Source organism: Peromyscus eremicus, chromosome 1 (genome assembly GCF_949786415.1).
Source record: "Peromyscus eremicus chromosome 1, PerEre_H2_v1, whole genome shotgun sequence".
Classification (NCBI taxonomy): domain Eukaryota; kingdom Metazoa; phylum Chordata; class Mammalia; order Rodentia; family Cricetidae; genus Peromyscus; species Peromyscus eremicus.
The window spans coordinates 122,865,344-123,153,701 of record NC_081416.1 but is presented as its reverse complement, the minus strand read 5'-3'; the positions used below and the strand labels follow the sequence as shown (position 1 = coordinate 123,153,701).

The window sequence follows — 288,358 nt, the reverse complement described above, 5'->3', positions numbered from 1 at the left end:
AACAACAGAAGGCAAGGCAGGATAGAAAGAATGGAGTGAACGAGAAATAACGCTGGCAACCATGAACAAAGAGAAATCAGACCCCAGATACAAAAAGCAGGCCTAAGCAGCGAAGAGGCACCAGGAGCTAAGTAAACAATGGTCCAAAACAGTGGTTCTCAACCTTCCTAATTTCGCGACCCTTTAATCCAATTCCTTACGTTGTGGTGACCCCAACTATAAAACTATTTTCATTGCTACTTCGTAACTGCAATTTTGCTACTGTTATGAATGATAATGTAAGTATCTGATATGCAGGACATCTGATATGTGACCCCTGTGAAGGGGTTGTCTGAGCCTCCACGGGGGTCGTGACCCATGGGTTGAGAAGCACTGATCTAAAGAGATACCGAAGTACAAGTGAGAGACAGAAAGACTGGGCTCACCCCTCCACCCCACCACTTCTTCCTATGCACCTGTGCGAAGTTTATCAACATTGCCTTGGCCTCAATTTCCTTTCCTGTAGTAAGAGCAGTCAATGGGTTAGATGACGTGAGACTATCGAGTGGTAACAACTCTGCTTCAGTTTTGGAAAGTTTCATTTATTTTACTCTGTCCTTCCGTTTGAAGCTCATGTGTATGCTCTAGAATTGATCGCCTTCCTCAGCACGAGGTCCATCCCATCAGAGCATTCTCAAATTGACCCCTCCTTTGTTTCTCTGTCCTTCTAAGCACTTTTACTCTGGAGTTTAGCACACATATCTCCCATCTACACATACGTTTGCTCATTTACCACTTTGTGGCTTCTGAGTGGACATCTTATATTTTTTTTTTTACCTGAAGAACATTATATTCATTTTCTGAGACAAACCTAATAAAATATCATGGACGAGGTGTATTAAACAGGGTGTATTTATTTTCTCACAATTCTGGCGACTAAAGAAGTCCTAGATCCAAGAGTTGGAAGTGTTGTTCTCTTCCGAGGCCCCTGTCCTTCACTTGTAGAGACATCTCCTCCCTGCATCCTCATGATCTTGCCTGTGTGTACACAACCCTGGGGACTCTGTGTGTTCCACTGTCTCTCCTTAGAAGGCCACTCATCACATTAGACTAAAGCCTACTGTTTAAGAGTCCACTCTGCCAGGTGTGGTGGTGCACGTCTTTAATCCCAACATTCAGGAGGCAGAGGCAGACAGACCTCTGTGACGATGAGGACAGCCTCGTCAGCAAACTCCCGGGCCTGTCAGAGCTACACAGTGAGGCTGTCTCAAACAAGAGATAACTCTAAGATCCTCATATCAAAGATCACCCTTTTTGAAAACTTTATCTCTAATGCTATCATATTCTGAGCTATGGGGGTTTAAAACTCCAACACTTGTAATATGTTTAATATTTGAGAATCATATATGCGTATAATGATTTCTGATCAAATTCATTCACTCCCTCCAATCCCTCCCATATCACCCACCACTTTCCCCCCTGTTCTTTTCTTTTCTTAAACCCACTGAGTTCAGTTAATGCTGCCAATACGTTCATGAGTGTAGGATCATCTACTGGAGCATGGGCAGCCTCTTAGGGGCCACATCCCTAAAGAAATTTGAATGTCACTCTCCAAGCAGCCATCGGTTGCCAATAGCTCCTAAGCTAAAGGGAGGACTTCATGACCCACTTCCTCATCCATGCTGGGATTTTGTCTGGGTAGATCTTGTACATGTCCTGTGTTTGTTTGGGGTTTTCGTTTGTTTGTTTGATTGGCTGGTTGCTTGGTTTACAGAGACAGGAGCTCAAGTACCTTAGACTGGACTCAAACTCATTATGTAGCCAAAGGTAACCTTGAACTTTTGACCCTCTTGCCTCTACCTCCCAAGTGCTAGTATTATAGGTTTGCATCACCGGCCCCAGAGAGTGAGTGGGGGAAGGATGCAATTCATCTTAAAACAAGGCTTGTTCTACAGTGGAGGATATTGCAGTCATGGTACCCAATGAACTACATACCATATCTTGGGCCCTCAAGGATCCCATTACATCATTGGCCTCAAAAGCTTGGCATATAGCTTACTCTACGGGACTTGAGGTAGTAAACCCGTAAGTTTGGGGTGGTTTGTTAACAGCAATTGCTATGATGAAGCCATGGGTCTCATCTCTGTTTATTCAATCTAACACTGTGTACTTGAGAAATTTCCATTTGTAGCTCTTTTCGCTCCTTCTGGCTCCTGGGTGGTGTTCTGTCATCTGCACATGTCGTATTTTACTGATCCATTCTTCTAGGAATGAACAGTTGGCTTGCCTCCAGTTTCCTCCTCTGAAAACATACACATGTACATATCTTTATCTGCCTGTGTGAGCGTTTCTCTGGAAACACTATTCAGAAATCGCAGGCTGCAGGGTATCCATACACTTAATTGCGCTACGTGTTATTGAATTGGTCTTTAGAAACAATGTAGTAATTTACACTCCTAATGAAGGAAGTCTGGCCTGAAAACTGTTCCCTGGTTTGCACTAGAGCAGTCTTCACTTTCTTATGGTTATTAGCTTTAGAACTGCAAGAGATGGTAAAGGGTGCCCATCTAAAACAGAAGGTGGTAGCCTAAAGGCTAGGGAGACAGCTCAGCTGTTAAAATACTTGCCATACAAACTTGAGGACCTGATTTCAATCCACAAATCCCATTTTAAAGAGCTAGTCACAGTGTCAAATGCTTGAAATCCCAGCACTGGGGAGGCAGATGTGTGTGTCCCTAGGGCTCACTGGCCAGCCAGCCTTGCATAATTGACAAGCCCAAAGACATGAGACCCTAAGAAAATGAGGTGAATGGCTGGTGAGAAATGATACTTGATGTTGTGATCTGGCACACATACACACACACACAGAGAGAGAGAGAGAGAGAGAGAGAGAGAGAGAGAGAGAGAGAGAGAGAGAGAGAGAGAGAGAGAGAGGCACACACCAGAGAAAGGTAGTCCAGAAATGAAGATCTAGCTAGTGACAGGCACCTCTTAACATGTGTCCTTCTATATCTCTGCTCCATTACTTGGAATTGACATGCCCTTGTTTTTGTGATTAACCTGTTATAATTGTTAAATTAAATTTTCTGTTTTCCATTTGCAAGTTGAAGCTTTAATTGTGCCCTTTTGATATTTTTATTTTTTCTATCATGAGACATCTAAAAGAATAATAACAATTTACAGATGACTGATAATTGTGATAAAAATAACTGTACAAGTTATCGATATGATTGAAAACCCAAAAATAAAAAGCAATTTTCATAAGACTAGGAAGTAACTACAACGTTAAGAGAAAAATATCAGGATGTGCAATATTATTCCATGGTGCATTAATCACAATTGTGATGAGCAGAACATGTTCCAGGAATCTATTTACCAAGGGTAATGGCTTAGGCTCCAGTGCATGGCTGTGCAGAGCAAGAGGCAGGAAGGTCCAGCCCAGGGCACCATCAAGATCAGGAGGATTAAGACTCAGATGATCTACCTGTTATCCTTCTGTTCTCAGGCATGCCTCACCAAAATGGGCCAGGAACAAGACTGTAAGGCCCTCTGTAGGAAACCCAGAAAGCACATTCATCCTTGAACTAGGAGAATCTGGTCAAGTAATTTTCCAGGGCAGTGACAAGCTAGTTATCAAAGGTAAGCAGATGTACTCACAAAGACAGAGAAGCAGGAAGCAGACAGTTCAATTATAAGCTAACAGAAAATGACCGGGATTGTTTCGGTTATACAAGAGGCGGGGATTTTCAGTGATAGTGGGAAACTAAAAACAGCTTGATATAACAGATTTGAAAAAACAATCAGAACTTCTTGATATAATATAAAATAAAGAGACATAAGAGCTCAGTGGTGACACTAGACAGCAAATTTGACAGAACTGAGAAGAAATTAGGAAAGAAAATGGCATTTCCCAGACACAACACAAACACAGATAAGCATAATCTCAATCACCTAAGAAGAAGAGAGAGGAAATGGAACAGAGGCAGTGTTTAAAGGAATAATGTCTGTGACTTTTAGACTTGATGTATGAAGTCAACCTACATAGGCTTAGAAAACCTATCAAGATAAATTAAAAGAATTTTGTGTGTGGAAGGGGGTTGCGCCTGTGTGTGTGTGTGTGTGTGTGTGTGTGTGTGTCCACATGCATATATACATGTGTGCATTCGAATGGTGGAGAGGGATGGAACATGGCCAAACTGAAACAGTAGAACTAATTAATCAAAAACAATTTATAAGAAGGCATAGAGATAGATTCCCCTCAGTAGTAAGCTGATGATGAATTTCTGTAGCAACAAGGAGGAGCCAAAACAGAAAGCTGCTGTTCTCAGGGAGCTGAAAGAAACTTCATGGCATGGCAGCCACAGTTTCTATGCCTAACAAGAGTATCTGTCAGGAATGAGAGACAAAGCGAAAACTCTTCACACAAGCTACCGTTGAGAGTCATGACCAAAGGGTTCTCACTGAGAGAAATGCTAAAAGATATATTTCAAATGAAAGAAAAGTTATCTCAGATTAAAAGCAGAGACTTCAGAAAGAATGGAGAACAGAGAAAGCTACACACACAGTTAAATGTAAACTAAACAGCATGCAATAATGTATACACATGAACTCGTGAACACATGGGCATACACAAAGAGAATTAAAGTGCCATATAACAATATGATGGAAGGATAGCTTGAAGTTCAAGTGTTCTGAGGTTTATCAGTATGTAAGTTAGAGAATTTTATTAAATTCTGATTTTTAGTGTTAGGTACGCATGCTACCATCATTGTAATAACTACTAATATGAACAGAAAAAAACAGTATAATAAAAATGTATTGACCAAGTTAAGAATTATAGCATTGTGACATATGTCAACCAGAACTGAAAAATTACATAAATGGATGGCAGATGGTGCCAGCCAAGTTCTCATTATTGGGGTGGGAAATTCAAGATAAACAGACAAGACGGCTACAGTGATCTATGTGGTAACGACTTAAAGCTGTAGACATCAATAAAAGCTCATAGCCATTTTTAATATAGCCATAACAGCCACACTCATGGATAGATGCAACAGTTAATAAACACATACATATTTCTTTGCTCTGTTAGCCAAGGGCACAACTTAGAGGACAAATCTTGGTTTCTAAACCCATTCTCCAGACAAAAGAACCAGGGCTCCTTGGAGAAGTGGCAGACTTTAGGATTGTGGTAGAAATATACAAGATGACCCTGGAGTATTCTGTAATGTCAGAAAGAAGAAGAAGTATTTTTTTTATTTTTTCTGCAATTAAAAGGTTGTTTATAATGTGAGAGAAATAAATTCTGCTCTTTAAAGAAAAAGATAATATGTCCCAGAATAGCCTCTTTATATTTATAGTTTTCTGTTCTGCTAGATATTGACTAGAAGTGTACCAATTATAATTGCACAGTTCCTGAAACAAAATTTAGAAATATCTTATCTTACAGTTTTCCATAAGTAGTCTGCTGCTTCAAAATCATTTTCATAATTCCCAGTTTGGAAATAAAATAACAAGCAACAAAAATCGATGGCTTTAGAGGAGACGCAGAAAAGATGAAGAAAGGTCCATTTAAAAGCTATTAAGCATCTGGCATTACGCTTTCATTTGTGATGTCAAATACCAGAGGGAAATTACATGGAAAGCACACAACAGCCTCAGCCTCATTTTAGGGAAGCACTTCAAGGGAGCCACTCCCTGAGACGTGGATCCTGAGGGAGCCACGACACAGGAGAACGTGTTTGATCACCTGTGATCTTCTGCAGGTCACATAGGCCACGGTGTCCACACCTGTAAAATACGGGTTTGGGAGGGATGACCTCTAAGGACCCTCCTGGCATTAAAATCCTATGCCTGAAGGCTATTTAATATACAGGACAGATCTGATGATAAAATCAATGGTGACAATAATAGCATTGAATACTCTAACATTTTAATCTATAAAAATGCTTTTTAATTGATGTGCATTTTGTTCCTAGCAAGTTCTATTTTAAGTAAGAACATAAGTGCCATATCTGTTATAGAAGTACAAACAATTAGATAAAGTGGGCCCTGGCAAGAAGCAATAGAAAGTGCAACTTTTCAAATACTTCTGAAAAGCTAGGGACTGGCATTCTGTAGCTGTGTGCTCTTAACCATTTACCTTCTTAGGGGCTTATTTTTGTTTCTTCTGTCGAAAAATAAACAATTGAGTTAAACCAGATGATTTCTATGATTCTTTTATTTTATGCCTACAATAAATTCACCCTTTGGTAAGTAGAGGTGCTTGTACCAAAATCAAGTTCTCTTGATTATAGAAAAGGCATTTCCCAGTCAATGGTCCCCTTGAGCAGTTGAGAAACCTCAGAAGCATGTGTAAATGGCTTAGACATCATCACTCATTTAAATATCACACACACACACACACACACACACACACACACACACACACACACCAGCACAATGCAGACTCTCCTATAAGCAGATTTGGGTCTGATTCCAACTTATGGTAGAGACTGGTAAAGACCATTCCAACACAGGCTCAGAGACCTGTCAGTGAAGGACACTGCACAGATGGGAGGCCAACCATCGTGCTCATGAGCTCCCAGTAGCTGTAGTCACCTACACAAGACCTGCAAAGATCAACCAGGCAACAATCTAGCAGGAATGAGAGAGGGCCTCACTAGGCCCCACCTTTAAGTGGGGATCTATTGACTGTTGATGGCCCCTGGGGGAGGGAGAGTCAGGTTTCTTTTTATTTTTCATGAAAATATTTTTTTTTATTTTTTTCCTTTTATTGAACATGGATTCTTTTCTCATACAGTATATCCTGATTGTAGTTCCTCCTCCCTTTCCTCTACCCAGTTTCTCCCACCTTCACTTCCTTCCAGATCTAGTCTCTTTCTGCCTCTCATTAGAGAAGAACAGACTTCCAAGGGACAACAACCAACACATCAAAATAAAATATAATAAGATGAAGCAAAAACTATCATACTGAAGTCAGGCATAGCAACCCAACAGGAGGAAAAGAGTCCCAAGAGCAAGCAACAGTCAGAGATCCACTTGTTCTCAAAGTAAGGAGTCCCATAAAATTACTAAGCTAAAAGCATAATATATATGCAGAGGAGCTGGTGCGTCTAGACCCATGTAGACCTGTGCTTGCTGCTTCAGTCTCTGTGTGCTCATATGTGCCTTGCTTAGTTGACTCAGAGGGCCTTGTTTTCCTAGTGTCCTCCATCCCCTCTGGCTCTTACAGTCATTCCACCTCCTCGTATTGGGATTCCCTGAGCTCTAAGGGAAGGGATTTGATGGAGACCTCCCATTTAGACTTTCTTTCTGCATAATGTCTGGCTGTGGGTCTCTGCATCTGTTCCCATCTGTTGCCAGAGGGAGCTTCTCTGATGATGACTGGATAAGACATTGATCTATGAGTATTGCAGAATATCATTAGGAATCATTTCATTGGTACTGTTTTTTAGACAAGTAGTGTTTGGTTTTACCCTAGGTCTCCAAGCTGTCTAGTCTCTTATTCTTGAATTCCAAGCAGTGTCAGTGTGGGTTCCTTCTCTTGGAGTGGGCCTTACGTCAAAATCAGATATATTCCCACAAGTTCTGTGCCGCAATTGCCCTAGCATATTTTGCAGGTAAGACAGATTGTAGGTCAAAATTTTGTGGCTGGTTTGGTATCCACAATTCTCTTTTGGTCCCCTGCAGAGTACCTTCCTGCACTAAACAGACTAAAGTATAGGGATAAAGGTTCCATGTAGGCACCAGCTTGACTTTTTTAAGTTCAGTGGGTTATGTGGGTGTTGCCCTCTGCAACGTGTCAGGAGCCATTGTCACAGCTATTGCAGGCTAGGATGCAAATATAGCTTAGAGCAATTGATAATTCAGATGTCAACCCACCAGAGGAATGTTTCTCAGACAGAGTACCCTGTTCAAGCAAGACTGGTGGGCCATTGACTCTGAATACTGTTGCTTTCATCTGTAATTTCTTTTGCAATAACAGCTATGATATCTCCCCATTACCATGCATTTTCATAAAATGTGTATATGTAATCTCATGATTGCCTCTCAATCTTATGGGCACACATATATCCGTGGATGGTCAGGAAGATGACTTTTCACTAGCTGTACAATTTTGATATATAGAAAATATACTAGGATACGCTTCATAACTAGATTTATTGTCCCACAAGACTGTAGACACTTAATGCCTGCTTTGTTCCTTTTACTCAGACTAACAAAAATAACAAGCCTCAGTCTAACACAAACTGCATACATTTAGCTCATTTTTACCTCAGAGCAAGTTCAAACTAGACTAAAGGCCTTTGTAAATAGATCATAAGTTTAAAACTTAACAGTTATGTACAAGGTCAGAGTCATAGGTGTCTACCAAGATTACTAACACAAAGCACCCTAAGAAAAGCATGCCAATTCTTCACTTGCCAAGTCTGCTAATAAAGAGCTATGTCTCAAAGTTTGTCTCATTTGGGCACTATAGCCCTCCCTCTTACTCCTGAAACCTTGAAAATGTGTGTTGCCATGGTAAATGGCTCAGCTCCTTGTCACTTAACCCGGGAAAGTGTTTTTGACGAATGAGAGGTAACTCTTGTAATTTTTTCTATTGCTTCAAGCCTCCTAAAAAGAATTATTAGGCTAGATGAGAAAAAGCAGGAAGATGAGAACAGATAACTAGAGCTAAGAAATTATAGACAATTAGGCCAAGAAAATTAGGAGAATTAAGAGAGAGAATAAAGAGACATACACAGAAAGCATGGTATGAACTGATTTACTTTCGCCCTCAGATACTTAGTTTTTCCTCACTTATTGCAGAGTCCCTTTTGAACCCTAAAAGAAGGAATTAAGGCAAACCCTTAAAAGCCTCTGTTAGCAATGGACCTCTGCTATCAGTTTGCAGAGAACAACCCTTGGTTTTGATATCTGTCTAGGTCGTTTGGGGATTTCCATGGGACTCCCTTAGCCAACAACTCAATTGAATCCAATCCAGTCCCAACACTGGAAGCCTCACCTGGTGATATGAGATGTCCAGTTGAGACTCCATATTCCCAATTACTAGGTGTCCTCATTAGGATAACCTTCATAGATTCCAGGAAGTTTCCACTGCACTGTTTCTACACCACCACCAAAATGCACCTCAATTCCAGCCATCTCTCCCCATACTTTCTCACTTCACGCCATCTTCTCCCCACCTGATTACCCCAACTCCTATGCCTACCTGGCCCCAGTCTTCAATAAAATTCTGTTTTATTTCCCCTTCCCAGGGAGTTCCATGAGTCTCCCCTAGATACCTCCTCTTTACCTAACCTCTCTGGGCTTATGGTTGTAGCTTGGCTTTACTTACTTAACAGTTACTATGCACTTATAAATGAATATATACCATATTTGTCTTTCAGGGTCTTGGTTACCTCCTTCAAAATGACCTGCAAATTTCAGGATATAATGTTTAACAGCTGAGTAATACTTCCTTGTGTAACCACATTTTATTTATCCATTCTTCTGTAGAGGAAAATCCAGGTTGGTTACAGTTTCTGTATATTATGAATAAAATTACAATGAGCAGAGCTTGTGGTAGAATGCAGCATCCTTTGGGTATATGCCTAAGACAGGTATAGCTGGAACTTGAGGTAGATCAATTCCCAACTTTCTGAGGAACTGCCATATTGATTTTATTGTGACTGTATAAGTTTTCACTCCCACCAGCAATGGAGGAATAGTCCCTGTGCTCCACATCTTTGCCATCATGAGCTGTCACTTGTGTTATTATCTTAGCCATTCTGATGGGTGTAAGATAGAATCTCAAAGTAGTTTTCATTTGTGTTTCCCCTGAGGGCTAAGGATGTTGAACATTTCTTTAAGTGTTTCTCAGCTATTTCACGGAGAATTATGCATTTAAATCAGTACCACGTTTTTAATTGGATTATTGGGTTTTTAAATATCTAGTTTCTTGAGTTCTTCATATATTTTGTATATTAGTCCTCTATATATTTGTATATTAGTCTTATTTGTATATGAGTTGGTAAAGATCTTTTCCCATTCTGTAGAATTCCTTTGTCTGATTGACAGTGTCCTTTGCTTTACAGAAGTTTTTCAGTTTCATGAGGTCCCATTTATTAAGCGTTGATCTTAGTGCCTGTGCTATCAGTGTTCTGTTCAGAAAGTCATCCCTTTGCCAATTCATTCAAGGCTATTCCCCACTTTCTCCTCTATCAGGTTCAGTGTATCTGGTTTTATGTTGAGGTCTTTGATCCACTTGGACGTGAGTTTTGTGCAGGGTGGTAAGTATGGATCTATTTGCAGTCTTTTGCATGCAGACATCCAGTTTGACCAGCACCATTTGTTAAAGATGTTCTCCTTTTCTTTTTTCAAGTGTGTATTTCTGGCTTTTTTTTTTATCAAAAATCAGGTGTCCATAAGTGTGTGGATTTATGTCTGTGTATTCAATTCAATTCTATTGATCAACATGTCTGTTTTTATACCAATACCATGCAGTTTTTATTAGTACAGCTCTGTAAGACAACTTGAAGTCAAGAATGGTGAGATCTCCAGCAGTTCTTTAATTGTTCAGAATTGTTTTAGCTATCCTGGGTTGTTGCTTTTTTTTTTTCCATATGAAGTAGAGAATTGTCCTTTCAAGGTCTATAAAGAATTGTGTTGGAATTTTGACAAGGATTACATTAAGTCTGTAGATTGCCTTAATAGGATAGCCGTTTGTACTATGTTGATCCTACCAATCTACGAGCATGGGGGATCTTTCCATCTTCTGATATCTTCTTCAATTTCCCTCTACAAAAACTTGAAGTTTTTGTCATACAATTCTTTTATTTGCTTGATTTGAGTTACCCCAAGATATTTTGTGTTATTTGAGGCTATTGTGAAGGATGTTGATTCTCTGGTTTCTTTCTCAGTCCACTTGTTATTTGTATATAGGAGGGCTACTGATTTTTGTGAGTTAATTTTTGTATCCGGCTACTTTGCTGAAAATGTTTATCAGCTACAAGAGTTCACTGGTAGTTTTGGGGTCACTTATATATACTATCATATCATCCACAAATAATGATACTTTGACTTCTTCATTTCCAATTTGTATCTCCTTGATCTCCTTCAGTTGTCTTATTTTTCTAGCTAAGACTTCAAGTACTATATTGAGTAGATATGGAGGGAATGAACAACCTTTTCATATTCCTGATTTTAGTGAAATATTTTTTTAAGTTTCTTTCTGTTGAATTTGATGTTGGCTGCCAGCTTACTGTATCTTGCTTTTACTATGATTAGATATGTTCCTTGTATACCTAATTTCTCCAGGATTTTTATCATGAAGAGGTGTTGGATTTGGTCAAAGTTTTTTTCTGCATCTAATGATATGATCATGTCATTTTTTCTTTCAGTTTGCTTATACGATGGATTATTTACTGATTTTCATATATTGAATCATCCCTGCATATCTGGAATAAAGCCCTCTTGATTATTGTGGATGATCTTTCTAATGTGTTCTTGAATTCAGTTCATGAGTATTTTATTGAATATTTTTGCATCTATGTTCATAAGGAAATTTGGTATGTAATTCTTTTTCTTTGTTGAATATTCATGTGGTTTAGGTATCAGGGTGACTGTGGCCTCATAAAATGAACTGTGCAGTATTCCCTCTGTTTCTCTTTTGTGGAATAATTTGAGGAGTATTGGTGTTAACTCTTCTTTGAAAGTCCGGTAGAATTCTGCGCTAAAATCATCTGGTCCTGGCTTTTGGGGGTTGGGAGATTGTTAACAACTATTTCTATTTCACTAGGAGTTATAGATCTATTCAAATTGCATATCTGATCCTGATTTAACTTTGGGAAGTGGTATCTATCAAGAAATTTGTCCTTGTCTTTTAGATTTTTAAACTATGTCCTTATGATTCTCTGGATTTCATTGGTGTCTCTTGTTATATCCCCCTTTACATTTATGGTTTGTTAATTTCAATATTCTCTCTCTGCTTTTGAGTTAGTTTGAATAAAGGTTTGTCCATCTTGTTGATTTCCTCAAAGAAATTTTGTTTCATTATTCTTTGTATTTTTCTCTTTATTTCTATTTTATTAATTTCAGCCCTCAATTTGATTATTTTTTTTTTGTCACCTACTCGCTTTGGGTGTGCTTACTTCTTTGTGTTCTAGAGCTTTTGGATGGGCTGTTAAGTTGCTAGTATAAGATCTCTCATTTATTTATGTATTTATTTATTTATTTTATTTATTTTTTGTTTGTTTGTTTTTTGAGACAGTGTTTCTCTGTGTAGCTTGGGAGCCTGTCCTGGAACTCACTCTGTAGTCCAGGCTGGCCTTGAACTCACAAAGATCTGCCTGCCTCTGCCTCTGGAGTGCTGGGACTAAAGGTGTACACCACCACCACCTGGCTCAGATCTCTCCTTTTTTTTTTTTTTTTTTAATGTAGGCACTTAACTATGAACTTTCCTCTTAACACTGCTTTCATTGTGTCCCATAAGTTTGGGTATGTCGTGTATTCATTTTCATTGAATTCTAGAAATTCTTTAATGTCTTTATTTCTGTCTGAGAGTCAGGTTTCTTTACAGGTATGGTTCCTGGTTGCTTGACCATGCTCCGGTAGATCACCCCACCCACACCCATGCATATATGGGATATACTAACTGAACTAGATGAACTTCAAAAAAAAAAAAAAAAAAGACGTGAGGTTGAGAGGCAGTCATGGGGGTGGGCCTAGGAGGAATTATGTGGAAGAGTGAAAGGGTAAAAATGACCAAAATGTGTTGTGCATGTATGAAATTCTCTGAGAAGAAATAAGATTACATGACAAAAAACACTGCATGGTCTGTCTAAGGTCTTTGTAGCCAACAGGGTCACTTCCTCCCAGTGTTTCACATAGTGATGCAGTAGAGACAAGGTGGCATTCCTGGGGACAACGGGATAGATCAGCAGCAGTTGTCATCCTGTATTGTCTCACCTGTGCCTCAGATGGGATACCTCAGAGGATGCTGTTGCTGCAGATCCAGAGACCACACTTCGGGATGTCACTGCTTTGAAAGACACACTGTTTGAGTACAGGCTGAATTAATCGTCAGCAGAATTTCCCAATGGAACAAAATCAGAACCCAATCCTTGCTGGATCTGTCCTCTGCTACAATCCTGAGGAAGTTTGTCCTCTCACACCTGACTACCCTCTGAATGTTCTTATTTCTCCCTATCTTTTTATAGTTACTGCTAAGTAGACTACCATGAAAAGGTAGTGGGAACTTTTAAAATTATTTTCTCTGGTAGTGGAACATTAGTGACTGTCTATATTAATATTATACATTTTATGAAAAGTAATATTTATATATTACTAAATATAAACTAAATACAATATTCAGTTATGTGGTCTTTAAACTTCCTCCAAATTCAAGGACATTATATCACATTATGTAATGTGTTATTATTTGACATGCTTAATTTAAATACATCACACACACACACACACACACACACACACACACACACACACACACACTCCATTTCATTCATCTATACTCCACAACTTATTATGTCTTGACCTTGGACAATTTTTCAAACTCTTTGGGAAAATTTGCATACTCAGTTTTCTCATGTGATAGTTTTGAAGACTGAAAGAGTAGACACACATATGCACACACACAGAGAGAGAGAGAGAGAGAGAGAGAGAGAGAGAGAGAGAGAGAGAGCCCAAATGCAGCCATCCTTGTATGTGCTTACAAAAAGATCAATGTAAATAGATACTTTTTCAATGAATAGCTGTCTGAGGAAAGAATTGATTTCTCTAAGTAACTAAATTCAATTAATAGAAGCTAACAGAACATAGATTAAGTATCTACAACAAGTTACTTCCTGCAACAATGAATTGACTTGGGGATGGAGAGATGGTTCCATAGTTACTAGAACTGTCTGCTCTTTCAGAGGACCAGGATTCCATCCCCAGTATCTCCACACAGACCAAAGCTGTCTGTAACACCAGTCCCAGGGAATCTGAGGGAACCAGAAATGCACATGGTGTGCAGACACACATGAAAACAAAACAATCAGATACATAAAATTAATTAATTTATTTAAAATGACTTAACTTACGAGAAGTAATGAAATCGGTGTCTGCTTAGGAAATGGCTTCTAACTACATAACATGTTTCTTGCTTTCATGCCTATTTTTCATCTTCAGAACCCATGGCTTTCTTCCAAAGCCATCCTATTACATCTGATCCCTAAATCCAGATTGATGTCATGCAAGCTCTGTTAGTTAGGCCACTGTCCATGGCAGGTCAACTACAGTGTTGGCATGACAATATTGGACCTTGATCCAAAAAGTCAGCATTTAAATGCTTGCTATGAGATTGGGAGCTCATAGCATATTTATAGTCCTATCTTCTGTGGCATGGATTATACATGAAATAAATCTTTCAGATAGCTATGAGAAGAAAGCAGCTAGCATGTGGTGAAAGTTGTAGATAGAAGAAATAAAGTCAACCCTGAGAGCTAAGCTCTTGACCCTGAGGGTCCTGAGACCTGGCCATATTTGTGTTCTTGGATTTTGTGATACATATCGGACCATAACATAAAATTTACTAGTGTTATTTTCTTCCACTTGTACCTAAGTGACTCTAAACAATAACATGTTCAATGAATTTAAATGATTAACTACTGAAGGGTTATCATTCACTTAGGTGTAACTGCAGCTGTACTCAGAACCCTCTAATGAGACTTCAGGTTTGGAAATGACAAATGAAAATTACAGACAACTTTTGTACTATTATTTAGGATATAATAACTTTAAAAAATGTTCAGTTCTCAGAAAGAAAGGAAAACTCTGTGAAATTGCTGAAGGTCAAAGACTGAATCATAAAGCCTACCATTAGTCTGGAGAGGAATTAATGAAGAGACAAGTTATCCCAGATATAGCCAAGCTCACTCACCATATCAGCTCTGAGATCCTGACTCTGATGTAAGAAAAAAACGTATCAGCTGTTTTGTTTTGTTTTTTTTAACTAAGTTTCTATCATTGTATCTTATCAATAAAGACTAGGGAGTCAGATGCTAGGGTGAAAACCTGCTAGCTCAGAGAGGCAGAGAAAGCACCTGGCTGCTTCCCCCTCTGCCATTGTCCCAGAAAGAGAGCTTACTCCTATGTCATCTCAAACAAAACTGCTCCAAATGGATGGTCCTGTCTTCTACTTCCTGTGTGTGTGTGTGTGTGTGTGTGTGTGTGTGTGTGTGTGTGTGTGTGTTTGCTTCTGACTTCCTTCCAGTCTCTATGGCTTTTTCCTGTCAACTGGTTGTTTGCTCCCTCTCTTGACCTATGGCTGATTTTATTTAATCCTGTTTACAATATTCAAGTAAAAGCTCTTGAATTAAAGATGTGTGCTAGGGCTGAGCCACACCATAGCTAGAAGCAAGTTTTTCCAGTAAATCATGCAATCTCAGGTTTCACAGTGTGATCAAATATCCAGGAACAATCAGCCTTCAATGATTACTGCAGATTCAAGACCTATCCCATCACAAGGGAACAGGCAAAATACAACCAACAACTTCAATGAGAAAGAACGGGTGGAGGAGAATGAGCCCAGAGGTGCAAGCATGTAATCTGTGCTACACTGAAGGCTGAGATGAAAGAATGGAAAATTCAAGTCCTTTTGAGTTTCAGAGTGAGTTCAAGGTCAACCTTGAACTTACTGAAACCCTTTCTCAAAATATAAAGTTTTTTTAAAGGGGGCTGGAACTCAGAGAAATTGTGACAGTGTGCAGAAGACCAACCAGATCAAACCAGACAAAATCCCAGCATGGAGAAGGGGAAGTAGACAGTGAACACTAAGCCCCACCCCTAACCAAGAAGCTATTTGTAATTGATACCTTCTGGGAAAGAGAACATCAGTTTTCTCTGACAAAAAATGAACTCCATGTTTGTTTTGATTTGGTTAATGGGTTGTTTTTTGTTTGTTTGCTTGTTTGTTTGGTTGGTTGGTTGGTTAGTTGGATGTAGATTTGGGTTTTGGTTTATGTCTGTATCTGTTTGGTTTTTTGTTTGTTTGGTTGGTTGGTTTTTTGTTTGTTTGTTTGTTTTGAGAGAAAGAATATGAAATTGGGTGGGTCAGGAAGTGGGAAAATGGGAGAAATAAGGGAGGGGAAAAATATGACCAAAAATATATTGAACAAAAAAGTGCTAAAAATGAATAAATGAGAGCTGAGCATGCAATTTAGTGGTAGAGTGCTTGTCTAATAAGCATGAGCCCTTAGGTTCTGAATCTAATCCATCCCTCCACCCCATCCTGCAAAAGGCAGACAAGGAAAGGGATCGGGCAATAGCCCAGTTGGTAAAGAGCTTGTTATGTAAACATGTGACTCTGTGTTCAATCCCAAGAACTAAATTAAAAAGTCAGGTGTGTTGACACACACTTATAATCCCAATGCTAGAGACAAGTAAAAAGGTGGATTCCTGGTGCTTCCTGGCCTGCCAGACTCGTTTACTTGGCAAGTTCAGGGCTAGTGAGAGACCCTGTCTAAAAAGCCAAGGTGGATGGCACCTGAGAAATACCTGAGGCACACACACATATATACACACACACACACACACACATACACACAAACACACTTGTGTACCTGCATACATACATAGACAAAGGCAAAGATGCTTTTTGGATGTTTTTGAGAAGTCTTAAGATCTTTTCCCTCTGTCTTTATTTAAAAAGACAAAGATGGGCCTCTAGATGTGGACAGGAATAAGGATGATCCATGGCCTGGTTTGGAGCTCTCAAAATGGTGATGCAGTTCCCTGTATGGGCCCAAAGTCCAATGGCTGCTTCCTTCGCTTGCCTAGAGCACTGTTAGATCCTGCCTGAACAGACCCTTCCTAGAACCAGTGAGTCATAATCTGCACTTAATGGTTTCTATCTTATTCCCAAAGAAAATTTACCAAAAACAATCAGGAAGGCTAGCCATGCAGATCGTAGTTCTGTTGAACACTGTGGTTGGTGGTGATACGGCTTTAGACTTCGTTTTGCAAGGGGAAGACAAGGCAACATGTCAGTGTCAGTCAGTGCACTTTGCCTCTCTGTCTCACCTGACTGAACACCTGAGCCCTACACCAGCCTGCAGGAGATAAAGCTGGAGAGCATGCTTTGCCAGACCACATCCTCCTAGGTTGCTTGTGGCTGTCAGTCTCATGCCACATACTGTTAGGCAAGAGTAGCCTCGCAGCTTCCGTGATGATAAACCTCCCTGCTCACTTACCCTTTCTTTGTGTCATCACAGCCTTCACAAGCCTGACTGGAATTGATTTCCTTTAACTGTCCTCTGTAAGGTGTGAAAATGCAGACTTCCTCACAGAGGAAGAAAAGAAAGTCAGATGGTCCATGTAAAGCAAGCCTTAGATGTAAAGACACAGGAGATGCTGAGATGTTGGTAGTTGGCATTTTCTTTTAATGCAAAGACACATCAGGAGATACATATTGGCTTATTTCAATCAGTTCGGGGATAAGACACGATGTGACTCTATTGATGAAGCTGTTGAAGTGGGGAGAATAGGGAAAGTTTGGGAATTAACATACATATAAGGAAGGGGCTACAAACTACCTTTTTGCATTCACTCATCTTATTAGAGATCTCTTGGGGCTGGTGCGGTAGCTCGGAGTTTTCTCACTTGATTCACATATAGTCAATCCCCAACATGGCAAGGTAGGGGGGATCAATGGCTTTAAGAATAAGACAGTGCACTTTCTCTCTTTATCTCACTTGACAGGGGGCCTAGAGGGATTGCTATGTGGTTAAGAGTGCTTGCTGCTCCCTCAGAGTAATGGGTTCAGCTCCCAGTGCCCACATGGCATCTCACAACTGTCTGTAATGCCAGTTCCAGGGAACCCAACACCTTCTTCTAGCCTCCTCGGGCTCCTGCACCAACATGATGCACATGAACTTATGAAGGAGCCCACAAACATACACATAATAAATAACAAGTATTTTAAATTATCAGAACAAGCCAAGACTGTATTAACATTCATCTAAAAGAGGGACTGCTCTTGCTCCAACATTCCATTTCTCATCAAGCAATTAAAACTCAATGTGCTGACCGTAGAGAATGAGGATGACTAAAACTCAGTGGTATAGAAGGAAGGAGTCCTGTCCAGAGGTGGTGGGGAGGGACTGCTGAGAGAATGCAGATGCAGGTCAATCATACAAAGGAGCCCACATGGAGGGAAGATAAATACAAAAAAATGCAGGAACCTACAGGAGTCACATGAGTTTGGAGGAGCAGACATGTAGCAAGGCTGGCACAGGTTATACATACATACATACATATATATATATATATATATATATATATATATATATATATATATATATATATATATAAATCAAATAAACTCCTGGGAAGTATTTTCAAAATTTTAACATGAATGTGTCCCCTGTTAATTAGTGATTCTATTCTTTCTTTTTACCTAATCCCCTCGGGTACTGTGAAGAATGCCAAACTCACCCATCACAATTTTGCAAAGTGATGTCCAAAAGCTTTCAGACCCAAGCTTAACCTGCTCTTTTGAAATCAGAGATAATCATCATATTCCACAAAAGACTTTAGAGAAGTTTGAAACAATTTATTTTCAAAATGCCTAGTACATTGTAGGTGCCTAATAAATGATAGCTATTAATATGTTTTTATTGGGGATAATGTTTCCAGTGGTACCATCGATTTCTGATATACAGGGGGCATTAATAAGTATGGTCACATCTCTCAAGGGTGAGGAGGGAAGCTTCTTGATTAACATTATTTCAGAAGGGTTGAAAATACTACCAGTGATTAGCCTCATCTGAAATTCTAAGCTTCAGAAAAATTTCTGTAGCTATTTTTAGGCAAAATAGTCTGAAGATATATTAGAAACACACATGTACACACACACACAAACACACACACACACTTGATAAGCAGTATTTTCAAAACAAACTTTATGTAGACGACTTCAAACTCAATGAGGAAAAAGGTTATGGCTTTGTCTACCCTTAAGCCTCCTGTCATTATCACCCAGGCATTTTACCCAACAGTAGCTATGGAGGGAGGTTAGCACTGGTATCAACAACAATAGCTACAATTCAATGTACCACGCAATATGCTACAATGGTCATTGTACCATCTCATTTATTCCATGTTCACTGAGATCTTAAAATTATGAAAGCCCCACTTACATAATGCTCTCTGTCACAGACTACTCCAAGCACTTTACACAGTTTCTTTTTCTTTTTTTTTCTACCTCCTCTCCTCCTGTCCCCTCCCCGCACAATCCACTCTTGTTCTGTTTCTGTTCAGAAAGGGACAGGCCTCCCATGGGTAGCAACAAAACATGGTATATGAAGTGGAGGTAGGACTAGGCTTCTCCCTTGTATTAAGGCTGGGCAAGACAATCTAGTATGAGAAATAGGTTCCCAGGAGCCAGCCAAAGCATTAAGGACAGGCCTTGTTTCCACCACTAGGAGTCCCACACAACTGTCACACATATGTAGAGGGCCTAGGTCTGTCCCATGCAGGGTCCCTAACTGTTAGTCCAGAGTCTGTGAGCTCCTATGAGCCCAGGTTAGTTGTTTCTGTGGGTTCTCTTGTAGTGACCTTGAGCCCCCTGCTCATACAATCTTTCCTCCCTCTTCAACAGGATTCTCTGAGCTCTGCCCAGTGCTTGGCTGTGATCTCTGTATCTGTTTTTATCAGTCACTGGATGAAGGCTTTCTGATGACAGTTGGAGTAGTTACCAACCTGATTACAGGAGTGGGCCAGTTCAGGCTACCTGTCTACTACTGCTAGGAATCTTAGCTGGGGTCATCTCTATGGATTCCTGTGAGTTTCCCTTGCATCAGGTTTCTACCTGACCCCAAAATGCACCATCATCAAGAAGTCTCTTTCCTTACTTTTCCCCTCCACCCACTCTCCAACCCAACCCCTCATGTTCCTGTCCCCACTGGCCCCCAGCCTACCCAGGAGATCTCTTCTATTTCCTCTCCCCAGGGAAATCCATGCATCCCCATCCTCCTTTGGGCCCTCCTTGTTGCCTAGCCTCCCTAAGACTGTGAATTATATTATGGTCATTCTTTACAGCTAATATACACTTATGAGTGCGTACATACCATATTTGTCTTTCTCAGTCCTTACTCAGGATGATTTTTTTCTAATTCCATCCTTTTGCCTTCAAATTTCCTGATGTCATTGTTTTTAACAGGTGGTAATAACTCATTGTGTAAATGTACCACACTTTTTGTATCCATTCCTTGGTTGAAGGGCATCAAGGTTGTTTCCAGGTTCTGACTATTATGGATAATGATGCTATCAACATAGTTGAGCAAGTGTCTATCAAGGACTATTGGGGTCCAGCCTCTGATAGTCTTTTCCCAGGGGTCCAGAAGAGATGCTATCTGTGGCGAGAAATAATCTGAGGGAATGAATCTAATTACACCAAGGTCTTTAGTCCACTCACTTTATTCTTCTATGACAAAAGTCTATCTACACAGCTTCAATTCTGTTCTCATACTTAGCTCCTCTCTGTCCCTTTTCCTCCTGTCCTCTCACAGTTCTAAGTTCTTTCCATCTCATTCTCATCTTCATCTTGGTTCCTCTCTCCACCATCATTCCTCTTCTTCCTCTTTCTGTGACCTGTCTAAATACACCTACAATCAGCAATCCTCTGACTCTGTCACTGTCTGGTCAGGTGGGGCAAGTATATAACTGCTAGGTAATCTGCATCATAGCTTGACTGCACCTGGTATGTAAAAACCCTTTTGTTCTGAGTAAAATGTTCGAGAGGAAGTCTAGAGGTGCCACTTGAGCTGTGAGAGAAAGGGGGGTCTGAGCTTAATTTACACAAGAAACAAAGCTATGTACTTAACATCTGCCTGGCCTAGGCTGTGTCTCCATATGGATATTTACCTTAATTCAGGACACTAGCAGGTGGTCTGGAATGCTTATACTGTCTGCTGTTTCCTTGGATGTTTGATAGGTATCTCAGAAAAATGCTTTTATTTGGAGCTGGCCCTGGCCTTGGATGCTTGCTAAAGGAAATAATTACAGACAGCAGACATCTGATGATTCTAATGATAAAAGGAAGAAACAAAAGGCCTGGAAGCAGGAACCCTTGCCTGTGTGACTGTTATCCAAATACCTTAACTGTATATGCCCAAAGAATGATCAATCCACACTGTTTAGGAGTTCTTAGGAAAAAAGAATCAGTTGGGGAAGGTATGAAATTCATAGAAGAAAATAGCTGATATATTCAAAAGCCAAAATAACACCAATACTCCTTTGAGCCTTGGCTTCATCTGGAAAAATCCTTGACTTTTCCAGGTAACAGCTTTGCCATAGTCAGCTGAATTCCTACTTCATATTTCTGTGATCCATAGCAAGTGTCCTTGTGGAATGATTGAGTATCCTTTGAGTATATGACCAAGAGTGGTATAGCTGGGTCTTGGAGGTAGATTTTTGAGAAACCTACATATTGATTTCCAAAATGGCTGTACTAGTTTGCACTCTCACCAGCAGTGGAGGAGTGTTCCCCTTGCTCCATATCCTCTCCAGCATAAGCTGTCATTGGTGTTTTTGATCTCAGACATTCTGTCTGGTATAAGATGGAAGCTGAGAGTCATTTTGATTTGCATTTCCCTGATGGCTAAGGATGTTGAACAATTCTTTAATTGTATTTCAGCCATTTGGGATTCTTCTGTTGAGAATTCTCTGTTTAGATCTGTACCACATTTCTTACATTAGATTATTTGTTTTTTTGATGTCTAGTTTCTTGAGTTCTTTATATATTTTGGGAATCAGCCCTCTATATGATGTGGGGTTGGTAAAGATCTTTTCCTACTCTGTAGGCTGTTGTATTGTCTTATTAAAAGTGTCCTTTGCAGCAGATTTTCAGTTTCATGAGATCCCATTTATTAAGTGTTGATCTCAGTGTCTGCTACTGGTATTCTATTTAGGGAAATTTCCTCCTATGCCAATGTATTCAAGTCTATTCCTGATTTTCTCTTCTATCAGGTTCAGTGTATCTGAATTTATGTTGAGGTCTTTGGACTTGACTTGACTTGGACTTGAGTTTTGTGCATGGTAATAGATATAGCTCTATTTGCACTCTTCTACATGCCTACATCCAGTTTGCCATAAACACTTGTTGAAGATGTTTTCTTTTTTTCCCGTTGTATAATTTTGGCTTCTTTGTCAAAAATCAGGCATCCATAGGTGTGTGAACTTATGTCAGGGTCTTTGATTCCATCCCATTGATCCACTTGTCTGTTTTTATGCCATACTATGCTGTTTTTATTACTGTAGCTCTGTAGTAGACCTTGAAATTGGTGATGGTGATAACTCCAGGAAGTTTCTTTATTGTACAGGATTGTTTTAGAGACCATAGTGTTTTTGTTTTTCCATATGAAGTTGAGTATTGTTCTTACAAGGTCTGTAAATAATTGTGTTGGAATTTTTGACAGGGATTTCATTGAATCTGTAGATTGCTTTTAGTAAGACTGACACTTTTACTATGTTAATTCTACTGATCCATGAGCATGGAAGATCTTTCCATCTTCTGATATCTTCTTCAATTTCTTTTTTCAAAGACTTGAAGCTATTGTCATATAGGTCTTTCAGTTGCTTGGTTAGAACTACCACAAAATATTTTATACTATTTGTGGCTATTATGAAGGGTGTTATTTCCCCGATTTCTTTCTTAGCTGGTTTATCATTTGTATACAGGAGGGCTACTGATTCTCATAAGTTAGTTTTGTATCCAGCCTCTTCAGTTGAAAGCATTTATCATCTGTAGGAGTTCCCTGGTAGAATTTTTGGGTTCACTTATGTATAATACCATATCACCTTTGAACAATGATACTTTGACTTCTTCCTTTCCAAATTATATCCCATTGATCTCCTTTTGTTGTCTTATCACTCTAGCTAGAACTTCAACTACTATATTGAATAGATATGGAAAGAGTACACAGCCTTGTCTTGTTCCTGATTTTAGTGGAATTGCTTTTAGTTTCTCTCCATTTAATTTGATGTTGGCTGTCAGCTTGCTGTATATTGCCTTTATCGTGTTTAGGTATGTTCCTTGTATCCCTCATCTCTCCAAGACTTTTATCATCAAGGGATGTTGAATTTTGTTTATCTATCTTGCTGATTTTCTTAAACAACCAACTCTTTGTTTCATAGATTCTTTTCATTGTTCTCTTTGTTTCTATTTCATTGTTTACAGCCTTCAGTTTGATTATTTTCTGTCATCTACTCCTCTTGGGTGTGTTTGCTTTTTTTGGTTTAGAACTTTCAGGTGTGCTGTTAAATTGCTAGTGTGAGATTTCTCCAAATTCTTTATGAAGATACTTAGTACTATGAAGTTTCCTCTTAGCACTGCTTTCACTGTGTTCCATAAGTTCAGGTTATGTTGTGCACTCATTTTCATTGAATTTTAGGAAGTCTTTAATTTCCTTCTTTATTTCTTCCTTTACCTAGAGGTGATTCAGTTGAGCATTATTCAGTTTCCACAAAATTATAGGCTTTCTGTAGTTTGTGTTGTTTAACTCCAACTTTAACCCATGGGGATCTAATAAGCTAAAGGAGGTTATTCCAATTTTTTTTTTTGTATCTCTTGAGATTTCCTTTGTGATTGAGTATATGGTCAGTCTTAGAGAAGTTTCCATGGGGTGCTGAGAAGAAGGTATATTCTTTTGTGTTTGGGTGAAATGTTCTGTAGATGTCTATTAAGTCCATTTGATTCATAACATCTGTTAGTTCCCTTATTTCTCTGTTTAGTTTCTGTCTGGCAGACCTGTCCATTGGTAAAAGTGGGATATTGAAGTCTCCCACTATTAATGTGTGGGGTTCAATGTGTGATTTAAGCTTTAGTAATGTCTCTTTTACAAATGTGGGTGCCCTTGTATTTGAGGCATAGATGCTCAGAACTGAGACTTCATCCTGATGGATTTTTCCTTTGATGAATATGAAATGTCCTTCTCCATCTCTTTCGATTAACTTTAGTTTGAAGTCTATTTTGTTAGATATTAGGATAGCTACACCAGCTTGCTTCTTAGGTCCACTTGATTGGAAAATCTTTTCCCAACCCTTTACTCTGGGGTAATGTCTGCCTCTGAAGTTGAGGTGTAGTTCTTGTATATAGCAGAAGGATGGAGCCTGTTTTCATATTATTTTGTTAGCCGGTGTCTTTTTGTTGGTAAATTGAGCCCATTGATATTTAGAGATACTAATGACCAGTGATTGTTAATTCCTATTATTTTTTGGTGGCAGTGGTTGTGTGTGTGTGTGTGTGTGTGTGTATGTGTGTGTATGTGTGTGTGTGTGTTTGTCCCTTCCTTGGGCTTTGCTAGTGTGAGATTATCTATTGCCTTTTGTGTTTTTGTGGATGCAGCTAACTTCCTTGGATTGGAGTTTTCCTTCTAGTACCTTCTGTAGAGGTGAATTTGTAAATAGGTGTTGTTTAAATTTGGTTTTGTCATGAAATATTTTGTTTCCTCTGTCTATAGTGATTGAAAGTTTTGATGGGTATAGTAATCTTGGCTGGCTTCTGTGGTCTCTTAGTGTCTGCATGATGTCTATCCAGGTCCTTCTGGCTTTTAGAGTTTCCATTGAGAAGCTGAGTGTTATTCTGATGGGTCTACCCTTATATGTTACTTGGCTTTTTTTTCTTTTGCACCTCTTAGTATTCTTTCTTTATTCTGTATGTTTAATAATTTGATTATTATGTAGTGAGGAAACTTTTTATTTTGGTTCAATCTATTTGGTGTTCTATAAGCTTCTTGTACCTTTATAGGCATGTCATTCTTGAGGTTAGGAAAGTTTTCTTCTACAATTTTGTTGAATATATTTTCTGTGCCTTTGAGCTGGGATTCTTCTTCTTTTATTCCTATTATTCTTATGTTTGGACTTTTCATGGTGTCCCAGATTTTCTGGATGTTTTGTGTTAGGAATCTTTTAGATTTAACATTTTCTTTGATCAATGAATCTATTTTGTCTATTGTATCTTCAATGTCTAAGATTCTCCCTCTCATCTTTTGTATTCTGTTGGTGATGCTTGCATCTGTAGTTCCTGATAGCTTACCCGGATTTTCCATTTCTGGAATTCCCTTAGTTTGTGGTTTTTGTTTTTTTTTATTGCTTCTATTTCAATTTTCAGATCTTGAACCATTTCCTTCACCTGTTTGATTGTTTTTTCTTAGCTTTCTTGGTACTCATTAAGGGATCTATTGATTTCTCCCAATCTTTTGTCTGTCTTTTCCTTGATTTCTTTAAGGAAGGTTTTTTTAATTTCCTCTTTAAGGGCCTCTATTATCTTCATAAAGTTATTTTTAAGGTTATTTTCTTGTACTTCAGTTGCGTTTCAATGTTCAGGTCTTGCTATCATAGGATCGCTGGGTCCCAGTGATGCCACATTGCCCTTTCTGTTATTGATTGTATTCTTACACTGGTGTTTAGGCATCTGGATTTGGAATGATTATAGTTCTAGGTGTTGATTCTTGTGTTTGTCTTTGTTAGATGGGTGTTTTTTCCTTTGTTGTCTGTTTCCTCTCTTGTCTTTTGGCCGAAATGGCTAAGGGTTCTGGTGACTGGCAAGTCTTCAGGTCCAGTGGGGTGTCTCTGCTGATGGGGCCTTAGGTGCCAAGATCCAGCCTGTCCTCCTGTAAAGTCAAAGTCTAGATCTACAGAATCTGCTTTTCTTCCAATTGGTATGGGCTGTACCTGGGCCTATGTAATCTACTGGGGTTGCAGGGAAGGGCTGGTGGGAATTTCAGCAGAGCAGTGAAATTCCACTAGAGTTGGGGGCAGAGCCCAGCAGTCTTGCTGGTGCTGAGATGGGAGGGGGAGGGGCATGGAATGTGCCCTGGGCCTTAAGGTCTGGAGATTGGGCCAGCTCAGCTGGGAGGCCAGTCAGTCACTTGCCTGTTCTTCTGACTGGTATGGGCTGTACCTATGCCTATGGGGCCCACTGGAGTTGCTTACATTGTTTCTTAATTCTCTTTTTCCTTTTTCATTCTTTCTTTCTTGTTTTGAATGTCTAGTAGTCCCTGAATTGTAACAAGTGACTCTATAACTACCTGAAGAACTCCTAACCATGGGCTCTTGTTTCTCAAGGATTACCTTTTTGTCTGCACCACACTTACCCAGTTATGACCCACAAAGCCCCAAATCCATCAGACTCAAACCCTGTGTTCTGAGCTTCAGATGATAAAGCTGAACTTGTTTAAAGCAACAATCCAAACAACTATCTCACAAAGTCACCATAAAGTCTTTGGGTTTAGGTCAAACTAAATATATACAAAGTCTATTGGCTCTGTAGTAAAAGTATACTTCTGATAACAAAAAGAATCAAAATAATCCACCTGTTCTGAACATTTCCTCCACCCCCCCACAGAGGATTAGAGTCTGACAAGAGGAGGACTGGGAGTGTAGCTCAGTGGCACAGCACATTCCTAGCCAGCATGTACAAGGCCCTGGGTTTAATGCCCAGCACCATTAAAAAGTGAAATGTCTTTATGTTCACCGATAAATTTAATAGCCTATTTTTACCATGAGTGTGTCCACATTATTTACTGAAATATTTGAAATAAAAGGAGACCTCGATCCAGAAAACCATGTCTACAACATTGTGGTGGTATTGTGTTCCCCAAAATATTGTGCACTCTAATAAATTTATCTGGGGTCAGAGAACAGACAGCCACTAGATACAGAGGCTAGAAAATGGTGGCACTCACACCTTTAATCCTAGCATTCCAGAGACAGAAATCCCTCGATCTCTGTGAGTTCGAGGTCACATTAGAAACAGCCAGGCATGGTGACACACGCCTTTAATCCCAGAAAGGAGCCTTTAATCCCAGGGAGTGATGGTAGAGAGGAAAGATATATAAGGTGTGAAGACTAGAAACAAGAAGCATTTGGCTGGTTAAGCTTTCAGGCTTCTAGCAGCACAGTTCAGCTGAGAGCCATTCGGATATGAGGACACAGAGGCTTCCAGTCTGAGGAAACAAGACCAGCTGAGAAGTTGGCCAGAACTGTTAAGAATCCTGCTACACCACATAAAGGAAATGAGAGACAATGACAATCATTTCTACTTCTGTCTGTCAAGATTAACCACAGAGATGGGGCCCACCAGATGGCCTGATGGGTATAGACATTTTTTTACCAAGCCTGACCACATGATTCAATCCCAGGAATCCACATGGTGGAGAAGAGAATTGACTCTCTCAAGTTGTCCTTCGGCCTCCACACTCATGCAGTAGCACACACACACACACACACACACACACACACACACACGTAATAGAGAAGTAAAAGATTAACCACAGAGGCAAATTGGAGTGATATCACCATGGAAACATATATATGGTACATTAGCCTTTGGAGATACTGCTGTATCCAGGCTTTTGCACAGGCCATATGCAAATACCACAGTATTTAACAGAAGGGCCACAGCACAGCTATGGGTTGGATGTCCACAGAGATCCTAGAACCAATGACCTAGGTGAGTGGAGGAAAACCACATACCTAAGGCTATGGAAAGCACATGCACCATAAAGGGTGAACATCACCAAAATGGTGAATTCCTTAGACTGATCAAACAATACCCAAAGCAGAATGCTAAAGCTTCTAGAATGAGAGCAGGCTCTGAGAGTGGTAATGGAAAGCCTGATTTGATAGCATTTAGGGGAAATGGTCCCCTGAGTAGCAAAGGGACACCTGCAAGCCGAAGCACTACCTCTTGGTGATCTGGTAGCCTCCTGCAGATCAGGGTCCAGATCAAAGAGCTTATTGTCCAGCAGCCTCCATAGTATCACATCTGTCAGCTGTTCCATGATCTTAAACACCTCATCCAGGTTCAGAATCGTAGAGAAGTCATGCTCCTTATTCTGTGCTGTGATCCGGATGACGTCCGTGAGAAAGACTTTGGACATTCACTCCCACTTCAGCATGTCGGCCCAAGCGATCACTAGTTTAAGCCTTGCCCAGGAAGAAGGAGTAGAAGCAGAGGTGGCTGATGCTGAGGGAGGGTCAGCCTTGGTGGGAGCACCCAACCCTTCCAGCAGCAGCAGGAAAAATAGGTGACCAGCTTCTCTGCATTGGGGAAGTTGAACCTGCCCTTGAACTTCACCAGGACTCCTCAGAACTTCTCGAGCTCCTCCTGATCTGCTAGCCTGCTGCTGGTCTCCTCGGTGATCAGAGCCTTGACTGTCCTTCGACACATCTGGCAATGTTGTCTTTGTTATCAAAGAGTGGCAAGGTGTCCAGCAGGTTCTGCTCCAGCCAGTTCTAGGGCTTTTTGATTTCCCCCAATGTTGTACCACATGCCATGGGAGAATGAACCTAGGACCCAGGAACTTGAAGCAGAATCGGAAATGGAACAACCGTGCTCTGGAATCCACCACGGCATCCAGAGCACCCACAAGGCGACCTTGAATATGCTTGCAGCACTTAAAGTGAGCTCTTGAAAGAGTTCAAAAATACCCTCCAAAATATATTCTGTTGGATTCTGTACTGAGGAAAAGTTCAAAGCACTAGAAAAACAGCAAACTACCAGGCTAAGTCTCCTCTCACAAAAGACGGATTCTCCAAAGACTCTGCAGGTGGCGATCCTCAGAGGATCAAGTCTTATCTCAGGAGAGATTCCACCTAGAACAGGCAGACCATCTTCCAAGCCCTCCTGCCCATTCAGTTTCCTCCACAGCCATGCCATCAGAGGAGATCTGCTTCACTGCTTGCCCATGTTGCCGCCTGTGCAGGAAAGGGGGCTGACTCCAGAAGCTCCTGCCTTTCTGTTGATGGAAATGCCTCAGGATTGCTGTAGATCAGACCGGAACACCATTCTCCAGACCAACAAGCTTCACCACGATTCACTGCGAGGCACCTATGCTGGTTATCTGGCTCCCAGGGGGAAAGGAGGAGCTTGCTGGAGTCCTGCTTCGTAGCTCACCCTCTACACCAAAACGGTGAATTCCTTAGACCAATCAAACAATGCCCAAAGCAGAACGCTAAAGCTTCTAGAATGAGAGCAGGCTCTGAGAACGGTAATGGAAAACCTGACTTGATAGCATTTAGGGGAAAACAGAAGCGAGGCATCAATTCTCCTTTTTCTTAAAAAGAAAATTAATCACATGTATGCATATGGAGTAGGGGAATGGTGTGTGTGTGTGTGTGTGTGTGTGTGTGTGTGTGTGTGTGAAACAGCAGCTTCCAGGAGTCAGTTCTCCCATAAGGGTTCTGGGGGCTGAACTCAGAGTGTTGGGCTTGGTAGCAAAGGCCTTTACCCACTGAGCAGTCTCACTGGCCCCCAGACAGGTTGTTTTCACCCAGGGTCCTTTCACATGTGAGATAAACATGAAAGCCACTACACTACAGAAAACTGATACTTTTCAGATCTTGGACGATCCTAGGAGGGCAGATGATTTGCTGAAACTGACAACATGAAGTGGCTGGCCGAGTATCAGGCCCGCCATTGAGAGCCCTCGCTGGGCATATGGAGGGAAGCATGAAGACACGTTCTACGAGGACTTAGAAAGATGCCTCTCTTAGTTTGCTTTCTGTTGCTGTGATAAAACACTGACCCAAAACAACTTGGGGCAGAAAGGATTTATTTGGCTTACAAGGTATGTACAGTTCATCATCAAGGAAACACAGGGCAGGAACCTGAGATTGACACTGAAGCAGAGACCATGATTTACAGGCTTGCTCTCCTGACTAATGTTCAGTTTGCTTTCTCATACACGCCAGGACCACCTACATGGGGGTGGAACTATCCCCAATAGAGTAGACTCTCTCATGTCAATCATGAATCAAGAAAATGCCCCCCAGACATGCCCACAGGCCAATCTAAGGGGGACCCTCCTCCCAGGTGAGTCTAGTTTGTGGTAAGTTGACCTGAACCCAACAGAATAATGCTTACCAGAAAGAGTGAATGAATATAGATCATTCTCTAAGACTTCTCCAACCAAACTATTCCTAGAAACCGAGGTCATTATATAGTTTTCCTGGAGAACAGAGTATTATATGGTAGAGAAAACTCACAGGGACTCAGGCTTATTTGTGGAAGCTCCTGGGCAAGAATTCACAGTTTTATTAGACAGCCCTAAATGAATGGGTTTTCTTCCCCTACCTAAACTGAACTCCTAGCTTGACGTGAATCCTCTCCAGCCTAGCCACAGAACTAGTCCCAACATATAGGCACCAGCCATACAGCCCCCCAAGAAACCAACAGCTCCATGATGACCCTGCCCTAACTGGAGAAAATCTGCCCTAGGAGCAGAGCTCACCCACCACAGACTGCCCTGGACTGCCGGAGTCTTCATTAAGCCGGCTCCATGCTCTCTTCATATACAATTTAAATGTTAACACATCGGCTTCCGTGGCACAGTCAGATTCACTAAGCCACAGCTTCAATTCTATGACTGACTAGAATGATTTCAGATGACAAAGTCAAGGCAGTGGGGTCGGAGTCTGGTGCAGTGTGTGACTGTCACTGACGGAGCAGATGGCTCTGTTTTTCCTCCACGACAGCAGTCACACTAATATAGCACAGAGTGCTTTATTGCTTTTCTCAAGCACACTTGCTTGACTTCTCAGAGAAGAGAGGATTTATGGGTGCCTGAGAGCCCCCTGTGCCCCAGGACCCTCCCTATCATCACTCAGCGGGTGTCAACCCTCGGAAACCAACAGGACACCTGCTCAGGTAATGGGTACTCAGCTGGTAGGCTTCAAAAACCTCTCCATGAACTGTGAAACCTCATTGTGGTCCTGCGAAGTGGCAAACTCTCTCACAACCACAGGGGATGGAGGAGAGAAACGAATTCAGATAGTGTTTTGATGTGAGAAATATTCAAATATCAAAACCCAGAGTGGTTTCACACACTGCATGCAAGTATGCAAAGGTATCTATGAAACTGGAACTAATTGAATCCCTAATGGGAACATCTAGGTACAAGGAGTGGAATTACATTATATACTAGTGTACTGGAGAAAAGGGCTTTTTAAATTGTTGTGTACCTTTTCTTTTTTATCAATTTAATGATAGCATTTAAGAGATTGAACTTCAAAGAACCATATTATCCATGATAGCTTTTGTAAAGGAAGGAAGTTAATAGCCAATAGTTATATATGAGATGTCAAGGGATGTACCTACAATAGTACAATTAGCCCTCACGACAAAACTACAAGGTGGATGGCTCTCTCTTTTTTCTTCCTCACACAACACAACGAAAATTGCTAGTAAATGACAACAATAAATCAAGCTAGGTCCCAGGTCTTAACTCCTTTTCCAGCAATAGGATTGCACACCTTTAACCTTTTCATGAGAAAACGCAATCCTCCTTTGGCTCTGAGTTCAACTAGGCATGTTTGGGCGCCTAGGATATTAGCAGCTGGGAAGCCAACAGAGGTTTGGAATGTGATTTTCCAGGCAGACCTACAATCTCGCTCCTCTGCCTTCACCAGTCTAGTCTTCTGGTCAAAAAAAAAAAAAAAAAAAAGACGCTTGAATTAGATCCAAAGTAGAGTCAAATGTAGCTAATTCTATTCCAAACCCCCACCCCACATTCACCTAGTCTCATGAGCTAAACTAATCCTTACAGTGTTTGGGGAGCTAACTTTTTGTTTTTTAATTGACACATAGTTAACTAGTTTACTGGGCACCATGCCATGTTTCATCTACAAAGCTATTGTGTAATGAGAAAATCACTGTAATTGACAAATCAACTCAAATATTTATCATGTCTTTGTGAAAGAATACACAAAGCCTTCTCTTCTAGCTGTTTTAAAACTACAGGGTGTAACTGCTGACTGGAGTCCTCCTACCCTACCAGGTAACAGAACTTCAAAACTTAGTCCTTCTACTTGACTGTGACTTTGTTCTCAGTGGGGAACCTCCCCCATCGCCCCCCCACCTCCAAGCCTGGCAATCACTCTCTACCCACTATATCTTGGGTTTCTAATGCTAAGATAAAACAACATGATCAAAAGCAAGCTAGGGAACAAAGGGTTTCTTCAGCTCACACTTATAAATCACAGTCCATCATTGAGGGACGTCAAAGCAGGCAATCAAGCAGGATGGGAACCTGAGGCAGGAAATGATATAGAGACCATGAAGGAAGTTACTTACTTGCTTGTTCCCCTCAGCTTGCCCAGCTTGCTTTCTTAGACAGTTCAGGACCAGGGTGGCACTGTTCCCAATGGGCTGGGTTGCTGTGGGATATTCTGTATGTTAAATGTGTTGCTCTGATTGGTTAATAAATAAAACACTGATTGGCCAGTAGCCAGGCAGGAAGTATAGGCGGGACAAGGGGAGAAGAGAATTCTGGGAACAGGAAGGCTGAGTCAAGAGTCACAAGCCAGACGCAGAGGAAGCGAGATATAAAATTACTAGTAAGCCACAAGCCACATGGCAACTTATAGATTAATAGAAATGAGTTAATTTAAGATACAAGAACTAGATAGCAAGAAACCTGCCATGGCCATACAGTTTATAAGTAATGTAAGTTTCTGTGTGTTTACTTGGTTAGGTCTGAGCAGCTTTGGGACTGGCTGGTGAGAGAGATTTGTATGACCGTGGGCCAGGCAGGACTGGAGAAAACTTCAGCTACACTGGGTCCTCTCACACCAATCACTAATCAAGAAAATTCCCCCACAGACTTGCCTATAGGCCAATCTTACAGAGCAGCGGTTCTCAACCTTCCCTAGTGCTGCGACCCTTTAATACAGTCCCTCATGTAGTGGTGACCCCAACTATAAAATTATTGTCATTGCTACTGTATAACTGTACTTTTGCTACTGTTATGAATCTTCTAATGGTCTCAGGTGACCACTGTGGAAGGGTCATTCAACCCTTAAGGTCAAGACCCACAGGTTGAGAACTACTGTTATAGAAAGCTTTTTCTTAACTGATGTGTGGGCCCTGGCCCTCCACTGTGAGTGGCTGCCACCTTGCTTGCTGAACTTGTCCTCCCTATTCAGATTCCCTGCCGGTTTCCTTCTCACCTAATGTTCAACTGGAGGTTCTTTGTTCCTGTATCCTGCATTTGGTGTAAACAGCTTAGATGCAAGAATGTAGCGAACTTCTGCCTTCCAGGGATCCGCCATTGGGCTGTAAGCCTGTATTTAAGGTTTCCTCTCTTTCAATAAACGGCATTCGGCATTTAGCCGTGGCGAATGACTCGCTGTCTCTTGTCCCTTATTTTTTAATCCGCAGCCCCTCGCTCGGACATGGTGAACGTGTATCGGTAACACGGGCGTTGCCGTTACACTGATGTTCTCTCTCCCCAGATGTTCTAGCTATACCAACGTTGAATTGGGGGGGAAAAAACTATCAAGCATGCCCTATTCTTATGAGATCAACTAAATACCCATGGAAACTCTAATGTTATGCCATTGAAATGTTGTGATTGGCTGTTACCATCATTATGAACAACATCAATGGAACATTAAGTCAGAATTTAAACACAGACCCAGAATAAATCCCATAGTCTTATTTTTTCCTGAGCCATACTTCCACAGAACCTAAAACTTTGCCATTCACACTTGAAACAAATTTTCCCTGGCAGTGTGGACTGGTCCTGAGTCTCAGGACTAGACTGGGCAACTGGTGAGTCCTAGTCATGCAACTGGTGAGGTTCTGGTCATTCTCAAGGAAGGGATGGGTCTGGGTCCCTCAGCCATGATTGCTTGTGTGTCCCTCATAGGGAGTGGGCTGGGATCTGGTGGGTGAGTCTCAAAGGGCGAGGGAGAGGCCTGCCTACTGCACATTTGATACATGGGAAATTACGATCAAATAAAAGGAATATTGAACAAGTTCATCTTTGCCATCCTTTCTCTTTTCCCTCTGAACTGGACTAGTTCCCTATCCTAAAAACAACAAAGCTATTAGACTAATACAAATTCTGCCATAAATATTTAAAATTGAATTCATTGTGATTAGAATGAAATAGATTTTACAAAGTAATGTCTGCTATTAAACAAACAGAATCACCATTACCAAAGATCCTAGCAGGAAGATGGTTGCAGTACATCTAAGCAATGAAATAGCCTTCTCTACTTTATGTGTAAAAGCTAAGTGAATTGCTTATTTTTGAATAAACATGGAAAAGCATAGAAGACACACTAAACTAGCATGTTGATTACATCAACCCGGATGGGAAGCACAACTGTAGATTTTAGAGCTCCAACTTGGCCTAACCACAGCCATCTTGACTTGTAACTGTGAAAACTGCTCATAGCTAACCCTGTGTGATTCTTGGCTCTGTTTATTCAGTTCACGGTACCTTGTATTGTGTTCTCACATACTAGGACTGGGTGATTATTTTTTTAAGAACAGGGGCCAGGGGCCAGGGGGAAGGCTTACCAGCATTTACTTCGTGCATCTTTATATTGCTTCACTTGTTACCACACTCTTGCAATCACTTTTCAGCCATTATGTACTTGAATACTTCTCTGCTTCCTTTTGAGTCTCCTAGCATAACATGAACTCAATGGTTTCCCTTGCTCATCTTTATTCTTTTTTCTCTCAAATCTTCTTGCATAGTCTCTATTAATATATAAACTATTTGGGTAATTCTTTTTTTCTTCCACTTCAGATCGAGCCTCAGGCCCTCTCTGGTAAATGTTCTATTTGATTTATGTAGTTTCCAATTCTGTTTGTTTCTGTTATATAATTTACATCTTGTATTAATATTCTTTATTTGATGTACCATTGTTATCCTACCTTCCCTCACTTCCAAAAGATAAAGTTTCCATTATTTGTGTGAACAGATATGTAGTTAGTCTTCTGCTATTGAAATATGACATCTGCGTCTGGAAAGACATTTTATTTGAAAAAGCATTTGCTTACAAGCACAAGGACCTGAGTTTAATCCCCACAACCCACATTAAAAATAAATGAATAGAACCCCCACCCATCACTGCCCCAGTTGCCAGCCAGCAGGGAAGACTCCTGCAAGCAGGCTTCCCCACCCAAACCCCCCATTGGACCCTGCAATATACAAGACCCACTCCCTCCCCCAAACTCACCCATCTCCCTGTGACCTCAGTGGTTTCCTGAGACACAGAATCTGCCAGCTGGGATTGGACCAAGAGCTGCTCCCTGAGACACAGAATCCCCCATCTCCAATTATATTAAGAGCACAGATTGGACCAAGAGCTGCTTGCTCAGACACAGAAACCTCTTGCACCTATTGAAAGAAGAGATGGGTAGATGCCAGTGTAAAAATACATACAACAACAAAAAGAGAAATATGGTACCACCAGAACCTAGCGGTTCTACAACAGCAAGACCTGAACATCACAACATAAAAGAAGCAGAAAAAGTGACCTTAAAATTAACTTTATGAAGATGATAGAGGCCTTTAAAGAGGAAATGAAAATTTTCCTTAAAAAAGTTGAGGAAAAGACAAATAAAAAAAAAAGAAATCAATAAATTCCTTAAAAAAAGCCAAGAAAACCAAGAAAAAGCAACTAAACAGGTGAAGGAAACAGTTCAAGACCTGAAAATTGAAATAGAAGCAATGAAGAAGACACAACCCAAGGGAATGGTGGAAATAGAAAATCTGAGTAAATGAACAAGAACTGCAGATGTAAGCATAACCCAGAATACAAGAGATGGAAGAGAGACTCTCTGGTGTGGAAGATACAATAGAGGAAATAAATTCATCAGTCAAAAAAGTCATAACACAAAATGTCCAGGAAATGTGGGACACCATGAAAAGGCCAAATCTAAGAATAATAGGGATAGAAGACTGCCGGGGATTGGTAGGACCCGGAGAGAAAACTCCAACTACAGGAGACCACTTCCTAAATATAATACCAGTTGCACAGAGCACCAACTAATAAATGGGACCTCATAAAACTGAGAAGCTTCTGTAAGGTAAAGGACATAGTCAATAAGACAAAATGACAGCCTACGGAATGGGAAAAGATCTTCACCAACCCCATATCTGACAGAGGGCTGATCTCCAGAATATATAAAGAATTCAAGAAACTAGACATCAAAATACCAAACAACTCAATTTTTAAAATGGGCTACAGAGCTAAACAGAAAATTCTCAACAGAAGAATGTCAAATGGCCAAAAGACATTTAAGGAATTGCTCAACATCCTTAGTTATCAGGGAAATGCAAATTAAAATGACTCTGAGATACCATATTACACCTGTCAGAATGGCTATGATCAAAAACACTGGTGACACCGTATGTTGGAGAGGATGCAGAGCAAGAAGAACACTCCTCCATTGTTGGTGGGAGTGCAAACTTGTACAGCCACTTTGAAAATCAGTATGGCGGTTTCTCAGAAAATTGGGAATCAATCTTCCTCAAGACCCAGCTATACCACTCCTGGGTATATACCCAAGGAATGCTCAACCATACCAGAAGGACACATGTTTAACTATGTTCAAAGGAATATTATTAGTAATAGCCAGAACCTGGAAACAACCTAGATGCCCCACAACTGAAGAATGGATGAAGAAAATGTGGTACATATACACAGTGGAGTACTAGTCATCAGTAAAAAACAATGACATCATGAAATTTGCAGGCAAATGGATGGAACTAGGAAATATCATCCTGAGTGAGGTAGCCCAGACTCAGAAGGACAAACATGATATGTACTCACTCATAAGTGGATACTAGATGTAAAGCAAAGGATAATCCAATACAACCCACAGCTCCAGAGAAGCTAGCTAACAAGGAAGACCCTAAGAGGGACACATGGATTGCTCTGGGAAAAGGAAATAGATGAGATCTCCATGAATAAACTGGGGATAAAGGGGACAATGGAGGGTAGGGGATGGGGAATGAGAACATAAGGGAATGGGGTGGTTGATCTGTAATAAGGATGGAGTGGGAGAGCAATGAAAGAGATACATACCATGATAGAGGGAGACATCATGGGGATAGGGAGAAACCCAGTGCTAGGGAAGTTCCCAGAAATCCACAAATATGACCCCAGCTTAGATGACTAGCAATAGTAGAGAGGGTGCCTGAACTGGCTTACCCCAGTAATCAGATCAGTGAATACCCTAACTGTCATCATAGAACTTTCATCCAGTAACTGATGGAAGCAGATGCAGAGATCCACAACCATGCACCAAGCCAAGCTCCAGGAGTCTAGTCGAAGAGATAGAGAAGAGAGATTCTATGAGCAAGGGGCATCAAGATCATGATGGAGAAACCTACAAAGTCAACCAAACCAAACTAGTGGGAACTCATGAACTTTGGACCAACAGTTGTGGAGCCTCCATGGGACTGGACTAGGCCCTCTGCATAAACAAGACAGTTGTGTAGATTGATCTGCTTAAGGGGCCTCGTGGAGTAGGATCAGGATCCACCCTTGGTGCATGAGCTGGCTTTTTGGAGCCCACTATCTATGGTGGGACACCTTCCACAGCCTTGATGCAGGGAAAGGGGCTTGGACCTGCCTCTACTGATTGGAACAGCCTCTGCTGACTCCCCATGGGAGGCCTTACCTTGTTGGAGGAGGGAATGGGGTGGGTTCGGGGTGAAGGCTGGAGGGGCAGGAGGAGGGGGATCTGTGGTTGGTATGTAAAATGAATAAAAAATTCCTTAATAAAAATAAATGAATAAAATAAAATAAATGAATAAATAAATAAACCCAGTGATGTGTACTGTAATCTCATTGCTATGAGGGTGGAGACAGGTGGGTCCCTGAGGCTCACTGGCTAACCAGCTTAACCTATTTGTCAAGCTTCAGGTCAATAAAGAAAAGTTGTCTCAAACCATAAAAATAGCAATAATAGTAATAATAATAATAATAACAGTAAAAGTGAATGGCCCCTGCAAGCAACATCCATAGTTGCCCTATGACCTTGGCATATACACATTTGCCTGCACATACATGCTCAGGCAAGCATACTTACATATCTATGGCATCTGATCTCTCTCATAAGCAGTTTTTACAGTTCTCTAACTTCCAACACATGGGTAAATATTTTCCTGTGCTTTTTTTTTTTTGTAGACTGTATTTGTTTTCAGAAGTGAAAGGGATCTCTAAATAGTGCTTGTTTATAGCACAAAAGTGTACCTTTAATTTAGCTGGCCATTTGAAAAAGTGGCTTGTACTTGGTTTCTTGGAATCAAGCAGACAGTATTAATAAAGCTAACAGACTATATGAAATGATTTACAGAAACAACATATAATTTTCTAGCCATTACTTTTATGAGAAAATAGCTTATCTAAACTGCCATGTAGGGAATGTTTCTTTATGTACCTTCTAATTTCCTGGTGGAAACTAAATCTTTTCAATGGTGGATCGTAACCGCTCTGTATGCTGGTGTCCCTGAAAAGCTTTCATTTGTTATCCTCTTATTTTTTTGTGGTTCAGTGGCTGCTGGATTTAATGTGAGTGTGACACCTGATGCTGTTCTCTAGAGAGGTATAGACTTGGGTGGGGCATAGTCACCTAGCAGGGGTTCTCATAGGGCTTTTCTTCCCTACTTCTCCCAGAAGTTCAGCTCTAATAGAAGCCTCTAGTTAATTCCATTACCTTCAACAGTCCCCTGAGGTAGAAATGTACTCACACCTAATCCAGTCAGATTCCTGATGTTCCTACTGAAGATTTGTTTTGACCCCAAGAGGGATCTCCAGTTCCCAACTGTGAGCAAACTAGCCAGTCAACATCATCAACTATGCTATCATTAAGTCTGTGTGCCAGCTGTCTCTCCCCATAGCGTTTGAGAAGGTCCTTAGGTTTGAACACCACAGTTGCTTTGGGAAGAGAGTCGGAGCATCTATCTGCTTTGTGGACAGCTTTGCAAACTCTCTACAACACAGCTCTGGAGATGAGCTGAGAATATTATCAGCTTCTCTCTGCTCTAGAACGCTCGGTGAGAAGGAAACTCCAGATTGGGGTCTTTGTGGCTTGCCTGCTGAAATGGAGCCATGGCTTACAGGCTAGAATGAAGGGTGTATAGGAGGTTCTGATATCCTCAACCCAACCTTGTCCACAGTGCAGGCTAAACAAAAGGGATCCTCTTGACTGGCACTCAACAAGATGAGGAATGCTAGGGTCTGCTCCTCCCAGAAGAAAGGCCTCTGACTGGCAGCAAAGAGACAGCGACTCCTGGGTTCTTGGCTGCAGCTTTCAGAAGTGGAGTGAATTTGGTCGGCAGACATGCTGAGGAAGAGCGCCAGCTTCACAGGAAGGGAAAAAGCAGACATGCCCCTTTCCTGTTCAATGCCCATAGTCTCTTGAGTAGGTCTACACACTTGCTGTTGGCCATCGAGAACTCTTCCACTGGCTTCCAGGAGGTTTTCCCCTTGGTGAGTGGGTCCCTAGAGTTCCGTGTGAGCACCAGAAGTGGATCTCCAGTCCCCAGCCCTGCATAAGTACTGTTTGCAATCCATGAATGTATAAACATGACCAGGAAAAGAATGAAAGGGTGTTTTACTCCAGACCTGTTCATGCATAGATGTAGAAACCGAGGCCCGAAGTCATTATTAGTTCAAAGCTACCCCATTAGTTAGCAGTAAGGCCTAGACTCATATTGATTTATAATTCAAAGGTGTGTCCTTTTCCATACTTCATCCTTCAGCATCAGCTGCTACATCCAGTTTCTGCAGGTGTCTTAACCCCTTTCCTGGCTCTAAGTCCTGTTCTAGTACTCACCATGCCTCTCCTGTAAGTTCACCAATGTGTCACTCTAGGGGAGACTGTTTCTGTGGAGTATATGTGGGGAAATCTCTATAACTTCCTCTCAATCTTCCTAAAGTTGCTTGCCTCTTAAAATTAAGTCTTAAAACCGTAGAGTGTCTTCCTCAAAGCCCAGGAAAGATGTTTTAAATGTATTTGGGCTGGAATAAAAAAGCCAATTAAATGCCATGTTGAAATGCATGACACTCCTGTCAATTATTTTTCCCCTTCCTGTGAACTTGCCTTGGAGGGTTCCTGCTAAGTTTCTGTTAGCTCTCACTCTGGAGCACCATGGCAGTTGAACAAGCCCAGTAATGTTCCCATCCCACAGAAAACAATGTCAGTCCTTACTATACTCAATGGATTGAAAGGCACTAAAATTAGTTAATTTCTATCCCCCAAGAAAATCTGTTGCTTCTCCTGGGTGAAGGCAGATGTGATCATTATAAAGAATGCCCATAGCGTAGAGGATTTTTAGCATGGTGGAAATGGCCCTGTGGTTCCCTAATGATGGATATGTGTCACTGTACATTAGTGGAAATCCATAGACTGCCCAACACCAAGAGCCACGTAGATGCAAACTGTGGTCTTGGGGTGTCAATAATGTGTCACTGTAAGTTCACCAATGTGTCACTCTAGAGGAGACTGTTTCTGTGGAGTATATGTGGGGAAATCTCTATAACTTCCTCTCAATTTTCCTAAAGTTGCCTGCCCCTAAAATTAAGTCTTAAAACCATAGAGTGTCTTCCTCAAAGCCCAGGAAAGATGCTTTAAATATATTTGGGCTGGAATAAAAAAGCCAATTAAATGCCATGTTGAAATGCATGACACTCCTGACACTCCTGTCAGTTATTTTTTCTTCTTCCAGTGACCAAATACCTGACAACTTAAGGAGGCAGGATTAACAGCTTACATCTGGATGAGCTAGTTTTGGGGTTTATTCACCTTTTCCAGATCAGGAAATGGGGGGGCAGAAACAGCTGGCATGTTCCCCTAAGGCCTAGCCACCAGTGTCCCACCTCCTCCAGCTGGGCCCCACCTCATAGAGGTTTCACAACCTCACTGGGAACTAGTATTCAAACATGTGATCCCATGGGGGAGAACATTTTCCATGCAAAGCATGGTACCTACTACAACAGCGAAACTATACAGAGCAGCAACACCAAGCCTTGGCGAGGACATAAAGATAATCATTGCTACAACCACTCTGGAAACTTACTTGGCAGTCTGTTAAACTTTAGTGTATGCTAATTCTAAACTCCAGCAGTTTCACTCTGAGCTAAGGACCCTGCTGAGATGTAGATGCACATTCAACAGAACTATAAGAGTGTCCATAGCAACGATACTAGAAAAGGCTAAAAGTTGAAAATGACCCAAGTCCATTGCTCTGCAGGAAGTTGCAGTAGTTTGCAGGGCGTTTATTAAGGAGCTCTCAGTGTGAAGGCCTAGACTTAACTTTACAGGCTCCATTTCAGGGAAAGGGCTACCATCTCAGACCACCTGCTGTACTCAGTTCCAGGAAGGACCTCAGGAATGTGCCATGACAACTCGAACGGATACAGAGCAGTATCCTCCTACAGACATCCTGTCTGTGGTTTATGGCCCTTGAAGATATCTAGATAATCCTGCTGAGCAGTCCAGATAATCTTGTTCAGCGGGTTGTGGTTCCCCACCAAAAGTCTAACCCATTGGTTTCAAATGTGGTTTCACACCCAAAATCTAGACCAATAGTTTCAAAAAATTACCTTGCCCCATATCCCTTCTACCCAATCCCAAGTTGCCAATTCCCAGCTTTGGGGTTTTCCCTATAAAAACTCTCTACACCTGGGCTCGCGGCCATTGCCACATTTCCTTCCATCTGCCATGCGGTGGCCCAGGTTGAACCTGAATAAAAGGACTCTTGTGTGCTTGCATCAGAAACAGGCTCCTTGGTGATCTCTGGGGGTTTCGAGAAACGGGTACAACATCAGGTACATCACTTTGGAGGGAATGGAAACAGAAGTGGGCAGAGAAAGGGAGCATCGGGCTAGACTGCAGTCACATGGCCTGTGCCGATTCTGTAAGGAGTTCTGAGCCTAGGGTGAGAGCCCAGGCTCTCTTGTTTCTGGTGTCCACAGTGCTGGATGTGCCTGCCCCAACAGAGATGTGGGCAATACAGTTCTCCTCAGCCAACGGAGCAGAGGAATTTCTCCTTCCATGTGAAGAGGGAATCCAGATGAGACAAAACAACAACATGAGAAAACACAGTGAATGGATTGAGGTAAATTCCCTCAAGGAAAAACAATGAAGTCGTAAAAATAATGAAACCCCCAAATGAGACATACTGATGAGGATACAGAGCATTTGGGAAATTTTCAAACATACAGGTTTCAAAAACAGCCATGGCAGAGCTGAGGAGGATGGCTGCTGCTCTGGTAGACGTGGACAGGACCCTAGAGAAAGCTGCTGATGGAGTGCTTGGATGAGCTCTGGGGATGCAGGGTGATGAAAAGTCGGGGAATTGCATGTGTGACTTGTGAACTTTTCTGAATGGATTTTTTTTTCTCCAATTAAATCTTTTTTTAAGCAGGAAAATAGAAGAAGAGGACTCAGTTGAGTTGGGAAAGAAAGAACAAGAGAAAAGGGGAAATAATGAATTAAAAAATAATAATAAGCCTATAGTAGTAAAATTAATAAGTTATTTGGATGTTGTGGGATAAGGGCCAGAATTTTCAGTTACTTCTTTTCTCTCCTTTGCCAGGTTTCTCCTGTTCTAGGCCAGTGTTGGAAGAGAAAGGAGAATATAAAACAAGAAAAAAAATAAGAATAGTTCATGGAGGTCTTAAATCTCTCAAAAAACCCTGTGGGGCCCCAGTGGACCTGGAGGGGATGTAGCAAGTCCAGCCTTCCAGAAAGAGGAAGAGACAATGATAAAGGGAACCTTCCCTCTGTCCGCTCATCTGCCCTACTTCAACAAGGAGAGCTCCCACTGAAGAGACGGCCTATTTCTGTAGCCCAGTGGCCCCTACCGTGCCCACTAAATGAAACACCACTGAGAGCAGGTCCTGGCTTTCTTTAGAATTGTCCCATTCAGTCATGGCGCCTTTAATCTTTCTTGACTAAAGATAACTCTGCTTTGTTGGACAAAATCGCATCTGGAGTACAGCATCTTCCCAGAGAATGGGCCCAGATGGTGGAGGTATTTAAGGAAATACAGTTTTCCAAATTGGGAATTTGTAACCCCCTCTGATTTCATTTATATGATTTGCCAAGCCCCTCCCTGTGCTGTGGCCTTTACAGGCTGTTCAAGTGGCAAGGGAGTTATGTGATGTAGTCATAGTAACCTTGAAAGTCACTATGCGACACATATACACACACACACACACACACACACACACACACACACACACACACAAGCTTCACCCACCAGCCACAACTCCAATAATGACTTTCATACTTCACGTGAGCTTAAAATAACAGACACTAAAGTTGTATGAACGCCCACATGTTGTGTTTTTGTCACTATGTCTAATTAATATTCACACCAAAGGTAGAAACTATAAATGGGTGGCAGGTTGTTTGCAGCTGAAGACTTCCTTTGGGTTGAGTATGAGGAATTCATACAATTCCCCTCTGTGCTAAAAACGAAAACTCGAAGTTGAAAGTGGCCTTAAAGATGTGCACTCGCCTGACTGTTTTCACTTTCCTTGCAGTAATAATTATTCTTGGCGAATCATGTTGGCTTTTAAGGCAAGTAATTAGTGCTTTCAACACAGTAATTGAATTTCCTGGCAGTGAATACCTGCATTCTATGATCCAGGTCCCCATTATTTGACCAGGAGCTGAATTTCAATAAGAGGAGATAAGAATCCCCCCTGAATGTGCTGGTTGGGCCATACCTGAGTTAGAGAGGGGAGTTTCCAGGAGATGGCTCTGGGGAAGCAAGCAGATCCACATTGAGGGGCCAGAGACTGGGCCAGATTAGAAATTCTTGTCTGAAGACAAGAGGAAGGCCAGGGAGATGGCTCAGGGGGAAAGACAGCTGAAGCCAAGCCTGATGACCTGAGTTCAATCCCAAGAGCCTGCATGGTGGGAGGAGAGAATGATTCCAGCAAGCTGTCTTCTGATGGTCACACACATACACCCATAGCATGAGCACCACAGCGCGCGCGCGCGCACACACACACACACACACACACACACACACTAAATATAAAATAATGTAAAAGACAAGAGGAGTCTGATCAGCAGAAGTGTAAGACTTGAAAGTCCAAACCTGTTTTATATAACATCACCTCTAAAGAGCAGACTAGCTCCTGGAGAAGGAGGTTCAGGGAGATCACCGCTCCAGGCCCTTGCCACCCTCCATGGAGAAAGCACTGGTTACATTGGTCCTATGTGCTCACTATCTGCCTCTGTAGTGGCACATTCAAGATGGCCTCCAAGGACCTCTCCTCACTCTCTTGGTCTCTTGTTTTTCCAGCTGGTGTTACCCCAAGGAGAGCCTGAGGTGAATGTTTTCCTCTGGAAAGATGATCCAGGGATCAGGGCATACAAAAGCTGGGAAAGAAAGCCACTATCAGCGTGCACTGGTGCTATCTAGGCGTCCCTTGGTCTAGAGCACACCATCATGAACCCTGTCACTAAATGATCTGTCTGAGGTAAGAAGGAGGAAGGCATGTATTCACCAGCTTTTGGCCTCTGGTGGTTCACTCAATCCCACACCTAAGGCCTTTAACTATCCTCCATTTTATATGTAAGCAATCATTAGGATGGCCAGTTCTTCAGTGAGTGTCCATGGTGTGTGTGTGTGTGTGTGTGTGTGTGTGTGTGTGTGTGGTGAGTGTATGTGTGTGTTCAAGGGCAGCAGGAAACAAGAGGACTTCACTGAAAGAAGCTTGTCAAGCCTGTGTGGCTGACGACCATAGCAGCCACCATGTAAACGGAAGCAGGGCCAAGAGGAACTCTGGTGACACCAAAGATGTAGCCAATGCATCCACAGAAGTGGCCCACAACTACGGGGGTAGGAGATGCAGGCCTGAGTGCGCAGTCACTTGTTAGGGGTATAGTAGCGAATGGACTACCCATTTCTGACCCCAGGGTGCAAGTCCCCTCTCCAGCGTCTTTTCCAGGCGCTGTACTCTGATGGTTTTCCTGCACTTGAAACGCTGCCTGTTTCTGGACTCACCTTCTGCCCCTGACCTGTTGGTAGGCACGGTGCTGTCCCAGGCCCAGGACTGTGACTCACATGCTGGACCTTTTTGTTTCTCCTGTATGAAAACTGGGATTTCCACTTTCCCTCTGTATTTCTAGACTCCCTTGTGATGACCTGTTTCTTGCTTCCGTGTGAACCACCTGCTGCCCTCTCCTGACTTGGCCTTGCTCCAGGCTCTCACCCTCTTGCCTTCTGTCTCCTTCTGTCCCCGTGATCTCAGTCACTCTTCTCTCTCTCTCTTCTCTTTAGCATCTTCCTTTTTGGCCTGGTTTCCTGGGGGGAAATCCTATATGCAGTGTAAATTAGATCTGAGAACTTGATGAAGATGAAAATACATTATTGATTTCAGAAGCAAGATTATGCAAATTGCTGGTAGTCTATTCTTCTTGCTGGAGTTTCTTTGACAAAATTAGGAAGCAGAAGTTCTTTAAAACAAGGCTTTTTCTTTGTTATTTTGTCTTTTTATTTTTCCAGAGCTGAGGACCGAACCCAGGGCCTTGCACTTGCTAGGCAAGCGCTCTACCACTGAGCTAAATCCCCAACCCTGGCTTTTTCTTTTAAAGAGTAAATATGTAAGGACCAATCCATGAAGATCTGTAGTTCTGAACCACTGATTGATGCCTCAATGAAACTTCAATGCCCAGAACTTTGGAGACAAAGTAATTTACTGAATTTTGTTCATTTTGTCCTCATCTCGTTTTCCATGTGAGACACTTCGTTTTCCTCCACTCACTTCATGTGACATGTAACCTGTAACTATTCAGCATATGTTTGTAGGTCTCGTATACACTGAACCACATTCAGTCTTCTCCTGTGTTCCTCAGCGTTTCCTCCACACTGGTACTGACAATACAGATGCCACTCAACTCTGAATGGGGTTACACTCCAACAGAAATGCAGCGGAAAAAGCAGTGAAGGGCTGGCGAGACGACAGCAGGCAAAAGTGCTTGGTGCAGACAGGACAGGTGATTTCAGTCCCCAAATCCACATAAAGACAGAGTTGTCATCTGACCTCCATGCACATGCTGTGGCATATATATATATACCCACATTCACACACATGCATGTACGCACACACATGCACACACACACACACAGAGAGAGAGAGAGAGAGAGAGAGAGAGAGAGAGAGAGAGAGAGAGCGCACATTTAAGGCACCTTACTTCTAGTGGTTGACAAGGACTTACAGCTTACAGTCAATGCCCCACAAAACAAGAATTTAATCATACCACATACCACCAGCCAGGAAAAGGCTGAAATTCAAATTTTAAAGAATGGTTATTACTGAACATATATTATTTTGCTCCTTCATAAACTAAAAAAGAATTGTAAGTCAAATTAGTATCAGTCAGGAAATATGTCTGTCTAGGACTTCAGTGTCATTAAAAGCCACATGGTACTCAACATACCTATCTAAAGATTCAAATGTAGCATCCACATATAAGAGAGAACATGCAATATTTGTCTGTCTGGGTCTTGGTTACCTTACTGAAAATGATTATTTCCAGATCCATCCATTTACTCACAAACCCATAATTTTGCTTTTTATTGACAGCTGAGTAATATTATTGTGTAAAGTACCACATTTTCATTATCCATTCATCTGTTGATGAACATCTAGGCTATTTCCATTTCCAGGCTATTGTGAATAGAGCAGCAAGGAACATGGATGAGCAAGTATTTTTGTTGTGGGATGTGGACTTCTCTGCGTATATCCATGAGAATGGTATAGCTAGATCATAGATCTATTTCTGGGTTGGGGGGAGCTTCCACACCAGTTTCCATGGGGGCCACACTGGTTAGCACCCCCACCAGGAAGCTTCTTTTTGCAGTAAAAAGTAATTAATACAGACACCCACAAATGATCAATACATAGAAAATAGGAGATTGCAGAGCATTTCAGCTCTAAATGAGACATCTGTATCACACTCCTTCCCTGGATGGGTCATCACAGAGGAGGGGCTGGAAAGACCGTAAGAGCCAGGGGCAGTGGACATCTGCAGTAGAACAGTGTTTCTTGGACATAACAGGGCCATTGCACACATGTACATACAGCAGCTGTGAGTACATGAACAAGACCTGCGCAAGATCAAGCCAGCCAAAATCCCAGCACGGACAGGACAGAAACTCAGGATGTCCCACCCTTAGCTGAGGAGCTACTGACAATTGGTGGCTTTGCGGAGAGGGAAAATAAGTTTCATTTGGGGGTGCAGGCTGTAAGCTATCCTGATAAGCTATCCATGCTTCAGTAGATGCCTCTACACCCTTGCACACACAAGCAGCACTCAGCAGACTTGGTGGGTCTTTAAAAAATAATCACATCACTGATGAGAGTAAAATGTAGGAGGGGAGGGATGGGTGAGGAAGGAGAGGGAGGGAATGGGGATATATTTGACCAAAATACATTATATACAAGCATGAAATTCTCAAACAATAAAAAATAATTTCGAGAGTCACATAGTTTTCTGTATTGTTAGGGTTTCTATTGCTGCAATGAATCACTATGACCAAGAGGCAAGTTGGAGATAAAAGGTTTATTTGGCTTACACTGGCAGTGTTCACCACTGAAGGAAGTCAGGACAGGAACTCAACAGGCTGCTTACTGACTTGCTTCTCATGGCTTGCTCAGCCTGCTTTTTCATAGAACCCAGGACTACCAGCCCAGGGATGGCACTACCCACCACGGGCTAGGCCTTCCCCCATTGATCATTAATTGAGAAAACACTTTACAGCTGGATCTCATGGAGGCATTTCCTCACCTGAGGCTTCTTCCTCTCCAGTGACTCCAGCTTGTGTCAAGTTGACACACAAAAGCAGCCAGTACAGAGACCCTGAGTGTTTTCCTCAAGCCCTTGGGCCAGCTTTGGGTCTTCTCATCAAAGCACACCCTTGAGTCCTTTCCCATTTTCACCGCTGCTAAGACTGCTGCCTCAGAGTCATCAACACACCTGCAGCCTCCTCTCTCATGAGGAAAGGCCTTTCTGAGTGGATCCCGGGAGGCCCAGCAACTGATCTAAGGCTGTATTATCTTTCCTGCCCTTCTTCACCCATGCACTGTGCCCATCTTTGATCTCTCTTCTGAAAGCCAAAAGAGTCCTGCTATATGAGTTACTGTCAGGAAGGCCTTCTAGGAAATACAAGAGGACTAGAATGAAGGAAACTTCCAAGTCCCTTCACCCATCTTCCTGAAAACACCGTGGCTTCTTCAGTACCCTTGTTCTCCCACTATATTCTAAGACACTTTCCTATGTGTTTAGGTCTGCAGAGAATTACTTATATGGATGGATGAAACTTAAGTTTCAAGAAATGCAGATTCAAGGGCTGACAAAAGGCTTAAGCAATATTCATTGGCCATCAGATGAGAACAAATCTCAGAAAGCTCTCTCCTCTCTCTCTTTCCCCTCTGTCTCTCCTACCTCCCTCTCTCTCTCTCTCTCTCTCTCTCTCTCTCTCTCTCTCTCTCTCTCTCCATCTTCTCTAGGACTTCTCTCTTTCAGCCACCATGTTGTTGGTACTCCAGTTAAGGTCTTCCTTCAAAGCTGAGCTCAATTTTCTCTGTGGCCTTTTCCTGTAAATTAATCCCGAACCCACGTTTCCTTCAACAAAACACGAGCCACCTGCTGCTAACTTGCTCCCTCCGCTGGGGAGCAATAAGCAAAGTAGATCCTTGGATATGTCACCATGCCACACCACCAATAATGGCATATGGTCTTTCTTGCATCCAATCAATATTCTTGGCTGTGTTCCCATGGCATGCATTCCCAGGTAGGCATAGACTCTCCCCTGGAGAGTCAGACCTTGTAGTCATTTACACCAGCCCTTTTTGGTTTAACCCTGTCTATGCTAAATATGAAGCAAATGAGATCAGGCCACCAGCCCAAGATCTCAAAGCCTTTCTCTAGATTACACAAGCATACCTAAGGGACTCCAGGGCTCCCAAGAGGAACTTCTTCTGGTACATGATGTTAACTTTATATGGCTCAGTTGCCCTGTGGGGAAAACGCCCATTTCCATGACCTCAGCTACACCAGTGGCTATCTGGTCTTTAATACAGCTAATGTCAAGGGCCTCCTCCCATACATGGAAGAGTTCAGGCTTTGAGGAGAGGTCTTCTTGGTTAAACACATTATCCTCATGAATTTCCAGGAATACCCAGAGGCTTTTGTTATAAGAAACTAACCAAGGACAGGAAACAGTGAAGAGCTGATGTGCCTGGGTTCAAACTCAGCTGTCTCCTAGGATGGTTCAGGGCACGTCCACACCAGCGTTTAACAAGTGTTACTGATTTACAATTTCTCCAGAAACAAGGAAATTTCCTTATTTCAGACCTGAGCACATAATGAGTCTGAGGGAACTCCAGGGTCCTTCAGAAAATGTCTTCTGGGATCATCTCTACATTCAAATACATCCTAAACAACAGAATGGGAAATAAGCATTTCCCCAAAGCAGGCTTTTCCACGACTAGAGACTGGATGGCATGGGTAAGCAACCCTGGAGAAGCTGCCTTGCATGTTCCAGGTGGCTACTGCCCTCTAGTGTTGGTATAGGAATAAAACAGCAAGCATCCTTAGACTGAAGTTTTTAATTAGTGTGCCTGGGCAGCCTTGGCAGGTAGCTTGGGGAACACTGCCAGAAAGGTTACCTCAGTGGAGTTGACTCATCGTGCCTCTAAAGTCTCTAATCATCTCATTCACACTGTGCTCCCATACTTCCATACCAGTTTTCAAAGAGACAGGTCCCTCCTCTGGATCCCCAGTTCTCTCCACTACCCAGTAATTAAACCTTTAAAGCTCAAGAAAACAAGGGGCTGGAGAGATGGCTCAGAGCTTTAAAGCACTGCTTGCCCTTCCAGAGAACCCAGGTTCAATACCCACCACCTGCATGGTGCCTAACAACTATCTATAACTCCTTTTCCAGGGGATCCAACACCCTCTTCTGGCCTCTGCGGGCACCAGGCATGCATGTGGTGCAGACATACATACAGGCAAAACACCTGTACACATAAAATAAAAACACACAAAACTAAAATAAAACTTAAAAAAAAGTCCCAGCAAACAGACTTGAGACACCCAACCAGCAGCCAGTGCTGCAGTTGCTCTGTGTTAGGTTGGAACCAACCCAGAGACTGAACCAACCCGAGGATTGAACGTCTTCAGTCCCCAACATTCAACCAGAGTCTCTCCATCATTTATGGTCATCCACTATGTACCAAACAAGTCACAAGGTGTAGGAGGGGGAGAGTCCTTTTATGCCATGGTCTTGTGTCATGTCTACATTTAAGATGGCTACTAATACAGAAAACAGCAGCCAGGTGGCCCAGAAACACTGGTGGCTGATAGCCAGTATCCACTCAGGCCTCTCTTGGAGATCACTGGGTTGCTGTACTGTTTTACAAGCCAGGTGCTGGTGAGAACGCCAATCTTGTCTTTTCTTTATTCCCCTCATTTCAAATTTTACTTAATTTTAGCATGTTTCTAAAATTTCTTCGTTTTATTTTTATATGTAATGCATTTCGATCATATCCATTACTCATTCCCCCTTTAACTCCTCCCCAAACCTCAGTATCCCCCTCCCAACTTCACGTCATCAACTTCTCTAATAACCCACTAAGTTGAACTAGCCTTAGGCTTATCCATGTGGGCATAGGTGTAAGACCAAATCCTGGAGCATGGGCAACACCCATGGGGCCACAGCCCTGGAGGGGGAAAAACTGACTCTCCCGTGTGCTACTCCGTTGGCTGTGGTACTCCAGGACTGGTCATTGTGACACTAGACGAAAACAAAGCTGACTTTTAATTATCTTGTCTTAAAAGTGCTTTACAGAAAGGTGGCAGGCTTCCCAAGAAACGTGATTACCCCTCTTTGGTGTGGATGAGTCCGTGCCATCGGCACCAGTGGTGTTAAAATGTCTTCTCTGGGTGCAGTCATGAGAAAGGAGAAAAGGAAACTGATGGAGGTGGAAGACAGAGAGGAACATGGAATACCTGCGATAATAAAGCACAAGGAAGCACTAACAAGGTGGGATAAATGGAAACAGCTGGGGGCAGGGAAGAACTGGGCGTGGCGAAGGCATCGTGAGATGGAAACGCATAAGAATGAAGAACAAGGACACATATGTATAAAGATTCCATGAAGAAACCCTTTACTTTGTGTGTGGACCTTAAACGTTAATTTTTAAAAATCCTCCCCAAGTGTTTTCTTTCCCTACAAACTATTCTTCGCACTTCACTAGACAGAGTATTAGAGATTCCCAAGTACCCGAAGATCCCGCCTCTGCTAACACTGCTCCTAGGCACCACGGGGCCAGAAGCCACTTGCTGCTGCAGACAACCTCCTCAGCAGTTCACATCCAAAATGCTAGAGGTACATCTCACCTACTGAAAGACCCAGGAGAGGCACTTGAGCAGCGATTGCTGGGGGAACCACTTTGCGGACATTCCGAGACCCGAAATAGTCACAGCTATGGTTCTGATGAGGTTTCTCCCCATTCAAACTCATGTTGGAGCCTAGTTCCCAATACAGTGGTGCTGAAAATTGACAGGACCTTGGAGTATAGTAGGGAGTAGGAGGAAATGGCTGGATCACAATTCACCCTCATGAAGGAATTAATGTTGATCTCTCAGAGTGGGTTAGATCTGATGGGACTGGATTAGGCCCAAAGACAACACGTTATTGTAAAAGTGAGCCTGGCCCTTTCCTCGACATCTCTCTTCCTCACCCAACCTGTGACCTCTCTCTCTTATCATGAGATGTCACCGGCCATGTTGTGATGTAGCCAAGGAGTGCTTGACAGACACTAGCACCATGTTGCTTAAACTTTACAACCACGAAAGTCATGAGCCTTATTAACCTCTTTTCATTGTACATGACCCAGCATCAAGCATTCTGTTATAGAAACACACAATGGAGGGAGACAGTCATCCAAATGTACTTTGTCCTCTCTCAGACACTGGCACTTTCCTAGGACCATCTCCCACCAAAGAATAAAATCTGTTAGGCCTTCAGATTTTCTTACTAGAACCCAAAACTTTCCAAATTTAGGACATGACTTTGGAACTGGGAAAAGACAAAAAAATCATAAGCATGCATTACTGTGAACTATAAGCCATTCAACTCTGAGTCCTTTCTAATACCTTAATCTATTTAACCCACCGAGAACAACACACAAGGACATTTCTAGTCTATTGAAGTTGAAGACCTCCAGGATTTGTCTGTACTATATTTTCATGTGGAAAAATAACCTTAAGTAGCCACTACGAAGTCTAAAATGCACTTATCACTCAGGTTGCTGTTTGACCTATTTGAAATGAAGCATACTCTGAAAATCTGCATAAGCTATCTGATAAATATTTCAAATTTTAAAATACCTTTTCCTGTTCCTATGTAAAAGTAGCCTAAATTAAAACTGACTAATCTGTGGCATGTATATTAGGCAAAAAAAATTGTGTATGTCTGTATAAGTGTGTGTCTGGTGTGTGTGTGTGTTTTGTGAGACATTTTTCCTGTTTTTATGTCTTAAGTACCTACTTTGCACTTTCCCAAAATATAATTTTAAAATGTTGGGCTTCCTTTCAAACCATCTTTTAATTTTCCAGGATAAGCATACACATATTTAGAGTTACCTACACAACATGCTTTCTCTGGCTTACCAGTCACAGCTGAGCCACATACTACAAAAATCCTTGGAAAATCATGAGCTATAATAACATTGCATCTCCACTGTCCAATGTGAAAAATGAGGGTTGCTTTCAAAGTGAGCCTTCTTAAAACCATGAGTACAAGGCCAGTAAACACATCACGTGCTTTCTAATGAAAGCTTTCTCAGTTTCAGTATTCTATAGATCAGCAGAATTCGGTTGGCAATGCTTCGGGAGAAGGACTTTAACCAATAAAACTCATTTCTAATCATTCATCAATAGCTCAAAAGTTTTTCTACTCATTCTTAAATAGGTTCTTTGTGATATATAATGTCCTTGAAAAGCTATTTTTACTTATTTACCTTTAATTAAACCAACAAGTCCACATTACCTATATTTATGGTGTACAACATAGTTTGATATACAGATCTATGCTACATGAAGATGAACTACATAGACAATTATGGTCCTCTAAGATTGGGTTGCCTAGTAACTCTGTACCCAGTTTTGTTTGTGTGGGCACACACTCTGATGTTTGCACAACTTCAGAATTGCCTAACATTCATTTCTCAGAAAGCACCTGCTTCCCTAGTTAAGCACATGCTTAAGTACACATTGTCAGGTGGCTAACTCAAGCTATTTACCTCTACACAGTTACCTTTTTTCCTTTTGATGTAATAAAATGCTATTTTGTAGGCTTTTTGTTCAGATTCTGCTGACATCGTCACAAGCGCTGATTCGAAGAAATCTGAACTACTGAGCATGTATATCGTAAGTGAAGGTCAAGGCTGTCATTTTTGAATGGCTTGCTCTCCAAAGTGACAGTAGCTGTGATTCGGTAGACTCCCCTGCCTCAGCGAAATTACCAAACGTGATGACCACATTAACTTTAGGAGAAGACATCTCAATGTGTCTTTATGACCTCTAACATTTTCAAGTCTGTTAAACTCATGATACCAAAGGTAAGTGGGTAGCTAAATGTATATTTAAGGTGAGGTGACAGTGTGTATCACTCTCTATTCATAGGCTATGGGGTGGGTCTGCTAAATAAATTCCCTACCCAACCCATAACTTACAAAAACTAACAACTTCTATTCTTCCACTTAACATCTGTGAACAGCTCTAGTCTGTGTTTCATTCCATTATTAATCTTTGCCCCCATGCCGCACAAAAGCCATGCATATAAATTCTTCACCATGCCTCTGCAAATTAAACAAAATGTGCTTTAAGCTTGTGTGAATTCAAAGGTGCTTTGTGATTGATTTGCAAACGGCTCTGGGCTATGTCCAAAGATGACAGAGCTGCTCACACAATAGCACAGCATTTTAACTTGGGAAAATCCTCCTAGGATCAAGTACCTTACAGAGCACAAGAGCAGGGGACTGTTCTGTAAATTGTGTTCCATGAGGTCTACATGGAGAAAGGTGCCCTTATCCTGCCTTATCTCTAAAGGAAAAAAATCTTCCCATCTTTGTCAAGAGTGTCACCAAGCAAGGTCAGCTGATGGTCAGCAGGTTGTATTCCACCCCATTCTGTCATGATCACCAGGTAGGGAAAAGCTTTTAGAATCAGACTGTCATTATAGAGCCCCGGGGATTCAATACAGCAAAGGCATATTTGTCTGCAAAAATCTATAAACACAGCCACCACCACCAGACCAAGTGGAAACAGACAAGGCAGGCACCAGCAATCCCAGGTGAAAGCTACCCCCCACTGAGTTTAGGGAAGAGGCGGAGCTGGACCAACAGACATGGCCTAGAGGCCAATGCCTGAGGGAAACCACAGTCTTTAGGGGTGAAAATGTCACGGCTAACACCATTGAGTCCCTGATGTCTGCCATTAGTCAATACCTTTGAAATGCTGGGAAAAAAAAGTTCTTGCTCCTCATGGGCTCACATGAGATTCTGGTTGGGGTTATACTGGGAATAAAAGAACTCTGCCACCCCACCCCCACCCCAACACATCAAAGTATTTAGCTACAGACAGGTTGTCTGTGCTTCTCTAAATACAGTTGGGAAACTAATACCCCCCACATCATGTGAAAGTTTGCTTAAAATGCCAATTCTCAGACCCTACCCCATACAGACTAAATCAGTCTCTGGGGATGGGACCAAGCAGTATGTTCAGATTTGTGTTGGTGTATGTGGGGGTACACATGCACGTGAGTGTAGAAGCCAGAGGACAACCTCTGGTGTCATTCTTCAAGTACTGTTCACCTTTTCCTTGATGTCGCTTATCTGCCTGGGAGTCCCCAAAGAGACTAGGCTGACTGTCAGTCAATACCAGGGATCTTCCACCTCCCCAGTATTGAGATTATTAGCAAGCCACTATGTCCAGCTTAGACAGTCCAGATGATTCTGATGAACAAGAAATTTAAGAAGAATGATTCACTGGTCTGTTTTCTTTTTTGTACCAAGAACTTCACACTGAGGAAATCATGGTCATGCACTCAGTAAATAAATTTCCCAGCATGCCCTGCAGCAAAGGAGATCAATGATGTTCACGTGGAAATAACTGGGAGGGGCCTCCAGTAGAGCAGGTTTGAAAGAGCATAGTTCACCTGGGAGAGTTAGTTCAGAAAAAGAGACAGCATCATACAAAGCCTTGTTACACAGTCCCAGCACCTCAGGTGGCTGGGCCACATCTTTCAACCTCTCAAAGTCCCCATATGAAAAAATAAGAAAGGTAGAAGAAAGGATTCAGTCGCCTTAGGAATACAGAAGAGACCTAAGTGTCTGAAAATTATCTCTAGCCTCAGTTCTTAGATTCACTTACAGTTATTTTTATTGTTTTTGCTGTGAGCCAATAGCCAGGGAACCCAGAGAATGAAATTACTTTTACACGATCTCAAGCTCATGTGCTACAAATTTCAGAAACAGGACACCTCTTTCACTAATTGGTTTTAATAGAACAAAAGATCAAAAATCAGCATCAGGAGATAACACAATGCAGTTGGGACTGTTGAAAGGAACAACTCCCAAACTGGCCATCATAAAACACATCATGAACTGTGAAGAGCCTTGTTCAGTGAGGGAACGGCTCTTCCCTTTCACCCTCTACGGATGCCATTGGGAGTCTCTCGGGGTAAAACAAGAGATGGATGGCTAAGAATGTTGTACATTATTCCCCAGTGACCTGCCACAGAGACTATTTTTAAAGACACATTCATCTCACCAGGAGTGACAGCAGCTATGAAGTGGCCAGGTACCGTGGCCAGATAATCCTTCATGAGAGAGGCTGCAGACCATGCTGCATCTTTCACATGGCCTATGTGACAGATGGGATGGGAATTGCCCTTGGTTGGTTAGGTAGTTGGTTTAAGGATCCATAAATGTAATATAGAAGACAGAGCTTAGAAACTAAGTGGAGTTAACCTACAAATGGCTGCAGCCATCCCTGCACTCAAAAATTAATCAGATTTTAAGTTTACAAGATCCATCTGGCTGGAAACGTAGATTCTGTCTTGAACATTTTTTTAAGTGGTAGCTGCTCACTGAGGTGTATTATCCCATTAAAGAATACTGTTATGAGGGATACGTAACCACAGATTTACACAATTCTTTCATGATCCTAGCTGATGCATTCCATATCACGAGAAAATGGGAAAGAATATTACAGCTATATTACAGAAAGTCTCTCATTATCAACAGAGTGTTGTGTTAGTTAGTGCCTATAAAACACCAAGAGAAGCATTAATACATTCTGTATATTTATATATATTTATATTTGGGGGGAATCAGGATGTCACATCAGAGATGATGTGGCATCTTCCTTCCTTATACAGAAAGTAAGGGAGGTATAAAGAGGTGGGGACCAGAGAAGCCGAGTAAACATGTTAGCCAGACTTGAAGATGGGAAGGAAGGTCTAAAAAAAAAACAATCACTTTCCTCCTGCTAATTTATACTCCAGAGGATTATAGAAAGATGGCTTGAACTGTCATGGGATCTATACAGTCCCACAAAACTGAGAAAACACTCAACGTAGCTGTTAGTCTCATTTAGATTTGGAGAGGTTTCTAATAGGCAAAGTTGAGCACTTTACAGCTCCTGGGTGTGCTGCGAATAAAGTGAGCAAACTAGTTCTTACAGACTGATGCTTCCCGGGCCCAGGCAAACGCAGCTCAGGTGACAGGAACTCCTCGCTCCGCTCCCGTCTCTACCATTGTTAGATAGTCCTGATGAAAAAAAGCTGCTCTTTCAGCATCAAGACCTCAGACAATGGCTGACACCAGGCAGAGCAGTCTGTCCTGAGGTCCTCTCCCGCCCACTTCTACATTCACATTCCAAAACAGATCTCAGGAGAGATTCCTTAGAGCACTGAAGAAATGCATGTATTTAACACCCCTCACTTCCTAACTTCTGTGCTAAGGGCCTGCTTCAAAATCTCTGAACCAGGACATAGAGCACAGATTTCTCATAGGCCCTGAACATCGTCACCAAGATGATAATAAATGTGCAGTGAGCACTTTCCTGCTAAATCCAACAGGAAGAGCTCACCCTTTGAAGACCTTTTTCCCAACCTTAGGCAGTTACCTGTGTTGGTTTTGGTCTCTGTAAAAAGAGTGCCAGCAGCCATAGAACACTTCGTCAGTTGCTTCTAGGTAAACGGCTGAGTCAAATGGCCCATGGATTTGAGCTTCACAAGTGACCCAAATAGGAGAGAAAAGTATCTGCCTCACTAAATTGAAAAGTTCCAAGGTGAAGGAAACTGCTCACAGCTTGCTTAGTGCATTCTCTCAACAGTAGCTAGATGGCTGTATTGAAATTGTGCTCAAATGTCATCTGGTTGCACCAAGTTTCCTGGGACCTTGAATGGCGAATCCTCCCCAAATGTGGCTAAAACGCTGGCAATATTAGCAGCAACCATTTGTGGAAATAAAATCTCAAAACTGTTATATACAAACTTAGTTTACAGAATACCCATCCTTAGGCATCTCTGACTAGAGCAAAATCATAATAAATATCATTCTTAATGCATCGCCCTTCATCGTTCAAAGTTGAGGATGCTTGGGAAGAAAAGTCAGTCCATACAGAATTTGCTTAAATATTTGGCTTTCCTATGTCAGAATATCTCCAATACTACTGTGCCAATTTTCAAATGGAAAATACGATAGGTGATACTTTCAAGTGCAAATGTATATCCTGTTCTCCTAGCCCAGTATTCATGTGATGACCCCAACTCCCAACCAAGGCAATTTGCTAAATCACCGGACTCCCAGGAGCTCCACGGAGGAGCTTAAGTGTTTCTTGTCCTCAACTTCAGTCTGAAATGCAAATGATTCCTTGCACCTCATTTAGAGAAACACATACTCCTTGCTCACTGTATGTGTTTACTGGAAGGTCCTGGCCCTCCTTGCCTTGGATGGAGAGACCTGAAGCTAAGCACACAGCTCTGGGATCCGAAGGGTGGCTCAAGGCACCCCCAGTCAATCACCTGAGTTACAAATGTATTGACAACTGAAGTGGGTCCTAAACTAGTGATCACAAAAGTCCATTTCTCCTCCTGTGCTGTCCACGGTGTCCCATGGACAGTAAGAGGTGGGAGGCATGGCTGTGCTGGAGTGTCCTGGAGAAGATCTTCCCATCTTTCTCTCCATGGGTTGTTCACATCAGGACCTGCTCCCGGGTCTCTGGCAGTCGAAGGGCAATCAGGCCACCTCCAACCAGAGACGCAGCAGCCAGAAGGATGGGGACCACTTTGGTTATCCCAACAAAAGAAGCAAAGATAGTGTTTCCCAGGATGGCGCCAAATTTGCACAATCCATTGAGGATGCCAAAGGCTGTGGCCCTGCAGAAGAAGAGCACAGGAAAGGATTCTGAAGTTCTGGATCACACTAGGTTCTTACCTCGTTGTAAGAGGAGGAGGTGTGGGAGTGAATGAACTTTTTACCTATATATAAAAACAACGTTTTTATTCAGCCAACATCGGAAATACTGAATAATATAAAGATGTAAGGACATCTAGACTAATGACCATTATTAACGTTTTGGAGTATTGTCTTCAAGCTTCTTTATGTTCCCAAGCATATCTCTTACTACAATAGTTACAAGTAGTACTTGCTTACAGAAAAATATCAAAAAAATAAAGCTGCATGCAAAATAAAGCGTAAGTGCACCCCTTTCATAACACTTGTGACAAAAACTGCTGCTAGCCAGCCCTGAAAAGCAGGTTCCCACGTGTAAAACTACATTTCCCAGAGTCCCTGCTGCTGGCTGTGTGGGCATGACTTAGTTTAGGCCAATGAGCCAAGAGTGCATACAACAGCTGCTGAGAAATTTCCTGAAAGAGTTTTTGAATGGGCTTTTGCTCTCTCTTCCTTTGCTTTCTGCCCCTTGTCTTACTTCCTGCAACAGAGATGGTCTGTGGTGGAGTACAGGCAAGGGATAGTGAAAACATAGGAGCCGAAGCCATCTGCTCCAGCTGCTAGTGAAGACGATATGCAAAGCCTAATCCCTCATGCTGTTTGGAGTTTGTCTTTCATAACAGAACCAAGTACTGGTTACTATCCCTCCATCAAATTTCAGTGGTAACCATCAGAAATCACACAGCCTATCCTGACCCCAGCTGTATACAGCAGCAGTTATCAACCTGTGGGTCGAGAGCCCTTCTGGAGTTGATCCACCCTTTCACAGGGGTCCCCTAAGACCAGAGGAAAACACGGATATTAATATTACAATTCACAACAGTAGTGGAATTACAGTTATGAAGTAGCAATGCAATCATTTTATGGTTGGGGTCACCACAACATGAGGAACTGTATTAAAGGGTCACAGCATTAGGAAGATTGAGAACCACTGGTATACAGGGACAGTATTCTCAAGATGGGCATTCCCTGGCTGGAGTAAAATGTTCTTTTGCTGTGGGATGTCTTTGTGTACACTGTGAATATGTATGTGTTGCTCTGATTGGTTGATAAGTAAAGCTGCATTGGCCTATGGCAGGGCAGGATGGAGCCAGGTGGGAAAATCCAAGGGAGAGAGTGGGAGGAGAACGGAGAGGGAGGAGACGCTGCCAGCCACCGCCAGGAGAAGCAAGATATAAAAGTACCAGTAAGCCATGGCCACGTGGCAACTTACAGATTAATAAAAATGAGTTAAGTTATAAGAGCTAGCTAGCAAGAAGCCTGCCATAGGCCATGCAATTGGTAATTAATATTAAGCCTCTGAATGATTATTTTATAAGTGGCCGAGGGACCACATGGCCAGGTGGCACTGGAGAAGCCTTCTGGCTGCATTCATTTTTATATCAAAAGTTTAAGAATGTTGGCATAGCTTGACAGTTACAGATCTTGTTCTATTGCTGTCTATACCCAAACGACATGGTGGCTTCATAAGCTCCAGCCCCAACCCTGGCCCTTCTGTGTTTGCTTTAATTTTTTTCTATTTTCATATGCATGGTCTTCTAAATAAAATTTAAAATGATTTTTTCCCCAACTTTCCAGGAAAGGAAAAGTCTCAGCGAATTTTGAATGGACTATTGTAACTTGGAAAAATTAAATGAAACTTGACGTTTTTCTAAGATTAAATTGTCTTATCCTGGCCGGACGGTGGTGGCGCACGCCTTTAATCCCAGCACTCGGGAGGCAGAGCCAGGCGGATCTCTGTGAGTTCGAGGCCAGCCTGGGCTACCAAGTGAGTTCCAGGAAAGGCGCAAAGCTACACAGAGAAACCCTGTCTCGAAAAACCAAAAAAAAAAAAAAAAATTGTCTTATCCACAATGAAACATGTCTTGATTTTTACTTTATGTCTCCTTTTATATTGTAGTAAAAGTTTATGGTTTTATTCATGAATGTTTCAGGTTGGTTTCTAGATATTTTATGACTTCTCCTATTATTAGATTTATTTTGATAGCATCTTTAACTTTTTTGATATAGCTAAACAATTATATTCTAAGGTGTTTTTTTTTTTTCTGATCACCTATTGTTTCTAAGTGTCTATTTATTTCATTCTCCTAAATTTACTATCTGTAAAGCCATACCCCATTCAATAATGACCATTGTCCTGTCCCTTACTATTTGTAAAACTAAGGCCTTCTTTGGCTCTAAAAAGGAGCTTCAGATATGGGATGAGGTCACAACCCTAGCCATCCAAACCCCAGATGATCTCTCACTGACTTTAGGAATGTCACTAAAATACTTTTCAGAATTCCATTCACCCATCCTCATACCATGCCTGCTCCTTATGAGCATTTATCTGCTGTACTTACAACTCGAGATCCCCGTCATGAAGAGAAACACACACTGAGTAATGGCCTTGACCTTCTGCTTTTAAACTAAGAGTAAACCCTGACAGCCCTGGACTACTCTGCCTCCACCCACCCTCTCTTCCTTGCTGACCAGCCCCATCCCATGCTGTTCCAAATCTTCACCTTTTCTCCTTAGTTCCCATTGGCAGGGCTGGGCTCAGCTGCCACGAGGATTGCATGATACACAAGGTTTTATCCATTCTTCACTCTTACCCCTCTCCTGAGACACTTCACTCCTGTCCTTTGGTTCTTGTCCCTCACTCAATCTTATCAAACCCTAGCCTGCCCAGGTCCAGGCCTCAGTCACCACCTTGGAGAGAAAATCAGTTGCCCAGGAGAGGTTTGGAACACGGACTCCAGGAAGACCAAGACTATGTGTGGTGCGAGATTCGGCGGGAAGTAGGCTTCCGGCCAAAGAAACACAGGCAGAACAGACCTCTGGTTGGTGGGATACAGCTCCACTGTGATCACGTCCAGCCCATTCCAGGCTGCGATGCTGGTCCCACAGAACAGGCATTGCCAGCCGATCATCGCAGACTCGCTGTTGCCAAAAAACAGGAAGAAGCAGCAGACTGCCGAGATGAGCATGGAGCCGCCTGTGGAGACAAGACAGATGTCAAAAGAAACGTGAGGTGTGTCCAGGAGTCTGTTCCCCACAGGATTCGCCCACCTCCCATCCTCACAGGCTCAGCTGAAGTAACGTGTTACTTGAGTTATTAGGTCCATATTCCAAATGAAAAGAATAAACTCAAACATTTCAAATACAATTATATACACACGGAGAAGTAAATATTGACATATATACATAGAAAGAGTAGACACATATTTATATACAACTCTAAATTTAAGATATTAAAATTTAACTTTTTTAAAAAGAAATGTGAAATTAAACATTAAGAGCCCATGTTCTCCTGTAGCTTACATTCCAATGTGAACACATCAGTGGGTGGGCTACAAAGGGAAAATTCCAGAAGGGCTGTTCTTCTGCGTTTTCACTTATGACCTGTTCTGCTTTGGATTTTAAATGACCCCCCACCCCCACCCCAAAGCAAATGTGTTGAATGAAGGGTCACCCACGAGGCAGCAAAATTCAGAGGTGGGGCCTCTGGGGGGCTCTGTCCTCATGAATGGATTAATCATTTATGGATTCATATAGAGTCTGAAGGAGGAGCTGTTTAATAAAAGTAAGCTCTCTCTGCTCCCAGGCCACCATGAGGTGAGCAGCTTTGCACTGCTACACACGCCTTGCCGTGATGCTCTCTGCCTCAACCCAAACCCTAAAACAACGGAGTCAAAGGACCGCGGACCGAAATCTCTGAAGTCAGGAATCCAAAATATTTCTTCCTTCTGAGTGCAAAGTCTAGGATGTTTTGTCACAGCAACAGAAATACGACTCAGACATGCCCAAATCCATCCCAGAGATCTCCCTGCCCTCCCAGCCTTGCCACAACCCTCTGAGAAGCTCACTCACAGGAACTCTAATCACCATTAAAGGAAGAGAGAGGGGTGAGACTACTCAGTGACTCCCATCCTGTTTTGGAAGCTCCATTTTTGGGCAATGGCTACATCCCTCCGGGACCACGGCTCCTTCCAGGTTATCCTTCAGTTACCGTTTCAGACCCCACTGGGCTCTGTGAATGCTCTTTTCTCCCCTTGGTTCCTGCCACCATAGGAAGACAACTGCTTCCCACTTTTACCAGTGAGAGTCTTGCCTGCCCCATTTGTCCTCCCAAGCCTGGCCACACGTCTAAAGCTGCCTATCAGCAATGTCTTTTCACTAGACTATCCTGGGTGAATTGTCCGACCAGGACCCCACCAACCTAGCTGGTGATAAGAGGCCCCATTTAAAAAAGGCTGTACCAAACCCTTTCCAAAACCAGGAAGTGCACTCAGGGGAACTTGGGAAACCTGTTGGTTCTGGTGGCAACAAGGCTACAGGCTGGAAAGGAATGAAGTAGGGCGGGACCAAAAGAAAGAAAGCAAAGGAAGTGGGTTCCAGTAAGCAAGTGGGTGAACCCCCACCCCCACCTCTCTGCCCCCCAGGACAGTGGGGAAAGAGCATCTTCCTTGTCAGAAATCCAAATGCTTATCTGACTCTAACAAGAAACTACTTCCTAATGGAACCCCATCCTGGAATCCCACCAGGACCCTGGGTTTTGGACTATAAGGGTAGTGGGGTGCCTGGCTAAGGAGCTAGGGAATGATGACCATCCATTCAGACCCCTCTGGGGAGGTGCGGAACTGCAAGCAGGCACTACAGGCTCTTTCTAACAGCTAGGAGAGGAGATTGGGGGAAGGAGGCTGGTATCTATGGGCCACAGGAGTCCTGAGAACAATTCCCTTTGAATGCATGCTCTCCTCGGCAGGACCAGTGTGAGTCTTAACTAATGAATTCTGATGAGTAAAACACCATCGTCAAATCAAGCGATGGTCAAGGAGAGCTTCCTCGACTCAGTGTTAACGGCTCCTGCCTTAGAGCCTTGAGGCCCACTGCCTTTTCACTTCCATAATCCTGACCCCTCTTCTAATTAAGAGGTCTGAGTTCAAATTCAAGCCTCACTTCTTATCTGTGTGACTCTGAATAGGTCATTTGCCCTCTCCGGTGTCTCATTTTCCCATCTGTAAAATGTTAATAAAAAAATAGCACCTATCCCATGGGGTTATGTTATGGTGAGGGTTCAAATGCATTAATGTTTATGAAATGTGTGGAACACAGCCTGGCAGATAATAAGCATCCCAGGGTTTGTTAAATGAAATCTCTAGCTTATGTCTGTCTCTCTCAATCCATCATTTGCTCTTTAAACATGAGGATGTTGATGGCCTCAATTACTGTTATATTCCCATTGCTTCCTCCACAGTCTGGCGCAGAGTAAGGACTGTATAAATAAATGTTTATTAAAGGAACAAATGATTAAGTAACGGCCTCATTAAGAGAACTTCTACACCGTCCTTAATAAGAAATGACTTCAACCAGACAAGAGCTCCAAGGAGTGAACAGGACAAAGCTGCTGCAGCTGCAGCAGCCAGGCTGCTCTGGGGGTCCCCGAAAACGCTGCTTCAAAGCAGCTCCCTGCACCCCATGGTGACACGGTGGAAGGGAAGTCTACCCAGCGAGTGACCAGTGTGCTATATGAACTGAGATTGCCGTAGCTGGTCCACAGCTCCAGGCCTTTCTGTAAAGGTGAGGGGTTCAGAGACTGAGCGCTCATGGCCTGGGCATGTTAGCACCAGTCTCTCTCTCTCTCTCTCTCTCTCTCTCTCTCTCTCTCTCTCTCTCTCTCTCTCTCTCTCTGTCTCTGTCTCTCTCTCTGTGTGTGTCTGTTTCTCTCTCTCTCTCTCTCTCTCTCTCTCTCTCTCTCTCTCTGTCTCTGTGTGTGTATTTCTGTGTCTCTGTTTCTCTCACTCCCTCCCGCGCCCCCCCACCGTGTGTGTGTGTGTGTGTGTGTGTGTGTGTGTGTGTGTGTATATGTGTGCACGTGCGCGCGCGTGTGCATGTGTGTTCTTAAAGAGACTTCTGAACTGACAAGGACACATCCCCTAACAGAGGCAACTCAGTCTGCTGTGCCCATGAGATGACTTTCCATCTTTCCGAGGAGACGAGAAAGCCAAAACCACAGGCACATCTTGTATTCACGATTCTGAATATTCATCTCCTATTTATAATAATAATATCCAATACAACCCAAACACGAAGAAAGGTTTCTTCCCTTGAAGATTTGATCTGTTTCCTCTTCACCAGTGAAATGACAATGTGATTGATTTTGTTTCCCTTTGTGTTTTGACACTGGAAAGTTTGATATTAATTTTCCTGATCAACAACATCCTGGGGGCAGATTCTTAATGGCTTTTTTATTAATGTGCCTCCTACTTCCCTAGCTCTGGCCTTAGCTCACACTTACCACACATACTTCCTGGCCCTCAATGTACACCTTTCACTTCTTACTGACCCCTCACAGCATTGTGTTTCAGCATTAAATGGTGCAAGGTGAAAGGAAGCCAGGCAGATGTGAGTACAGATGCCACTCGAAAAGCCTACAATGTGCTGTGTATTATAAGATGTTTGGGCTATCTTATGTTCAACCCTCACAAAATCCCCCCCGGCTATTACACCTCATATTATTAGGAAACCAAAACCCAAAGAAAGGCATACATTCAAAAGCAAATGGCCATGTGTACAAGGATTTCAACAGGAGGCTCTCCAACAAAGCCTAAACTGTTTTTATGCAATTTAAAATAGTTTTTATTCTTTATCTGCTCACCTGTTCTTTCACAATTTCACACACGTATCGTAGAATTTGAGCATACCTCCTGTTATGTGTCTCATGCCCTCACATTTCTACTATCAATCAGCAGAAATAAGAAAAACAATATGGTTTGCTTTGAATCATCAAACTGTCATTAAAGAACATTAAATATCTTTTCTATAATAATTTTATAAAGCAGGTGTGGTGGGTCTATTTGATCATTGATGTGGGAGTGATAATAGAACACCCTAGAAAGGATGCAGAACCCCTCCCCCACCACCCTCAAAGCCCTAGGATTCTGGGAATGTGCCTCCTTGGTTTTACAGCAGCAGATCCAGCCTCACCTTGTGCACTATTTCTTTAAGAGAAGGAAGCAAACCAGTGTGTCCAGGAGCCCTAAATGCTCCACCATGAACAACTCACCAATCATCTTGAGTCTTCCGACTCTGTCCATGAGCAGGGCAGAAATTATGTTCCCAGGCAAGACAGACAGGCTGCCGAGGAAGCTGACCAGGTAAATCAGAAAATCATTGTCCTCCTCAAAGTCCATGTGGCATCCCTCTTTCTGCTCCAGGAAGGTAGAGTTGATAAACCGACAGTCAATGAACTTGTGCTTGTAGAGGTCTGGGGAGAGAAAGAAGCCTTGGTTCATGTGAGTGACTGGGAGCTGGGGAAAGAAAGGCAGACACAGAGATGTCCTTTTTTATAGATAACCTGTGAACTCAAAGTCAAAGTGATGTTTGGCAAAAAATTGTAATAGCCTGCTCAGCTCCAGTTCCTGTAATAAAAAGAAATGAAAATAATACCCTTTTTAGGGACATAGTTTTACATGTGTATGTTTGTGTGGTATGTGCATGAGTATGTGTGTGTGTGTGTGTGTGTGTTCACATGTGTGCAGGCATACATATGTGTGCACATGCATATTAAGTCGTGAAGTTGTTGGCTGTCTTTCTCAACCACTCTCCATTTTGTTTATTGAGGTAAGGTCCTTCACTGAAAGTGGAGCTCACTTATTCCAGTTAGTCTAGCTAGCCAGCTTGCCCTGGGGATCCCCTGTCTCTGCCTCTCTAGTGCTGGGATTATAGACACCAGCCACACCTGCTCAGACTTTACATGGATTCTGAGGATGTGAACTCCAGTCCTCACACTTGAGTGGTAAGCATGTTATCCAGGGCCATCTTCCCAGCCTCTGAGAATCCTGTCTCTCCCAATCAGGTGACACTCCTCTGAAGTAATCTAGTTTAGAGAGTAGAACTTAAGAATTGGCGTTTGGGACTGGCAAAATAGATTAGTAAAGTGCTGTCTTCAAAAGGATACACACACACACACACACACACACACACTATTCACACACAAGAATTAGGGCCAGCCTGAACTGTCTACTGCAGAGTCCAAGCAGTAGCTTATTCAAAACCCTAAACTTTCTCAAAAGTAAAAACCACTTGCTGTGAAAACAATTCATGTATTTTCTGACACTATCAAAGACCAACTTTTCTAACAGAAAAAAAATGCTAAGTAGAGAAACCTGGGTTTGATGGCTGACCCTATCAGAACACTCATCTCCCTGAATGTCTCCCTGAAAAACCAAAGGCGTGCAGGGGCTGGGGAGCTGGCTTAGGTGGTAAAGTGCTTGTGCATGTGCCTTGAATCCTAGATTTGGGGAATTGGTCACAGGATGATCTCCAGGCAGTCTAGTTCAATCAGTGAGCTCCAGGGTCAGTGAAAGGCCCTGTCTCACAAAGTAAGGTGGAAAAGTGATTGAAAAAGATATTTAACATCAACCTCTGGCTTCCGTATGCACACGCACACACACAATTGGAGGCATACACCTGGTGATGGTCTTTGCTTCTCCCAGCTATGACATTTCCCAATTACAAATGTGAGCAAAAAAAAAAAAAAAAAAAAAAAAAAAAGGCCTGTGTTGAGTATGCAAATGAAGAAGTCTCACTGAAACTTGAAAGAATAAAAAGGTACGACCATTTTTAGTAACAAATACAACTTCTGGAACTAGTCATTTTTTAAGGTAAAGCTTGGAAGAAACACAGGAAGCTATGTCCAATAACAGATTATTAGAGCCTGGGAGATGTTAGAGACCAGATATTGAACCTTCTGAAGCTGAGAGCATGAGAGAAACATGTTGTGTGAACTGTCTGTTGACATTGATGCCGAGGAGGGAGCATTAATATGGGTGTGCAGCAAGTAGTCTGTGCAAAGAGTACCGCTTTCTGAGCCATGTAATTGAGAAATGGCTTCCGACTCCGTCTCCTTGCTAGCTGTGGCCTGGATCTATTGCTTCAGTCTGTTTCCTCAGCTCTGTGGTGGGGATAATCAGAATACATGTCTCCACTGAGACCCTGTAGGGAAGGTTCTGGTAATACACATGCGCTCCCGTGTGTCCCAGTTATGTGCTAAGTTGGTAAGTTATGATGAGCACAGAGGAAGTAGCAAGAGTGGCAGAGTAGTAGAATTCTGTGGGTTTTTTTTTTTAAATCATGAAAATCTGAAACAGTGAAATTCTAAAATGTTCTCAGTGTCTCGCCTTATGTACCAAATCTGAACAGAGGTAACATTCTCTTTTGATTTATTGTCATGGAAACAATTTTTAATTGTGCAAGTTTTAAATTATGCAAGGTCCCCAGGAAGGAATCCAGGTTGAAAATGCAGCCCTCCTGGAATGCTGCTTTCATGAATGTCATACTGTATTTTTGGATAGATAAGTCTCATTTAGATGAGGAAAGTCTCATTCAAATGAAGACACTTGGCCAGAAGTTTTGCTGCAATTTACATGTGAAGAAAAAAAAAACCCTGAGCTATAAATTAAACAAATTCCATACCAACTACTGGCACCTAATGTTTGCCCTCCCGGGAGCAGAAGCCATGTCCTCCCCCACTAAGGCTGCCATTAACGGCTGTGAATCCCTTCACTCGTGTTTCAGGTCTGACTATGGGCTTTGGCTCCGAAATCCTGGGCCACCTTTTTGTCCTCCTCCCAGTGTGCCCATCTTCTTACCTGTGTTGTAGAAGGTGGTTGACTCAATGGTGCAGTTCTTGAAATAGGTGTCTGTGGATGTCACATCTTCAAAATAGCATTTGTCAAAGAATGTGTCCTCAAAGAGGACATGTTTGAAATACATCTTTATGAACCTGGGGGAAAGACAATATCCCTGAGTGAAGCATCCTAGGAAAAGAACACTTGTGACCAAAATGGAAAACGCAGATGGACAAAAACAAGAAGTCCATAGCAAAGACACTAGAACATTATTTCAAACCAGACTACTCCCTCTTTCTCAGCTGCTTGTCTATCACTAACAATAGCATCCAAGGCCACGGAAGACAATGTCTGGTCCAGGTGTGTGTGGAGGACTCTGCATCAATGGCGTAGCTCCCAAATTCAGATCCATGGACTTTCCCATCAGAATGACAGAAATGTGAAAAGCATGAAATGGAGATATAACCAACAGCTAGCTCACGTTCCCATCAGCCTTGAACCCATGCACATCCCCAGGCAGATGGACGCTGTCCTGCACACTTATAGCAGAGTGTAATCAGTGTTGCTTCTTTGGGAAACATTTTCACAGAATTTAAATCGTACATCTCCTTTGACCCAGGAATTATCTCACATGTATTTGCTCATATATTCAAAGAGATATCCACTGGTCTTTATAACAACATTGCTTATGACAGCAATTGATTGCCCATGGATATATATCTGTGCATACATGAGAGCTGGATAGACGACAGACAGATACCATACAGTGTAATACTGTATGATCATTACAGTAAATAAGGCAGATCTATAGGTATTACTAAGGAACAACACTTAAGACGTGTCAAATGAGCCAAGTGTGATGGTCCACTCTTGTAATCGCAGCACTTGGGAGGCTGAAGCGGGATTGCCTTGAGTTTGAAGCCAGCTTGGACTAGCTAGTGAGTTTCCAGACAGCTTGGGATACAAGCAAACCTCTGTCCAGGAAAGAAAGAGGAAAGGAGAGGGAAGAAGAGATGGACATATTAAGTAAAAAAAAAAAAGTTTCAAAAGTCAAGGTATAATATAGAGTTGACAGAATATGATAAATGTATTTTCAAATGTATCTTCAGAGTTATGCCACAAAATGAAAGCAGTCATGGGCCCTAGAATTGTTGTGATAAGGACAGGAATTGAATGAACTTTTCACTTTAGACCATGGGTATGCAGTTTTTGTTTGTTTGTTTTCACTTAAAAACAGCCAGTTAATAATAAGTGGCAAGGCATCTAGGTAGTTATAAGGTACAGTCACATTGGCAGACCACTTGGTTCAGCCCCAACGCCCATGTTAACTTAGGTGGAAAGAAAGTCCCTTCCGTGCATATTCATTTCATCGTCTGTAGCTTGGTCAGATGTTTAGGCTGGAAGCTTTTGGATAAGTCCTCATTAGTGAATAACTACAAGCCACTCATTCTTCCTACATTGTACGTTCAATCTTTAACTAACCCTTTCTGAGCATGGTACTAGAATTCATAGGTACTCTGTCCTATGAGGAGAGAGGAACACCATGTTCCCCACCCTTCAATCTAAGTGAGGGCAAGAAGTGATACTTCAAGCAAAGTAGACCACTGCCATACAGTGGGATCACAGGGACAGAGAAACACAGGGTGCTAGGGTCCATTGTTCCTCATCAGCACCCCAAGATGATGCACTTTCTGACAATGTGTAATGGCCAGTGTTCCACTGTGCTCTGCTCAGAGCCTAAGCCAGAGACATAAATCATTAGCTTCCGCAAAGGGACTTCCCTCCGCAAAAGAAGGTTTGAGCCAGTGCTTACCATAGTGATAGCCCCTGACCACTTCATCACAATAAAACTAGGAAACTATTGCTAAAAATTCAGTTTCCATTGCTGGACATGGTGGTGAACACCTATAATCCCAGCACTGGGGGTCCTGAAGCAGGAGGATCAAGACTTCAAGGTTAGCCTGGAATATATAGTGAGACCTCTCTTAAAAAATATACATCACCTGAGGCAGAGACCAGATTATTATATGTGGGGCGTTTACCCAACCACTCCCACAGTTCCCCAGAGTTTTCTTGAGTGCGAGCAGCAGGAAATATTAGATAGAAGGATTTATTGCGGAGAATATCGCAGAGATAAACAGATAGAAAATAAAGGATAGCCTCGAGAGGGCCTGGAACCTATTCCAACGGGCCCCGACTGTCTCTGCCCCAGGGTTTTTATAGAGACACCAAGGGGTGGAGCAAAAGACCTCCTCCCCCAGCACAGGCAAGTGCAGACCATCTCAGACACCTGCACTCAGGCCCGTGGTCTAATCATCCTCTATGTGGACCTGCTGGGTAAAGCCACGAGGAACCCGAGAACGGTCTCCCACAGGTCCCCCTTTCTTAATATATAAAAAAATAACTATAATGGCTTACAGCAATCTCCATAGCTGTTACACCTCCCAGTATGGGAGTAGAGGATGATATAGATGGCATTTCTCTTTTGAATTAGGTCCAAGGTGACTACAGCAGTCTTAGCTGCCTCAAGCCCTTTCTAAGCCAAAAACTCTTAAGGGGACTACAAACTTAAAGAATCCCTTAGCTTCATCATTACCATTAACAGGTTAACATAAATATTGTTATACATAGTCAATTCTCTCAATCTTACAACTCAAAGCAAATTTCTTAACAGAACCATTTGAATTAGCATATATGGTGCTAAACATAGTTAACAATTTTCTCCGCCTTACAACTTTAACTCAATCATTTGAATTTTCTTGCTAACAGAACATAGGAAAAACTTCGATGTATTCACATCAAACTTAAATATTTCCTTAACTCCACAAAACCAGGGTGCATTAATATCAATAGGTTTCTGCAAACATAAATTCAATCTCATAACTCCTCCTTTTCTTTATAATTTTTTAAACAAAATCTCAAACCTAGTTAGAGGAACCCATATATAATTCCTACAAACCCATATTGAAAAGCAATCTTCTCAATCTAACCATTAACACTTTGAAAACTTAGCAAAACATCCAAAAGCAGTTTCTTAATAAAACTCTTTACACTTTAAAAGCAATCTCTAAGTATACCCCATATGCATTTCTTACTAACAAAATATGACATTAGTTCACTCAAACAACATTTGAAATTAGACTAAGGAATATTAACTCTCCCCCTTTTCTTTATAATTTAAGCAAAATCTCAAGCTTAGTTAGAAAACCCAAACTTCTGTTTAAACAGTTCCGTTTGTAACACAAACCAGTTCCATAGTAATTCCATTTTACATAAACAGTTCCACAAAACAATTCATGAATCACCAGTTAATAAAGCATATATGCATACACAAAACTGCATCTTGATTCTAGGTAGAAATAAATTTCTTCATTTAAACAGTTCCATTTTTAACCCAATTCCAGCAAACAGTTCTAGGTCATTACTATGAATAAACTCAAAATTGTCCCATTGCAATGAAATCTCTACTGTTCATTTCATTTCTTAAGTCCCAAAATTCACATGATAAATTCTGGTACTAGCCTTCCAAATATGAAGAAATCCATAACCAAAATCTTTTTGTAGTTTTATCTCATTTTAAGTTCAAAAAGTTCAAACAAGAAATAAATTCTAGTATCAGGCTTTCACTTCCAAATACGAAGAGATGGTTTTCAACCAAAACTTTTTGCCGTTAACAATTTTACTTCAAACAAGCGTCTCTGCAACTTGTTCTCACAGAGACCTTTTTAGGTACAGTAGCATTCTAAACCGCACCGTTTTTGATGTTAGCTCAGGTTTTTCTGTGTTGCGTTGATTTTCCATGAATCTCAGCTGCGGATGCCTTGTGCTAGTTCTGGCGTCCGCCATTCTCAGCTTCTTAGCGGCTTCTGGAGCTTTTGAAAAACCGCTCAGACTGCCTGCTTTGCAGTCTGTTAGGACACTAACTTCTGTATGTCTCAGGTTCTTTCACCATATACATTAAGAATAGACTCACACTTAACATTTACACTTTACAAACTCACATATAACCTTTTGCCTTGCAAAGCATTTAGACTCACACTCAACATCTACATTTTACAAACTCACATATAACGTATTAACATCTACTTATTTATACTCCTTAAGGAAACTATAGAACTACTTTAGCAAATATATTTCTTATTACTTATATATTTCTTATATTCATTCCATCTTATTCTTACTGCTAACATCTTTACTTCTTACAAGCTTATCACTACATGTCTTAAGACTACCTTAGATACGTCTTGCAAGCTTATATTCTTAAAGGAACTCTATAGATCTATTTTACAAACTTATACAGGGCTACCATTAGCATATATTTAACTTAGCAAACATCTGAAGATTTCTTAACACAGATCTAACAAGAGAATTTTTATAAACTTACATATCTTATTTTCATCTTTTTCTATTTCTTACTCTTAATTATTATCACTATCTCTATTAGAAAGATTCTTAACTAGACAGGAAGTACGTACATCATTGCTAACGTTTAGAGTTTATAGTCAGCTTTGTTATAAAACACTGGGATTTAGTGAATGTTGTTGTTATAGAATTGTGATAGTTGTTGCTAGGGGACTGTAACCTTCCCAGGACGATGCCACACTCCAAAGTTGCCAGTTCTCTCAGCCGTTCCGGACCGGCAGAGATGCACTGTCAGCGGTAGACGTTTTTTAACTAGAGGCTGTCCCTTCACCCAAATTCATAATAGTTCCCCTAAGTACTTCAATTCAGACAAACATTTCTATTATAGCAGTACTCTTGGTTTGCTCTACCGAAAAACTTCCCTTCACGCTGATGGTGAAATTACCGTATTTAGCTGCTGTAAGCTCTTTGCCAAATATCGCAGTTATTAGGTGATATAAAGTATTTTTCCAAAGGAGCTAGTAAAGACAAAAGCGGCACAGCTCCGAACTCTATTTCCTCACTGTTTGCATTAACCAGTGACAAAACCTCAGAAACACTAATTGAGCCACTTTCATTCTGGTTCCATTGTAGGAACATCATTGGAGCTGACCTTTCTTAGTTCCAAGCTCCTTACGAAACGCTCCGGTAATCACCGAGCTTCATTCTCCTCTTGTGAAAAAACACAAACATGTCCTAGACCCCATATTAACACAGGACTAGTACCCTTCCACAATCCCGAGCAGGGATCTTTGTATTTCTCATTACCCTCAGCTAAAGGACCAGGAAGATTGGAGTGAACTCTAATATGGCCCACAAAGCATGGCAGCTTTCTTTTGTAGATAGCATAAGTTTCCTTCATATCTAAGACAACGTTCAGTGTTATAAACTGCTCTCTTGCTTTAAGGATTTTAAAGTGGCTTGTTTGATCTTATAGGTAGCTTTCTGTCATCCAACTACCGTTAAAACTTTGCACAGCTATTAGGGTAAATAAGTCATTTTACCAACCCCCAAACCGCGAAGTGCCTAGTTCCATATCCTTTCAATGTTTCATTGGAACTGACACTTAAACTCTTAGATGATTTTCCTCCTTATTCTTTTAAAAGCTGTATTTTCAGTTTACCATGAACGTATTTTTGAGCTGACGTGTTTCAGGGCAATGTCGCCATCTTTAGTGGAAAAACTACCTTTCCCAGAATGCATTTCCCTTATATCAGTCCATAATAGTATCAGTCCCTTAAATCAGTCCTTTATATCATTTCCCTTATATCAGTCATTTCCCATAGTTCTTTTTGGGTCTGAGAGTCAACTGGTTCTCTTTTTACCAGACTTGCTTACAAATTCTTGCCCGGGAGGTTTGAACAAAGTTTTTTGCTTTTACAACGGGAGATTTGAACAAGCATTTTACATTTTCAGTTATGGCACGTTGGGAGATTTCTATTCTCGCCTCAACTGGCTTTAACAGGTGTTTCTCCTTCATCAGACACTGGCCCCAAATCAGAACCACACCTGCCTTGTTAGCCGGCATTGAGGCTGGCATTTCTGATAGCAACTTTCCTAGGGGCTTGTGTTTGTCTTAGCCAGTCAGTGAAAAACAAGATCATGTACAACAGCTTTTCCATAACTCTTTCAGAGAGATTTTCTCCCACGGATCTATCTCATTTTGCTTGTTCCTTCCCCCCCAGATGCAGAGCTTCAGGTATCTGTCTGCGGCTCTGTTCCCCTCCTAGCTGCTTTTGGAGGTAGGGGCCTTTTTTCTCCCCCCGAATCTGCCTCAAATTCTAGCAGCTTTTCACAGGTCATGTATTTTCTGGGGAGGAATATGTCCCTTCTGTTTCTTCGGAGTCTTTTTCCCAGACAGTTCCCAGTTTGGTCTCAGTTTATCCCCTCTACCCCAGAAACAGTTTCCGACACTACAGTGGCGGCTTTCCCTGCTACTGAAGGTAGGAGTTTTTTGTCTGTTTCTGTTTTAAGGGTCTGTGTGGTTTGTGTACAGACTGAAAATCTAACAAGGGAGGTTTTTGCCATTTCTAAACTCCCATTAGGACAGGTGTTTTGCCTTATCAGACCTTCACCTGGCCCAGTCCCCCAGTGGGTTGCATTTGCTTGTCTGGGTGCTCAAGGACAGAGCTTATTCCAGAGGCAATCACCCCTTAGGGCTACACTCCCTCATCTCAGGGGAGTCAGTTGAAACAAAGCTTTTCTCTAAGAGGTGCTTTCTGACAGAAAAGAAAGCTTTACTCCTGGATAGTGCTGTTCTGCCCTGGCTGGGCTCTTTCCCCAGACAGCGTTCTGACTCAGCAGCACAACTGCTTCAGACACAGTTCAGCTTTACTGTTTTCCCAGAAAGGTCCTTACTGATAGGAAAGCTTTTTTCTCAGATTTCTTTTTGCAGCTGTGGACCTACCAACTCGGGATTTGTAGGAGAGCAGGCAACTGTGCTGTTCCCACTGGCTTTAGTTTTGTTTGTTCATTAGCAATCTTCCCCTGGGTCCTGCACCTTCCTGCCTCAGCTCTATGCTCCAGGAAGTTTACAACTGCAGGAACCCTAGTATCCCCGAAATGCACCCCAACTCAGAGATGCTGGCCAGTCACCTCTGGGTTTTTGGTCAGAAGCGAGGATACAATGCTAACAGTTTGCATGCTTCAGGGGATCTTTGCATTAGGACCATTAGGAGCACCTTTTCATTCTGAAACGCTCACTCAGAAACAAAACCCTTGATGCCTCAGCTCCACTGTAACTGAAAAGCTTGGCTTTTTTGCTTTTCTCAGGTAAAGTTTCTGGCCCTTTTGGGCTCTCTGTAGCTCTTTACCCACACTCTCCCAAGCGTTTCCCTCAGGGTACTCTGACCCACTGTCTTTTACTAGCTTAAAGAGACACAGCTTAGAAGAGGTTTTTAGGAACTTGTCCCTGCCTCCTGCATTGCAGGGAGGATTTTTAAAGCTTGAAAGAACTTAGGTTTTGCTGTCTTAAGAGGTTTGTTGTTTTCCCTTAGAGCTAATCACAGGTGGTCCCCATACTAATATCTTCAGGTGATTCTAATTTTTGTCCTTCTGAGAGAAAGTTAAAGGCTTTAGTTTTTAAGTTTGAGAGCTTTTGAGAAAGATGAAGGCTTTTTAGAGTTTTTTCCCCCAAATTTTCCAAGAAAAGCTTTAAGAGAAAGGTTTTTTCCCCCCAAGAGAAAGAGCAACTTTTCCCAAAACTTCCCAACTTTAAACTTTTTGGCTTTTTACATCCCCATTTTTGCCTCAGGGAGAAATCACTTTCTCCTGCCGCTTGGACTTAGCATTTCAGCTGTCCCCAGGTCAAAAGCTTCCATAGGAAACTTTTCTTCCCCATAAGCTCAAAGAGCTTTTTTACTACCCGTAAAGCCCAAAGATTTTTTCCCCCAGTTTGCATTCAGAGCCCCCAAGTTAGAAAATTGAAGTTTTTCTGTCTAGTTGCCTATTTTTTTCTACACAATCTTACACTTCTAAGTTTTTCCTAAACTATATTACTACCCTATGCCTTATACTTATTTTTCACAGATAGAAATTGAGAAAGGGATAGAAGATAGAAAATTTTGACAGAAGAGAATTTCGCTGCAGCATCGGACATCCTTCCAGTCCGCTTTCCTTTTCTCTCGAGGATAAAACCCCTGCCTCTCAATATATATAAAAAATATATATTTTCCATAACACCGGCATGCCTCATCCACTGGCAGGGCTGAACTCAGCACTTTCACCAAAAACTCTGTAATAAAACTATTATTTTCCTTTATCTTTAGTCCCTATTACTTTGTCTTTAGTCCCTGTTCATTTGTCTTTAGTCCCTTTTTTTAGTCCCCCCCTTTTTTTCTTTAGTCCCTTTTTTTTCTTTTTTCTTTAGTCCCTGTTCATGGCGCCATTCTGTGGGGCGTTTACCCAACCACCCCCACAGTTCCCCAGAGTTTTCTTGAGTGCGAGCAGCAGGAAATATTAGATAGAAGGATTTATTGCGGAGAATATCGCGGAGATAAACAGATAGAAAATAAAGGATAGCCTCAAGAGGGCCTGGAACCTATTCCAACGGGCCCCGACTGTCTCTGCCCCAGGGTTTTTATAGAGACACCAAGGGGTGGAGCAAAAGACCTCCTCCCCCAGCACAGGCAAGTGCAGACCATCTCAGACACCTGCACTCAGGCCCGTGGTCTAATCATCCTCTATGTGGACCTGCTGGGTAAAGCCACGAGGAACCCGAGAACGGTCTCCCACAATTATACTTTCAAAGTTTGTTTTAATTATTGGTCTAGAAAATAAAAATACCTTGTGAAGGGAACCCCACAGGCAGTCACAACAGGCATGGAAGTGAATCAAAGAGGTAAGAATGAAACCTCAGTTCAGATAGACTTCATCAACCTGGCTCGAGACTTCAAGGAGTCTGATCCCAGGCAGTTTATTCCCAACAAATTTAAACATTGTGTAATTTGGAAAAAAAAAAAAAAAAAAGTTTCCTGGTGTAATACAATTCCTGGTGCACAAGGGGGCATAAGTACTTCAAAATTTAACTCAGAATATATGTCATTTTTTCCAAGAAGATGGGTTCTAGAAGATAGACTACCTTAACTACTAACAACTTAAGGGCCTAAGGAAGGGTCTGGCCTGGTCTTGGTCATACACATAGCATAGAGGTCATTTAGGCTAGTAGCTACCTCTGGTCTTGTTTTGAGAGCTTGGGGGAGCCTCTGGCTACACAGATAATGTACGGGTCGTTTAGATTATTAGGTGTCTCCAGTCCTGGTTGTGGGAGCTTGATATGGCCTGGCCCGACAGATGACAGGGCTATTAATCACTTCCAATTCCCAGTTTTCTGGATGGAAGAGCAGGTTTTACATCTTCCCCATTGGAAAGACAGTCCTGCATGCTCAACATTCCTCATTTCTCTGGGGATCTGTGGACACAAGGACCTTCATGCCATGCTCTCAACAACTTTGAATCCTTTTTCTTAGGCACAAATTTGAATGTACGTTTAAACTCGAGCTTACAAAATCTGAACTTTCAGCCTCTAAAGAAAAACGAATTGGAATATGGTAGCTAACACCTGTCAAATTAGCACTTAAGTGTAGATGAAATCCTAAATAGTCTTAGTAAATAAGAAACACAGAGCCAAATACAGAGTTAAAACCTAAGAGATCAGAGCCCTAGCAAAGCCCAAGACTACCTTTAGCTTACCAGTCACTGCCGTCTCTCCCCCTGAGAGAGAAACCTTCTCCTGCATGACCTGTCTTTTTAATGCCTTTCTGTTCTACCTTCTCATTGGCTCTAAACCCAACCACATGATTTCCTTGCCACTGCCTGTCTATACAGACCTCCAGGTCTCTATGGTTGCTACTGGGATTAAAGGTTCAGGTCACCACTTGGCTGTGTCCTTGAACACACAGAGACTCTGCCTGCCATGTGATCAGATTAAGGGCGTGTGCCACCACTGCCAGATTTCTGCTTAATAGCTATGACTTCTGATGTCCAGGCAACTTTATTAACATACAAATAAAATCACATTTCAGCACAAATAAAATATCGCCATACTTAGGAGGTTGAGTTAGGAAATAGCTGTGAGTTAGACCCTGTCAGAGGAAACAGAAAAAGAGTATGGTGGCACTTGCCTATGACTCCAGTATCCCAACATTTGGGAGGCAAAGGCAGGAAAATCGGGAATTCAAGTCACCCTCAGCTAGGAATGTGTGAGCAACCTGGCCTTTTGGAAACCTTGCTGCAGAGGAGAAAGGGGCCAGAGCGGGGGTGGGGTGGGGCATAGGAGAAGGGAGAGAAAGAGAGGAACAGAAGACTAACTGGGGCTCTTTCATTACAGGAAGATGTCTGTGGTTTCAAATATTGCACACCAGATGTGTTTACGTGGGACAGCTATTCCTGTCTCAACCTTTGCCTTTCTTAAGATATCCTTCTCTTTAATATAATAATAGGCTGGTGATGTGGCCTTCTGAGGTATTTTAATATTCTTCCAAGGGTGGGTAAGCCGAGCCATAAATCAAAAGTGAGTCTGACGCAGGCAGACCTTAAAATGTATCTCCAAGTGGGTTATAAAAAGCCAAAGTTATAAGGAAAAAGATAAAAGGAGAAAGGACCAACACATATTTTATGAGTCTTTCTTTACATAAATCATCTCTCCCAATACCTAACTTACACACTAAGCCATCTCAAGATTCCTCATTCAGGAGAGTTCAGAGGCTGGAAGCAATGTGACCAAAAAAAACCATGTCACTGGTTTTTTTCAGTCTCCCAGTTCTTGGGAGACTGAAGCAGGGAATTGTGGGTTCAGAGACAGTCTAGGCACATAGTGAGATCCTGTCTCTAGCTAAGAGTAGCCGCTAGTAAGGCAGAGTCGGGGAAAAAAACTATTATGACAACCTGCGGATCCTACCAGGCTCCGGTGGATAGTCCCAAGCCTGTGGTCATGTGGGCAGCCCTGGTAAAACCCAGTGGGTCAAAACAAAAAGGCATAACCATATGAAGTATGGCTGGCAGAGGTGAGGGGGGTTAAGACATTGGGGAGGTGAGAGTAATCAGAATGCATTTTATACATGTATGGAATTGTCAAAGGACAAAGTTAAATAACACATTTTAAATTTTTAGAAAAGACTCATCATGGAAACACTCTATTTTCGTCTCCTTTAGACTCAACGCTTTGTCCACCAGGTGATCTAAAGGACACCGGACTCCTATCAATGTAGTCCTCGTGGCTGTGGTTTGATGGTGTCACCATCAAGAAAACGGCTGTAAAGAAAAGGTTGATGGTTCAAATTGAACGTGAACATCACCGAGACAGAGTCTTTACAATCTCATCATCACCCAGGCTTAGGAAATACTGCAATAGAGCAGGCAGAAAGAATGTAAGAGCTTGCCGGGCGGTGGTGGCGCACGCCTTTAATCCCAGCACTCGGGAGGCAGAGCCAGGCGGATCTCTGTGAGTTCGAGGCCAGCCTGGACTACCAAGTGAGTCCCAGGAAAGGCGCAAAGCTACACAGAGAAACCCTGTCTCGAAAAACCAAAAAAAAAAAAAAAAAAAAAAAGAATGTAAGAGCTTGCGGATAGGAAGGAATGCTGGGAAATGAGAGGGCTATTTCTCACGAACTAGTAGCAGCTAGGATTACCTGCCCAAGAGCAAGCCAGTCAATATGCCAGCCTAGATGGGAGAGGGCTCTTGAGGCTGGACTCTTAGCTAAGGAGCAGTTGGTGATAGATGGCTGCTGGGGTAGAGAGAGTCATCTTTCTTCAGGAGTATGCCTACTTGTAGGTTGTCCACACTGTGGTGAATGGTCCCACACCCATGTGCATCCAGACAGCACTGTGGAATTCAGTGGGTTATAAAACAAAAGAGAAGAGGGGGAGGAGGGGTTGGAGGTGAGGGGGAAGTGTTAGGGGATCCCAAGAGAGAGTATGAGGGAAATTATGGTTGGATATGGCCAAGATTCAGCATATATTTATAGAAAATTGTCAAAGGATGAATCAAAAGTATTCTTATAAAAAAGAATGCATTTGATAGACTCATTAGGATTCTTGTCACAACAAACAGAAGGAATTGCTGAAATTATACATAACTCAAGAGAAATTACCAAAGTAGAAACACAGAGAGAAAAGTAAGGGAGGAGAGAACAGACCATGTAAATGCTGTGAGGAGATACTGGACAGTCTAATACAGCTACAGTCCATAATTCAAGAAGAAAAAGGGAGAGAACTGGGCAGAAGAACTAAGGAGACAATGGTGAATAATTTTCCTGAAGGAATAAGGAAAGCAAACGGTAAGTTTTGTAAGGAACTTGAGGAGTTCTTGAGGAAGTACAGAAGAAGCACAAGAAAGATGAGCAAGAGGCATCCTGTACACAGACATAAATAACAACTGCAAGGCCAGGTGTGGGGCGCACGCCTTTAGACCAGCACTCTGGAGGCAGACGCAGACAGACTTCTGTGAGGTCAGGCTGCCCTGGTGCATGTAGTGAGTCCCAGGACAGCCAGGGCTACTTAGTGAGACCCTGTCCAGGAGGTTAAAAGGGGAGAAATCTTGAAAGGAGGAAGTTTTTTAAATCACATCAGATAGATAGACAGATAGATTGATAAAACTATAGCAGGAGCCAGTGAGACGGCTCAGCAGGTAAAGGCTCTTACCACACCAGCTGACAACGTAAGGACCTGAGTTCGATACCCAGAACTCACATAAAAGTGAAGGGAGAAAACCAACTCCAACAAGATGTCCACTGCATGCTGTGACACACATGTACCCACATCACAAACACACACACACACACACACACACACACACATTTAAAATGTACAAAGAAATATTTAAAAGTACAGAACAGTGATTCTCAACTTTCCTAATGTTGTTACCCTTAAATATAGTTCTTCATGTGGTGACCTCTAACCACAAAATTATGTTCATTGCTACTTCATAACTGTAATTTTGCTACTGTTATAATTCATAATGTAAATATGTATGTTTTCTAATGGTCTTAGGCCATCCCTGAGGCTTTTTGATCCTCAAAAGGGTTGCGACCCACAGGTTGAGAACCATTGGTATGCATATCTGAGGGTGCATAGCTAAGCAAGACCCTTCCTGCTCAGAAATTCCACTTTTAGTTATACAAGCTATAAAAATTCTTTCATAAGACTATTTTTTGCCTAGGGGCAGGGAGATGAGTGGAGATGGGAGGATGGGAACATGAGGGGTTGGGTTGGGTGAGTTGGGGGTGGGACAGAGGAAGAGAGTAATAAAAGAGATATCTTGATAGAGGGGGCCATTATGGGGTTAGAAAGAAACCTGGTGCCAGGGAAACTCCCAGGAATCCACAAGGATGGCCCCAGCTAAGACTCCTAGCAATAGTGGAGAGGGTGCCTGAACTGGCCTTCTCCTGTAATCAGATTGGTGACTATCCTAATTGTCATCAGAGAGCCTTTATCTAGTAACTGATGGAAACAGATGCAGAGATCCACAGCCAAGCACTGGGCCGAGCTCCAGGAGTCTTATTGAAGAGAGGGTGAAGGGATTGTACAAGCCAGGGATGGGGTCAAGGTCATGACAGGGAAACCCACAGAGACAGCTGACCTGAGCTCATGGACTCTAGATCAACAGCTAGGGAGCCTGCATAGGACCGACCTAGGCCCTCTGCATGTGGGTGACAGTTATGTAACCTGGTCTGTTTGTGGGGCCCCTAGCAATGGGATTAGGACCTGTCCCTGGCATTTGAACTGGCTTTTGGAAACCTATTCCCCATGCTGGGATGCCTCACCCAACCTTGATGCAGGGAGAGGAGCTTGGTCCTGCCTCATTTTGATGTGCCATGCTTTGTTGACTCCCATGGGAGACTCTCCCCTTTTAGAACAGAGGAGGAGTGGATGGGGAGTAGATAGGAGGTGGGGGAGGGAACAGGAGGAGATGAGGGAGGAGAAACTGCAGTTGGTATGTAAAATAAATGAAAAAAAATAATAAAAAAAAACTTTTTGCCACAGTATTGTAATAGTGAACAATTGTCACCTAAATGTCCACCAAAAGGAGAAAAGACAAAAACATCATAGAATATGCATGTAATGGACTTCAAATAAAGTAAATGAGTTATGAAGCTATGCTAACCATCACCATAGCTGCAGGTGCCTACATCGGGCCTGCAAGGAGTGAGCACATAAATAGTAATAGACAGGGAAGAGACCCACAGAACCCAGCTCTGCTCATGGGAGCTGATAGCAGTTGATGGCTGTTGTGGAATATTAGGTGAAGATGTGTTACATTTGTTTATGCTGTGGAATATTTGTTTAGTGATGCAACAATGTGTTGCATTCTTTTATGTTGCATTTGTTTAACTCTGTGAAGTTGTGTTACTTTGCCTGTCTAAAAAACCTGATTGGTCTAATAAAGAGCTGAATGGTCAATAGCTAGGCAGGAAAAAGGCTAGGCGGGGCTTGCAGGCAGAGAGAATAAATATGAGGAGAAGGGTAGAAAGAAAGAGGAGCAAGAGAAAGAGGACGAGGACACTGGGAGCTAGCCGCCCAGCCATACAGCCAGACATGGAGTAAGAAGTAAAGAAAAGATATACAGAATAGAAAAAAAGTAAAAGCCCAGAGGCAAAAGGTAGATGGGCTAATTTTAGAAAAGCTGGCTAGAAACAAGCCACACTAAGGCTGGTTGTTCATAAGTAAGAATAAGTCTCCATGTATTTATCTGAGAGCTGGGTGGTGGGCCAGTAAAACAGTCAACTACCGATGACTGTGGGTAACACGAAGTCATTATCCTTAGTGATGTAGCCACTGTGAGTTATCACACTCCCATGGGTAGTTTTGTGCCTATGTCCAGGTTAAACCCAGTGATTCATGAAACAGAAACAAAAACAAAACAAAAAGACATGAATGTAGAGACTTGGTAGGAGGGGGATGTTGGTGGGGGTTGGAGGGGGTAAGAGAGGGTGGGAGATGAGTGTGCCTAGAATGTATTTTATGCAAAAGCAAAATTGTCATAGAATAAATGAATTTTCAACAATTTGGGTCCTAAATGAAAGACAAGTTGTGTAATAATTAGCGTGTACAAAGCTAGGGATGGTAGGACACAGTTGTAATCCTAGTGGGGAGTGAGAGCAGGAGAATTAGGAATTCCAAGATGGCTTCAGCTCCATGGCAAGTTTGAGGCCAGCCTGGGCTGCATAAGGCCCTGTCTCAAAAAACCAATAGTAATAGCAATTAATACATACACATATAACATGGTATATTTACCTGAAGCTCAACACATGTAAAAGCCAATTGTGTGATGCTTATAGATATAGAAATGCATTGGGAAAATGCAAAAGTATACAGGAATATAAGGCACCAATGCCTTCTGACAATGGTGAGCATTTCCTCTGGAGAGAGACAGGATTCAACTCAAGAATCAAGGGGTGCAGCTCTCTGGTAAAGCACATGCTTAACATGTGGGGTGCTGGGATCAACCCCAAGCAACTTCCCATTCCCAGAAGGAATCAGGGTTAACTAACTGAGTACTTAAAACCTAAGTTAATGACCTAGAGGTTTTATAAACCTAAGTGCCCTGAAAAATGTTGTCTGTATTACTCAGTAGTCTCTCAAAGTACAGACTATTCCACCATTAAAAAGAAATAAAGGAAGGAAGGAAGGAAGGAAGGAAGGAAGGAAGGAAGGAAGGAAGGAAGGAAGGAAGGAAAGAAGGAAGGAAGGAAGAAAACAAGGCAATAGTTATTCGAAGGTGATAGAATTACAGAACCAATAGTAAGGAAAACAGGAACTCAGGTACACAATAATCAATAGGATTCCCGTGTGTTTACAATAATGTGTGCAAACCTTTTATTGGGAGAAAGTAATCCTCTTTTCAGTACCCAGAAAGACTCTCAAGAGAACCACACAGGACCCACATAAAGCTAGAAATTGTACTGAGAGATTTTACTGTATAATCTGATATGTCTTCCATATCTGAACTGTAACCTTCAAATGTGAACTGTGAGGCTGGACAGCCCAGTATATTCCGGCAGGTGCCTGTGCTCACCACCTACTGTTGGCATTTGTAAGGGACTTTATTGTATTGAAATTAGCCACACTGAGTATTAAAGACCACATCTTATTCATGTGCTCCTAAAAAGGGCCCTGACAGCATGGTGACCTTTCATGCGATGCATGAAATCCACCTCTGCTCCTTGCATGGTTTTTGCCTTCTCCCTCTGCAGTCCCTGCTTCCTGCCATGCTCTCTACCTCATTGACAGGTGGATCTCACAAGCCTCATTTTTAGTCTGAGCTACACACAGCTGACCTTTAATGAAAGCCCTGTTGACTTTGTATGACTTTAATAAGAAAGTCTTTCTACTCCTCGCTGGCAAATCAACTGCGTGAACGGTGACTCATTCCCACTGCCGGTCCAACCCCGAGTGCTCAGAGGACAGCATGGGCTTCCCTTCTGCTGTGAGGAAAGATGGAGATCAGGACATTGCTTCCAGGGCCCTGAACTATGGCAGACAGGAGTCAGGCAGCTGAGTGGTGCCATTCCCCTCTCACAAACCAGTCCTGCCCAGCAGGAGGCACATTACATTAATCAGTCAGCCACTTAGTTAACACATATTCAGATGGGAGCTGGTCTTGCTCTTAATTACTAATAAGGGTAACCTGGCCTGGCATTTGGCTAAACGTGGAAAATTACGAATTTAATCACTTGCCTTTCTTGCGCTTTGAAAAACTCACAAACTCTGAGATAAATTGCACGTTGGGACTCAGCGGCACCATGTCCCATAATGAACCAGGAGTGGATGATCCCTTGGGGTGGAGCCAAAACTAATCTGTGAACTTAATTCTTCTTGAGGTCAAGCAGAGAGGTTTCTCAGCAGGAGAAGGGTTAGTTTGCAGTGGGACCTATCATCCATGGAGGAAGTCTGAGGCCCTGGCTACACAAAAGTCATTTCTTCTGTGTGTTTTAGTCAGTAAGATAAGTCACAGTCATCTAAATTCTAAAGTAACAATGTGTGCAGAGTGTCACAGGGGGAATGCTGGTACAAAAGTTAGTGCCAAAGAGGAGGAACAGCTTGGGGCTTTGAAGGAAAAGGCACTGTTATGTTCTGACCAGCAGATGGCAGCATAACACAGAACGAGAAGCATGGTGTCCTTTCAAATCAGTCCATGAAGACAAATACGCTTTGAACTCAAGAGGCTTCAGAGGGGAAATTATGTTCTTCAGTGATAATTGCTGTACTCTAGTGATTGGTGATGATGCCAATGTTGTATTAAGGTGATGAATAGGGAGTTTATGACATTGACAGTGATGTGTCTAGGCCATGGCAACTCCGGCAATTCCACATAATTCTAAGGTCACTCACACACCACTTAACTCAGTGACCTTCCTAGGAACAGTTCCAGAAGGCAAACTTCAAGGGGCCCATACTCATCCTGAAGAACAATATGGCCTGGAGCAAGCTTATCTAATGTCCCGCCTGTCTCTACTACTTCACCTCCAGAGGGCAGCCTCAGAGAGGCAATTCAGTATAGAGATGAGTCAAATGGACTGAGGAAACATCACAAAGCTTTCTAATACTCCACTGATTTCTCCCATGAGGAAAAGACTCCCATTGACCACAGAGCATCCCGGTCCACCTTCTGAGGTAGTGTTATATGAAGAATAACAAAAGTAGTTCCATAATAACCTTGTACAGAGAAGCTTCCAGAATCAAAGAGCTTCCAGGCTCAACAACCAGGCCACAGATTGTTTCAGAGACTTCAGCACTAAAAGCTGTGGGTCCTTTATTTCCCGGAGCAATTGCATGGCCCATAGTCACTCACACAATTGTCAGCCACTCTCTGGGAGCTTGCTAAGCATAGTTCAAGCTCAGAAGAGGGCATCGTCTGCCTAGTGAATAATGTGGCACCATGATGGAATGGGGCTTTCTATTTCCTTCCATCAAAGGATCAAGTTCTCAGGAAAGCCGCCCAGATTGGTCACCCTCCACCAAATGTCATGTCATCTCATAGCCAGGGGATAAGGGGAATCTGAGGGTCAGTGCAAAAGATTCAGCCATCAGGGAACCGTAGTGTCTCTAACAGCTAGGATGGGTTGTGAGGACCACTTTATTCTTGACACACTGAACTCTCATCTTCTCAATGTTCTCTCCCAAGGGAAGCCCCAGTGACTGTCACTCGGGCCCAAGGAAAGCCCATGGTCACACACTTACTTATCATTCACAAGCTTCCCATGTTGGTGGATCTGGTTTTCCATCGTGAAGTTTATTGTGGCACCATGCACATGCTCACCGAAGAATACCTTCATTTTAGACTTATATTCTTCATCCTGGAAATACCGGATCATATCAGGAAACCAAACAGTCAGGCCATAGTAACTGCAAGAGAGAAGGCAGAAGGTCTGAGAAGCACCAGGGCTCATTTTTTCTAGCAGTAGAATCTGCATCCATGACTTAATGTGGATCAGCCTTAACGTAGTAACTCAGTTCATTATTTGAAAATAGAATACATAGACCTTGAGAAATGGCTACATATATACATAGACCTTGGGAAATGGCTACATATATACACATAGATCTCAGGAAACATCTACATACATACCTACATCTTGGGAAACACCCACATATATACATAGACATTTGGAAACATCTACAGGTATCTGTATACATTTTCTCACATTTATAAAAAGAAAAAAAGAAACACTGGAGTGATAAACAGGAAATAAAAGATGATTATATAGTGGAGGCAGAAGGGAGTGGGTGGAAGAGGAGGGAACGGAGGCAAGATTTCCCTAATGTTCCAACATTGGAGTATATTACCTATTCAAGGAAATTAAATTCAACATAAATAAATATAAATAAAGCCCACTTTTTAAATTGCTGGTGAGTTGAATCTTAGTGCTCACTGTATTTGGCTTCTGAAATGTTGGAACTAAATAATTTGAGAGTAGCAGAGTCAGGATTCCTCTATATTCAATAGATTTGAGTCTGGAAGGGCTGATTTCCATCCCTTCCATCCAGGTATGGAATGACATTAGATTTGCCCCATAATCAAAGAGATTACTAGAGCTCTGTAGTGGGTAGCTGTTCCAGCTTTGATCTTGAAGCACTGCCCCTAGTGAGGCAGCTGGTAACTGCCACACAAGCCTATGACCTGCCCCTGGGGCGTGGCCAAGACAGGAGCCCTTAAGACCCGAGAAGCATATGTGCTAGCTCTCTTGGTTCCTTGTGATCCTGGATGCTGGAGTGCAGACCAAGTCAGAGTCCTCCAGAGAACCACACTGGACTGCACCTCACTTCTCCCGGATCCTGTAACCAACCTCTTCACTAGTTGAAAGCTACCCAGAAATAAACCTCCTTTTAACTACCAGATAAACTATGTGGAGTTGCCTTGTTAGATTCCTGATTTAGAGCCCACTTGCTTTTCTGGGGTGAAGGGGTTGCTTGAGGGTCATAGGCTGTAAAACAAAGCAATCTAACAGATCTAAGTTTACAGTCTTGCTAATTGAGCACTTGTGTACGGGATGCTCTTTGTGTGCACAGTTAAACAGCCTCTGAGTGCTGAACTTGCCTCCAGACCCCATCTCGGAAGCAAGGTGATGCTCTCAGAAGCTAAGAAGTGCCTGAGACACCAGCCTGCAATTTAAGGCCAGAGCCAGCTCTGGCTCATTGCTTTTGTTTTGTTATGTTGCTTGCTTATTTGTTTTCTGTATTGTTGGGAAAGTATGGCAGAAACTGAAACTTTATTCAGACATCAGCCTTCAGGAAAATACAAGCATCTTCAGCTTGGGGGTAAATCCAAATGAGTAGAAAACGACAGGCCAGTCTCACTTCCTTAGCCAGTAACAGGAAAGGAGACTGCCATCTGGTTACTGGCACAAAAGGAAACATAGGCTCAGGGGCTTCTGAGAAAAGTGCCATTGGTTTTCAAAAACAGAAGCTCAGTAATTAACAATTGCTAACAGCAATCAGTTCACAATCAACACTCAGTAATTACTTCAATTCTGCTAACGGGGAATCTTTTGTGTTAAGGGGGGAGGAAAAGGAGGAAGAGGAGGAGAAGAATAAGAAGATGATGATGATGGTGGTAATGATATTGAGGTGATGCACATTACCATTAGCTTGATTATTTCACAAAGCTTATGTCTACTGAAGAATTCAGTTTACACCATAAACATACCCATGTCAGCTCTACCTCAGTGTGGATAGAAGAGAAAGCTTGGAAGAGCCAGCCTCTTCTTCCTTCAGACATTTGTTTTGTCCACGAGAAGCCTGCAGGCATTCTACAATCATAGCAAGACTAGCCTGAGGTTGGAACACCTCCTCTTGTTGATGATTCTAAGGACTCTTGGTGCAAGAGAGATTTCTGTTCACAGAAGCCACTAGATGGGGCTGCTCATGACTTGTGGCCCAAAACATCCACTCTGCTGCCAACTGCATTAGGCCAAGTTATAATCAATCCTCAATCTATAAGCCAGGCTGTGGAGGGACTGACATGAGATGGCACTTACCTTAACGCCATGGTGAACCAGACCACAGCCAGAATCAGGGTGTTCATTCTGTAGGGCCCCATCACACAGTACAGGGCGTTATCCCAGACCTAAGACCCACACCAGAGAAGGACAGTTAAAGGAAGGGACCGGTGACAGCGAGAGCACATTCCTCAGATTTGCTATTAAAGTGCCTAGGACATCACAGAAGGGGGTAGACCACCCTCTCCCAAAGGAAGGAGCCTTATCTACATAACAAGGCAAGTCCATCCTTTCTTTCTGAACATCAACAGCCCTGGAATATCCCCTCTCCTCAGATGCCCCATCCCCGCCCTGAATATGGAATTCTGATAAATGTGATCAAAAGGACACCAAGTTTGGGTTCCAAAGCATTCAGTAACCTGCAGCAATCAGTTCTACACCCCACCCCACCCCACCCCTGCCCCACTGCAGGGTGACACTTCAAATGTCTATTGACCATAAAGCATGAACCCATTGAGTCTCAGTAGAAGCTAGAGGGCTGCCCCACTCAACAGCTGGCTTGAGCCTTGCCTGAAAGACCCCTGGAGAAGTGGAATCACTGTTTACGATTCCTTCCCAAAGTCACTTAAAATCCCAGCGTCATTTATTTTTGTCACATCGTCCTTGCTGGGTATTACTTAAGGAGAAGTTGCTGGAGAGAAGGATGCTTGCTTAGATTATCAAAACCTTGGCCTTGAGAAAGAACAGCACGACAAAGACACTACAGTTTAAAGCACTCATGTCTCTAGGCACAGGGCAAGTTTAGAGGTGGCCCTGCATGGTGCAGACACCTTCCCGGGACTGCCTTCTCTCCATATGCTGCCTTAGTTTAAGGATGCTTGTGTCGTCTTGACTCTTCCCCCACTGAAATAACAGACTCCCATGGAGCCGGCCTCCCCTCCAAATACGTGTTCATAGATCGTACCTGTTTGAAAATGGTCATGAACCTGACCAGCCAGCGCTGATACCAAGTTCCAGTTGAACTCTGGATCTCAATGAATTCGTCCATTTGCTTGGGTGTTTTGATGTGGGAAACCTGGAAAGCAAAGATGGATGTGGTTTTCTCAACACGATTTACCTTTATTATTTTTTCTTTTCAGTGTTTAACATAATTGACTTCATTGAATTATCTAGCATCTAAAAAGTGTTTGACAATCCCCTGGTTATAATTTTTAATCAAAGATTTACACGGCAGCTCTCATGCTGCCGTGCATGAGAGTGAACCTTCCCACATGGATACATCTGACTGCAAGCAATATGAATTAGAATCTTTCCAGTACATCAAGCCATTGAGAAATATATATTACGGGGACTATAATATGTTGACTGACAAAAGATGATGTTGCCTTAAAATTCACGCTTGTATAACTCGTGGGTATAAACATCATGAAGTTTAGAATACAGCCAGGCAACAGTGTCGGGAGGGATGCTGCTACTTAAGATGTTTGAAAAACACAACAGAATGAGAAGAATCATGGTTTCCATGACATCCCAGTTTTCTTGGTACAAATGAGTTTTGGAGTCAGGTAAAGTGGAATAGCTCTGTGTTCCCTTCGAGGGCTGTGAAAACGTGGAAAGTCCTATGGAAACATCCCCCACTCACCAGGACAGAGACTTTCGAGGAAACATGACCCTTAAACCAATCATTAAATTGCAGGCCTAATCAGTGCTAAGGAGACTCCTGACTGTGCAAACTCTTTTACTGGAGTTATCCAGGTCAACAACGCAGACTTTCTCCACAAATTCACAGGACCAAAAGATGGGTAGGCTCAAAAAGCTCAAACACAGTTCTATCGGTCCTCTAAGAAAGCATTTGAATAGACACAACACAGGTCTGAGTTCTCCATCTCTTTCTTCTGCCAATGAACTGAGAATGTGAAGATTTGAAAGAGAAACTCAGATGGAGCTGGGTAACCTTCAGGATGGCCAGATGCCTGCTGGGGAATGTGCTCACAGTCACATCTGTGCTCTCTGGGCCTCCCGGCTGCACAGCCTTGGAAAATGGTCTTCTCTCTGGGGTTAGCCTGGGAAACTGGGCGAGTGTCACAGAAGTCTCTGCAGAAAGGACTCGGCGGGAGTAGGTGGAGCAGAGCTTCAAATCATCTAACCCTACGTACATCACAGCGCCCGCTACTGCCAAAGAGGGCCAAAGGAAAAGAGTGACACTGGATTAGAAAGCCCCTTATAAACCACACTCCAAATCACCAAAGTAGCCACTGTGGTGTAAATTTTCTTTGCTTTATTCCTTGGGGAAATAACACCCTGTTCCCAGGCTTTGGAGAGTGGGTGTGTTGATTTCAAGCACAACTGCTCTAATTTATAATTAATTAGAACATTTTCTTTGGTTCCACGAAGAACGGCATATGGCCTGTGTTCCCGTTTACCCTGAGGAACACAAGTTCTTAGCAGAATGCTCCAAGGCCCTGACCCTCTCAAGGTTTCTCTGCGGGGAGAGCTTCTGGCTGTGGCTGTCCAAACACAGGGGAGGAACATACCAGAGCTGCAAAACCTGCAGCTCATGGGTCAGACAGGAGGTGGGCGTTCAGCCTAACAGGTTTGGAGATGATCTGCTGTTCTGCTTATGCTGCTGAGCACATTATGAGTGCTTTACTGAGGGGGACACACAGGGACCAGTTGGTGGCTCTGTACTGAGGGGACACACAGGGACCAGTTGGTGGCTCTGTACTGAGGGGACACACAGGGACCAGCTGGTGGCTCTGTACTGAAGGGGACACACAGGGACCAGTTGGTGGCTCTGTACTGAGGGGACACACAGGGACCAGTTGGTGGCTCTGTACTGAGGGGACACACAGGGACCAGTTGGTGGCTCTGTACTGAGGGGACACACAGGGACCAGCTGGTGGCTCTGTACTGAGGGGACACACAGGGACCAGCTGGTGGCTCTGTACTGAGGGGACACACAGGGACCAGCTGGTGGCTCTGTACTGAGGGGACACACAGGGACCAGCTGGTGGCTCTGTACTGAGGGGACACACAGGGACCAGCTGGTGGCTCTGTACTGAGGGGACACACAGGGACCAGCTGGTGGCTCTGTCTGGTGGGCTGAGTATGCACCTCTTACTGATGGCCAATGTCAGCCCAGCTGCCTGAGGTCAGTCAACTCTCTGTTCCTCCTTCCCTTCTTACTTCCTTTCCCTCCCCCTTCCCCTCATTTCCCCTTTCCCCCCACTTCCTTCCTCCTTCCCTTCCCTCTCCCATTTCTTCCTTCTTTCCCCTTCCCTTCCTTCCTCCTCCTCATCCTTTCTCCCCTCTTCCCATCTGTCTTTCTCCCCTTCTCTTTTTCCCTCCCTCTGCCCTTCTCTCCTCTCTCTTGGACTTCCCAGTTATCCACTGCAGCACAGCTCATGACCTCACAACAAGGCAGTTTGGAACACTGAACTATCATCTTTTAGTTCCACTTTCCTATTAGGTAAAAACCACTAAAAGCAGATGTGAGGCCTTGGGTCTAGGCGTGGCATGCATGTTGGGGTGAGACACAATTCCAGCATCTGAGAGCCTTGCTCACTCCTCTCCATGGACTTTGTCCCTAGTGGGCCCCCATCCCTAACATAAAAAATGGCCCTGAAGTAAACAGCTTAGCGTGTACCTTTAGACTTTGGAGTGCTTGTTGGTTATCACCCCCAGACTTCCTAGAAAGAGCAGAGGAACTAGCTGAATGTCCTAACATCTCCCTGGGAACACTTTCTCCTGAACTCCCACAGTGGAATCCCAACCAACTCGGGAGTGGAGCTGCAGACTCACAAATTACTGTCTGTTCAGATAAAAGTCTAATTGTAATGTGCGGGAACTTATCTCTTTGCCCTTTGTCAAGTGAGCATGTGGGATCGATTTTCTACAAAGGACAGCCAGTCTCACAAGCCAAGCCAGTTTTTCAGAAATATTCTTACAGAAGCCACCGTCCGGTTGCCCTGGGAGAGGCTTCTGTGCGAAAGGTGACCAAGCGTAACAGAGAATCCAGAGAGTATAGTCTCTGGGAATGAAATGAAGGACACACACACACACACACACACACACACACACACAGGGTGGAGAGGAACTTTCTATCATGACTCTTCTTAGGAGAGTCTGGAGTTATAATAAATCTATCATGTGCTATATAGAGTGAAATTTCAGAGACACACTCACACTTGAAAGACCAGTAGTCTGCCATGCATGCACCAGGGAAGTTTTCTTGTTTTGGAGCATTCAGAGCATGGTGGAAGCAGGCTGGGGGGGGGGGGGGGCGGGGAGAAGATCAATTCACAAAAGGAGGTAAAGAAGGGAAAGGGTTGGAAGAAAAGAAGGGCAAAGCCATGTCTTCTGATATAATTTCCATTATCGTCAACTTTTCCGTACCACCACTGAATTCACAAATGCTTGCTGCAGGTGACGGGTGGTTGTCTGGATGATATGTGCCCCAAACCAGGTGGATGTGGTCCAAAAGTTATTGCAGTGGAGATGGATTCAGAGACCAGAAGCATAGAGAAAGAGAGCCATGGAAACATCTCCCAGGAAACACGAGGAGCTTGGACTTGCCCAGGCTGTGGAGCAGAGCAGGGTGGAGGGCTTCAGGGATGATGGCTGTGGGCAGGGGGTCTTCCCTAACACCTGGCTTCTGCAACTGTTGCCCACCCATGCATCACAGTCCACCAGAGAGAGAGTGTGTGGTTAGAAGACCGGGAGGGCCATTGACCCTTAACATCTGCATTTGGAGTAGCTCTGTTGTTTGTGCTTGGTAATAAATTTTAGTTATGAAAGTATTGGTCTCATAAAGCACAAGGGAAAGTGTCTAGGAGAAGAAACAGAAGTAATAGAAGGGGAAGAGAAAGGGAAGGATGGGGGTGTCGCTAATATATGCAATAGACGTGTTTGTAAATGTTTTAAATCAAAAGTAAAATCAAATACTTATTGTTTGAAATATTTTTAGGAGCGTTAGAACTGGGCAAGCATGCCATTCAGCGGTTTTCTATAAAGAGTGTAATGAGCTCATTTATGCAAAATATATGTCATAACATTTTTCATCACTGTTAATATTTTGTAATACTCCAAGGCAGCCACTGTCTCGGGTGCTTTGTTTAATCTCTGTAGTTATTGTCTGCACAGAAACATTGTCTGCCTTTCCCATGAGGAAACCCATGTGCCACCATGTGATGCCGCCTGAGAATCCAGGGCTTTAGAAGCAGCACGTTCACAAGGAGGCGTTAGGGAATGGGAGTCAGGTGGGAGCTCATCCAGGAGGGCTTCTCAGAGGAAACGGATTTAAAGTGGGTCTGAAAACACCTTTTAAGTGCAGGTGTGAAGAGCCGCCTGTAGCAAGCCTTGCTTGTGTTTGGCTACAAAGCATGGCAAGTGGGCGCACAGATCTCTCTGTAAGGGACATCTTCATGGAAATTACCACTTCCTGGTTGCTAAACCCAGGAACAGCCAGTGGTAATAGGGTGTAGAAAAACGGGCAGCTTGCTACTTGTGGTTTTGAAGAATAACGTGACTCTAACAAGGTGTAACTTGAGAATTCATCTCAAGGTTATAGTTAGGTATTTAGAAATATATATATATATATATGTATATGTATATATGTATGTATGTAATAACAACTAACAAAAAAAGAGGTCATGAATTTGAAAGAGAGCAAGGAAGAGTATATGAGAGGATTTGGAGGGAGGAAAGGGAATGGGGGGAGGAGTCTGATTGTAATACAATCTCAAAAAATGAAATAAACAATAAACAAATCGATGCCATCTGAGCCAGTAATTTTATTTCTACAGAACATGAAAGGAAAGGAGCTACATGGATGAGAAGGTTCATCACAAAGATATTTATAGAAAGAAAGCAATAAAAGAGTGTAAATGAACCTCCAACATTAGGGACATGTTGAAAGCAGTGTTAATGTTCTGAGCACTGACATTCATGAAAATGATGGCATCGTTCGTTAACCGATGATGTAAGAGGCTAACAGAGAGAAACAGGGACTGTGAATGCTATGAGGCCACGTACAAAATGCTGGTGCCTGCTGCTAAATGCAATACACAAGTCTTCATGTGCACTTTCGTTCACAGGGATACAGGTAGTCTTCCTTTTCTAAATTCACTCGTTTTCACTTTGTTCGGGTGGGGGATGTCTTTTGCCTGCAGCTGTGTCTATGTATCACATGCACGCCTGGTGCTCACAGAGGCCAAAAGAGGGGGATCAAATCCCCTGTAACTGAAGTTACAGTGAGCTATCATGTGGGGGCTGGAAACCAAACTCCAGTCCTCTGCAAGAACAGCAACTGCTCTTAACCACTGAGCCACCTCTCCAGCTTCATAGTTATTTTTTTCTTTCTGGATGGTTTGGCGCATGCGCATGTGCGTGCATGTGTGTGTGGATGTGTGGTGCTGTGTGTGTATGACTGCATGCACACATGTGAACAGGTGGATCCCTGACTTTTGCTGGCCATCTAGCCTAGCCTGCTTGTCGAAATCCAAGTAAAAAATGAGAGACCCTGTCTAAAAACAAAGAAACAAATGAATAAGCAAAGCAAGGTGTAGAGTGACTGAGGAGGACAGTCAAGGTTGACCTCTGGCCTCCATACATACCCACTCAGGCACACATACATATGCACCCCCACACACACCCATATACACACAAAATACCAAGAATAATTCTGGAGAAGGGATCTTCCAGGTATGAAAGTAATGAAAATATTAAGCAAATACTTTTCTTTCAGCGAAGTTGATGTTCCACAGAACCACACAGTGGCAAAGCACCTTGTTAGTACAGTCTGGCCACTCACCGTGAACACCTTCTCAGGGGTCCCCTTAGCCCTCATGTTGGTGTCATGGACTTGCTTGAGAATCATCCAGGCTTCATCATGTTTGCCCATCTGTAAACCCAGAGATAGAGACATGAATGTTCATGGCTGCAGATGCTTTCTTTTCATTGGGATGGAAAGCCTTACACCCTTAAACAGCATGCTGGGTCTGAAGTATTGGACACGGACCCATTAGCCACAGGTGAGGACTATGGCAACCCACAGCAAGTCCCCAGTCAGCATTGGAAGGACAACCAGGTTGTAAAGTCAAGGGGTAAACGGCACATGTTATTATCACCCTGGATAATTACGGTCAGTGTGAAGTTGAGTGGATCATAGAGAAGCAGCCATGCTCCTCACTGATGAGACAAAGCAAAAACGTAATATATTATGTGTGAGGTCCTAAGTACTACCCCTACACTGGCCCTGCACTGCAGAATGGCCTTTTTCACGGAAAGCTGCTGCAGACTGGATTAGTAAACAATCTTGGAGTAGGATGGGTACCCAACCCAGTATGACTGGAATCCTTGTGAAGAACAGGGAAGGCTCCTTGCCTGCAAGTTTCAGAGGGAACCCAGACCCGCTGGTACCTTCAGTTTGTGCTTCTCATTTATGGAACTTTGAGACAACTTTGAAGGGTGGGAAAAAAAACTAGCATGTGAAAACGTGACTCATCTCCTATTCAGGACCTCTGTGAGGAGGAGGCACCATGAGGCAACCTAGGAGTGTCCCTCAATACCCTTCTAGCCTGAGGGAGGGTCCCTGCTTGTTTCACCATGAGCTCCAACCCATGACCTGCCACCATCACCAAGAGGAAGGGAGCCAGATTTAACGATAAGTAAGGCCATAAACAAGGGACTGCGTGAATGAGGTCAGGACTCCTGCAGCTGGTGAAGACTCACCTCCAGCAGGAACCTGGGGCTCTCTGGCATGAACTTCAGTGCCACCATGGACACCGTGCAGGGCAGGGCGCAGACGATGACAAACACTCTCCAGCTGTGGAAGTGGTAATTGGTCCCCATGCTGAAGCCCCAGCCTGAAAAGAAGCAGAGGGATTGTGGGCTAGGTTTTCCTGTTGTAGATGAAACTGAAGAACCAGCTTTCAAACTCAAGGATACTGAAGCCCTTTGGGAGAGGCTGCCAAAAAATGCAAGACTCCCTGGCTGTCTGGGATGAGCTGGAAGTTTGCATTTTGACAAGCCCTGAGCCCTGGGCCTGCCTGATACTTACAGAGCCTTATATAAATATACAAATAGAAAATCAACATGCCCCTGTTGAAGAGAGAGAGAAAGGATTGTATGAGCCAGGAGGGGGTCAAGGTCATGACAGGGGAACCCACAGAGACAGCTGACCTGAGCTCGTGGGAGCTCATGGACTCTGGACAGACAGCTAGGGAGCCAGCATGGGACTGACCTAGACCCTCTGCATGTATATGACAATTGTGTAGCTTGGTCTGTTTGTGGGGCTCCTGCAGTGTAATCAGGACCTGTCTTTGGTGCTTGAGCTGGCTTTTGGGAACCCATTCCCCATGCTGGGTTGCCTGGCCCAGCCTTGATGCAGAGGGAGGAGCTGGATCCTGCCTCAACTTGATGTGCCGTGCTTTGTTGACTCCCATGGGAGGTCTGCCCCTTTATGAATGGAGATGGAGGAGGAGTGGGGGGGGGTAGAAGGGAGGTGGGGAAGGGAACAGGAGAAGAGAAGGGAGAGGAAACTGTTGTCAGTATGTAAAATAAAATGAAAAAATTGATAATAATAAAAAAGAAAAGGAAAGAAAAACAACATCCCATCAAACATGGGGTACATGCTTTCAATCTCAATATTCAAGTGGCTGAGACAGGAGGATTACTACAAGTCCAAGGCCAGCCTGGGCTACACGGTGAGACTTTTATCTAAAAGAAACAGAAAGAATCAGTATCCATGTCTTATTTTTACCTTTCCCTTTTGTTTTCCTTTGACAGGTCTCCTACAGCTCAACTTGGCCTAGAACTCACTATGTAGTTAGGCAAGGATCACCTTGACCATCTTTATCTAAAACATTTATTTTTATTTTATGACTGAGTATTTTGCCCGGGTGTATGTATGTGCACCACATGCATGCCTGGCATCTAAGGAGGTCAGAAGAAGGTATCAGATATCCTGGAACTGGAGTTACGGATGGTTGTGAGCCACTATGTAGGTGCTGGGAATCAAACCCTGGTCATCTACAAGACCAATAAGTGTTTTTAACCACTGAGCCGTCTTTCCAGCCCTAACCATGAACATCTGATCCTCCTGCCTCTGCCTCCCAAATACTGGGATCACATGCACGCACCTCCATACCCGGCTTGTATGGTACTGGGGGTAAATTCAGGCCTTTGTGCATGCTGGACAAACACTGTACTAATGCATCTACATTCTCAGCCCTGTATGGACACTTAATTTTGAGTAAACAAACTGTTAACTGAAGATGTTCTACTGGCATACCTCCACAAACAATGGCCTGGAAGGCGTTCTCACTGGATGCCCTTCTCTTCCTACTGAGTAGGGGGCCCTATGCCAAATGGTGGACACAGCCCACAGACTGTCGTGGTGAAAGGGATGCTCTTTCTTGTTTTGATGACAGGAATTTTGTGCCCAGAGCATGAGCTGGCTGGGAGGGATTTGGGCATTCAGGAGATCCTCCTGGCATCAGCCTAGAGCATGGTGGCTTGGGGGTCAGGGTTCCCTCTACCAGATCCAGGTGATTCCAGTGAGAAAGCTTCATAACCACACTTTGGAAAGCATCGCACGTCCTTACATGGCTGCATATGTTTTCATAAGGAACCGTTCTTCTCCATTCAGATGGACCTCACTGTCATTGAAAGGGGAGGTGAGTGGGTCCTGCCAGCTGTTCTAAAGTGTTGCTGTATTCTTCTTCAGAGGTTACATTCAGAAACATTGCTAAGACTTTATTAGTGCGTGTATACTCATCACAGGTAGTAATGGGTTTCATCATGACATTTTCATTTAAGCACGCCATGTACTGTGTCGATATTCACATCCCATTACCCTGACATGTGTCCTCACCCTGTAGTCCCTTTTCTCTTCCCAAATTTTCCCCTCCTACTTTCATGTCACACATACGTAGTTAAATCTAGGTTGTGCATATGAAAGAAAACATGCAATATTTGTCTTTCTCAGTCTGCCTTACTTTACTTATGATAATCTCCAACCCTGTCCATTTTCTTGCAGATGACATGATTCTGTTCTTCCTCATGGCTGAATAGGCCTTCAATCTATATCTGCACCACATTTGCTTTATCCGTTCATCTATTGATGAACACACAGGTTGGTTCCATATTTTAGCTACTGTAAATCATGCTGTGGTCAATCCAGATGTGCACCCACTTCTACAGTGTGCTATCAGATTCCTTTGGGTAGACATCTAGGAATGGTATAACTGAATCATCGGAGAGCCCTGTTTTGGTTTTGTTTTGGGGGGAGGAAACTTTGTTGTGGTTTCCGTAGTGGCTGTACTAGTTTACCCAAGCACTAATTTTCTAGTGTCTTCATGGGGAGCCCAACTCCCCTCTTCTAAGGAACAGCAATACAACATGATGGGAAGAGCTTGGGCTTTGTAGTCACACAGGTCAGAGTTCAAATCCTGACCATCTCATTGTCCTACTGGGTCTTCACAGCTACAGAATGCAGGCAACGGTCCCCTGCAAGCTAGCTCTGCATGCCCGTTCCTGCCAACCCATAATGACGCACCTGCTTCAAGACTAGCTTCAACATTTTCAGAGGTAACTACGTGACATTTAGTGTGATAATTGCTGGATAAAATGGATAGATTACTTTTGAAAAGTGAAGACTGAGTTTACAATACTCCTTGGGGCTTATCTAAAAACAGCCCAATCAGTGTTTTTCTAGATAAAGCTTGAGAAATAAATACACCCACGCCTAACATTTAGAAGATAGTAACTACTTGGATACAAATCTTCTTTAGTTTTAAAAGAACATTTTGGGGCTGGCTCACATGCTGGGAGGCTTACATCTTGAGTTTGCTATGACTCTCTGTCATGGTTCAACTTATTTCTAACAGTAGACGCCTAACCCACGTCTGCTGTGCCTACAGACATTTCCTACTGGATGCACACCTGAACAGTGATAGCGAAGCAGGAGTCCAGGTGCTGAGATGTGGCCCCTTAAGCACATTTGACCACATCCTGTACACCCCACAGAGTGAGGGCACTCACACCTCATCCAGCACACTCCACAGAGCCTCTTTTTGCATAGCTTGGTCTCTCCTTGTCTCACTGGGGTTGGTTTGTTTGTTTGAATTTTAATTAAAAAGCCTTTACCTCCTCCTGGGAGTAGCACTAGTCAGGGGAAGAGAAAACCATAGCAATATTTATGCATCCTCTCTGCAAGTCCAAACACAGTTCTGGCATCATTAGAAGCAAAGTTGACGAAAACTTTTCAGGAGTCAAACTCAAATGGATGACCAGAAAAGAGGGACAGACATTGGTATATGTATACAGTATCCTGCATCAGAAAGATTTTTTTTTTCTTCATTATAATATGTGTGAAATATCTAGCATCCATTATTCCCTCATGCTTCTGTGGTTTTCTGGTGATTTCAGTCATTTGCATGCACTGCATTCATTAGGTACATCTTTGGGGCCTTAAATCGAATAAAATTAAATGGTGAACTGCTTCCAAATATTTGGAACAATATTAATTCAGAGACAGGGATTGTTCTGCTGGCTGATCTTTCAGCTTGCCCTACTTTTCTCTGTCGGGATTTCACAAACATCTGGTGGCGTGGACTACAATGAGAGTCGGTCTTCCACCCTATACCCATCTGATTTGAGTTATTCCTGGGCTGTCCCCATGAGTTCTTTAAAAACAAAGAAAGAAAATGACTCTGAGTTTTGTCATTTTCTCTCTCAGTGACTCAGTGGCCCAAATTTCTGGAGCTGAGACCCCCGTCATTCATTCCTACAAAAGCAGCTAAAGGTTACACGAGCTGTGCGCCTGCAAGCATCAGGCTCCTTCCTGGAGTCACCCTTGGCATCTGTTAGATGACTGATGTCTCAAACGTATTGAGAAACACCATCAAGTGTCTGTTCACTGCATCAGACATCTGGTCCCAGTAAAATGATCTGTAAAGAACTGCTTTTGCTGTGTTCTGATTCTTCCAATCCATGTTTCTAGAATGATTTTCCTCTAAGCCACTGCCTGCTTTGATGAAACCTCTACTTTTAAATTAGGGTATGAAAGTCACAGGCTTCATACAGGCATATGAATAAAGAAGGTCCCTATCCCTTTGGGGTAAACTATTTAGCCACAAGCTCTGCTGTCGACCAGCAGTGACCAGACAGCAGCCATGTGGTCCCTCTACATGCCCTCTCATTTGGTCTCATTTGCTCCCCACCTCAATGTTTTTTACTGAAGTCTTAAAAACCAGACCTTTAACGGTACATGCCTATCATCCTAGCAGCTAGGCACAGAAGCAGGAGGACTGCCACAAGTTCAAGTCTAGCCCGGGGCCACAAAATGAAATCCTGCCTTAAAAAAGAAACCAGGCATTTAGATGAGTGAGCGAGCGAGAGAGAGAGAGAGAGTGTGTGTGTGTGTGTGTGTGTGTGTGTGTGTGTGTGTGTGTGAAGATTTATAAACTAGTGCAGGTTGTAATGATTACTGCAACCCACCTCTCCTCTTACAGCATCCAGTCCTGCCCTTTCTTCCCCGCTTCTCCCACTGTGTGCCTGACATGTGACACGGGTGAGACAAACCACCCTGTAATTCCATGAGTGAGGAAGGAAGTCCTTCTCACCCATCCAGGACCTGCGTCTTCCAGGGTGTGGTGACTGGTTGAGATGAGAACAGGCCTCAAGCCGACCTAATCAGAGGAAGCCACGGCCTCTCTGCTCGCTGTCTGAGTTGGGGACATGCTTCTTTTGTTCATGTTCTCTGTTATCAGATGGGTTAGAATGGCGATGACTCCTTCCACGAGGAATGCTAGCTCCAGTACTAAGATCACCTGGAAGATCTTCTCAACAACATTTGCACCCCGGGTGTCACTGTATGGTAGGTAGGCTGTGGGGGAGTCTATGGTGAAGTCTTGTCACATCTCTCTCCTGTTTTGTGAGCGATAGACCCAGAGCTGCAAAGATAGGGTGGTGTGCCTCACATTGCACAGCACCACTGATTTGACTCATATTTTACTCAGATTATTTCAGAATCTATACTTTTTTATTCAAATTTGTCCTCACCCAAAATGTATTCCAATAAATTTATGTAAATGTGGAAATCATTCTATGGTGCTAGCACATTTGGATCAGTTAGCAGAGGGAGTGGTGTTATATAAAGAATAGTGACTAAAATCAATAAAGAAATAAAAATAATTTCTCAGAACCATATACCCTAGTTGGTGGGAAATTAACATATGTATATCTGGTGAAGGATAGAATGGCCTCCTATTAGGTGTATGCAACTGTATATCTAAAGTCATGGAAAATGGCCTAAGGACAGAAATGCCAGGAAACTCCTCTTTTCTTCACTAGACCTATTCATAGCTTTCTCTGCTTCTGAGGATATAAGATCTAGTAGGTTCTCCAATATTAAAAATGGCCTGATGGTCCCAAATGCCTTTCTTCTATTTTCTAGACTCCTGGCTGGCCTGTGTTTCCCAGCACTCATTGCAGTAGCATTTGCTACACCACAGATATGGGGACAACAGAACGTAAGTGGAGGTGATATACTCCGTTTCCTGACCTACCCTTCAAAAGCCTGCACAGAACTGCCCATGTCCCTCAAGCTGAAGACTTGAGGAGCCACTTTCTACATCCCTGTGACAGAATGAGAGAGGAAGCATTTCTTCTGGCTCACAACTCAAGACCCATCGTGTATCGTGGCAGAGAAGGAATGATGGGGACAGTTCACAGCTGTGGCAGCAGCAATGTAAGATGACTAGTCACATCAGCAACCTGGAAGCATAGAGCTCAAACCAGAGCCTGGTCCAGGCTATAAGCTCCTAGCCTGCCCCATGGACCTATGTCTACCAGGTAGACCCCATGTCCCAGAGGTTCATAACCTTACTAAACAGCACCACCGGCCGGGGACCACTCAAACCAAAGAGTCTGCGAAGGGCATTTAACACAGAAACCATAACATGCTGCAAGTCATCTGTTAAAGATCATGGAACTTCATGATGTGAACCCCCAAACTGCTGATGGAGCAGAGCCATCTACACACCAGAAACATCGGCCTGACTTAGGAGGAAGCATCTTCTACTGTGCTAAACCACGGAAACTCAGGATCTATGTTTCTCACAGTCATGCACCCACTACCGCCCCCACTAACACAGCAGAGTCATCAAGACCGCAGCTGCTTCTCATGAAGTCATGCATCGGCCTCCCTGAGCTCAGCACACACGGCCGAGTCAGATTTAAAACAAGAAAATGGCACATAAAGAAGAGCTTACAGCCAGTGACCTGCTCTCCCTACTACTCTGCAGGATTTTAGAGCACTACAGAGCCTAGACTTATCGATCAGCATTTGGGGTGCAGAGTCGGGGGGCAGGGGAGGAGCTTTCTAAGGATGCTGATGACATTACCAGAATACTCAAAAAACTTCATAAAATCTAAAACTGCTGTTTCTCCCCGATTTAACTCACAACAAAACTGGGAGTAAAGTTAATGTTGCCAGGTCTCTGCAGAGATTACAGTTTTGGGTTTTTTTTTTAACCTATTGGGGATAATAAAATTGCCCTGGCTGAACAAATGACCATGTACTGTTGCACTTCTGTGGACAAACAAGAATGACATCAGGCATGAAAGTGGAGTGTCTGAGCATAGTGTCAGGATACAAACCTCAATACACAAAGTCAGCAGCATTACCACGTCCCAATAACAGGATGCAGAAAACAAACCCACACAGCTACAGCAACCTGATTTTTGGCAAATACATCAAAAGCATACTTTGGTGGAAAGACAGCTTTTTAAACAAATTGGGCTTGGAAAACTCGATTTCCACAGGTTTCTACAAGAAACTGGATCCACACCTCTCAACCTGCACAAAAGTCAATTCAAAATGATCAAAGGCTTCAATGAGACACATAAACCTACTAGAGGAAAACAGGTAAAATACTTGAGGATGTGAGCATCGGCAGGGAGTTCCTGAAAAGGACCCAACAATCCCGAGAGCTGACAGGTGAGTCACACGAAATTAAAGCGTTGGCACAACAAAAGGGAAAAAGCAATGAAGAGAAGAGGCCGCCTGCAGAACACCAATCTCTTTTTCACTACACGTCAGACAGCAGAGGCATATTAGAGTACATACAGAACTACAGTAACCAAGCATCCGGTTAAGTAATCATCAACAAACCCAAATCATCCAGTTAACTAATGGGCTAATGAACTGAATGGATCATTCTTAAAAGAAGAACAAATGGCCAATAAGGACCAGAAAACGTGTTCAACATCCTCAGCCACAAATTAAAATCTCTTTGAGATTCAAGAAAAACAACAACAACAACAAATTTTGACAATAGTGTAGGCAAAGAGGAACCTGCTTCACGGATGATGGGAATGCTATTTTGAATGCCTATTATAGAAATCAGTATTTACTTTCTTTATAACAGCAACAGAACTACCATACGGCCCAGCTTTCCCACTCCTGGATACATATCCGAAGGACTCTAAGTAGGTACACCACAGATACACTCGGACATCCATGCTATTGCTACAATATCCACAATAGCCAGGAAATGGAACCAACCTACATGTCCATCAACAGATGAATGGAATGAAGACAATGTGGAATGTATACACAATGGCAATTATGCATCCATAAAGAAAAAAAAATGGTGACATTTGCAGGGAAATTAGTGTAACTGTAAATCTCTGCATTAAGTGAAATAAACCAGAAAGACAAAGAACTCATACTTTCTCTTACAGGCTGAACACATACGCTGAAACATATATGTACAAGTAACATTGTATGGAACAAAAAGGTTGTACTCATATATTTAGAAACACACACATGTAACAAAAAATTAAAGAAAAAGAGGCCATGAATCTGAGAGACAGCAAGTGGGTACAGGGAAAGGCTTGGAGGAAGAAAGAGAGGAAGAAATAATGTAATTGTTATAATATCAAGAATTCAAAAATAAAATAGAAAAAGAAAAAATGTTACTAGAGAAAAGAAAACGTGTGTGCATGTGTGTTTATTTATGTGTGTGTTTATATATGTGTGCTTGTATGTGTTTATATGTATATATACATGTGTGTGCTTATATGTATGTGGATCATGAGAAAGGAGGAAGAGCTCTTAAAAGAGGTGGAAGACCAAAGAGAGCCATGGAATGCATGTGATAAGGAATCGGGGTGGTCACTAACTAGGGGAAAGGAACCAGTCAACAGATGAGGGTCAAGGGGAGCAGAATTCATAAGAACAAGTAAAATAACAGGTAAATGTGAAGATGCCAGAATGAAACCCATTGTTCTGTATGCTACTCAAAATTTGAAAAGAAAGAAAAAGTGGAAAGTGTGCAAGAAGTGGGCCGCACCTAGAGGAACATCTGGCTTCCAGCCCGATCCTATCTCTGGCATGTAACCTTGGGTAAGTCAGCCATTTCTCTTGACTTTTGTGACATTTCTCATCTATAAAATGGGACTCCCGAAGCCTGACTCACTGAAGTGAAGAGGATTAGAGAAAATTAAGATGGTATGCATAGAAAACTGAATCACCCAAGTAGCCTTCTAACCTTCACGGGTACATACATGAGAACACACTCCAAGACATAAGTAAAAGAAAATTTAGGAGAGGGAGAGAAGGGGGTGGGGGAGGAGAAAGAGTGAAAAAAGAAGAGGTGAAGGGATGACATTGTTTCTAAACTGAAATTCACAATTTGTCTTCAACATTTTAAATTCTTCTTTTTAAAAAAAAATCACATGCAGAAACTGTACAAGATAGGGAATAAGGTTGAGGTCAGGCATTTATTGGATGCAGTTGCCATAGAAACAGAGAACTTGGAAGCTATCTTAAGTCAGTGGCTCACCGTAGTGTGGAATGATGCTCCAGGCCATGGCAGATGCATAGATGCCCCCAGTCATCCAGAAGATGCCCAGCCAGCTAAGGTGTTCACCTCGTTTCTCCCGTGATAAGAACTCGGAAAAGTAGGCAAAAACAATTGGCAGAGAGCCCCCAATACTGAAGAAAGAAAACACCAGAAAGAGGCCATCAAGTAATATACTAACAAAAGGTCACAACAGAAACCAAATTGCCTTCTACTGCACATTTAGACTCTGGTGAAAAGCCTATTAATTTAGGAGACCAGCAATGACCAGGCTTTCCCTACATTTGGAAAGCAATCTTGGGTTGTTTGGCATTTTTAAAAGTTATTGCATTAATTAATTTATTTACTTATTTATTTGTTTGTTATTATGTGTGTGCATGCACACACAAGACACAGTATGATACACAGGGGTTGGATGACAGCTTATGGGAGTTGATTCTCTACTTCTACCGTGTACATCCTAGGCATTAAACTCAGGTCACCAGGCTTGGTGGCAGGCACTTCTACCCACTGAACCATCTTGTCTGCCCTTAACTTTAATGTTGTATCTTTAAAAATCAAACAAAAACATTTAATCCAAGTGCTTCGTGAGCTATCACATGCAGCTAGAGGCCAGAGGAGATGGACTTGTGGTGGAGAGCCGGTGCATACCCTATGCCTGAGATGAGTCTGCAGAAGAGGAACGCTCCATATCCCTGCACGAAGGAGGAGAGGGAGGCGAAGGAGGCGTTGATGGCCAAGGACATGCTCAGGACTCTCTTCCTTCCCAGCTTATCGGCCAGACCACCCAGGATGAAGGCTCCTGCCATCATTCCTAGGTAGACTATCAGCCCTGTGGGGGGGAAAAAAAAAAAGACAGGGGGTAAAGAGAGAAGAGAAGACTTTAGAGAGCATTAATTACCTTCTACCCCACCCTCAGGCTCTGTAGTAAAATAATTCATGAATTTGAGAGACCAGCCTGGTGCTGGTTGTGAGCATCGGTCACTCAATGTTCAATTTACCTTCTTAGAAATCCCATGTCAACCACATTAAAAGGGGGATGGAACAAGATTCCCATGGCAGATCAGCAACTCTCCAGAGGGGATTTTCTACTCATGCTACTATTCTAACAAAACAATAAGCTCATGTATGCATGTGTACATATCAACACAGATTGACCAAAAATTAGGATTATCATATCATTCTAAAGGCTTCTATTTTAGCCTCACAATCCATAGATGAGAAAACACTGTAATTTCACCTTTAAACAAGAAAATTGTACTTTAAAGGCCCTCACATGAGAAGTGAGATTTAAAGAGAGACTTTCCAGGGTAAACTGTGTGGGAAACGTGGCAAAGGAAAAAAAAATAATGCAAATGTAAAACAGCAATTGGCAATAGCATCAACTGACTGACATACACCCATGAGCAACATTTTTCAAGCTCAGTGTTTGAACTTCTTTAGAGAAATACAGTTATATAATTTATGACAACATGTGGTGAGTCCCATTTCACTCCTCTGCATGTGGGTATCTCTTGTTCGCCCACACTATTTATTCACCAGACTGTCCTGCCCTTTGTACCATTTTACTGGCATCTTTCCCAAAGACCAATCCACCATGGGGCTGAAGAGATGTCTCTGTGCATAAAAGCACTGACTGGAATAACCCTATAGCCAAAACAACAAAACAAAACAAAACACCCAAACAAACAAACAAAAAATAAAACAACCCTAAACACCATAAAAGCAACTTGTTGTAACTAATGAACAAAGGTTGTAACTAATGAACAGAGGACCTGGGTTCAATTCCCAGCACCCACACAGCAGCTCAAAACCATCTGTAACTCCAGTTCCAGGGGACCCAACACTCTCTTCTGACCTCCTCAGGTACCAGGACCAGGCACACATGTGGTGCAGACAAAACACCCATACATATTAAGTAAATTTAAATACACACATTTAAAAGACCAATCAGCCATAAATTTTTTATTTTATTGCTAGGTTATGATTCTCTTCCATGGGATCTTTATTTCTGTGCCAGTACCATTCTGCCTCGATCTTTATAGTTTTGAAACATAAATGAAGCAGGGGTAGTGTGATGTCATCGACTTTGTTCTTTTATCTCAAGATTTCTTTGGCTATTCAGTGTCTTGTGTTCCATACAAACTTTACACTTTTTTCTTAACACGGAGAAAAAATGCCCCTGGAATTTTGATAAGGATTGCATTGTAAGCAGTATGAGGATTTTAACAGTGTCAGTTCTTTCAATCTGTGAACAAGAGATACCTTCCTACTTACTGGTGTCATCTACAACATCTCCTTCAGTGTTTTAGAGCTTAGTGTATGGCTCTTCTCTGTCCTTGCTTAAATGTATTCTGAAGTATTCGTTGATGCTACTGTAAATGGCATTGATTTGAATTTCTTTTTTTTTTTTCAGATACCTCATTTTTCACAAATAGAAAGACTACTGATTTTTGCATATGGATTCCCCATACTTAACTGAATTTGTTCATTAGTTATAACAAGTTGCTTTTACGGTGTTTAGGGTTGTTTTATTTTTTGTTTGTTTGTTTGGGTGTTTTGTTTTGTTTTGTTGTTTTGGCTATAGGGTTATTCCATCAGCAAACAGATACTTTCGTTTCTTCCTTCCTAATTTAGATGGCTTTCATTTAGCGTTCTTGCCTGAATGCTCTGACTACGACATTAGTACTAAGCGACAGGAGTAGACAGCGTCCTGATCTTGTTCCTGGTCTCACTAGGAAGTTTCACTATTGAGCATGATACTGGCTCTGGGCTTGTCACTCACACTTTTAATACGGTGATGTACATCCCTCTTTACCTGGTTTGCTGTAAGTTTTTAATCGTTGTACTGGATAGCTTTGTGTCCGCTTGACACAGTTACAGTCATCTGAGAGAAGGAAGTCCCAATTTAGAAAATGCCTCCTTAAGATCAGGCTGTAAGCTTACAACCCCACTTTAATAAATATTAATTTTTCAATAAAATTAAAAATTTAATAAATATTAAATATATATTTAATTAGTGGTTGATGTGGGAAGGTCCAGATCACTGTGGATGGTGTTACCCTGGGCTGGTGGTCCTGGGTTCCATAAGAAAGCAAGCTGAGCAAGCCATGAGGAGCAAACCAGTAAGCAGCACTCCTCCATGGCCTCTGTATCATCTCCTGTCTCCAGGTACACACCCTGTTTGAGTTCCTGTCCTGACTTCCTTCAGGGACGGGCTATGTTTGTGGAAGCATTAGCCACATCCACTCTTTCCTCTTCAAGTGGCTTTTGGTCATAGTGTTTCATCATATCCATAGAAACCCTAAGTAAAACACATATATTGAACTGTCTTTGCATCGCAAGGAAAAAAAAAAAACTCCACTTGATCATATTGTATTTATCTTGCTAATTTGCTGTCATATTGATTTGGGAATGCTTTGGTAATATTTTGTTGAGAATTTTTCTATCAAGGCTTATCAGGGAAATTGGCCTATAATCATCTTTCCTTGAGTTTTCTTTGGTTGTAACAGGCCCTCAGACCTTACCACAGTTGTCTCCACGATAGAAGCACCGTTCAGGCCTTGGGACCCGGCACAGGGGCAGCAATGGTTGCCAAAACAGGAAAAAAGGCTCAGTCAATGTTGTCAGGATGGGGCCGGGAAACTCTCTAACTGTACCAACCTTGCTTTTTTAGTTTTTGTAGTTTTGCTTCTTTCTAACTTTCCTTGCTGGATGAAGTGTATGAACCAGGATGTGGGTTTTGTGCAAAAAACATCAAGAGCTGTAAGGCTCGGGGCTGCATGATTTGGGCAAGTTCCTGCATGCAGCTGCTGGCCAGCAAATAAAGAGTTTCCCTTCAGCTTTGGGAGAGTCTGTGCAGTGGTCGCTGGGGGTTTACCTCATGGCATGACTTTGGTACCATGGTGATGCTGGCTTCTTAAAAGTGAGTTTCGAGATGCTTAAAATTTGGGGGAAGAGTTTAAGAAAGATTGCCATTAGTTCTTCAGCTATTTGGTAGGACTCACTGGTGAAGACATCAAATCTTAGTTTCTATTGTATTGACAAGCGCTTGATTACTGATTCAATCTCTACTGATGTTTAGTCTCTTCAGATTTCCTGTTTCTTGTGATTTGGTCTTAGCAGTATGTTTCTATGGGTTTATCTATTCTCGGTTATCTAATTTGTTGACACACGCTTGTTCACCGTGGTCTGTTATTACCTTTTATATTTCTGTAGTGTCAGCTGTAATGTCTCCTCTTCCATTTCTTTTTGTGAGTCTGCTGTTTTTTTCCTTAGGTCAGCTAAAAGTTTATCAGTTTTGCCTGCCTTTGGAAAAAACGAGCCTGCAGCTATTACACGTTACTGCTCCTTGTAGACAAATATTGGCTAGATATCTTGTCTCTGTTTTAGTCCATTCTTCTTCATTACCCATCTCCAGGATGACCTGCTAAGTGGGGAATAGTTCCTTCATTCCAAGGAGATAAACAATAAAATATATGATCATCACCAAGTGAGAAAATGTATGAGTCAAGTATTATTAAAACATGGAAAAGGAATTTCACTCCATGTGGGAAGGCTTTGAAGAGAGAAATATTCTGCTCTTCTTGAAGTGGGCATTAAAGACTGTGCCTGGGGCTGGAAAAATGGCTCAGTGAGTAAAATGTTTTTCATACAAGCATAAAGATCTGATTTCACATATCCAAAACCAATATGAAAGTGTATGTTTATAATCCCAGATGGGAAACAGAGACAGGAGAATTCTAGAAGCTCATGGGCCAGCTAGCCTGCCATGGGCAGTAGAAAACAACAAAACAGCCTTGTCTCAAACAGGGTGGAAGTCCAGTTTGTCCTCGGATCTCCACGTACACAGCATAGTATGAATATGCTTGCATGCACCTGCCTGCATTCACATACTTGAATGCACACACATGTACGCACCCACACGTCATAATCATACACACACAAGACAACGTCCAGTGACACATGCAAATCCAGGAAGGCAAAAAGAAACTCTGGTATGTCTGGGCAACCACTGGCGTGTAGTTGAGTGTGAATGGAGTATAGTTAATATGCTAAAGTGTAGGACATCATCATAATAGCTTTGTGTCTGTGTGTGTATGACAGAGGAGGGAACCTGAGTTCCTGCATCTCTAAGAAGCTCTCAGGTGAGGCTGGCCCTAATGGTCCAGAAACAAGACTTTGAATAGCAAAAGGATTGGCCTCCTTTAACCACAGTGAGAACACTGGCCTCAGAACCCAGGGATTTCATTTACCAAGCATATGGTTTTGAAGACAAAGCTCTTGCTTTCTTGGGTGGGAGGGGCCTTAGCTTCCTCATTCACACTGTTTGAACTCCCAGCCATTTTCCGACACTTTAAAAAAGAAACACAAATCATGAAAGCTGAGGCTCTGTAGACTTCTCACTTAGAAGCTCTCCAGGTTAAAAACAAGCCTCATGAGATGCCTTAGAAGGAAAGGATGCTTACTATCAAGCCAAACAACTTGAAGTCAAGCTCCATGACTCACAAGGTGGAAGGAGAGAGCTGAATTACCCAAGCTGACCTCTGATTGCCATATGCATGTCATGGCAACACACACACACACACACACACACACACACACACATACACACACACTCTCTAAAAAATACATTAAAAATGTATAAAAATTAAATATAAGCCTAAACACAGATGTTTAATTAAACTACTGAGGACCACACAAGGCAGGTTTTTAATCAGAAACGGCTTCCAGGTTCCCTACTTGCTATCCCATAAGTGAAAACTGCTCCAGGCATTAAGCTATTGTCTCCAGGCTCCAAAGCTATTCTGGATCTTCCTACTGCTTCCTTCTAAGTCCTCCCTCCCACAGAGGATGATAGACAGCGACTTGAAGAGAAGAGGGAGGTCCTCTTCATTCCATCCTGTTGAGCCTCTGATGGTTTTATCATCATCCACTCTGACAGCAGCAATGCCTCCTCAGGGTAGCAGCGGGATCCAATTAGCAGAAGGCCCACTGTGCCCCCATCTTCCTCTCACACCAGGGTGAGCCATCCGGGGACCCTTCTTCTGAGACACAGCTCCAGGGTAGCCCTTCTCTGGTCTGTTTAATTATAATAATTCTGGTACCTTCTCTCCATGTCTGCCGTCCTACAGGTGCTAGCTACAGCCTCCTTTCACCACCGAAGCCATGCTTTTAAAAAACCTTTCACTTGCCCACTTACTAATCGTTTACATCCAAGTCTGTCTTTTCAGACAGCTGGTGTGACATTGGTGTCCTTGCTATTCCCTGACTGATCTGGACTCACCAGGAAATTGGCCAATCTTAGAAATTAGATGTTAAATTACACACACACACACACACACACACACACACACACACACACTCACTCACTCACTCACTCACATACACACATCATTTTATCAGATAAAGGTTTAGCTCCAAGAAGCTCATGCCTTTCCCAGACTCTTGATGCTGGCTGGGGGTCTGCAATCACTGCATCCCTGGTTCGCCTGGCGCTTTCACCTGCAAACCTCCCTGTCCAAGCCAAGGGCGGCACCAGGAAGAGCAAGCTGAGCTTCTGAAATGAGGTTGGGGGAGGAGGAGTGGAAGAAAAACGAGCCTATCCTCCAGGGAAGAGAAATGTGGAATTAACGACGCCTCTGAAATGACGGCACTACTAAACTCATTTAGAACCTGTCTTTAGCTGGAGAAATTAAGATAATAAATTTGGAAAATTAGAGTGCAGTGGAGTTATCAAAAATTATTTTATCTTGAAGCAGATGAGAGACTCCTTAGAAAGATGGAAACTCTCATGCTTCAATTCCATTCCACCGGCTGCTGGAGATCAGGGAACCGTCCCCCAGCACACTGAGTCTTTCTAAGGAAATTACAAATTGCAGTTGCTACATGAAGAGTGGAGCTGATAATGTCAAATGAGGGTGGATATGGCCAGGAGGGCACAGCTTTCAGCTGCTGAGAACACAGCAAAGACCTGGAATGCCCCTGTGGCATGGAGAAGAAAGCAGTCTTCAGTGACAGCCACGGCGGAGGGAACAGAGACTTCGTCACATTGTGCACAATTACCAGCAACACGGCCGTGGCTAAACCAGATACATCTTTATAGACTTCAGCCAGTGGTCTTCGTGCAGAGCTGTTAGGGCGACACAGGAGATGAGATGGAAAGGGAGCGGAGGCCCAGCGTGAAGGCAGAGGTACAACTGCCTTAAGTCCCTATCTCATTAATAGTGCAGCCGGGTGTGGGCTACCGCCTTAGGAAGCCAGGGCTCAGGGAAAGGCGGGTGAAATGATGGCATTTTAAAACCAAGCCAGCTATCTATGAGAGGAATCACAAAGGAGGCTAGAGAGTTCCAGCAGGTATTTATTTATAGTAGCTTGCCCTTTAAATAGACTTCCCTCCCTCCAGACCCAGAGAAGGAGCCATGTTCCAATATAAAGCTTCCCGTGATAAAAATACTTTTCAGTTTTCTCCAACAAAACTTAAATGGACAAACTTTTTCCCCAACCCAACTCTTAAATTTCTTAAGTTCCCATTATAAATGTCATTCCATTAGAGAGATATCCCCAATGGCTAAACTCCACCTCACCAAATTTTTCTGCCAAGGGCCAGAAAGTACATCGTTTACTTGCAGGCAATTTCTTCCCAGACCTCCCAGAGTCTTTGCTACATCACTTGCACGGCCTCCTCCTCTTCCCTTTTAATTTGTATTTTATATGAAAATATACTTTGATAGAAGGGATGTGTTCTGGTGTTCTAGAGCACAGGAGGGCGCCTATAGTTCCTAGGGACTTTCTGTTCATTTTATAAAGACTGAAAAGATCTGCATGTGGTAGCACACATCTTTAATCTCAGCACTCAGGAAGCAGAGGCAGGCAGATGTCTATGAGTTCAAGGCCAGTCTAGTCTCCCAGGCAAGTTCCAAGTCAGCCAGGTCTATGCAATGAGACCTGCTTCAGAGAGAGATAGAGGATGAAAAGAGAGGAATGAGAAGGGTCCTAACAGAGCAAAATGATGTTTGAGATAAGAATGCTAATCATCTGGGGTTGGTAATTGTATATCACATACATATATCAAATTAGCACACTGTACCCCATAAATATGTGTAATTATTGTATACCAATGAAACTTGTAAATGAATATGTACATCCCTTTAAGTAGTACAAGTAGAAATAGGTGACCAGACTTTGGGACATAGTTTGCTGACCTCTGTCCCAAGCAAACATGGTCACCCTGCTCATCTTCCACAGTTCTCTCTTTGTTATTAGACATCCTCACATCCAGTGCGTGTCGAACTCCTTTGACTGTCGACTCCGGCAGGAGTTCATCAATTCTGCTAAAGATTTCCACTGTGTGTCACGCACTTAGCACAGAGAAGGCACATAGTAGGTGCTCCATTAACAGGAGAGTGCCATTCAGGCCATAGATTCAATCCCCAGTACCAAGGGCGATGGGGGTCCAGCCCCTCAATAGCTTTCTCCCAGAGTCCCAGAAGAGACCCTACCGGTGACGAATAAATCTGAGGGATCAGTTCTCTCTCTACACAACTTCTATTCTGTTCCCATGCCTAGCTTCTTTCTGCCTGATTTCTCTCTACATTTATCTGCTGGCCCTTTAAGTTCTATCTTAATCTCTCACCTTAGTTCTGCCCCATCTTGGTCTTTCTCATCTCGTTCTTACCCATCTCGTTCTTCTCCATCTGGCTCTTCCTCATCTTCCATCTCATTCTCCTAGTTCTCCAGTCAAAATCCTCTCCCCATCTCTGAGGTTTACAGTTATATACCCATGCAATAGCAGTGCTCTAGCTAAAGCAAGGTCACCAGGTTTGAATTCTTTCAGGGTCATAAAGGCAGACAAGAGTTTTCCTCGGGCAGTGACCGTCAGGCTTTCTTTCACAACCCCAAAGGGGAGTGGTAAAGGAGGAGGTCAACTAAGAGCTAAAATCAGTTACTATATCAGAAAAAGGGAATTTATCTGCTCAAACTACATTCCTAGAGGTGGTTAGGTAAATGTTAAGAGTCTATAATGTTAGCATAAATACTACTAAGGCTGTATAAGAAAGGAGGGTCTGAACTTAATTTACCTTAATTCAGGAGATCATTTGGCCTTGGATGTTTGATAGGTATTTCAGATAAAATACGCTGTTATGAGTTCTTAGAAGCATACATAGCATACAAGAAAATCATTGTAGCAATATATATATATATATATATATATATATATATATATATATATATGTGATAAAATATCACTAAGACTTCTTAAGCCGTGGCTTGGCCTTCAGGAAAGTTCTTGACCTTCCCAAGTAATAGCTTTTTCATAGTAGCTGAATTCCATTACATTTTCCTATGGCTTGCAGCACTCCAGTACTACCACAGCAAAGGAAGTCATTAATATTTGTTCAATAAATACATAATGCAATATAAAAATGACTTGTATTCACCATGGGACAACATGAACAGTACCCTCATAATGTATATATAAACATAATTCATATTCACCATGGGAAAACATGAACAGTATCCCCAAAGTGTATAAAAGATAAGGAAATAACTATCTGCTGTGGGATGGTCTGTATTTCAAGTGTGTTGCTGATTGGTCAATAAATAAATCACTGATTGGCCAGTGGTCAGGCAGGAAGTATAGGCGGGACAAGGAGGAGATAAAACTGGGAAGTGGAAGGCTGAGTCAGAGAGACACTGCCAGCTGCCATGATGACAAACAGCATGTGAAGATGCTGGTAAGCCACGAGCCACGTGGCAAGGTATAGATTTATAGAAATGGATTAATTTAAGCTGTAAGAAAAGTTAGCAAGAAGCCTGCCACGGCCATACAGTTTGTAACCAATATAAGTCTCTGTGTTTACTTGTTCGGGTCTGAGCGGCTGTGGGACTGGCAGGTGAGAGAGACATGTCCTGACTGTGGGCCAGGCAGGAAAACTCTAGCTACAACTATCCATCATAGTTTCTGTCTAACATAGACAATTGTTAGCATGTTGGATTCTTCTGTCTGTCGGTATAATATTTCATGCTGTAGTTGCAGGGTCAAAGTCACTTCAGCACTGGAAGCCCCAGAGTCTCTTTTTTCCACTTCATACATAACCTAGGAAAGGACATCTTGGTGCACATGTCCTTGTTTGCATGGCTAGTTGTTTGCTAGAATAGGTCCTAAGGAACAGAATCATGGGCTACAGGGGATCAGTAAGTCTGTGGTTCTCAGCATGGAAGACCAAATTGCTTTCCAGAGAGTAGGTATGTAGCAAAACCCCCTCTCCAGCTAGATGATTTTTCTTCCCACACACAGGATATGTCTTCTAAGCAGGAGCAGCAATGTGAGAAAAAGATGTATAATCAGATTGCATTTCCTTAGAGTGATGTGGGGGAAAAAAGAGGACTTCACATGAATGATCATATAATTTAGCAATAAACCCAGGATGAAGAAGCAATGCCTAGCTTTTGTTTCTTGCCAAAATACATAGAAATTAAATGTACTAATTATACTGGGATAATTTTCCTACGAGTATTCTGAACTCCCTTTCCCTGCAACCACTCCAAATATTTATTTCACTCTATGTACACACTTTGTAGAGAGAAAATTCAGCACCCACTGGGCTCAATGATAGAGTGCCTGCAGAGCATAGGCCAGACTGAATTTGATTCTCAGCACCATAGTCCCACATTAAGAAAAGAATCAACCTCTGTCAGCTAAATTATCTCCATTCTGCCCATCATTCATAACAGATAATTCCTGACAGTGTTTTCCATTTTTTTATTATGTGTGTGTGAGTGTGTGTGTGTGTGTGTGTGTCTGTTTCTGCCTGTCTCTGCGTCTCTCTGTCTCTCTGTGTCTCTCTCTCTCTCTGAGACAGGATTTATTTGTGTAGCCTTGGCTGTCCTGGAACTCACTGTAGACCAGGCTGGCCTCAAAATCATAGAGCTCTGCCTGTCTCTGCCTCCTGGGTGCTGGGATCAAAGGTGTGAGCCACCACCACTCAGCTGAAATGTACTCTTTTAAAGGAGGATATCCTCTTGGTCTAGAGTCTGGGGTTTATAGATCCATGTAATGATCAATGTGGAGAGAGCTAACTCTAATACACATGGCAATATTTTAGAGAAGTCTTACGTTGGTTTCAAGTCATGGAAGAACATGAAGGTATCTCTGTTCACATTCTACAAAATCAGAAGTGCTGGGTAAATTTGTCAGGTGCTTTATTTATATATTATCTGGATCCTTGGAAACTTCTAGATGAGTTAATACTTTGTGTATGTCATACTAAAGGGTTTAGCTTTCCACTCTGTCTAGTGGAAACTAATCTGGAATCACTACTCTAGGCTTTTGTATCCTTTCATAAGATCAATAAGCTTAGGTAAATGAGTCTTTCCTAGTCTACTAGAAGGTAGGATTTCCCTAAGTGTCACGTGTGGTCATTTAAAGCAGAGGAGAAAAAGGAAGAGTAACAAGGCCAGTGACTCTGAAGTCCCCACCGTGCACCAGACACTTTACTAGGCAATAGATATGTGATATTTTCACTTGGCCATCCCAACTGTGAGAGGAAGGGATAACACGAGAAAACTGAGGTTAAGAATTTTCCTCCCACCAGGCCATGGTGGTGCACACCTTTAATCCCAGCACTCGGGAGGAAGGGACAGGTGAATCTCTGTGAGTTCAAGGCCAGGCTGGTCTACAAAGTGAGTTCCAGGACAGCCAGGGCTGCACAGAGACTCCCTGTCTCAAAAAACCAAAAACCAAAAAAAAAATTTCTTCCCTAACCAAAATTTTCAGAAAATTTGAATAATTTTTCAATATCTGACTAAAGACTCCAAATATGTAGTTGGGAGATCCATCAATGTCACAAATTATGGAACAGCCTGTGAGAAGACAAGTCTATTGGAGCAGATGAGGGCTGGGGTGGGGCGCTTGTCACCTGAGAATGGAGTCTCCCCATTCACCACCAGCTCCTCAGCTCCAGCCAAGCCACAGCTCCATGAAAGAACAGAGTTGAGCCTCATGGAAATTCAAGATTCTAAGTGTGGTCAACAAGCCCGGAGGTTTGCAGGCAGACTGGAGAATTTGAGTGAAAGATGCTCCTTGCTTCCACACATAGTATTAGGACAGACCTTTAAACCAGAAAGCATGTTTATGGGAAACTAATGACCCTATAAGGAAGTCTGGAGAAGTCATGATCCTAGAGGATGGGCAACACACCTCCAACCTCAGGGAAACAATCTGCCAAGACTCCGGATCCCTAGCCATGTCTCTGGTTAGGAGAGACACACTGTCAGCCATGGTAGGAACAACTGTAACAGAAATGATGCAGAGCCCCTATGAGGCGTCTAACCAGGGCTTACCCTAGCCCTGGACTTAGGAAGCATCTTTAGTTTTCTCTTACATTGAAAATAAGAGGCATTCGTGAATATTCCCTGGAGATACTGTAGGAAAATTGTAACTGCCTTGTTTGAGCTCTATGCTAGAAACACTTTAGAAAGTCAAGGTTTCTCTTTTGGTACTGTATATGCAGAATAACTGTAGGTAAGGCAGATAAGAGGAGGTGACACCAGAGCCACAGACGTATGGCACCTCTGGTGACTCTTCTGGGCACTGTGTATGGACATCTCAGATATGGTCGTTACCCACTGAGATTCAGCAATGCCTCAGCCTTTCGCTTTAAGCTTGTGTTGTGACTGCTGCTGTGGTCCTTGCTTAGAGGGCTGAAGCCTGTGTCTGATGAGATCTAGAAACAGTCCAAGAGTGTCATGAAGTAAAGCTGAAATATGACAAGAGATCTAGAGAAGAAGCCAAAGTCTACATGGCAGTTTGCTAAGTCACATGTAATGATTCCATGACAAGGACATGGAGATGACTAACTCAAAATTGCTCTGCTTGGTTATACTTGAATATTTAGGAATATATGGAACAACGGTTAACTTTAAAAAAAAAAAAGAGAGAGACCATGAATTTAAAAGAGAGCAATGGGATGTATATGAGAGGGTTTGGAGATAAGAGAGAGAAGGAGGAAGTGATGTAATTATATTGCAATCTCAAAATAATAAGAATAAAAACTTAAAGAACATAAATAACAATTCTGAAGAATAGAGAAGGAAAGTTTACATGCTAGTATAATATAAATAATTAAATCTTTAATTTAATAAAACAGTATTTAATAAAAAGAAACCTCTGCTTTCTGAGAATTCACAATCCAGCAGGTTTTGAAAAAGGTAAAATCAAAGTGCAGAGAAGGAACTCAGCAACCATGCTGTCCGGCAGGCACCTGGAAGGAGGGTGGGGGTCTGAGTGTGGCTGTCTTAGACTTTGAATGTGGTGGAAAGAAGCAGCAGGCAGGACTGATGAATGTTAACCATGTGATCAGAGGTGATGGGACTAGAAATCAGCAGAAATCAAATTCACGCCTGTGTCACAGCAGTCCTTCCAGAATCTAGCCACCTTTTTCACCCAGTGACTGAACCAGATGCCGCCTCTTCAGGAGTCAGCATTGCCTGTGTTCAGGTAGAGTTGTTTTACAGCAGGAAAGGATTGGCCTTTATCTCTGGGAACACTTAAAAATGTGCCTCTGACTTTTGGCCAACATAAGGGCATCTATGATATGCCATGAAAACTAGAAAGTCTCCTAGGATCCTCTAGTGTCTGATGGTTCTTGGTGGTATAGTGGCTTAGTCTACCTAGCTTGACCACACACAACTGGTTAGACAGCTGGCTTGACCTGTATTCCCTTTGGGCACTTTCTGCCTTGATTGCTTCCAATGCTAACATTTCTTACACATATCTGAGTAGCTCAAACTGGAGACAGGTCCACGGCTAGATGTCTCTTGGATCTCCAATGTTTGCTTACCCTTTCTTTCTCTTCATCCACTATATTCCTTGACTTTAAATAGAGGTCTTGCACAAACATGCTTAGAGGAGTCATGTGGATCCTTTTAAATATCTAGACTAAAACAAAACAAATAATAAATAAACTAAAATAAAAAATAAATAGGCTAAACTGAACATCATGACCTTGAGGTTTCAAAACCAGATGTTTACAGAACAAGATAAGTAATGTACATGGGCGAAGCCGGTAAGGTGTTGATAAGGAGTGGGTGGGAGGAACTGTGGAAAACCAAAGCATGCTAAGACAGAGGCTAGAGAGATGGCTCAGCGGCTCAGAGTGCCTTCTGCTCTTGCAAAGGATATGAATGCAGTTCCTAAGCCCACATCAGGTGGTTGACAGCCATCTGTAACTCTAGCTCCAGGGAATCTTATACCATCTTCTGTTTCCTCTGGCATGCATGCAGACACACACACACACACACACACACACACACACACACACACACACACCAGAGAGAGAGAGAGATACTTTTAAAGAATATTAAAACAGATGATAGATACATAAATAGATAGATGATTGATAGATAGATAGATAGATAAATAGATACATACATACATACATACATACATACATACATACATACATACATACATACATTATAGATAGACAGATAGATGTCTCATCTAAAGGGAATAGCCACCACCTAACCTCAAACAACTGCTGAATTATGTATAATCAATCTTATTATAGTTTCAAATAGAGACAAAAATTTGAATTGCTAAATAAAACTCTGCTTTTAAAATACTCTACTAGCAAAACAGTTATTTTTATCTATTGCTTAAGAACCCATGTGTCTTGTTTGATGTGTGCTTTAATAGTATGCTAATAAAGTAAATACCCATATTTTTAAAAATAAAATGTAACTCATGGGTCAAATCCCTTGTTTTCACTCCTCTGACAAATACTCTTAGCGTGCTATTTACATTGAGTGGCCCCTAGATGTTGGTGTCCTGTGCACGTCCCTGCCTCAGTGTCTCCTCTAGTACTTGCACACAGTCATTCTTCTGTCTGCAGCTCTTCATGTGGTTGGTTCCCTCTCACACTCCAAGCCTCAGTTCTGAGAGGCCTGTCCTGACTAACCATCCACCCTACCCTCTCCTTCCAACAAGCTGGGTCATGACAATCAGTATTCCAAGTAAGTGACGCTGACAACGTGGGCCCAGACAGAAGCAGCAGAGATGACATGAAGTGACTGGGTTCCAAAGGTGCATCAAGAGTAATATCACTTGAAAGGCAATATTAAAGTAAAGGCTAGGGGAGCTCTCCAGAGCCATGGGTGGCCGTAGACAGCACGTGTGACTGAGCACTAGAGTATCCCAGTATTTAAAGGTCAGAAAGACAAAGAGAACCTAGGAATAGAGGCTGAAAAGGCACAGCCAGTGAGCAGCAATAGGAAATGGGAGACGGTTGACAGGTAAGAGGTCTAATGAGTGCTGGGGGCGGCAGTAATGGTGACAGTTGCTGTGACCAGACCGGGGTGTTGAGCACTAAGATCTAATCACTGGGTTGAACACATAGGAGCCCTTAGTGGTCTAGGTAAGCTTCTGAAGTGGATTGGGATTGAATCCTGCTCAAATGAGTTCAAGGGAGAGTAGAGAAAGAGGATTGGATTCGTGGGTTTTCTTTAAAAAAAAAAAAAAAAAGATTTGAGAAGATATATGTGGTAAAAACTGCTGAAACTGCAGCTTGCTGGGCCCTGATAGGGAAAAAATCCACAGGAAGAAAAAACTATTGACAGCATAGAAGGTGAGAATGCTAAAGTGATATCCCTGGGAGATGGGAGGTGATGAGAGCCAATGTGCAAATGACTAGGTTCCCTCCCCGAGTCACAGGAGAAAGGCAGCCGTCCAGAGGCAAGGAGGCAGGTAGCCACAGAGCGAGGAGCTGTGGAAATTCTCTTCTGGTTGCTTCTGTTATTCTTAGGGAAAGAGGAACTGAGTTTCTGAGTCAGACGGTGGGCATGGGAGTGAGGTCCTGGCAAGTGGGGAAGAGTAAATAAGGAGTCAACCATCATCCACGGAAGAGGAAATGGACCAAGAAAATAGAAGGCTATGGCTGTATGGAGGGATGCCTTGCTCAGCCTTGATGCAGCAGGGAGGATCTTGGTCCTGCCTCAACTGAATGTAGCAGGCTTTGTTGACTCCCCATGGGAGGCCTTACCCTTTTGGAGGAGTGGATAGGTGTTAGGAAAGGGGGGCAGGAAGGGAGGGTGGGGGAGCAGGAGGAGGGATGGGAGGGTTGTGGTGATATTGTGTCCCCAATATATTGTGCACCCTAATAAACTTATCTGGGGTCGGGGAACAGAATATCCACTAGATAGACATAGAGGCCAGAAAATGGTGGCACACACACCTTTAATCCTAGCATTCCGGAGGCAGAGATCCATCCGGATCTCTGAATTCAAAGCCACACTGGAAACAGCCAGGCATGGTGACACACAGCTTTAATCCCAGAAAGTGATAGCAGGAAGCAGAAAGATATATAAGGTGTGAAGACCCGAAACTAAAGGCTTTTTAAGCTTTTAGGCTTTCGAGTAGCAGTTCAGCTAAGATCAATTTGGGTGAGGACTCAGAAGCTTTCAGTCTGAAGATTTATGGAGACAGGATTGGCTGAGAAGTCGGCAGAGGTGAGGTTAGCTGTGGCTTGTTCTGTTTCTCTGATCTTTCAGAACTTACACCAATAGCTGGCACTGATTTTTTTTATTAATAAGAACACTTAAGATTCATGTTACAGAGGGGGAACTGTGATTGGTATGTAAAATGAATAAAAAAATTAAAAAAGAAAAAAGGCAATGGCTAGTGGCACAAAGAGCCTGTGAAGGACCTTGATTGTGAATTTAGTAGGGCCAGCACACAACTGTGTGTGTTTCTCACCAGCCACATTCAGCTGCAGGATGCAAAAGCAGATTGATGATGAAGCCAATGCAACCAGCACTGGGGAATTGAAGAAAGGAAAACAGGCATAAGGAAACCAATGCTGCATGCAGTGATTCTGATTACTAACCATAAAATCTAAGTTCACTGATGAATGCTCTAAGTGTAAGCAGGCAGTCAGAGACACCTTCATCAAATGTCTGTTGGAGAGCACTCAGAGGAAGAGAGAGACCAAGGCACTGGAAAATAAGTATTAAAACTACCAAGAGGGGCTGGAGAGATGGCTCAGAGGTTAAGAGCACTGCTTGTTCTTCCAAAGGTCCTGAGTTCAATTCCCAGCAACCACATGGTGGCTCACAACCATCTGTAATGGGATCTGGCGCCCTCTTCTGGCCTGCAGGGATATGTGCAGACAGAACACTGTATACACAATAAATAAAAAAAAAAAATTAAAAAAAAAAAACTACCAAGAATTATGGTGTTGGAATGTGACATTGAGCCTGGAGCCAAATTCTTAAAGGACCAGAACACTAAGACCCAGATGTCACCAAATTTCTGCTACAAGAACGCATAGGAAATGGTAGACCCTGGTGACAAAAGATTAAAATCCATTTGGCCTCAAATTCACAGAGGTCTGCCTGCCTTTGCCTTCTGAGTGCTGGGATTAAAAGTGTGTGCCCCAATCACCTGGTTGTAATGAGGTTTTCAAAGGACATTTTTATTCAAATATATCACGTACCAAGTCCACCCCCCACTTTCCCTTTTCTCCCCCTCCCCATTATTCCCAATCATTTCCCCAGTCAAACTTCTACTTCCATGCCCCATATGTACACTATTTTATGTATCCATATAAATAGAATCTACAAAGAAAAAAAGATTAAAATCTGGCATCTCAGGAGAGAGGGAGAGTGGTGGTGAGGGTGTTAATGAGGAGCAAAAGCGCTGGAATGCAGGGTGTGGAAGAGAAAACAGAGCACACTGAGGATTACAGTTAAGTAACACTCTGAGAGAGAAGAAGCTTGGTTCCAGAAAGAAGGTGAAATGCCTTCAAAGAAGGCTTAAAGGGGAAATGGGGGTACACCATTGCCTGTGGGTGAGAGTGTAGGTGATAAGGGACAGCCTAGGAGACATGGGACTCCCAGAGGGACTGATACATACAGGACAAAAGCGTAACGAACTTAATCTTGGTTTTGGTAGCAGGACTGCTAGCACCGTGGAAAAAGAAATGGGAGGAGGCCTTCCGACAGTTTAAGTTTGTGAGGCTGAGGCTGTGAGTGCTCATTCAGCATGCATGAGGTCCTGGGCTGGATTTTCAACACTGCATAAACCAGGCACGCATAAGTGCAAGCCTGTAGTCCCAGCACTGGGAAGTAGAGCTAGGGGAGTGATGGGTCAAAGGTCATCCTCTCCACAAAGCAAGTCTGAGGCCAGCCTGGTCCACACAAGACCCTGCCTCAAAAACAAAGTACATTGAGTTCCAGGATTCCCTTCATTCCTGACAGAGAAATGAAGGTGGATGGGCAGTGGTCTTTGACTGTTATATTTCTTCATGAAAATACTTGCCCCTTGAAGCAAAAGACTTACCTGTCTTATTAACTGGAGGACAATGGATACATGTTGAGTCTTATTGTAAAAAACAAATCTATAGAAAATACAGGTATAAACTCATATTTAGTGAATTCTTATATGCCAGAAATTTTGCTGAGCCTTTCTATGCATCATCTTTCTCAAGCTTTATTTTCATTTAGTCAGTGTTTTGCCTGCATTTACACATGTACACCACATGCATGTCTAGTGCCTGTGGAGTCCAGAGAGTGTCAGAGTCCCTGGAATTGGAGTTACAGATGGTTGTGAACTACTATGTGGGTACTGGGAACCAAATCTGGGTTCTCCGCAGTATCAGGAAGTGCTCTTAACCACTGAGCCATCTCTCCAGCCTCCCTATGCACTATCTTATTTAATCCTCATAAATGTTTTATGAAGTGCTGATGATATATTAATTTCATTGATTAAGAAGCCAAGGGTCAGGATGCTGAACTGACTAGTCTAAGATGGCAGAGATAGAGTTAATGCCGAGCTACGACATCAAGCCTACCTTGGAAAAAGTAGTGCAGGTGGCAATGTCCATTGCATTCCCACCAGCTTCCTCTTCTTTCTTGTTGGAGGAACCTTGGTTTGGTTTGTTTTTTTCAGGTATTGATAAGTTTTACGAAAAATTTCTCCCACACCCAACCCTCAGGGATGACTCATAGCTTTTAAGACGGCCATCTTCATCCTGTCTTTTGCCAGTGATAAACCAAGGGAAGGAAAGCAGAAGACAAGTTGCAGAGGCCTCAGAGTACTATGTCCTGGCAGACTAAAAGGGAACAAGGAAGGAGACGGTGGCTGTCCACCATCCCTCTCCCCTCTCTGCTTAGAAAACTATCCTGAGGAGAGGGTAGAGATCTTAGAACTGTGGTGTTGACCTCGTGACCTTAACGAAGTGGCAAAGGCACTCATGGAGATGTGAACCTCACAGCCCTGACATCAGCATGTCACTGAGTCAAAGCTTGGAGCACATACTGTGAGAATCCTGGAGCAGTAAATAAGTAATGCCTTTATAATTCAAAGCCACTGTTGGAAACAGCCAAATATATCCTATGCACATATTGTCTCCTATAAAAAGAAATCACGCAGATAAAAGATCACCTGACTGGCTTTTATAGTTATTTCTTAGGAGCAAAGGCAAGAGGGTTGGGTGTAGAGAAAAAAGAGTCCTGTGCCAGTGATCTGGCTAGGTTTTTGTCAACTTGACACAAGCAAGAACCATTTGGGAAGAGGAACTCTTAATGGAGAAAATGCCTCCATGAGATTGGTCTATAGGCAAGTCTGTAGGGCATTTTCTTGATTAATGATTGATGTAGGAGGGTCTACCCCACTGTGGGCAGTGCCACCCCTACACAGATGGTCCTGGGGTGTATAAGAAAACAGGTTGAGCAAATGAGGGGGAGCAAGTCAGTAAGCAGTGTTCCTTCATGGCCTCTGCTTAAGTTTCTGACTTCAGGTTCCTGGCCTGACTTCCCTCAGTAATGGAGTGTGACCAGAAAGTCATAAGACAAAAATAAGTCCTTCCTTCCCCAAGCTGCTTTTGGTCAAGGTATTTTATCACAACAATAGAAACCATAACTAAGACAATCAGTAACAAGGAGGCCCAGGTTCTGGTTTCAGGACTCATGACCTTGATCAAGTTACTTCCACTCTGGGGCTCTGTTTCCTGGGTCTAGAAATGAAGAGAATCCTAGAAGTTCTCCATCCTCTTCACATCTGATATCACATGGTTCTATAACACTGTAACAACTTAGGCCTCATGGTTGTCTTATAATCAGCTAACGCATCCTCTTTCAAAGGTAATAGTTCCCTTCTTCAGAGCCAAGGAGAGGTGAGGCAGAGAGGCCAGGGCAGGGAGGAGATTTCGTTGGGCTATTTTCTGCACATCCCCAACAGAGATTAATGTGTGCCTCTGAGTCAGCAAAATCTCCTGTGGTGAAACATAAAGTGCTCACTCTGCACTTCTGAGCAACCTGGTCAGCCCACCGGAGAAGAGAGTGTTCACATCCAGTCTGTTCAGTGAACCCCAGGGGGGTATGTCACAGGCTATGGCATTTCTAGAACCCTATATCTACTCCCCTTCCCTTCTTCCCTCTCCCCCCTAACCCCGTTAATATCTATGACATTTACTCTTCCTTCTCTGGGAACTAAATCAATTCCCTGCAGAATGAAAATCAAATCATTTGGGCTTGTTCAGCTGAAGATTTATAAGATGGGCTTTAGACACACCAGCCTATACAGGCCCATTTCAGCTATGCAGTCATGAACTCCACACAGGACCCAAGTGCTCCACCTAATGTGGTTGCTGGAGGGCAGTTTGGGGGATGCATCTGTGCCTCTGCTGCTGTGGGTTATCCACGGTAACAGACGTTACTTAGGGGGCATATTTCTTAGCCTGATGCAAGATGGCAGGGCTGCTTTCCAACTCTCTGGAGGCCTGCCTTTGCTGTGGATATTGCTCTGTATGCTGTAAATGTGTTGCTCTGATTGGTTAATAAATAAAGTGCTGATTGGCCAGTAGCCACACAGGAAGTATAGGCAGGACAAGCAGAAAGAAGAATTCTGGGAACAGAAAGGCTGAGTCAAGAGTCGCCAGCTGCCACGAGGAGAAGCAAGATGTAAAGATACTGGTAAGCCACAAGCCACGTGGCAAGGTATAGATTTATAGAAATGGGTTAATTTAAGATGTAAGATCTAGCTAGCAAGAAGCCTGAGCCATTAGGCCATACAGTTTTAATTAATATAAGTTTCTGAGTGATTATTTTATAAGTGGCTGTGGGATCCTTGGTGCCAGGCGAGCACAGAAAAACCATCAGCGACATGCCCTGGGTGTACAGCTATGCCTTAAGGAATTACTGCATAACCCGGCAGTCCCCTGGCCTTCGTGACACAGCTGACTGAGACTCCAATCCTCGACAGAAATGGGTTGTCACTGATTCCAGCACTCGGCTGCAAGTCCAGCATCTTCACTTGTGACTTACTAGACGGTGCATGTTTCATAAAAGGTTAAAATTATGTATGTCCTGGCACTTGCAAAGCCTTCCGTGGATGGTAGAGCAAGGGAAAGGAGAAGCAATAGGTGACGTGAGACATAACCAGTTTCACATCCTAGTTTTGTCTCGAGCTGGTGTAGACCAGGTATTTTAACCTCTTCAAGTCTGCGTGTTCTCATCTGCGAAAGGATGAAGACAGTATTTACCTTGCAGGCTGCAATGGAGATTAGAGATGTCCTGTATCAGATGCGAGTGTGGAATTGATGAAAGGAGAAAGTTTATCAAATTACAGCTCTCGGCCGTGGTGGTGTAATTATTGCAATTTGCCTTTCAATTAGAAGAAAGCTAACAGAGATTACACAGGCTCTGGGAAATCGCCGGCTCTTTAGCTTCCATTTCTTCGGCATCCCGGGAAGAAATCTGCACATGATAAAAATCAACCTTCCAACCTCATTAGCAGAAAGTAACCCACGCAGGGATGAATAGCAATGAAGGGGGAACAGGGCCAGAAAACTTCATTAGGAAGTGGAATCCAGCCTCCGTCACTTAAGGTCTCCAAGCAACACTTCCCTCATCTGGGGAGCTGGGTTCATACTGTGCTCATCTCACTGGGTCATGGAAAGACAAAATGAGAAAGACCAGGAAAACAGTTGAAAATCTGTAAAGCACTGAGTCTGATTCAGATGCATGTCCATCCTATCATTCTGGTCAAGATAGTGGATAGACTATCAAAGAAAACATAAGGAAAGTCACCTGGGAATCATGTGCCACCTTGCATGGCATGGCGAGCAAAGGCCCTGGCATCTCTGCAGCTCACATGCAGAAGGAGTTTCCATATCAACTGTCCCCTGCTCTATCTTGAGTGCACAACAAAACCCCTTCATGCCCATGACCCACCAGTAGGGACTCTAATGAAAGCCAGAGAGACTAACTTAGAGCCAAATATACATTCTTAGCGTGTGTGTGTGTGTGTGTGTGTGTGTGTGTGTGTGTGTGTGTGTTATAAGGTATGTGTAACGTATACTTACTGGTATAGGTGTATGCATATTTGTGTAAGTAAATGTGCACATGATTATAGTGAATGTACTCATCAATATAAGTATGTGCATGTATATGCATGTGGATAGCCAGCCACATGTGTGTAGAAGCCAGAGGCATACATCAACTATCTTTCCTCCATCACTCTCTATATTTTTTTATTTTTGAGACAAATTCTCTCACTGAACCTCAAGTTCATTGACTTGGCTAGACTGGCTGGCTGGCTGGCTGGCTGGCTGATGAACATCAGAGATCCACTTGTCTCTACCACTACTCTCCTCCAGTGCAGGGTTGCAGTTATAGACCACAATTACCAACTTTTTACATGGATTCTGGGGATCCAAACTCAGGTCTGTATTCATTACAGCTTCTTGGGTGGTGCTGATGGACAGCCACAGCTGGCATCCAGCTCAGGACCTACACAGTCTTGTAAGACGTTTAACACTGAACAGCTTTCCATTGCCTGTGGAATCAAGTTGCCATCGACGCACATGGCCATCAGTAACAGAGTCTCTAGCTCTCACTCTACCCTAAGCCATCCTGGGGTCTATGTGCTGATAAGCAAGAGCAGTTGAATGAAATTAATTGACCACAGAAAGGAATGCATGAAAACAATCTAGGGTAGGCACTGTAGACATAGTTTGTATGAGGCCTTTGGACATTGAGTGTTCTTCTCCCTTAGGAACTGGTATTCTGGTTTTAAAGCTAAGGGGGAAAGTAGCTCACAAGTCAAATGATCTTTGCTGACACTTAGCAATCACTTGTACATAAAATAATTAAAAGATAACTTTTCATGAAATCGGAATGATAAATCTTTCTCTGAGATATTATGAAGATTCAACTCACAATTTGTACTGATGGGTTAACCTCATCTGACATTGTTCTATGTCCTCTCCAAATCCCAGGGGCCCCCTGTTAGGATCAAAATACTATATGAAACATGGGACTCCCTAGACTTCACATTATAATTAGCAAGAAAAAATAACAAGCCATAACATATACACCAAGGGATCCTTCAGGAAATCAGTACTCTGCAGACAAGCACAGCACATTTGCCTACCAGCAAGGGTCCCTTACTTTTGGTAGGCATAAAGCTAGAGGGTACACCATTTATAAGGCAAGGAGTAGGTATCAAGTCATCAACCCCCCAGAAAAGATGCTAATGGCTTGTCTTTCGTGCCATCCATGTTAAGTGTCACCTTAGTTAAAGAAACAGGACTCTTAGTTGTCAATCATTCAATGTCATCTGAAAGAAGCAAATAAATGCTTCATCACACCAGGAAGTCTAGAACTTTCTACTATGAAATCCATTATTTTGGGTGATTTTATTTTATTTATTTATTATTTAAAGTGATACTAGGGCCTGAACCCAGGATCTTTTATGTGTTAAGCAAGCATTCTAACATTGAACTGCATTCTAAATAGTCTTTTTATCTTTTATTTTGAGATAAATTCTCATTAAGTTACCCAGGCTAGCCATGCTCCTGCCTCAACTTTCCTAGTAGCAGGGATTACAACAATACACCACCAGGCTTGGAGGATGTTTTTGTTTCCCCTAACTATAAGAAAATGAGCAACTATAAGAAAACTGTCTTCTAAAGGAAGTTAAAACAAAAAGGAAGAAAAAGATACAGTCAAAGTAAAAAGGGGCCAGTAAGATAGCTCACAGTACAGGCACTTGCCACCAATCCTGATGACCTGGGTTCAGTCCGCAGGACCCACATGGTGGAGGAGGAGAACTGTGAGTTCTCATCTGACCCCTACACATGCTTTATGGAATATACACACAGAGAGAGGGAGAGGGAGAGAGAGACAGAGAGAGAGAGAGAGAGAGAGAGAGAGAGAGAGAGAGAGAGAGAGAGATTAGCTCCATCCATCAGTCACCTAATATCATACCGTTTCAGAAGGAAAACTTCCAGTGAGCCCAAGGTCACAGAACCATCCCAGAGCAGAGCAACACCAGTAGAAACAAGACCTCTCAGTGCAAAGCATCTTTCCCTCAGCCTCACCCCCTCACACTGCCTTTGTTTCTTTCCTGTCTGAAAAAGATGACACCTGTGAACACCGCACTGTACGACTGCACTGTACTGTTGGTCTGTATTTCACAAATGTTCTGATTTCTGTTGTGAGAATAACACTCTCTGGATGCTAACACTTGGTCTGCCTTGTGTTTCTGTCAACCAGAGAGGCAACAGGCACATATTAATGTTCAACAAATTTTTAATGAGTAAAGTAGAGGGGGACATGGCTCAGTGATTAAGAGCACTTGATATTCTTCCACAGAACTGGATTTTGGTTCTCAGGACTTAAATTGGGCAACTTATAATCACATGTAACTCTATCACCAGGGTATCTGATGTTTTCTTCTGGCCTCCACAGGGCAGTCATGTGTGCATACCCACTTCCACATATATAATTAAAAATAAAGTATTTTTAATTAATCAAAGGTGAGGCATGGAGACACATGCCTATAATCTCAGTGTTTGGGAGGCAGAAGCAGAAGGGTCAGAGATTCAAGGTTATCCTTGGCTATATGACAAGTTTCAAACTATCCTGAACTATATGAGACCCTATTACCAATTTTTTTTTAATTAGTAAAAAGAAAGAAAAAGGCCGAGGATGGAGCTCAGAGTGGAACACATGCTTATGGTGTTCTAGTACTTGGGTTCAATGAATGAAATTGCCAAAACCTTTTTATAAAACTTTTGAGACTATTTTCCTTTTACATGCATGAGTATTGTGTCTACATGTATACGAATGCACCATCTGCATCCTTAGTGCCCAGAAAGGACAGAAAAGGGTGTCAGATCCCATGGAAATGGAGGTGCAAATAATTGTGAGCTGCCACATAGATGCTGGGAACTGAACCTGGGTTCCCTACAAAACAACAGGTACTCTTTCCCATTGAGCAAACTCTCCAGCTCTTTTTTTAAAAAGTAAAAAAGGAATGAACCAATGGCCCAATGGGTAATGGCCTTGTCATACAAGCTTGTGGACTGGAGTTCAGACCCCCAGAAAGCAACAAAAAGCTGGGCAGTCGCCTGTAATCCCAGTGCTTGGGAGGCACAGACAGGAGATTCCCCAAGGCAAGTTGGCTAGCTAGACTAGCCAGAATTGGTGAGCTCCAAGGTTTAGCAAGAGGCCCTTCTTTAATAGGTAAAGTAGAGAGAGATCAAAGGAGACACCTCACATCAACTCTGAGCCCCCCAAAAGCATGGGCGCACACATGCACGTGCAACCTACACACACATGTGCACACACACACACATACATGGAAAAATAAAAGAAATAGATATTTAAAAGAATGAAGGACGAATAAGAAAGGCTGCTGACCAGAAGCCTGCGAGCAAGCCAGCGAGCAGTGTTCCTCCATGGTCTCTGCTCCTGTTCCTGCCTGAGTTCCTGCCTAGACTTCCCCAAGGGTGAACTGTGACCTGGGGGTAATGTCACCTGAAGGCAAGGAGAACGGAAGTGAAGAATGACATACAGATGACTTGAAAACGGATTTCGTGTTCCTGCCAGATAATTAACAGTTTAAAGACGTGAACAAGTGAATGGATGAAAACGTGGTTTGCACTTCTCCATCAGTCTTTCGAACAGTTGTAGCAGCAGGGACCAAGACAAGGACAGAGAATCCTGAGATGAAACAGGGAGACAGAGCAGCCAGAATGCCGAGGAGAGGCAAGAAGGAGAGAGAGAGAGGACCTCGCCTCTTCTGTCACCATCAACCAGAGACATCGCTCACTGTCATAAATAAGAGAAAGGACCTCTCTTCTCTCATGCTAAGAGCAGACAGAACATTACCTCAGAACAATGGTCTCTTCTTCCATTCCAACTGGTGTAACTTTGTGAAAACTCTATCTATCCATCTATCTATCTATCTATCTATCTATCTATCTATCTATCTATCTACAATCTATCTATCTATCCATCCATCTATCTATCTATCATCTATCTATCTATAATCTATCTATCTATCTATCCATCCATCATCTATCCATTCATCATCTATCAATCTATCTATCCATCCATCATCTATCTATCAATCTATCTATCATCTGTCTATCATCTATCTATCTGTCATCTATCTGTGTGTCTATCATCTATCTATCTATCATTCATCTATGTATCATTTATCTATCTATCTAATTTTTTTTATAGAATCTTACTATGTAACCCTGGCTGGCCCAGAACTCACAGAGCTCCACCTGCCTATGTCTTCTGAGTACTGGGATTAAAAGTACAAAATTTAAAAAAAAAAAAAAAAAAAAAAGAACGAAGGACATGCTTAATTAACAAGCAGAGGCATTTGCCTTGTCTTAAAGGTGAGCACCACTGGATAGAAGCATGGCTGAGCCCCCAGTGCTGGCCGTGTGTTCTTGGACCTGTTTTCTACCCAGTGAGGCAGATGTTCATGTTCACTAAAGCACGATGTTCAAGAGAAACAACTAAGATACCAAGAGAGAATCTTTACTTTTTCTGAACTGATTTATTTCTTTCCAGCAAGAAAATAAGAAGGATCTATGAGTTAGACCTGGGTTGCTCTTGTATTATTTTCTTGGGCAACTGAGAGTCAAGTGAGAGGCTTCACTTGAGAGAGTTTCTTTTTAAAACAGAATGGAATCAGGAGAGTGGAAGCTCTGGGTTAATACTGGAACACAAAGGCCTTTTTCCCGCTAAGGTCAAGCAATTTGACCTTAGGAATCCACTAGGCATCATTTTGGCTGAAGGATATGTACAAAGTCATCAGGGCAAATCTGGCCTTGAGTGTGGATGGCTCATAACTATCAAACAATCAGGTTAATAATAATAATAACTTCAACCAAAAGCAATAAAGAGCCAGGAGGTGGTGGCGCATGCCTTTAATGCCAGCACTAGGGAGGCAGAGGCAGGAGGATCTCTGTGAGTCCGAGGCCAGCCTGGTCTACAAAGTGAGTTCCCAGGAAAGGCGCAAAGCTACACAGAGAAAACCTGTCTCAAAAAACAAAAAAGCAAGAAAGATATCTTGAGCACCTGTGAGGTGCAGATAGTAAGCCAGCCAAGTTAACTGCATTAAATTCAGTACAGCTGGATTCAGTCCATCTTCACAGAAATCCTATGGAACAGGCATCACCATCAAACACGTTTTACAGAGGAGAGAGCCGGGACACAAAGCAGCCGAGTAACTTGCCCCACCAAGAGCCAGCACATCGTGACTTTAAACCAAGCAGCCTGGCCCTGACTTCCAGGCTGCCCCATTATGTCTGTGCAATCAGAATCCAGGCAAATGCTGGCAGGATGGCAGCAGGGCACAAAGCAGGGGGCTGAGTTGTTCAGAAGGCGTCCCTACTGTGGCTTTGTCTGCATTATCTCAGTCCTCACAGCAAATGTGTCCTTATCCTTACTTACTCCCCAGGAAAACTGAGCTAGGGGAGTTGGAAGCTGTCTGAGGTCACTGACTGATAATGATATAGCTAGCTGCCAAACTCTCGTGGTCAAAATCCAGGACTCAAGTTATTATCCACTGTAGCATGATCCCACGTGGAGAGAAGCCTGCTCCAGGGCATGGCTCCCCCCCCCCCACAATCCACGCATAAGAAAAAGGCAGGGTGGTACAAAAGAGTGATCACAGACTTCAAAGTCAGACAGTCTTGCTATCATGCCCTGCTTGGCACTTACTTAGATAAGGCTCTCTGAATCTGTTTCTACAATGTGGCCAACCTCAAAGGCAACTCGAGACGTTCAGCCATCCACCTACCTGGATTCACATCTAGGTCTTACATTTTCTTGGCCACACAGGAGGTCTCCTGTGGGAATCTCTGCTCAGGGTCTCTGTGCCCTTCTCAGTTTGACTCATAGCAGCTTCTTGGTAAACACGGGGCAAAATTACTCCAGTGAGGGTTCTCCAAATCGTAACTACGTTTCCTCGGCATTTGCCCTGGAAGAGGCTGGAGCTGCCACAATACTGCCGTTCTGCTAATGGGGTTGCTAGGCCCTGTGGTGCCAGAGGGACTGATAGGCATTAAACCATTGTTGACGTTGCCAGAATAAACCGGGTCTTGGGTTTCCTTTGGGAACAGCACAAAACAAGTTATGACTTCAAAATGATTAAGTCAGTTAGAGATGGGTTGGTTTCAGCTGGAATTTTGTTCTGTTGTTTGCCCTTTTAAATACCTACTATTCTGGGCTGGAGAGATGCTTCAGCAGTTAAGAGCACTGGCTGCTCTTCCAGAGGACCCAGGGTCAGTCTCCAGCACCCACATGGCAGCTCACAACTGTCTGTAAATCCAGTTCTAGGAGATTTGACACGCTCACACAGATATACAAGCAGGCAAAACACCATGAACACAAAATACAAATAAATAAATTATTAAAAATCTACTGTTCAACATTGAAGGTTGGATAGTGTGTATGTGAGTGTATGGATGGACACATACACACACATACGCACACACACACACACACACACACACACACACACACACACACACACACAAACCCTAAAACTCTACTGGCTTCTAAAGGCTGAGTGACTTCCCAGCCTTTTTTGCTTTGAGACATACTGACTGTTGTACACACTCAGTCTCCTTTGATTTTCCTGGTCATGTCTGATAGCGTTCTAATCATTTTAAATGGCGTTATAGCTAAGCATAAATGTTTACGTTTTAATGGCCCAGAGACAATTCTTTTTGTTTGGCTAGTTTGGGAGTTTTTGTTGCTGTTGAGTTTTTCAGTGACAATTCTTCATATTTCTCTTGTCTAAGCGTTTTCTTACTTTTTTCAGATTTGAGGATAGTCTCACTAAATAGCACAGGCTGCCCTCAAGTTCCCAGTCCTCTGGCTTCTACCACCTGAGCACAGTCTCAGTTTTACGGAAGCACAATCGTGTCCATTTGTTTACACATTATCTCCAGATGATTTTGATTACAGCAATGCATTTGGATTGTTGTGACAGAGGCCATCTTGGCTTTGAAAATGTTTACTATCTCTGTCTTTTCAGAAATGTTTGCTAACTCTTTCTCCAAAGTCAAGGTCTAAAATCACACAGGCAAATTCCAGTGCTTATCCCTGAAGTTAATAAGTCTTTTCTGTGTCCATGAAGACCTTCTTATCTTATGATACATATATATAATATTTTAAAGATATATATATATATATATATATATATATATATATATATAAAATAAAGGTTTTGTTAAGAAACAAGAGCTATTTTTTATGACTGTATCACAGGTACTAGCACACTGTAGACCAAAAATATGTACCTATTTGTTGAATTGATGAGTTTCGTGGCTGAACAGAGTTAGAACTCCTGAGGGCCATAAGTATTTTTCATCTTGATTGAGAAACAGACTCACAGTAAGTTCTCAATAGCTGCATGTTTCCTGGGCTCTATATGGTCACTAAATTTAGAGAGTAGATATGTTTTCAGAACATTTGGGGATCGAGACAAGCCATTAGCTTTATTATGATGAATCTCTTCTATTCCACACCATTTGTGCCCATCCGCTCTCTAACTTCACACAGTCCTCTCTGCCTCAAGCTCTGATGGCTGAGGCTTGGCTCTGACTGTGCTGGTCTGCTAACTGACTTGCAAGCTGGTCCTCCATCCTTCAGAATCCATCTGTGTTTCACACCATGGTTCTCAACTGCCTACGGGGACTCTGTGGGCATGCTCAAGCTCATCAGTTATCCAAGGCACATGGGCACTCAGCCACTAACTCTTAGTACAAGAGAAGCTGGGAGCAGATGCCATTGGGTTCTGGGAAGACACATAAAGAAGGAATGATGGAAGAGATCTCTGACATACCCTTTCCAAAATGTATTGTTACTTGGATATGGAAGATAGTTTAATAGGAGAATAGTCTATCATTCAAGAAAATAAGATTTGGAGATCAAAGAATGAGCTAAGAATCAAACAGATTTGAATAGGAAAGCAAGCTTTGATACTAGCTATACAAGTTTGAGCCAATCAATTGATTATTTCTATAATTCAATAACATCTGAATGGTAAATGACTATAAAAATATAACTCTGCAGGACACCATGGCATATTTAAGGTGTCTAACTGACAGACTATATGTGTGTGTGTGTGTGTGTGTGTGTGTATACATACATATACATACATATATAATGAAATATGTATATCTGTATGTATTCTCCTTTACTTTCATATACTGGATGTCACAAGGAAAATGACCTTTGGAAGTTTCTACTTACCAAGCATTCCTTTCTTGGAACTGGACAGACACATGTCTTTCTCTGCACTGGGCAGGGCAAAGCTCACCACGAACACTTCCACTCCATCAGCCATCAAGGCCAAACCCAAGACAAAAAAGAGGGTCCACTGGAAACGCCCATGGCCACACTCATCAATGATGGTCTCATATTGGTGGGCCAACTGCTCCTCATCTTCCATCCTCTCAGCCATCATGTCTGCCTGGCCCCGAAGACCATCAGCTCTGGAGGATGCCATCTTAGTCTGCTTGGACTTGACATCATCCGGATGAGGGATGCCCTGGTACTCGCCCTCATAGATCTCATCTTCCTCATCATGGCCTTCTGTAACATCGCTCTGTGCATCTTCTTCTGGGTTTGACTCATTGCCCCGGTAGTAACCATCACTGGGGGCATAGCCCTCATAGTTATCCCGATACCTGTAGTCATCCATTCTTTGGTTCTGGGATTGTCTGATAACCTCTCAAGCTATATCTCTTGCTCTGTGGTAAATGCTTGGGCTCTTCCGATAACCATCATCTACAATATGGTTGAAATGTAGAGTATGTCCATATGAAGTTGTCAGTGAAAGTCACACCCTTTTAATTTGTTTCTCAAATCAACCAGATTCATACAAAGACAACCTAAGTGGCCTTTTGCATCCGATGTGTGTTAAATGTCTTTGGAAAGTTTCAAACTCTGGCCTGTTCTCCTTCTGTGACCCAGAGGTTTGTGCTGGGAGGTGCTGATTAAAAATGGGTCCAGCTGCTCTCTTTGACAAGGTGGGGGCAGCACTTGGCAGCTCACTGGCTGTGATGATTTGTCCTTCTACTGAAGGTTATGCCCTGGGAATAGAGACAGGAAAAGGAACAGTTACAAAAGGCTGAGATTCTGACATGATCTCTGAATTAAATGAATTTATTTACTAATACCCATACTTTGCACGTAAAGCAAAGTAGATCTTGGTCAGACATTTAAATCAATCATATAAGCTAAATGAGGATTGAATCAGTGAGGTTGGTGAAGGGAAATCCTGGACAGAGTGCCCTTTGAGTTCTGAAGAACCAGGTGAAGGTCAAAGGTCAGATCTTACACAGGAATGCAATAGGAAGTGGTCAAGGGATTTCCAGTAGGAGGCAATTTTTGTGTTGTGGGTTTCTTTTGAACTTGTCAAGCTTTTGGCAACAGTGGAAGTATCCTACAGGTCAATTTCTGCATGCTTTTCCAACTCCATTATGAAGTAACTGTACCATTTTACATCTAGAAATGTAGAGCACAGAAATACCCTAGATAGCTTTCTCTGAGGCCCATCTTGCTTTTGAGATCAGCGTTGTGGCTCAAGGGCCACTCTGACCTTGTACTTGGCTCAAATGATAAGAACAGAGGGTTTGAGAACCATAGCCATGTTTCCTGGATTTTCATGACTCTGATACACCACAGGCAATAACATACACACCTCTTTCCAAGCCTCAGTGCTCTCATGTGTAAAGCAAGGACAATAGTACTCAATGCATAAGATTATATTCCAAGCACCCAGCCCCAATATCAATATCATTTCAGGCAATATTATTTTCCTAGTTCCAGTTCTGAAAAACCAGGAAGCAGCATTGTCTAGGGCCAAGGCACTGTCTTATAACCCAGTTCTAATCACTGGGTCCCTCTGTTGAGTCCAACATCCAAGATTCTTCTAGAACATCAAGTCTCACAAGATTTGAGCCATCATTGAATGATGTTTACCATGTGCCCAAATGTGGCCTAAAAATGAGCTACATCCTGAGAAGCAGTGGAGGCAGGAAAGAATAAGGAAAGGTGGAGAGGGGAGGGGAGGAAGAAAAAGTGTGGAGGGAGGAAGATTTCATCTAATGGGTAAAGCAAGTGTGCCTCAGAGAAGGTCATCAACAGGAGCAAGGGTTTCACAAAGCTAGAATTCTGCAAGGTCCACAGTTCTTTACAGGCTGGGTTCCAAATACCGTCCTGGACCACTGACATGTTAGATCACATGGGAACTCTGAAAATGCAGTCTCTAGAGCTTATAGAAAGGCCAACTGAACATCAGAAATCTGAATTTTCACACAGCTCCCCAAGTAGGCCCAAGGCTACACCTCACTGAGCAGACCCTCAGTGGTACAGGCTAGACCCCTTCCTCAGCCATTGTCTACTCCAACTGTGCCCAGGAGCCACATTTTCTGACTGAGAAAGATATTAAGATTTCTTCACATTGTAGCTGACAGAAACCCATTCCTCAGTTCAGCTCACCTGCCAACAAAGTCATAGCCATCAGCCCTTACTGGGTCTCCCTCCACACTTGGAACCCACCAGCCTTCCCCGTGTTCAGCAGATGTCACCTCACAATAGGTTGCACGCACTTGTCCTTGCCACAGCTGATAGACTCCTCCCCTGCCTACAGCCCATCTCTGGGCCCTCTGCCCCACACATGCCCCCTGGCTCTCCCCACCTTCAGCCTTGGACAGACTTTGGCTCTGGGAATCATCTAACTCCAACAACACAATGCATGTTTTTCTGGAAGAATGACAGAGACCACTGGTTCTCAAATGCAGAGTGAATGAGAACCACCCAGGTGGCTCATTAGAAATGGAATCCTAGGACCGGTCCCTCAAAAGACGCCGACCTGTAGTGCGGGAATCAGACCTGGACGTTTCATTTTGCATCAGCACCACTACCAACCCAGTGGACTTGGAGCAATAGTGTGAAAGGAGCTGGCAAGGAACACTTCAGAGAATGACTCCCACTCTACTCCTGCAGAATTTTCACTGTCTCCAGTAAATAAGCCTCTATTGGACCAGGCTGGCCTGGATTGTGTCAGATCAATATGCTAAATCAGTTTTTATTGCATGCATTTAGGAACCCTAGGAGGACAATACATCACACATAAACAGTAGGGGTGTTTGTAGCATGCTGTCGCACGGGGAAGGCATGCCAACTGCCTGAGATCTGCTGGGTTATTTCTATTCTGGAGGCCCCACAAAAATGTCACGAGCCAGGAATGAAAGATTTTCAATTCTGAAAGCATATGTGGGAAATACCACTTCGGGTGAAGATTCTGGGAGTTTCTCTGTGGAAAGAAACAGGTCTTTGTCAAAAGTAACTGCACTCACGTGAGCTGGCTTAGAAGAACGGCTGTGAATGTCAAGGGCAGTGAAGCGAAGAGGTCCCATTGCCAAGCGGTTTTTAGTACTTCCTAATGCTTCTATCTCATGCCAAGTTATTTTATTTAATTTTGCAACAGAACATTTTCTAGAGAACACACCAATTAGTCATTTGCAACACTGTGGGTTAAATTGCTTCCTCACAAAAGGTAAATTGAACCCTGACCCTCAGGATTTCAAAGTGTAATCTCATTAAGAATAGAGTCCAAGACTGGGAGACAGATCAGTGGGTTAGTGCCTAGTGCATAAAGTCGTGAGTTCAGATGCCCAGGAAGCTCTCGGGTGTCAGAAAACAGGGGGCTTCTTTGACTTGCTGGCCTTTAGCCTAGCTGAAAATTAAACTGAAATGTGAGCTCCAGTTTTAGTGAGAAATCCTGTTTCAACAAAATCAGTGGGGGAGAGCCAGAGAGAAAGATACCCACTGACTTTTTCTAGTCTCGGCATTCACACACACACACACACACACACACACACACACACACAACACAACACACCAGGGTTTTATAGAAGTGATAAAATAGGACTTTCAGATGAGCCTAAAGCAACTGTGACCTTATGAACAAAGCAAATCTGGACGTGGAGAAAGATGAGTTGGAGGGAAGATGGGAAGATGATGTGGACATTCATGGACAGTGTCATCTACACACTGCAGCAGGCCTGAGGCCACCAGCAGTTATGAGACAGGCTGGGAACAGTCTCCCTCACAGATCTTGGAAAGAACCAAGCTGCTGACACCTTGATTTAAGACTTCTAAGAGCCTCTGGGTCATGGCAAATCTCTTTGATTTGATTCCCCATATCTGTATTATCTGTTACTGTAAACCCTTGAAAGAACATGGTCAACAAGCTTATCAACAAAATAGAAATGGAAAGACACCCACAAGAGCAACCATTGGCTAAGCACTATAGGGATCATTTTCCATGATTCCTCATCTGTGCTCAGGACCAAGAATGCAATGTGATTCTCTGTGTCATGGATGGAGAGACAGAAGACTGGGAGGATAAATGGACATGCCCAAGTGAACACAGAGAATTGGTGCCAGGGACTAAGGGTGATGCTGAGTTCAAACAGAATATTAGGGCTTGTGCAGAGAGAAAGAAACTGAAACCAAGGAGACAAGCTGAGGCCCCACACTCAGGCAGCAGAACTGATCATGATGGAGAGTGGATCCTACTCCCACACTTGAGTTTTTCTGCCCACCCTCACCAAGCATTTCCCAGAATCTTCGGTGCTTAAGGCTCTGTGTAAATGTTCACAAGTTAACCCCATTCTCAAGAGGTTAAGCCATTATGAGAAAGTCAACTTAGAACAACACAGATCATCACTCGGAGATGAAACTTACACTCTGGCCAGTCTTCACTGTCAACTTGACTGGATTTAGAATCTCTTAGGAGAGACATCTCTGGGAATGTCTAAGGGTGTTTCGAGACAGATTTAACTGAGGAGGGTGGCAGCATCCCATTGGCTGGAGTCCCAGACAGACTAAAACATCATGCGTTCTGCTCCCTGACTACAGAGGCAATGTGACCAACTGCTTTGCATTCCCACCATCAATCTTTCACCGCCATGATGGACTGGACCTTCAAACTGTGAACCAAAAACAAAACAAAACAAAACAAACAAACAAAAAAACCCTTCCTTCTCTGTTTTTGGTGGGAATTTTGTCCCAGCAATGAAAGAAGCAACTGGTACATGATCTTAATTACTTATCAGTCATGTATTTTCATTTATTGAATACTTGCCTTATTGAAACAGGTCCTGGGCTGTTTATCGTGTTTTTACATGTCTTACAATCTTTTGAGCAGCATAAGAGCCCTAAGAGTCAGTCCCATAATCATCACATTTACAGAGAACAAGACTGGGCACGAGGAAGCCAGATAAGTGACCCACAGCGGTAATGAGAAGGTTCTCTATGGGGATTCAGAGGAGGGAGGGTCACTGTGGGTTAGGACCTGCTGAGATAGCATCCTAGAGGTAGGGAGACATCCAAAGGCAGAGAGGGCTCAGAGAGACGTGGGCACCACAAGGAAGGCACCAGAAGCTGGAGAGCAGGACCTGGAAGTGAGACTAGCTCTTCCCTTTTGGACAGCAGTAAGAAGCCAGCTGGCCTGCCATGGAGGATCCACATGGGGAAGTGTAGGAGACTGATGGAGTGGAAAGAGGCCAATCAGCACTTGGCTCACAGGTGGGGATGTTGTATAAATATCAGGAGCCAATGGAGACTGTGAAAATGAGTGGAGTGGGTGTGCAGAATGGAGGCCTGGGAGGATCTCATTGGTGGGGGCGTGAGTCCTGGCTTTTAACAAGTATCTGGGACAGGGACAGTGAAACAAGGGAGACACGTGTGCCAGAAGACATGTATAAGATGATTCCAATGTGCTCTGTAGGTGAAAAGAGGACCAAGAGACTGGACCAGTGATGACTCCAAGCAGTCAAAGGTAGATTGCCAGTATTTCCAGAACTCTGTGATTACTGTGAAATTAGGACAAACAAAGGATCTTCCTGATTTGCCTCTTTGCCATGGTAGTAGGATATATTTCAATGTCCTGATGTCTGGGAGACCCAGATTCAAACCCTGATTCTGCTATTTCTTGCTTCCTGTGTAGAAGCTCCTAATAGCCTCTCAGTGCTATCTGTTAATAGCACCCATGCAGAAAGTCACCATGAGGATTCGGTGAGCGATCCAAAAACCTCGGTCACCACAGCTCCCAGCATGCACAGGTGTAACAATGCAAATCTCATCTTACTATCATCTCTGCAATGGAATGATTGGTATCTGCGCATTGGGAATTAAAATGTAACCAGCTTGAGTCCAGCTGCGAGATCTAGACACATCTGGGCTGAGCTAGGGAACCAAGAACAGAAAAACAGGTTTCCAAACCTCCTAGTGCTGATCTTTCTTTAACTCTCACAGTGTTAGCCTCATCTAGCTGCTTGGCTCAGAATCATTGTGCCATAGACCCTTGTTCAGAATGAAGTTAAAAACAATACTAATCAAATGATGTAATTCTTCCCAGAAGGCTGAACACTATTAGGCCTTAAACATATTCATTTAAGTGAGGTAAAAAGGATTCTAAGAGCAAATAAATTTGGTAAACACTGGATCCTTTATTCATGATTCTCTTTGGATGATTCACAGATACACTATCAAATTGAAAGCTGTAAGTACTGAACAAAAACCTACTTAACACAACAATGAGACACTACTACACATCCACTACTATAGCTCTAATCAATAGACAGCATGTGTGCACTACGGGGTGATGAACCAGAACCATTAGAAACTACTGGTGAGAGTGGGCAATGGCTCAACCACTTGGGAAAATTGTTTGCCAGGTTCTTAAAATATTAAACATACATTTACCAAAACCCAGCAATTCCAATCGAAAAATGTACCTAAGACAAATAAAGACATAAGCTTACACAAAGACTTGTGCATAAGTGCTCACAGTAGGAACATCTACATCAGCTCCAAAGTGTGATTAACACAAGTGCCCATGAGCCCATGAACACAGAAATGAAATGTCACCTATCTATGCAGTATGGTATGAATTGGTATTAAGAAGGATCAAGTAAGCCAGGTGGTAGTGGCACATGTCTTTAATCCCAGCACTTGGGAGGCAGAGGCAGGCGGATCTTTGTGAGTTTGAGGCCAACCTGGTCTACAGAGCGAGATCCAGGAAGGGCACAAAGCTACACAGAGAAACTCTGTCTTGAAAAATTAAAAAAAAAAAAAAAAGAAGGATCAAGTTAGCAATACATACAACAGATTAGACAGATACTCAACTAGTCACAAAAGGCCACAGATTATCTCAGTCTACTTACATAAAATACCCCAAATAAGCAACTCAACAATGAAAGAAAATAGGCCATGGGTGGTCTAGGGCCAGGGTAGGAATGGGTGTTGACTCCAAATGAATTTGAGGGAATTAGGAAGCATAGAAATGATGGGAATATCCCCAAATTAGATTACAGTGGTGCCTGTACAACTCAATATATTCACTAAAAGTCATGTGATTGTATGTCCATGAGTAGATTCTGTGACATACAGAGAGTACTTCTGTAAAGCTGCTCCTACTGAAAAGAAGTCCATCTAATTTGCTAAAATCTGTGTTTACCAGTCATAAGCTTCTCTTTTTGGAAATTGTGACAACATGCACGTATGCAGGCTCTTCTAAATAGCTAAGGGCTGTTTTATATCTGGAGCCTAGGTTTGAGGGTCCATTTTGGTGCAGCTCCTAGCATCCACTTGTAGAAGAGAGAACTCTCTATTGGAAAAGAGAATTAGGAAGCATGGCCTAGTCATGGCCTGATGGGCCACAGCTGGGGAAGAATTCAAACTGTGAAGGTTTTCTCCAGGTTCAGGTAAGCTCTGGTAATAGTACATCAAGGGCACAGAATGTGGCTACTTCAGTGCAAGCAATAACAGAAGATGATTCCCTTAAGAACGATAGCAGGACCGCCCACAGAACAGCCCAGCCACTGGTGTCCTGCTTGACGGAAGTCGGTAGTAGTTGCGCCTTTGACTAAAATTGGCCCTGATGGGAAATCCATCCCAATCCATGAGGGTAAAAGAAGAAAGAACACAGTGGGCACCATGTGTTTAGAAGGGCTCATTCCCTCAGGTACCCCTGACTGTTGGATAGGAATTTGGAGCAGACTGGGACACACAAGGAAACATCTGATAAAATGGTCCTTAAGAAGCTCATTGTCAGCTGGGCAGTAATGGTGCACGCCTTTAATCCCAGCACTCGGGAGGCAGAGGCAGGCAGATCACCTGGGCTACAGAGTGAGTTCCAGGGAAGGTGCAAAGGTACACAGAGAAACCCTCTCTGGAAAAACAGAAGAAGAAGAAGAAGAAGAAGAAGAAGAAGAAGAAGAAGAAGAAGAAGAAGAAGAAGAAGAAGAAGAAGAAGAAGAAGAAGCAGCTCACTGTCATCTCTTCTACATGAACAAGAATGGGGTGAGGCAACACAATCAGATACCAAAGAGATGGTCATGTGTCCCAGTGAGCTTAGATGCTGCTGGAGTTCAGGACACGCTGCCACTGAATATGGCACCTCAGCATTTGAAAAAATCAATAGACACAAGAAGTTCTCTCTGGCCCTCCCTTTCCCTATCTCCACCAAAGCCATCACAGAAGAATTCTCTGTCCTATTATGAAAGTAGGTCATAAGATCTTCATTCCACAGGTGTCCACCCAATGCCCAGAAGAAATGAAGTCCTTATCTATGAAGAGTCTAAACAAACAGGCCTTGTATTATTTTATTACTATTGAACCCACCCCTCCCTTCCACCAGTCACACTTCCACACAACACACTATAGACCCCCTGATGCTTTGTGTCATCATTGCTGATGGTTCCCGTGTCATACAAAACGATTGTTCTCTGTTGAATTTTCTTCTGTAGTTTGAATATTAAATATCTCCATAATCTCATGTAGTCTAAGGTTGGAGGGTACTATTTTGGGAAGCTGTGGCAACTCCAGGATGTGGGACCTAGGGAGAGGAAGTAGGTTACTCCGGGAAGATCTTCGGGAGTATATTATCCCTGGACACTTCATGTCAGTCTCTGTTTCTTGGTCTACCACGATATGAGCTTAGGGGTTCCTCCATGCTTGCTTAACCATAATGGACTGAATGCCCTAAGCTGTGAACCCAAGTAAATCTTCTTCACTTAAGTTGTGTCTATCAGATGTTTTGAGCACAGCGATGCAAAAGCTAACTAACACACCATCTTTATTGTTCTGTCTGGTTCCACCCATGAACCTAATAAGAGGTGAACCCTCTACCACTCTACTCTAACCTCTTCCTTGGGTTCCATCCCTATTGGGAAGTCAACACCAATGATGAATACCTGGAGGTGCAGAGGGATAAGAGATAGACTGCTATGTGAAGAGGGCTGAGCTGCTGTCCTAATCTTGTCTTCAAGCCATTGTGGGATCCTAGGTCAATCCCCTTCCTTTTGAGGCTCCAGCCCCTCATCTCTCCAGTGGGGACTGTGCTGAATGGTTTCTGTGCAGCCATATTCCCCAATCAATATTTCCTTGTGTATTTATACAAACACATAATGTGCCATCTGAGAAATACATAATGTAAATGTTCTTATTTTAATATCTAGGATAATGACTCTTTCTAATTAAGAGCAATGTTTATAGACTGACAGCTTTGATAGTTCTTAATTCTTGAACACTTAGAATTGCTCTAAGAAGTCCCCTGGCTTATGTGTATTTCTGCAGTATATTATCTGATAGCTATTAATGTCTCTTTGTTCATTGTGTGTGTTTCTCTGCTGGAAATCTATGAACAAGTCTAGGATAGGAAATGTAGTATGTTTATTTCATTTTTAATCTCTATCGCTAAATGCAGACTTTTTGAGAATAGCAAGTCTTTGAAAACATTTGCTCAAACAAGGTTAACTGTTACTCAGTGTTTCACTAAAAGCAAGTCAAAAAAGGCCTGGGAACCAGAGGCCCCACTTTGCTGTAAATGGACCCACTGGTTTAATACTGTCTAAATCAATACCTTTATTTTTTAAAAAAAAAAAATACCAGGACCCACAGGATGAATGACCCAGAGACCTAGGATGGAACCAAACATGACTGGAGGAGAAAAAATGTCAATGTAATGATGTCTAATGATATTCTGCTCTACTCATAAATTAGTATAATCTAGCCCAATTGTCATCAGAGAGGCTTCATTCAGCAACTGTTGGAAACAGATGCAGACCTACAGCCAAACATTAGGTGGAACTTGGGGAATCCTGCAGAAGAGGGGGAGAAAAAATTGTAGGAGCCAGAAGGGTCAAGAACACCTAAAGAAAACCCAGAGAATCAACTAACCTGGGTTCATAGGTGTTCACAGAGACTGAATTGACAACCAAGGAGCCTGCATGGGACTGACTTAGGCCCTCTGCATATATGTTACAGTTGTGTAGCTTGGTCTTCTTGTGGGACTCTTAACAGCGGGGACAAGGGCTGTCTCGGACTCTTTTACAGGCTTTTGGGACCCTACGCCTCATACTAGGTCACCTTGCCTGCCTTAATACATGGGAAGATGCTTAGTCTTACTGCAACTTGATATGCCATGTTTTTGTTGATGTCCATGGGAGACCTGCCCTTTCCTGAACAGGAATGGAAGAGGGGTGGATTGGGGGTTGATGGGAACAGAAGGGGGTGAAAAAAAAAAGAAAGAAGAAACTGAAAATGAAAAGGCTAGATCAGTGAGACCCTGAGGAAGCCGCCATGTATTTCCTCTCACCTCTACTGCTGGCAGCATCCTAGCTGAAATGGTGGAGACATGGTGCTCTCAGAGAGCTTGAGTCGTTTGTTACCAAATTTCTAAAGATAAAATAGGTTTTAATCACGTGCAGTATTTCCTTTTTGATTGTGTGTTTGTTTTTTGTTTTTCTGAGGCAGGGTTTCTCTGTGCAGCTTTGGTGCCTTTCCTGGAACTCACTCTGTAGCCCAGGCTGATCTCGAACTCACAGAGTTCGCCTGCCTCTGCCTCTGCGTGCTGGAATTAAAGGCATGCGCCAATACCACCTAGCTTGCAGTATTTCTTGAAACACATGGTTTGGTGTTTGTGGCAGAGGTCGCATCATCTGTGGGTTGAAAATACCAGGGCCCACTTATCTGGCTAGGAATAGGAGACTGCTTTTAGAAACCCCAACAATCACTTCCAGATTTGCCCCACTCAAGATCATGTCAGTTATTAATGCTATAAGAGTAAGGATATTTCTCCTTTCTTAGCTGAACCGCCCACCTCAGCTCTACTGTATTAGGACAGAAAGCTGCTTTCCAAGCTGTGAGGAACAAGCAGGGTTCAGCAAGACCAAACCCCCTGTTTTTTTTTTCTCAAGAAATTAAAACAAATATTTTAAAGTAATACCCAATTCTTTAAAGTAAACCCAGACTTAGTTTGAAGTTAGAGAACGTCGCTTCCTTTTAAAATAGAAAAGTAGGACAACAGCTGATGAAGAACGGTAATTATAGCATTGTTTATATTAACAAATATTGAGGTAACTCGTACACTAAATGGGGGCCAGGCAAATAAACCTTGAAATATTTATATAGTTAAATAATATGGTAATAAGCCTCTGAAGGACTTTTTTAGAAAAAAAGAAAATGGGAAACTATATCAGTTGAAAATATTAAGAAAATCATGTATTCATATATTAGGCCAATAATATCCGTAGGATTATACGAATTTGTAGATATTTTATGCAAACGTCTCTGACAAGATTGTTTTCGTAAGACAGTAAGTGTTCACTCCTTTCCCCATGAAAAGTTCATTAGTTCCCTTTCTGCCTGCATTCTAGAGCCTGACAGTGTTTCTCACGGTGTGCTCTGCCCTGTCAGGAAAACCTCTTGGTGCTGCTCAAATGCAGACTCCTGGACAAGAGTGCCGTAGAGCACCGAAACCTGCTTCATCAGCAAGCTCCCTCCCCCGAAGTTAGGACCTTCCTCTGGCCTAAGCCCTCTTCCCCTGGAAGCATATCATCCTGTCTTCGTGATCCAAAGGCGAGAACAAAGGGACACCCTGCCTTCAAACACCTAGGTCCTTCCAGGAGCTGAGCCAGAGGGAAATGAGATAGGGGCTGGTGCTCAAACTTAATAGAGATGTCCAGCTTCGGGGGACAGACCCATAGGAGGGATATGAGTGCTCTGAGAAGAGCTAGAACCAACAGCAAGCTTCAGCCCACAGTATGACCTAGAGAAGAGCTGGAGTCCTTGAGCAGTGCGCCTCTGGTTCACCCAAAGCAGAACTGCCAGTAGATGTCAGCAGGCTTGCCCCTGAAGACAACACTGAGCAGCGAACACACAGCGCGGAACCATGGGCCAGGCTCCCCACAGTTTAGGAGACCTTTTCCTTGAGATGTCAGATAGGCTAGGGAATGGAGCCTAGCCGAAACCAGTTATGGGCCCATATGTGGACGCGTACAGCTGTAATCCCAGCACTTAGGAGGCAGAGGCATAAGAACTACCATCAATTCAAGGACCACTTGAGCTACATAGCAATATGGCAAGACCCTGTGTCAAAACTGAAATCAAATTTATGGGCATCTTCAGTCCCTCATCTCTTTGATTTGATTTCATCACAATTTTTTTTCACAGCATTTCTTGCCTTGGGGTCAGTGTTACAAAGCAGACTTTTAACATGGTACATATTTCTAGACACCAGCTCTGTGAATCAGAGCAGATAGTTGATCCAGAAAGCTTTGGTGTCTTCATGTGTGAATTGAGAAGAATATGACATTCTAGCTGTTGAGTTGTTATGAGAGTAAGCTGACATTTTTACAAAGCTTGGTACAATGCCTATGACCAAGAAGGAACTCAACAACAACCAAAGAAGCTACTGTGTAAATACACAGAGAGAGAAAAGCCTTGCTGGTGTACATCACTTATGCCATAAAGCACAACCAAACCAAAAGGACATGGGACTTCCGCTTCACCTCCATCCACAGGCAGATCTTCAGCCTTCTCAGGGAGAGCATTCAGATTCAGGGCATACCCACTCTACTGGGGGCCTGCCCCGAATCCCCATGCCACCTTGGTCTAAGGCCCTGACTTTCTTCCACAAGCTCCTGAGTCTCCTCCACATACTGACCCTGAGTCATAAGCACCCACTGATATTTTGTTCCCCAAAATGAATAATTGCTAACGTGAAAATTTCCAAAGCAGTGATATTGTTCTTCATGGTACCTAACATGATTTTATACCATTAAATAGCATCAAATTACGAGGAGGATTAAGAGTGACTCTATTGGTCATTCAGTTGCTTTTGAGGTGAGACTCTTCAGTGGTACCAGCTCATCTCTACCAGATCCCTGCTAACTTTCTAACAGTCCTTTCTAATGAAACAAGAACAAGCCTCAAGCTCAGAACCTTTACAGGAGGCATCATGATATTGTAATGGTTTTCTTTGGGTTTGCTTTTATGATTTACACAGCATGTACAGAAATAACGTAGTTTCTTTCTTAAATGAACACATCCATTTGATTTTTTTAATTTGATTGTATGTGTGATATACATGTGAATGGGGAGTGTGTGTGTGTGTGTGTGTGTGTGTGTGTGTGTAAGCCAGAGGTTGACAATTGATGTTTCCCTTTATCACACTTCAGCTTATTGCTTGAGACAAAGTCTCTTCCTGATGGTAAAGCTCACCCATTGGCTGGACTGGCTGCCAGTGAGCTCTGGGGACCATCTGTCCTCACCCCCCATGCACACCCAGTTCTAGATGCACATTTCTACGCCTGGCTTTTGACACAAGTGTTGGGGTCTGAACTCAGTCACTCGGGTTTGTGTGTTGTGCACTTGTACTGACACAGCCCTATGTCCAGCCCCTCAGCTGGTATTTCCAAAGAAAGTAGGGAAAGGTCTTTGCCAAAGATACAAACTCATTAAGGTACAAACTAACATTTTCTGAACCGAATAATTTTACCTCTTCAATTTTGCAACATTAGGAGATAGATAACTTTACTTTTCCATTTCATAGGTGGCATAACTAAGATTCAAAATGAGTGAGTCTCTTGCCAAGGCCTCCATTGATAGTAGTTTCAAAGGTCAGCATTCGAACCCTCCTATACCAAGCTGCCCACAAGCCATGTTTACTGCATCGCCTGCTTCTAGATGGACAGCTCCTGGCAACCGATAGATCAGGAAACACTGGCTATGCCTGGAAGTCTACTGACTGCCACTGGGAAGGCCAGCCTGTCAAACAGGATCTTGTCCCCAGTTTAAAGGTAGATTTCATCTCCTCTCTACAATTATGCTTTCCATTACAAGTTTACCCAAAAAGAACACCTTCTGTCAGTCATGATTGAAGACACCGTTGTATGATCATTTAGGAGCATCCACACCCTAAGCCAACCCTGAGGCGGACAGTGAACTTGAAAAAATTCAGGTGACATCAAACTCTCAGAAGAATGGATCCCCATGGTGGGCAGTGAGTCCAGCAGGGGGACGTTTGGGAAGGTGGCTGCAGATACATATGGGCAGAAAGATGGGAAACAGTTTGGGAAGGATGGAGACAGGTTGGGAAGGATGGAGACAGGTTGGGAAGGACTTGAGTGAAAGCATCAGCCAATTGACACCTCAAAGCCTGAGAAGAGAAACCAGTGCAGGTAAGTTTTGGAGTTGGACAGGGGAGGAAGTGAGCAGATTTGGAAGTATCAGATACTATTCTTGTTTCATTTGTCTGAGAGACAATTTTTCTTCAGAAATGAAAGTAGAAGCTATTACAGTGGAAGCCTCTGCTGCTGGACAGATGCACATTAAGGCTCATGGGACACAATGTGAGCTCCCCTAAGAAACCACTTACTATAGTTGGTCATATTTTCAGAAAACTTCAATATCCTGGAGAAAGGAAAAGATATTATAACCTGCGAGGCATTTCAGATATGTTTTTTCTTCTTCCCAAAATAGAGCCGACTGAGAAACAATTCTACAGGTAGAAAGCTTGTCTCAAAAATAGAGAACAAATAGCTTAAACCACTAAGCCAATAATGAAATCACAGCCGACCTTGGAGACTGCCTTGGTCACTATAAAATGAACCCTGAAGGAGAGTTCAATGATTCCCTCCTTGTGTGGCTGGCAGACTTTGCCTGATGACACTACCAGCTTCTACATGGTGTCACCAAGCCTAAGAAGGTCTAGGGCCAAGCACTCTATATCATTCTACTGACACGGCTCTAACACACCTCTTATGCCAATCATCCCAACACTCTCAGCATCTTTGTCCCTCAAATGGATCAAAAATTTCTTAGCAACCTCCCAAGACTTTGAAAACACTTGATTTGGCCTCAAACTGTCCTTCACTGAACAATACACACCCCAGCTCTCAGTTTCACTTTCCCCTTTCTGGTAGCTTCTCCCTAGGCAAATGGCTTTACTCAGTTCTCCTTGTGGCCCTCATCATCTGTTCTATCAAACTTTGGGAGTCATATAGAGGTCCTGTGTCAGGTGCTGGGAACACCCCAGAGAATTTAACAAGCTCCCACTGTCCTTTCCCTTGTAGGACAGTAAGTATAATTTTTTCTAAACATAAAATCAGCACCCTGTTTGTAAAGATAAGGACTTTTTACCACACACAAGACATTATCATCTGGATCATTGGAGGTTTTGGAAGAACATTTGAAAATAAAAAGACAGAGCTGTCATTAAACTTAGAAGATAATTGTTCCAGTAGGGGCAACAGCTTGAAAAGTGGGATCTCAAAAGGTTCAAGGAGGCTAGAGAAGTGGCTCAGTGTGTAAGAGGACTGGCTGATCTCCCAGGACACTCAGGTTGGATCACCGGCACCCACACGGTGGTTTGCAATCATCCATAACTCCAGTCCCAAGGGATCTGATGCCCTCTGCTGGACTCCTTGGGCACTGCAGTCACACAAAGCACAGACACATGTGTAGACAAAAATACCCATAAAATAAAAATAAGGGGGGGGGATGTAAAGGCTCAAGGAACTTTATGGCTATAGCTTTATGGGTTTGAGTTGAAAGAAGCCTGGGAGACTGATGAAGATATCAAGGTGGATTTTGGACTATTCTTCCCACACACACCCCCCAAAGGCAAGCCTGGAAAGCCACAAGACCCACTTCATATGCCTTGACATGCCTCTGCCTTCATATACTTTTCTTTCTGGAAATCACCTACCTTTGGCTACAAACTTGCCTTGCCATGGTCCAGTCCTGGAGACATCCCATCTTCCAGGACTGCCTAAAGTGAGTACCTTGTGCATCTCAGACATTCTAAGGCAGCACTCCCTGATTATTAGAGTTCCCTGATTTCTGTTCCTTAGCGATGGTCTCACAGAGTCAGCCTCCAACTCTCTGGGCCTTTGGAAACTGCCTTACTTTTCTCCATGGGGAAATCTAAGTAGAGTCCACACAGCTGATCTTGCAGCCCCATCTATTGCTCTAGAATGATGTTTTTAAATTTGTTTCAATACATCACAATCCCTACCCCCATCTCATTATTATCCCCAAATCACTAAGTCCTGTGTGATGTTGGCCCCACGATTCTCCTCTACCCTGACATACACACCCGACTCCAGTGTGTACTACTTCTGTGTAATTACTCCCCCTCCCTCCTACCTTCCTTCCCTCTCTCTGTCTCTCTCCTTCCTAGTCAGCCACACAGAGTCAGAACTCTGCCAAACACTCCAGCCACAGTGACACAGTGATTTGAGTCTGTCCACTCCACCTTCCTCCACCCTCACGGACAGAACTCTCTGATACCATACACTACAGTGGACCATTCTTCTCTTGAACGGTTTCTATCAGGCACTATGGTAACAGTGATGCAGAGACAGCTAATAAAATTATCTCTGCTGTGGTCTTGGGGCTTCACAAAATATCACATGTGACCTCCATCTGACACACCTGACTTTCTCCACATGCCTCTTTTCCTGTGCAAATGACAAGTGACGGCAACATACTTGACAAGGAGAGATGCCCAATGATACCAACATTTTTCGAGAGCCTATAAGATACAGAGGGCAGTCTCTCATCCTTCCAGTGACTGCTAGATTGTGAGCACCTGGAGGGTAGGGGCCAACCATACCTCATTGTAGCAGAAATCTTAAAAGGTCTTATTAATTAAATCAAACCTGAGGCCAGTTATTGGGGTGAACTGGAAGATCAGAGAACTAGAACAAGCCACAGCTACCTCACCTCATCGGATCCTCAGCTGGTCTTGTTTCCTCAGACTGGAAGCCTCTCTGTCCTCATATCCAAATGGCTCTCAGCTGAACTGTGCTGCTAGAAGCCTGAAAGTTTAACCAGCCAAAATGCTCCTAGTTTCTGGTCCTCATGCCTTATATATCTTTCTGCCTTCTACCACCACTCCCTGGGATTAAAGGCTGCTTTCTGGGATTAAAGGCATGTGTCACCATGCCTGGCTGTTTCCAATATGGCCTTGAACTCACAGAGATCCAGAGGAATTTTTGTCTCTGGAATGCTAGGATTAAAGGTGTGAGTGCCACCATTTTCTAGCCTTTGTATCTAGTGGCTGTTCTGTCTCTGACCCCAGATAAGTTTATTAGGGTGCACAATATTTTGGGGAACACAATACCACCACACCTCATCTTTGCCTCCCACATAGCATGTATCAGGACTTGGCACAGACTCCTGCCCAAGTCAAGCCTAGAGTGATGGAAACCCAAACAGCCTATTATGGCATCCCTCATTAAACTGCCCCTGAATATTGAAACAACTGGCATTGCTATGTCAGAGGAATCTGATGGGGAGCAGGAGAGGGAGGAGATAGAGAGCCACCAAGCTGAGGGCACTAATCAAGTCAACTTCAAAAGTATGTCATTGTATTCTATCCCCCCCCCTTTTTTTCTTTTCTGACAGAATCTCACTAAATAGCCCTCAAACTTACAACCCACCTGCTTCCATCTCCCAGATGCTAAGATTAAGAGTGTATACCGCCATACCCAGTACTTCCTATGTCTAAATTGCCACGGTTTATAGGGAATTATCTCAAACAGGGACTTTTTTTTTTTTTGAAAAGCTCTAGCAGGAATGTTTTCATAAGCTTCTCAAAGCCCCTCCCCCAGCTACTAGAAACAGATGGCACATAGCTGCAGGAAGGACATTCCTACATCACACAGCCACAGGATCCACCCCCCAGTGCTGCTGGCTGCTGTCATCGGGAGGCCTGAAACCAAACACAAGATGTCTTTCCGTGCTGCATGACTAAACACTGACATCAGGAAAGTGGTTTTTAACCACTTTCACCTTGCATTGACACAGCTGACACCTCATTGTTTTCTTTTCAGTGATGGGGGAAGAAATATTTCTTCATCATAAACCACACTGTGATGGTTCCCCCTAGAAATCTAAGGAAGCAAGAGGTCATCTACAAGCTGTTGTTCGTCTAAGCTAAAGTATAGATTCACAGGCTCGTGCACGGGGAAGGTTTGTGGTCTCTGCTGGGGAGTTAGAAACCAGCTGCTCAGATGTAAGCAAGTTTCTAGCACACGGAGAAAGTTCCAGGGGCTTGCACTGAACCAGAGATGCAGATTAGATGGTGGATACAGGATATAGGCAAGAAACTCTGTTCCACAATGTGGTACCCTGGTCAGGGGGGAAACAGCAGAAACTGCAGTATGTGATTTCCCCTGGCCCTGCCTCCTCAGAAGCAGACCATAGACCAGACTCCCCCACACATCTCCTTCCCCGAAGGAAGCCATAAAACCTAGGATGAAAACTCTCTGACCTTCTCCCTCCTTTCTCTGTGACGTCCCATGTGACTGGTTTCCCACCCTACATCTAGAGTTGGAAGGAATTAAGACAAGGAACACCAAGAAGAAACGAAAAAAAAATCACCTCTTGCCAAGTCCTCTCCATTAGATCATATCATACGTTTGCATAACTGTCCACAAAAAAAAAAAAAAAAAAGCAGAGATCTTCCCACGGCTTTGAAGTTGCTTTGCCAAAGCCTCCTGTGCTGCACAAAACCTTTACTAAATAAGTTTGTATGCCTTTCCCTTGTTAATCTGTTTCTTGTTACAGGGTCTCAGCCATGAACTTTGCAGTAAGGAAATTACTTTTCATCCCTACAACACTGAGTCGATTAAACAGATGAGATGGTATGCCCTTCTGCTTGCACACACCGGACACACCATCTCCTTGGTGGGCACCCTTCCCACTATGCAGGCTGTTTTCAGGCACAGTGGCTTGAGTGATTCCTTCCTGAGCCAGGGATTTGCCCTCGATTGCAGTCTGCCTTCTACAAAACTATCAGTCCCACTTTTAAAAATACCTGACATAAGAGTATTTTAGGGAAAACTGCTCACCATTCAGTTTTACATCCCATTTCATCTTGTGGTGCTGGGAATATAATGAAGGGCCTTTTATGCACTCGGCAGGCTCTCTACCACTGAGCTGTGTTTCCAGCCCTCGACTGCACACCTTTTATAGAATTACCAATTTGCTTTCACTCTCAGCCTAACTCTTCCGTCTTGTCCTCTCCAGCCTCTCTGGAAGACATATCTACAGCACTGAGCAATAATTCCCTTTTCTACTGGGGACGATGCACACAAACAGAAGATCCCAAATTGAGACCACCACTCTGTCAAGCTTCAAGATCAGTCAGAGGACAAGTTCCCCATCCCACCCATCCACCCCAGACCCTGATGACTGCTCGGTGTTCTTTTTCTACTGCAGAATAATTTCCAGAGGAAAGACATCAAGGACAGGCTGTACCATTTGTAATGTTAAGAGCATGTCAGTTGACAAACCAGAAGAAAATCTATTATTCTCTTCAGTAAATATGTGCTCTACAATGCCACCCCCCACTCCACTCACACTCACTCAAAAAGGATTTTCTAATCATTAGCTTTGAAGTAGGCATTTCCCACTGTATGCCCAAATAGACAGGCCCTCTCAAAAGCTAAGAAAACTGCCAACCTTTCAATCTCATTCTAATTAAAAAAAAAAATTCTTTCCAGGGTATTAGATTTTACCTCACTGAAATGAAAGACAGTAACCCTAGTCAGCCCTGTGCACCATCCATGTATGAAAAGACCATCCCCACTGCTACATGCATGGAGAAATTTCTGAAAGAGGAGACCCTTAACAATATATTCACAAAGATCATCTCCAGGATATAAAAATCATGTGCATTAAACCATGTCCATAGCATTTTCTAGATGATGGGGCAACAGAAGAAAAAGAGCAGCTGGAGACACCTATCCATTAACTACTTTTACTTAAAGTATATATTTGTTATATATATATATGTGTGTGTGTGTGTGTGTGTGTGTGTGTGTGTGTGTGTGTGTGTGTGTGTGTAAGCCTTTGTGAGTTCGTATGCACCATGCATATACCAGACCCTTCAGAGGCCAGAAGAGGGTATTAGAACCCCTGGAACTGGAGTTCCAAGCTGTTGTAATCCACCTGATGTGGATACTGGGAACCAAGCCTGGGTCCTCTTCAAGAGCAGTATACACTCTTAAGCAACTCGGCAATCTCTCCAGACCCAAACTCTTGGAAAAAAAAAGTCTCCTTTATTTACATAAACATTTAGAATATTCGGATTTGACTAATTACTAATTCTACTCCTCAGGATTTGTTACTGTTAGCTTATACTCATTATAAAATTGGTGAGTTTCCCTGTATGCATTCTGTATCATTCTTTGCCCAGGACATGATGGATTCTGCATTAGACCCACCTGAGTCTCCACCCAAACAAAGATCTCCTGCATATTGCTAAATTCCCTCTTTCTCAGCTATAAAAATTAGCTCTCAGTGTGTCTCCTGGAAATGTCAGCAGCTACACCCATGAAGTCTCACCAACATGGCTGTCCAAACATAACCTGAATAAAGATGACACCGAGAGACATGCTAATGTGAAGGGGGAGGGAACGCACAAGGCCTTGACCCTAAACTAAGAGCTACAGGTGACTGAAGAATGCAGAGCAGGAGAGAAATTGTCTTCCCAGGGGAGAGCTCACAATTGGTTATCCAGTACCAAATAGTCATCCCTGAAAACATATACATAGAAGTAACATTATATGGACTGAGCAGATTTTATTTTTATATTTAGGAATTATTTATATATAAAATGTGTATATATTATGTACCTATTATATACATATATTTTATATAGAGAGAGAACATATACATATGTAAAACAAAGAAAAAGAGGTCATGAATTTGAAGAGAGCAATGGGGTACAGAAGAGGGTTTGGAAGGAAGAAAGGAAAGAGGGAAATGTTATAATTAAAATCTCAAAATATAAAAAAAAATTTGCAATTAAACAATGCAATTACAATTTATGAACAAGAAAATCAAAGCTTATACTAAGTTAGCAATTGTAATCATTCCAAAGTGAAAATGAGTAATCAACTCTCAGGGTGGTGATGAGGAATGAAAGACAGGCAGTGGGATGATAGCTAAGCACCAATGGTGTGCAGGACCATCAGCTCCCAGCACATCACAAATGCGGACTTGGGCTCCTCCTCTGCAAACAGCCCTACCAAAAATGTTAGGCAGCAAAAGAAACAAGGGCGCCATCTCCACACTCCAGCCAATAGAAGGTTGTGTGTCCAGTGACAGCAGCACTAGTCTCTCTTTATTAACAGGATACCTGGTGTCAGAGACTCACAGGAAGTTGGCAAGAACTTGCCAGGTATTAGGACAGTTATCACACTAACTCCAAGTCTCCAGTAAATTCCCCTAACCCCTTTCAAAGAAAATGCCCAAATGAAATCCTCCAGGTGAGTTGTTTTTGTTTCATTAAATGTCTGTGAAACACAAGAAAAAAACATAAACATAAACCGATCAAGCCATTTTTATAATAACATCAAAGGAAAAAAGTTGATGGTGTTTGGATAAAGCTGTCAAGGACATTCCAGTATAAAAACTTTAGCCTTAACTTGCAGTCATTTGGATGCAAGTAGAACACTCTTGATGGTTTGTGTTTGTTTTATTTGGGTTTTTGTTGTTGTTGTTGTTTTAGGGTTTTTTGTTTTTGTTTTGTTTTTTGCTTCAACACACAGTGGTGTTCTGGTTGGTAGGAAAGATCAGGCTAAGGCCTACTGACTTAGACTACTCCAAAGGCTTAACCTATTTTTAACTGCAAAAGCAAAACGTGATCATCTAATCGCCTTTGCCACAGAGGATCAAACCTACTGAACTGTGGCCACAGCAGTTAGACAGCCCAAGACGATCACCCATGGGTGGTAAGCCACGAGGAGAAAAGCTTGTGGACCAAATCCAGTATGAGGTCTTTATGGGGAAGCTAAGACTCCCAATAGGTTAATTTGCTCTGTACTCAATGGACCCTAGACTTGCTAGAGATTCACAGGTAAGAAATTAACTCCTGGATTAAAACAGTATCGTAAGAAGATGTCACCTCAGCCATGTACTGTAGCAGGTTTACTCTGGTGGGTGATTGGAGTGTTGGGGTGGTCCACCAGTGCATGCATGGAGAGTGGGGGAAGAGACAAAGAGACTGACCTTCTGGGTGAGAAGAAGAAAAAATGCACAAATACATGAGAAAGTGTCTGTGTTAAGTGAGGACTGCATTGGAACTTTAGGTGAATTCAGGAGAACAGGGGCTATGTTAGGTAGAGAACTGAGGGAGGCCCCAGGGACAAAGTAATATTTGAATGAACGAGAGGAACTGAGTCACATAGATACTCAAGGGCATATGGTGTCCCATAAAAGAGGCAAGGGCAAAGTCGGAAGCCATGAAAGATATTGACCAGAGGTCTGGCAAGATTTGGCAAATTCTAAAGGATTTCTCTGATTGCTTTAACTGAAAACAGACTCCAGAAGAGCATTCTGAGACCAGAAAGGAAGCAGGGAAGACAAAGAGGAGCCTCTGGCCATAATCTGAACCAGCAGTGACAGTAATTTGGACCAAGATCTTATCAAGGACATGTTAGGAACGGAAAGATCCATACAAGAGATGGAGCCATTTAGATGGGGCAGATAGATCAAATGTGTGACAGCCAAAGATGACTCCAGGATTTGGACCTCGCCTGTTGGAAAGTGCTGTGCCCTGAGAGACAGAGGTCTGTGGGAGGAACGAGGAGCTAGTGCAAGACCAGGTGATGTGGAACAGTGAAACTTAGCTTAGTTGCCATAGAGTTCAGCAAGTGATGGGACAGCAAGTCAAGGGCAGGCTAGTTATAACCACAGATCCCACAGCCGGGTTACCAGACTTGAGTCTCAACTCCTCTACTACTGGCTGTGAGACCTTTGGGGAGCTGCTGTGCCTTCCTTTCTGAATTTCCTTATTTTCATCTGTAAAATGGGAAAACGTTTGTACTAACCCCGTAGTGTCACTATGAAGCAAAAGAAGTAAATGTGATCATATAGGTGTTCAGAAAACAATTGCTTTCATTCAAGAAGCACCATGTCCAGAATTAAAAATTAGAATAAGGTTCTCAATCTAAAACTTCAAAGTTCATATGGAGTAGAAGAGACCAGGGAAAGGCTACTGGGTGGCTCTAATTTCCAGCTTCCCAGATCTGGGAGATCCTGGGCTTATCTTTGAAAGACGCTTAGGAAGTGGCCAGATGGTGAGGCAGGGAGGAGGGAGACATCCAAGAAGAGAGAACAATCTGTCTTTTTTTCTGATAACGCAGCCAGCATGCAACAAAATCCAAGCATAAAATGGTTGTCTTAGAGTTCTTGTCTTACTTTTTCCTGATACTATAGGAAATGTTTTTTGGGTTTACTTATTCACAATGAATCAACCTAGGACAGCTCGCCTGTCAGTACTGATCTCCACCTGTCATCACTGAGTCAGACCAGAGCTGCCATACTGACCATGATCCTGTCAAAATTCATACTGAAGCTGAGAGCAGTCTCAGCATTTCAGGAGGCTGAAATAGGAGAATGTGGCATTTTGAGGCCAGCCTTAGCTACATAGTGAGTTTCAGGCTAGCCAGAGCTACATAGCAAGACTTTCTCCTCTATAGCAAAACCCTGTCTTAATACATATATTGATATTATATACATCAAATACATATCAAATTTGATGTGTATGTACACACACACACACACACACACACACACACACACACACACACACACACGGGCATCTGGCAGTCACCATTCCTGCACCCCATAGCTTCCTTTCTGATATCCCAGGAAGATGTACTCAAAAGTCATCAAAGTCATCAACAGAGCCAGGCAGTGGTGGTGCACGCCTTTAATCCCAGCACTCAAGAGGTAGAGGCAGGTGGATCTCTGCAAGTTTGAGGCCAGCCTAGTCTACAGAGCAAGTTCTAGGACAGGCTCCAAAGCTATACAGAGAAATCTTGTTTTGAAAAAAAAAAAAGTGATCAACAGAACAGAGGCATTTACAGTTGTTTTTATCACATCTGGACATGTTTCAAGGCCGTATGTTCCAATAAATATTCCTAAACTCTCACTACATCTTGGTTCCTAATAACTCTAGTGGAGGAATACAATGGTCAAAATTTTAACTCTAATAGAGCAATACTGCCTGGATTCAGGAGAAAGAGCCACAAAGATGGGACTCAGAAGCAACGCATCAGATTCCCTCCATAGAAACCTAATCTCTTGGTGAATCATCAAGTATCAGAAGATAAGCGATGGGAGAGGCTTGAACTTGGGCCTGAACTTTCTAATGCACCTTGGATATACAAATGTGCACAGTCTGAGTCAACAGTAGCAGGTGTCAAGAAGAAAGCAGACCCTGAACTGTGGAAGTGTGCCTGTCTTGCCAGGCCATTCACTGGAAGACTGGCAGTCTGTGAGCTTGTCCTCACTTGGACCCCCTCAGTGAGAATGCACTTATGCACCCCAGCTGCCACAGTGCCCAGACAATTAGATGTTCAAAGCTGCTTTGTCCTGGTCAGACAGCCTTGAAATAACCTTCAGTCTGAAATAAGCTATCAAGGTCTCACCCACAGTGTGCATGTCCAGAAACGCCACTGGGCCACCATTCTATTACATGACTGACCCACTGATCCACATGGGTTCTGAAACCCAAGTCCTGTGATGGACTATAAAACCCAAAGCTCCTACTCTGTGGTCTTGCTTCAGTGGTGACTTAGAAACAAACTCCAAGAAACATACCACTTGCCACTGGGATTCTCTAAATATTTGCTTTGTTCAAAGATGCTTGAGGGCTTCACGTACCCAGAGGCACAGTAGTTAACAGAAAAATATTTAATAATGAGCAACCGAGACATATCCCCATTCCAGGAAAGGAGAAACATGGAGAAGAATCCATGTCATTTTTCTCTTTCTCTCTCTCTCTCTCTCTCTCTCTCTCTCTCTCTCTCACACACACACACACACACACACACACACACACACACACAGAGAGAGAGAGAGAGAGAGAGAGAGAGAGAGAGAGAGAGAGAGAGAGTATCATCCTTATCACCACCACCACCTCCACCACCACTGAGGTTCAGGTCTCCTGAACACACTAGCATACAGCAGCATGACTCCACCATTTACCCTATGCCTCTCCCTTTCAGCACATCTTACAGCCATTTGTTCTTATTCTTTCCCTAGAGAGTGATGGGTGTAGATAAGAATCAAATTATTTTTCTGAAAATTCCTCCCCTAAGACTCACTGAGATTACCTCTAGGTAGTTTAGACGGTGTAAAATTGGTTTTATACTGAAAATGAAAACTGCATTTTATAGTAATTACAATGCTGCTACAAACTTTAAACATGTATTTGAAAGCCAAAAGAGATTCTACAGGTCCTAGAGAGGCATCCTCATGTGCTTCAGTCTCAAGTTTGTAGATTCCAGCTCCTACCATGTTCCTACAGTTGCCCTGGTCTGGATCAGGCCCCAGTCATCCATATGGCCCCCAAATGTTATAATTAATTGCCCCATCATTCTTCCTGAACAGAATGCCTTTCCCTGAATATCCTGTCTTCTTCCCAGTCCATGCCCTACATCCTTACAGCCCAGGCTCTGTTTATCCATAGAAGCCCTGTCTACTCATGAAAGTACTATATTTGCTTTTACCCTAAAGACAATACAACTTTAGGTTTGGGTACAAACACAACACTCCATTTGAGCCAATATGCTCCCTTCCTCCAACAGACCTCCAAACACACAACTACACACATGCATGATGGATGCAAACCAGGCCCTGTGACAGACAGGAAACAATAAAAAAACCTACTCAGTGCCAAAGAGAATGTCTTTGATAATAGGCCTCCATGTCTTGATGAAAGCATTTCCATTGGCATCCTTAGGATATTCTGAAATGTTTCAAATATAGAAATAAAAAGAAGGAATAACTCAATAAGCCACCATGAATTTACGGCCCAGCTTCATCTAATCCTAGCATTTGTTTTCTTGCCCCTTTTCTCTTAAAACAAAGGAGCTATTTGTCTTTAATTCCAATACTCCTTTGGAGTCAGAGGCAGGTGGATCTCCATGAGTTCAAGCCCAGCCTGGTCTACACGGTGAGTTCCAGGCCATCCAGGGCTACACAATGAAATCCTATTTCATAAAAAGAGCAAGCACAGAAAAAGATAAGAAAATTGAAGACCCTTCATGGATATTTTCCATCTTACTTCTCTCTCCTCCCTTCAAAGAATCACTAGCTTTTGTTTGCTCCACATATCAGTGTATCCATCCTAGAAGCTTTACGTGCTTTTTTAACTTTAATAGAGCATGGTGTCACAGGGCGGTCCTTTAGACTCACCTGAGTGACACACTAACCCATTAATGAGCCTATTTGGCATATTTCTCATTTTGATACAATTTCCACCCGACAAACCATGATGAAGGGAGTATCCTACCCAGCAAACGAAATCTCTATTTGATATATCAATAGGGATCATTTATAATGTTGCTGGCTTTTCTCCCTCCTTAGCATTGGTGTTTGTCCTAGCACATGTACTCAATGCACACCACCGCCACCTTGCCTGAGGACACAAGGCCAGGGTCTCTACCACAGCTCAAGGACCTTCCATCCAGGCTCAGTCATGCAACCCATTTTATCTGTAGCCACACCCACCCTCTCCTCCCAGTCTGTGCCATCCTTCTCTAAGCAGGGCCATACATGTCCAACGGGTTTCCAATTGATCTTTAAAAATAAAAGGGTTAAATATCATTTTCTCTCCAAGGCTTTGGCCAGCACCAGCATGGACATTTTCTATCACTCTTCCAGATGTTTTCTTCTCATCTTTTTTAGTAACTCTGTACAGGAACTCCTATGACATTTTTTTAATGATGCTTAGAGACTCCATTTCTCACCCTAGAGTGTAAGTTTTGTGTGAGGCCTGTATTATTATTAGAATTATATTTATTATATATAATATATATTATGTGTAGAATTACTATTCTACCCCATACTTTTCACCCAGTAAAATGAACAAATGTTTTGTAAGTGCATCAGATACAATCCATTCCCACCCCCAGTGAGTTCTAGTAAGAATATGAGAACATCAGCATGGTGGTCTCTGTGTCTATTGATTTAGTTTTGGAAATAAGACACTTTTGGCAGATCTGTAACAAGTTATTATGATCACAGTATCAAGGAGTTGATGAGTCACTGTGTTGTGTGTTAGCTGAAGTCACTTCCCTGCACACCACCCTACAACATAGCTACCATTGCTGAGCATAGGTTAGAACTGAGAGGACTCAGAGGACTTGAGCAGCTTGCTCAAAGCCATACAGCTACTAAATGGCCCAGCTACTTAATCCCAGAGCCTGTCTTCAACCATGAATATTAGGCTAGACCACATTGCAACAACAGAAACCAAATCTCATATTTGTAGAAATTACATTTTCAATGTTAACTTCACAATCTATTGATTATTTTAGTCTTCACAGTTCTGGCAGGTTGCATCAACCCAAACAGATGTCTTTTCCCACATTTTATTGGTTTGGCAGCTGTGAGTCAACAAATTTACATGATGCACTCAAGGATCAAGGATAAAAACTTTTATCCCTCAGGGCATACAAAGGTATGTGATGTTAGCAAATATCTCCCAAATTACCAATTAAAATAGAGACTCTTGCAAGTTGTGTGAGTCTTCTATAGACTGCTCCATACCGTCTTCATTCTGAGAGCCAAACAAGACAGCGGAAGCAGCCTTGACCTTAACTACTGCTGCTCATAGTGACAGAGGGGAACAAGAACCAGGTAAGCTATGGACTGACTCTTAAAGCCACAATCACGTGGACATAGGTCATTTCATGCATACTTCATCAGTCAAAACAAGTCACACGGCCATGGCCAAACTCAACTAGAGAATATGAACAATCATCCATGATCTACCCACACAAAAGGGCTCCAACCAGTACATCCTGCAACAAAAAGAGTAACAGTATCAGAACCTAAAGGCAAAAATGTTGCCTTCATTCATTCTGTAACTTTTCAGAATAGAGAATTTCTTTACTTCATGCCTACATCCCTACCGGGCTTCCTGGATGATGGAACCCTCCCTTGTCTAGTGGATTCTTCAGAGGCAGGGGGCCTTCATCTGAAATCACCAAAAATTTGTTCTGGAATGTTCTAGAAACTCCCAGAGACAGAGAAGCTAATTAACCTATAAGTATCTAGACTCTGGAAAAAAATTGCTGGGAACTCTAGGAAAACAGGAGTACATATTTATACAGGAATAATGTTTACAGTAGCTTTACTCATAATCACCACAAAGTGAAAGCAACCTAACTGACCAAAATATTATCCCAACTTTATTAGAAATGGAAGTAAACTTAGGAAGCTCAGAGATGGAGCAGGCTGACAAAGTCACCCCTTTCAAAGGCAGAGCCTAGAAAGATGCAAGGCATTCCTATGCCATGTCTATTGTTCTATCAATTACTTCTGTCACATCTAAGTATATTCTTGCTTTTCTATCTTTCCTAACATTTCTGTTGAATTGAAACACAGCCTGTGGTGGTTTGAAAGGCCCCCAAAGAGAGTGGTACTATTAGGAGGTATGACCTTGTTGGAGGAAGTGTGTCACTGTGAGGGCAAGCTTTGAGGTCTCTTTTGCTCAAGCTTCCCTCCATGTGTCAGTCAGTTGACTTCCTGTTGCCTGCAAGATGTAGCACCCTCAGCTCCAGCATTACATCTGCTTGTATGCCACTCCCATCATGATGATAATGGACTAAACCTCCAAAACTATAGGTGAGCCACCCCAATTAAATTTTTTCTTAATAAGAGTTGCCATGGTCATGGTGTCTCTTCACAGCCATAGACACCCTGACTGAGACACAGTCTCTTCCCCTCTAAGTCATCTAGTATAAGACACCTGCAAAGCTTCCCGTTGCTTATTCCACCTGATGCAGTCTGTTGGAATGTCCAACTGTTATGTAATGGCCATTCACTAGGTTCCAACAAGAGAAAGTCTCTGTTGAGTCTTCATCTTTGACTGTCAGCTAGCAAACATGGTTTGCAGATCCCATTATTATGCTGCAAAAGGAGGGGAAAACTGTGTGGATACTCACGATGAGAAATTGAGGTTTCATATGCCTACACATGCTGGAGTGTGTCGAGAATAATTCTGAGTTGTTTTTCCGAATGGAGTTCCCATATTCACATACATATCTTTCCCAGTCATCTCTTTTGTGGCCACTTTACATGCAATACACTTAAGAATTAGAATTATAATAATACAAAGGGACAGATATAAAAGCTGAGAACTTGCTACAGTAAAGATGTAAGTCAACTTTGAGAGGATGAAAGCCACTTTCATTCTGCTTTGGCAAATGTCCTTGTCCTCTCGTTACAGATCTGATGTCTTCAAAGGCCTCAGATCTTTAACAGCCCGTAGTCCACCATAAGGCCTGCCTCCTGATTATGCCCTGCAAAGGAAATCCCCCTCAGCTCCATCATATACATCTTTCAGAGTGCCCCCTTGGCTCTGATATTGTTCTTAGATTTCTTTTTATAACCAATTTGGAAAAAATATCAAGACAAAACAAAGTCAATGCTGCTTTCCAGGAAATAGCGAGTGAACTACACTGCTCCTCGAGGTACTTCTGACAATACGGTTATCAGCACAAGACCACAGTAACACCCAAGAATGGATGGTGGAAGGGCACACAAGTTCCCTTCCTCTATTTATAAAGAAAGCATGAACTCCAGAGGGGGATGTGGGTAGATAAAGAGGAGTGGGAGGGGGAATATGATGAAATTAATTACATTGTGTACATATACAAAATTCTCCAAAAACAATGAGAAAAGGATTCACAAATAATATACAAAATTTTTTAATAAGATACAGCAATAAGAAGTAACATAATAACTGAAATGCCTATAAAAAGTTCAACTAAGCAATCAAAATATTGTCAAATTGTATCTTGAAAAAAATCTCCAACAACCTGATGCTTAGAATTTTTTTTTAATGAAAATGCACATAAAGGTTACATCAAACAGCAGGTATCTGTTTAAAATGGCAAGGTAGACTATGCTTGACTATGCAGGACAGGAGGGACATTTTGATGCACAGTGGAACTCAGCTCCAAACCCAGCAAGGTCAGCCAAGCAGCTAAGTAAGCAGAGACTGTGGACACAAGGAACTTGATTAAATAGCAAAGGCCAGAAAGTTACTAAAATTGGATTAATGTGCTTCCCGTTAAGGGGGCCAAGGATTTATATAACATAGGGGATGACAATATATCAAGGGTGGGAGGCTGCTCTCTAAACTGACTCCTCAAGGTTCTTTGCTGGAACTGGATTCAACAGGTCAAGGTCAAGACTTAGTTAAAAAGAAAGCTAAGAGGGATGTGAACCAAGTTTGGTCAAAGATAGAGTCTATACTCTTTCAAAATAAAAAAATAAAAATATGAACAAAAATTCCAAAGTAACTATTATAATAACATTTTTAAATTTTCCATATTTTGTTTATTATTATTTTAATATATATCTAATTAAAATATAATTACATCACTTTCTCCTTTTATTTTCCTCCATCAGCCCTCTTTGGGTCGTCACCCCCACTGTCATATTGATAGTCTCCCCCCTCATCATTGTTACGTGTGTGTGTGTGTGTGTGTGTGTGTGTGTGTGTGTGTGTGTGTATAACAAATATGTAACTACAACATACTGACTCCACTCTTTTTTGTGTGTATATGGCTTCAGAGTTGATCATCCTGCACTGGGTATCGATTAAGTGGATCATTCCTTGGAGAAAGTTGATTCTCCCCCTCTCAGCAGTCTTCAGTTGCCTATAGTTCTTAATTTGAAGTCAAATCAACGTAAGAACAAAGAGCTACAGTACTTACTGCTAGGAGAAACTCTACTCTAAGGAACTATAATCGTCACGAACATGAAACGCCACATAGCATAACAGATACAAAGGATTGTTGATGGACTCACAGAGGACAGCATATGAACACATAGTGTAACAGATACGAAGGATCTCTGATGGACTCACAGAGGAGAGCACATGAACACACAGTGTAACAGATACGAAGGATCTCTGATGGATTCACAGAGGAGAGCATGTGAACAAATCCTAGTAACTGAAGATTTCAATAACTCCTTCCAGAAACAGATAAAGTAGAAAAAGTCACCCTGTAGCAGAGCTAAAAATGCTTGCTCACTGTGTATAGGGAACATTTGCAAATGAAATGCACCAGGCCCACAGGAAAGCATCTAGGGACTATGGTTTGGACCATAAAACAAAAACTGCAAATCAGCATAATATGCCTGAAAATCAAGAAATGTTTTATCTTTGAGGAAAAAAAGAAGCAAGATAAAAATCTGAAGATATTGAAAGAAACCCAGGTAAGAATTTTTATGAGGAGGAATGAACAATAATAACCAAAACCAAACAGGAAACATCATACCCAGTGAGAAAATACAGGCATTTAATATCATGAGCAAAAGAAAAGAAAAAAGAATACACACTGTTACCACAGCTGTACAACACAGTACTAGCCTCGCCAAAGCAATTAATCAAGAATAAAAAAATGAAGGAGACATGAAAACACACAATAATTATCACTGGAGAGTGATAGGATTGTGGGTCATTCATGTTGCTGCAGTAATTCAAGGAAAATGCCATCTATATCAAAAACTAACAAGGAAATGGATATGAAATCAGATAAAAAATATTATAACAATGAGATCCTTAAATATTAAAGAATTGTTCTAAAGAGCAGTATATAAGATCTTTCCAGAGGAAATCTTAAAATTCTATGAAAAAAACTTTTATAACAGATCTGCATGTATGGAAATATTTACAATCTTCATGGATAGTTATCATAATATTCTAAAGGAGAAAATTTCTTAGAACTAGATTAATAAGTCAGAGAAAGTTGACCTTAGAAAGTCAGAAGTATTTGAAATGCACACACACACACACACACACACACACACACACACACACACACACACCACTATCATCCACTATACTATGGAAGACTGGTTCCCAGTTATAATCTTGGATATCAAAATCCATATATGCTCAAGTTGCCTACAAAAGATTGCATGCTATTTGCATCCAACCTACACACATCTCTCAGTAGTTTGAATCATCCATAGATTGCTTATAACATCAATGTAATATGAAAGCTATGTGCACAGTTGCTACACTGTGTTATTTAGAAGGAAATGATCCCCGGTTTTAATCATTATTCTGTACAGGTGCAACCATCATTGGCCTGACGCTATAGTTCATAAAAGAGTCACAAAGAGAACAACTTTTAAGTAGTGGGTGTTAGAAAAAGGCTGTGGCTACCTCAGAGTATGCCCCAGATCAGGGCATTTGAATACAGTCAGCAGTGTGCAGAATTAGAACAGTTAAGTTTCACTGTTTGGAATTTTAAGATATTTTCCATCCACAGTTGATTAAATCTGCTTTTGGTGGAATTTACAACACTTCTGCAGAACAGAGGAAACAAGCAAGGAAAGAGACAGGGGAAAAAAATCTGATAACTACACATGTGACATCAAAAGCCCAAACACTGAATACTAAGAAATCAAACAACCTAATCAATGAATGTGTTAATGACAGGCCATTCTCTAAAGATAAAGTACAAAGGGCCAATAAACATGTGAAAAATGTTCAACATTACTTCCCACCAGAGAAATCAAATCAAAACTACATTGAGATCTGCCTCACCCAGTCATAACATCAACCATGAAAGAAACAAATAACAGTAAATGATGGCAAGTGTGTGGAGAAGAGGGAACCCTTATACATGCTGGGGAGGGGTGTACATTAGTGCAGCCACCATGGAAATTAGTGTGGAGGTTCCTCAAGAAAACTAAAAATCGACCTGCCATGTCTGCTATAGCACTCCTGGTTATTTACTCAAAGGCTCCAAGCCATCCTGTCATGAAGATACCCAACATCAAAGTTTACTGAAGGACTGTTCACAACTAGATCAAAGGACCAACCTAGGTGCCTGTCAACAAATCCACGAATAAAGAAAGCTTGCTATATTGCACAACTGATTAATAAAGCCATGGACAAAGAAATGGGTGTCATTTGCAGGAAAATGGGTGCAACTAGAGATCCCTGTATTAAATGAATTCATTCAGCCTCCGAAAGACACATATTGTAGGTTTTCTCTCAGTTGGGGGAACCCAGATTTTATGTGTATACATAAAATCATGATATATACATTTATGACATGAGAATAAGGGTGCAGCTGCCTAGGGAAATGAAGGAGAACAACAAAAAGGGGGAGCAAAAGAGGGGGTTGAAGGTAATGGGGGAACATGGTCAAAGTACATTATATATTTGTACAAAAATGTCCCTCTAAAACCCTAATTAATAAAAACATAGAACCACAGACACGGGGCACCGATTTGTTTGTGAACATGAGTAGATCATTAAGAATAGAGCATCATGTGGATAAAGAAAGAAATGCAACAAAATGCTGGTACAGCATCACCTTAGAAAAATGATATTTAGAGAATAAAAATGAAGGTAGGAAAGAAGATAAAGAACAACTAGGACTTTGTTTTGTATTAGAAGTTGCTAGATCATGAGAATAGCATGAAAGAAAACCTATAATACGTGTTGGGTCAAAACAAGTGCTTTCAAATTAATTTTCTTTTCAAACACATCTCTAAGTAACTTCCATCAGTCAAGATAAGCATTCATGTTGAAGGAGAAAAGTATTTTGGTTTTGCCTTCCCAATTTTCTAGACACGAAGGAATAGAGACTTTTTGGACTGGCAGATCCCTCCAGCACGCTCTATTGGCCTTTGTGGAGGCAGATTGTAGGGAAAAGCTCAAGTTACATCTCTTCTTGGTCTCTCTATAATCATTCCTGTTTAAGAGAGGTCACCGTGAGAGCATATCAATAAAACAATTTCATAAAAGCCAAGGAGAAACCTCCATATACTGTATAAATGTAGTCACCCCAAATTTCTTAATACAGATATATTTTTATGAATATGAAATACCTTTATTAGAATTGTTATTTTTATTATTATTTCAATTAAACCCAAAAGTAATTTTTTTAAAGCTGCCCTACCAGCACCAGACAAGGGTGTGGTGCAGAAATATACATGAAGGTAAAGCACCCATACACATAAAATTATTTTTTAGAAAAAAATGTAAGCTGTCCTAGGGCCAACAAATGAGTTGACTCAACAGGTAAGGGTCCTTTCTGTGAAAACTTGTCAATCTAAGTTTGATTTCTGGAATCCACATAAAACTAGGTGGAGAGAACTGACTCCACAAAATTATCTTCTGACCTCCTCGCACACATACCATGGCCTGTACACACCTACAAACACACGCGTGTGTGCACACACACACACACACACACACACACACACACACATACAATGAAAACACATACATACACAAAAATAAATAGATAGATAGATAGATAGATAGATAGATAGATAGATAGATAGATAAATAGAGTCACCAAAAAATGCTGCCCTGCTGACTCCCCAGGGGAGACCTTGCCTTGGAGGAGGTGGGAATGTGGGGTGGATTGGGGGGAGGGCTGGGGGTTGGGAGGAGGGAGGATGGGGGAATCCGTGGCTGATATGTGAAATTAAGTTAATTATAATATATATATATATATATATATATATATATATATATATATATGTAAAAAGGACAGAAACGTGTGTTACCACAAGAAAAAAAACACCTAAAATCAAGTGATTTCAATATTACTGCTACCTACCAAGGTGTCAAAGCAGTAACCTGAAAGATGCATCCCAACATCTAAAGATTTCCTGTGGTGAATTATAAAACATGGGGCTGGACATCCAGCTCAGTCATAGAGTGCTTTCTTAGCATTCAGGGGACCCTGGGTTCATTTCCTGGAGCTATGAAAGTAAGTAGATAACTATTGGATTTTATCTTCAACTCTGATGCCTTCCCGATAACAAACCCAAAGCAACCAAGCTCCTGAACAGCAGCAGCAGAGAGTAGAAGACAGTGACCTCTGTCTGTTGTTCTCAGCCGCAGTGAGCAAGGAATGTTCTTCTATTCTGCTGTAAAACAGAAAATTATTGATGGAATTTGAGACTCTGAAATTCATCTCTTACTGAGAAACATTTAAGAGCATTATGGAATTCATTTTACCCATGCAATAAATCTATTGAGTAATGAGAAAAAGCGTTCACTCATGAATATAGAGAAATATTTCCTCAAGCAGTCATACCAAATAAATTATTCACCTCCTACAATATGCCACAAAATGTGATGCAAATAGTTTTTTTTTTTTGAAATGCAGTATTTGTGCACGAAGAATGGGTGTTTATAAAATGTTAATGCCTGTCAGGTTTTTTTTTTTTTTTTTTAAACATGACTTGTGCATGACTCAAGTCAGGTATGGCATTGGTTGTAAGATTTCAGAGGGTTCAAATGAGCATTTTTTTCTAAAATGCAAAAATAAGCTTTACTTTGAGAAGATAAACGAACCCTAAAAATAAGTTTCTTTCATGTGTTTAGTTGGCATATCATGCCTCTGTCACCAACAAAAGATGCAAGCCTTCTTTCATATTTTTAAAGTTCATTAAGCATCCAGAACAATCTCACATTTCCACAAAGTGTTTAATAACCTTGAGGTAGATATAATTGCCTCCTCTTAAAAACTAAAAGATACAAGGCTTTCAAGATGGTAAAGGCATTTGTTGCCAAGTCTAATGACTTGGATTTGATCCCTGGGCTGCATATGGTAGAAAGGGGTGAACCAGCTCCTGAAGGTCATCCTTTGACCTCCACATGTGTGCAGTGATACACACACACATTCATGCACATATATATGTACAAAATAAATAAATGAAAAACATAGCTTTAAAATTAGAAACTTCAGGGTAGCCACCATACTGTAAACTGTGGAGCTAAGTGTCGAAACCAGCCTCACTGAACTCCATGTAAGATGCTTTTCCCATTTAAAATCGGCTAATGGTTTGCCTGGTGTCCTATCTCACAACAAAGCATAAAGAAATTATTTCATTGGTTTCGTTATATAAAAATCAAACATGTCTATGACAACAAGCTATGGGATAGTTCCCCAGAGACCGTGGAGATGCCACAAGCTTTGGATGTTTAAAAAAAAAAAAATCAACCTCAGTTTCCTTTTTATTCATCTCACTGGTGGACTAGGACATATTTTGTTGGGACAAAGGAAGTAAATAATTCCATGCCAAAACTCGTTCCTTGTGAAGTCTGTAATAATGATGGAGGAGAGAAGAACAGGTGAACACAGTCTTGGCAGCACATCTCAGAAGTCCAAGGACATCCTACTGGGGTGTTCTGACACCCAAATAACAAAACCAGTGTTGACGTAATGTGGCTGGGGCAGTGGCCTTGAACTCATAACATGGAGTTGGGCCTCTGTAACATGACCTTACGAAAGTTATTTAACTCTCTCTAACATTCAAGTTCCTACATGTGGAAAAGGAAGATAATTATATCTGCCTGGCAGGGGATTGCCAGAGCTTAATGAGCTCCTGGACCAAGGCAATGGTTGAATAAGCGTTAGTCATTATCATCACCTTAATGTTATATGCCTTTTCTGCAGTTTGTCCTTTGAAAATGTTTACTTCTGTGTTCTCAGGAGATCCCCCAAAGGATACTGACCTATAGGCATGAAGGAAGGCTAGGAACATCTTCAGCCCTTTGTACTCTTTAAGCTATGTTGGAGAAACACACGTATTTCCTAAAACAGCTATGAGTTCTAGGCCAACAAAACCAGGGCTCTTCTGAGCAGTGGCTAGAGGTGGCTTCGCACGTCATTGGCTCTGCACCCAGTGTTGCCTTTTTGATCAGTTCAAAGGAAGCAAGGAAATCACTGCACCAAGTCAAAAAGGGCTATGTGCAGAAATCCAAAGATGTGCAAACAGGGGAAAACCAACACATGTTACATGCCCTTATTGTGACCTGCAGATCAAAACAAACTCAATTCTGAAGCTTAATTTCTTTCATTGTTCCATCACTAATATTCAACTAGCTGGGCAGAAACATTTATGACTAGTTATCCTACTTGAAACAGATCTTTCGTGATGTCATTTCATGAACATTAACAGACAGTATTTAGGCATGTTTTTGGTACATATTTATGCAAAATAGCCTAAAAAGCCTTAAAAAGTCAGTGACATTTTTATATTTTTAAAAGAGGTCTTTGAAGAGCTGAAGGGGAATAGCATCTCACTGCTCGAATTCTGAATGAAAGTGGTGAAGGGTGTGGAGGTGAGTGGGTTGCCAATGATAAAATGAACCATGCTTTGATATACCAGATGAGCCATGAGAGGGCATTTCTCAGGATCAGAACGGAAGCAGCCGCCGACAGGCTGAAGAAGCAAACAATTAAAAATGGAGAGAAGGTGCGGGAGCAGAGGGGCACCAAGGTGGGTGATCAGAAGCAATGCAGGCTGCCTTGGGAACACTGTAAGGAAAAGGATGCATCTTAGGAAGCATTAGCCAAAGCTAAACTGATCCTCAATAAGTAACTGGGCACCTCTCCTCCACTCTCACATCTGGCATTCAATTCGTAATGCTTGGACAAGGCACTGGATGTAACTTTTACTGAGAGGTTGCTATATGCCAGGCATCCTGCCAGATATCTTACAGCTTTCTCCCACCCTTTGAGATGGGAACTCTTAGTGTTTCCATTTACTGTAGTGTAGGTGTGTGCATCTCTCTTTGTCTTTATATTAGCTTCCTATGGAAAAGTAAAGCTCTGAGAAATTAAATGACCTGCCTAAGAACATGGAGGAAAATCAATGGAGGTGTCTGGATGAACTAGGCAATGGAACTCAGAATCCATGGGCTTCTAGAGAGACAATGGAAAAAGATGCTAAAATGTTAGGAAAATATGATATTGTATAGCTGAGCCTTCTGCAATAAGGGAGAAAAAAAATGCCATGCAATTGTTTCCAAACCAAAGTTTGGTTAGCGCTGATGTGGAAAGAGAAAGGCAGAGAAGGCTGGGGATGGGAGCGGGAAGTGTTGGGGACTTTCCTGAGCTTTTTGGTGCTTTTTTTCCTTTCCTTTTTATATTTGAGTTACTTCATGAGGGTGTGTTGTGGAATATTATTTTAAGATGCATTACATTTGTTTATGCTGTGGAACATTTGTTTTAATGATGTAAAGATGTGTTGCATTCTTTTATGTTGCATTTATTTAACTCTGTGAAGCTGTGTTATCTTTGCCTGTCTAAAACACCTGATTAGTCTAATGAGGAGCTTAATGGCCAATAGCAAGGCAGGAGAAAGGGTAGGTGGGGCTGGCAGGTAGAGAGAATAAATATGAGGATAAATCTGGGAGGAAAGGGTGGAAGAGCAAGAAAAGAAAGGGCTAGCCACACAGCCAGACTTGGAATAAGATGGAAAGAAAAGATATACAGAAATAGAAAAAGGTAAAAAGCCCAGAGGCAAAAGATAGATGGGATAATTTAAGTTAAGAAAAGCTGGCAAGATACGCCAAGCTAAGGCTGGGCGTTTATAAGTAAGAGTTAAGTCTCCATGTGTGATTATTTGGGAGCTAGGTGGCAGGCCCCCAAAAGAGACAAAGAGTAAAAAGAGTAAACAACCAACATCAGGGGTGGTGGGCAGGCACCACACTGTGTGGAGTTCAGAGAACAGGTTACCAGTCAAATAAACAATAGAATAATCAGTTTGGTAACTATAGTGAGGCAGTCTGAGCGGTCATATCTGTCATTCCTTCCCTGTAAAAGTCAGAGCTGAACTCGTATTGAATTATTTGCAAAGCAACATAAGGTATTTCATAATATAATATCTGGTCTCCTCTCCAGAAAGAGGAATGAGGGGAGAGGGGGGTGGAGAGAGAGGGATGGGAGGGGGAAAGGAGGGAGGAGTATCTATTTAAATCTTAAAGACGAGGAGAGAGAATGAACCCTTGAAATTCGGCATGTTCTTCTTTTATTTTGAAACATATTATCTCCAAATGCAAGATCTGGAACCACAATATCACTCACTGTCTTTCTTGGGGAAAATAGATTCGAATGAAAAACATACTTATACTTCAAAATGGATTCAAGCAGGCGAGCCAAGAAGAGGACTGTTTTCCCCATGATTAATTTAAAGCGAAGGCTGGTTCCAGCAGGGAAAGCTGTTCTCCAGCTTAGAAATCTCCCAAGGCCTGACACACAGCCATCTGCCTGACACACGGCCATTCATCTAACTGCCCCTGTAGCCAACACTAGCTCACTTCAGACCCAGCACGACATTTGAGCCTCACTTTGTAGCTGGCCCACAGCAGGGGCTCAACTAATATTTGTTGAATTTGTGTGCACACGCATCCATAACCGAATAAAAAAAAAACTCAAAATATAACAGTAGTTCAAAAACTCAAAATATAACAGTAGTTCTTGTTTCCAGCCACTGAAATAAGATTATGAAATTGGATACAGTTTCATTGATGAAGTTTGCCCAATGACAGTACTTGGGACAAGTTCATAAACTCGATCCCCACAGAAGCCAGGCTGCCCATAGGACTCTGAGCCCCCGCAGTCTGCAGCTGGTCCAGCCCATGCCCTCTTAAAGGTGTGCCAGTGACCACCAGGGCATCTCAGTGACATCAGTCCTGAATCAAACCCAGAGGAAACAATTCCAAAGGCCTGTTCTGTATCCAAGCACCTTTGTGGACCTGTGTGGCTCCTTCATTATAAGGACTTCAACTATGTGTTCTTTTCCTGCTACCTGTAAAAATGTCATTCATTAGGGGAACAAAGCCACCATTCTGCTGGGGATTAGTTAACCTTAAGCCAAGCTCAGCCACACAGAGATGTACACAGAACTGTCATGTTCTCAGTTCCTTTAGCACTGTGGCAAGCATGGAGAGACCAACTTCATCTATACCCTCATGGATTGCTTATTCCAAGAATGAGATGGATATTACAAATACACAGTCCAGTGAAAAGCAATTGGAAATGCATCACTTGGAGTGGGTTTACTTAATCTTGAGTTTTTGGATATGTCCCCAGCAAGGTAACCTTTGAATTGAGAGCTCAATGATGAACTTAGGAAAAAAATAAGATTACCATAAATGCTGACTATGTACAAAGTAAGATTAATTAATCTAGCTAATGATGGGGACCACTCCCTTCACTTAAATTCTTCAGATGGCTCCCTTTGCCTTTTCATTGTCCACTATCAAAATATCCTGTGGAGAGTCTTTTATTAGCCAGAAAATACTTGAACCTTAATTATATAGATTCTGACGAAGGGTAGTTTGGATAGAAGCATGTAAACATTTGCTTTCTATAGCACCTATAGCCAGTTCTCTTGTCCAGGTGAGGCTATATGACTTTGTATGTCACACATTTGAGGTATACCTCCCCCCAAAGAGCCCACACATTGTGGCAGATGCTGTCACTGTTTATTTCCTTGTTCATAAGATGTCACTGGCCTAGCTGGAGCTCTTCTGCTGAATGGCTTTATTGAACTTCACAGTCATTTTCTGTGTGATTGTCAGGGGACTCATCATGGGGACAAAGGAAATGAAAACCCCAGGCCCTGAAGCTCTGTGAATGTCAATGAGCAAACAGATCAAAGGAGCCAGATCCACAGCTGGGGAAACAGGGAGGAGGCAAGTGACTATTTGCCAAGGACAGAATGGTACATAAATCGAGTTTTCCTCCTGACCTCTGACAAGCTTGACATTTCATCTGTTCATCATTTCTACATGTCTTATTTTCACAACTTGCTTAACGCCCTAAATAATTGCCTTGGGCAAAAACAAATAAAACATAAACCTGTAGTATCTTCTGGAGTCACTTAATTAAAATTGCCATTAACAAGAATATATGCCCACTTTCATTGTTATGAAATCTCTAGAATGCGGAACAGACGTAACACCGTATGGTGAACCCAATGCATGGGAACAACTTCAGGAATATGTTTCATGTCTCTCCATAGCCCAGTACCTAGCACCAATCCCAGCATGAAACCCCATTAGAGTCCTCTACAGCACTTCCAGAGTGAAAGTGCCTTGTTGAGTGTCTCAGAATCAGCCAGAGAGAAAATGGAAGCCCAGGCTTTGGAGTCAGACAAAGACAAGATTTTGACGTCTGATTGCTCTTTACTAGCCACTGAGCCCTGGAAAGACCTCGACTTTCTGGAGCTCAAGTTCTTTCTGTCGAATAGAGATAAAGTCCACTCACACCACGGGGACACAGAAAGAACAAGCGAGGCCCTACAGGCAAAAATATCAGCACTTATTAGGAAAAGAAATGTATGTTCTCTTTACTTTTCCTGAAAACAACCAAATAATATGTCAGTGGTGGGTATGAAATTTTTATTTGTATTAGTAGAAGAAAAGTGGGAGGGGGCACAGACCACTTCACATTCAATAAGACAAATATTATGGTGTGTGTGTGTGTGTGTGTGTGTGTGTGTGTGTGTGTGTGTGTGTGTTGGGTATACACACATATATGGAGGTCAGGAAGTCAGGAGTCTTCCACTTTTCCTTTAAGTCAGGGTCTCTCCCTGGCCTGGAATGCCACCAAGCAGGCTAAATTAGCTGGCCAGTGAGCTCACAGGGTTCCACCTGTCTCTGTCGCCCACCTCACTGGGATTATAAGCACACACTACTGCACCTAGCTTCTTCTGTGGGTTCCGGAGCTCACACTCAGGTCTTCTAAACTGAATTGGTATCTGCCCAAACAGAACCCTGCATTCATGGGTTCCTCCTCTTTGGCAACAGCCACGGGGTTTATACAGAGGATGCCAGGGCCATGGTTTTCAGAACCATGTGGCGATTGTGCTAGTCACTCTCCTTGTGACAGAATTCCTGACAAGAACAGTTTAAGGGACGAAGGGCTTGTTCTGGCTCAGGATTGCAGAGGGCCCAGGCTACAGCCATGGACTCCACATTCTTGGACAGAATCTCATGGTGGCATGGACCTGCAGCAGGGAAATTTCTTTACCCCGTGGTAGAAAAAAAGCAGAGACAAAGAGTAAGAATCCCAGGATCAGATATAATCTTCAAAGCCTTGCCTCCATGGACCTTCCTCCAACTAGACCCTATCTCCTCAAGTTTACACCACCTTCCAAAATGGTACCACCTGTTGGAAACCAAGTTTTCAACACAGGAGCCTGGGGTGAGGGGAGGGCATTTCATATTCAAACCATAACAGCAATCCATCTCTCCTCAGTTCAGCTTTGGTCTGAGTGTGACTTAAGTGTCCCCCTAAGTTGAATGTGTTGATTTTTTAATCCCCACTTGAGATTTGGGAGAGTGGTAACTGACTCTAATTATAGAGGTATATAGAGGCAGATTACAGAAGGTCAACAAGTGGAGTTTCATGATCAAATCCTGTTGGCTTTATAAAAAACAAATAAACAACAACAACACAGAAGACACACACATGATCCCTGTCCTTTGCCAAGTCCATGTGATGCTCTCCATCAGCTTGGGACTTTGCTAGCAAGATAATAATCAGAAAAGGGCCTTCAACCTTCAACCAGAATATAGAGACAAAAACTGCCCAGCCTCAAGTGTTTCGTCATAGTAACACGAAGTGATCTGCATAGCATTTCTCCTTTGTAACTTATAATGGGGAAAGTCTCCCATCCCCAGATCAAACAGCCAGATCTGAGCTCAGTTCCACTCTTAAAGTGAATCCCATAGGGGCACCACCAGGCTCAGAAGACATCTGCTAAGAGACTTTACTACCCATGATTAGCCTACACCCATCTTTTAATAAACTATGTAGAGATGTCTCAAGCTCACAGAGCCATTTCAGTAAAGCTTTGCTTCTGCCATGGTTACACGTAATTCCATCTGACCCCAACTGAAGTTCCCTCCAGAGGCTCTGTCCCAAAGTACAAACTATGTGAACCAGCCAGCCTGCACATCCTTCATGCTGGATGCCACCTAAACAAGAATGTTATCAAATGGCAAAATCACGGGATAGAACAGTGCACAATGCAGGGATAAATAATTAAGAGAAGTGATTCTTGCCTTTGAAATGAGTCCTTTCTCCCCTAAACTAAGGGTAACAAAGCATTCTACATTCAATTTCCAGCTAGGAAAAGGCTTAACATATGTAGAGACACTGTTATGTAATGGGGACGTTTTACATAGCTACCACATACAGGACTAATAATTAACCACCTCAGGAATGTACAAAGGCTTAAGTAACTTGCCTAAAGGTAAAAGGGGAAGATGAGAATCACAAATCAGGTTTTTTTTTCCCCTCCAGCCAACTTTCTTCACTAGGAAAGGTTTTGTTCCCAGTGTTCTACCTCTCATTGGCACACAAATACAAGTTGCTCAAGGCTGTATCTCTAGAGCGACCCACCAGTTCTACAGAAATCTGCTCGGCTTGCACGTGTTTGACAAGTAATTAGAGGGCCATGCAATCGGTTGCTCAGGAGTTCGAGAAAATGATGGGTGGGTGCCACCAGTAGGCCTGATTTAAAGACCGTGGCAGTGGTTCTTAATGCACGTTTTGGAACAAGACCCGAAAGATGACAGACATCGTTGAGTGGTTGGGACTAACCTTAAAGAACTGAGAATGTGGTTGGAGGATGAGACTGCCATACCAAAGGCACGGCTAGGCCTTAGAGAGCCACAGGAGTGGACCCAGATGCTCTGTCTGGTAACTCAGACTCTGGTGTTGGAAATACTCATCCACGAATACCTATACTTCTTCTGTGGGGCCTCTTGATAAAGAACTCTGAGTCTTTGGAACAAACAAGAAACATTTTTCCCATTGGCTGGAGCTGGGCAATCATTTGGGGATGGGTGGGTCGGAGGACACACAGTGGACTAAAAGTCTCTGAGGACAGAGCATGCCTCGGGAATAGGTAGTATCATAATACAGTCCCTGGTGTCATAACGTGACCACAGGGATCGATCTAGCAGACAGCACTCCTGGATTAGTTGCAGTAGAAACTTCAAATGTTGGTGTGCTGGTAGGATGGGGCTCTTCAGAAGCAAATTCCAGCAGCTTACCACAGCAGGGCATGTTTAATGACGAAGCCCTAACAAGCCTGCCGCCCAGGGGCATCCTCCACTTCCTCCTTCTGCTCTCCAAATACTCCAGGCTCTGGTGCTTGGCTGCCTCTCTCAGAGCTCTCTCCTCCTTTTTTTCCCAGGCCGTGTGCCTGGCTCCTCCCAGCACTTACCCTTCAGTCAAGATGTAGTCTCCTCAATGAGACCCTCACTCCTACCCCGCCAACCAAAGTCCCACCGTTTCTCCAGAATACTTACAGCCTAGCAAACTTCCCCTTTGTGTCATACATGGGGGGGGGGGGGAGGGGCATCTTTGTATTGCCTTATTCACCTGCTTACTATCTGAACCTTTCCACTAGTAACAACATGGAGTTTCAAAGGCTGGCTCTTGCTCATCCCAGTAATATTTGATAGGCAATAATAATAATGATGATAATAATAATAATAGCGATGCTTATGTAACCTTATTATGATCCAGATACTCATGTTGTACTTCACATATATTAATCCACCTAATCCACTGGGGAGGAAATTATTTTGCTCCTCGACATCACAGTACAGAGAGGATAAGTAACCTACAAAATTCACACGGCTAGTTAAGACCAGATTTTGGAATCTAGGCAAGCTAGTGCCAAGTTAGAAGTCTTGACGACTCTGATTTTCTGCTTTAACTTGTCAAAGAGGAATGGAACCTTTTGGGGATGGGGTGGCTCTTGGGGATCTTCTGTCCATCAGCCTGCCTCTGTCTAGGCTCTGCCTCAGACTCATCTCTCCTTTCTACCTGGTGGAGAAGCCCACATTCTGCCTCCCAAAAGCAGACCAAAAGGGGAACCACAAAATGATGTGTGAGGGAGTGAGAGGGCTGAGGTGACCCCAAAAGGCTGAGCTATATCTCATATATCTTTATGGTTCTGGGCTTAGCAGAGAGTCTGAGACATGGCAGACCTTGCAAGGTGGTGAGAAGCAGCTTGCCCTCTGGAGAAATAGCTAAAACTGACACCCACAGTGTGGTGTTGTGGCTACAGTGGGGTACAAGGAGCAGGGTGGGGAGGAAAGGGGCTGGGAAGAGAGGCTGTGGCCGAGTGGAAAAGGCACCGAACACTCAGTAAGGGAAGCCAGCTCCTCCTGCTTCTGACCCTGTGTGCTTTACAGACATGGTGCTTACATGGACCCACGTGTGCAGCAATTGATTTCTTTTCTTTCATTTTTCTTTTCTTTTTGGGGGGAGGGTTGTTCATTAGATACCCCAGGCTAGTCTCAAACTCACACTCTTCCTGCCTCAGCCCCTCAGGTGCTGGATTAAAGGTGTATACCACCATGTTCAGATAGCTGATATGTTTTTGGTGCTTAATGGCTTTACATGTATGTGTTTGTACATGTGCAGGTGCACATGGCAGGGAGGTACGTGTGTGTGCATATAAAAGCCAGAAGAAAACTCCATCTGTCTTCTCAGATGCTGTCCACCTTGCTTTTAGGAACAAGACCTTTCACTGGAAATCATTGGTTCACAGGGGCTGGCTAGCCTAATCCTCCTGCCTCTGCCTCCCCAGCACCGTGATTAAATATTAAATACACATAACACCACACTTCAGTTTTGTTTTGTTTTTAATGTGGATTCTGGGTATATAAAAGTCAGGTCATCATGCTTGCAAAACAAGTACTTTACCTGAGCTATTCCTCCAGCCAGAACGTGTGTGTTTAAACAAATGTATCTATCCACTCAACCACAGGACCATCCACACTGCTACCACCCTGAAAAGCTTCATATCACTACAGAGTTTCCATCCTCAAAGGGAGCCCTCAGGTTGGTGTTTTAAGCCATAGTTATCCAGATGCAGGAAAGGGTTGGAGCAATGCTAACCCCACTCATCTCTCTCCATGTGTGATCCATGAGGCAAAGAACATAAAATAGAAAATCCCCCTAAAAACATCCTCAGAACACTGTCAAGTCACAGACTTTGTCAAAATGCCAAAAGAAGCATAAAATAGAAGAGCTGGTCTTTGTGGGCTAAGCATAGCATTTCTCCGTAAGAGGGGGAATCTGCTGTCTGATCAATACAGAAGCAGCAGCTGCCATCCATTCTCCTCGTGAGCAGAGATGAGGCCATTTCAGTAGTCTGTGTGCTTTACAGCTGTGGGCAGAGCCTCTGCAATCCATGCCAGCCCATCGCTCAGAGAAAATTAGCTGCCAGCTTGACATACGACCTAGACCAATAGACCAAGTGAGGCAAATGGAGAGGGTGGCTACAGGCACAAAAAGACAAGGGGACAAAGATGCCCACCAAGCAGCCTGCCCTGCCCTCCAAAGCAAACACCCAGGCTCCTCCTGCTCAGGGAGGTGGTAGCAATACTCCTGTGGACAACTTACTATGTATTTTATACACGTTATGTAATTGCATTAATAATGCCATTAGTGAGTACTATTCATGTTTCTGTTTAGCAGTGATTCTCAACCTGTGAGGTACAACCCCTTGCAGGTTGAGTGACCCTTTCACAGGGGTTTCCTAAGACCATCAGAAAATATGGATATTTATGTTATGATTTATAACAGTAGCAAAATTAGAGCTACGAAGTAGCAACGAAAATAATTGTATGGTTGGGGGCCACCACAGCATGAGGGACTGTATTAAAGGGGTGCAGCATTAGGAAGGTTGAGACCATTGGTTTAGGGGCAATGAAACTGAAGAACAGATAGATCTAAGTGCTTGCCTGAGATCGCTCAGTGCAGCTGCGATTCAAAGGCAGAGCGCCTTGGTGGGAAACCCCAATCCTGCTACCCTCACAGAGAACAGCTGAGCTACAATGGATGGTGGGTGGTCCCTACATTCACTTTTAACCAATTCTCTTCTAAACAGTTCTCTTCCTGCCTTATTTACACAACTGATTTTCCCAATGAAAATCACAGGCATGTTACACAAAAGGGTGGTTACAAGTGCTCAGGTGACCTGCACGTGAACAAATTGTATCCTTAGTTCTTTCACACAATTTGGCTCAAATACAACCTCCATAAACCACCTACCAACTATTTACATCAATCGGACTCCACCCCACTTAATCTCTACCCATTGGCCCACGTCATGAACCCCACCTAAACCGACCTTGCTTATCATCAATTACCCATTTTTCTGTTCATCTTAGAATGAACTTCCTTGAGATGAGGTCTGGTCTGCCCTCCCACAGCACCCACCAGCAACCAGGACACTTCCTGGACTCATACTGTTGAGTGAGTAGATGAACACCAACACTGTTGTGTTCATATGATTGAGTCTCTTCCCTCGGCTCTAATTAGAAAAGAGAGACAGGTATATATTCCTAAGTCCCTCTTAGATAGGAAGTACCCTGTAACCTGGTAGGGAGGAGATGCAATTGGTGCCTCATAGGCAAAAAAGATAAAGAAAGGTCCTACAGACACCAAATGAAGAGTGAATCCTGAGAGGGATCATTTGGAAAGGAACAGTAAAGTGGTCCTATTCATGAGGGGACTCCAGCCTAGCTTTTCTCTGCAGACACAAAGAACTCCATAGCCGAGGCCCACACTGTCTTTTACTTTACTATAAGGGCTTAGGGGCTCATGGTCATTTACTAACCGTCTAGCTGGGGCTTTTGGAGAAGATGGGAGGAACACATTCTGCTCCATCTCTCCTGCTGATTACAATGAAACCCCCTGCACAAACAGTTCATTAAGGCAGCTACACAAGGATTCTAAAAGGTGAGTAACAGCAGGCACGCTGGAGAGGAAAATCAAAACTCGAGGAAGGGGCAGCATAGGCGTTGACTGGCTGGGTTTTCTCTGAACTCTCAGTTCTCCTGGCTCGGACTCCACCAGGGACCAACCGGAGCACCTCTTGGGAAAACTTCCTTTTGATGTCCTGAAGACCAATAAGTGGGGTCTCCATGAGACAGAGGATGTGGTGGTCTCCTCACTTTTTCCCTCTTGGCTGTCCATGGCCCAGGTTAGCCACAGTCAAGAACCTGCCTGCCTGCCCACAGCAACCATATCATTGTCAACCACCCAGGCATCAAACCTTGAGAGAAAATCCTGCTCTTATGACCAAAGGAATAGGAGTCTCTGGTCCTAAGAGTGCGGAAGGAATCCCTTTAAATATTTTCTTTGGTTTTTCTCACTGTTTTAACTCAAGAGAACTATCCACCAAAAAAACCAGAATTGAACAAGAAGAATAAACCTCACCTTCCTAGCCAGGGGTTCAAGAAAAGGGGGACCCTAGGAGCCAGAAGGTGTGGGGATACTTTGAAATTGGAAGGACCCGACAAACGCTATCCCACAGGTGAATGGCTGGACCATTTCTTAGCTTTTCCCATGCTCAGTGAGCCAAAAGCCACAGAGCAAACCCCATAAAAACTGATGTCAGTCAAGACCATCCCCAGATTCCACACTAGCCCAGAGGTACACCAAGCAGAACACACACACACACACACACACACACACACACACACACACACACACACACACCTGCAAAAACAGAACACTAAATTGCTAATGGAACCAGAGCCCATGGAATTGGTCACATAATTGGTCATCTGAATCTTACTGAGCTGATCACCTACCCTCAAAATACAAATCCATGCACTCCAAAGGATTTTAACAGGGTTTGGAATCTTGCAACTCAACATTCAGAATATACAATACACAATTGATCTGTAGTAGGATAGACAGCTGTCAAACACGAACTTACTAACCCAGAGATCCTATGGATGTGTATGGTAGGAGGGATCATGATAAAGTTAAGGACCTTGAAATGAGGCAAGTTCCCAGGATGGTCCAAGTGACCCAATGTCTTCACAAGGTGTACCAGGCTTGTTCTTTTGAGTCAACAACTAGCTCCCAAATCATGACATGGAGACTTTCTATTAGTTGTGAATGCTCAGCCTTAGCTTATGCTCTTTTCTGGCTAGCTTTTTTTCTGTAACTTAAATTAACCTGTTTCTCTTCATCGATGTTTTGCCTTGGACTTTTTACCTTTTCTTTCTGTATATCTTACTCCATCCAGCTGGCTGACAGCTGCCTGGCTGTCTGGCCCCAGCATCTCCCTCTCTTTCTCCCTCTTTCTCTTCCTCTTCCTTTCGTTCTTCTTGAGCCTAGATTTCTCCTCCTATTTACTCTTCCTGCCTGCCAGCTCTGCCTATCCTTTCTCCTGCCTAGCTATTAACAATTCAGTTTTTTGTTAAACCAATCAGGTACCTTAGGTAGGCAAGGTGAAACAGCAGCACATCTTTACATAGTTAAACAAACGCAGCACAAACAAATGAAAAACATCTTTACACTGTTAACAAAGGCAGCAGAAACAAATGTAACACACCTTTACACAGTTCAAGTCATATTCCACAGCATAAATGTAACACATCTTTACATAGTTAAATATTCCGCAACAATAAGGTCCTTACAAAGCAGAGTAGGAGAAGGCATAGAGAAAAGGATGTGATGAAAAACCAGTTGGTGACAGAATCTAAAGACAGAGAAGGAGCCACAAGACCAGGAATGCTGGTAGAAGGAATACAGCTCTACCAACACCAGGCGTGTACAAGAACAAATTGGTTTTAGGCCACAAGGTTTATTGTCATTTTGTTCAGGTTCATAATGGAAAACCAAAACCCAATTTTAAATTATTCAAATTGAAAATTAGGAGACATCTCATCAAATCTCAAGGGAAATGTTACCAGATGCCAGCCTCCATTTGACTCTTTATGGTTTGAATATGTGGTTCTTAGAAGGCTTGGTCCCAGTTTGGTGGTGCCGGGAAAGGGTGGTACCTCTAAGAGGCAGAGCTTAATGACTGGTCAAAAGACTGACCCCTGCCCCATTCCATCCTGTCTTCTTATATTATCACAATGATGCCACCAAGCACAAAGTCCTCACAACATCCCTAAAGCCAAGCTGATGACAGTGTCATAGCCTTCAGCCCTCAGAACTATGAGCTAAATAAACCTGTTACCCTTATAAAACAACTGTCTTGAGTATTTCATTATAGTAACAAAAACAAACCAATTTGTTTCAGATTTGAGAATTATGAAAGATGTAAAAGTAACAGCTCAAACTGTGAAATGAATATAAATACTTTAAGTGAATGAAAAGAGAAAACTTCTCACTATGGAGGGGGAAAAAAGGACCCAAAAAGAGAAGTTTACAACTACAATTTAAAGCTCCTTGGAGGGACTGAACAGCAGAAGGCAAATGACAGAGGAGTGAATAGATGAACTTGACAATAGATCAATAAGGAATTGTCTAGTCTGAATGGTAAAGGAGAAATAAAGAAAAAAGTCAGAGATCCAGGCACCTGTGAAGTGCTTCCAAAAATGTAAACATATATGATTGGTGTGGTGGTTTGAATAGGAATGGTCCCCACAGACGCTATGTTCGAATGCTTGACCCATAGGGAGTGGCAATGTTGTGAGGTGTGGCCTAGTTGGAGTGGGTGTGGCCTTATTGGAGGAAGTATGTCACTGTGGGGGCAGGCTTTGAGGTCTCAGATGCTCAAGTTAGGCCTAGTGTGGCCTTCGCTCCCTGCTTCCTGCAGATCTGGATGTAGAACTCTCAGCTACCTCTCCAGCACCGTGTCTTCCTCGCTGCCATGCTTTGTGCTACGACAATAATGGACTCAACTTCTGAGCTGTAGCCTGCCTCGGTTAAATGTCTTCCTTTATAACAGTTGCCATGGTCATGGTGTCTCTTTACAGCAATAGAAACCCTAACCAACACAACTGGAGTCTCAAAAAGGGCAGGAGAAAGAAAAGAAAATATTTTTAAAAAAATTAAAAATAATGACCAAATTCTTCTCAATTTGTGTGCTGTACGTAAAATTATAGATTATAAGAGATTCAGTGAAACACTGTTAAGATAAAAATCTAAAAAAAAATTAAAAACATGATCAGGCATGTTTTAATCAATCTTCTGAAAAGCATTTATAAGATTTTACAAAATCATGTTTAAAAAAAAATAAATCTAAGTGTTAACTGTGAGGAGCTTTACAGATATAATTAAGGTCTCAAGTCAGTTCCACTGAAAAATGAAGAAATAGGCTTAGGGAAGATAGCTCAGTCAATAAAGTCTGTGCCTTGCAGGCACAAGACCTTAGTTCACCCACAGAACCCATGAGAAAAAGGCTGAGTGTGGTAACATTCTTGCAAATCTGGCACTGAAGAAGTGGAGGCCAGCAGATCCCTAGACAAATCAGAAAGTTCCAGGCTAGTGAGACCTTGTCTTAAAAACACAAGGTGATGTGGAATGACATCCAAGATTGACTTCTGACCTCAATACCTATGTGCACATATGTGCACGTGCATACACATGAGCACACACACAAAGTAATCAGGAAATAAGTAGAAATAATCAAATGCCCTCTTTCAATCAGATCTATTGAGTCAGAAATGGGAAGTCAGAGAGTCTGAGCACAAGAAGGATGGACACTCTGTTGGGGCTTAAAGATGAAGGAAGACATTTGGCTGGCAGTACAGTTGGATTCTGGGACCTGTGACAACAAACAAGGAAATGGAGACCTCTTCTTACAACCTCAAAGTGCCAAATTCTGTCCATTTTCCTGCAGGGCTTCCAGATGAGCTCAGCTGGCTTGGGAGTCACTTCTGTGATACCTGAGTAGAGGACCCAGCCATGCCTCGTCCAACATCAGAGCAACAGAAACACGAAATCAATGGTCAGGAGTAATAAGTGTCCAGCTTGTTATAGGAATAGAAAACGAATCAATAGCACACACTTTTCCTAGTCAGGGAGATCAATGCTGCACAATATTACCTTTCTTGCTATTATTTTGATTCAGCAAACTATATTCAAGCACATCCCTATTTTCAAAAATATGCATGCCCCTGTTTCTTGTTATTTTCAATACCCATCAAGTAATCTTAGGGACTTGCCTGAACGTATGTGTGCTGTGTTTTTTTTCCTCTAGAAGACAGACTGTCAGAACAGAAGCAACTTTATTAAAGGAATACACGTTTTAAATGGTAGCAGCTATTATCTCATTAATCTCTACAAACAAATTGGTTTATACCTCAAGACACTCAATTATTCACATTTCACACTGCCTGTGGAAGGTTTAAGGTTTTATTTACATGTCTACATAGGCTCCTCTTGAAAGACCCCCAGCCTCCCCGCCTAACATAGCTTAGCTTAGCTGTTTTTGAATAAAGCCTGAGAGGTACCGAGGAGTTCAGTTAGCCACCTGGCCCCAGAGCAAGGAACTAAAAGGTCAGAAAAAGGTCGGGAAAACACCCTGTACCCTAGACAAAAGCTAGGCGTAGGCGTGGCGAGCTCGAGGAGAAACCACGAGCTGACCTGGGTTTGAACCTGGCCTCATTCGAATCATCCAATCAGAACTGGCCTCATTTGCATCATCCAATCAAAACCCTGTAACCAGGCTTCTTGCTTCTGTGCCCGTGCCCGACCCTATAAAAACCCTCTGCTCCAGCCCGTGGGCGCGCCAGTCCCTTGAGCTTCTTGAGAGACTGTGTCGCCCCAGGTACCCGTGTTCCGGAATAAAGCCTCTTGCTGTTTGCATCTGATTCGTGGTCTCGGTGTGTTCCTTGGGCGAGGGTCTCTCCTGAGGGAAGACTGCCATCAGGGGGTCTTTCATTTGGTGCATTGGCCGGGAATAGAGACCCCCTGCCTCGGGACCACCGACCCACTGTCAGGAGGTAAATTGGCCGGCCACTGTCTGTCTTGTCTCAGTCTGTCTACTTGTCTTCTGTTTTCGTCAGGCGCCCTAATTAAGGTTGAGTCGGTGGGGGCTGAAGGAGCTGACGAGCTCGGACTTCGCCCACCGAAACCCTGGAAGACGTTCCACGGGTCACGGAATTCAGGTCAGGTTCAGGTCAGGTCTGAGTCGGTGGGGGCTGAAGGAGCTGACGAGCTCGGACTTCGCCCACCGAAACCCTGGAAGACGTTCCACGGGTCACGGAAGTCCCCTCTGGGGCACGGTTCGGTTTCTGCTTTCGGTTTTTCTTTCTGCTTTCGGTTTTACGCCGAAGCTGCGCAGCGTGAATTTCTGTCGTCTGTCTTGTCTTTTTGTTTATCGTTACTTGTCTAACACTTCTTTATCTAGAGACCACCATGGGGCAGACCGTCACCACCCCACTGAGCCTAACCACGGACCACTGGTCCGATGTTAAGGCCCGAGGAAACAATGAAGGTGTCATTGTTAAAAAGAAAAAATGGATCACCCTCTGCAAGGCCGAATGGGTCATGATGAATGTTGGCTGGCCGCGAGAGGGATCCTTTAACCTCTCTCTTATTTTACAGGTGGAGGGCAAGGTATTTGCCCCTAATCCTTATGGACACCCTGACCAGGTCCCATACATCGCCATCTGGAGATCTCTGGTCGAAAACCCATTTCCATGGGTCAAGCCTTTCCTTCCACAGCCCCCTCCAGTCTCTGGGCCCCCTGCACCCCTCAACCCGGACTCTTCCCTTTACCCTGTGCTCCCTCACAAGGAGACTCCCAAGCGCCCTGTCCTTTCCCCGGACCCTAACTCCCCTCTCATAGATCTCCCGGTAGAGGAGCCCCCTCCCTATCAGGCTGGACCCGCCGCGGCGGCGGCGGCGGCGGCCGCTTTAGCGGCCGCGATCCGGCCGTTGGCAGATGCTAAGGTTTCCTCAACCAGCAGGACCTCAGATGAGGACAAGGAAGATGAGGCCGACTTGGGATGATTGGAGCAGCTCCTGCAGACCTTCTTAACAGTAGAGGAAAAGCAGAGAGTTTTCCTGGAGGCCCGGAAGCAGGTTCCGGGCGATGACGGGAGGCCATCCCAACTCCTGAATGTCATCGATGCGGCTTCTCCCTTGACTCGCCCTAACTGGGATTTCAATACGCCTGAAGGTAGGGAGCATCTACGTCTCTATCGCCAGTTGCTCTTAGCGGGTCTCCGAGCGGCCGCTAGAAGGCCTACCAATTTGGCTCAGGTAAGGAATGTGATACAGGGAAAGGATGGGAATGTGATACAGGGAAAGGAAGGGAATGTGATACAGGGAAAGGAAGGGAATGTGATACAGGGAAAGGAAGGGAATGTGATACAGGGAAAGGAAGAGACACCCGCTGCATTTCTAGAAAGATTGAAGGAAGCTTATAGGATATATACTCTGTATGATCTGGAAGATCCAGGTCAGGCTCCAGGTATTATCCTATCATTTATTTATCAGTCTAGTTCAGACATCAAGGCCAAATTGCAGCGGTTGGAGGGTTTACAGGCGTTAGGGTTGCCAGACCTAATGAAGGAAGCAGAGAAAGTATTCAATAAGAGAGAAACTCCTGAAGAGCGTGAGGAAAAGAGATGGCAGAAACAAGAGGAAAGGGATAGGAAACAGCATAGGGAGATAAAGAAAATTCTGACCGCCGTTGTATCTCAGGGACAGCAGAGAGAGGGAGACAGGTCGGGAGAACGAAGGAGACCACCCCTAGATAAAGATCAATGTGCTTACTGCAAGGAGAAGGGACACTGGGCCCGAGAATGCCCCAAGAAGCCACAAGGACCCCGCCGGCCCAAGCCCAAGACCGTGGACCTCCTTAGTCTGAAGGACTAGGGGGGGTCAAGGCCAGGAGCCCCCCCCTGAGCCTAGGATAACCCTCGAGATCGGGGGGCAGCCCGTGACCTTCCTGGTTGATACTGGTGCCGAACATTCAGTCCTAACTCATGCCGGAGTGCCTCTTAGCTGGCATTCTGCACTGGTGCAGGGGGCAACTGGAAACAAGAGATATTATTGGACTATCGAGAGAAAAGTCCAACTGGCTTCAGGGCAAGTAACTCACTCCTTTCTGCACATACCTGAATGCCCCATCCGCTGTTAGGACGGGACCTACCAACCAAATTAAAGGCGCAATGAGAAGGGACCGAGGGTCAGGGGTCCTAAAGGAGACCCTATACAAATCCTTGCCCTCAATTTAGAGGAAGAATACCGTTTGTTTGAGTCAGAACCCCTGGAGAAATCACCTGAGGAGCTACAGAACTGGTTGAGAGAGTTTCCTCGCGCCTGGGCAGAGACTGGGGGCCTGGGGTTGGCACGCGATCAGCCACCGCTGATGATCTCATTAAAGGCCTCCGCGACTCCCGTTTCCATCAGACAATGCCCAATGTCACGGGAAGCTCATGAGGGAATCAAACCCCATATGCCCTATAGCCCAGAAGACCATGAGCTAGCAAAGAAAATGGGGGCGGGCTGGGAACAAAGGCAAGCCTATATATTAGGGGATCGGGTGGTCATGCCAACCTCCCATACCCAATATATGCTGAGGTTCCTTCATGCGCTGACCCATTTGAGCAAGAATAAAATGAAGACCCTACTGGACAATGAAAATACTGGGACTGTGCTATTAAACCAGGACCGGGTGCTTCAGCAGGTATCTTCCACCTGCCCAGCCTGTGCTCAGGTCAATGCAGGAAAGATTCATTTAAACAAAGGGGCTCGTCAACGAGGGCATCGCCCAGGTGTACATTGGGAAATAGACTTCACAAAAATTAAACCCAGACTCTATGGGTACCGGTACCTCCTGGTCTTCGTGGACACCTTTTCAGGATGGATTGGGGCGTTTCCAACCAAGAATGAGGCGGCTAATATGGTAAAGAGATCTTCCCCAGGTATGGGATGCCTCATATATTGGGGTCGGACAACGGGCCTGCCTTCGTCTCTCTGATAAGTCAGAAAGTGGCCAAATTATTGGGGGTTAATTGGAAACCGCCCCCAGAGTTCAGGACAGGTAGAGCGAGCTAATAGGACAATTAAGGAGACTTTAACCAAATTAACGCTTGCAACTGGCACTAGAGATTGGGTGCTCCTACTTCCCTTGGCTCTTTACCGAGCCCGGAATACTCCTGGGCCGCACGGCCTAACCCCTTTTGAAATTCTATATGGGACCCCACCCCCAGTCGTGAAATTTCTCCATCCTGATATCTCATCTTTTGCCACCAGCCCCACTTTAGAGGCACATCTACAGGCCCTCCAGCTGGTGCAGAAGGAGATCTGGAAACCCTTGGCTAAAGCCTACCGAGAGCAGCTGGACGTGCTCATCGAGTTGTATCCAAAGATTGTTTACCATACACCAGAGGAGATTTACCCACACTTTGAGATGAGACCCTATCGGTATAAGAGAGAGCCGGCGTCTCTCACTCTGGCCCTATTATTGGGGGGGCTGACTATGGGAGGAATAGCAGCCGGGGTAGGGACAGGCACCACCGCCCTAATGGAAACCCAACAATTCAGACAGCTCCAAGCGGCCATGAATCAGGACATTCGGGACCTAGAGGAATCAGTAAGCGCCTTAGAAAAATCCCTGACCTCCCTCTCTGAAGTAGTGCTCCAGAACAGAAGGGGACTCGACATCCTATTCTTACAGGAGGGAGGGTTGTGTGCCGCCCTTAAAGAGGAATGTTGCTTCTATGCGGATCATACTGGGGTGGTAAGAGGTAGCATGGCTAAGTTGAGAAAACGATTAGAACAGAGACAAAAATTCTTTGAAGAGCAACAGGGATGGTTTGAAGGATGGTTCAGAAGGTCCCCCTGGCTCACCACCCTCATTTCCACCCTTCTGGGACCCCTTCTGATTCTATTACTCCTCCTGACGTTTGGGCCCTGTATCCTAAGTAGACTTGTCCAATTTATCAGGGAACGCGTCTCTATTGTTCAGACTTTGGTATTAACCCAGCAATACCAAAGGCTCAACCAGATGGAACTCGAGTCACGTCACCAATCTTCCCCATGAATGGAGGATTCCATTCCCGAGATAAGAAAATGGGGGAATGAAAGACCCCCAGCCTCCCCACCTAACATAGCTTAGCTTAGCTGTTTTTGAATAAAGCCTGAGAGGTACCGAGGAGTTCAGTTAGCCACCTGGCCCCAGAGCAAGGAACTAAAAGGTCAGAAAAAGGTCGGGAAAACACCCTGTACCCTAGACAAAAGCTAGGCGTAGGCGTGGCGAGCTCGAGGAGAAACCACGAGCTGACCTGGGTTTGAACCTGGCCTCATTCGAATCATCCAATCAGAACTGGCCTCATTTGCATCATCCAATCAAAACCCTGTAACCAGGCTTCTTGCTTCTGTGCCCGTGCCCGACCCTATAAAAACCCTCTGCTCCAGCCCGTGGGCGCGCCAGTCCCTTGAGCTTCTTGAGAGACTGTGTCGCCCCGGGTACCCGTGTTCCGGAATAAAGCCTCTTGCTGTTTGCATCTGATTCGTGGTCTCGGTGTGTTCCTTGGGCGAGGGTCTCTCCTGAGGGAAGACTGCCATCAGGGGGTCTTTCACTCTGTTAGTCTGTACATACCTGGGCTAACTTGAGATTCGATTCTTTGCTGTTTTAGTTCTGATGAGACATTCTCAATTTATCTTTTCTAAATTGTACCAAGACTTTCCTCAAATCTACATTCTCAGCCTGGCGGTGGTGGTGCACACCTTTAGTCCCAGCACTTGGGAGGCAGAGGCAGGCGGATCTCTGTGAGTTTGAGGCCAGCCTGGGCTACAGAGTGAGTTCTAGGAAAGGTTCCAGAGTTACACAGAGAAACCCTGTCTCAAAAAACTAAAAAAAAAAAAAAAAAAAAAATCTACATTCTCATCTTTCATATTTTTATTTTCAATTTTTTTAAAAAAATATTTGTTTTTATGTTAAATATTTGTATGAGGGAGTGGTGTGCACATGAGTACAGGTGCCCACAGAAGCCAGAGGCAACAAAGATTCCCTGGAGCTGGAGTTAGAGCCATGTGATTGGGTACTCGGAACCAAACTCATGCCCTCTGCAAAAGTAGCCCCTCATCTTGATCACTCAGCCATCTCTCCAGCCTCACTTTTAAATGTCTTTGCCGTGGATTTTTTTAATGTTTCTGTTCATGGATTTTTTTAATGTTTATGTTGTCCAATATATTTCTCTTTGTTATTTCTTAAGCAAATCTTTAACTGTGCTACTCCAATATTTTATTTTGTACTTTTCCTGTTTTACTCTCAACATTTTCAGTCACTTTGTTGACATATAACTTACATTCATCTGTAGATTTGATAAGTCACACGTTTCTATGAGCATCACCACAATCCAGACTGAGAATACACCATCATTCCGTGTGGCTGCCGTAAATCCCTGCTTTCCTGCTTCCATTCCAGCCCCCAAGAAACCATCCATGTCTAGAGGATTGGTCCTTTCTAAAACTTCCTATAAATGGAATCAGACAATTATGCAGTGGGTATGTTTGGCTTGTTTCACTTGGCACATGTTTTTGAAGTCTGTGTTGTTGATGTATCACTAGTTCTGTCCTTTGTGTTGACAAGTAATGGGTCCACCCTCTGTATCTGTGGATTCTACATCAAGGAACCATGGATGAAGAATGTTCTGAAACATTCATGTATATTGGGCATGTGCAAAATTATTTTCTTATCACTAGTTCCTAAAAGTATGCTACAACAACTACAGAAATGTAAAACACTGTCAACTTGAGTCGTACATGTGATAAGACAAAACCAGCCAGATCAGAGCCTCCCTGGAAAATGCTGGGCTTAATGCACACTCAGAAACTGGACCTGGATATAAGGGCCAGAACAGAGAACCATCGCTGATCTCCATTCATCTGGACCACCACGGTGTGCACACATTGTGGACCCTCTGAGTGTCTGAGCTAGACATAGGCAGAGGTTATAGAGTCCAAGCTCTACCTCTCACAAGTGAGGACTAGGAAAGGACAGAAGAGGAAGCTGACCACCCATGGGCACAGAGACGGAGCAATGTAAGGACTCAACCAAGTCCTCTGAATCCAGTATCAATGCCTCTGGCCTGCTCTCAGAACTAGATAAACTGGGAGGATGGTGGGGTGGGGAGAAACTTGGGAATGAAGGAGGCATCTGATATAGAAGGCACATGCTGCAGTCTGAAGTAAACACACAACACAAGGCAGACAAAGCCAAGGGATAAAAAGATACTGGATGCCACCTAGTCTGATGAACTTGTCCTTCATCCTACAGGCAGAGTCTTGATCTAGATTCTAGTTCAAATCCTGCCTCTGCCTCTTAGCTTTACCATCTAGTTCCAGTTAATTAACCCTGTTGTGCCTCAGTTCTCTCTAGAAGATGGGTTGACAACAGCTTTCTCATCACAGAGCTGATGTGCAGGATAACTGAGCAAGGATCTGCGAAGTGCTTAGAACAGATTGTTGGTGTTGAACACATCCTCAACATCAAGAAATGGTTTTGCACTGGCCAAAATCTCACCACTGGGGAAGCCATAGGCCTTGCTGGGAAGGATACTGCTGTTGTTTTGCTTAGTGGATATAATGTATCTATCGGATTGTATTTGTGTTTATGCTGCTGTCTGCTTTGGTCCAAGAGGCTTCTTCTGGCAGCAGGGAGCAAATGTTGCAGAGGCTCATGACTAGCCAAAGTGCTGAAAATTAGTGACTGTGGAATGCTCAGCCCTAAATGAGACACCTGTACCACTGCCTCCAAGGCTCAGGGAACATCACAGAACAGGGGGCAGAGAGACTGTAAGCTGCATAAAGGGTGTCGACTTCTGAGCGTGACATGATTGTTGCACTCAGGGCGTCACAGCAGCTGTGATTATCTGTACAAGACGGATCAAGACTGGATCCATCAACATGTAGTCACAGAGGAAGTGGAAGTAGGAAGACTATTTGAAAAGAGGACGGGATCAACGGGAATGGGTGGGAGGTAATAAAGGGTCATGGGAGTGTGAATGTAGTCAAACTGTATCATGATACATATGAAAAGCTCATAATGAAACCCATTATTATGTATAATTAATATATGCTAGTAAAACACTTTTAAAATTTTTTATGACAAGAGTCTCAAGGAAATCTATGTTTTAAGACCATTACTCTAGCCGGGCGGTGGTGCCACATGCCTTTAATCTCAGCACTCGGGAGGCAAAGCCAGGTGGATCTCTGTGTGTTCAAGGCCAGCCTGGTCTACAGAGCGAGATCCAGGACAGGCACCAAAACTACACAGAGAAACCCTGTCTCAAAAAACAAAAACAAAAAAAATCATTACTCTGGACAAAATCATCCTGGAGACAGGAAGAAAGGTGGAAATAATATTTTTATGCAGCTGGGATGGGCAGGAAGAGAAAAGGAAAGGAGAAACAGAATGGCTGGGTCTCCCACGGGGCTCTGCACCCATCCCTTTATGATCTAGAACATCTCTCCTTTATGCCATGCTTCTTATTGGAGCCCCAGAGATGAGGCTAACACAAACCATTTATTGTCCATGTATCCCTGGTGATTTTTGCATCCACTTCCTCTAGAGAATGCTTCCCAGAAGGCTCAGTGGGCTTTGAGAAAGATGGAAATGGAGAAAAAGAAAAAGAAATCCCCCCTAAATCCTACTCTGAATTTCCAAGTTCAGCCCCTGTCACCTGCTGTCACGACTTCAGTGTGTGACATACACAGGGCTTTGACCATCTCCTGGCCTGCTGGGCCTCCACCAAGGTCAAGGAAGCAACAAAAGACCCTGGGTCTGGAGAGCCAAGCTTGTGCCTGCCCTTGTTATCTGAGCCTTTAGCTTCCAGATAAAGCATCTGTGCGGCCACTTTACGGAAACATAAAAATTGCAATTAGCATCCCACACAAAGGAAGTAGGGAGTTCTCGGTGTGGCTCATAAACCTGGGGAGTTTATAGCTGAGAACAGAGGCTGAAAGGATGTCACAGCCTGCAGGCTTTCCGGGCAGTGCTTGAAGCAGGTCATAGGAGCTTCCCTGGGAATTTTCAGTTTTCACAGAGTTGATCACATCTCCACTTATCTGATGTGGACTTTAGACTAGAAACTTTGGGAGAAGGATGAGCACTTGACTTGATCTTGTGTGTTGAAGGCAGGTCAGTTACCAGGGAGAGTGGTAGCCAGACCACTGGCACTGATCTCTCCTGGCCTCTTTCCCTCCCTGATCTGCTTCCATGTTGCTGAAGTTTCTCTCACATCCTTGGCTCCTGTGTCTGCTTCCTGTTATCTCATGGCTTGAGTTCTATTTTCCTGGCCTTTAACTCTTTGGATGCTCAAAATTTCCTTCCCGCTGCCAACTCCAGAGCTCGAATAGCTTCTGATGTCTGGAGTAGTAGCCCCCACATTGGCCCCTAGGGAGGATTACTAGGAAAGGAAGAAATGAGAGCTCTATGGTCCCCGTGATCAACCGAGTTGTAGTTCTCTGAGCCAGGAAGTCCCCAAGACTCTCGTAAACCTTTCCCAGGTGTGCATGCTCATCAGCTGATGTCACACAGGAGACACCAGCCCCAAGCAGTTCCTGTGTTATGCTGGGCCCCTCCTTCTCAGGGTGACAGGGAGGAGAACTCACTAGGGCGCCTCTGTAGTGCTCACTCTCGAGTGTCACAGACTTTGCAGTTGAATACCTCTGAGACATGTCTACTAGACTCCAGCCTCCAGTGGCCTGGAGCCCTCCATGACGGGAACATAAAACATCCCTTCACTCCTTGATTTCTGTTTGACCTTGCTGACTCTCTCCAGTGGAGCACATACCTGTGTTGAGTCATGCAGGTATTGGTATCTGGGCCCATAGATTCTTGAAAACAGAAGATAGTTTTGAAAGTTAAGATAAGCATGGGTCTCTAGGGAAGTCACTTGGGTTTCAAGGATCTTAAACTGTGTGAAAATCCATTGAGTTGAGAGTAGTTTCTCAAACCGCCAGGAACAAGAACCACCACATGATAGCCAAACACTGAGATCTGCTCTTTCCAGTGTGGTCAAGTGGTTCAACTTACTTTAAGTTCTTTCTTTGGAGCAAACACAATTCAACTGAAGAAATTTTGCTGGCATTGTTACCATGGCCATTGCTGTCTTCCATTTCATAAAAGGCTGGCATGAGAAGGGAGGGGTCCCCTCCATAATGGTAGTTACAAGTGAGTCAGTCTCCATCCTTGGCTTTAGGTTTTAGGAAGAACACTCAGACACAAGACACCAAGGCACACACCCAGATCCAGAATGCAACGCCTTGTTTGGCATCTAGTAATGATAACCCAGTCCTGCACCCAGGTTCAGAGGAGGCTAGAGACACAAAACCTACAAGAAGTTCTGGCCACACCCTCAGACTGTAATAAACAATAACTACAATTAGCTTTCTGTATGCCCAGAACCCCTGTGCTGGTGACTGACTGTACAAAAGCCTGCTAAGCTGGGCCAAAGGTACTGAGTTAAGCTAAGGCCACCTGCTCACTAGGAGCTGGAGACACAGCTGTCTACTCTGGACCTTGAAGGAAGTGACTCTACTGTTTAAAGCTCTGCCTCTGCCTCCCTGTGTTCCATCCATGCCCATTCATCTCCATCAGATTTCTGGCACCAACCTTCCTCCCTCAGCAGCTTCTCTGGGACAGTAAAAGGAAGGCTATTGTGGGGAAAGGATGGTAGACTGCTGAGAAGAAGCTGAGTCCAAGGGTGGGGCACGAAGCAGACTTTAGGACATGTGGGACACCTCATATCCTCACCAATAACAAGTGATTCGCCATGGAACAGAAGAACCAAACCCTCTCCGTTTGCCTCCCTCTACCACAGTGGTCTGGGTCTGCCTTGAGGACCCATGCTCTTAGATGGAAGGTCTGTTGGTTTCCTGGGACTGCCATAACAATAGACCTAATCACCACAAACTGGATAGTGACTTGAAACAACAGAAATCTACTTTCCTGTAAATTGCTAGAAGTCAAAATCAGTGTGTTAGCAAGGCCACGTCCCTCTGAGACTGGGGGTAAGAATCCTGTCTGGCCTCGTCCAGCTCCCGGTAGTTACCACCATTCCTTGGCTTGTAGCCACATCACATCACTCAAATCCTTGCATTGTCATCACACAGCCCTCTACACGTGATTCTTTATTAAATCCCACCTCCCTTAATCTTACTCAAGATATCTTGCCCACATCTGGTACTCTCTCTTGCTCCTCATGCCCCTTACCTAGTTCATCCAGACCCTTGTCTCCAGTTCGCTATACAGTAGGAACTGACCTTCAGCAGCTGACCTGTCTTCTGCTTCCTGAACTCTGATGACCCAAATCAGGCTCCGAGACTCGCTCAGGCACTGATCATCTGGCAGGTCCATGATATAAGCTTGTCTCCACGTCCCAGCTCACGGCTACAGAAAACTGTATATGACAAACCCCAGAGCTCATGGTTTGTCTTGGATTAGTTCCACAAATCCACAAAACAAGCAGGAGAGGTAGTAACTCTTGCTCTCCCAGTGTACAGATAAGGGCAATGGGCCATAGAGAGTTAAATACCAGTCCCAAGGGCACACATCTACAGTGTACCAGCACTGGACTCCATCCTGAGCCTGTGAACATGCAGCCAGAGCTCCTGAAGCATGCCAGTTTCCCAAGAGAGTGGGACACACAGTCATGGAGACATTTGGAGCTTGGGGTGCCACATAAACTCAAAACTAAGTCCTAGAGCTCTAGTTTGAATGGATGTGTCTCTCCAAAATTCATATGTGGGGACACATCCCCTAGGATAATGGTTCTGAAGTGAGAAGAGATTACTCCCATCATTTTTCTCAAGAGTTCAGAGAGTTCACTAATCCTCCCATCTCTCCCATCATGCAAGAACACGAGATTGCTGCTTCTGCCACATGAGCACAGAATAACACAGCCTTATGTTGGAAGCAGATTCTCTCATCAGAGCCTGACTCTGAAGGCATTGTCATCTCGGGCTTCCTCCAGAACTGTGGAAAATAAACTTCTGTTGCTTATAAATTACTCAGACTTGGGTATTTTGTTATAGCAGGCACGAACAGAATAAAATACCTGGTGATGTACCTTCTTGTGGCCCTCTTAAGAACGGCATAATCATATGCTTCCTGAACCAACTCAAACCAGGTTGGTGGTGGAAAGTTGTTTTCCTGATTAGGGAAAGTCTTGTACTGACCTCTCTTTCTTTCTTTCTTTCTTTCTTTCTTTCTTTCTTTCTTTCTCTCTCTCTCTCTCTCTCTCTCTCTCTCTCTCTCTCTCTATATATATATATATATATATATATATATATATATATATATATATATATGTGTGTGTGTGTGTGTGTGTGTGTGTGTGTGTGTGTGTGTGTGTGTCTGTCTGTCTCTGTCTCTCTATCTCTCTCTCCTCCTTCCCTATAAAAGCAGCGTGGCTTCCAGCCTCCTTGCACAGCTTCAGACACGGGGTTTGTGGTGCTGAAGACAGTGCTCACCAACACATTAACTTGGTTGTTTCCAAGGAAACCGAGACTTGATTCAATCCACTCAGCACTGCTTTGTTTTCAAGCCTTATTTTCATTTTACCAAAGTTTTGCCCATCCCCAAAATCCTACACCACCTCTGTCTTTCCTGTGTTTGGACTTGGTGGAATGCCCCCACAGTTAGTTCCAGCACACAGTCTCAGAAATGGGCCAATAAGTCTGCCGTAATGGAAAGTGTTTGGTGTGGTTGGGAAGCAACTTAACATGTTCCCAACATGTATTAGAATCTTCCCATCCCCTGCCATTTTTTTAAAGCAAAGAAAGCCTCAAGCTCATGAAATTTAACAGGCAATCACCTAGAAAAGGAAGATGAACCTTGTTGTGGAATATTTATTTTAAGATGTGTTACATTTGTTTATGCTGTGGAATATTTGTTTAATGATGCAAAGATGTGCTGCATTCTTTTATGTTGCATTTGTTTAACTCTGTGAAGCTGTGTTCCTTTGCCTGCCTAAAACACCTGATTGGTCTAATAAAGAGCTGAATAGCCAGTAGCTAGGCAGAAAAAGGATAGGTGGGGGCTGGAGGGGAGAGAATAAATAGGGGGAGAAACCTGGGAGGAGAGATCAAGGAACGAGAAAAGAAGGAGAGAGGACACCAGGGGCCAGCCACCCAGCTGCATAGCCAGCCATGGACTAAGAAGTAAGGAAAGGTATACAGAATCGGAAAACATAAAAGCCCAGAGGCAAAAGATAGATGGGATAATTTAAGAAAAGCTGGCTAGAAATAAGCCAAGCTAAGGCCGGGTACTTATAAGTAATGATAAGCCTCTGTGTGTGTTTATTTGGGAGCTGGTGATTGGGCCCCCCCAAAAGATCCAAAGAGCAAAGAGCCAAAGAGTAATAACAACCAACTATGGAACCTGGTCATCTTCTCTTTTCTATGGTTACTTTGAATTTATAGAAGTCATATTATTTTGCTTTTGTGGTAGTAATTAAAGGCTAGGTGGCTCATTTTTTTATATGTATAGCTAAGTATAAGATGTGAATCCACTTCTTAATGATTAAGTAAATAACAGTGCATGTTTCCCCATATGGAAAAATCAAGAAAGCGGTGCACAGCAGACTCAGAAGTGGGAACCGTGTCCCGTGTTGTCCCACCTCTTAAGACTGGGAAACTCCCACAGCAACAGCAGCAAAGCCGTGGCCCCTACCCAATCTGACTCCAAACACCAGTCACTTAGAACAGCGACATGATTTTGCACTTTGCAAGGGGAAGAAATCCACCACAAGTTTTAGAAAACATAAACCATGGCATTACCCACCAAAGACCCCCACAAAGTTTACAAATTCTTTCACACAAATGAATCTACCCTGCCGCTCATCAGGCTGGGAACCAGAGACAAGACCAGCTGCAGAGCAAGAAGACACACGCTTTCTCCCTGGGGCCTGCAGCACCTTTGGATCTTCTGTGCTTCCCTGCTTCCTGAAAAGCCTTGATCTAGAAAATCAGAGACTATGAGAAGTCTTCGAGGTTGGAATCGCATCTGTAAGAATGAAGCATCTCACTCTCACTTGAAGTCTCATTGACACGTAACAGCAGCGTGGCTTCCAGCCTCCTTGCACAGCTTCAGACACGGGGTTTGTGGTGCTGATGGCAGTGCTCACAAACACCTTAACTTGGTTGTTTCCAAGGAAACCGAGACTTGATTCAATCCACTCAGCAATGCTTTGTTCTGAAGCCTTGTTTTCATTTTACCAAAGTTTTGCCCTTCCCCCAAATCCTACACCACCTCTGTCTTTCCTGTATTTGTGTTTGTTAGAATGCCCCCACAGTTCCAGCATGCAGTCTCTATCATAGCAATGGGGCAATAACTTTGACTTTATTGGGACATAGATCTGTCTCCAGTGATCTTGAGATGACTGAACCAAGGCTGTTTGTATTTAACTTCCATTAATCTGAACCTGTTTTTTTTTTTATGATTGTTTATCCCTTGAAATAAACAAGCAAGTAAATAGCAGTCCTCAAGCTATGCCAGAGAGACATTGTCAAGCTGTGACTTAAGTCTTCTATAGAAACCACCTGGTAATTGGAACCCACTTTCCTACACCACCATTAATGTTTGGGTATTTGTGAGTCTGTTTAGTTTCACTGAGGCCCTGATCAGTGCATTCTAAGGAATCACAGGGGCTCAAACTCCCCCAGATGTGCTTTGCTGCTTATGTTCTGTGCCAGCTTGGGACTGCATGCCTGTGATGAGGCAGCATCAGAGGCCAAGGACACAGCTCTCATTGAGTCAGCTTGATAAGAATCCTGTGGGTGAAGAGGGACCACAGCCTCTCTCCAGCCTCGTGGAGGAGGGTCTTTTAGTGTAATCACAGGGTTCTCTGAAAAGTGGAAGGATGGCAAGGCAGGACTCTGGCTCACTTCGCCATGGAGCCATCTGCTCTTCTGTCCCTGCTGCCCTGCAAGCATCTGCTCTCTGCTCACTCTGGGCTCTGCCTCTAGGCTAACCTAAGGCACAGGCCTAACCATGCAATGAGCTTTGGTCCAGTCTCTGTGAGCCTCAGAACTCAGTCCCCAAGACCAAAAACCAAAGTCACATTGGGGCCCTTCTTTCTTGGTCAAGTGTCCATGAAATACAAACAGAAAGAGCTGTGCCTCCCTTGGGCAGGGCTGTGGATTGGGAACAGACCAAAACAAGAAGAGGTGCATTCTAAATCCATTTCTATGTCAACTTTAATAACAGAGGATCAAAGAGATTCAAGTTTTATTCACATTATGTTTCCGTGTTGCAGATCTTAACAACTGTTTGACATTTTCAACCTTCAGGAGAAACTATCAATAGATCAGGGATATGGTTCAGCCACCACTAACTGAGTGGTTTGGATTGAATCTGGGATATGACTCTCAGACCATACCAGCAGGGGAGGGAGGGAGGGAGGGAGGGAGGGAGGGAGGGAAAGAGAGAGAGAGAGAGAGAGAGAGAGAGAGAGAGAGAGAGAGAGAGAGATTAGTACAAGACATTCCCCATCAGAAAAACAACTTTCAGCCACTGGCCTGGTATGAGTTGGTTCAGGAAGCATATAATTATACCACTGTTAAGTTATATTGTGTATTTGAAAGGTTATATTCCAAGGAAGAACCAGCAAACCATCAGGTATTGGGAAGGCTTCATCATCAGGCAGCCCCGCATCCATCCACAAGAACTTTCCAGCTCTCCAATTGAAGCAAATCCCTCTCTACACCCCAGTTTCTCATCTGAACAATAGGCAAGCATGACCTTGCCCAAAGTTGAACTTGAATATGATAGTGTAGTTTGTTCTCTCTTTAAACTCCAAACACATCAAAGACAGAGAGGCCTTGGAGAGCCTCAGTTCATGTTGAAGAGTCAACAGTTCTGTTGTGGGATGTTCTCTATGCTGTGAATGTGTTGTCTGATTGGTTAATAAATAAAGTGCTGATTGGCCAGTAGCCAGGTAGGAAGTATAGGCAGGACAAAGAGAGAGGAGAATTCTGGGAACAGGAAGGCTGAGTGAGGAGCCGCTGCCAGCCGCTGCCATGAGAAGCAGATGTTAAGATACTGGTAAGCCACGAGCCATGTGGCAACTTGTAGATTAATAGAAATGAGTTAATTTAAGATATAAGAACTAGATAGCAAAAAGCCTTCCACGGCCATACAGTTTATAAATAATATAAGCTTCTGAGTGAATATTTTATAAGTGGGCTGTGGAACTGTGGGGGGCTTGGCGGGACCCAGAGAGAAACTCTCCAGCTACACAGTTCAATCAAGACTTCTCTCACAGATCTTTCTTCCACCCTTAGTAGATTGTCCTCAAGGAAAATCCCAGAAGAGCACAGATCTCTCCTGAATAAAGTCTTTGATGTCAATGCATCATATCTGAGGGCTATAATTGATCATTTTAATTTGTCAAGATAAAGAAAGTGGGAGTCTTGGGCTGGAGAGATTTGGGGGGGTGGGGATGAAGAGTATTTGTTGCTCTTGCAGAGGACCAGATTTGGTTCCCAGCAACCACAAGGTGGTTCACAACCATCTGTAACTCCAGTTCCGTGCCCTCTTCTGACTTCTGTGGGCACTGCACACAGGTGGTACATATACATGCATGCAGGCAAACACTCATACACATAAAATAATTAAATATAGGAAAATAAATTTAAATGGGGCTGGAGAGATGGTTCATCAGATAAGAGTGCTTGTTATTCTTATGGAGGATCCAAGTTCATTCCCCAGCACCCATATCAGGCAGCTCACAGCACCTGTAACACCAGCTCCAGAGGACCCTGTGGCCTCTTCTGGCCTCTGCAGGCACCAGCACACAGGTGCACAGAGAGAGAGAGAGAGAGAGAGAGAGAGAGAGAGAGAGAGAGAGAGAGAGAGAGAGAGAGAAGAGAGAAGAGAGAGACTTTTAAATGCAGTGATTAAAGATTTTTAAAAGCAGTGATTGAAGATTTAACACGCAAGTTAGTGCTTTACCCTACTCTGTGTGGAGGACTTTTTGATACCACCACATCTGCTGTATCTTCTCATCCAGTTGCTTCACAATACCCACTGGTCCTCCAGCAGAATTCTCTGCAATCCCTGCCTGCTGAGTCATTGGCGAGACAGAGGTATCAAGACTGAATCTGCCTAGCAGCCCTCAAATCAGGGAGAGGGGAGTAGAACAGCTCCATTGTGTTTCCAGCAGGTTCCCTCTTTCCTAGTTAATGGGATTAGGTCACAGAGTGTCCAGAGATTTCACCAAACATTCTGGGTATGTCTTAGGGAAGAAGGTCTGAGGGAGATTAATCCTGGGATCCATAGACTGTGTAGAATAGATGCCTCATCCAATACAATCTAATGCAGGCTCAAGTAGCACAAAGGAATAAGAAGCCACACACACACACTCCACACACACAGTCCATGCACACAGTCCACACACACACAGCCCCCCCACACACAGTCCACACACACACACTCCACACACACAGTCCACACACACACAGTCCACACACACAGTCCATACACACACAGTCCACACCCACACAGCCCCTACACACACAGTCCACACACACAGTCCACACACACACAATCCACACACACAGTCCACACACACACACAGTCCCCCCCACACATGCCCCCCACAGTCCACACACACAGCCCACACACACATAGTCCATACACACACAGCCCCCCCACAGTCCACACACACAGTCCACACACACACACAGCCCCCACACACACAGTTCACACACACAGCCCCCCCACACACAGTCCACATACACACAGCCCCCACACACACAGTCCACACACACACAATCCACACACACAGTCCACACACACAGTCCACACACACAGTCCCCCACACACATGCCCCCCCACAGAACACACACAGCCCACACACACATAGTCCATACACACACAGCCCCCCACAGTCCACACACACAGTTCACACACACACACAGCCCACACACACACAGTTCACACACACACAGCCCCCACACACACAGTCCACACACACAGCCCACACACACAGTCCACACACACAGTTCACACACACAGCTCTACACACAGTCCACACACACAGCCCCACACACAGCCCACACATACACAGCCCCCACACACACAGCCCACACACAGCCACACACACACAGCTCCCACACACAGCCCCCACACACGCCCCCCCACATTCCACATATACACAGCCCACACACACAGTTCACACACACAGCTCTACACACAGTCCACACACACAGCCCCACACACAGTCCACACACACAGCCCCACACACAGTCCACACACACAGCCCACACATACACAGTCCACATACATACAACCCACACACACAGCCCACACACATAGCCCCCATACACACAGCACCCCCACAGTCCACATACACAGCCCCACACACAGTCCACACACACAGCCCCACACAGAGTCCACACACACACAGCCCACACACACACAGTCCACACACACACACACACAGCCCACACACACATAGCCCACATACACAGCCCACACACACAAAGTTCACACACACATAGCCCACATACACAACCCCACACACAGCCCACATACACAGTCTATAACCCCCACACACAAAGCCCCACATACGCAGTCCACACACACAGCCACACACAGTTCACACACACACACACATAGTCCATGCACACAGCCCCCTACAGACCCTCCACACACACACAGTTCATTCACAGCCTCCCCACACACAGCCCACACACACAGCCCCCTACAGCCGACACACACACACACACACACACACACACCCATACAGCCCACACACACAGTCTTCCCACACAGCACCCACACACACACACAGACACCCTTTCTAATAGGTGATCAGCCTTCTCCTGGTCTAGACTTGAACTCAGAATAGAACATCAGCTCTACTGGGTCTCCAGGCTATTGAACGCAGTGCTCAGCCTCCAAAATCACATGAATAAACTCTTTATAATGAATAGATATGTGTATACATACACTATAACATAGGTACATACACATACATAATGTAAGTATGTATCTACATATACAGAGGCCAACACTATAACAGGCACACACATGTATAATGTAAATATATGTCTGTGTATACAGAGACCAATACTATAACACAGGCACACACACATGTATAATGTAAGTATATATCTGTGTATACAGAGACCAACACTATAACAGGCACACACACATATATAATGCAAGTATATATCTGTGTATACAGAGAATGACACTATAACACAGGCGCACATACATATATAATGTAAGTATATATCTGTGTATACAGAGACCAACACTATAACATAGGCACACACACATGTATAATGTAAGTATATATCTGTGTATACAGAGAACGACACTATAACACAGGCGCACATACATATATAATGTAAGTATATATCTGTGTATACAGAGACCAACACTATAACATAGGCACACACACATATATAATGTAAGTATATATCTGTGTATACAGAGACCAACACTATAACATAGGCACACACACATGTATAATGTAAGTATATGTCTATGTATACAGAGACCAACACTATAACATAGGCACACACACATGTATAATGTAAGTATATATCTGTGTATACAGAGAACGCCACTATAACACAGGCGCACATACATATATAATGTAAGTATATATCTGTGTATACAGAGACCAACACTATAATATAGGCACACACACATATATAATGTGAGTATATATCTGTGTATACAGAGAACAACACTATAACACAGGCGCACATACATATATAATGTAAGTATATATCTGTGTATACAGAGACCAACACTATAACATAGGCACACACACATATATAATGTAAGTATATATCTGTGTATACAGAGGCCAACACTATAACATAGGCACACACACATGTATAATGTAAGTATATGTCTATGTATACAGAGGCCAACACTATAACAGGCACACACACATATATAATGTAAGTATATATCTGTGTATACAGAGAACAACATCATATGTACACACACACTTCCCAGCAGTCCCATCACTCCAGAGAACCCAGACCAATACCTCCAGCTTCTTCTGCTGTCTCACTTCCCCTCTCTCCCAGGGTCTCTTTACCACCCAAACAAACGCCTTGCACTTGAACCTTTGTCTCAAGGTCTGCCTCAGAGGACCCCAGACTTGGCAGCCTGACCACCTGTGTTCCCAACCACCTCTCCCTTGCCATCTTTTCATGCCAGCTTCCTGTGGAGTACAAGGTAGCTATAGACATTTGGAGAATGAGACACAGAAGAACCACACTGGATGGAAGGTGCTTGAATACGCTTTTTAAACCCTTGTTAATAAGAAAATGAAAAGAAAGAAAGAATAAGATTCTATTGTTCCAACCTTCTCTCCATCTCAAACAGGGTGGCAATACCTGCTCATTGCCTTACAACCATAGGGAATCAATGACCCTGAAGCGTTAAGCATACTTACTAAGCCCAGTCTAATTATTTCCTCTAAAGCACTGTGTCTACAATATTTTAGCTTTCCTTTCCCCTATTCAAACAAGTATGAAAATCTGCCCGACGATATCCAGAGGGGTTTCAGGCCAAGGACAGAGAACACTTTTTTTTTTTTTTTTTACGTGTGTGTTCCAGAAGCCCAAGGCCTGCTAGAAAGAGATTCTGAGCATGAACTGAGTGTCTTAAGGATAGAAGGAAAGAGGTGACGTCACTCAGAATACATAGAGATTCCCCTGTGCTAGGGAAGAAGAGCAGAAGCAAGGTCTGGAGCCAGCACATCTCTAAGGTGATTCACTTCTCCTTCACCTCTCCAGGAGCTAGCTGCAGGGGATGCCAAGACCAGAAGGACCGTGCAGCAAGCGACAGCTCAATTCTCAGTGGTAACCTGAGAAGGACTGACAAGGCCAACCCTCTGTTAAGATGGTAAGGAAGTCTAGGTGGTAGGTCTAAGCTCCTTTAAAGCATAAGACTAAAAACTCATCCACAGCCAGGCGGTGGTGGTGCACGCCTTTAATCCCAGCACTTGGGAGGCAGAGCCAGGTGGATCTCTGTGAGTTCGAGGCCAGCCTGGTCTACAGAGTGAGATCCAGGACAGGCACAAAAACTCATTCACAGCTCAATACTAGCTTCACTTAAGCATTTGGAGACCTGGATAGAAGAGAGTTCACCATCTAACTAACTGGGACAATGGCTGATAACCAACTTGTAGACTCATGTATACTCATGGATTGAGTTATGAATCTCAGAAGCTTCCCAGACATCAAATGAGATGATTCAGACCAAAGATGTAGTTCTATGACACATTTACTGATGAGCAGAGAAGACTCAGAGGTCAAGTGCCTCACCAATAATCCTGCAGTCATGACAGATTGACATTCAGATCCACATCTGACTGATTTTGGTGCGTGGGTGGCTTCCCCTTTGCTCACCATCCTCTAGGCCCACAAAGAACAAGCCTAGCACGAGTCTGAGAATGACTCTGTACTTTAATCCCTGCTCCCCGCTGAAGCTTGCCAGGAAGAATTAGTTATGTCTTGCCATTCAGTGTGAATGTTCTCCGGAGCCAATTGCTACATCTGCTAGAGTTCTAAGTAGCTTCCACGGAAACCAGTCCTATTCATCATACCTTAAGGAGACACAGTAATCTCCTATAGGCACATATTAATTATCCCATTAGAAACAAGCTAGAGTTAATTATAGTGCCTTCCTAGTTTAAAGGAGAAAAAAAGAGGGGGGGAACGGGCCTGCAGCCAAAGAAGGCTCAACTCTACATTCCAAGATGAGAAATGTATGTCCTTGTCTGTGAGCTGCCTCTTTTCTGGAAAGCAGAAAGTTTGACAAGTCAACATCTCAGACCTTGCCACCAACCCAGAAAGTCTCTCTAGGCATCGCCTGTGGCATATCTCTCTTTAAGGAAAGGCCCTGGGCCACTAGAAAGAAGTACCCATCAATTATTAAGAAAGTTTATATCAAGGAGGAAGGAAAACTGCATGTCATTTTCCTGGCATTTAAATGTTTTCATTATTTATTACTAGCATCCTTCTATTTAGAGGAGACTAATCTAAGCCAATGCTTTACAAAAAAAACAGCAACAGCAACAACAACCATACATACACACATACAACACACACACACACACACACACACACACACACACACACACACACACACACACACACACAGAGGCAGGTCACAGTAGCCCATGCACAGAATCCCATCGCTTGGGAAATAGAGACAGGAGGATCAGGAGTTTAGCATCACCTCAGCTGCACAGCCAGTTGAAAGACCAGCATGGGATACAGAGGATCTTTCTCAAGAAAAGTCAGGGAACAGATCAACTGAAGAGCCAAAGAGATAAGAAAAAGAGTCTCCTGCAAAGCCAGGCAGTGTGTACTCACCACTAGCATCCCTGTGAAGATTTTTTTCCCCTCTGCTTTAAGTATACCAAGAAACAGCATATTGAAGCATGCTGTACTCCTGAAACACAGCAGCCCTGAGGTTTACCTTTCAGTTTCTTAAAATAAATACGACATCAACTAAATCTCATCCTTGGTCTTTCTCGGTAGCTCCTGCCCGTGTCTGAGCATTAGCCAATGTCTTCAAAGTAAAATGTGTTCGGTCTCCTGCAGTCACTCAGAAGCACTGCTGGAGAAAACTACATTTCCTCCATTGCAAAGACCATGCATAAGTCTGATACTCTAAAGATAGCTCAGTAGTCTTTCTTCCCCAAGAACGAAATAGAAGAAGTGTTTGACAATTATCCTTTCTCACGTGACTAGAATGTTGTGCTTTGCAGGATCATAGAAGATAAAATCCACAAACTTTCTCCCACCACCTGTCCAGTTGTCCCCAAACCTTGGGATGTGTTACAGTCAGTTTGGAAGCTTCGTGGAGTCTGATTTTGAATACATCTTCCCTGGGTGAGTCTGATGGGGAGAGCCCCTTTTAAAAACTCTCACCTGATTTTATAAATAGATACAAATGAGAACTGAACTAAATTCATTTTTAAAAGGAACTTACCGATGGCTGGAGAGTTGGCAAGCAGTTAAAAGCACTTGTTCTTGCCAAAGACCTGGGTTTGATTTCCAGCACCCATATGGCAGCTCACAACCATCTGGAACTCTAGTTCCAGGAGATCTGATGCCCTCTTTTGACCTCTGCAGGCACCAGGCATGAATGTGGTACACATACATATAAAATAATGAAATCAATTAATCTAAAATAAATGGAACTTACTGTCTTCCATAGTGGAAACATTAAGTGAATAAGCATAACAAAGAACTTGGGTTTTAATTCACACTGGGTTGGGTCCCAAATCATTCATTTCTTGCCTTGGATAATTTTCTACCTCTGGACTTTAGTTTAATGGAAATTTGGGGTTAAAACCAACTTGGGGACTATGGGATGGTTCAGCAGAAGGTAAGAAGGCTTGTTATAAGCTCGACTCCCACAAATTGTCCTCTGATCCCCACACATACACCCTAGCATGTTGTGCGTGCATGCACACACACACACATTGTGATAATATGAGACATTGTCACTCAATAAATGTTAGCTCTCCTTCCCCTTCCTTTCGCCTTTTCTCTACTGTAAATTTTTCACGAGATTCTGTCAACTATCAAAATCTTGGACCCAGTTTGTTTCTCTCTGATACTAACACCTCCACCCACATTATCATCCCTATATTTATTCAGCATCTCATTACTTAAATATTAAGCTTGGAGGGAGATGAGAAAAAAATAGCATTTTAAGAGCAAGCAACATCGTTTCTATCAAGAAGTTCTTCTGTTTTTCCCTGGAGAAGATTTCGGAATGTCACTCAGAGCAACAGATATCCGAGAACAAGAGTTAGCAAAAACAATAACAAAGAGGAAAGGCAGAAGAAACCGTTCTGCATTTGGAGTGGACTGGACACACTTGGCGTAAGAGAAGGAAGTGGGGAACCAGGACGGCCGTACTGTGGGCAAGAAGATTCTTACAGCAGCGATCATAGCAGGGGGGAATCAGCAGAAGTGAGAAGTCAGGAGAGGACCTCTGAAAGCACCCGTGAAGAAGGAAAACTCTCAGGTCTTCCATGTTGTGTCAAATGAACGCATGTAGACATACCCATAGAGCTCCGGGGTCCCACTAACATCCAGCCTGTACTGTATTCCTGCAAAAGCCACCTGGCATTTCTTTGTTGCTCTGTATTATGCCTCTTCTCTTGAATGCTGAAGGACCCTTGCATGGGCATTGTGGGACCCTACGTGCTTCGCCGCCAATGTCTGTTAAAGGGTAACACTCTTTCAAACATAAACGTTTGAGGATACCACTTTCATCTCCCAATGTGATGTGCTATAAATCCCTGTCTTAGCTACTTCTCTCATTACTGTGACAAAAATACCTGTCAAAGGTAGTTTAAGGAGAGAAATATTCCTTTGGGCTCTTGGGTGTGAAAGTACGGTCCATCATGGCAGGGAAGACATGGTAACAGAAGCAGAAGGCAGCTGGTCACTTTGGGTCCACAGTCAGGAAGCAGAGATGAATGCTGTTGCTCAGCTCCCTCATTCAGTCCAGACTCCCAGACCATGACACAGTGCTACCCACATGCAAGATGTTTCAGTGAACTCAGTCTAGAAACTCCCTCGAAGACATGCTCAGAGGTTTGTCTCCCGGGCAACTCTTGGTCCTGTCAAGCTGACAATATTAACCATCACATTCTCTAAGCAGAAAAATAAGATGTCAAAGTGTGACTCAAGTCCAGAAAGTTCTACTCAACAATGGAACCCTTTGGAAAAGAAATAATGCTGTAGCGTGCACTGGGTATTGAGCACATACCTTGCCAGGGAACAAGCTAAGTGTGTTACTCACGTTCTCCCATCCCCTCATCACCAAAGGCCCCGGAGGTGGTTGGTATTCCTACTGTTGTTCTAATAAGCTAAACGAGGCTCACAGGATTTGGCCATTTTGTCATTGTCTCCACAGTGGTAAGTGGCAAAGCCAACCTTCAAAGCAGGGCCTATCTGCTCTCTTCATGAGGCCACCTGACAGACTCTCCTGTCACGTGGATCAGGACTAGGTTGGAACAGCACACTACACTGCCATGAGCTCCTGAAAAGTCCAGGTCTTCCTGAACAACAGCACACAATAGACCTTGGGTGACATCAGCTGAAGATCAGGAAAAACATCTAGCCCTGGCTGCCAACAACCAGAATTTGGCAACAACAGCTCCACTTGGGCTACACACCAGGATCCTACCAAAACTGGAGTTTCTCATGCCTCAGCACAGGTCTTGCTGAAGGTTGCAAGTAGTCTGAGGGAGTGTAAGTGTGTATGTACTTATTCATGTAAGTACACACATGTATATAGGTGCATGTTATGCACATCTGTGTGAAGACCAGAGGTCAATGCTGGGCATTCTTCCTTGATCACTCTCTATCTTTAGCTTTTGAGACAGACTCTCTCACTGAACCTCAAACTCATCTGTTTAACTAGGCTGCTTGGACAATGAGCTTCAGAGTTCCACCTGTCTCCACCGCCACCCTAATGCTGGGGTTAGGTGCACAGTGACACCCTAGTTTTTGTTTGTTTGTTTGAGTTTGGGTTTCTTTGTTTTATATGTGGATACTGGATCCCAACTCACGGCCTCATGCTTGAACAGCAAGCACTTTACCAACTGAGTCACTGCCCCCTCCCCCCCAACCATCTCCCCAGTCCCCACAGCCTGCAGTTCCAGATGAGGGCATTAAGAAAGTGTGATTCTCTGCCATTCCACGGTGCAAACTCCACCCTAGAGCTTACTGCACTTCCAGCTTCCCTCACAATAATCGTTCTATTTTAAGAGAACTTGGGGGAAATGTGGCTAATCTCAGAGTTAGCATATGTTCAACTGAGACAGCGGGGAATTCTGCACCGTTCCTGTGGCCGTAAGAAAGCAGAGTTCTATCACTCCAGATGTCAACTCTCAGCAAGGCTACAATTAATGAGGGACCCGGCCTATTGTGCTTAATACAAAGTGATAAGCGGTCGCTGAAGCACGGCAAAAACATGTGAGGGCAAGTACAAGCACACCTTTGGCAGACGGAGATGTTTTTGTGGCATAAGCGTATCAGGTACAAGCCCCCAAGTCAATTCTAATTGGTCCACGAAGTCCAGTGTGGAAAGAGATGGACAGCAGTTCTCTTCTCCATGCTGTTGTAGAAGGGCAAAGAAAGTGGACCGTAAGGAGCTGTTCCTTAAATTACAAGCTGGTGACAGACACCCAGGGCATGAGCTAGTACCTGCTAAAGAACTAGCTCCAGCCAGAAATGTGTGAGAACTCAACCACAGGACCTCCATAAACCAATACACAGGAGAGACATGTGCCCAGTTAAAGCCTCCTTTGAGGAGAAATCTCTCTCCTATTTACTAAGAATTCCAGACAGTTGGACTAAGGACAGGGTCTCACTACACAGCCTTGGCTGACCTAGACACAATGTAGCCACTATGTAGACCAGGCTAGCTTCAAGCTCACTGCAGAGATCTATCTGCCTGCCTCTGCCTCTGGGATCAGCAGCAGGTGCCGCCACACCCCAAGTCTGTCTATAACTGCCCTTAAGAAAACTATCACCGGTGGTGGTGGCGCACGCCTTTAATCCCAGCACTCAGGAGGCAGAGGCAGGCAGATCTCCGTGAGTTCGAGGCCAGCCTGGGCTACAGAGTGAGTTCCAGGACAGGCTCCAAAGCTACACAGAGAAACCCTGTCTTGAAAAAAAAAGAAAGAAAGAAAGAAAGAAAGAAAGAAAGAAAGAAAGAAAGAAAGAAAGAAAGAAAGAAAGAAAGAAAAAAAGAAAACCATCATCAGCATATCAATGGTCAGGAAATGTTTATCAAAAGCTGGGTGAACATCAGTTCAGAAATGCTTCCAGGGACCTTGCTGCCATGGTGGTGGTGGCTGCAACTCAGCTCTTGAAAGGTTTTCAAATGATACAGTTTGATATATTAGAAGATGTGGTAATATTTTGTCTATGCTCTAACAAATCAAGCTTGTCCAAAGATCGGAGGGCAGAGCTAGCCACTAGTTAACCATAGAGGCCAGGCAGTATTGGCACACACCTTTAATCCCAGCACTTGAGAGGAAAAAGCAGGAAGATCAGGAGTTCAAGGCCACCCTGGGCTACACGAGATTGAATCTGTTTAAAAAAGAAACAGAGCCAGGTGGTAAAGGCTCTTGGGACCTCATGTCTTTGATTCCAGTACTTGGGAGGTACACACCTTTAATCCTAGCACTAGGGAGGTGGAGATAGGAAGTGATATGGCTGGGCAGAGAAAGGAATATAAGGTGGGAGGAGACAGGCCCCCTTTCATGCTGAGGAATCATGGAGGTTAGAGGTGGTTGTGGTTTGCTCCTTTGTCTCTCTGATCTTTCAGCATTTACCCTGATATCTGGCTCTGAGTTTTTATTATTAAGACCAATTAGAATTCACACTACATCTGGCACTCAACTAGGTCCTGAAAGTTATAAGTAGTTTTAATTCCTTGTGCTTCTCTAGATAAATGTTTGTGAATCTCAAGTTCTGGTACAGTTATAGTAATAATCATTAAGGTTTTCTTCAAGAAGTTATAAATTATTTTTTTTAATCAAAGAAGGTAAATAACGTGTTCATGGAAATCTGTCAGGACCTAGAAATTGCTGCTTCTTCTGCCCTGGCCTGAGCACAGCAGAGGGGATCTGTTGCAGTCATGTCTGCCTGGATTGCAGCTCTAGCTGCTTCATATGGTTCAAGTTCAGGGTTCAAATCGGACTCTGACAGTAAGGGCAGTCCGTGTCCCCGCCAGTCACCAACTCTCTCATGCATTTGACCAAATCGCCTTCAGCCAATCCCTCTCAACAGTGGCAGTGGACTCGGCTCTGAAGGTGGCAGTTAAGGATGATTTGGAAACTGGAGTTCACTTTGACCCTGCTGTCAAAGAAGTTCAATATAATCCTACCTATGAGACCATGTTTGCTCCTGAGTCTGGACCAGAAAATCCCTTTAGAACACAGCAAATGGCTACTCCTAGAAATATGCTTTCTGGATATGCCAAGACAGTGCATATCAATGACCTCCTGTTTGAACAGCAAAGAAGAACATTTGCCACATATGACTACTCACTGGACCCTTCACTAGATAATCATCAAGTGTCTGCTAAATATATTAGTTCTGTGGAAGAAGCTGAAAAGAATCAAGGTGTAACTGTATTCAAAACTGGTCAGAAGAAAAACAGAAAAAAGGAAAAAGTTCAAAGAAAATGATGCATCTAATATTGATGGTTTCTTAGGACCGTGGGCAAAATATGTGGATGAAAAGATGTAGCCAAACCTTCAGAAGAAGAACAAAAAGAGTTGGATAAAATCACAGTGAAGAGGCAGGAAAAAAGGCAGACAGGAAGAGAGGAGACCTGAAGAGGAGAAGACAAACTTAAAAGCATTAAAGAAATGTACCACTACCAAGGCAGGTCCTGCCTTCACACACCTCAGGATGTTGATGTTTATCTACGGTCGTCTGTGCCACCTGAAAAATGTTATCTTCTCAAAAAACGAATTCATGTGTGGTCTGGACACACACAGGGTGTCAGTGTGATCAGGTTGTTTCCTCTTTCTGGACATTGGTTGCTGTCTGGTTCCATGGACTGTAAAATTAAGAGACTGACGCTGTCTGAGAACATGTATTGGTCACAGTAAAGCTGTGAGGCACATCTGCTTCAACACTACAGGAATACAGTTCTTCAGTGTGGCCTATGACAGGTACCTGAAATTCTGGGACACAAAGACGGGACAGTGTACATCAAGATTTAGAAACTGAAAAGTAGCCTATTGTGTCAAGTTCAATCCTGATGAAGACAAACAAAATCTCTTTGTGGCTGGGATGTCTGACAAAAAGATAGTGCAGTGGGGCTTTCGAAGTGGAGAGACAGTTCAGGAATATGATCGGCATTGGGGAGCTGTCAATACTATAGTTTTTGTCGATGAGAATTGAAGCTCTGTGAGCACATCTGATGATAAGAACCTAAGAGTTTGGGAATGGGATATCCCTGTGGATTTTAAGTGCATAGTAAAGTCCAGTATGCACTCAATGCCTGCGGTGACTTTGTCTCCCAATGGGAAATGGCTAGCAGGCCAGTCAATGGATAACCAAATCTTAATTTTTGGAGTACAGAACAGATTCAGATTAAATAAGAAGGAAAATTTCAAGGGCTATATGGTAGCAGGCTATGCTTGTCAGGTAGACTTCTCACCATGTGACTTCAAGTCTATGTGACTTGGGGAGATGGAAAGGAAAATTAAATCCTTTGAGACTGGAAGACCACCAAGCTCTACAGTCGGTTTAAAGCCCACGATGAAGTGTGCATAGGTGCAGCCTGGCACCCACATGAAACGTCCAAGGTCATCACGTGTGGTTGGGATGACCTCATTAAACTGCGGGATTATTGGAATTAGTCCTTTCACAATCTGGGATCATTTTTGATCCAATGTCATATTTAACTATTTAATTATTAAAAAGTATTGGATGACCATTTGACTTATAGATAATCTTTTCATATATGGCCTTATGAAGTTGACCCATGGTTTTTGTTAAGAGCATTGTAAATTTGCCTCATATAAATTCATTGGCAACTTCATTTTGCTCTTTATAGATGTTATTTATATGAAGAATGACAGCTGGCTCTATTTGACAAATAGTTATGTTGGCAGGCAGTTTGCATTTATCCCTGAGATGTCACTGAAAGGATCATTTTGGGAGTCAAGAAGACATGCTTATTGGCTATGGGATCCTAGAGGAAATGATGTAACTAATGACTTACAAAGGTACCAGACACTGACCAATGCAACCAGAGTGGAAGGGAAGGAAAAGAATGATACAGTTGGATGTACTAAAAGATTTTTGTTTGTGCTCTAACAAATCAAACTTGCCCGAAGATCGGAGGGCAGAGCTAGCCACTAGTTAACCATAGAGGCTGGGCAGTGCTGGCACACACCTTTAATCTCAGCACTTGGGAGGAGGAAGCAGGAAGATCAGGAGTTCAAGGCCACCCTGGGCTACACGAGATTGAATCTGTTTAAAGGAGAAACAGAGCCATTTGGTGGAGGCTCATGCCTTTGATCCCAGTACTTGGGAGCCACATGCCTTTAATCCCAGCAATAGGCTGGGTGGAGAGAAGAATATAAGGCAAGAGGAGGCAGGAGCTTGGCCCCCTTTCAGGCTGAGAAGTCATGGAGGTAAGAGGTGGCTGTGGCTTGCTCCTTTGTCTCTCTGACCTTTCAGCATTTACCCTGATATCTGGTTCTGGGTTTTTAATTATTGAGACCAATTAGAATTTGAGCTACATCCTGCACCTGTGGTTCTCATGCTTGGTGCTTCAAGAATCACCTGGATCATTTGTTCCAAAACAGTTTCTGATTTACTGTGTTTAGGGTAGTGCCTAGAATTTTGAATTTCTAACAAACACCATACTAGGTGGTTCTAAGCTATTATTCTTAGGACACACTTGTAGAACCACTGACCCAGATCCCTGAGACCAAACTCCAGTGAAAGGTGGGCTCTCATCCCACCAAACTGCAGAAACAAGAGAAGACAGAATCTCGAGGCCAGATATGCCTACCTCCCCTTTGGCAGGGAGCTCATGGGATTTATTTCCCTAAACCAGTCTTGATGGGTATCTTCTGTCATCAGTTTACACAGATGAATTATCTTCATCCTAAAATGCCTGGTTTCCATGACTCTTCTAGTCCTCCTGATACTCTCAAATATCTGTCTCATTCTGAACTGTAGGAACCCCTCATCTATAAACGAAGATGCTTTCCTTCAGGAAAAGCCTTCTTTTGCTTTCCTTGAGGGTCAAAGACATGGGTCAAAGCTGGCTCAGAATGAGGAAGTCCTACTTCCTTCCCCAGATATGACCTTGTCCACAGTTTTCCATCCTTGCCATGGCACTGAAAGCAGTGTTTGCCCTTTGGAGGCCCTGCGCTGTTTCTTCTTCGGATACTAGCGCACACTCTTCCCTGCTCACTGCCCAGCTCTCATTTTAGCTCCAGGGAAGTGATTTCTGTTGCTGTTGCTATGGTATCTGTTGTCATCTGAGATCAGAAAAAGGTTCCTTAGAAGTCTCCCTTACCTCTTTTTTTTCCTTCATATTTTATTACAGAAACTACCAAGCACATTAAGAATAATATAATATAACTCTACGTATTCTCCAAACAGTCCAACAATTATTGACTCATTCCAATCTTGTATCATTTGCACCCTGACCAAATCTTCAACCTCATAACCACTGAGTGATTTTGAAGCAGTTCTCAATATCCTGTGATTTTTTTTATCTATAAATAGATCAATGGTATCTATCTATTTAAAAAAAAAAAAAGAGGACTGTGGAACTGAGGGCAATTTGGCTGCAACTGTTACCCCATCAATCCCCAGAGCTGATGCTGTTATTTATCTGGCTAGGCCAGTGTTTCCTTCTCAGACCACTCAATGTGCATCCCTCTTGATGCTGCACACTTGGAGATAGAGGTTGATGTTCTCAGGACAAAGACACAAGAGTAGCTATTCTCCCATTCCAGAACCTCCAAACAAGCTCTCAGGAATAAGACTCAGGCCCAGCATGGTGGCACAGGCCTGTAATCCCAGCACTCAGGAGGAAGAGGCAGACAGATCTCTGAGAACGAGGCCAGCCTGGTCTACACAGAGAGTTTTAGGCCAGTGAGGGCTACATAGTGAAACCCTATCTCAATAACAACAACAATAATAGGACTTTTAAAAAAAATAATCCACTGATCATTATCACATCTAAAAAATTAATAATAATTTTGTAACATCATTGAATATACAGAGTCCAAGTTTTCACAATTGTTTCATGGGGTGTTGTTTATTTGTTCAGAGTAGGTTCCAAATAAGTTCTATACCTTGTCATTGGTGAATACATCTCATCTTTAGTGACTCAGATGCTCCCCAGACTACCTCATGCTAGTCACTGTGTCCTTCTTATAATGAAACCAGATGGTTTGTTCCAGTTTCCTTGGAATATGCTTGCTAATTTTATGATGTCTTTCAATGTATTTTCTGTCCCCTGTGTCTCCTGTGAATTGGCAGGGTAGATCTAGAGCTGTGCCGCCCAGTGCCGTAGCTCATAGCACAGGCAGCTATTGGAGTTTGAATTACTGAAGAACAATACAATTTAACGCTTGGTTCCCAGAGACACAAATCTTATTTCAAATGCTCAACACATATGAGGCTAGCAATTCCTGCTGGGCTACCCATGTATTCTGTGCACGTACCCACACAAAATGTTTCTAGCTTCACCAGAAGTCCTATTAGAAACATGTTCTTAATGAGATTCACCAGTTAAGATTAGAGTTGGGATTAGTGCTAGGATTGGGTTTAGGGTTGGGATTAGGGTTATGGTTAGGGATTAGGCACTTGGTTTAGATGTAGGGTATTGTGGATTACAGTTATGGTTAAGGTTATGGTTAAGTTAGGATTAGGGGTCATAGTAGGGTTAGTGTTAACATTAATATGGGGGATGGGGGGTAACACAGCCAAGGGCTTTGACAAGCTCCTGGAGTTCAGTTGAAGAGAGGGAGGAGGTATTATAGGAGTAAAGGGAGTCAGGACCATGATGGGAAAAAAAACACAGAGACCCAAAATAGTAGGAGCTCACAGACTCTGGACTGATAGCTGGGGAGCCTGCATGGGACCACACTAGGCCCTCTGAATGTGGGTGACAGTTGCATGGCTTGATGCGTTTGTGGGTCCCCTGGCAATGGGACCAAAATTTATCCCAGGTACACAATTGGCTTTTTAGAGCCCATTCCCTGTGGTGCAATGCCCTACTCAGCAGTGATGCAGAGGGGAGGGCCTTGGTCCTGCTCCGACTTGGTATGCCAGCCTGTGTTGACCACCCAGGGGAAGCCTTACCCTCTGTGAGGAGGGGATGGAGGTGAGATGAGGGGAGGTGGGGAAGAGTGGGAGAAGGGAATGGATGGAGAACAGGGGTTGCTTTGTAAAATAAAAAAAAAAATTTAAAAAAAATGGGGGTGGGTAATGTTATTGTTACTGTTTTGGTTTTGGCCAAGACTACTTCATAGGTAGTCTTGTCCTATTTTTCTCAAGAGATCAAATGGCTCAGTTAGTAAAGTGTTTTCTATACAAGCACAGGGACCTGAACCTGAAAACGTAGCACCCACCAAAAGCCAGGTACAGTGACATGCTTCTATAACCCCAGCACTGAGGGGCTTGGGGAGAGGTGGAGCCCCAGAGCTTACTGGCCAGACAGTCAAGTCCATCAGTGAGGTCCAGGTTCAGTGAGGGACTCTGTCTCAAAACCTAAGGTAGAAAGTGACTAAGGAAGACATTCAATGTCAATTCTGCCCTCCATATGCATGCACACGAATGAACACACACACACACACACACACACACACACACACACACACACACACACACCAGGTGATCACTGCCTAGATTCTGCAATTCAGACTACAAAGTTCTAATTCTCATTACTTCATGTATTAGCTGGAATATTTATATGAAGAAAAACTGCCCCTTTTTGGTTGTCTTAAAGTATGCTGTATGGGAAAGGCAAAGTTAAAACATGCTATTTGCCCCTTGTTTGCTAATTTTCAGAATAGTTGGTTCCCAGCACCTTCCCAAAGTGGCTGTGAGTTGTTTTATTCCGAGTACTGTTACCTAGCTATGGGTTTGCACACAGCTGATGTGTCCTGTAACCTGGGTAGATGTATGTGTTCGCACCATTTTTCACTGCACTTTTAGAACAAACTCGGAGATGTGAGATTTCTGCATCTAAAAGTGAGCATCCGTACTGTTTCTCCACTACCTCTTCCCTGACACACGGCCACTTGGTGGTTATTTGCTGACAGTTTTGTCCACTGTGAGTCTAACTCTGAGTTGAAAATGAGTGGTAGCTATAAATGCTTAAATGCTACCCTAATCTGCCATCTCACATCCAGCATCACCGTTTTTCAAAACACTGGAGCTAGGTGGATTCTGATAGGCAACACAGATTAGTAACCAAAATGATGAGTCGTCAAGACTCGGGAGGACTTCACCACTGATACATTCAAAATTTTTATAAAAATATTCTTAAAAGGTATGGTGCTGTACACCTGTAATCCCAGCAATGAGCGGTAGAAGCGGGAGAACTGGTTCATCTTGGGCTACGTAGGGAGTTTGAGGTAAGCCTGAGTGACATGAGACCTTGTCTCTAAAAACAAAAATAAAAGGCCAGAGAGTTGGCTTGGCTGGTAAAGGCCAAACCTTTACCAGGTACTACCAAACCTGAGGATCTGAACTCCATCGCTGGAACCCATAGGGTAGGAGGACAGAACCGACTCCCAGAAGTTGTCTTCTGATCTCCACACTCATGCTGTGGCATATTTACACACACACACACACACACACACACACACACACACACACACACACAAATGATGATGATAACAATAAGAAGAAGAAACGTAATGAAACTTTAAAAACTAGTAACAAAAACAAATTAATTTAAAAAGAGTTCATAGAACTAGGAAACAAATTACTGTGGTTTGCAGGTCGTGAATAATAGCCCTCTGATTTTCTAGCTGAGGAACCTGAGATTCAGTAAATGATTTTCCCGAGTCACCCATATTCCTCCCTGCAAAGTCGCTGTAGTGGTTGGCGGTAACTGTTGGTTTGGAGGAATCCAGAATTCCTGGGGAAAGGACCTCTGGACATGCCTCTGGGCAATTATCTTGATTACATTAACTGAGGAGGGAAGACCCACCCACCACAGGTGGTGCCATTCCCTGGCTGGGATCCTAGACTGTATGTGAGAATCAATGGAGTTGAGCAGCATGCTTGCATGCATTCTCTCCATTTCTGATCGTGAATGCAGTGTGATCAGCTGCTTCACACTCATGCTGCCATCCCACCGTGCTGAACTACACTCTTGAGCAGTGAGACAGAATAAACCCTTTCTCCCTGAAGTTACGTGTTTCCCCCAGCAGCAGGAAGAGGAAGTAAGACAGTCACATGCAGGCACTTCTATTTCCCCTGCTAGCTGACCTGAGGAGACGGAACTGCCATCCAGGAGCAAACAGCGACTCCTTAAGCTGTCAAAACCCTAATCAGGGTCAGTATCCTGAAGGCCTGAGAGAACAGTGGGCAGCCCACTCAGACCCTCATGGTTCTGGCCAAAGCTGCTGGTCTTTGTTCATCATTTCCCACCGGATCCCATGTGACAGCATTCCATGCCTCACAAGCTTGGCAGGGAAGCCAACTTCACTATCCCCGTCTCTCCCAGAGAAGGAGGCCGCCATTCGTGATCCTAGGAGACAGGCATGCTGAAATAAAAACCACAGTTTGCCTACCTCTGGGGAAAGAAGGCCTGGTCCTATCGTGCTTTCAGGTCAAGGTTCAGCAAATTAAGTCAATGAAAGACGGGAGGTCTTGCTGACCATGGCTCCCAAGATCCTCACTGCACAGCAGGTCCTCCGCCAGCCCCAGAGCATTCCAGAGGGCTGTGTCCTCCCCAGTGGTGCTCAGCCAGCTGAGATCAGCACATATGGATAAAGGTTCTCTCCCCAAGAATATACCAGAGGGCCCTGGAGAGTGAGCCACCCACAGACTGACTCCTTTTCTGGCTGTCAGCTGCATTAACCCTGCATCAAACCTCCGAGCAGCCTGCCGGGCCAGGCCTGTCTGTTCCTACTTATAGGGAAGGTTTATACTCCAAAGCCATGTGCGACTTCCAGAAAGACAGCCTGCTAGATTATCTCCACACATCATTCTTTGGCATTTAAGAGACCAGGGGCATCGAACCTGGGATTTCCAGAAACGCAGGAGTCTGTGGACAGAGTAATTGGCAAAGGTGGAAGTGGGTATTGTTTGCAGAACATTGTGATTTATATTTATCTTCATTTACAACCGTACCAGAGACAATGAACATGGGGGGATGGAGAAGGCTGCCTTTGGGATGTCCATCTCCTGGGAGTCCTGCTTAAATGGAGAGTGAAAAGAGTTTGGGGAGGGGGAGACCCAGGTGATGACCCAGCTCTCTCGTGAGCTGCAGGCTTGATGAACTTTGACCAAAGAACCACTGCAAACTCCTCTAGTTTCTGAAACCACCACGTCCCTTCCCTTCAAAGAGCAAGGGCACAAATTTAGAGTTAAGGACACAAAGCACCTAAGCAAACAGGCTCAATTGCAGGAGCTTGGTAAAGACCATTGCCTTCCGCCATTGCCCCCTGCCTAGCCTTACAGATGAAGAAGCAGTCAGGGTGGCGTTTCCATAGCACAGATGTGATCCTCAATTCACCTGCATGATCCCGGTGACTCAGCCTCCCTGGAGCCTAGACTTTCTCATCAGGGAAGGATTTTCTCAGAGGGATGCTACAGGGGTTAGAGAGGGGCCACTGATCATGTGGCTTGCCCTCACCCCACCATATGGATAAGCTTCAGTGAAGAGGCATGACATCCCCTTGTGGGAGCATCTGAGACTGAGTGGGAAGAGTGAAAAATGATGGTGCTAAACACTACACAGTGTCACAGCAGGATGCCGTCTGGGGAGAGAAAAGCCAGTTCTCAGGGGGACAATTAGTTCCTCAAGGGGAAAGATTCAAATAAACACTCTAGCTATCACGGTGGTTTGTACTTCCTTAAAATCACACAACACATGAACACATGTGCTATATCTGTGATATTAATTTTTTTATGCATGGTTTCATTATTTCTCCCAGGCTGGCCCTGAGCTCCTGTAGTTTCATTATGTTGCCCAGGCTGGCCCTGAGCTCCGGAGCTCAAGTAATCCTTACTCCTTGGTTTTGCTAGTAGCCTGGAGTCACCTGCACGTGAACTGTGCCCAGCCTGCTATTAAAATTTAGTGATAACCATGGCAATTAGCAGAGAGATGGGGGTCTAAAAAGATCACTTGAGAGGTAATTTTAAAAAAATTAAAATCAATTGAGAAACTGTTATATGGAATCCAGAAGGATCTACTCCTTTCTGGAGTAGAAAGAATGATAGAAGGACAGGCAGCCAGAACAGGGGAGTGCAATTGAATCTGGATGCAGAGAAAGAAGTTTTGTTATTGCTGTTGGTTTTGTTTGGTTTTTAAAAGAAATGGAGGATATATATGTATGTATTTGGTTTCTTTTGCCCTATGGGCACACGGTCCAGCCCAGCAGGAAATCACAGTGGCAAGAGCAGAGGGCAGTTAATCACATTGCTTCCCTAGTCAAAGCCAGAGAGAGACTCTGGCACTCACTTTACTTTACATTTGAGGCAGATCCTCCTACCTCAATTAACCCAATCTAGAGACTCCCTCAGACATGCCCTGGGGCTTGTCTCTGAGCTGATTCTACATTCTGTCAAGTTGAGGATCACAATCTACACCCTAGGAACTGAGCCTGGCACATTACGGACACTGTGCCAATCTGCCGATTAGAAGCAGGTTTCAGCTTCACAGTGAGAAAACAGTGTCTTTGTATCAACCATCCAGACAGTCTGTTCTGAAGCCCTGTTCTTTAAAGTGTGCTTGTCTGCCCAAGTTACTCTGGACAGAGCCTCGTGTCATGAAGCCATCATTAAAGGACACTCCCTTTGGTACCCTGGTTTGGCTCATAAATTAAAAAACCATTCTGCATTGCAGTTGTTCTATTGCTCTGTCTACTTCTCAAGGCATGTCCACAGAAAGGGCCAAAAATCAGAACAATGCTGAGCATACCCAGAATCTTTGCCATGTCCTCTCAAGAACAAAGGTTTCTGGAAAAGCAGAGACTGTGCAATGGCAAGAAAAAGGCAGTTATAGGAGGGCATGCATTTTGCAGCTCCTCAGTAAGCCTCACTTTTTTAAGTACGCTGTAAATAGCCTCCAGCACACGTGGGCCTTGCAAAGCCCGGAGAATGCTCTGCCCTAGGTCCGGCTTTCTGTAGTCTACACACCTGGGAGATTCCCTCACACCCATGCCAAGATGACAACAGCAACCAGAAGCCCCAAATTGGGGGTTTTGTTGCCATGACACCAAATGATGCCAGGTGACCCTGCCTCTTAGAGACTAGAAATGTGGTAGGGTGGGGCTGGAGGTTTCCAGTTACAGATGGCAGACAGCATCCCGCAGCACTCACTTCCGGGGCTCTGGATGGAAACCCTGCTGCCTGCCTCCTCCCTGGCCAGAGCCTCATCTGTAGACCCTCAGAAAATTCAACAAATTGACATCTGCAAGTTCAAGCAGGAAGTCAAGGCTGCTGGAGACAGTCTATTTGTGCCTGCCTCTGAATAATTTAACACTCCCTCCAAAATAGACTATCATTAGAATTTGTCAATTCCTCTGCATTTGAGCAGACAGCTCAAAAAGGAAAAAGTTCCCACACGTATCACCTCCACGTAGTGGAACAGACAGGTGGTGGCTCTATTTTGTTCCTTTTTGCTTTTACCTCACTGATTCATCTGACACAAAAGGGAACACTGCCATGCTGTCCTTTAATGTCTAAATAGCCCTGAGACCAGATCTGCACTGTAGGCATGAGATATAGGGAAAAAAATCCTAATTCTTACAAATACGCTGGTGTGTCTCTGCCTCCACCTCTTCCTCCGTGTGTGATGCTAGTCAAGGCACTAAGCCTTTTGACCTCAGTTTCTCTGCCCCGTAAATGTGAAAGTCGATGTGACCTCTCCTGAAGGGTGGAACGGGATTAAAGGAGCCAATGAGGGCAATGCAGATCTTTGAGTTGTCTTCTCTATTCCCTACGCATTGGACTTCTTTCCACGAAGAAGTAGCAGGTACAGTTTCTAGACACCACTAACCCCTTGTGATCTAGCCTGAAATATCCACACAGGCTCATGAATTTAGACACTTGGCCACTAGTCGGTGATACTTTGGGGGGAGGCTGTAGAACCTGTAAGATGTGGGACATAGTCTGAAGAAGTAGAGGGGAGGAAGGTCTTACAAGTTATAGGCTGAGTTTGGTTCCTACAATGCCTTATTCTTGACTGTGAGGATCCTGTAGACATGGAAACACTTCTGGGAGCTGTAACTCCTGACCACAGCTCTACCTTCTCTAACATGACAGACTGTTTCACCTGAACTATGAGCCATAATATACTTCCTTCCATAAGTTGTGTGTCAAGTATTCCATCTTCCATCATAGAAAAAACTAATACATCCTTTTTACCCATTGCCTAGAGTGCTAAACACTCACAGAAAAGATAAACCAGAGAGAGAGAGAGAGAGAGAGAGAGAGAGAGAGAGAGAGAGAGAGAGAAACACATGTATAAGTACAAACCCATGTGCTCAACCTCTACCAATGTCTGAATCATTGAACCCCAATCCTGGTTGCCAATGGCCCTATATAGTCCCTAGTTTCATTTCTCAGGAAAATTGTTTCAAACCTCTCAAATGAGTTCAACCCACTTTTAACCCCCTTCCCTGACTTGCTGATCTCATCCCTCGGTTCACTAAACACCTGCTCTGGGCTCATCATACCCTTTCCCTCCATCCTCCTCCCCTCTCAGCTCTACAATACCACTCTATTTCTAGGGCTAAGCTCCTTCCTCCCTGTGGTTCTCAGCCCCATCCCCTCCTAAGCCATCTCCTCCATCTCTTTCCTTTGCAGCTTCAAGATTTTTGTCCCTTAAAACGTTCTAATAACACACATCCTGCCAACACTGTCTTTGACCTCAGTCTGTAGTCTATAGACCCCTTCTTTTCACCACTGAACATCACAAAGAACATTGAGGTCATAGACCTGTTGCCCCACCCACATCTTTGTATATGCACCACTAATGCTCTTGTTTCAACACTCCATTGACAGCATGTCCTAGAGGGTTACTAGGAATGTCCTAAGTGCCATTTGGAGCTTCCTTTTGATTCCAGACCTTCGGCTCTAGCCATGCCTGTCATTCACACATCGATCACACTTATAAATTTGCAACAGGCTCTGCTCATGTGCCCAGTGGGCCCATGAAATCTCAATGGAATTCCTTAACGCATCCTCCCTGCTGCAATAGCCACAGATCTTCAGCTGGCTGAGTTCTGCTACCTTCCTCCCCCTGCTCCCTACACTTGCCAAGCCCTAGCCCTCCCCTTGCATCAGCACTAGTCATTGTTGACCCTCCCTCTTCCCATGCCCATGCCCAGGTTTGGGCCTTGGCCAGGTTTAGCTGCACACTGGCAGCAGCTGCACACACGGTTCAGGTCGGCTGTTCCTCTTCTTCCAACCCATCCACCCTGCCCTCCCCATGGGCATCTCCTCAAGAGTTAGGTGGTTAGTGTGAGTTCCCTTTGCTGAGCCCTTCCCGAGCATCAGGCACTGAGATAAATAAGCCCTTACCCTCCCACTCAGCCTTTCCTAAGCCACCACTTGTCCCCATATGCCACCATCAGGAAACAGAGACTGAAGAAGGACATGCTCAAGCTATAGTGGCAAGGCTCGCTGAACCCAGGATATGGCCCCAAACTGTGAAGTGGTACTGCATCCATCCACAGACTACACAGGACCAAATTCGAAGAATCCTCTGGAAGCTTCACATTGTCGACCAACTTCCTCCATGCAGTTCCCTAAGAGAGCAATCTGGGCTGGGCCCATCATGTTCTACCTCCAGGAATCTCTTCCACTTTACTACCGTCCAACTTTGCAGTCATGCCCCAGTTTGGGCCTTTTCCCCTTTTTGCTGGTTCTGCCATCTTCCTTGGCTTCCTTGGCTTAGCCTCAAAGCTCCCTCCTCCCCTAGCTCCAACTCCAGACAGCTGGTTTTTTTCTATTTCGGCACAATCCAACATTTGGCTTGTCTCTGCCATATCTTCATTTCACACTATCTTAGGAGATGGACATCTGTGTCAGTGCCCTCAATGTCATGCCCATAATTTGTCATACACTGATGCCAGAGCACACTGAACATTTGTTGAAATGACTAGATCCTCACGATCTTACACGTGGGCACTGGGATGGATTTCCCATTGGTAAAGCGTCAGGGCAAGAGGCTTGTACATGCCAATGCAGACATCTCAGCTTCCATCAGAAGCAGGCTACAGATCCTGGGGAGTCCTGGTCCATGTGCTTGCTCAGACTCTGCAGAAAACTCACTGTTACAAGCTGTGAAGTCAATTTTGGAGGAAGGAGCAGATCAGCCTTCACATTGTGACACATCCTCCTGCTCTCCCATCCCACTTTTCTCCAAGAATGGCCTCAGTGAGTCATCACTGTGGAAGAGACAAAAACCATTCCTGGGAAAGGCTGGAAATCTCAGCCAGACACGGAGTGCAGCAGGTGATGGCATTCATTCCCCAGAGGGTGAAAATGCTATGTCTCCGAGATGATCCCAGATTTGATTTGAGCCCTGGGGTAGGGAGAACAGGGCAGGGGAGGGGAGAACCCAATGCAGACAAGAACTCTCAAAAGTGTGCCTTCTCCTTTCTCCCAGTGGGGTGGGCCTAGATACCTTGGGCTGTTTTTCTCTGCAGAGGGCCAAATGCCATAATTCACCATCTTCTCCCGAGTCTCTCAGCAGCCTACTTTAATGCTTATGATGAGGAGAGGAAAAGCTCCTCCAGGACCTACTTCTGATTCTCACAGCTTTGCAGAGTCAATACAGACATCCTGGTAAGCGCTTGTGACTTTCTGCGCTCCAATATACATTGGTTGTGCCTGAGCTCCACTTAGGCGGCAGCATGCCAGAGCCCTGAAGATGCACTATACCAAATGTCTCTCCCCTTTATCTCCACACCTTGGCTTCTCAGATTGTTATACATCAACTCCCTGGTGGGTTGAGCCTTGGGCACTCCTTTTCTTTCCCAACTTACATGAGCTACAAAAAGAGCAGAATCAAGGGAGGATGGCCACCCTGCTTTCTCATCAGCTCCTGGGCTGAGCCAACTGCAGAGGAAGAACTGTTGATGTGTGGGTGTAGAGAACAGGATGCTGTCTTGGCACACTCACACCAAGGGCATGACAAAATGAGCTGGCTTTGGAAGCTGCACAAAGGGTTCTGTTGGCCTGTTTTCCAGACTCTCCATTCCTTAATCAGAACATTTTAGAAATGTTTCACCTTTCTCCCGCCTTCCTCTAGTTCCTCTGCATCTTTCTCTTTAAGAAGAAGTGAACATCAAGGGAAAAGGGAAAAAATCTCTAGAGTGCTTGCCATACCCCTGGCTCAGAGCTGGAAGCCTGGTGTCCATGTAGTCCTCACAGAAACCTCCAATAGAGACATGGTCATCATCTCGTTGTCTAAAGAAAAACCCAGATCTGAGGAAAGCTCAGAGACCTTAAGTGAGTTGTCCAAAACTGTACAGCTAATGATTGACAGAACTAGCATTTGAGTCTAAGTTCTTTGAGTCCAAAGCCCATGTTATGTGGCCTGCAATACTGAGAAGTAGAGCTGGCAGGCAGCCTTGTCTTGCTCCTGATCTCAAAGGGACAGCATTCAGTCTTCAACACTAGCTGTGCTGCATTCACTGTGGATTCATCCCAGACACCCTTAACTAGACTGATGAACTCCCTAGACCTAAGTTCCATATTTTTAACATGAAAAGGTTTCAATATTAACCAACAAAATGTTCTTCCATATTGACTGAGATGATCACATGGGATTCTTCATCCTAACAATGTGTTCTGTTGCATTGATTGGCTTTTCAATGTTAAATCAATTTTTCAGTCATGTAAGAAGTACCATTTCGGTGTGGTGCCTAGCATTTTTTATTTGTTCCTTACTTGGCATGCTGGCATTTGTTGAAGGTTCTTTGCATCTACCCATAAGACATCATTGCCCTTTGGGTTTCTTGCTTGATTTTGACCACTCAAAGTTTTTGACTTATAAGGCTAATCTAATCAAGAAGTTATAGTGGGCATAATGGTGGCTCCCCAAATATCCACATCTAAACCCCCAAAATCTATGAACATTTACTTTCCATGCTAAGTGGATCTTGCAGGCATGGTTGAGGATAGGGAAATTATTCTGGGTCATCCAGGAGGGTGCTCTGCAACCACAGCATCCTTGTAAGTGAAAGAAGGAGGTAGGGTGGATAGAGTCCAAAAGAGAATTGAAAACACTAGACTTCTGGATTTGAAGTCAAGGAATGCAGCTGGTCTCAAGAAGCTGGCCAAGGCAGGAGACTGGACTTCCTCTCCAAAGCCTCCAGAAGGAACACAACACTCCTAATACCTTTGTTTTTGCTAAATGAAATTCATGTTGGACTTTTGCCCAGAATCATAAGAGGAACCTTCCCTGTTTTAAGGCACCAAGGTACTAGTCATTAGTTGCAGTAGCCACAGTGTCATAGTGATTCTGTTGCTGTGAAGAGACATCATGACCACAGCAACTCTTATAAATGAAAACATTTCATGGGGGGGCTCGATTAGGGGGTCTCAGAAGTTCAGTTCATTATCATGATAGAAAGCATGGCAGCATGAAGGTAGACATGGTGCTGGAGCTGAGAGTGCTACATCTTAAAGGCAACAGGAAGTCGACTGAGACACTGGGCAGTATCCTGAGTATAGGAATCCTCAAAGCCAGCCCACACAGTAACACACTTCCTGTAACAAAGCCACACCTCTAATGATGCCACTCCCTGTAAGATTATGGGGGTCAATTACATTAAAACTACCACATTCTACTCCCTGGCCCCCAAAGGCTTATAACCATATCATAATACCAAAAAAAAAAAAAAATGCATTCAGTCCAACTTCAAAAGTCCCCATAGTCTATAACAGTTTCAAACTTGTTTCAAAGTCCAAAGTCTCTCCTGAGATGCATGTCAATCTCTTAATTGTAATCCCCCTGTAAAACTCAAAATCAAAAAGCAGATCACATACTTTCAACGTATAACGGCATAGAATATACATTACCATTCCAAAGTGCAGGGAAGGGAGCATAGTGAGGAAATACTGGATAAAAGCAAGACCAAAAACTAGCTGGGCAAACTCCAAACTCTGAAGCTCCATGTATGATGTCAAAACACTCTTTAGATCACCAACTCTGTTCAGGTTTGTTGACTATAACACGCTTCTTTCCCTTGGGCTGGTTCCACTCCCTGCTAGCAGCTCTCCTCAACAGGCATCCCACAACTCTGGCATCTCTAACATCTTGTGTTCTCCAAGGCAATTGAGGCTTCAACTTCTCAGCTTCATGCAAAGAAAAGCCTCTGTTCTAGGCCTCCATTCAGGGAAACCCCTGACACTAGCCTGGCCTCAGCAGGTTTATTCAGTAACACCTTCCTTCTATCCTTAACTCTAAAGCCAGAACCACATGGCTGAAGCTGTCAAGTTCTGTCTCTTACTGGGGCTAGAACATGGCCCCCTTGTTCAATTACATCTTCACCAGCTTTCTGTCTTTCATTGCCTAAGCTTGGCTGTCTTGAAACTTACTGTGTAGACTAGGCTGGCCTCAAACTCAGAGATCCAACAGCTTCTGCTTTCCCAGTGTTGGAATTAAAGGTGTGCCCTAGCTCTAAGCTTTTCTTTGGTTTTCTTCCCCAAAAGTTGGAAACTTAGCTGTATGGGATCTTGCCCTGAGGTAACTACTCCCTTTATCCCATTTCTTAATCCATTTATCTCCTTGAACAGAGGATTTAGCTCCATTCCACTTCCTGGTGCTCTTTTTCTCCTCAAAATTTACATTTTGTAGTTTACCCTGCTCAGCTTGCTCCTTTTCATTATAAATCTTCATCAGAGTTACCACTAATATCCATATGACAGAGACTATACTAGGCTGTTTTGAGATTTCTTCTGCCAACAGAATTAATCCAAAACTCAGGCAGAGTCTTCAGACAAGGGCAAAAGGCAGGCACTTTCTTCACCAAAATATCATAAGAACGATCTCCAGGCAACATACTAAAATTCTTCTCCCCTGAAACCTCTTGAGTGAGTACCCCATAGTTCAAATAACTCTGAGCACCTCTGTCTCCCATGCTCCTACTAGTATGGCCCATTAAGCAGTGCTTAAATTACTTCACCACTTTCCAAACCCAAAGTACCAAAGTCCAAATTCCTCCAAACAAACACTTGGTCAAGCCTATCACAATACCCAAGTCCCTGGTACTAACTTCTGTCTTAGTTTGGATTTTTATTGCTGTGAAGAGACACCAGGACCATGACAACTCTTACAAAGAAAACATTTAATTGGGGAAGCTTGCTAACAGTTTCAAAGGTTCAGTCCATTATCATCATGGTGGGATCATGGTAGCATGCAGGCAGACATGGTACAGGCTACAGCTTGATCAGAAGGCAATAAGAAATGGACTGACTCACTGGGCATGGCTTGGGCATATTTGAGACCCCAAAGCCCACCCCCACAGTGACACACTTCCTCCAACAAGGTCATACCTGCTCCAACAAAGCCACACTTCCTAATAGTGACACTCCTTATGAGCTTATGGGGGCCAATTACATTCAAACTACCAGAGGGAACAAGGAAGAGTAGTGAGGGTCACAGAACTAAATCAGGTACATGAGTCATGTGTCCAGGTCCCCAGCTAAATTCCCACTGCCCGTAGGCCCACAGTAGCACTGTATTGTTAAGGGAGCCTCAGAACTAAGATAGCTAGCAAAAAGTTGCCCTTTCTGGGTGGCATTTGGAAAACATGGTCAATGCTGCCTTCTGAGAAGGTCCATTTCCTAAGAGGACAAGCTGACCAACCTCTTAAGAGAGCTAGGTGTGTTCTTTAGAGTTCTGACTACAAATCTGTAATGTGTTTCAATCATTTTGATCACAGACCAACCAAAGGAAGCACTCTGCTAACAGCTGCCATCACCACTACTGCTACCATTGTGGTTTATAATATACTCATCCCAGTTACAGTTGAGAACAACGGAGCTGGGAGCTTTTCCTCTTCAAGGTGACTTTCTTTCTCCACTCTATGCTTTATCTTGACAGAAGCCTTAGCCCTTGCACTGATTTCATAATTATAGTTACACAAATGTCATCTGGGATGGCTCTTATGTGGCCCAGAAGATGCTTTTCAAACAAGGAAATGAGTGTGAAGTCAAGTTCGGTGCCTGGCATGGAATGAAAACGCAGAAGATGCTTATACCTTCACTCATAAACTCAATTGTGTATGCTGCCAATTCAGTGTGGAGTTTCCAACCCACTTCTACTCCAGTAAGGGTTCCATTTGGAGTCAGGCCCTGTACAGGGGTAATGACGTCAAAAGGAGCCTGTCAGGGTGGGTTGCAGTTCACAGCTGCTACACTCACAAGAAGAGAAAGTTAAGACCCAGACACAGAAAGGGAAGACAAGGAGAGCATGGTCACTTACAAGCCAGGGACAGGTCTTAGGAGAAAATCAACTTCTGTTGTTTCAGCTGCCCAGCCTCTGGCTTTCTTTTGCTATTGCAGAAATAACAAATGAATACACTCTCCTTTGAATAAATTTGGGGTGGGGAAGCATTTTCTGAGCAAAGAAAGTTTCAGTGTGTCTGTAGTTGGTTTTGAGCCACTGTGACAATATCTGACAGAACAACTTCAGGAAGAAAAGAGTTCTTTGACTCATGGCTTAAGAGTGGAACAATCTGTTACAGTTCACGGTTTCAGGGGATTTCAGGACATCCATGGGCACGGGAGCATTCATGGTGGCAGAAGTATGTGGTAGAAGCGCTTCGATCAGTCAGCCAGAAGTAGAGACTGAACTTGGAACCAGAGACCATAATGGTTTTTATTTTTATTTTTGTGTGTACAGGCATTTTTCCTGTAATAATGTCTGTGTGCCACATGTGTACAGTGCCTTCAAAGACTGGGAAAGGGTAAAAGATCCTCTTGAACTAGAGTTCTAGATGATTGTTAGCTGCCATGTAGGTACTTACTGGGAATGGAACATGGGTCCTCTGGAAGAGCATCCAGTGATCTTAACTAATGGGCTATCCCTGCAGTTCTACAACTTTTTTTAAGATTCATTTATTTGTGTGTGTGTGTGTGTGTGTGTGTGTGTGTGTAAGTGTGTACACACATGTGTGTGTAGGAGCACATGCCTATGTGTACACATGGAGGCCAGAAGAGGGAATCGAGTGTCTTCCTCTATCACTCTCTACTTATTCCTTTGAGGTAGAGTCTCTCCCTGAACCTAGAACCTCACATTTTCTCTATTATGCTGGAAGCCAGAAAATCCCAATGATGTTCCTAGCTCTGTGCTCCTCATAACATCAGCTACAGGTATTTGTAGGTCTCCAGGCTTGTTATGTAGATGCTGGACTCAAACCCTGGTCTTCATGCTTGTACAGCAAGCGCTCTTAGGCGCTGAACCGTCTCTGCAACTCAAGGCTACAATCTTCAAAACCCCTCCCCTAGTGGCTCACCTCCACCAGTATGGTCTCACCTCTTAAAGGTTTGACAGCCAGCCTTCCATAATAGCATCATCAGCCAGAAACATGTATTCAAAACTTGAGCCTGTGGGATTCGCTTCAGTTCCATACCATAACAGTATGAATTATAAAGAGCCCCTGGTTCCTAGGTGGATCTGGAAAGCTGTCTGGTGGATTTTCCACAGACCACACTCCTCCTCTCTCTCTAGGACTTCGTGCTTGGCCTCACACTCAGTTGAGGGTTTCTCACGTACTGGGGAAGAAGATGCCATTAGCTTCACAATTCCCCCAAGAGACCTGTGTGGGGAGTCGTGCGTGGCAGCCTGGCAGAGGAAACACCACTGGCATCACAGATATGAAAAACTGTAAATTCACAAATGACAGATTCGTGACTTCCCTGGAGAATAAATAGCGAGAACAGATGGGTCCTGAGGCTGGAAGATTGCATGCAAATCTTAATAGAACTTTGATAATTTAATGAGTGTGGTGAAGAAAGAATGGCAATCCAGTACCAGGGCCAGTGCTAGAACACAGTTATCCACTGTGGAAAAACACAGTTATCCACTGGTGTTTAACCCCAGGATAACTTTCCATATTGAGAAATGCAAGGTCACAATGCAAGAGTATTTCTCCGGGAATTTAAGCATCTTTCAGTGGGCTGGAATACAGAGCAACACAGTGCACCCCATTTTCTCTATGCATCTCTGCAAGGCACCTCTTTAGACAGCAGTCCTCAGGACTGTTCCAGGTGATAGCTAGATGAGAGAGACGGCTTGATAGAAACACAGAGGTGCACAGATGAAATGTAAGGACCAAGCTCAAGATTGTGCCTCAAGGAGATCAATAATCTAGTTTTTCTAACTGCCCAACCCGGCCTTTTCCCAGTCAATCTGTCTTTGGTCATCTTTGGAGTGCTTCAGTGTAGGCATGCTCCATAAAAAGAAGAAAACATGGGATGAGGAGTCTAATGACCTGGGTCAAAACTCAACAACCCACCAACTGTGTCTGGCAAGGCATCGGCTTGGTTTCTCTTTTCTGTGTGAGAGTTCATTTCCTTGCAGGACTTTGTATAAAAATCACAGGAGGTCTACTCTTCAGAAAGCGATAGGCAAATGTGTAGCCTAACCTTAGAGCAATGATTTGACTCCACCACTTTTGTTTCTTCATTCATCAAATGGAGAAGATGCAAGTCTTCAGCCATCAATGTGTGTCTCATGAATAGCAGCAAGTTCAGGGACCACTCCGTAGAGAATTACTGAATGGGAGAAGCCAGAGCTCAGTTCTCTTGGTTATTCCTGAATGCATGATGTCCTAGTTAGGGTTACTATTGCTGGGATAAAACACCATGACCAAAGCAACTTGAGGAGGAAAGGGTTTATTTCAGCTTACACTTCCAGATAACAGTGCATCACTGAGGAAAGTCAGGACAGGAACACAAATAGGGTAAGAACCTGGGGGCTGGAGCTGATGCAGAGGCCATGGAGGAGTGCTGCTTTCTGGCTTGTTTACAGTTTCAGAGGTTTAGTCCAGCATCATCATGGTGGAGAGCATGGTGGCATGCAGGCAGACATGGCATTGAAGAAGTAGTTGAGAGTTCTACATTCAGATCCACAAGCACCAGGAAGAGAAAGACAATGGGCCTGGCTTGGGTTCTTTGGAACCTCAAAGCCCATCCCCAGTGACACACTTTCTCCAACAGGACCACCTATTCCAAAAAGGCCACACTTCCTAATCCTTCTCAAGTATTGCCACTCCCTGATGACTAAGCATTCAAAAGATGAGCCTAAGTGGGCCATTTTTATTCAAACCACCACACATGAATACGGGCTCTGACTTACAACCTGTCCAAAATGCATCTTCTTCAAGTTCTTTATTTTTTTAGTTGTCTAACTATTGGTGAAATTATTAAGGCAACTCCACGTAGTTAAAAGGGAGGTTTATTTTGTGGGGTAACTCACAAGTGAAGGAATAGGTAGCAGGGTCTGGGAAAGGTGTAGCACAGTCTGGCGGTGTTCTCTGGAGAACTCTGCTCGGTCTACCTCCAGCATCCAGGGTCCAGGAACCAAGAGAGCTGGCCCATCAGGATATCGGGTCTTCAGGGGTCCCTCTCGGCTCTGCCTTGTAGGCATGACAGTTACCGAAGCCTCAAAGGGGGTGGTATTTCCAGGTCAAAGCTGGAACGGCTACCCACTACATCTCCCCCTTTTGTCTAAATAAGAAGGTTCTAACCTAATACAAGACTATATACAATAGGAATGATTATCAAATATTGTCCAGGAGTAATAAGGGATAATGACCTAGATAAGATAGAACTACAACCAATGTGAACAATATCAAACAAGAGACACATACTAAAATCCAGAGAAGTCTGGAGCACAGGTAAATGGCATGTTACAAGGATCATTCCAAAAGGTGTTCTATCCTAAAGAACCTAAATCTAATACATAATATGTTCTATCTAAGATATTATATATATATATACTGAGTTGTAACTATAACTGCTAGTCTTCAATCCCATCAAAGACCTGAGAAGGAATATAATGATACCTGAGAAATGGAAGATGGATGCAAGCAACTTTCAGGAATCTTGCAAGAGTAGACCGAGACAGCTGGCAGCCTGGACAGTCACCTAAAGTTTCTCAGCATCTACATCTAACAGACATTTAATTAATTTACCACATGTAACATGTTTTAAAATCTGTACACATGTGGAACTGTCACATAAAGTTAATTAATGGGAAGATTAAATAGATGGGGGAGAGGAAGAAGGAGTAAAGAAAGAAATATAGGGAAAGACAGATAAAACTAAGGAGTCATTTGAGGGGTCATATGGAAACCTATTACAGTAGAAGCTTTTTAAAATATATACATATAGAAGAAATCTAAATGGAGTCACCAAATAACAGAAGAAACAATGCCCCAACTAGATGTCTCTCACCACCAAAAAAACTTCTAGTGCCAGGAATGGGTTACATTTAATGAGTTCCTGACCAAAAGTGTCCCAATGGAAACCCCTAAACAACCCAGGTTATTGCCAAGGCTATTGTCTGTTCTCTATAAACTGATGTAAGTCCCTACTGCTGAAGACAATATCTATATAACCCATTGAACATGGAGAATTCAAAATGGTGCCTACCTAGAGGCTTCACTCCTACTGACTTGTGTTCATGGTACTGGGAGGTATAGTGCACTGTAAGAGAGGAGAAAAATAAACACCTAAGCAGCTACAAACCCTTTGATCTACAATGATGACCTACCTTCAAGATACATTGATGTAGTAGTGGCACAAAAGTTACAGGAGTGATCAACCACTGTCTGGTTGGATTTAAGGCCCATTCCATGAAATGGAACCCATGCCCATCACTGCTCAAATACCCAAGAACCTGAGACTAGATAGGCCATGGCCCTAGGGGAAAACCTCATACTACTGTTCTGCTAAAGAAAGGTACTAATAAAGTGACTCCTAACAACATTCTGCTATACTCATAGATCAGTATCTTGCTCAGCCATCATCAGAGAAGCTTTCTCCTGGAACAGATGGGAACAAGAGACCCATTGAAATAAGCAGAAAGTGAGAGATCTTGAAACACCCAGTCTTACATGGAATATCTTCACCAAATCCCTCCCCTTAGGGCTCAGGGAACTCTGCAGAGGAGGTAGAAAAATTGTGAGAGCCAATGGAGATGGAAGACACCAAGGAACCAAGGCCTCCTAGATGCAACAAGACTGTCACACATATGAACTCGCAGAGACCAGCAGCATGTCCATGGCCTGTACAGTTCTAAGCCAGATAGTGTCCCAGTACCAAGAAGGGAAGTAGACACAAGCCCCATCCCTAACCCAGAAGCTATCTCCAATGATAACCACGCACAAAGAAAAACTTAGTTTTCCCCAACAGAGTGTCACTGGGTATGCAAACCACACTTGAGGGCGGCTTCATGCCCAGCAGTAGATGGCCAATACAAAACAAATTCAATGGTATTTGGGAAAGTTTTTGTCTTATAATGCTTTGTCTGGACATTTTCTTTTTAACTTACAGGTCTTTTTGCTTATCTGTTATGGTTTCTGATTTTGTGTTTTATGGGCTTTTTGTGTATTCTAATGTGTGTGTGTGTCTGCATCTGTATGTGCTTTGGGGGTTGTTTTATTTATTCATTATTTAAATTCATTCTTTGTGTCTTTCACATCATGCATCTCCATCCCATTCATTTCCCCGTCTCTTCATATGCACCCTCTGCCCTTGCAACCTCCCCCACAAAAGATAAGATAAAAAGTTAAAGAGAGAAAAGAAAGAGAGAAGGAAAAATCAGTCTCATCATGGAAGCTATGGTGTAACACAGTGAGTCAGGCAGTAAACCTTTATCCATATATCTTTACTTGCAAGTGTTTATTACAGAGAGTCACTGGTCTGGTTCATGGCCTCTGGTTTCCGCTACACTATGGATGTTGGGCCCTCACTGAGGCTCCTCTTGGCTGTCCTGCTGTTGCCCTGTGTCATGGAGATCCTGCAGCTTTGGGTCTGCAGGACCGGCCCCTTCACGTGCTCCAGCAGATCACAGATGGGGGGTGGATGCTGGGGTCCAACTCATAACCCTGGTTCTGGGCCTGGGTAATTGCAGGGTTGGTTACCCACCAGCTCTCCCTTGTACTCACCACCAGGGTGAGCTCTCCTGCCTTGCCTTGGTGAGTTCACCCCTTGCAGCAATGAGCAAGGGGCAGGGCCAGATCTCCTGCTTTCCAGTCCTCAGGGTCGGATCTCCCACACCTGCACCTTCAAGGCCAGCTCTCCTGAGTTGCCCAGGCGTGGGTAGGGCTTTTTCTTTGGCTCTTTTTTTCTATTTGTTTGTTTGTTTGATTTGTCCTGTTCTGGTTTGTTTGTTTGTATTGTATCTTATTTTAAAGTTTTAGATGACTGGGGTTTTTTTTTCTCTAATGAGAGAGAAAGAAAAGGGTGTGGATTTGGGTGGGTGGGAAAGGAGTGGGGACCTAGGGAAAGAGAAATCATAATCAGAATATATTGTATGGGAAAAAATCTACTTTCAACAAAAAGAATAAAAAAACTAAAATCCATATACATTGTGGAACCATCTGATAAAGCTAATTAATATAGATGCACTTTCATGGACTTAATCACTTTGGGAGAATAAGAAAATTTAAATCTATACTATGGATTTCCATGGAAAAAATAGTTATTAGCGACAGTTGTCACATCATTGTAAAAATGGTTATTAACAATAGTCACCACGTCGTTGTACAGTGTATCTTTTTAATCCATTCCTTCTGACCGAAACTTTGTATGCTTTGATAAAGATTTCCCAAATCTCCCCGACCTTGGGCCCTGGTAAACACTGTTCTACTTTCTGCAAGTTGAGCTTTTCAGACTTCAGATTCCAGACTGAAGTGAGGTCGTGCAGCCTTTCTCTGTGTCTGGCTTATTTCATGTGATCTGCCATCCTCCAGGGTCTGGCTTTTCTTTTATAGATGACTTGAAATGTGCGGGAGTAGACACAGACAAAAATTTAGGGATTATGAGCCCCAGATACAAATTATCTTAATGGCGACCTCCAGTTTGGTCAAATCACTGGGAAAATCAAAACAGGCAAGTAAAAGAATCCGGAAGGGAGGATCCAGAGGCAAAAATGAGAGAGCTAGCCGTGCATGGTGTGAGCTGGCAAAGAGGGTGCAGGGAGCTGGGTCCAAATGACTCCCAGCCAGAGGGACCAGAGAGCTGATACAGCAGGAGAGACTCCCACAAGGGGGTAGTTTCAGCTACTCCTGCTTCCCAGACCATCCCCGGGAAAGCCATCTGGGATCCCCATGTGTCATCATCGTGACCTAACTGTTCATGGAGGGCAGGAAGGGAATTTTATAAATCTCTACTCTGAGTCTGCCTCTGTGCTAATCTGACCTACATCTACTGTCCCCTGGACTTACGAGACACTTACCAACAGGACAAGAGAGGGCAGGTAGAGTTGAGCAAATGGGAGGGGTCTTCAAAACACACATGCAAATACAATCTTCAGGGCCAGACTCCTGAAGTCAACAAAAGTCAACAATATTTTACTTTTAAAATATTAATGTAGGCTGGGGCAGTGGTGGCACACGCCTTTAATTCCAGCACTCAGGAGGCAGAGCCAGGTGGATCTCTGTGAGTTTAAGGCCAGCCTGGGCTACAGAGTGAGTTCCAGGAAAGGTGCCAAAGCTACACAGAGAAACCCTGTCTCAAAAAAAATTATATATATATGCAAATAGAGGTTGAAGAATATCCCTTATCCACAATGCTTGGATAAGAACTATTTCAGAGCCGGGCGGTGGTGGCGCACGTCTTTAATCCCAGCACTCGGGAGGCAGAGCCAGGTGGATCTCTGTGAGTTCGAGGCCAGCCTGGGCTACCAAGTGAGTTCCAGGAAAGGCGCAAAGCTACACAGAGAAAGCCTGTCTCGAAAAAAACCAAAAAAAAAAAAAAAAAAAAAAAAAAAAAAAAAAAAAAGAACTATTTCAGAAGCTGGATGTGGTGGCACACACTTCTAATCTGAGCACTTAGGAGGCAGAAGCAGGTGGATCTCTGAGTTCGAGGCCAGCCTGGTCTACAGAGTGAATTCAAGGACAGCCAGGCTACACAGCGAAACCTTGTCTCTAAAAACCAAAATAATAATAATAATAATAATAATAATAATAACTATTTCAGATTGCAGGGTTTTTTTCAGATTTTTTTTTGTTTGTTTTTTGTTTTTGTTTTTCGAGACAGGGTTTCTCTGTGTAGCGCACATATATAATGAGATGTCTTTAGGAGGGAACCCAAGCCTAAACGCAAAATCCAGTTACATGCACCTTATACACACAGCCTAAAGGCAACTTCATACAATAGTCTTAGCCTGCCTTTGTTTATTACTGCAACCTGTCACACACAAAGTCAGAGGTGGAGTTTTCTACCTATGGTGTCATGTTGGAGCTAAAAAATTTTCCAATGTTAAGAGTATTTCAAATTCCAGATGTCCCCTTTGGAAACATTCAATCAGTGGATGATTTTCTGAGGTGGGTGCAGTGGAGAAGAAGAGGATCCTTACAGAACTGGGGCCTGCCTCTTTAAATTATGGGTGCTCCCTTTCATGATTATATTCATGAAATATAATGGAAGTGCAAGAAGAACACTCTCCCCTCGCTGGCTGTAAATGAGCTTTTCGGAAAGGGACTTAGCACAAATGAAGACCTCTTTTTAAGGTTTCCCATTTCCCAAATCTGCTTCCACAGCAAATATTTTCCAATCATAAAAATAATAATCATAAAGAGAGCAGCTACCTGGGTTAAAAACTTGAATCCTCACTAACTTCAGCAATAAATGCGGGTTATTTCCTATTCCCTTACAAACATGAGAAGTGGACCAGATCACATCAGGGATGATACATCAGTTTTGATAACCAGAGCCAGGAGTTGGGATCATCACTTGCTAAATTCAGCCAGGTCGCTGGGCAGCTTAGACCTAAGCATGAGAACAAGTCAATTGCTCGCCATATCTGTGAAGTGCCTTAGATACATCTTAATTTATTTCTTCATCCACTTTAGCCATCTAATCTCCTCTTGAAAGCTGAGAGCTTGTCAAATTAGGAAAGGATTTCTCTTTTAAAAGACAGCTCTTACCATTGGGAAAAGCTTGCTCTCCCAGAATTGTCAGCCTTTTGCTCGCTGCAAAGATAGGCTCCCTGCCTGCATTTTATTTATGTATTTTGGCCTCTACCTTATTCTAAAAAGTAGAGCAACTGGCCTGAGCATCCTGCAGGGGATTCCATCTGCTACAGGCCAGACAGAAGGCGTGGATTAACAATAAGAGCCGGGAGCCCAAGCAGATCAGTCAGCGCGCCCGCCCACACCCGCAGCCCTGCCTCTGTGCAGACAGAGCTCATTAACCAGTATATAAAAGAGTGGAAGGCTCCACACAGAGCTAAAGAGAGGTGGAACAGAGCCATGAAGAGGAGCCAGAGGCAGAGGAGGCCGATGTAGCATGTCATTCCCACTGGAAAACTAAGTGAAACACACCAGTAACAATGGTAATTACAGCTGTGATGGGGAGATGTTCCTTTCTGGTGGTGTTGTGACTTAGACAAGCTCTCTGATCTTGATGGCTTCTCTCTAGGCGGTTTTCTTAAGGCCATGTTGTCTTGGCTCTCTTCGGTGCCTATGAGCTTCTCAGTGAAGAAGTCCCTTTTCAGACAGTCCTTCTTTGTGACTCAGCTACTGTTGCAGCATCCCTGGGGCTTCTGCTTCTACCTGAAGCATCAGCCTTTTTCCTGGGAGGCTTGTGTACTTTCCCAAGCCCTCACAGAGTCCAACAGAAACAGTTGATTGATTCCATTAGCCTATCACCCATCTTCCCCCACAGGTACCAGCTCTCCATGAAGCTATCTCCCCTCGTTTTCCAAGCTAAATGTACATTCTGTGTCTTCATATGGTCCAAAGTCAGGGGACGTGCCAAGAGCTCTTGTGCATGGTTATCCCATTCTTATAGTATCACAGGTCAAGTCAGCAAGCTTCCAAGGACAAGTCGTTGTTCTGACTCCCTTCTTATAAGAGCCTGCAGTGTCCATGAGGGACTCTCCCGGGACCTTCACCTGGGTTTGTAAAGCAAAGCATGTGTATCCTTGAGTAAGCACTTGCTATAGGTGAAGACGCCAAGGAGCCTACCTTCCCTTGAGAGCCCTGTTCTTACAGGGACCAGGGAGCACTAAGGCCAGCTTTGATACCTCTTAGAAAGTCTTGAGGAATCTCAGAGGCTGAAAAAGTAGAGTGTCTCTGCATCCTACCACAGAGAAACTTGCAGATGCGTGTTCATTGCTGCATTATTCACAAGAGCAAAGAAACCAACCTGCCTAACTATCCGTCAACAGATGAATGAATGCCTCGTTAGCTTTTTGGCACTGTAATCAAAGACTGACTGTTTACTTCCTCTTACACTTCACAGTCCATCACTGAGAGGAGTCAAAGCAGAAACCCAAAGCAGGAACCTGGAGGCAGGAACAGAAGCAGAGAGCAGAGAAGAACACTGCTTATTGGCTTCCTCCCTGTGGCATCCTCAGCTTGGTTTCTTATACAACACAGACCCACCTGCCTGGCACTGCTCACGGTAGACTGAGCCCTCCCACATAAGTCATTAATCAATAAAATGCCCACACACGCATGCCACAGGCCAATCTGATGTAGGCAATTCCTCAGTTGAGGGTCCTTCTTCTCAGGTGACACTAGTTTATGTCTAACCAGCACAAACAGATGGAGAAAATGTGTTTTATACATACACGATAAAATTTTAGTCAGCTATAAATAATGAAAGCACAAAGTTAGTAGAGAAATATGTGTATCTGGGAAGCATTAAGTGAGGTAACAAAGACTCAGCAAAACTAAAAGCTCATGTTCTCTCTCAAATGTAGATCCTCGTGTCCAATTTTCAGATTTGTCCATTTAAGTTGGAGTGTCTGAAGTGGCAAAAAAAAACAGAAAGAACCCATTAGATCGTGGTCTTAAGGGAGGGGGTAGAGCACGTGTGATATGAAAGGAGGGGGAGAGATAACTGGGGAGGGGTGGAAAGGTTCAAATTGGCATAAGGGAGAAGAGAGGTATTGGGAGAGTTAGCCAAAACCAAGGATTATGAAAGCCCATGTGGAAAGCTACAATTCTGCAAGCTGATTAAGAGCGTAATTTAAGTTTGAGGCCAGCCTGGTCTACAGAGAGGGTTCCAGGACAGTCAAGAAACCAGGTTTCAAAAAAACCAAAAACAAAGAAAGAAAGTTATATAACAAAAGGGAGTTTGAAGGGAAGCACCCTGCACAGGTGGATAATTCTTCATCCAGAAGCCATAGATTATTGAACAAAAATCCCAGTGCTAGGCATGGGGCACCTCCCTATGAATTCTTGGTCAGTAAGACCCAGAGGCCCCCAAAATAATACAAGCTCTGGCATTGTTCTTGGTTACCCACCATGACTAGACAATATGATCATATTCCTGAAGACACCACACACAATATTTTTACCATCATGGAACAACAAAACGGAAGAGGCCAAAGACGGCACTTTGCTCCCCACGCCATTGTATACTCTGGCACTAGCTTTGGGCTCCGTCTCAGGGCAGATTCCCGATCAGCAACAGCCCAACCAAATCCTGAGAGGCAAGGCCATTTTTCTAGCTCTGTCGATGCATGCAAAGATGAGACAGTCTTCCCTTCCAGGACGCGTGACCCTTCTCTGCACTTTGAAGAGAGGAAACCCCACTGGGAATTCGAGCCACGGAACAATCCCGTCATTGTGAAGTGCAGTCAGACATGGCATACCTCATCCTCCACCTATTTTTATTCTCTCTAAGCAAATATCTCCACGGCTTCTTTTTTTTTTTTTCCCTCACTTGAAAGTTATTATACCACTGCCAGCTGCTGGGATTACACAAATAAATTGATAATAGCAAAGCAATATGCTGCCCCGTGTTCAAACATCACCACACAACAACAAAGCAGCACACAGTGCCAGCTCTCGCTCACAGCCTGCAAACAGAAGCGGCAGAAATGAAGGCCACCCACTCTCCCAGCCTCAGGGTGACAGGGTTGCAGGCAATGTGGTCCCAGGGTGGAGTTTCACTCTTCCCTCGCCAATGTACTCTATGTACAGTGAGAATGTGCAAAGTCATGCTCTTGAGCAAAGTAACTCCAGGCAATTCAGATGCACCTCTTCCTCTGAGTGGGTTAGCACCCTGATGTCTATTCATCAAGCATATGGGTCTTCTAGTTATAAACAAGCTAGCAATTCTGAACAACAGTGTAAAAAAATTTTATATTGAAAATGTTTATGTGTACTTTATAGACATGGACAAGGATTCCTTATAAATTACTAGGCTATGATACACTCCCCCTGGGAACGGGGATCATGTCTTCCATGCCTACCACTAATCCCAGTGCCTGGCACAGTGAGCCATCAATAAACATTAGCTGGCTAAATAAATAAATAAAGGTAAAAGAGGTTTAAGGAGAAAATCGGCATCTTTGACTCGCTTACTGCAACCCTACAGTAAGCAAGACGGTTGTGAACACTTGTGCCCCTAAGAAAGGAAGAAGAGGTGGAGAATTAGCCAGATTTTGAAAGCCTTTGATGTTCTCCCAGGACCCGAATGTCCCACGCACTTTATTTCAGCAGGAGAAGTCAGCCCAGTGTGTGCCAGCTATCTGTGGAGTTCGCCTGCCCAGCAACTTAGAGTAGCAGCTCTCTACTTTCCTTTTGGGGAACTCCCCACTACCCTTCACCACACACAATTTGGGCTTTTCACCTTTGGGCCTTTGGGTCTGGGCATGGACCCCAGCTGGGCCATACGGAGTTCTCTTGGCCCACAGTATGTATCTTAATCACACAAAGCCAGAAAAATCATTGTGCAGGCCATTCCTCATGCATGCATCCCAAAGCTCATCTAGTAGAGAGGGAGAAGGCTGGACTGTTACAGACACATGAAGACTTTGCTAGAACAGAATAGAGAATTCACACCAATGAAGACTCTTCCCACTGATTCACTATTTTGCACTCTCAGCAAAGGTCCTTGGCCTGACTCCTTCATGGGAGACCAGAGCAGTACAAAGTAGAAAATTTCAAGCTGGAAATTATGGATCATAAATCTACCAAGGGTAGTAAGTCACCTCCCCTCTTGGATCCTCAGCCTCTTTCTCCATAGCATGAAGGAACTGGGATGAAATGCCCACAAAGGAGCCTTACATGTTAGGTCAACAGAAATTGACCCCTTGAATCTCGGGCATCGGCAGCACAAAACGCACACTGTCCGGCCGGCAAAGCTTTGAGTTTAAAGCAGTTAATCCCTTGGCTGATGACTCGAACAAAGAGGATTAACCTCAGCTGAGACACTCAGCATCCAAATATAGAGCAACCCCAAGCACACAGGAGAGATAGAACATGCCCCCGCCTTCTCTCAGACATTCTTTTTCTCCCATGTTCTTTCTCTCGCTCCCTTCAGTAAGCAGAGAGTTTAACCAGCACCTAAAAGCTAACCGGTTAGATGGTCAGGATCTCCTCCACGTTCCTCCACTGCCTTCCTAAGACCTCCAATCCAACATCCATTGGTCCTTCTTTGAAATACACAGGTTCAAGACTCTCCATGTTTAGTACTAACTAAACAGCATACATACACTGTGTGCAGGTAACCACGTTAGACACCTGAGCTACAACAGAGCCTCTCAACTCTCAGAGCCATGGGAATGCTCCTGTACTAAGCTGTATATATACCCTACTCAGTGCTTCACACCATCACCTCCTTCCGGGTTCTGCGACAAATGCAGGAAGCAGATCCTGCAGTGACCGTTCCACAAGTGAGGAAGTCGACACTGAGCAGTTAAACATCTTGCATGAGGTTAGGTAGCCTGTAAGTATCGGGGAAAGCCTCTTGGTTTCGAAATGAAAGGAAATTCCAGAACATTCCCAACATTTTGCAGAAGTCAGAAACAGTGGGAGAAAGAAAAGGGGGTTGTTGGATTTTGGTCTCTTGCCAGAGTATATTGTATTTACGGAATAACTAGAAAGACCCTGGAATCATAGACAGTGGTGAGCTGCCATGTGGATGCTAGGAATTGAACCCAGGTCCTCTGGAACAGGAACCAGTGTTCTCAGTCGCTGGGCCATCTCTCCAGGCCCTAACCCTGTACTTATTTAAACTTAAAGCACACCAAAAGAACAGACAACCTGAGTCATCCTATCCATAGCTCTTTTTTTTAAATCTCTGTATGACCAAAAAACATTCTATATCTTCTGCAGCATGTTGCCATAAGCTTGCAAAAAAATGTTTATTGAACTCCAGGCTCTGTGCTGGTAACAATCATACTAACCATGGCAGAGGTGTCAGCGGGTTCCCACTGTTTCTTAACTTGGTTCAGCCCTGTACATGGCCAATCAGTGATGAAAGACCCATTCTCATACCATCCAACAAAGGAACTGTAATGTGGTCACACCCGCCTGAAGTCTGCATGGTCAGGAAAAGGAAGCAAAGATTTCTGATGAACGGTTTCCCAGTATTTGTCACAGGCTCCAAACGTGCATAGCAAATATGGTTATTTCAAAAAAATAAAAATAAAGCTTAAATGCATAGTGGGAGTTGTGGATGGGTTTTCCTCTTCCTGGTTCTCTGGATACCTATAATGTGGTTTTCATATAATCAAAATGGCCAGGAGGAGAATGGGGTGAAGTCCCTAATTGGTAAGGCTTTGAATAGGTGGAACCACATAATCCGGGCAACTGGCTGAGAAATCAATCCAACCCTTGCTGTTCCCTGCCTCTCTAGAACATAGAATGTCAGGCCCCACTCCAGACTTGCTGAATCAGCACCTCCTTTTAAAATCTTGTTGTTCTGGGGAGGCACTGTTGAAGCTTGCCTCTCTCCCACACCTGTTCCAGAGTGCGCAGGTATTTCCACATTGTCTGTTCTGGGCAGTGATGTTCTAGGGACTTCTTTTTCTCTGTTAAATATTTTCCAGAGTCTGTGCCTTAAAACCTCACCAAGCCACCCACCACAGTTTTCGGGGCTGTGTTTCCTTATATGGATGGCTATCTGAGATCAGGGCCAAGTCTAACTCCTGATCCACTCAGGTCACACACAGCCCAGCCTGTGACTGGGGAGCTGAGGATTCAAGGGGCCATTCCCAGGGACAGAACAGTTAGCTTCTCTGCAGGGCACAATGCTCCTTGAGTTCTTTCCTACTTGATTCATTCAGTGATGACTGAAACCCGGCTAGCTCTTCCTGGTTCTACCTGGGAGTTTGTTAGCTAATATTGCCCTGTGCTACTGGTTTTTGTTTTATTTTGTTTTTTGGGTTTTTTTGTTGTTGTTGTTTGTTTTTTGTTCTCTGTGTAGCTTTGCGCCTTTCCTGGAACTCACTTGGTAGCCCAGGCTGGCCTCAAACTCACAGAGATCCGCCTGGCTCTGCCTCTCCAGTGCTGGGATTAAAGGCATGCACCACCACTGCCCGGCGCCCTGTGCTACTGTTTTGTTTTGTTTTGTTTTGTTTTGTTTCCATTGCTTTCTTATAGATTCCCTCTCCTTAAAGCTTAATTTTTATGTCTTTCAAAAACAGAAGTGGGGAGAGAAGGAGAAAAAGAAGAGGAGAGGAGGGGAGAAAAGAGGGCAGGGGAGAGGAGAGAAGAAGAGGAGAGGAGAGGAGAGCAGCAGGGGAGGGAAGAGGAAGACAGGGAAAGTGAAGGAAAGTGATGGGCGGGGAGGGAAGGGGTAAAGCCAAGCATGGTGGCATGCACATGTGATCCCACCACTAAGGAAGTGAGGCAGGGGAATCACAAGTTTGAGGCCTGGATGAGCAATATAGCAAGAGAGAGACTGGATAGATTAAATAGATAGATGATAGATGAGGTGAGGGGGAGTGCATTTACTCTTTGGACATTTAAGTGCCTGTGTGCCAGACACATTTTCATTTGTCACAGGGATAAGATATGTTCTCATTTATCACAGGGATAGGAGTGTCATGTCCCCTGCGCCCTCCAGGGTCAAGATCAGGAGCTCCTGACTTTGCTGTGTTCTCTTCAGCCCCATCTCCCAGGCCCAGAACTCCACCTAGAACATAACGCTTTTTCCTCTCCCTCAGACCTGGGCCATATTCCAGCTGGGCTCCCCACATCGGTGCCATCTGCTACACCGCAGATCAGGCAACAGTCAGCTTCAGTGACTGCCAATAGGGCAGAGGCCTCAGGCAAGGCAGGAGGAGTAGCAGCAGGAGGAGGCTTCACTAGGCACAGCCAGGAGAGTCCCAGAATACTAACACATTCAGAGTAAGCTGCTGTGGAACCCACCAGGGCCTGGGAAAGCTGGTAAGCTTCTAAGAGGGTTTCTGAACCTAATGATGAAGGGAATCCAGGCCCCATTTTCCTATTCTCTCTTGATCTCTCATAGAAAGTTATATTTCTGCAGTCCCATAGTGGGCCCTGGTCATCTCTCTATCATTAATTTACCGTAAGATCTTACATAAGTTATTTGCTTCTCCCTGGACAAATAAGGAGTAATGATTTCTTGCTTCCTAAGCTCCCTTCAGCCCTGGAACACTAAGATCCTACAATCCAGCTCAGGCCTGCCTCTGCCTGGGACATGTTCTGGACCTGAAAGGGAATCTGGCCAACATTTCCCTAAGGCAAAGCCAGTCCATCCAGAAAGAAATGATGGACAGCGCCATTATCCAGGGCAGGTTCTCATCCTTCTCCTTAGCAGGTTCATTTGCAGCTTCCATCGTGGAAAGACCATGGACACAGAATCGTGACATCTTCCTACCTACAGGAGTTCTGGAAGTATGGCACTTCTGTCCCTCACTGACCTTCCAAAGACGACAGCTGAAGCACCTGGTAGCACCCAGCTCCCACACTCAACATTCTGCTTCTGCCACTGGACACCTGAGGTGCAAGGCTATAAATCTGGAAAAACCACCTTGTCCAGTATCTATGCAGAGCTGATGGAGAAAGAAATGCAGTTCTGTAAAGGTACTTGTGTCAGTGGGTTCTTGTCTCTGAGCCTCGGGCTATCCCATCCCTAAAATGGGTGCAGGGACAAAGTTGTGGTGTCCTAAAAGACACTAAGTTCTGAGGCATTAAACAGTCACCATGGTATTAGGGAGAATTTTTTTTTCAGGAAAAGAAAATGTACACAGGAAGCTGAGGCAGAAGGATCAAAAGTTGAATGCTAGAAAAATTTCAGTAGGAAAGAGCAGTTGCTGTGCAAACATGAGTTCAGATCCCAGCACCTGCTGAGCACGACCACAAACACCTATGACCATAGCACTGTGGGGAGTGGAGACAGGAGGATGACCAGGATTTTCATGCCACCGGCTTCCAATGGGAGATGTCATCTGGAAGGAATATGGTGAAAAGTGACAGAGCAGGACACCCAATGTCCTCCTCTGACCTCTTTGTCCATGCTCACAGCATATCCACAGCCATGGGCATATCCACATAGGCAAATGCACACATAATACACAAAGTGAAAGAGGAGAGTGGAGGAGGGAGGGTAGAGGGGAAGGAAGGAGAGAGAGAGAGAGAGAGAGAGAGAGAGAGAGAGAGAGAGAGAGAGAGAGAGAGAGAGAACTCGATTGGGATTCAAATGTGAATGCTACTGTCTTTCCAGCCACACAAGCTCTGAAGATGGACAGGCACTGGCGGCAGGCACAGCAGACATTTCTACAGCACATAGGCAGCCTCCAGAGGCACAAAGCATGAAGGCAGGAGGCAGGGAGAAATCATGAGCTCCTGCATGCTCATGATATGCTGATGATCAAGTCATCACTGTTTAATGTTTGCCCAGGTCAATGAGGAACAACCACAACAATCCTTGGCCAGTAGAACAAGGGCCACATCCTTTGCTCATTAGTGTATCTAATAACTAGACACTGGGTGGGTGTCTCTCTGCAGTGTGGAGAAAGAGAGCCTCCAGGTACAAGACCATGGGGCAGATTTTGGGAGAACAATCCCCAGGAAACTCTGATAAGAAAAGCTGGGCCTCTACACTCCAGGTGACTGAGAGATTTCCATGATGAAATGTTAACACGCTATGCCCCACTGCAGAACTGACTGAGGAGGCTGGATTGTGATACAGAAAATAGACTAATTTCCCTCAGAGTCACGTGGGCCATCTCTGGTCCACAAGGTTCATTAGTCATCTGTCTAATGTTGAATACTAGACGCCTCATAAAAAAAAAAAAAAATACCTAACAGCAATGCCAATGTCACACACGAGTTCTCGGGTCTCCCTTCACATGGGATCGCCACATCCTCCAGCTGATATGGTGATGCTCTGGCTAACATTGAGTTCAACACAGTTCCAAATCAAGGAAGGAGAAGAGCACTGCAGAGCCCTTGGGTGGTATTCCAGTCATCGTTGTCACATCATCATCATCACCACCATCATCATTTGATAGCTGAGAAAAGCAAAGCTCCAAAGAAATTAAACAACTTGCTCAAGTTTACACAACCAGAAAGTAGCAAAGCCTGAGTTCAAACTCAGCTAGGTCTGATGCCAAACCCATTGCTCTATTCTAAACTCCCTGTAGTCAGACCTAGCAGCCACGTTTAAAAATAAGGTGAGCTTATTACCTCTTCTGAGTTTCTATTTGTCTATTTTTCCATTGCTATTATTGCTATAACAAAATACCTGGGGCTGGGAACTTTCTGAAAAGCTGCTGACTTGACGTGCAGTTTGGGAGGCCTAAAGGCCATGATTGACTGACAACATCTGTTTGCCCTCTGACACACCCCAACATGTCAGAGAAGCAGACAAAAGACCAGACATGTGGAAAAAGGCCTTGCTTCATTCAGCCTAATCCTGTGGGAGCTAAGTCACTCCATGAACCCAACACCAATGCTTTTGAGGACAACGGCCCCAGGAGCTAATTACCTTGCTCCACCTCACTAGCACTTCAGTACTAGCACACCAGTGAGCAAGCCCCCAGTGGACGAACTTTGGAAGGTGCTGTGTGACTTTCCTTTATGGATGTAAACAAAGTCTTCTCCCTCCGACAGGGTACCCAAGTTGAGCTTGATGAACCAGTGAGTTTCTCTGGCTTAGGTACAGAAGCATGGGAGAGAGGTTGCTGACAGAAGGATGGGTGATCCCAAAGCAACCACATCGCTGGATAATGACTTCCCATGGCTACACCGATGGAGTCCCCCATTCAGTTAACCTCCCAACCTCAGATCAGAGACCACAGCACCTCGTTCGACATCTTGAGATCTCCAACCTCTGTATCATCCTAAGACCATGAGACCATATACTGCTGGGTCAGAATTGCATACAATGAGGAGGAGGGGATGCAGAACTGAGTGCCTGGAATCTCAGAGGAGGATCAAATGACCATTTTCAGTCTCTGTTTCTATGAGGGAACCTCGACCTTGTTGAAGGTCTCCTAGTGTAACCACAGGTGCTCTGATTAAGATAGGAATGGCTATTACTCTCACATGAACTAAAACTAAACCATAGGAGGTTTCCACTTTTCTTTACCTCTCTCTCTCTCTCTCTCTCTCTCTCTCTCTCTCTCTCTCTCTCTCTCTCTCTCTCTCTCACACACACACACACACACACACACACACACACACACACACACACACAATCACTTTCAATTACAGTACCTGCTTTTTCTTATTCCAGCCCTCCTACCCCAGATATTACAAACATAACTCATGCTCATTCCAAATCAGCCACTCTCTGAGGAGTCATTGAACAGCTCCTAGTCTGGGATGGAAACCCTTCCAATCTTCTCATTTTTTCAATAAGGCTACTGCCTATGTCTCCCCTTTTATAAACAGAAACACATTATACAAGATACTGTAGACGTGAGATTCTTCAAGCAAGCTGGTGACATGCTTTCACTCAGCATAAGTTGATTTTAATAATGTCCTCCCCCTTCCAGAATTCTTCCTTGCTGCTTCTGCTTTGTCTCAAATTAAACACAGTACAATAATAATCCAAGAACATCACACCCCTGAATTTCAGCCGCTTCTCCCTGAAGAATCTTTTCTCCTTTTTTTGGAAGTTTGAGCTATTTTTTGGCTTCTCCGTGTTTCCTGCCTCGTTGCTCTCTCTGAGACGTACGCAATTGGAACCTTCACATTTAAAGCCAGTTTTTATTCCCCAAGATCTACAGTAAGTCTCCCATGAGACCTTGAGAAGAAAGGGGATTTCTTCAGGGAGGGACTTACCCTTCAAGGCTCACCAGAGCAAGCATTTACAGTCACGTCTAGTGAAACTGCTGCTTTCATTCACCCTGCAGACAGTCACTGAGCAAATGGCTGGCAGGATTCTGGACCCCGGCCACATAGCAGTGACTTGGCTCATTGAAGGGACAAATAAAGACCTTGTTGGTATTATTCAAACTTACGTCTCCCTCCTGGGCTTCTTCCCTGAACTCTACACCTTTAATATATCTATGAACCTGACCTCTCCTTTGGCTATCCATTGGCTCATCTTCACAGCAGTAATGGCTAATCTATCCAGCCCCTTACCTCAGAGCAAGGAATCAACTTTTCTTGTGCCCAAAGTGTTACTCGTTACAAATCTTGTCTTCTCTACCACCAAATATATCCAGAATTTGATTGCTTTTTACCATCACAACTACCATCTCGTCTGACCCAGACCACCATCACCTCTTCCTTGCATCACGGAGGTAACAACACCCTGACTGATGTCCTTAGTCTAAGCTCTAAAGCTCAAGTGATCGCTCTGAAACCTAAGTCAGATAAAGGTAGCCTGTGCTCAGAATTCTCCAGGGGCTTCCCATCTAACTCGAAATCAAAGCCAAAGCCTTGGATTCCCCAGCTCTCCTGATATCACAAACTATGGTGCTCACTGCTTCTCGTTCGGCTCGTTCTACAGAGCCCTACCTCCTGTTCCTGAAATGTACCCAAACTCTGTTGCCTCAGGACCTTCGTGTTTGTTTACCTTGCTTTGAATGGTCTTCAGTGGCTCATTCTTCCATTTCCCTCACACCTGTCCTCACATCTTATTTCTACCCCTTACTTTGCTGTACCTTCCCAACCCCATTCAAATATCTCCCTCCTCCTTTCCCTGTTTGGTGATCCTTAATTGCCTGATGTAATATACATATATTAGTGTATTTATATATTTACCTCCCCTATTGGAATGAATGTTTCATGGGGTGATGTGGTGATATTTTGTTGTACTCTAGTAAAATTTGCCTGAAGATCAGAGGATAGAGCCAGCCACTAGATTAAACATAGAGGTTAGGCAGTGGTGGCACACACCTTTAATCCTAGCACTCCGAAGGCAGAGATCCATCTGGATCTCTGTGAGTTCAAAGCCACCCTGGACTATAGGAGAGTAATCCAGTCTAAAAGAGGCAGGCAGTGGTGATGCACACCTTTAATGCTAGCACTTGAGATCTCATGCCTTTGCTATGGGTATTTGGGAAGCACACACATCATTAATCCCAGCACTAGGAAGGTTGAGACAAGAAGTGATATGGCTGGGTGGAGAAAGGTATATAAGGCGGGAGGAGACAAGAACTCAGCCCTTTCCGTCTGAGGATTTGTGGAGACAGGATCTTCTCTTTTCGGCTGAGGAGTTGGCAAGGTGAGAAGTGGCTGTGGCTTGTTTCCTCTGATCTTTCAGCTTTCACCCTGATACCTGGCTCCAGGTTTTTATTATAAGACCATTTAGGATTCCTGCAACAGGGTGGAGCTTGCACTACGTTTAACTGCTGCATGCCCTGACAATGACATGCCTGGCACTAAAGACACTCAATAAATATTTAATGAATAACTGTCTAAAGATTCATGGAAACACAGAAAAAAAGACAGTCATGGGGGAAAGCTACAAGGGCATGCATTCAAGTTGGGTCCATGGAGAAAGGAGATTTAGCCATGGGAACTAAATTTTTAATGTATTTTTGTTAATTCTTTGAGACTTGCATCCATGCATACAATGTATCTTGATCATATTCACCCCGACTCTTCCTCCTAACAACTCCTAGTTCTAATACCTACACCTAACCCCTCCCAACTTCATGTTCCCTCTGTGTATTTATCTATCTATCATCTATCTATGGAGTCTAATTTGTGCTGTCCATATAATTTCCTGTGTAGGGCCATCCCCTAGAGCACAAATGACCTACATGGAACCACACCCTTAAAGAAAATTGACTCTGCCTATTAACCGTCAATAGCTCCTCAGCTAGGGGTAAAGCTCCTGAACCCTTGTCCCCTCCATACCCAAGGGAACTTTAGTTATTAAGATCCAGACATACCAAATCCTTCCGCTCCCTGCACCCTGCTTTTGCCATGTTGAATCTAATTGCTTCTTGACCTTTCGGCTAAGATCAACTGAAGAAGTGGAATCTGTTTCCTTACCCCTCACACTGGCTCCCTCATATGTTGCTCTTATTGATAAACAAGGGTCAAGTGATGGTATGTCAACTATATGCTTAGGCTTGGAGAGTCCATGAGTCCATGAATATTTCCATCCTCTTTCTTTCTTTTCTTCTCCTCCTCCTATTCTTTCTTTTTCCTAGACAAGACCCCATATAGTTGAAGTTGGCCTTGAACTTACTATGTAGCAAAGGATGACTTCGTACTTCCAATATCCTGCCTCTCCCATGCTGATATTTCAGACATGTATCACCATGCCGTTTATATGGTAATGGGGACCAAATCTGGGGCTTTGCGCATGCTAGACAAGCCTTACTGGCTGAGCTACATCTCCAGCCCACACACTTCCACTTTCTCTTAGCTCTCTGTCCTTGCAATGTGAAAACTCCCAGCAATACTTGGAAAAGACAACGATGATCAGAGCCAAGCCATCCCAGCTCAGGTCATCCCAAATCAGCCATTTTTCAGACTCTCCATCAATTTGTTCATCCAAGTCACATGAACAGGCACAGCAGAGACCAGCCAAGCCCAACTCAGAGCTGAAGGTCTCTCAGCCACTCCATACACATGAGAGAAAATAATAAATGCTGCTTGTTCAAGGTCAGTGAGTTTGAAGGTGGCTTATTCCTTAGCCTCAATGAGAAGACAAACCCTAAGGTGTGTGACCAATCCTTCAGGTAGGCATCTAAGCATCTTTGCTCCCCGTGGCTTGGCTGTCATGACAGGGAGGGGAGTGGGGGGAATGGGTCTTGCAGGACTTACATACACTAGCAATGGAACACAGTGTCTCAGCCACTGCAGATCAATAGCCTGGCATGCAGATAAACAAAGCCACTCTGACATAGCCCGGAGAGACAGATCAGGTTTCTGAGACTAAAAAGTATGACTAAGAGCCAGACCTTGGATGGGAAAATGCACAGAAATAAATGTTTTCTCCTGAGATGAATTGGATGATGGCCAGCCAGTCACCCTGACCTTGACCCAGCCTCCCCGCATCCTATTTCACAGATGCTTTGACAAGGTTTGCAGCCATCAACCCCCATTTTGCTCATGGAACACTGCAGTAGGCTTACTGCACCAAAGAGAACTGATGGAGCCCTCAGATCCCCAAATACTGCTTTCTCCAAAGGGCAAAGCAGCAAGCTGTGATCTTTATATTAAGCTTCTGGATGGAAGCCCCAAATGAATTCACCACCCAGCCATACATAAATGCACTCCATGGTGCACTGAAGGTCAGTAAATTTCCAGATGATTCCCAATCCTTTCCATAGTCACAGAAATTTGTGCCAAAGAAAAGAGAACACAGGCTAGCAAGGACAACACCTGCTGAACTGGTCACTAAGGTGACTCTTTGGTTCATTTGAAAAAGGAACAAATGCAAACACAGCTCTCAATATGGGTTACAGGAATCTCAGTCATCTCTTCAGTCTCTGTTTGTCTTGCAAAGATGTATCCCCCTGCTTGCTGCATTAGATCACGCTTTGAAAGACCCAGGTACCACTTCCTACCAAATAACCTTCTTCTAAGCACAGAGCTTAGGAACTCAGCCAAGGCCTTAAACAAGAAGTCAGTGCCATATCTTAGTGGCAAATATGTAAACATAAATCACAAGAGGCAAGGCAACATTGACCTTGTCATGTTGTCTTTAGTTAGTCCCCACCACGATCCCCCTCATTCACACAACTCAGCTTCCTGGGTCTCTTTCTTGTTCTCTTCTGAACATGTTTGTCTCTTGTCTCTGGCTATTGTGGGTTCTGTTACTCTACCCACCCTGCCTGGCCTCCTCCCTCACTTTCCCCAGAGCTGATCAGATGTCCTTGTTATCAAAGGTCTCCCTGACCACATACATAGGTAGAGACAGATAGATGATAGATAGATGGATAGGTAGATGATAGATAGATAGATAGATAGATAGATAGATAGATAGATAGATGATAGATAGATAGATAGATAGATAGATAGATAGATAGATAGATAGTTGATGGATAGTAGATAGATTCCAAGCCCACTCCAAACCCTTGCAGCATTCCTCATGCTTCTTACTCTGTTTTCTTTTGCTCCATCACACTAGCCCCTGAGCTAATATGCTAAACACTTACTTAACTGTTCATCACCACACACACACACACACATACACACACACACACACACACACTCTTTGCTCAAGTCTATATCCCCTACATTTAGAGAAGTACCTGGCCCCATGGCAGGAACCCAATGAACAAACTTTCATTTCTTAAGCAGTGACTTCATGCCAGATGGTTAATATATGACAATTGTTTAACAACAAACAAATACTTTTAAGTGTGTTTTACATCATTATCGTGATAGATCAGGAAATCAAAGCTCAGATAAAGGCTAAGATACTTGCATAAGACCCACACCAGCTCTCTTTAAAGTAGTCAAGGACACACTACCCACAGTGCGCCAGGCTATCGTTCAAACATCATCTGGTGGTTTGGGTTACAAAATGCATGTAAGGCACACTTCTGACAACAGGAATATCCCATGAGCACTTATTTGTGTCACTGACCACTCTTTATCCCAGAAGAATCAACCCCAAAGCTAGATGCTCCTCCCCCAGAGTAGACTGGTGGTAACACCTTTAGCTTTCCTTTATTCCACCATGGGGGACAAACGGGGTCAGAGTTGTCCTGAACTGTACTGGGACATGAACAGCCAGGAAGGAAGGAAGGAAGGCAGGCAGGCAGAAATTGATCCGCTCTGAAACTCCCTTAGAGTTTTCCAGAGATCTTGCCTTGGTGAAATGCTATTTCCATCTTTCATAGCCCAGGAATTTAGGGAAACACTTATTAAAAAATAAAAAATAAAAGTACAAAGCCTGACCTGCATTGGTGCGCTTCCCCCTCAGTGCCAGCCGAGTGCCTAGTTGGCACTAGTCTTGTTCCACAAACTCGGCCTTCCCATCAGCAATGATGGTGATGGGGTAGGAGAGGATTGTAGGTCACTCAAGACCAATGGACCAAGAAACAAATCCAATCTCCGCTAAGCCCCGCGGGGGCTTCGTTTTAAACTAATCCCCTTCTCTTCTCTGCCACCACCCACTCTTATTTTAACCCCGCGGTCCTGAACTGGTTACACCTGCTTACTACAGGTGTTCATCCCCCACCGGGTGTGAGCTGGTGCAATGTTAGGACTTCGTTTCCATCACCTCTGCATCCCTAAGGATCAGTCCCACCTCTGACACGTATTGACGACGTTAGGTAAGTATTTGCTGACTCAGGGAAGATGCAGCATGAGCCTCACATCATCAACTGAATCCTCTAGCAAGCAGAACAAGTCGCCTCTTCCGCACAGGGCAGGCAGCAAAAGCGTAAAAGAGACCTCTGAGCTGGCCACAACGTCTAGTTCCCCACCAACCACACATCTCTCATCCCTTACCTGCCCCTCCCCGAGGCCCAGAGCCACCCACGTTCACCTTCCAAACATGCTTAGGAAAGAGCAAGCATCCCCTAGCGCCCCACCCTACCTTACCAGAGCCCAACACATCGACGTTAAGTTACCTTTAAACTGAGCCTTTTCGCATCCGCGATTTCTGGATGAAAGATAGCATTTGGGCAGCCGCTCTGCTGCACCCCGTCAGATGAGAGATCTACCACCCCTCTGCTGAAGGAACAGCAGCGCCTTGCTCCTCCCTGGCTAACTGCATTTGCTCACCCATCCCTGCAAAACAAATCATGTTCTTTTCCTTGCGCTAAAACCATCCGTCAATAAATCCTGGGTCCCTAAGAAACGGCTCCCACGCCCGCGGAGGGCGCCCTCCACCCAGAAAAACACACACTCACAAATCCCGGTCCAGAGTCAGCAGGTGTGGGCATGTGTTTAATCTGTTCTTTGAAAACAAACTGGTCTATGAGGAGTAGGGTTGAAACTAAAGGGATGCCCAGGAACCGTGTGGAAAGCAGCTGTAAATGTCAGTAGCCCAAGTTGGGAAACTATTTACCGCGCCAATAGTTCACCAGGTTTCACTCCTAGTCCTGGGGAAGACCACGTTCAAAACAGCGCTCAGCCCGGGGCAGCAGCAAGTGCTCCCTTTTCGGGGCTGCTTTCCAACTCCGCTGTCCTTTGAGGTTTTCCCCATCAACCGCACCCAGCGGTCCCAGCCTAGGGCTCAGCCTGTCAGACCTGGGAACCCGGGTCTGCACGCACCGCGTCAAGGATCGCTATCCCCTACCTGGGTGGAAAATCCGCAGCGAGCCGGGCAGCAGCCAAGCAGCGTCAGTCTGGACAGCCGCGGCTAACGCAGCGCCCGGGCGATCCCAACCAAAGCAGGCAGGCGCTTGCGGGAGACACACCTGCACCGCCCCGCCCTCGTCGCCGTTGCCACCACCCGCCTCTGTGCAGCGCGCTCCCGCCCCTCTGCAGCACCCCAGCCCTCCCGGGGTTCCTGAGTCCTCTATTCAGCAGGATCAGAGCCTAGCCCAGGCACCAACCTTATTCACTGCGGAAAGCTCTTTTCGTCTAAGCCCCTTTCGGATTCAAGAGTTCAGGATAGGTTGGAGGGGAGCCCGCGCCCACTCCCAAGTCCCGCCCTCCGCTTTCTGGATTTGCATATGGACAGATCTGCAAACTTCTTATTCCATTAGGTTGGTTCCCAGTTGACTATAATTATCTTGCTCTTTCCACCCTCCCATCGAAGGCGACAAGGTGCATATGGCTCTAAGCTTGGTCCTCAACCCCTGACCAACCAGGGTATGTCAGAAGACAAAGTTCTTGGGCAGTGGGACCCTCGGTTTATGCCATCCCCCAAACAACCTGAGATCATGAATGTTGACAGATCACTCAGGCCTTGTTAACTCCTTTGGAACTGAAAAAGAGCCTGCTTGGCCAGTGGAGGGCCCAGAGGGGAGTGAGGATATATTGGGGGTTTGGATATATTGGAGAAAGGCTCTAGCAATTTTCTTCTTTCCAATGCCCCCAACTCTTATTCAGGGCCGGCTCACAGCCACAATTCAGCCGGCCTGGAAAGACTTTTTTCCAAGCACGGGGCTCCTTCTAGAAGGAAATAAAGAGTAAAATAGCCATTAAAATCTATTTAGGGGAATAAAGGGGACTACTGGGAGAAGGATGTCTGTGCACCGCATGAGTAGGTCAGAAGAAGGCATCGGACACCCTGAAACTGTAGTTACAGACAGCTGTGAGCTGCCGCATGGTTGCTGGGAATTGAACCCTGGTCCTCAGAAGACCAGCGAGTGCTCTTAATCTCTGAGCCATCTCTTCTGCCCCAAATCTTAATATTTTTTAATAACAAAAGTAAAGAAAAAAGAAGAAGGTAATACAAATGTCTATAAATAAATAGCAGGGTAAATAAATTACTATAGTAATATTAAAAATTATGCCGGAGAAAATAACTAAAAAAAAAATGAAGTTGGATCTTTAGGTCATATATCAAAACTAACTCATAATAAGTCAAAGACCTAAATACAAGAGCTAAAATCATAAAATCCCTACAAAAAATATGACATTGCATTTGGCAATTATTTATTGAATATAATCCCAAAAGCCTAGATAATTCAAAAATTAGTTTATTTTATCAATATGCCAGTAGTTCTAGCACTCAGGAGGCAAAAGCAGGAGAATTTCAAGTTCAAAAATAAAGACACTATCTCAAAAAACCAAGTCTTTGGGGTGTGTGTGTAAGAAACAGAAAGAGAGAGGGAGAGAACAGCAAAATCAGAACTCCTGTTTTCACACAGGTGTGCCCGAGGTTTGACTGTCTCACCATGCTTACCACAGGACTGGCCCTCCAGGGGAAACTTTCATTCTCATCCCATAAAGCACAACATATTTTCATCTGCCTTTTTAGGACCCCACCCACCCCCGAGCCTGTCACAACTCAGCGTTCAACAGATTCCCCGTGTGCCAGGACCCTGGGCACTTCTGACTACACAGCAGCACCTGGCACGGGGTGCTGTTCTAACGTGTCTTCAGTATGGCCCCTCTGTCCACAGCAAGCCTGGCCTCCATCCTCGACCTCAGGGATACCCAGCCCTAAGAGAAAAAAAAGCAGTTCTGGCTCTCTTAAAAGGGTTCTTCCAGCTTGGAATTTAGTTTACCTGGTCCTCTGGTATGCTTCCAGTGACCTCCGATATGTTTTAACACCATTTCTACAATTGATCCATTTTTAGTGGATTTTTGGCTACACGAGACAAATGATTTGTTACCATTGATTAAACATTACTGAGAATCAGGAACCAACTTGTTGATTTTCTGTCCTCACAATATTATTATGAGGTCTGTAGCATTTTCCAACAGGTTATATAACCTGCCAAAGTGTGAATAATAGTACATAGTGAAACCAAAAGAGAAAAAGAAGCTATCTGGATCCCAAACCAACTGTGGTAACAATGGCCACAATCTATGGTCTCCAGCGTTAGGAACAGCCTTCTCTTTAAGGGAAAAGGAATGGAATCCAATGTCTAACTGAGAATCTAAAGGAGATATCATTTCAAAAGGCTCCTTTGTGATCTGCTTTGAGTCAGATGCATAAAGAATTGGTTTTAAATTCAAGGCACATCTCTCACCAAAATTCTAGTGTAGAAAACTAAATAAGTTTTCCCTGTTCCTCAAGACCCAAAGAACAAACGTCATGCACTCCATCGGGGTTCCTGTTTCTTTTCTTTTTCTTTTTTTTTTTCAATAAGCACAAGGGATCATTCAATTGTTAGCATCTTCCTGTCACAGAAGATTATTATCAAGTGTGAGTACCCACTTCATTAACATGAATACTTCTCAGAAAGCATGCTTGTCATTTCAGTTTTGGAATGTAAGAACAGCAACAACTTAAACTCTTAGAAGAGCAAAAGTTACCACTAGACGATATGGGGAAAGCCGCATTGTGTTTGTGTTTTGTAAAGCCCAGACACGGGTGAGAGTTCAGAAACCACTGGACAGCTTCTGGCTCCTGGCTGCAAAGGGCAAGCGACAGCTAAAGTGGAGTGGAAGCCACACATTCTGAAAACTCCTGGGATTCACTCCGCAGGCCTTTGACTAATAGAAATCATAATCCCTTCTGTGGTTTTCTGGGAGAATGAATCTCCTCCACTTCCTGCCCTGCCAGAGAGGGAGTTCAGATAGTAATAGACCCAGAATTCAATTTGACTTACAGTTTTTTGGGGGAGGGGAGGGGTGTAGTGTGTGTGTGTGTGTGTGTGTGTGTGTGTGTGTGTGTGTGTGTGCATATCTGTGGATCTGTGGATATGTGCTCAGGGGCCCTTCAGGCACCATTTGCCTTCTTTTGTGAGACATGGTCTCTCATTGGTCTGGAATGCAATAATTAGGCTAGTCAGGCTGGCCTTGAGTCCCCAAGATCTTCCCGTCTCTGCCTCCCCAGTACTGGGATTACAAGTGTGTGTCACCATGACTAGTTTTGTTGTTGTTGTTGTTGTTGTTGTTTGGTTTTGCTTGGGTTCTTGGTTCAAAATCAGGTCCCTGTGCTTGCATAGCAAGCTCTTACCATCCAAGCTATTTCCTCACACCTGGTTGTTGGTATCTAAGAGGAAAATAGAACCCAATACTACAAGTACACCGATCAAATTCTAGAGAAGGTGATGGTCTGCAGATTTTGAATATGAAATCAGGAAAAGAAAGGAAATCTACCTGGTCTCTGCTCAGGACATGCCAGGCTCCCATTGCCCTCTCCTGCTTCCCAGGCAGCTAGAGGAGGCAGTGACTGCCAGGCACTGACAGACTCCCTGGTTCATCCTGAATTTTATCACTGTTTAAATTTTGATGATTCAATTACGCTATCATCAAACAGTGTTAAAACGCCACAGCCCTGTATCAAGAAGCTCTCAACAGTAATGTCCTCACTAACCATCGACTTCAGTGGTGCCTTTAAGCGGTGAGCTTGCCATTGAAAGGGTTCTCTGTGTGTTCGTGCTAATCCCAAAAATCCTGCAGGTGTTTGTGCATGCTGTTTTTATTTTAGAGATCAAAACACTTAGAGTGGTCGGGTTGTTTTCAAGCAGTAAATGATGGAGTGGAGAGGCACATCATACTACAATCCAAAGCCTGGATTCCTTCCACAAAATCACTCTTCCAGTCTGTGGCCCGCCCCCCAGACTGGTTCCAAACTGCAGATGCATCAATCTATTCCTTACATTTTGTATTTATTCTCTCTTGTGTGTCTTCCCACACACGTCTTCTCCTCCTAATGCTGTTGGAGCTCTTGACTGTAAAAGTCAATTTTTGACAAACTCCTGTAGAGAGTTCACATTCTCTGAGAAATCTTTCCTGTATTTCTGTTCCTGCTCCAGTTCTCCATGGCAATTCTCCCTTCCAGGTATATATGGAGAGTCTGTATTATGTCTTCATTCACCCATTGGATGTGTCTTTATTCTCTTTAGACAGAGGAAACACAAAAATGACTACAAGTAATGTCATAGGACACATATAAAAATAAACTATATTTTGATAATGATATTTGTATGAAATATCACAATAAAACTCATTTATTTGTGTGCCAAGCAAAAAAATCAAATATACATTTTCAATGAATATTTTACTATATATTTACATATTATATATTAATATAAATATTTTTATATTTTAACATATAAAATATATATTAGCTGAAATTTTGAGCACATATTGCATACCAGGCAAAGTGCTAAATTACTTATATGTTCTAGTTTATTTAGTCATTACAACTTTTTAAAGGAAGTTCCTTTTCACTTACGAAAAAAGTATAGAGATTCATACAGTGATAAAAACAAGTTCCAAAAGTCACATGGCTGGGCTGAAGAGATGGCTCAGTGGTTAAGAACACTGGCTGCTCTTCCAAAGGAAGTTGGTTTCCCAGCTCCCCTGTGGTGGCTCACAACAGTTCCAGGGGATCTGATACCCTCTTCGGGTCCCCGTAGGCACCAGATGCACACAAGGTACACAGACAGAATGCCCTTACACCCAGATCAGAAATTAGGCGAACTAGCTCAAGAAGCTGTACTTTTAAAACCACTGCTGGACCCTTGTAGACTCCAGCACAGGATGAGGAGATGAACTGGCCTCTTAGAAGTTTTCACAGAGGACATTTTAATGATGTCCTAGAGAATTACCATCAAGGGGCCAGGAAAATGAGAGTACAACAGACACTGTGGTATACAGTAGGTGCTCAATAATACCAGCTATAATATAAATATATATTCTAAATATGTATTTCAATTTTTTGGTTATGTATAAAGAGATGAGCTTTATTGTAACATTTTCAGCTATGTGCATCAATAGTTTATTTTTGTGTACCTGTTATGTGCTTTTATGTCTAGTCATTTTTGTATTTCCAGTGTCTAAGGAAAATGAAGATGTGTTTGGTGAAGGAATAAAGACCCAGGACAGAGAATCCATATACCATCCAATCCAGGCTGCTTCAGCAACTATAGAGTTAGAAAGATGTGAATTCCGTGTGTGGTCCATGATGACTGGCAGTTCCAGAGGTAATCACAGTCCCCTTCCCTACAACTTATTCGAAAACCCAGGCCTAACAGCATTTATTTGCACAAAAAATAATTTTTTTAGACATTTGCAAGGTCTTACTGCATCTCCTCCTGGAAGCCCAGTCTCTGTTCTCCTGGTTATGAGAGAGGAAGCGGGTCACTCTACTTGCTGCTGGCAGCCATTCTAGGCCATGGTGAGGACCAGCATCCACACCAAGACTGCTGCCTTAGCCCAGGACCCTCCGTTCACACCAGGGCTCCATTGTGTACCTGCTCTTCATCACAACACTCAGTCACTGAAAGTTTCAATGATTGTTCCAGTGTGATCTTCCCATGGCAATGAGCTCCTCATTGACCAACTGATCATTGGTGTCACATCAGAATCCATCCTGAGAAACTGCTTTCCAAGACACTTCCTGGTTCCAGATGCCATTGCCTGCATTTCCCTCCCTCCCCCCGAAAGCAGAGCCCTTGCGTGCAGAATGCAGGGTCCAAAAGTGGGGATACTCTCAAGGATGAAATACGGGAGGAAGAAAAGCAGCTGTTCGGGCATATTATTGTACTAGTCACCCCTGTTGACAACTGAACATTAGCCTTGCAGGAAAATTCTAAGGAAATGTATAAACCATGACACAGAAATACTACCCAAGGGTTAGAATGAAGCACTGTGTGCCAGCTTTCATCCCACATCAGTCAAAGCTTGTGCTCTGTACTGTTAACTTTTTGTTCGTGCTGGTTACCTTATGCACAAGTGTCCAGATGATCAAATGTAGGATTTTTCTAAGAGTCCCTCATCTAGTATGAGAAAAGCCCTGGGACAGAAAGGGGGGAAATACTCTGTGTAGCTGAGGTGGGTGCAGAGATCCTTGCACACAGCTGGTACCTACACTGCTATGGATAGCGCTCTGTATAAATAAAACACTGATTGGCCAGTAGCCAGGCAGGAAGTGTAGGCAGGACAAGCAAAGAAGAAAATTCTGGGAAGTGGAAAGCTGAGGCAAAGAGACACTGCCAGCCACCGCCGCTATGAAAAGCAAGATGTAAGGTACCGGTAAGCCACGAGCCACGTGGTCACTTATAGATTAATAGAAATGGGTTGATTTAAGATAGAAGAACAGTTAGCAAGAAGCCTGCTACAGCCATACAGTTTGTAAGCAATATAAGTCTCTGTGTGTTTACTTGGTTGGGTCTAAGCGGCTGCGGGACTGGCAGATGAGAGAGATTTGTCCTGACTGTGGGCCAGGCAGGACTGGAGAAAACTTCAGCTACACTACACCAATGACTATTAAAGAAGACTGAGAGGATCTGAGGCAGCTGTCCACAGGGCACTACCAGATGTCAGAGGGAAATAAGGATCCGTAAGTTCAAATCCATCATTCATTACAACCATCCCACTACCTCTCCAGGAATGTGAACATAGATGGAGACTATTAAATCAAGTGTGTGTGTGTGTGTGTGTGTGTGTGTGTGTGTGTGTGTGTGTGTGTGTTAGATAAATGATGACAGGGCTGAAGATATAGCTCAGTGGTAGAGTATTTGCGTATCCTGAGGAAGGCCTTGGCTTCAGTTCTGAGCACCACTAGAGATGGAGATGTAGGGGAGAGTTGGAAAGGACAACAGATGGGTCACGATAAATGAACTATGGCTTCAAAGGTAACAGATAATCAAAGATACAGGGATTATCTTTCATTGGTTATAAACCCTTAATTTCATCACACCATCCATGCTCAAGAATAGCATATAAAGATTGCATTGCTTTTCAGTTGCTTTCAGCTTCTCAAAACACAGTGCCTTGCTAAGAGTGGACCCTGAGAGAACCAGGAGACATAAGACTACACAGGGTTCCACGCATGAAATTTGTCCTGTTCAGCATATTTTGGATGTTATTTCAGAATACTTTTGTTTTGTTTTGTTTTTTTCGAGACAGGGTTTCTCTGTGTAGTTTTGGTGCCTGTCCTAGTTCTCGCTCTGTAGACCAGGCTAGCCTCGAATTCACAGAGATCCACCTGGCCCTGCCTCCCAAGTGCTGGGATTAAAGGTGTGCGCCACCACCACCCAGCTATTCCAGAATACTTTTACTTGTTGGCTTATTAAGATTTCCTTTTGGGACTCATTAATGTCAGCTCCTGCAAAGAAAGCTGGATAGAAGGCAGCTTATCTATGAATTAGACTAGCATCGTGATCAAACAGAACCTCTATAGGTCGGATGTCATTTAGAAGGTAATTTAACTATGTTTGGACCTCCCACATTAACCATTTCATAATTCATAGTTGCAAATAGTTATGATTCCTTGCCAAAGAATTCCTTTCCTGGGGGAGACGCTCAGCTCGTGGAGAGCCCTGTGGTTTTGTAATGGAAAGTGTGTGCTGGGTGAACGGCCCATGACTCTAAAGCCAGATATCTAGGACTTGGTTTGCCTTCACTTCTCAGAATGCTGGAGTAAAAGGGAAAAAGATGGCCAGTTAGGGATCATTGGGTGACCCTCTTGTCCAAGAGTATTTGGGACAAGTTCTTCCTTTAAATGCAAGAGCCTGTGAAAGTGTGAACCCTGCCACACCATTTGTTTGCTTGTGTTTGTTTGCAAGGTAACAGGTCTCATAGTGACGTTTTCATACAAACTTATCACTATGTTTTGTTTTTATTTTCCCCCACTCACCACTCCCCTCTTCTTTGTTCCCCTAAATAGTTCCTCTTGTGCTTTCATGTCAGATATATTTCCTTGCCCTCTCTTGTTCCCACCTCCCCTCTCTTTAGACTTCTTTCTCCCCTCTCATAGTCCCCCTTCTACTTCCCTGTTATACAAGCACACAGACTTACATATGCACATACATGCATGCGCATACTCTGCAAGTGAGAGGAACCTCCATGCTAATTTCCAGTTTATGCTCCCACCCATAGTTGAATAAAGATTCCCTTTCCCATATCCTCACGACCATTTGTCGTTACTCACTTCATGGATGGTATCCATTCTAACTGGGGTAAGATGGAATCTCAAAGTGGTTTTAATTTGCCTTTTCCTGGTGGAACAGTTTAAAAATGTTTATTGGCTGTTTGTGTTTCTTCTCTTGAGAACTGTCTGTTTGGATGATTACCCATTTATTGATTGATTGATATTAACTCCTGTCTAGAGTACAGCTGACTAAAATTTTCCCTTGTTCTCTAGACCAGCAGTTCTCAACTTGCGGGTTGTGGCCCCTTTGGGGGTCTCCTATCAGATATCCTCCATATCAGATATTTACATTGTGATTAATAATAGTGGCAGTATTACAGATATGACCTGGCAATGAAATAATTTTACGTTGGGGGTCACCACAACATGAGGAGCTGTAGTAAGGGGTTGAAGCGTTAGGAAGGTTGAAAACCACAGCTCTAGGCTATCTGTTCTCTCTGCTGATAGTTTCCTGTGCCATGCAGAAGTGAGAAGCTACATTCCAAGTCAAACTTTCAGATGAATGACATTCTCTCCCTCTGATAGTTAATCTTCCTTGTCAGCTTGACTGAATTTAGAATCACCGTGGGAACACATCTCGGGGTGTGTCTATGAGGGTATGTTGAGAAAGAATTAACTGAGAAAGGAAAACCAGACCTGAATAGGGGCATCATCACTCCATGAACTCAATTTAAAAAAAAAAAAAAGTGAGCTGAATATCAGCACTCATGCCTCTCAGCTTCCTGACTGTGGGTGTAATGGGACCAATAAGCTCATGCTCCTGCACACAGCTTCCTAGATATAACAGACTATACCTTTAAGCTGCAAACCAAAATAAACCCTTCTGTATATTGCTTTGGCCAGGTATTCTGCCACAGCAACTAGAAACTAACACCCCTGTAAGTCACTGTGGCAGTTTGAGAGAAAATGGCCCCAAAGGGAGTGGCACTATTAGGAAGTGTGGCCCTGTTGAAGTAAGGTGTGGCCTTGTTGGAGGAAGTGTGTCGCTGTGGTGGCAGGCTTTGAGGTCTCTTTTGCTCAAGCCTACCTCAGTGTGATACTCAGTTCACTTCCTGTTGCCTTCTGATCAAGATGTAGCCAGCCCCATGTGTACCTGAAAGCCACCACGCTCCCCACAATGATGACCATGGACTAAACCTCTGAAACTGTAAGCCACCACCTCAATTAAATGTTTTCCTTTGCCAGATGATGGGGGCACATGCCTTTAATCCCAGCACTCGGGAGGCAGAGCTAGGCGGATCTCTGCGAGTTCAAGGCCAGGTTGGTCTACAGAGCAAGATCCAGAACAGGCACCAAAACTACACAGAGAAACCCTGTCTCAAAAAAAGAAGGAAAGAAAGAAAGAAAGAAAGAAAGAAAGAAAGAAAGAAAGAAAGAAAGAAAGAAAGAAAGGAAGGAAGGAAGGAAGAAAGAAAGAAAAAAAGAAAGAAAGAAAGAAAAATGTTTTTCTTTATGGGAATTGCGTGGTCATGGTGTCTCTTCACAGCAATAGAAACTCTAAGACAGTCATAAAGTTAGGTATTTTGGCAAAAATCCCACACACTAACCTTGTTCAAGTCCATGTAGACTAGGATTTCTTGAGCATTCCTCATTGGCTTGGCTTACTGGAACACTGGCAAGCAATGGCTTTGCTCTACAAAGACTCATAACTATGAGTTCTTGTGTGGTTTTTAAAGAAAAACTACAGCCTTTGGGACAAACAAGCAACCAATTTGGTACATCCTGTTGCTCCAGGTCTTGTTTCTTCAATGCATTCTGGATCTTTGTTTTCCTTCCCTACATTCCTGGTTCCACGTCCTCAGCTCTCACCTGTACTCAGGACACCTTCCTTGGCTTAATCTTCACCTCGCTGAATTCTTGTCATCATTTGAAATGTAGCTAATGTTGCCCTTGGTTACCCCCCAGAGGTGGAAGGTATTGCTAAAGACATCATTCACTTCAGAAACAGGGTCCAGAGACCGCTCAGCTGGAACTGACCTAAATGCACCCTCCCTGAGGGCTAGCTTTCATGGTACCAGAAGATGCCATGCAAGCTTCCAAAGGAGGTAGGTGACCAACAGTCCTATCCAGTTATATCACCATGAACTACATCAATGACCAGTATGGCACAATAACCCTACGGGTGCAGTAGTGGCACCCAGACCTTGGCAGTAACCAACAGCTCTCTAATTAGACTTATAACCCACTCAACAAGAGGGAAACCATTACTGGTACTGAAAACCTAGCTAATGCCTCAGTGTCAGAGAAGTCATTATTATTGAAGGAAAATCTGTACCACTACTATAATTCCTAACAATAATTTGTAAACATTTGTCATTATAACCACAAATAATTGGTGGTTCATTGCTCATCAAGAAAACTCTTTGCAACAGAAATCACTAATAATAATAATAATAATAATAATAATAATAATAATAACCAATCACAATGCAGAGTTGTGAAGCCCGGTCCCAATGGATATATCTATAAAATACTCCTGCACCTACGGCTCAGGGAACATTGTGGAAGAGGAGGTGGAAAGAATGTCAGAGCCAGAGGATCAGGGAGTTTGCTGTGAGATTCTGTCTCTTTATAATGTCAGAAGCTACACCCATAAAGTCTCACTCAACATGACTGCCCAGACATAAGTGGAACAAGACTGACACCAAACAGGTCAGGGAAAATCCCATGAGGCCTCAACCCCACACAAAAAACTATAGACAACTGAGGAAACCTGATTGCGGGAGAAGTTGTTCTCCCCACGGAGGAACACACCAATCTGTTGTTCCATGCCAAACAGTCACCTCTGAAAAATACATATGCAAGTAACATTACACAGACTGAACAGGTTATATTTAGGAATATATATGTATTACATACACACACGCAATAGCAGTTACTGAAAAAAAGAGGCCATGAATGTAAAGAATCATGGGAAGGGTTTCAAAGGAAGAAAGGGAAGGGAGAAATGCAATTAAATTATAAACTCAGAAAATTTAAAAAAAATTAAAGCATACTTCAGGTATTTGTACTGTTATTTCCATGACTGCTTTAATAAAATCTGATACATATAAAAAATGTTGGCAGCAAAAAAAAATGTTTTAGCTAAATTGTCATCATGTAAGGAAGCTACCCTAGCTGGAAAAAGTGATTTCCCTCTGCTTTTCAGAATATTCTGTCATAAGTATTTCATGTACATAAGTTACACCATAGTACTTACCAGTTTTTACTATCATTATAAATTAGGTGCAAAAGCTATCTGTGTCCTATATATCTTTATATCTCTGTAACTTCATCCCAGATGACTGATAATATACAAATTTTGCAGGACCGAAATAATTTTATGTCACCTTAAATGCTCAGAGATATTTTTATTTATTTATTTATTTATTGTGGTGATCAGAGAACAACTCCTGGGAGTTGGTTCTCCCCTTCCACCCTGTGGGTCCCAGGGACAGAACTCAGATCACTGGGTTTGGCAGTAGGTGCCTTCTCTTGCTGGCTGCTATTTTTCCATGCCCAGCTAATATTAAGGCACCACGTAGAAACCGGCTGTTCACCCACGTGCAGCTTATGTCTTTGTAGTTTATGAACACGACACTGTCTTGTTCATGAATTACTAACAAAACTAACTAGATCATTAAGCTCAACTCACTGAAATTTTGCAAGGTCTTGGTTTTTAGCGTTTTTCAGATGTACTGATTTATTTAAAGGGCACCCCTGCCGTGTCACATATGTAGAGATCAGATGACGACTCCTAGGAATCAGTTCTCCCCTTCCACCGCGTAAGTTCCAGGGATCAGACATGACTTGGCCGGTTTGACAGCACGTACCCTTACCTACTGAGCTGTCTCAACTTCCTAAACCTTTGTTTTTTTAACAGCAAGGCCACCAACTATAACATACCCAACACTCTGGTATGGGATCTTGCTAGTGGGGAAGGATTACATGTATAGTAGTAGCAAGGAATATATGGGACTTCTTTGAGCTTTCTGTTCAGTGTTGCTGTGAAGCCAAAACTGTTTTTAAAGTAACACTCATTACTTTGTATGCTAACCCAAAAGCTAATCTAAGAAGTAACATTTAACACTTGTTCCTTGGTATGCTAACCCCAAAACTAATCTAAGAAGTAACATTTAACACTTGTTACTTAGTATGCTAAACCCAAAACTAATCTAAGAAGTAACATTTGTTTAAAATGTTTTTTTTACATTCATTTCTGTGTGAACATGTACGTGAAGGGACATGCATACCACAGCATGCATGTGGAGGTCATAGGTGACCTTGTAGGAGTTGGTTCTCTCCTTCTGCTACATGTGTCCCAGAGGTCAAACTCAAGGTCATCTGGTTTGGAGGCAAGCACCTTTACCTGCTGAGCCAACTCACTATCCTGTCATATTTACTTAAGTAGAAGAAAATTTTACTTAAATGTTCTGCACCTTCCAATTTTATTAGAACGGATATGTGTTCCTTCTGTGTACGGGGAGAAACAAAATACGCTGAGATTTACCAGTTCTCCCCACTAGGAAAGAGGAGGAAACCTCAGAGTCCCCGTGGGCTTCTTCCAATCTCATACTTTCCAAGTCAGGAACTGTTGGATGAGAGACACACTTCTGGCACAAACTGAATTTGTTCTGCAGTGACAGCCTGCAGCCTAGGGACTGTGACTCTTGCTGGCTGGTGTCTTCCTTGGGTTGCTCTCCTAGTTCCCTGGCCAGTCTAGCCCAAAGCTTAATGATAAATGTGACTTGGTGATACTGTCATGCATAATTCAATGCTTATTGACTTGCAAGGGACCGGCACTCTCCAAGTGTTTGCAACAAGGCCATTAATCTTTTATGCTTTTTGTGTTCATATGTGAGGAAAGCTCAGACCCAACTTCCCATCAGAAGCACAAGAGGACAGAGGCTACGGGCAGGTGTGGGATCTGTGCAAAAACAGCCTCAGGACCTCATTTCCTATATGCTAGATATCGCACGTTCTCAGACAGGGGTGAGGAACCAAGATGTCTATCTAGCCAGGAAGAGTGTTTCCATGGCGATCTCATACTCCTGTGCCCGCCTTTCTTCTCTCAGCCAGGGTGTTGAGTCCCTTCAGTCTCTGCAGGCTTTGCCCATCTGCAAGGCAGCTGGGGCCTCAGCTGCTTCAAGAGCTGCTAATAAGCCTAGAAAATTAACGCAAAAGCCAGACAATAATGTTTACAGTAATTATCTTGTGATTGTTTGCCATAATATTTTTTTTTAATTTGAAGACAAAAAGATTTGGGACCATGGAAGTCTTTGTCTCATTGGTAGTAGCAGCAAAACACTGGAAATCACTTTAATGCTCAACAAAAAGGGAGTTTTGAAGTAAATCATGGCGCATAGCTGAATGTGATTAAGACACTCTAAAGCTGTTAAATCACTTTCTGGAAAACAGTTTAATGGTGAGGGGAAAGTACGTGGGAAAACATTGCCTCCAAACAGAGTGTACAGAATAACTCCAATATAGGGGTGAAGATGTGAGTTGTATGCACCAAGGAGCTTATTTCACACAATTCCTCCAAAGTCCAAAGCAGAGGATTTCCATGTGGCCTCTCTACTGTCCTTCCAGGAGTCAGATAGGCTTGCAAAAAAAAATTCAAAATATTTGAAGAAGGGCACTGCCCACACAGTCACCCAGGTGGACTAGCAGTGTCTCAGAGAACAGATGGCCAACAAGAGACTGGTCCATGTATGTGCCAGAGACCCACTGGCTGATCTCTGTGGGTGTTTCTAGAGCATGGCAGGGAGGGAACTGCTGGCTTTGTTCTGTGGCACTAGGAATTCAATCGTGCACAGAAGGCCAGTGGTCAGTGGCTGCATCCTGACCCAGCTCCCTCCAGGCCAGCAGATGAGGCTCACGGGAGTGAGGCCAAGGCAGCAGTTTTGCACTGTTTCCCTTGCTGGGCCCCGTGATCCCTCTCAGAGCCACTAGCCTGTCCCCTTTGCACAGGTTCTATGTTCCATTGCTCCCTAGCTGAAGGATCTTCTTTTTTTATTAGAAGTTGGAGACCTTCACTCACTGGTTGAGATCACTTGTGGCTCTCGCAGAGGACCTGGGCTCAATTCCCAACACCCACATAGTGGCTCACAACCATCTGTAACTCCAGGTGCAGAGGATTAGATGCTCTCTTTTGACATTCATGGAGACCAGACACATAATTGGTACACAGACATGCATGCAGACAAAACACTCATATATATAAAATTAATAAATCTTTGAAAAAATTAAGATTGTTTTAAAGATGAATTATTATTATTATTATTATTATTATTATTATTATTATTATTATTACTAGAAAGGATCTCACTACTATGTAGACCTGGTTGGCCTGGAACTCTCTATATAGACCAGGCTAGCCTCAAACTCACAGAGATCTGCCTGCTTCTGCCTCCCAAGTGCTGGGATCAAAACCTGTGCTACCGATCTAGCTTATTTTTATTCTTTTTAGTTATGTGTTTATCTGTGTGTGTCCCTGTGTGAGTTTGTGCACACTGAGTGCTAATGCCCAGAATCCAGAAGAGAGTGTCAGCTACCCTATAGCTGGAGTCACAAGCAGTTGTAAGTCAGCTGATGTGGGGGCTGGGGACTGAACCCGGGTCCTCTGAAAGAGCAATATGTACTCTTCTTTGGTTGGTTAGTTGTTTTTTGTTTTGTTTTGTTTTGGTTTTGGTTTTTTTGTTTGTTTGTTTGTTGTTGTTGTTGTTTGGTTTGGTTTGGTTTGGCTTTTTGTTTGTTTGTTTGTTTGTTTTGGTTTGTTTTTTTTTTGAGGCAGGGTCTCTCCATACAGTCCTGACTGTCCTGGAATTTACTATATAGATCAGGCTGGACTTGAACTCCAAGATCCTCCAGCCTCTGCCTCCTAAGTGCTGAGATTAAAGGAGTGTGGTGCCACCATGCCTGGCAATATGTACTCTTGACCACTAAGCCCAGTCTCCAGCCCTCTCTGCAGCTTCTTCGTCTTCTCTGGTAGGAAAAGCTTTGGCCCTTTTCCTATTCTTCCTGTTTAACATACACAAGTGTATTCACTGAGCTCTTCAAGATAAGGATCTTCAAAATATTGACATCCAAAGCATGACCTTGAAGACATCGTGGTTCTGTTTCAAAGGGCAGTGCTGGACATCTGAAAAGCAGTAGGATGGGTGGAGGCAAGGGATGGCACTGGGCAGAGTGCAAGGGAATACAATAGGGAAAGTACTTAAGGTATTCAGACTTGCCTCCTACCACATAAACATTTGTGGATGATAAATACTGGAGAGATATACATCACTGACAATCATTACCACTTTTATTTAAGTCCTGAGGGGTGGCAGATTCTTTAGACATACTTCTTTAAGTTTTCTGCAATAAACATATATTGCAATAGAAATACATTCTCACCTGGCAGTGGTGGTGCATGCCTTTAATCCAGGACTCAGGAAGCAGAGGCAGGTAGGTCTGTGAGTTCCAGGACAGCCTGGGCTACAGAGTGAGTCCAGGACAGCCAGAGCTGTTACACAGAGAAACCCTGTCTCAAAGAAAGGAAGGAAGGAAGGAAGTGAGGGAGGAAGAGAGGGGGAGGAAGGAAGGGAGGGAGGGAGGGAGGGAGGGAGGAAAGAAGAAAGGAAGGAAGGAAGGAAGGAAGGAAGGAAGGAAACAGAGAGAGGGAGGGAGGGAGAAAGGGAGGGGAAATTCGTTCTAAACCAGTATTAGTTTACAATGACAGTTTATAACATGAAAAAAGAAATCACATATAGACAAAACTGAATGTCTCTCTTAGTCCACCAAATACTCAAGCAAGCCCTGACCAACCCAATCAGCAATTCCTGTGGCTTCGAACATATTGATACTGTTTCATCTAAGCACTAGATAATGTAATCAGGCTGCAGCTAAAGTCCATGATGAGGGGCTAACAAGGTGGCTCAGCAGGTAATGGAGCTTGCTGCCAAGACTAAAAACCTGAGTTCAGTGCCCAGGACCCACTCAGTAAAAGAAAACCAACTCCAAATTGTCTTCTGACCTTCATGTTTATTTCTTCACATATGTGCAAGTGCACACACTCATGCAATCATGAACGCACACACAATAAATAAAATGTAAATAATAAAAGGGTAGGGCAACACATGCCTTTAATCTCAAGCATTTGGGAGGTAGAGGCAGGCAGATCTCCATAAGGGCAAAGCCAACTAGGTCTACATATCAAGTTCCAGGATAACCAAAGCTACATAGTAAGACCCTGTCTCAAAAAAAAGTAAATAAGTAAAAATAATAAAACATGAAAATAAAGTATATGTTGAATAAAACATAAGCGTGTGAAAACATTAGAATTGTATGCAAATAGCTGAACTTGCTATGTTAAACACATTCATAATGGAATTCCACTGTACTCATAGTATCAGGAAGGGAGGAATAGTAACTAAAAGCTTATGGCTGAGAATGTAGGTCAGTGTTAGACCATTTGCCTAGCAAACACAAGGCCTTGAGTTCATTCCCCAGACCCACCATACACACACATACAGCACACACACACACACACACACACACACACACACACACACACACACACACATCTGTAATGCCAAAATAGCTATTGAAGTAAATGGAATCACTTCCATTTTGATAAAGCCCTTCGGTTATTTGAGGGGCTCATTTAATTCTAAAACTGCTGCCTTGCTGTCACCAACTGAGATGCTAATTAAGTGGGGGTTATCATCCTGATCTAAAGAATGAGCACAACTGGACAGAATACATACTGGATAATGCTGGTCTCAGTGAGCTTGGGCCTACAGGAACTTACTAGAAACCAGCCTGGCTAGAATGGATTAAAGTTGTACTTTCTCCTTGGGTTCACCAGCCTGCAAATAATGACACAGAGAGTTCTTATTAATTATGAAAGCTTGGCCATTAGCTCAGACTTGTCCCACTAGCTCTTATAGCCTAAATTAACCTGTTTTTGTTTATCTATGTTCTGTTATGTGGCTCAGTTACCTCTACTCTGTACCGTATGTCCAACCTCTTCAGGGTCTCCCTGGAGTCTCCTACATGCCTAGATTCCTCCTCCTCTTCCCTTCTCTCCCTGGAAATCCCACTGTCTCTCCTGCCTAGCTATTGGCCATTCAGCTTTTTATTTACACCAATCACAGCAACACATCTTCCCACAATATACAAATATCCCACAACAATGGACCACTTGGATAATGCTTACCCAGTACGTGTCAGTATTATCAGACTCCAGAATTTCAGGGATGAAAAACACAGAGCGGAGGGGATCTGAGCCATCCTTCATGAACAGTAGCAAGCTCTGGGAGTTCAGTTCAAGGAGCTCCCCAACAAAGTGAGAGCCCAAACCCAGTTCTAATTGTCCATCTTGATGGAGTCATGAAACTTTTTTCAGAGAGAATGAAAAAGAAACAGAGAAAGTGAGTGATTTGAATACATAAATTGCACCCCTAGATGCTCAGCATGCCTGCAGGAGTAGCACACCGGAGGACTGATTGGGATACACTAATGACATCCACTTTTCAATTTGAAGTTTTAAATTCATAATAAAAGGTGCACATTATAACAAATGTCGAAAGGGCTGGTGAGGTGGTTCCAAAAGTCAAGGTGCTTGCTTCTATGATGACATGAGTTCAGTTCCCAGGACCACAGGGTGGAAGAAGAGAACTGACCCCTACGGTTGTTCTGTGACCTCCACAGTTGCACAGTGACACTCATATGTGCATACATTCGTGTCCATGCACACACACACACACACACACACACACACACACACACACACACTAAATTCTGTTTATACCTATTAAAAATATATTTTATTAATTCTTTCATAAATTAATGCAAAGTATTTTGATCATTTTCGTCCTACTCCTCCCCAAAATGTAATTTTTTTAATTATTTGAAAATGCTGAACTATACAAAGGAAAAAATCAATACTCCACTACCTCTGTCTCCCTACAAAAGGTAACTGCAATCAACCATTATCAACAATTTAAAAGCTGTGCTTCCAGCCACTTTCTGGGGCACACATAAACAATTCTTACGTAAAATTCTGCACCTTTTGTTTACTAGCATAAGGAGTCATTTTTTATGTCAGCATGCACAAGTTGCCTTCTTTGTCTTAACACGGAGTAGTATTTATGCAGTGCCTTTGTGGTCACATTCCCCCTTGAAGTACCATGCAAGAAAATAAAATGAGCACAATAGGGAAATCCAGGCCTTCTATAAATGGTGTAGGGAAATGTGAATGCTCATTTCAAACGTACAAAATGAGAACCATCCTTCAAAACACACACAGGAACAAAGTTCAAGTGGATCAAGATTTAAGCATGAAAAGCTGAGCAAATGTATCTAGCATGGGGGTATGGGAATGTGTCTCAAAGCTGCAAAGCCAGCGTGGATGGGTTTGAGCACACAAATGTTTTACCATCAGGAGAGGGAAAAGGAGAAAGCAAAGAAGGAAAGAAAACTCGGAGGTTAAAAAACACCCCACAAAGATAAATCAATCAGTGATCTGGTCAAGAAAGTGCCTTGGGTTTAGCAGGCACTTACTTTGTTGAACGATCATAGGTGAATACAAATTTCTTTACATTATTGAAAATGACATACTGCCTTATCATGCGAGTAAGGTGTGCAGCGTTCATCTCCCAGTTCAAGTCCGAACTATTAACATCAGGAATGGCAGGTCTTCTCTTTCCAGCTGTGCCCAACTTAGAATAAAATTAGATTAGAGAAGATTTCTCACATTTTAGTACATTTTAAATTTCATTTACTTGTTTGTGTGTGTATCCTGAAGTCAGAGGACAACTTGCAAGAGCTGATTCTCTCCTTCTATTACATGAAATCACTGATGGTTCTGTATCATTCTCAAGCATCACTTGCTTTTCTGACTTGAGGCTACATCACTCTGCCTCCTATTACCTTCTCCCCCTGTCTCTGACTCCTCCTGCCTATCACACAGCATATATATGATGATAGTCCAGCCCACTTATCTCACATCCCTTGTTTAATCTCATCTGTAAAACTTTTCTGTACAAGATAACACTTACAGGGTTTAGGGATTAGGGCCCAGTATTTTGGGGGCCCACCCTTCTGTCCCCCATAGGGAAGAGTGAAAGTCACTCTGTGTATATGTGAACACAGCCCTGTGACTTCTGTTTATTACTGAAGTCACATGCTGAAAGGAAAGAGGTTTAAATGATTCTGTCAATAGTACTTTGTGAGCCACGAGGTTCGTGTAAGTAGGGTTATTGGGAAAATATTGATGGAGTGCCGGATAATTTATAGCAGGGAAGAGCTGTGTGACACAAATCCAGGTGGCCCTTGAATATCAAACCACAAAATGCTTTTTCAGAAGCAAAAATGAGTATTGAATGAGATACCTCCTAATCTTGATTGAACATTGATGGAAATGTTGAAAACACTAAGTAAGGACAGACTGCAGCCTCTTTTAAAAGGACATATCCTTTTAGCTTGTCTGTGGATAAACAGGCCATTAGAGGAACACTCTCTGTTGTTGGGAATGTATACTCCTGACCTTGAAATAAGGGATGACACCCCATAAATAAGTGTAATTATTATAAGTTAATAATAAAAATGGAAGGGTTACAACTAGGGTTCATTGGTAGAGTATTTCTGTAGTATGTGCAAGGCCCTGGGTTCAACGCCTAGTCAAACAAAAAATTAAAACATTTTATTATAGTAGTTTTAAAAAATAGAGAGTTCTACAATAATGAAATAAAGGATGAAATTGAAGTAACTGTTTTTTTCATAATGTCATTTTTTAAGCCTCAGTTTCTTGAATAATATAAACCAGGGTTCTGGATACACATTAGGGACAATATATCTCTATGATATGAGCACTCAGGACAAGATACCAGGATTGCTTTAGTAGGATGAACTATGGGCAGAGAGTTGATCTCTGGGCATTTGATCCCTAATAACTAGTGTTTGTCTTCACCAGTTGGAAAAAGAACGAGAAAAAAACAGTATCTTATATATATTGCATATTTTAAAAATTCACATTATATTCAAGTAGTGCAACAGACTGTGGAATAGTCCTTTTGTGAGTGTGCACATGTGTATGTGTGTGAGGGTAAGTGTGCACACTGAAGTCAGAGCACAACCTTGGGTGTCATTCTTCGGGTAGCATTCTTCTTGTTTTGTGAGACATGATCTCCATTGGCCTGAAGCTTGCCAAGCAGGCCAGGCTGGCTGGCTAGCCAGACCCAGAGATCTGCCTGCCTCAGCCTCCCCAGCACTGGGGGTATAAGCACTTGCTATCACTCATGTTTCCTGGTTTTTGCTTACTTGTTTTTGTTTCATTTTAACATGGATTCTGGGGCTCTGACTTAGATTCCCACGCATGCAAGCAAGGCGAGCATGTACTGGCTGAGCTATCTCCCTCCAGTCCCCAGAACAATACTTCCTAGAGTCACTGTCAAGCAAACAATGAGGAAAACGTGCATTCAAAGCCATCTCCTGAGCAGAAACGTTCACTCTTTGTGTTGCTGTCCAAGAAGTGTCCGGCATGATGAGAGAGGCTGGAGTCACTGGAAAACTACATTTTCTATTGATTTCCACTTGCACTGCCGTTCCAAATGATCTGAATTATAGGTTGAGATTTTCCCACTTATTAAAAATATAGGCCAGGCAGAGGTGGCATACACATTTAATCCCAGCACTCAGGAGGCAGAGCTAGGCAGATCTCTGTGAGTTCGAGGCCAGCCTGGTCTACAGAGCAAGATCCAGGAGAGGCATCAAAACTACACAGAGAAACTCTGTCTCGAAAAACCAAAAAAAAAAGAGAGAGAGAGAGAGAGAGAGAGAGAGAGAGAGAGAGAGAGAGAGAGAGAGAGAGAGAGGAAGAAAAACAAATGTAAGAGGAGGGAAGAGATGGTGTAGGCTCTGACCTACATGGCTCAAGTGTATCAGTCACCATAAGAGACAGTCACACCAGGGAAAGATGTCAAGAGAAGGCAGCACTATATAGAGGGTTAGACATTTCTATTAATGCCAGCTTTATCCTTATGATCTTAGATGCTATATTTATCACTTATAACTATAATATGTGTGGTTAGAAGTATTTTTTTAAAACTTTCTTATTGATTCTTTGTGGACTTCACATTATGCATCCTGATCCCATTCATCTCCCCATCCCTCTCTGCCCTCTGCTCTTGCAACCTCCCCTCCCAATAAAATAAACTTTAAAAGAAAAACAAAAAACAAAAACCCAACCAAACAACAATGAAAACAAAGCTCATCATGGAAGCTGCAGTGCGGCACAGTGAGTCACACAGTTTACCCTTCAGTCCATACATCTTTACTTGTAAGTGTTCACTGCCATGAGTCATTGGTCTGATTGAGGCCTCTGGCTTCTGATACATTATTGATTCTGGGCCCTCACTGGGACTCCTCTTGGACACCCTGTTGTTGCCTTGTGTCATGGAGATCCTGTAACTTTGGATCTGCACGGCCAGCCCCTTCACATGCTCCAGCAGATCATAGATGAGGTGGATGTTGGGATGGATCTGGGTGGTAGCTGGGTTGGTCAGCCTGCCAGCTCTCCCTCCTCAGCACCACCAGGGCAAGCTCTCCATTACTGCCCCAGCTAGCTCAACCAATGCAGCAGGCAGCAAGAAACAGGGCCAGGTCTGCTCTCATGCCCTTGAGGCTGACTCACCCGAACACCCACACCACCAGGGCCAGCTCTACTGTTTTACCCAGGTGAGGTGCAGGGCCCACTCTCCTGAGTGCTGCAGGTGGTGAGGGACAAGGCCAGTTCTCCCTTGTGCAGCAGCCAGTGAGGGATGAAGCCAACCCTGGGCAGCCCTATCCTCACTGTCTTTGGTGGAACAGGAGCCACAGACATCAACACAGACCAAGGCTGTGGCATGGCCACGGACCCAGACATGGCCCTTGGCAGCAGCCCAGGCCCAGAGGACACCATGGCCCCTGGTGGCAGCAAAGACTGCTCAAATCTATGGTCCTGGCAGCACCATGGCCCTTGGACACTAACATGGCCCTAGGTGGCAGCCCAGACCCCAGATGTCCTTGTGGCCCTTGGTAGCAACACGGGCCACAGGGCCCCAGTTGGCAGTGCAGGTCACTCAGATGAACATGGACCTAGGGGCTGCATCACAGACCAGCCACCAGAAACAGGAAGAAGTGAGGGAAAGGTTTCCCCTGAGCCTCCAGTGTGATTGTGGCCCTAACAATTTCTGCTTAGAGAGAATGGTTTCCCATGTCTGGCTTTCAGAACCGTGTGTGATGACTTTGAAAAGCAACCCAGTAAACAGCACAGCCACGCAAGGGTAAAGTCAAGTCTCTCCCGGGAATGTCAGCACCAGCAGCTGCTCGTTCACACTGTGTGTTGCTGATAAGAGTAGCATTAGACATCGTCATCGCTGTAATTCTGTCAATAACTCCTTCTGTCCCTCGACGGGTGTGATACTTGTGTTAACGCAAAGGATGACTTTCTAAAGCTCTTCAGCAGTGCTATAATGATGCTTCTTTTAATTTTAGGAATGTTCCTCTGAATTTGGTCTCTGTAGTTTTGATCTCTTTGCTGACTTTTCCCTTCCCTCTGTGGTCCTAGGGATGAAACTCAAGGCCTTGTGCATGCTAGGAAAGTGCTGTACATTCAGCTACACTCACAACTTGTCACTTGGGTGTTTACTTGTGTGGTAGTTTGAATGTAATTGGTCCCCATAAGCTCATAGAGTGTGGCACCATTAGGAGGTTAGGCCTTGTTTAGAGGAAGTATGTCACTGTGGAGGCGGGCTTTGAGGTCTCATATATGCTCAAGCCATGCTCAGTGTTTCTGACCACTTCCTGTTGCCTGCAAGTCAAGATGTAGGACTCTCGGCTCCTTCTCCAGCACCATGCCTGCCTGCATGCCACCATGTTTCACACCATGATGATAATGGACTAAACCTCTGAAAAAGTAAGCCACCCAATTAAATGTTTTCCTTTATAAGAGTTGCTGTGGTCATGGTGTCTCTTCACAGCAATAGAACCCTAACTAAAACCGTTTATTTGTTTGTTTGTTCATTTCAGTGTCCAATTCTGTAACCCTGACTGACCTAGAAATCACTATGTAGACCAGGCTGGCCTTGAGCTTGCAGTAATCCTACCGCCTCGGCCTCCCAAATGCTGGGATTACAAGCATGAGCCACCATGCCCAGCCTTTCTATTGATATCTTCAATGACCAAACTCATCATCTTCTGAGTGATGTATATGCAAATTACTCATATTTGATCATTATACAATATAAATACATATCAAACTATCACAGTTACATGCCATAAATATATAACATTTATCATTTTCTCATTAAAAATAAAATGGGGGCAGCCAGATGGCTCAACAGATAAAGGCATTTGCCATGCAAACCTGACCCACTGACTTTGATCTCCAGAGCCCACAAAGAGGTGGAAAGAGACAACTGACTGACTCCATACAGTACTGACTTCTACACATGTGCCATGGCATGCACACACTCATACATGCAATAATACCAATGTTTTACATTTGTGTGTGCACACACGTACATACATGCACACACACCTGTCAAACACACTCAAGTGTGCCATGACTTCTGTGCAGAGGTCAGAGGACAACTCTGGGGAGTTCTTTCTTTCCACCATGTAGGTCTCAGAAATCCAACTCAGGTCTTCAGGTTTGGCAGTAAGCACCTTTGCCTGCTGAGCTACCTCACCAGCCCAAGTTTTAAAAACTAAAAATCATTAAAAATTTTAAATGAAAGCTCCTCTTACATGCAATAGATTTTCATTTTAAAAAGAAACTTTCATTTTAAAATTTTTCAGGAAGAAAACTTGATTGATTTATAAGAGGTCATTGCATGAGTATATATCTAAAAACTTCAGGCCTAAAGAGATGGTTCAGTAGGTAAGAGCACTGGCTATTCTTCCAGAAGACCCAGGTTCAATTCCCAGCACTTATATGGTGTCTCACAGCCATCTGTAACTCCAGTTCCAGAAGGCCTGGGACTCTCTTCTGGACTCTGAGGACCCCAGGCACTCATGGGGTGCACAGACTTACCTGCAGGTAAAAACCCCACATGCATAAAATAAAATGTTTTTAATATTTAAAAAAATAAATACAATTTCTGGGTGTGATGATGCATCATGCCTTTAATCTCAGCACTCAAGAAGCAGAGACAGGAGGATCTCTATGAGTTTGAGGCCAGGCTGGTCTACAGAGTGAGTTCCAGGACAACCAGAGCTACATAGTATGACCCTGTCTCAAAATAATAATAACAATAATAAATAAATAAATAAACACAATTTAAAAAACCTCAGTAGTTAGTCATCTTTTTGAGCTATTTGTACAAAATCAATAAGCTAGCAAACGCCACTGTCCTGAGTTAGAGAATTTACATTCTGATTTTACCTGAAATCTACTCACTATTCATGTTGCAAGTTGTCACACATTGCAGCCTTTACTGATTTTTTTTTTTGCATCAAAACCCACTAGGGATGGTACAAATACATATGACAATAGCCCAGTGAAGTTGAATGTTCGCACCCACTATGACACAGTGGTTCCAGGTCTAGATTTGAAGCATGAAGAAACGTTTGTGTGTCCACCTGTCCTAGCAGACATGAACAAGACTATTTATGCAGCGTGACTACCACCCGAACGCCCAGCAATACTGGAGCTGATCAGTTTCTTAGAGTGTGTCCATCAGCACACTCTATTTAGTGAATGTGTTCAGCAGTGAAAATAATTCCAACTTAGGTATGTCTACACTGATGAATCTCAAAATTATGCTGAGCAAGAGGAGCTAATCACAAGGACTGGATAGGTAGCTCAGTGGTTAATAGTATTTGTTGTTCCTGCAGGGGACCGGGGTTTAGTTCCAAGTACCCACCTGAAGGCTCATAACTGTTTGTAACTCAAGTTCCAGGGTATCCAATGCCTTTATCTGACCTCCTCAGGCACCATGAATGGATGTACATACGGACATGCAGGCAAAGAACTCATAAATAAATTTTTAAAAAGAAGCAAGTCATAGAAAAAGAAGTATTATTTCACTTCTGTAAAATAAAAATAACAATTTTTTCTAATTTTATATTACATGTATCTATTTACATGTGTGGCCTAGTTTGCTCTCTATTACTGTGATAAATACCATGAGCAAAAAAGCAATTTGAGGAGGAAAGGATTTATTTCATTTTAAATTTTACACTCTATCATCAAGGGACGCTAAGACAGGAACCTGGAAGCAGGAACTAAAGCAGAAGCCATGGGGAGTGCTGCTTACTGGGTTGATCCCCTGGCTTGCCAGGGTACTTTCCTTATACAGCCCAGGCCCACCTGCCCAGGGATGGAACCGCCCTCAGTGGGCTGGACCCTCCCACATCAATTAGCAATCAAGGAAACACCCTCACAGAAATGCCCATACACCAGTCTGAGAGAGGCAATTCCTTGGAGAAGTTCCCTCTTCCCAGATAACACTAGTTTGAGTCAAGGTGATAAATAATAATAACCAACACAGGGTGTGGTGTGTGTGTGTGTGTGTGTGTGTGTGTGTGTGTGTGTGTGTGTGTGATGTGTGTATCCGTGTGTGTGTGTATGTGTGAGTGTGTGTATCTGTCTGTGTGTGTGTGTGTGTATGTGTGAGTGTGTGTATCCGTGTGTCTGTGTGTGTGTCTTTCTGTGTGTATGGCATGGTGCACATAGAGAGGTGGTTAGGGGACGGCCTGTAGGAATTGGATCTCTCCTCCACTATGTGGGTCCCAGGGATCACACTCAGGTTGCCAACCTCAGTGGAAAGGCCTTAAGCCTCCGAGCCATCTCGCCATCTCAAGAACACATCTCTCAGCACACATGTGCAGGTGGTAGAATTCTAAAGGCAGATGCACAGCTATGGAGACAGGCAGGGAAGGGAGACACGGCTGAGGATGGGTGCCCAAGCGCAGGTAAAGCACTACCAATGGTCTGGTCCTTAACCCAGATGTTAGGTGGACAGCGATTTGTTTGGGAATTAATTTTAGGCAGGTAGGTTTAAGTTTCTATATCTATCTGACTACATCATACACATACTAACATGCAATATTCTTTGAAACACCAAACCACTTCTCTGAATTTTGTCAATAACGCAGACAAATTATATGAAAGCGTCATCTAAAGCAAAAGGTGCAGATTTTACCTGGGGCATCATACTCACCAACATAGTCCTTCAGGGACAGGAACAATATTCAGAATGTAAAAAATGCACGTCAAACATTCTGAGGTGTGATTAATAAAGTTTTACCATAACTTTTTATAAGACTAGAAACCAGTTATTTGATATAATAAATATCAGTGAGCTGGGCATGGTGACGCATACCTTTAAACCAAGCACTCAGGAGACAGAGGCAGGAGGATCTCAGTGAGTTCCAGGACAGCAGGACTAAACAGAGAGACCATGTCTCAAAAATAATAGTAGTAGTAGTAGTAATAATAATAATAATAATAATAATGATAAGTGGTTCCATGAAGCAATTGATTAACGTTCAGTACTTTTATATAATCAAGGATAATCGGTAATCTGACAGCACAAACTGAGCCACACTGATGGAACAGGAAAAGGGACTTCAGCATCAGACACATGTGAAATTAACTCCCAGCTCTACCCTCTGCAGCTGTGTTGTCTTGTAAACATTCACTTCGTTTAAATATTTCTCAGTTTCCTAATCCGCCAAACAGGAATAATTATAGTGCTGACTCTGTAGAGTTATGAGGAGGAGTAAATAAGGCCATGTGTGAAGAGCCCTTGGTGAAGCGCAAAGCACTCAGGAAACGCTGTCATTTACTACAGCTAGGATGCTTATTGGTTCTGCCTGATACATGCAATGCTTCATTCCCTTTCCTGATAACTACACATGCCTGCCTTTGGAGCAGCGTTCCTCTCCTTTCCAGTGAGGTGACTCCAGAGGATACTGTGCCAATCAGAGTCTTCCCAGGCAAGCCAGAATGATTGGCCCATAGTTGCATGCGCAAACCAACAACTACAATCCTTCTTCCAGATGTTTCTAGAAGCTCTAGGAAGGGTCTCTTTATTAATTTACTTTTTAACTTTATGTGTATATATATTTTGTGTGCTTGTATGTCTGAGTACCACATGTGTGCCTAGTGCCCGAGGAGGCCAGAGGTGGGCATTGGATTTTCTGGAACTAGAGTCATAGACAGTTATGAGCCATGATGTGGGTGCTTGGAATTGAACCCTGGTCCTCTGGAAGAGCAACCAGTGCTCTTAACCACTGAGCCATCTCTCCAACCCCAGGAGATTTGATTTACATTATAGGATGGATACTCACAGCTGCCAATCATCATGGCTCCAGCCTCATAATAAATGCCAACCTGGAAGAGGGAGATCAAAACTCAAAGAATGACAGACCTGACAATGGCAGGCATCACCATAACCCGCTCAAGTCTGCCCTCACGGCATGTCCCTTCCCTTTATTCTTATCAGTTGGAGTTGGCCTACAGTATTCTGGTCAGCTGTTCCAGTGATGTGTAGCAGCTGGCACGTGCTTGATAAATAACTACTGCTTAGGGGCTCAGCTTTTTAATAACTATGCAAAGGCAAGTGATTTTTAAGAGAGAGGTAAACCTGCCCCAAAAGCTTCTTGGAAAATGATAGCCTGTTTTTGTCTTTCCTTTTGATATGAATAACTCCAGGGCTTGGGTACCCTCTGTCCTTCAATCCTGTGAGGACAGACCCTTATTTAATATCTTAAAATTTAATATCTTAACATCTTATTTAATATCTTAAATTTAATATCTTCTAAAACTAGCATTGCTGCATCTCTTTTTATCCAAAGTAATTTGTTCAAAAATTTTATTGTGGAATGTTATATTTTCAAAGAAAAATCATGCTCACTCACAAGTCACTCAGAGAATTCAAAGGGTGACATTATTTTGGTAAAATCACTACATTCCTGAGTCTATTGCTCAAAGAGGTAACTCACATATTAAGACAGGAAGAACATTGCAGTTCCTCAATAATGACTTCACCCTAACACAGTTTGCAGAGAGTAGCAAGTAATTTAGAATGCCAGCATATTAATTTATAATGACAGACATATCTATCACACCAACCAAAAGACATGCTTGTGCAATGCGTAAATAATCAGAATGCTCCGATCAAATGGTGTACTGGTGTGTATCAAAGAAAAAGAATCCCTGTATATGTGGTTCAAATATTTAACAGAGTCGCAATTGGAGTTCAGCTTTGACAGACACTAGGAAAGTCAAATGTACTAGGGAGCAAAAATCTCCTTGGGGCAGACTGAAGGAGTACTGTGATATTTTTTTGCTTCTTTTCATATTGTGTGTGTGTGTGTGTGTGTGTGTGTGTGTGTATGCATACACGTGCACACACGTGCATGTGTGCATGCACATATATAGAGGTCACAAGAGAGCACTGTATTCCATGGAG

The 288,358-nt window shown here is 43.4% G+C and overlaps 2 protein-coding genes and 1 pseudogene across 2 annotated transcripts; 2 read left to right on the top strand and 1 right to left on the bottom strand.

The window, feature by feature from the left end:
• Nucleotides 1-57,041: 57,041 nt before the first annotated feature.
• Sv2b (synaptic vesicle glycoprotein 2B) lies at nucleotides 57,042-259,835 on the bottom strand. Its single transcript, XM_059272936.1, has 13 exons — nucleotides 259,722-259,835; nucleotides 135,727-136,568; nucleotides 105,805-105,985; nucleotides 105,136-105,287; nucleotides 96,014-96,147; nucleotides 95,094-95,183; nucleotides 89,247-89,357; nucleotides 88,322-88,410; nucleotides 86,025-86,189; nucleotides 67,968-68,101; nucleotides 65,381-65,581; nucleotides 61,150-61,309; nucleotides 57,042-58,256 (listed from the first exon to the last, which is right to left on the bottom strand). Exons 2-13 carry the CDS (start codon nucleotides 136,175-136,177, stop codon nucleotides 58,073-58,075), a joined length of 2,052 nt encoding a protein of 683 aa, XP_059128919.1. The 5' UTR covers nucleotides 136,178-136,568; nucleotides 259,722-259,835; the 3' UTR covers nucleotides 57,042-58,072.
• On the top strand, nucleotides 173,035-190,565 carry LOC131916975 (uncharacterized). Its single transcript, XM_059270662.1, is given in 6 exon segments — nucleotides 173,035-173,145; nucleotides 189,180-189,335; nucleotides 189,405-189,680; nucleotides 189,768-190,228; nucleotides 190,260-190,516; nucleotides 190,519-190,565. Coding segments are annotated over 6 exon segments (1,308 nt in total).
• LOC131916893 (pre-mRNA-processing factor 17-like) lies at nucleotides 215,059-215,939 on the top strand (annotated as a pseudogene).
• Nucleotides 259,836-288,358: the final 28,523 nt, after the last annotated feature.

What these genes read in the sequence shown, in the direction of transcription:
- Sv2b (XM_059272936.1), bottom strand. Translation starts at nt 136,177, where the DNA reads ATGGATGACTACAGGTATCGGGATAACTATGAGGGCTATGCCCCCAGT. An exon ending in GCCCCAGGTTCCTGCTGGAG is followed by an intron (nt 95,184 to 96,013) that starts GTGAGTCTTCAC and finishes CTGGGTTTACAG; the next exon opens with ATGGGCAAACATGATGAAGC. An exon ending in CGGAAGACTCAAGATGATTG is followed by an intron (nt 61,310 to 65,380) that starts GTGAGTTGTTCA and finishes TTGTCTCCACAG; the next exon opens with GCGGCTCCATGCTCATCTCG.